The sequence below is a fragment of the Saccopteryx leptura genome, chromosome 8 (genome assembly GCF_036850995.1).
Source record: "Saccopteryx leptura isolate mSacLep1 chromosome 8, mSacLep1_pri_phased_curated, whole genome shotgun sequence".
Taxonomy (NCBI): Eukaryota; Metazoa; Chordata; class Mammalia; order Chiroptera; family Emballonuridae; genus Saccopteryx; species Saccopteryx leptura.
Window position 1 is genome coordinate 49,886,174 of NC_089510.1, and position 259,692 is coordinate 50,145,865.

At 40.7% G+C, this 259,692-nt stretch overlaps 4 protein-coding genes, 1 non-coding gene and 2 pseudogenes across 5 annotated transcripts; 3 read left to right on the plus strand and 4 right to left on the minus strand.

Moving 5' to 3' along the window:
- Positions 1 to 21,628: 21,628 nt before the first annotated feature.
- On the plus strand, positions 21,629 to 29,110 carry NDUFB4 (NADH:ubiquinone oxidoreductase subunit B4). Its single transcript, XM_066347202.1, has 3 exons — positions 21,629 to 21,850; positions 26,820 to 26,966; positions 28,994 to 29,110. Exons 1-3 carry the CDS (start codon positions 21,671 to 21,673, stop codon positions 29,054 to 29,056), a joined length of 390 nt encoding a protein of 129 aa, XP_066203299.1. The 5' UTR covers positions 21,629 to 21,670; the 3' UTR covers positions 29,057 to 29,110.
- A 5,036-nt stretch (positions 29,111 to 34,146) lies between these two features.
- On the plus strand, positions 34,147 to 35,040 carry LOC136379523 (translation machinery-associated protein 7-like; annotated as a pseudogene).
- Positions 35,041 to 53,626: 18,586 nt separating this feature from the next.
- On the minus strand, positions 53,627 to 98,180 carry HGD (homogentisate 1,2-dioxygenase). Its single transcript, XM_066347390.1, has 14 exons — positions 97,992 to 98,180; positions 92,840 to 92,911; positions 91,930 to 92,018; positions 87,475 to 87,580; positions 74,617 to 74,676; positions 73,075 to 73,166; positions 71,892 to 71,926; positions 70,643 to 70,722; positions 69,990 to 70,089; positions 67,658 to 67,782; positions 64,777 to 64,881; positions 62,382 to 62,508; positions 57,767 to 57,948; positions 53,627 to 53,995 (listed from the first exon to the last, which is right to left on the minus strand). The coding sequence occupies exons 1-14, from the start codon at positions 98,004 to 98,006 to the stop codon at positions 53,846 to 53,848; spliced, it is 1,338 nt and encodes a 445-aa protein (XP_066203487.1). The 5' UTR covers positions 98,007 to 98,180; the 3' UTR covers positions 53,627 to 53,845.
- Positions 54,383 to 54,458, minus strand: TRNAT-GGU (transfer RNA threonine (anticodon GGU)). The gene has a single exon. It is a non-coding gene; the product is annotated as a tRNA-Thr (tRNA).
- A 15,215-nt stretch (positions 98,181 to 113,395) lies between the features above and the next one.
- On the minus strand, positions 113,396 to 153,745 carry RABL3 (RAB, member of RAS oncogene family like 3). Its single transcript, XM_066347942.1, has 8 exons — positions 153,669 to 153,745; positions 150,259 to 150,350; positions 131,376 to 131,505; positions 126,061 to 126,175; positions 122,458 to 122,608; positions 118,303 to 118,374; positions 114,038 to 114,076; positions 113,396 to 113,468 (listed from the first exon to the last, which is right to left on the minus strand). The coding sequence occupies exons 1-8, from the start codon at positions 153,712 to 153,714 to the stop codon at positions 113,403 to 113,405; spliced, it is 711 nt and encodes a 236-aa protein (XP_066204039.1). The 5' UTR covers positions 153,715 to 153,745; the 3' UTR covers positions 113,396 to 113,402.
- A 144-nt stretch (positions 153,746 to 153,889) lies between these two features.
- On the plus strand, positions 153,890 to 209,708 carry GTF2E1 (general transcription factor IIE subunit 1). Its single transcript, XM_066347466.1, has 5 exons — positions 153,890 to 153,999; positions 158,529 to 159,006; positions 191,926 to 192,127; positions 196,961 to 197,202; positions 207,940 to 209,708. The coding sequence occupies exons 2-5, from the start codon at positions 158,559 to 158,561 to the stop codon at positions 208,359 to 208,361; spliced, it is 1,314 nt and encodes a 437-aa protein (XP_066203563.1). The 5' UTR covers positions 153,890 to 153,999; positions 158,529 to 158,558; the 3' UTR covers positions 208,362 to 209,708.
- Positions 209,709 to 247,436: 37,728 nt separating this feature from the next.
- LOC136379524 (L-lactate dehydrogenase A chain pseudogene) lies at positions 247,437 to 248,520 on the minus strand (annotated as a pseudogene).
- Positions 248,521 to 259,692: the final 11,172 nt, after the last annotated feature.

Here is a 259,692-nt window from a genome sequence, read left to right on the forward strand (position 1 = left end):
CCTGGTCTTCTCTCTCCTCTCATCTCTCTCTGTCTCAGCTGGAGGTTGATTTTAAAGGGGCAGCGCCTGGTCATAGGAGGACTGTGCCCTGTCTTTCCTAAAGTGCTTGGGCTCTGAGTCACAAAGCCTGGAGAGGGGCAATGTGAGAAGAGAGGACAGAAGTCCAGAGGACCAGGGAAGGAGGTAAGGGAGGAGGCAGGAGGGAAATGGGGGGGGGGGGGAGAGAAAGAGCAGGAATCTGAGGAACCCTGAGCCCTGGCTTCCACAGCCCTAAGCAGACTGATGGCGCCGGTCCTGAGGGCAGCACGGGAGCCAGCTGGGGCTCCATGCAGTGGACCCCGCCTGACTTTGGCTGTACATGGGGATCATCCTGAGGGAAATGGACAGATTTCCAGACCTCTGGCGAGGATTATGCTCACAATAAGGAATCTTAGTACCTCCTCTCAGAAGTTAGAAGCCCCGATCATCTGTCTGAAAGTTGAGTTTACCTTCATAAAAGTGCTGTGTTTCTCTTCGTGCAGAAAGCAGAAATGTTCCTGAAACATTAAGTCAGAGGCAGAGGGCTATTTTCAAGGACTCCGGGTGAAAAGATTCCCTTTCCTTTGTTGGTTACAGTTATTTGCATTGCAGAAAGCAGTCATGGCTCTCTGGCAAGTAGTCCCTTATTCTTCAGTCCCCTGATTGTCCTTGGCCACTGTGTCTGTCTCTTACCCGCCTTCCCTCCCCTGGTTCCTCTCCTCATCTCTCACCACTGCTGTAGGCTCTTACACTGTCTCGGGGTCTCCTCCAGGCTCTGGCTTCCTTCCCCACTCACCCTTCACGTCCCTTCTGAATCAGCTTCCCTGGTCAAAGTGCTGACACGGAAGGAAGGGAAGAAAGGATTGTCATATCTGCTTGGGGGCCCAGGATGTCTCATGCCCTGCAGAGTTCCAACACAGAAAACACATATCAATAGAACTTGAGAAAAATCAGCTCTGGGTCTCCCATTACTCAATACTTAGTCCATAAACCATCTATGGAAAACTACTAGACAGTTAGCCCCAAATAGTATTATCTCCTATCTTGACTAGCCCTTGTCTACTTCTACCATAAGGAAGTATTTCAGTGACTCATGAGCCAACAGGAGCAAAAGGTCTTGGCAGACACTGCCTAAACACAAATAACGGTTATTTATCACAAACGAGAGTGGCTCAGAAATAACTGACACGGGCCCGGCTCTGCTTCTGTTAAGTAAAAGGAGAAAAACCCACAATCATAAAAATGTAAAAAATAAAGAGAATGCCTAGTAGAAGATGCTATTTCTCTGGGTTGCTACAGATGAATAAATTACAGAAATTTCCAAAAAGCTCCTGGAGAAGAGCTGATTTTAGAAGGAACCCGCTCCACTGTTTCATGTTGTGAGTCTGGGCTGCCCACGACCAGCAGAGGGCAGGCTTCAGTCACAGACGGAAGCTGCAGTGGGGATGGTGGGGAAGGGCAGTTTAGGATTTCAAGGTTGTCAACGGTTTAGTCCATGAAGATCATAGTCCAAGATGTCTGACAGGACACAAGAGACAAGATTCCCAAGAATCAGTTCTAAGCAGGGAATGGCATGATTGTAAGTGTGCCTTTTTTTCTAAGATTAAGACCTGGCCACAAGAGGCTGACTCTGCAGATCTTCTCTGGGTGCTGCAAACCACTATTCGCTGTGTCACTGCAGTGACCTGTTCCCATCCCAGGCCAGGCACAGGCACTCAGAGCCACATATTGTTTTGAGTGGAGATGTCTGCGCTTTGTATCTGACTTGGTAAAGCAGGTGCTGAGTCCAGGACGTGGTGAAGAAGTTCTTGCTGTCGGTCAATCCCTTTGGTTTAATGACTATAGAGAAACCTATTCCCTGGGAAAAAGAGACCAGAATGAAGACCGTTACAAATAGTTCCCTAAGCTCTGAGCCAGCCTAGCAATTCCACTTCTAGATATATACCCAAGAGAATGGAAAACATGTGTCTACACAAAACCTGTTCATAGCAACATTATTCATCACAGTCAAAATCTACCAACAAATCAAGTGTTCGCTGATAGATGAAAAATCATAATATGGTATATCCATGCAATTGAATATTATTTATTCAAAAACAGATGAAGTACTGATACATGTTACAATACAATGAACCTTGACAACTTCATGCTAATTAAGAGAACGTGGTCACAGAAGACTATATATTGTATGATTCCATTTATGTAAAATATCGAGAATAGGCAAATCCAATGAAACAGAAAGGAAATTAGTGGTTGCCAGGGACTGGGGGAGAGGAAGAATGGAGAGTTACTGTTAATAAATATGCAATTTCTTCAGGGCTGAAATGTTCTAAAATACATTGCTATACAACTCTGTGAATACACCAAACACCACTGAATTACTAGATTGTACACTCTAAAGGGGTGAATAATCTCAATAAAGTTGTTATGAAAAAAAGAATTTGGCCCTGGCCAGGTAGCTCAGTTGGTTGGAGCAATGCCTTGATATGCCAAAGTTGCAGGTTTGATACCAGTTAAGGCACATACAAGAATCAACCAATGAATTTATAAATAAGTGGAACAACAAATTGATATTTCTCTCTCTCCCTCTTCCTTCCTCTCTCTAAAGTCAATAAATCAATCAATCAATTAATAAAAATAATTTGACCAAGGCAGATGTTGCAGAGGGACACTCAGGGCAGGAAATAAGGAGAATAAAGAGAATATTTGAGCTCTGGGAAAGCCTGTTCTAGTAGCTCCCAGTGGGGAGGCGGGGGGGAAGAATGAAAACATTAGATTTAGTGTAGACTGAAAACAGAGATAACCAAACTTAGGGTAGAAAGCAAGGAAATTATCCACAAAGCTCAAATGACTGCATTTTCTCCAAATAATTGTACGGCCATGGTAACATGGGTGCTATTTCACTCAAGGCAAGAGGGCCATGTTTGTGTTGCTTTCATGCTGACTTTCTATGCCGAGGAAAGTAAGCATGAAACACTTCTCAAGCCACAATAACAAGAAAGACTTACCAAGCTCTGAAGGGCTAGTGAGGAAGGGAAGGGAGTTGACAATAGTTAAGTCAACAGCTCAGCTGCTGGAGGCCCCACGGTCACACCTGAGGTCCAGGTGTGTTATCGATAATGCCCACAGAGTCTAGAGCTGGTACTCTGTACCTCCTGTAGCCCCACAGCACCTTGCAGAGGCTGAGCCCCGGAGAGCCCTTAGTAAGTACTTGGGAAAGTGGAGGAGTGAAGAAATAGACGAGCACACAACTGAAAAGGCCTAATGAAGTACTCTGGCGCGATGGGAGCCGTGTACAGCATTGGTCAACACGCCAGAGGGGAAATATCCCTGAGTGAGAACGACCAGGAGAAATGGCTTTATTTGCCCCCTCTTTATCAGAACGGCCCATTCACAGGCCCTCCTGGTTAAGATCGAAAGCATTACACAGAGCAAGGTCCCAGGCACACGCGACCACACCCTTCCAGTACAGCATGCTGGATGCATCTTTCATGTCTTCATTCGATTCCTGGACCAGAAATTGTAATACATTAATATCATTGTGTGCTGCCCAGTCATAACTGGTTTCACTTCTAAAACGCACTGTGAAGAAACTTTCAAAATTTGTGTTTACTGATCAAAAAGAAAAGAAAAGAAACAGCAAACCACCTTTCTATCCTATAATTGTTTATGGTGACCAGGGAGAACAGTGATACTGGAGTTTGATAAAACAGTTTCCAGTCCTATGTTCTTCTCCAAGGCCGGTCCTCTGGGTGAATGTTATACATTTTAGGTTACCAAGGACTGGGTCTAACTGTGTCTTACAAAACCTGCTTAATTATAGATTCAACCAAGAGATGGAACTCAGTAACTAATTATGTAGCTAGAGCTTCGCATAGGCATTGGAGCCAGAGCTCATAACACATGCTGTTAGAGAGCAAGTAAGGGTTAAGAACAACTGGCCCAATACCAAAGGTGTGTGATAAATTACATGAGTTCAGCAGCAGAAAGAATTGGATTTGGGAGTTGGACAGGTCTGCATGTAGCCCTTGGTCATTTTCTTCAGTTTTTTTCCCTTAATAAATGTATTGATTACCTACTGTGGACTAGGCACTGGGTTAGGCCTTGACAATAGAAGCACCAATGAGAAAGTCGGTCTCTGTCCTTGGGGAGCTCACAGTACCAAGTGTTACAAAACTCTGGTAACTTTAAAAATTTGTTAAACCTCTCTGCATCTAGATCTGTAAAATGGAAAAAAAAAAGATACCTAATTTGAAAGTTGTAGTAAGGATTAAATTGAATAACATAATCAAAATGCTTAGGATAATGCTTTTTCTTTCTTTCTTTCTTTCTTTCTTTCTTTCTTTCTTTCTTTCTTTCTTTTTTTTTTTTTAATGATGCTTCCCTTACCCTTCTATACAACCTCTTGGTATCATTTACCATTTGCTACCATAAGCTACTATGTTTATTTGAACATTTCTAGCTTAAAATGAGACAGAATGGGCCAGGGTTTTGAAAGGGAATGCCAAAACAAATTAAACAGTATGTGTTGTAGCTGGGAACATAAGTTTGGCATCAGAGAGATCAACTCTGCCACTTGTTGACTTGGGGCAAGTTATTTAACCTTTCTAACCTTTCCTTTCTTCCTCTTTAGAGTGGGGCTAATAACTCTTATTCTCTTGCAGTTGTTGGGAAAGTCAATGAGATCCTATATGTAAACACTTAACCCAGTGCCTGGTATGTAATAGATGCTTGGGAAGAGTTATAATTTGTTTGTCTTACTCTTAGAACATCAATTTTTAGGGCTGACACTGGTCTTGAACAGCATCACCCCCAACTCCTCATTTCATATATGAGGAAATCAAAGTTCAATGTGGTTTGGCCCAGTCATACAGTCAGTCAATGGCAGACCTGGAATCTCTGATTCCTGCCCCAGTTTGTTGTGTGTGTGTGTGTGTGTGTGTGTGTGTGTGTGTGTGTGTGTGTTTCCTCTCTATGTTCAGGGGAAGATTTGATTAGAGTATTGGTTTCTGGAAACATTAAGCTCACACATTCAGGATATGGTGGGAAGCCATCCTCCTTCCCTTGGCTTCAGTTTCTTTATGGAATTTTTTATAAATCTTTTTTTTTAAGATTTTATTTATTCATTATAGAGAGGAGAGAGAGAGAGAAGAGGAGAGGAGCAGGAAGCATCAACTCGCATATGTGCCTTGACCGGGAAAGCCCAGGGTTTTGAACCGGCAACCTCAGCGTTTCCAGGTTGATGCTTTATCCACTGCGCCACCACAGGTCAGGCCGAATTTTTTTTATAAAGTTGGCTAAACGATTCTACTCAAGGTTCTAAGGCACACTGTCTTTTTGAAGATAAGCTAAAGAACACGGGTAACTCTAAATGACTTCACCTGGCCTTTGCTTAGGTCAGGCTCTGGCTCTATTTAATTAATTAGACCAACAGATAAAGGATTCCCCTCCCTGCTCTCCCCTACAAGGCAGCTATGCCGAAGGTCCTTAGAGATGCTCCCTCTCAGCAGCACTGGTTTTTTTCAAACTGTAGATCATAATCTATTAGTGAGTCTTGAATTAGATTTAGTGGTTCAGCATTTTAAAAATGAAAGAGAGGAATTAGAAATACCACAGTGCATTACAAGTAGTAATAATAAGCATTATTTTGAAATCTTTGTTACATATGTCATATATGTGTTGATTTATGTACTGTGATATCATAGTTTTAAAATATATTTTTTTACTATGGGCTGTGGTCCAAAATAATTGAAAGTTACTGCTTTAAGATATGATTTAGGTTGCCTGCAATTAGATTTTTTTCCTCAATTTATTATACATTCCTTCATTCAAAAAATATTTATTGAGCACCTATTAGATGCCAGGCACTGTTCTAGGCACTGAGAATGCAACAGTGGGTAAAAGAGACAAAAATTCCTGTACTCATGGGGCTTACCTTCCGGTGGGGGAAACACAGGTAATATATATAGGTAAGGTACAAATCTAGGGAATACACAAAAGGAGAAAGGAAGGAAGGAAAGTAAGAAGGAAGAAAGGGAAGAGAGGGAGGAGGGCAGGGAGGGAGAAAGAAAGAAATGCAGGGCTTTCATAGTCAGACAACCCAGAAAGAGCACGTTAATGTTTTTGTTTATGTTTTCACAAACTTCTCTGCATATGTTTATGCCATCTATCTTGTCATTTAGAGCAGTGGTTCCCCAACCTTTTTTGGGCCATGGACCGGTTTAATGTCAGAAAATATTTTCACGGACTGGCCTTTAGGGTGGGACAGATAAATGTATCACGTGACTGAGACAAGCGTCAAGAGTGAGTCTTAGATGGATGTAACAGAGGGAATCTGGTCATTTTAAAAAATAAAACATTGTTCAGACTTAAATATAAATAAAACGGAAATAATGTAAGCTATTTATTCTTTCTCTGCGTACCAGTACCAAATGGCCCACGGACCGGTACCGGTCCGCGGCCCGGGGTTGGGGACCACTGATTTAGAGGACTTCAGGGTCATAGGTGTGACAGAAATGTACGGGGTGGAGGCTGACCAGCTCCAAGCCTCTGAAGCATGAGAGGAGAGCCTTTGCCTTCCTCCCCGTTGGCTTCCCTTCCCCACAAGCAGTCCCCACGTTGCTGCCTCTCTCTCTTCCTGAGCAATCATGTGCCGGGAGTTCAGTCTTTGTGACAGGGACCGTTGTACATGAAACAGTCACAGTGCTCACTGACTCAGCACACGGAAAGTCCTTGTCAGGGTTCTGTTGAATATTGACTTTTAATGACCTCAATGACTTAATGATTTTAAAGATTTTTTAAAAATTGAAATCTAGAGCCTGACCTGTGGAGGCACAGTGGATAGAGCCTTGACCTGGAATGCTGACGTCTCCGGTTTGAAACCCTGCACTTGCCTGGTCAAGGCACACATGGGAGTTGATGCTTCCTGCTCCTTCCTTGTCTCTCTCTGTCTCTGCTCTCCGAAATGAATAAAAAAAAAGTGCCATTACGTTAAAAAAAAAATTGAAATCTAGAGAAGTTGTGACTTGCCCAAGGTCTCAGGGTGGGACACAATCAGGAGTCTGAAATGCACCGCGCTCCACAGTGTGAGAGCTTTGCTGTGCTATCTCTATCTGCCATGTATTGCAGGTTTCTTTGTTATTATGCTAATATATATATATATATATATATATATATATGTATAATTTTTCAAGATACTGAGTTGTTGTAGTTGTTTTATGTTGTTTTCTAGGAGGCATAGACTGAGTAAACTGAGCTGGCTTATCCTGGCTAAGAGACCATTCATTTAGCAAATCTTCTTGGATTTTGTGATCGCTGTGCTAAAAGTCTTAAAAATAAGTGTAATAAGAGGCTGCCCTTGGGTCCCACAGATAAGAAAGTAGGATTGAATTCTTTCCAAAGCCAGTATATGAACTGAATGTTTCTGGCTTTCTTATTTACTTTAGCAAGCTATTTCATGAAGTGACTTTCTTTTTAAAGATATATATATTTTTAAACTTAAGATGGTTTTTAGGAGAGAGCAAGGACTTAAAGTCAGAAGGTTTGGACTCTAATCATGACTCTGCTGGGTGACCTTAGACTGATCACTTTTCTTCTTCGAGCCCAAGCTCCTCATTTGTATGACGTGTGGGGTGGACTAGACTACAGGCTTCCCCACTGTGGCCAGGGGGCCTCGGCATGGCCAGGGCACGGTTTGGGGCATGCCTGGAGAACTGGTGGATGCCTGGAGAACTGGTGGACGCCAGGAGGCAGACTCCAGAACCACCTTGCCTTCTGGTCTTCCTCTCCTCCCCTATTCAGAGCAGGGGAGAGTCTGCATAAGATTTTATTTGAAAGAAAGGTTCTGCTGTTTGTTTGTTTTTTAGCATTTAAAAATCATGAGAACTTCTTAGATGATCTGAAAAAAACTTTCTTGTTCTAACATTCTATCATTTCTAAGTTCAAAGATTGGCTCTTGATTTTTTCTTTTGGAGATGTCTTTGCTCTTACGAACACGCTCACCAATCGCCCCTTGATTCTAAATACTTTTTCTGCTGACCTTGGCTGACTGCTAACTACGTATTATGTGGCTGTAAAGATCCTGGAAATGAGCTTTGTCTGGTAATCCTGCCCTAATAATGTTGCTGCTAGCAAGGAAGAACACTTGCTGCAGTGCTCATTTGCTGACCAAGGATTTTATTTATTTACCTCTTTTTTTTAACTTGCAGGGGCTTGTTCCAACCACTTTGTAGGAACAGGTCCAGCCCTGTCCCCAGCGCTGGCGGGCCCAGCAGCAGCCTCCTCTGCAAGCTGCCACTTTGTCTAGGGAACGCATTCTGGCCGTTCTCAGCTGCTCCCGCCACGGTCGTCAGCAGCTCTGCAGATTGGATCTCACATCCTCTCCTGCACATCTTGTTTCTCGGCGGTCTGGGCTTGCAGCGTCTCTTCAGAATGCCCATGATCTTTGGCTGCCGCTGCAGTCGGGGCTGAGCCAGACTGTGGCAGCCCAGCCCTTCTCAGAGCACCCAGTCCATTCTGGTACAGATTTAGTTCACACACAATGTGCCTGCTTTGCCCAGAGTGGAGCAAGAGCAATCTTCCCTGACAAAGGACTGATTTGGACTTTCATCTAAAATTCACTAGTGCTAAAAGCAGACAGAGATGAATCAACCTTTTCTGCTCACTGCAGGTCAATAAGGTTCAAGAACTGACTGTTAGATGTGTCAAGTCAGGATATAAGATGTATCACACTGAATGTTCTTTAACTCATTCCATATTTATAATAATTCTCCCAGGTAGTGCTCTGACTCCTGTTTGTTAGAGGATCAGACTGAGGCTCCAAGAAGAAGAGTAACTTGTCTAACAACACAGTTAGAGAGTGGCAGGTGCAGGAATTGAACTCGTTCTGTCTGGCACCAAGTGCTGTGTTCCTTCCGCCTCACCGTGCTGCCTCCCGGATGAACATGCTGACTCATTCGGAAAGTTATGTAAGCTTGGAAATCACAGATTCCCAGATAATGCGTCTGCATAAAGAAGAACAGAGTGTTGCCACAGTAGCTTTGGTGCAGTGGCACCAGCGGAGACAGGCAGTCCACCGCCCGGGAAGGGTTACGCAGAACTCGTTGAGAACTGTGGGCAGTGCCAATAAAATCAATGTGAGACAATCATTTGTCTGTTCCCCTTCCAACTTTTCCGTAAATAAGCACGGTTTTATTTCTAAACAAATGAATAAAGCTATCTATCCATTAAATTCACAAGTAGTTACTCAGAGACCAATCCAAACTTAGGTCCACCTGCACAAGATATACCAAAGGTGCCCAGGATCAGATGATTCGGAAACGCTCAAGACAGTCGTGTCCATCATAAGAAGTAAGCAAGGTTGGTCTTCAGCATCATCCACGTACTTTTTTCATTACATGGAGGAGTGCCAGAATCACAGTTGAACTTGAGAAGTTATCCTGGCTCTGTGTCGGGAGAGAGCAAGAAGGGAGGCAAGGAGTGGGTGCTGTCTGTGCCCTGCCTATGTCGTGTCGATATTCACCACTGCACACTGAAGGCCTGTGCCTTCTGTGTTTTGGCTGGCAGCGTGCTCAGCCCAACACAGCACAGAAGTGCTAGGGAGGTCTTGACCCAAGAGCAGGGACAAGAGTTGAGAGGTGACTTTGAAGTGTGTTCTGAACTGTCTCCCAGAACTTTCCAGTGGATGGACCTCCAGCGTCCTGCAGTGCTTGATAACACACTGTATCAGCTTCTTTCACCTCCCTGCCTTACTCCCTGACACAGCTGCCAGGGGCTCTTGGGATTGCCTCTAAATAAATTATTTCTACCCAGAGCCTTGTCTCAGGCTCTGTGTCTGAGGGTACTCAAATGAAGAGTATTCAATACCTCAGTGTAGAGCGAGATCATGGGGGCCTGGATGAAGAGAGAGGAGGTGGAAATATGGAAAAGGGGTGATATGAGCAATATTTACCTTGAAATTTAGGACATCAAAACTAGTTAAATGGGCCCTGGCCGGTTGGCTCAGTGGTAGAGCGTCGGCCTGGCGTGCGGGAGTCCTGGGTTCGATTCCCGGCCAGGGCACACAGGAGAAGCGCCCATCTGCTTCTCCACCCCTCCCCCTCTCCTTCCTCTCTGTCTCTCTCTTCCCCTCCTGCAGCTGAGGCTCCATTGGAGCAAAGATGGCCCGGGCGCTGGGGATGGCTCCTTGGCCTCTGCCCCAGGTGCTAGAGTGGCTCTGGTCACAACAGAGCGACACCCTGGAGGGGCAGAGCATCGCCCCCTGGTGGGCAGAGCGTCGCCCCCTGGTGGGCGTGCCAGGTGGATCCAGGTCGGGCACATGCGGGAGTCTGTCTGACTGTCTCTCCCCGTTTCCAGCTTTGGAAAAGTATAAAACACACACACACACACACACACACACACATACACACACAAAACTAGTTAAATGGCATGTCAGAGAGAGGTGATGGCGGGAAAAGACTATAAGAACCCTAGGTTTTGAGCTTGAACTCCTGGGAGAGTGCTCATGCCTTTAACTGAACCAGGGAATAGGTTTGGGGGGTAAGGAAAGAAATCCAATTTCAGATAAGTAGGAGAAAGTGGCAGCTGGCTCTGTGACATCATTTGCGAGTGTGAAAGTGCTACCTTTGCCAAAAGCATCTTCCCAAATTGCTTACCCTAGTGCTTGAAATTCTGTATTACTCATTTCTTTGGCTTGCTGTTTCCAGAATCCTATTTTTAAAGTGCTCCTGAGATTACTGATAATTATGTTACGTGTGATAATAGCATTGTGGTGTGTAGGACAAAACTTCCTTAACTGCTATAAATCCATGTTGAAGTAAAATGGAACACTGTCAGGGATTGCTTTAAAATAATCCAGCAAAAAGAAAAGTGAAATGCATATATGGGAGGAATAGATAACATGACACATTGGCAAAATATTTAAAATTGTAAAACCTCATGGATGAGCAGTACATGGGGTTCATTACCATTTTGTCTACTTGGCTTATGTAGTTGAAATTTTCTGTAATAAAAAAAAAGTTACCTTTATATTTTAAAAAGTGCTCTGGAGAGGATGTCATATTCTACTATCTTTAACACTTGTGAAAAACAACCCAAAATGTGTGTTTTAATTTTTTTTTGGTTGGGTTTTATATTTTTAGAATATTTACAAGAAAAGGAAGGCTTGTCCTTTTAAGAATCAGACTTGGTAGAAGCTGGATATTTAAAAAGAAAAGAAACTAGGATTCAGATATAGAATATTATACATTTGCCAACTGTTTCATCCTTACCAGCAGTCTCCAGAGAGGAAGAAGGCGTCTAATCACTTTTGATCATACCTTGCCAGGGTGATCCTACATCAAATCCTTTGTACGCATAATCTCATTGTATCTGGGGGTCCATTTCACAGATGAGGAAATTGAGGCTAGACGTGTCAGGTCTTCTGCCTAAAGACCACAGGTTGATAAACTGGGGTATTGGAGGAAGGACCTGGGTCTGAAGCCCCACGGGGACTGGCTCTAAAGTCTACTATGTTGCACCATCTGCAGACTTGTTCACCTCGGTGGCTGGCCCTACATCAGCCTGCTATTCAGAGAAGAGGTCCTTGAAAAATAAACTCCCACTGAAATGAGTTTTTGGAAGTTGATCTGCTTCTGCTCAGGACAAGCCAGAACCAAGAGAAATTAAGAGTATGCCCCCTTGGGCAGGGGTGATAGGGCAATAACAGTTCATAGAACAAGCGCAGAATGTCAAGGAAGCACGGAGCCTGTTTACCCCAGATCCTCATGGAATCGACAAGGGAAGCCAACAGCTGGCGGTGGGAGCAGCACCTGAAGAGCCAACAGGGGTAAGAAGCAAAGACAAACTGAACTGTAAAAAAGCAAACACCTCCACAAGTGAATGTAAAATGTTTATAAAAATGACATTTATTTAAGTACTTACATATTTTTTTAACTTTTCCCCATTGATTGAGAGGAAGGAAGAGAGAGAGAGAGTAGAAGTATCAAGTCATTGTTCCACTTAGTTGTTGCATTTAGTTGTGTACTCATTGATTACTTCTCATATGTGCCTTGACCAGGGATTGAACCCATGACCTCAGTGCACCAGGATAAAGCTTTATCCACTGAGAAACCCAGCCAAGGCATACTTATATATATATTTTTAAAACCAGCTTTAAGGTGCAGTAAAAAAGATAAGCAAGTAAATTTTAAGTTATAATTATTTCCTCTTATTGAAGTATTATATATCCATAATATTATGTATATTATTTTCTATAATAAAGATTATAGAAAATTATTATTTAAAAAGTATGTGAAAAAAAACAGAATATAGTTAGTATATATACAGCATGATTACAATTTTCCTTTTTTAAAATATTATTTAAGTGAGAGGAGGGGAGATAGAAAGACTCCCACATGCACCCCGACCAGGATCCACCCAGTGAACCCCATCGGAGGCCGATGCTTTTCTCATCTGGGGCCCATACTTTCAATTGAGCTACTTTTAGCACCCGAGGTGGAGGCTCCATGGAGCCGTCCTCAGAGCCCAGGGCCACTTCACTTGGATCAATCAAGCCATGGCTGCAGGAGGGGAAGAGAAAGAAAAAGAGAGAGAGAGAAAAGTGGGTGGGGGCAGGGAGAAGCAGAAGGTCACTTCTCCTGTGTGCCCTGACTGGGAATCAAACCTAGGACTTCCACATGCTGGGTCAGTGCTCTACCACTGAGCCAACTGGCCAGGGCCACAATTTTCTAAAAACACCTTCTACATGGAAAAAATATTGAAAGAAACAAAATGTCAAAAATCTTGGGATTATCCTTAGGAAGTAGAAATATAGATTTTTTTATTACTTAAATTTTTCATTCCATTTAAAAATTTTTCTATAATAAAATATATTATTACTTTTAGAATAAAAAAATGTTAAAAACAAACCAAAGAACATCTTTTTACTGTTTTTCTTTGTTTAATCCAGGGTAATGAAAATACTTACAGGAATGAAAGAAGTTTAAGGTATTTATGGTTTTACATTGAAATTAATATAATTTGGTTGGAAATCTGAGAAAGTAACGGTAAGTTATATCTTAGCTGCCCTCAGTTAACCGTATACACATGAAGCGAACCTCATCACTGGGCCTCTGCTCCCTTTGCTAATTAAGTGACCATGAAAATTGAGAGAGCTGTTCACCTGAAGATCGCACTAATGAGAACAAAACATAGACTACTAGCACTAGGTGTCTCTATGTACCTCAGTAGGTTAAATCCATATGCCAGTATTTTCAGTTAGCCTTCTCCTTGGCATTCTTAACAAGTCACAAGAGTTAGACTGTAACTCTTCGGGGACCCAGATAGTTTTTTAGGGCCCAGACTGGAGCTGCATTTTAGAAAGGCAGAGTCAAACCAGGTAAAAGTGTCAAATATATCTTTTACCTGGACAGAGACCTACTCTCTAATACTGTTAATCCTATTATACTACATTTACCCACAATATCTACAGAGTTCTTTCACAAGGGACAGTGGTTTCTACTGGCTGGCTCTGAAATGGAAATATTAGAAATCTATCATTTAGAAACATGACATTAGGTAGCTTTCTTAAAAAAGCTTTTACCAAAACCTAATAAAAGGAATACAAAAAGTTTCTTTATAGTTCAGCCAGCACTGGAAATTATGATGCACAGGGTCCTGAGCCAGACTTGTCAGGGGATATGTAGAGTAAGAACAGAACTTACACTTAAAAAAGAGAGAGAAAAACAATTATAACATTAGCTGTATTAAGTCGATGAAAAGATGTAGTTGGCATATTTAAGGAAGTGAAAAATCACCTCTCCTTCAGGGCTTACGCTCCCCCAACACATATTAACATAATCATGCCCACCCCAAACAAGAAGGGCAAATAATATTATCACCTGGGTGATGGGCTTCCATGTGGGCAGCGCCATCTTTAACAAAGTGAGCATAATATATTTTATCTGCCCAACAAAGCTCCTAGGGGGATTTGACCTTGTTGGTTAGTGAAGGGACAATAGAACTGAATGAGTTCTGAAGGATGACTAGGCATGTAGTGTGTACTGTTTAAGGCAGAGTGAAGAGTAAATATAAATGCCCTGTGGAAGGAAGGAACAGAAGAGAGGCCAATGTGGCTGGAGCACAGAGAGTGATGGGGAGCATGGAGCTAAGGGGAGCTGAAGAGGCGAAGGGACTAAGGAAAAAAAACCCCAACAACCACATACATATATATATAACTCTAACTCACAGACACAGACAACAATGTGGTGAGAGCCAGAGGGAAATGGGGTGGGTATGTGGAGGTGAACTAAGCGGGGAGGGAAATGGAGATGAGAGACTTTGCCTGGGGCCATGGGCACACCATACAGTGTCTAGATGATGTTTTATCGATGATGTTTTATTGAGTTGTACACCTGAACTTGTACCCAAATAAAATCAATTAATAAAAAATAAAGAAGCAGGAAGCAGACCTCATAGGGTCTTAAAGTTATGTATGGGTTTAATTAGTGGTGCTAGGATAACATATATTTTAAAAGGTTACTCTGACTGACTGCTGTATGGAAAAAAACAGGAATATGCCAAGTGTGAATATATGTAAGAACACCAGCTAGGAGGCTATTGCTCTCCCAAATAAAAGATGATGATAAGGCAATATTTTATCCCTCACAAAAAAAGCATGACATAGCCTCAGCTAAGAGGATTAATTTTATGTTAAATGGACAATTTGCAAGAAAATGTCACTTTACACTTTGTAGGATACTTATTGTTCCTTTCAAGTACAAATATATGCTTATGTAAGTGACTTTAGTTATAAGATCTATGATAAGACTAAGATGGAAAAAACTGTCTTTGAAGAAGAGGAATGCAAAATGTAATATTCATAAGCTTTTGGATACATCTACATGACAGATGTGTTTCCAAGTGTACTGAGTATTTCAAGCAGAAATCTTTTTTGGGTTTTTTTGGCCTGGTTGGTTTGTATACAGCACACTAAATAGATGAAGTGAATCAACCATTATGGGTGAGTTGCTTTGTCTTTACAGTAAAAACAATTCACAGTTAAATGGGCATTAAAGTGTTTCCATATCAACTTCAATTCATCCTGTGTATTCTAATGTTGCTCAAGGAGGAATTAACAATACGCAATGGCATTAGGATATTATATAATACACCTCTATATTGAAAATACAAAGTTCTTTGACAATAATACAATTATAGTAACAGTAAAAAGAGAGACAAAACAAAATCTCTTGGAAAGTGAAAAATTGATTTCTTTGTTATTAATTTTTTTTTTAATTAATTGAGAGGCAGAGAGACAGAGACAGATTCCTGCATGTACCCGGACTGGGATCCACCTGGCAAGCCTCCTCCTATTGGGCCCATCTGGGGCCATGGCTCCATTGCTTAGCAACTGAGCTATTTTAGTGCCCAAGGAGAGGCCATGGAGCCATCCTCAGTGCCTGGGGATAACTTTGCTCGCATCATTCAAGCCATGGCCACAGGAGGGGAAAAGAGAGAGAGAGAGAGAGAGAGAGAGAGAGATGGGGGGGCAGTGGAGAAGCAGATGGTTGCTTCTCCTGTGTGCTCTGATAGGAATTGAACTCCAGACTTCCACTGGGCCAATGCTCTACCACTGAGCTAATTGGCTTGGACCAAAAAATTCATTACTAAACTCATAAGTTAGGAAAAAAAACAAAACAATGAAAATTATGAAATAGTCAGAACTACATGATAATGATACTAATAAAAAGTTGTGGAGATGTAGCTAAAGTGAAATATGCAAAATTATATTCATAAAAAATTATAAAGCAAAAACAAAAATCAATAGAATAAACATTCTGCTTAAGAAGCGAAAGAACCCTGGCCGGTTGGCTCAGTGGTAGAGCGTCGGCCTGGTGTGCAGGAGTCCCGGGTTTGATTCCCAGCCAGGGCACACAGGAGAAGCGCCCAAAGGCTTCTCCACCCCTCCCCCTCTCCTTCCTCTCTGTCTCTCTCTTCCCCTCCCGCAGCGAGGCTCCATTGGAGCAAAGATGGCCCGGGCACTGGGGATGGCTCCTTGGCCTCTGCCCCAGGCGCTGGAGTGGCTCTGGTCTCGGCAGAGCGATGCCCCGGAGGGGCAGAGCATCGTCCCATGGTGGGCAGAGTGTCGCCCCCTGGTGGGCGTGCCAGGTGGATCCCGGTCGGGCGCATGTGGGAGTCTGTCTGTCTCTCCCCGTTTCCAGCTTCAGAAAAATACAAAAAAAAAAAAAAAAAGCGAAAGAAAAGAACATTACAGTAATCTCAAGAAAAATAGAAATAATAAGTATAAGAGGAAAAATTATTGATTAGAGATGACTGACAGAACAAAAATGGGTTCTCTGAAAAAACAAAGTAGACAGAACTCTAGCAGAATGAAGAAAAAGTGAAACAATAAATAAATAGTTTTGGATACAAAAAAAAAAAAGATCATCATTATAAAGATAGTGGCGATAGAGAAAAATCGTAAAATAAGATTAGAAACTCTATGGCAATAAATGAAAACAATGTGTTTTAGAAAATGTAAATTACCAAAATTGATTCCAGAAGAAATAGAAAATCTGAACTGTCACAAAAATTGAATTGATAGCCAAAAATCTCCCCTGACAAATGATGGAAGACCTAGCCTGTTTTATAAGATAATTTACCTAACTTTTAAGGAATATAGTCCCTGTCTTCTACTAACTGTTTTAGAGAGGTTTTTTTTTAAGAAGAAAATCTATTCTACTCATTTCATGTAAAGGTATTACCCAAATACCTTTAAATAAGAAAAAACAAAATAAGAAAAAAATTATAGTCTATCCACTTATAAACATAACATAAAATTTTAAATAAAATGTTAATAAACTTAATTCATCAATACACTGGAAAATACACTGTGACCATGAAGTAGAGTTAATTCTAGAATGCAATACTACTCCACATCAGAACAACTTATCAAAGTTTTCCATCTTTTTTTTTCAACAGATTAGCAAAGAAAAAAACATATGACAGTAGATCAAAAATGTAAAATAGAATTTGATCAATTATCACTCATTCATGATTAAAAAAACCTTTTGGCAAGGAATATAGGGAATTTTCTTAATCTGATAATAGCTGTGTACCCATTTTGGTAATTGACATTTTCTCAATCCAAATTTAGGAGTTTATTCACAAATATACCTATGACCCCTAGCTAAGTAAGAGAAGAAATGTCTTCATATTGTTGCAAACTGGAACTTATCTGCTTCTTAGAGCTTCTTTATTCACTTGTCCATCTTCTGTTCCCTGAAACCCTGCCCTACTCACAAAGCTTGACCAGCCCTACACATCTGCACTTCTCTCCTCCAATATAACCCACCTCTTCCAGCCAAATGCTACTAAATGTATCCGGTGTTTGTAACTCATGTCCCAATAAATTCTGATAAATTCTATTAGGAGATTTCTTATAGAAGAGTCTTCAATACCTGAAATATTCGTTGATGTACTTGTGAAATTGCTACCCACTTAAACTGTTCCATCTACAAACACTAGTGCCTATACCCACTCTTATCCAAGTCCTGGACATCTATTTGGAAATATCCAGCCCTCAAATACAATAGAAATATATTGATATCTTTCACAGGATGTGGAAGTTCATGAAATTGATGAGAGAAATGTTGGTGAACTGCTAGATCCACATGCAAAGTCACTAATAAAGGAGGATCGCACAGAGTCAGACCAGGTAACAAATAAAAAAAAGGAAAGAAAATTAGTAAGAATGATAATTACATCAATGCTTTTAAAGGAAATAATGTAGTTTTAAAGGATTAAGAGAGGGCTTTGGGAAAACTGGATCAAGCCCTTCAAAACCTATGGAAATATGACCTTACTGCAAAAATCAAAAGCAAAGTAGTATAATGAGCTATATATGAATCAAGTCCCCACAAATTAACACTTGACCTCTCAGAATTAGCACACAGTTGTAATTGTAACCTAAAATGTGTTAAATATAAGATAAATTCATTTTCATAATTTTTTGGTTGCCTTATTTCAAGATAAAGTCCCAATCAAGTCTTTTACTTTCATTCTGGAATCCAGGTCTCCATCTTCAATAGATTCACTCTAGAGGGACTTTTCTGGGAAAAGGAAATGGGAAAGAAAACCTCTTGTACTCATCTCTATATTTCCCAAACACGCAATGTTGTGAAAATCCCCTCAGGAAATTGTAAAAAAATTACCAGTTCCTGGGTTCCCCTCACCAGACCAATTCTGAATCTCCAAGAACAAAAAAGAACCTAGGACTCCATATTTGTAACAACTATCCTATGGGATCCATATGATAATTTAGCAAACATGAGAAAAACCACCTTATAGCTTAAAGCAAAATGATGATTTTCTCTGGCTCCCTCTCTCCATCTAAACCTTAAAAGTCCTTTTTAACTTTGTCAGTTGGCTTATCCTTATTGTACTCCTTTCTTTTTTCTTTCATTCTTTTTTACATGCCCTTCATCCTAGATCAGTTTTGAAATTTTATCAAATTTTATCAATGTAGTCCTTTTTTTTTTTTTTTTTTTTTTTTTTTTTTTTTTTTTTAGCAAGAGGGACAGACAGACACACAGGGACAGACAGACAGGAAGGGAGAGAGATGAGAAACATCGGCTTGTAGTAGCAGCACCTTAACTTGTTTGTTGATTGCTTTCTCATATGTGCCTTGACTGGGAGGCTCCAGCTGAGCAGTGACCCTTGCTCAAGCCAGAGACCTTGGGCTCAAGCCAGCCACCATGGGGTCATGTCTATGATCTCATGCACATGCCAAAGACCCCACACTCAAGTTGGTGAGTCCACACTCAAGCTGGCGACCTTGGAGTTTCAAACATTGGTCCTCAGCATCCCAGGCCCATGCTCTATCCATCGCACTACTGCCTGGTCAGGCTTATCAAGGGAGTCCTTAGATTTTTTTTTTATTTTTTTATTTATTTTATTTTATTTTATTTTTATTTTTATTTTTTTCATTTTTCTGAAGCTGGAAACAGGGAGAGACAGTCAGACAGACTCCCGCATGCGCCCGACCGGGATCCACCCGGCACGCCCACCATGGGGCAACGCTCTGCCCACCAGGGGGCGATGCTCTGCCCATCCTGGGCGTGGCCATGTTGCGACCAGAGCCACTCTAGCGCCTGGGGCAGAGGCCACAGAGCCATCCCCAGCGCCCGGGCCATCTTTGCTCCAATGGAGCCTCAGCTGCGGGAGGGGAAGAGAGAGACAGAGAGGAAGGCGCGGCGGAGGGGTGGAGAAGCAAATGGGCGCTTCTCCTATGTGCCCTAACCGGGAATCGAACCCGGGTCCTCCGCACGCTAGGCCGACGCTCTACCGCTGAGCCAACCGGCCAGGGCTATTTTTTATTTTTTTTGTATTTTTCTGAAGCTGGAAACGTGGAGGCAGTCAGATAGACTCCCTCATGCGCCCGACCGGGATCCACCCGGCACGCCCACCAGGGGGCGACGCTCTGCCCACCATGGGACGATGCTCTGCCCCTCCTGGGCGTAGCTCTGTCGCGACCAGAACCACTCTAGCGCCTGGGGCAGAGGCCAAGGAGCCATCCCCAGTGCCCGGGCCATCTTTGCTCCAATGGAGCTTCAGCTGCGGGAGGGGAAGAGAGAGACAGAGAGGAAGGAGAGGGGGAGGGGTGGAGAAGCAGATGGGCGCCTCTCCTGTGTGCCCTGGCCGAGAATTAACCCGGGACTTCCGCACGCCAGGCGGACACTCTACCACTGAGCCATCCGGCCAAGGCCGTCCTTAGAATTTTTATAATTTACAACCTGCCACTGCTTTCCATTTTGTTTTATTTACTTAATTATTTTAAAGCACCTTGAAAATAACAGAAGGACTTTTTTCTCTCCTTTAAAATTGAGTATGATTTGTCTCAAATGTCTTTTTTCTACATTCCCTCAGCCTGCATTCTCTGGAGCCCATTTTGCTCTCTATTCATTTGTTCATTTGGACATTAAACTGCCTTGCAACTATTATTATATTCTGTCTGTTATTTCTGTATTGCCTGTCAGCTCCTCAAAGACAAACATCACATCCCTCATTTCTTCTGTTTCCCCACACTGAGCCTTGAAAATTGACTGACTAGTGTGCAGCATGCTTCAAGTTGTGGGTACTTAATAAATATTTTAAAACAGTATTAAAATGTGGAATAAATTTGACAGCAGTGCTGCTCCTCATCATTTCAAGTGCCAACACTTTCTAAGTCCCTTCTCTACTTAGCAACCATTTCCCCAACATCCTTGCATGTCCCCAGACAATTCATCCAAACTGAAGCTCTCTTTTGATCTACTTTTCCTTGCCTGAGTTATGGAAATAACTGTTTACATGTTTTCCCTTGAGAAGTATCTGACTGGTATGCAAAGACCCTGCCATGCAAATTGAAGTTGTTCTTTTCCTTGAATAGCAGGGGAAGGAGAAAGGCAATAGGGATAGTGAAGGTTTCATTTTCCTTTTCTCCTTAAATCATCTTTCACAGTAAGACACAATGTCCCTATTCATATTTTCATATCTCTAAGGATGTTTTTCATTCTTAGCACCTATAGAGTGCTAAGGATTTTAGGTAAGAGGTTTTAGTATTTTACCCAACCTAGCTTCTTTGCGACCTTTACTCAATTTTTGTTTGACCTACTATGGTCAGGCAAGCAACACTTCTCTTATAACATCATTCTCTTACTAAACATTATTTCGTGCCTATGAAGAATACTCTTCTAGTTAGGTTATATATGGATCTAATGTGGCAATGCACAGAAAAGCTTATTCTCTTTTTCTTGGCTAGGGAATTAAATTTTGCAAAGCACTTTGGCATCTATTCATGATTTCATTTAATCCTCACACAATTTTGCTAGGTGGACAAACTAGAAGTCTTTATCTCCCAGATGTAGACAAGCATATTCAGAACTTTAAGTGACTTGTCCGAGATCACACAGCTTGGTTAGATTCACACGGAAACAGGACTTCACAACCAGTTCCATTTCCTGTTTCTGCCAGTCCCACACAGCTCAACTTCACAAGTAAGGTGACCAATCGTCTCTGTTTAGGGAGGACAGTCCTTCTTTTGTAAGTTCTGTCCTTTCTCGAAAAGTGTCCTCCTACATGTCCTCCTTTTTGATATTGGAAGACTGATCTGTAAATGTCTGTATTTGACCGCTGCAGAGTCGATTGCATGTGATGTGACGTATTTGTATCTAAACGAGTACTTTTTTCTTATAATTATTATTAAAAATTAATAATAATGGCATGTAAGCATAATTACAATATAAAATATTACAAATGTTTTTATTATGTATTTATCATATTATAGTGTATTATTGTTGCAATGAATAAAATGTTTCTTTTATTTACAATATTGCTGTCTTCAATTTATTTTTGTCCTCCTCTTCATTGTAAAAAAGTTGGTCACCTTACAAAACAGGTTGTCAGGCCAGTACAGAAAGAAACAAGAAGCGATAGAGTTAAGGGATACGGTAGGCTTGCGCAGATCGCTATCCGAGGGCCATGAGAGTGAGGGAAGAAGCTGAACGCCTAGCTAAACTCCATTTCCAACCTCTCGCTAATGCGCACGCGCACTTCTTCAGGATTAAAGTCAGCTTGAAGAGGGCGGGGCGTGTGGTATGTGCCGCGCAGGCGCATTTGTGCGCAGGCTGTCAAAATGGCGCCCTCCGAGTACAAGCCTTCTCGGCTGGCCACCTTGCCCTCTACCCTCGACCCAGCTGAATACGACATATCTCCGGAAACCCGTAAGGCGCAAGCCGAGCGGTTGGCCATAAGATCTAGGCTTAAAAGGGAGTACCTGCTTCAGTACAATGACCCCAGCCGCCGAACGCTCATTGTGAGTGGGGGTCGGGTGGGAGGGAGTCAAGGGTCAGAGTTTCCACGGTCTGCTCAGGCTGGGCTGCCCAGACTGGCCACCCGGGACCCCGCAGCGGGCGGCCACCTTCCCGATCAGTGCTTAGGCATTGGCCGTCGTCCAGGCTCAGAGAGCAGGCCAACTCACTAGCCCTTTGACCTTGAGCAGGTAGTTTGGTGGTCAAGAGAACGGGTTTCTGGACTCGCACCTGCTTGGTTTTGAGTCCTGGCTGCATCGCTTCCTGCCTGGGTGAACTTGAGAAAGTTTTTCAACTCTGCTGCTTACCCTCGGTTTTCCTATCTGAAAAATGGGGTTAATACAGCACTTCCTGTCTTGTGAGATTTAAATGAAATAAGACACGTGACCATCCAGTACAGTGCTGGGCTTGTAATGAGTGTTCAAAAATGTGTGTGTGTGTGTTTTTAAAGCTGTTTGCACCTTTCACTTCATAGTTCATAACAATGCTGCTGTCTCCTGATAGGAATATAGTGATTCTTCACTTTATATTTTTAAAGACCCAAAGACCCTGCAGTTTGCTGAAACTTTGGGCTTTGGAGGCAAACTCCAAAGCGCTACATACTAGCAAACTACAGGGTAGGGCAAGAGTAGATTTGCAGTTGAAAGTAGGCGAAACGCAAGAGTTTATTCTTGTATTATTGTTTATTAATATTTTCCATAGGAACAACTGAAACTGACTTTTGCCCCACACTGCATATGACCTTGGGCAATTTGCCTAACCCCTCTGAACCTTTCTTTTCTGATCTTTATATATGAGAATGGTATTATCTTCTTTATAGAATCGATAGGTAAAAATGAGTCTTTGTAAAATTCCTGGTACATGATATATGCCCAGCAAACTGACAGATCGTTACTGTTATGTAACAAGTGTCCTTTTCAATAATTTGCTGTACCAGGCTGCTTAAAATTTCTTTAAAATACTTTTCCTAACAGTTGCATTGATACTCTGTGGGAATTTTTAGAAGTGAGAATTAAAGGAAATTTACAATGCCCCAGGCACTATCTGAATTTTTTTTCCCCCTGAATATTATTCAAATACAACTATTTAGAGAGTTAAGCTCTCTTACTGTCCCATTTTACAGATGAGAAGACAAAATGGGAGGGAAGAGTAGTTCATAGAGTGATACAGCAGAATTTGAGCTTTGGTCTATATAACCCAAAGCATCTGCTTAACTCGTTGGCTGTACCATCTTCTGCCAGGACCTTGTTTATTTGGGAAGGAGGTATATAGGGAGACATTTATTATATATGTACTCACACAATTAGGTTTTCTGTGTCAGATAGTATGATGTAATAAAAAAAAATAAGGCCTTGAGCCAGACAGAATTGAGGTTTAAAACGCCAGAGTTTCCCTTTTCCTCTTCTGTGACCTAGGGCAATTTCAGTTCTGTCATGTAGAACAGAGGTGGTATATATTATAAGACCTGCCTCATTGGTTGTTCTGTTCATTAAATGAGTGTTGCACACTTAATCATATATTGGTCAATACATGGAAATTACTTGCCTGACCTTTAAGGATGATTAATTCAGTGAATAAATAATTGCTCAGGGTCTATTATAGGCCAAGTCCTCTTTTAGATGTTGCAGTCATAGTGAAGGAAAAAAGCAGGCAGAGACCCCTATTCTTAGAGAGCTTTCTTTCTAGTGGGGGAAACAAGTGGTAATTTTAGAAAGTTTTCATTTAGCAAGTTAGATAGTGATACATGGTAAGAAGAGAAATAAAACAAGGAGGGGAATTAGGAGTGTGTGTATATAGTAGGAAGAGAGAGCAGCTGCAATTTTAGAGAGGCCCAGGGAAAGCCTTGATAGAAAAGTTGACATTTGAGTGAAGATCTGAAAGAAGTGAGGTGAGGGAGCTGGGAAAGTAAAAGTAGCATTTCAGGCAGGGGGACATCAAGTGCAAGCGTACTTAGGGCAGTGCCCAGTTAATTGCAAAAATACTGACGAGATCATTGTGGCTAACACGGAGAAAGGTGAGGGCAGAGTAGGAAGATACCTGGGACGAGAGCACAATTTGCCAATCCAGTTGGCAAATCAGAGAAGAAGAGTGGTCAAAGTGACTCAAGGTTTTTGACCTAAGCAATCAGAAGAATGAACTTGCTTTTTTGAAATGATAGAGCGAATGAGAGGAGCAGGGATGGCGGTTGAGTGGAATATTGGGAAATCAGTTTGAGATGCATCACATTTGATATGCCTATTAGACAACATGTCATTGTTGAGCGGAAGGTTGACTTTTTTTTTTTTTTAAGATTTTATTTATTGATTTTTAGAGAGAGGAGAGAGAGAAAGAGAGAAAGAAAGAAAGGCAATGGGGAAGGAGTAGGAAGCATCGACTCATAGTAGTTGCTTTTGATATGTGCCTTGACTGAGCAAGCCTAGGGTTTCAAACCAGTGACGTCAGCGTTCTAGGTTAACATTTTATCCACTGCCCCACCATAGGCTAGGTCGTAGTTGGATATTTTGTCAGGAGTTTAGGGTAGAGGCATAATTTTGGGAGTCTCAGCCTATAGATGGATATTGAAAGCCGTGTGACTGGAGGAGATCTCCAAGGGATGACCAGGGAATGTACATAGATAGGAAAGACCAGCAGAATCCAAGGTTCAATATTAAGAGGTTGATGAGTAAGGAAAAAGAGAGCAAAAGAGACTAAGAGGGAATGGCCAGAGAGGAGGAAAACCAAGCCTGTGTGTGCCCTGGAAGCCATGATTTCAGGAAGAAGTGTTTACCATGGCACCTGCTGCCAGCAGTGCAGAAATGGAGTGGTGTCAGGGAAGAACTGTCCCCATGGCATGTGGTTTGGAACCTCTCTTTACAGCAGTACTGGCCTCACTGGACGGTGGTCATGAGGCTATTGATATTTTTCTGAAATGAAATGTTTCTAGAAGACATATGTCTGATATCAAAGTGTAGAGAGGTGATTGGCAATGTGAGAATTTATGGGAGAGTCATTCAAATACATGAATAACAGAAGAGATAGATAAAAGAATTCGTTCCTTAAATCTATATCTTGTGTCTTCACCTTTGCTTTTTCTGCAAACAGTTTGGTTTAAAATGTTACTGTGAAAGATTCAGTTTAAGTAATTTGGTTCTACCAATCATGACTTCGTTATTGGTTAGACCTTGAATGTTCTCCTGACAGTTTAAAATTTTAATGCTGATTTCATTTGCTTATTTTTACCCATTGGTTAATTGGAGCAAATAATTTTGTAAAATCATTTGGAGATTTAGCTACTTAAATTTAATTATGTATTTGGGGTACATTTGTTAATCTTACATAGTTACTCTAGTATAAATATATGAAATGGACAATTTTTTTCTTAACCAAGATAAATGATGAATTTTCTTTAACAACAGCCTTGTTCTTTCTTTTCTTTTTAATTGAATTTATTGGGTGACACTGGCTAACATAATTACACATATTTCAAGTGCCTAATTCTACATCTCTGTAAACCGTACTGTGTAACCCCTCCAGTCTTCCTCCATCACCAGTTATTGCACTTACACCCTCTATCTCTCCCCTCCCACCCCAGCAATCACTATACTCCATGAATTTTTTCTCCTTTCTTTTTCTCAATCCCTCCACCCCCCTCACCTAGCACCCCTCACCCAACTGAGAGTGGTCAGCCTGATCTCTATATGAGTCTGTCTCTTTTATTTTTTAGCGAGAGAGACAGAGAAAGACAGAGAGAGGGAAAGATAGTGACAGAGAGACAAGGAGAGACATGAGAAGCATCAATTTTTTGCAGCACCTTAGTTGTTCACTGATTGCTTTCTCATATGTGCCTTGACTGGGGGTCTACAGCTGAGCCAGTGACCCCTTGCTCAAGCCAGTGACCTTGGGCTGCAAGCCAGTGACCTTGGTTCAAGCCAGCGACCATGGGGTCATGTCTATGATCCCACACTCAAGCCAGTGACCCCACGCTCAAGCAGGATGAGCCAGGGATCCTGGGTCCTCAGAATCCCAAGTTGATGCTCTATCCACTGTGCCACCACCTGGTCAGGCAAGTCTATCTCTCTTTTTGATTGTTCGTTTGTTTTGTTCATTAGATCCCATATATGAGTGAAATCATATGACACTTGTCTATCTTTGACTGGCTTATTTCACTTAGCATAATGCTCTCTAGGTCCATCCATGAACAGCTTTATCCTTTCCACAAAACTGTCTTAATAGTGTAAAATGTAATATTTTGCTCTTAAAATATCACCCAAATCAGCTTTAAAAACTTCAAGTTCATAGTTAGCTTACCTCAGTCTTCACTTTCCTGCAGCTTATTTGTAGCCTGAAAAGACCTGGCTACAAAGAACATTAGAAAGGGTCTGGAAGCAAAGTACAAAGTACAGAGCATATGAAATCTGTTGGTCTTCATGAGGAATACTGTCTGGTTCTGTTGCTCACACTTCAGGAAAGACAGTAAAGCTAAAACAATTTAGAAAAGAATAGATAAAATGATCAAAGGGAAAAAGTGGTTTATTTAACAGCTTTAAAAAGATTCGGATTCTTAATCTCAATAAGTAGAAAGCTCAGGGATGTTAAAGAGTCTTTTAAATTCTAAAGGACTTGAGAAGGATCATTTGAGAATTATTCAGCAAATACTGGAGATGAAAGATACTCCCTAAAGCTGCTTAGGAATATTCAAAAGGAAGGCATCTCCCGTGCTCCTCCACAAAAGTCCTGATGCGATTGTTCCTGTAACTCTTTGTTTTTATTTTAAAAATTTTTTATTTTTTAATTTAAAAAAAAGATTTTATTTATTGATTTTTAGAGAGGAGAGAGGGAGAAAGGTGGAAGCATCAACTCACAGTAATTGCTTCTTGTATGTGCCTTGACCAGGCAAGCCCAGGGTTTCCAACCGGCAACCTCAGTGTTCTAGGTCAATGCTTTATCCACTGTGCCACCACACGTCAGGCTATAGCTTTTTGTTTTTAATTCTAGGAAGATCCTGCATTGGCTCGTTGGACCTACGCAAGATCAGCAAATGTCTTTCCCAATTTTAGACCCACTCCCAAGACCTCACTCTTAGGAGCTGTGGTTGGAATTGGGCCCCTCTTCTTCTGGTATTATGTTTTTAAAACTGACAGGGTAAGTATCAGGACGCGAGGTTTAGTGTTTGCGCGGTAGATCCGCCCTGTGCCGACGTCGGCTCTTTCTCTGGATGATAGCCGCTGGTGTGCTTCCGTCTAGCCCTCTACTTTTCTTTCACTTTCTCTCTTTTATCATTTCTCCTTTCCAGCAAGAGCTGAAACATAATTGGAGTTATAGATTTGGTTTTTTTGTTTTTGTTTTTTTTTTTGTATTTTTCTGAAGCTGGAAACGGGGAGAGACAGTCAGACAGACTCCCGCATGCGCCCGACCGGGATCCACCCTGCACGCCCACCAGGGGCCACGCTCTGCCCCTCCGGGGCGTCGCTCCGCTGCGACCAGAGCCACGCTAGCGCCTGGGCAGAGGCCAAGGAGCCGTCCCCAGCGCCCGGGCCATCTTTGCTCCAATGGAGCCTTGGCTGCGGGAGGGGAAGAGAGAGACAGAGAGGAAGGAGGGGGGGGTGGAGAAGCAAATGGGCGCTTCTCCTATGTGCCCTGGGCGGGAGTCGAACCCGGGTCCCCCGGATGCCAGGCCGACGCTCTACCGCTGAGCCAACTGGCCAGGGCCTGGTTTTATTTCTTTATAACCTCAACTCATAGAAATACGCTTTTTTAAAAAAAAAAAATCACTATAGTCTATGGGTCTTTCAAGTTTAACAGTTGCTCTAGAATTTAAAGTAATAAATTAGTTTAAATTTCTAAGATTTGAATTTAGCTCATGAAAAAGTTTCCCTGGTGTATTTTAGATAATGTAAGGAAATTATACTGTGACTGCTGAACAAGAAGAGACAAAAATAACTTAAAAAATTAATTTCTTTTTTCTTATTGGCTGTGCAGAAGTCAAACTTTCTTATCCTGATTAACCTTAAGATACTATCTTTGCAAATTTTTGTATTTATTAGTTTTCTTAGTTCCGTTCTCTTAAAAAGAAATGTTTATTGGGTTAAGTATACTGCTCACAAAAATTTAGGGGATAGTGTATAGCTTCATATGAAATACCCTCTAGTTTTTGTGAGCAGCATACTTACAAAATACATCCATCATTTAGTGTGTTTCCTATTTGTACGAATTCTAATTATATTGCTCACATTTAGCAAATTAATGTTACACATATTAATACCCTAACAACAGAAAAGCAGGAGCAGTCAGCTGGGAATCCCAGCTGTCAGAGGCCGGGTGTGTGGCTGCAGAGAAAGCAGGTTTCTCCCTGACAGTAGAGCACTTTGGGACGGGACCCCCAGCCCCAGCATCCAGGCCTCAGATTACCCTCTAGACTGGAGCCCACCTGTCTAGCTCTGCCTTAAACCAGCGAATACGTTTACCCGTTACAGTTGATGTATTTTGATTATCTGATAAATATTGCTTAATGGGAAGGTAGACCACACTTATCCAGAAGGTGTTTGTATTTTGCTTTCAAGTGAGATAATACAGTTTTACTTACGAAAATGTGGGTAAGGTATTTTTCAATAGCAGTAGTTTCTTACTGTTCCTTTATTTTTTCAGACTGCTACTTCCTTACTCATACTCCATAGGTTTAAACCAGGGGTCTCAAACTCAACTCAGCATGTGGGCCGCAGAGCAAGATCACAGCCGTTCGGCGGGCCGCACTAGGTCTACAAAAGGCAACTGTTACGCAACACTTTTCTCACTGCAGTTGAAAACAAAAAAAAATCAGTACAACAAGCACAATTGTACATGCAGTTTACTCAGTGTCACAAAACGACCAGAAACTGTAGTTCGCATCACAACTGCTGTTAACTAAGCTAATATCTAGCTAGGATGCTAGAGAAATGAAAAATACAAGTAGGCCCCTAGGCTTACTTAATTTTATCCAAAATATTTTGAACTTCGTGGATTAGTCTGCGGGCTGCACAAAATTGTTCGGCGGGCCGCGAGTTTGAGACCCCTGGTTTAAACGGTGGGGGGTTAGACTTCGGTTCGGAGTGTTTCATTCCTATTTTTAGAGTTATATCATGGATTGTATCAAAATACATTGTTTTTAATATTTTTTTTCTCTTTTTATTCAGGATAGAAAAGAAAAACTTATCCAGGAAGGAAAAGTGGATCGAACATTTAATATCTCATATTAAGTGTGGCAATGATGACTATATGTATTATTGTTTAAATAAATCTTCTATTACTCATTTAGTAGTTTCTCTTTATTAACTACACCTTGCTTCAACAAATATTTGCCAGACATTGTAGAATCCCTACTTTGTGAGAGGTCACCGTTCAAGGAAGAAACAAGTCCATGTTTATTCATTTCACCATTCAACAAATGCATTCCTGCTATGAGCCAGACATTGTGCTGTGGGCAGGGAATACAACGGTTAGACAGACATAGGCCCTGTGCTTAAGGAGTACGTACTCTGACAACTGCTTATTCAACAATTATCATCTCAGTGCTTATTACATGTCTGGTACTACTTAATACCAAAGCTCTGGTCTGGCTTCAGCCCCAGTGGGAAACGCAGCAGACCAGTCACAACAGTGTGGTGAAAAGGAGATACAGAGTCAGGAGAGTGCTGTTGGCCAGCTGGCGGGGCAGCCGTGCTGGGGAGATGGCATTGGGTAAAGGTGCTGGGGTTGAAGGGGTTGACCGAGCGAAACAGGAGCACGAGAGGGCAAGGTGTGTTGGGTATGGCTGGACTGGGGGCTGCTGTGGGGTGCAGAAATGGAAGGTGGAGATGGTGTTGGGGAACTGAAGTAAAGTGGTTTAGGAAGGGCTTTGAAGGTCGGATCTGGACTATAATCCTAGTTCTAATTTAGTTGGAATACCAGGCTTGCATTCCTCCACTATAGCATGAGGATAGTAATGCCTACCTCATTAGGCCATGAAGATGAAATGATAGTATTGTTCAATAAAATAAAAGTATGCTTTATAGTTCAGTCTTGAAACAGTTTGGTGACAGTTTCATTTACAAAGGCAGAGTAAAATCAAGTGCCATAGGAGGCAAGCATGCTCTGTAGGACTGACTGACATTAATATGTTGGTTTTAACTTTCAAGGCATATTTATAACATTTAGGAATGACACGTCCAATCTAACGCCATTCAGATTGGTGGGTAGGTACAATCTCAGTACAGGATGGTTAGTGGAACAAGTAACAGTCCACACTGTTGCAACTGGTCTGGGCTGTAACTGATACCCCACCAGACTGTCTAGACCAGCGGTTCTCAACCTGTAGGTCGCGACCCCAGTGGGGTCGCCTAAAGCCTTTGGAAAATACATAATGCATATCAGGTATTTACATTCCGAATCATAACTAGCAAAATTACAGTTATGAAGTAGCCACCAAAATTATTTTTTGGTTTGGGGTCACCGCAACATGAGGAACTGTATTGCGGGGTCACGGCATTAGAAAGGTTGAGAACCACTGGTCTAGACTTCCCTTCTCTTGACCCTCACTTTAGCAAGTCTAGATTGCTTGTCTGGTGCCATCACCAGGAACATCATTTCCAAAGGCCAAAACTAGCAGCATCAGGCCTTTGTTGGAACAATTGTCTCTACAGTTATCACGACATGGAAGCACCAAAATGTGCCAGTGGATCCCAAGTTCCAGTCATGTCCCTTGCTTCCCATTGTGTAGCAGTAATCCCAGCTCCGTGTAATAAAGGTCACTTAGTGCTGCCAATATGAAAACCTTTCTTTCCCCTCTTTGTCTCCCAGGTACAAGAAGCTCAAAATAATCAGGAGATAGTTATGACTTCAGATTAAAGTGAAGTCTGATAATGTGATTTATAATAGATATGTATTTATTTTTCTGTCCCTGTTTCTGCAGATTTTCTAAAACCCTTGGGATTTCCTAAATGATGAGATAAAAGTGTCTTTCATTTTGTGATAAGGAGGTGACATTAGGACCCTACCTAAGGATGGGGATGGTTGCCAGGAGAGCCAGCCTTGTGCTCAGAGGGTTGGAACTTTCAGCCCCACCCTCTTCTTGCTTTTGTATCCTTGCTCAGACTCCAGTTAAGTGAGCTGGGAAGTATTTAAATTTTCTGTGTCTCAGTTTCCTTATCTTTAAAATGGATATACTAATTATAATATTAAACTCATTATTTAATGAGTTATTTCTTAAAAAATTTTTAGAACAGAAGCACACATTAAGATCTCAGTGAGAATTTACTATTAATTTTTAACCTGATTGATGAAAACTAATTTGTATTGCATTTATTATTGAGGTCTAACTTTTTTTCATATATTTTGGTTCATTTATATTTATTGGGTTGCTTGCTCAAATCCACTGCCCAACTTTTCCAATGTAATATGTCTTTTTTTTCTTAATGACTCTAAGGCACAAACAAGATAAATTAAAGATACAGTCCTTGATCATACCAATCTTCTTTTATAGGGAGTTATTTTAGCATACCTTAATAATAGTAAAAACATTTACAATACATCTTTGGTGCCTAAGCTTTTTGAAAGAAAGCAGTGCCCAGAGAGGGATAGTCAAAAATTTTAAAACATTTTTTTTAACATCAAGAATTATTGCGCCTGACCTGTGGTGGCGCAGTGGATAAAGTGTCGACCTGGAAATGCTGAGGTTGCCGGTTCGAAACCCTGGGCTTGCCTGGTCAAGGCACATATGGGAGATGATGCTTCCAGCTCCTTCCCCTTTCTCTCCCTCTGTATCTCTCTCCTCTCTGTCTCTCCTCTCTAAAAAATGAATAAATAAAATTTAAAAAAAATGAAAAAAAAGAATTATTGCAATGTGTCTTTAATTGTTGAGTTTTTAAAGATTCTTTTTTTATCATCACAATGCCTCATATCACACTCAGAAGGGATCTAGTGAGAACAGTAGTTGCCACCTCATCTGAGCACTAAATGCTGCCGTGTGTCTGACTGGTGCTGCTAGCTCTGGGCACTGGGCACAGGATCCCACATTGATTATGCTGCCACTGTTAGTCCAAGAACTCATCAAGCTTGTTACAATCACAGCCACTGGGGAAAGTTCCTCAAGGTTTCTGTTACCTACCTGATATTTGCTCCTGAGTGCAGAGATATATGATTGGCCAAACCTAGCTCATATGCCTGAGTTCTAGCTGCAAGGGAAGCTGAAATGGCGAGCACATGGCATATTCAACTCTAGCGTGAGGCAAGTAACGACTTCTTAAACAAGAAGTGGTTCAAATGCTGAGCGTCCAACAAAGGTCTTAATCACAGTTAAGGAGTTTAGAGTATCCAGACAGCAATGGGAGCAATGGAAGATATTAAGCAAGAGTAACCTGATTGGATTTGCATTCCTGGATGTTCATTCTGGATCCTGGAGGATAATCTTGGGGCAAGAAAGGCTGGAGGATGACCAGTAGGCTGTGTAAGACTTGAGGCCAGAAATCATTTTTAGTTTTTGAGATAGTCCTCAATGCAGAACAAAGCCACCCCTGCCAATTTCAGGATGACTCTGGGATGTGAACTTGTTGAAAGCTTCATGAAAGTCTAAATATATTATTTCAAATAGTTCCCTTTATGAACATGCATGAGAAGCCAGTCTTATTAAGTTCTTATCCTTGTATGATATCCCATCTCCTCTCTGAAACAAAATTGCATCTCTAACAGGCTGGTTTGTTTGTGTACTATGGTTTTTACCCTTTATTATGTCTCCATCCTGGAGAAAAAGATTACATTCATGCTCTGATTGAAATTCCATCATGTTCAGTCCTAATTCTTTTCATGTTTTCTCATTCCTGGTGGCACCTTTCACAGTCTTCTAATAACTTTGGGGGAGATACAGACTACTGATTATCTCTACACTCTGCAGGATCATTAAGGGGTATTTAAGGAAATTAGAGTTCTGTACAAAAAACTGCCTTGATTATGTATATATGACTAAAATATGGGTAGCACTTTCAAATTCATAAAACTAGCTTGAGCAGTGCTGGTGCAATAGCTAGAGCACCAACCTGAGATACTGAGGTCCCAGGTTCAAAGCCTTGAGGTTACTGGCCTGAGCTTGGGCTCAGCAGCTTGAGCATGGGGTGACCGGTTTGAGTGTGGGATCATCGATATAATCTCGTCATCACTGGTTTGAGCCCAAAGGTCACTGGCTTGAGCAAGAGGTCACTGGCTCAACTGGAGTCCACTGGTCAATGCACACATGAGAAGCAATCAATGAACAACTAAAGTGCTGCAACTACAAGTTGATGCTTCTCATCTCTCTCATTTCCTGTCTCTTGCTAAAATTAGTTAATTTTAAAGCTTTCACTGCCACTTTCTACTTTTGTGTGAACAAACAGAATGTCATTGTGTTCTATTAGTAGACATATTTGTACCTATAACTATGATTCTGATACTTCCCATAGTTTCCCCTCTGGCTGCTTTGTTAAGTGCCATTTCTCTAGCTGAGATGGAGACTCCTTCTGCTGATGCCCACTATGACCTGAGAGACACTGAGCGGTGTCACCCAACTGGACACCATCATTGCAAGAAAATACAATGTGCATCAGTCTCATTGCCAAGCTTCAGGATTTAAAGGACTAAAGTGAAGCTAAAAGTCTGATATCTGACCTTTGAATGTCCCTGGAGATGGATGGCTGGTGAAACATCTTAAATTTCTAGAGCAAACTTGGCACTAAAGTTCAAGTTAATTGCCCCCCATAATCATAAAAATTATTACCTTATCAGCGTTGAGTCAATTCTTTACTTACATCACCAGTTGCATTTAAATCATTCATCTCTTATTTAATGATTATGCGCTGGAACAATCTTGGGGGTGGAGAAGAAAGCAACTGGCTGAGTCTGCTCAAGAAATCAATAGAGGAGACTTAGGGGCTGCAATATGATACATTGTCATGGGTAGGAGAAGACGGTAGGAGATTTCTTTTGAAACTACATTTGCACAAAATTTATGCATATTTTCTACTTTACAGTATGTTTCATATCAGTGAAAACACAAAGTTTTCTAAAGAGGGTTTTATTCATACTTTATATAAGATGGAGGGAGACAGCATTGAAAAATAGTATTGTTTTACATGGAGTGGCTTGGGTGAAGGTAGATGGAGATAGGGGTGGTCAATTTCCCTGAAGCCATCTACTAGAAGTTGGATAGGTAGCTGCTCTTCCCAAATCATGCTGTGCAGAAGGGGAGGCACGGAAGTGATTTGGTCCCATCAGGGCATTTTAGAGGAGACACCAATGCAGGTAGCAAGTAATATCAGCTGCTGTTGGTCTGCCAGTACCGGAGATGGCTGGTTTCCTGGAGCCCTGGGGCAGAGGTACCTGTGTCCTACAGAATTCTAGTAGAACACTGGCCATTAGGTCTACTCTGCATTGATCACTTAATGAGCCCTGGTCATTTACTAAGCCCCAAGAGTACTAATATGAAGAAGATACAGCTACTTGGAGGAACTCACAATAATGAGAAACAATAATGGCAGTCACCCCTTATTAAGCTTTTACTTGTGTTCCAGACACTAAACTAAAGTAAGAGCTTTACATACCTTCCAACATACCTTAAAAATTACCATTATGCAGATGAGTTTAGAGAGGTTAAATATTTTGCTCAAGTCCTCTAGCTAATAAGGCTGAGATAAAACTTAAATCTGGGCAGTCTGACTCCGAGAGAGGACATGTCTTTAACCATTTTTTGAAAGGGTTAAAGAACAGTGCTATAGAGAGTCCAGTACTAAAAAAGGATATCTAATTCAGCCTGGAGGGTTTAAGTGATAATGCTTTATGAAGTACTAATTGTAAGTTACAAATTAGGCATGCAGTTGTAAAGTACAGCATAGGGAATATAGTCAACAATATTGTAATAACTATGGTGCCAGGTGGGCACTTGAGTTATTGGAGACAACACTTGGTAAAGTATATAAATGTCAATCTGTTATGCTGTACACCTAAAACTAATATAAAATAGTGTTGAATGCAAACTGTAATAAAAATAAAGTAGGCCAAACCACAAAGGTGTCAAGAAAAAGCCCCTGAAGCAGTCCAAAAAATAGGCTAACGAGATGGACAAGATAAGACAGTTAAGCAGGCGCAGAAGAAGAGCAGAAGAAACTCGAGGAGCTAAAGTGAAGGCCAGGGGAAGGGCCCCCTGGCCACAGGTGGAATTAAGAAATCTGGCAAAAAGTGAGCTGTTCCTTGTGCTTGGGACAATGGCGATCCTTAATTGCATTCCTGTTTTTAACATCTCTTGTCACTTATAGCTAGAATGAAGTGTTGTCTTGGAGCCTGTTGTATGTTAAAGAATAAACTTTTGTAATAAATAATAATTATCATGCAGTAGCTCATCTCTTTGGTTCTGCAATTTCAACCTTGGCTGTGCAGTCAGAGTAAACCCAGCCTAGAATCCTGTCAAAGTGTGTTCTTCAGTCTTTGTTCTATCCCAAATTCCATACCACCTAGAATTAAACCAACTCATTTGAAAATAATCTAATCTAATCTAATCTAATCTAATCTAATCTAATCTAATATAAAACACCCTCGAGAGCAGGGACTCTCACTTGCACTTTTAGGTTTTCTAGTACATTCACAGGTATACAGAATATTAGAGCTGGAAGGAACTTTAAAGAATTGCCAGTCCCACAGCCTAATTCTATTGGAAAGGTTTGGACAGGAGAAATGACTTGTGCAATTCATCAAGAAACCCAACCAAGGCCTGACCTGTGGTGGCGCAGTGGATAAAGCATCGACCTGGAAATGCTGAGGTCGCCGGTTCGAAACCCTGGGCTTGCCTGGTCAAGGCACATATGGGAGTTGATGCTTCCAGCTCCTCCCCCCTTCTTTCTCTCTGTCTCTCCTCTCTCTCTCTCTCCCTCTCCTCTCTAAAATGAATAAATAAAAAATTAAAAAAAAAAAAAAAAAGTCTTAAAAACTCACACCTGACCAGGCGGTGGCGCAGTGGATAGAGTGTCGGACTGGGATACGGAGGACCCAGGTTCGAGACCCCGAGGTTACCAGCTTGAGCGCGGGCTCATCTGCATGAGCAAAAAAGCTCACCAGCTTGAATCTAAAGTCGCTGGCTCAAGCAAGGGGTTACTCGGTCTGTTTATGGCCCATGGTCAAGGCACATATGAGAAATCAATCAATGAACAACTAAGGTGTCGCAACAAAAAACTGATGATTGATGCTTCTCATCTCTCTCCGTTCCTGTCTGTCTGTCCCTGTCTATCCCTCTCTGACTCTCTCTCTGTCCCTGTAAAAAAAAAGAAAAAAGAAACCCAGCCAATTTGAGGATTAGGAGTGCAGGATGTGATTAAAAACTACTACTCTGATGGCCCATGTCACCTCTTTGTGATTAGAAATGAGACTGTTGGGACAACTGAGACAATTGCCAGCCAACCTCCTTCCATCACACAAACAGATGACTTGAAAAGTCATTTTAACAGGGGTAAATTTGGAGAGAAATTGGGCAGATATTTGGAGCATTTTCTGTGGAAAGCAAATATTACCAGATTTGTCTCTTGGGAGTTGTGAGAGTGAAGATGTTAGATTCAAACCTAGTATCTCCCTTATTATTCTCACCAAATTCTCACAAGAAGTTATCCAAGGTGGGCACTAGCTGTTGCCCACTGACACCAACTTCCTCTTTCTTTCCTTCTGATAGAACCCCCAATTTTTTAGGGGACTGGTGAAAATCCCTTTATCTGAACCCTGCAATGGAATGTGGGCCTGTTCAAGGCTTGGCCCCACCTTGCACCCTGAGCTGCCTGCATAGGCTCCAGCCACCCCAGACCCTGAACTGAAAAAGAATGATCTTACTTGTTTTATTAATCTTTATTAAATGTATGTATAGCTTACACTTATCTCAATGTTTAATAGTGCAAGTGTTTTGTTGGTCTTTATTCAGAAGTTTGGTGACATTTTTATGACCAGAAATATGCTGTAGGAACTTAACTTTTGTTTATATCAGTTAGCCTATGGAACTGGTTGTTCATATATCATTTCACTTGAAGTCACAGTTTCTGAAAACCTATTGACCAAGTTTAGTGAGGACTTGCTGTACTTATATCAAAGCCACCTTCGATTCTGTGTTAACTTTCATTGTCATTGAGCTATTAACATGCATTGTTGAGATCTTAAATTGAACTTCAATATGGTTTTCTTGTTTTAAGACCTAAAGATGAAAAGGAGATAGCACTTCTAAATGTTCCACACTTTGAACTTCTGTTACTTACTGCGCTAGAAGGTTACATGCCTTAATCTTCAGCTAAATGCTAGTTTATTTGGGGACAAGGACTTTGCTTACTCATTCCAGTGTCTCCTATAGTAGGTGGCACAGTATCTTCCCTGAGGCAGATGCTAATAAATATTCACTGAGTCACAATAGCAACAATAAACAATAGCAATGATAATAGCTAATATTTGCCTATGCTCACTGTGCCAGCAGCAGTGTGGGCGCCTTTACGCCTGTTCCATTAACCCCCCACCACATCCTTGTGAATCATTTCCTTCTTTCAAATGAGGAAAGGGAGGCTTAGAGAGGTTAAGTCATTTGCTCAAACTCATTCAGCTATGAAAGCACAGTCTGGATTCCTTAGTGACTATTCTTCCAAACAAATTAAATTCATGTATAGTGGCTATTATATATTAATAAGTATCTAATAATTATACTTAAAAACAAACACATCAAGATCAAAATACCCACCAAAAAGGAAAAAAGCAAAACAAAATGAAACAAAACCCTGAATGATAGCTGCTTGCTTCTCAGTGCTTATTATGTGACAGGTGTTGCAAATTCTAAGCAACTTATCTTTATTAGCTCATTTTATACTCATGCTAACACTATGAGGTAGATACTATCATTATCCACATTTTACTGAGGAAATAGAGGCTCAGAGAGGTTAAGCAACTTGCCCAGGTTCACACAGCTAGGAAAGGATAGAGCCTGGATTTGAACCCAGGCAATGTGGCTCTAGTACTTATGCTCTTAATGATGCACCACATTACCTTAAATGCACAAAAATAAATTTAGACATACCTCAGTTTAGTGATGCAAGTATATGAATTTGATAATATCAAATTGAAGGCTAGCTGGTCACTAAACAGAAGGCAGTTATTTATTTATTTTTTATTTAGAAAATTAAATTTAACAAGGTGACATTAATCAACAAGAATTCATAGATTTCAGGTAAACATCTCCACATCATTTGAGCAGTCAATTATCATATTTTGTATACCCATCACGCAAAGTCAAATCATTTTCCATCACCTTATATTTGTCCCTCTTTATACCCTACCCCCCTAAGGTAACCAACTTTTTTACAATGAAAAGGAGGACAAAAATAAATTAAAGAAAATAATATTGTAAATAAAAGAAACATTTTATTTATTGTAATAATAATACACTATAATATGATAAATGCATAATAAAAACATTTGTAATATTTTATATTGTAATTATGCTTATATGCTTATTAATTTTTAATAATAATTGTAAGAAAAAAGTACTCATTTAGGAACAAATACGTCACATCACACACAATGGATCAACTCTGCATAGATCGAATATGGACATTTACAGATTAGTCTCCCAATATCAAAAAGGAAGACATGCAGGAGGACACTTTTTGAGGGAGGACGAGCTTATAAAAGAAGGTCTGTCCTCCCTAAAGGAGGATGATTGGTCACCTTATTCCCCCCAACTTCTCCCCCATATTCCCCCCCTGGAACTATTGCATTCTTATCTATGTCCATGAGTCTCAGTTTTATATTCCACCTATGTGTGAAATCATATAAGTCTTAGCTTTTCCTGATTTACTTATTTCATTCAGTATAATGTTCTCAAGGTCCATTCATGTTGTCATAAATATTATGTCATCATTTCTTATGGCTGAGTGATATTCCATTGTATATACATACCACATCTTCTTTATTCAATCCTCTATCAAAGGATACTTTGGTTGTTTCCATGTCTTGGCCACTGTGAACAATGCTGCAATAAAAATGGGGGTGTATGTGTCTTTATATACCAATATTCTCGAGTTTTGGGGGTAGATACCCAGTAGAGGGATTGGTTTGTCATATGGTAGTTCTATTCTTAATATTTTGAGGAACAACCATACTTTCTTCCATAATGGTTGTACTAATTTATATTCCCACCAGCAGTGAGAATCCAACACTTGTTGTTATTATCTGTCTTGTTGATAATAGCCAATCTAACAGGTGTGAGGTGGTATCTCATTGTAGTTTTGATTTGCATTTCTCAAATAGCTAGTGAAGATGAGCATTTTTTCATATATCTCTTGGCCATTTGAATGCCTTCTTGGGAGAAATGTCTGTTCAGATCCTCTCTCTATTTTTTAATTGGATTGCTTGCTTGTTTGTTGCTGAGCTTTGTGTGTTCTTTATATATTTTGGATATTAACCCCTTATCAGAGCTGTTGTTTGCAAATATAATCTCCCATTTAGTTGGTTGCCTGTTTGTTTTTGGTGTCAGTTTCTTTTGCTGTTGCAGAATCTTTTTAGTTTGATATAATGCCATTCATTTATTTTTGCCTTTACTTCTCTTGTCTTTGGTGTCAAATTTATAAATTGGTTTCTATGACAAAGGTCCATGAATTTAATACCTATGTTTTCTTCTATGTAATTTATTGCTTCAGATCTTATATTTAGGTGTTTGATCCATTTTGAATTGATTTTTGTGCAGGGAGACACACTGTTGTCAAGTTTCATTCTTTTGTATGTGGCTTTCCAATTTTTCTAGGACCATGTATTGAAGAGGCTTTCTTTTCTCCATTGTGTGTTTATGGCTCCTTTGGCAAAGACGATTTGTCCATATATATGTAGCTTTATTTCTGGGTTTTCAATTGTGTTCTATTGGTCTGTGTGTCTATTTTTCTACCAATACCATGCTGTTTTGAATACTGTGCCTTTATAGTATAATTTGAAGTCAGGTAGTGTAATACCTCTGACTTCATTCTTTTTTCTCAGGATTGCTTTGGCTATACAGATTTTTTTATGGTTTCATGCAAACCTGGTGATATTTTGTTCCATTTCTTTAAAAAAAATGACATTGGAATTTTGATGGAAATTGTATTAAATTGTATATTGCGTTGAGCAATATGGTCATTTTAACTATGTTGATCCTTTCTATCCATGAACATTATTTCTTTTTTAATTTCTTTTAATAATTGCTTTGTAGTTTTCAGTATATAGATTCTTTACATTTTTTGTTAAGTTTATTCCTAGGTATTTTTGTTGTTGCAACTGTAAAAGGGATTTTTTAAAGTTCATTTTCCAAAGTTTCATTGTTGGCCTATATAAAAGCAATAGACTTCTGTATATTGATTTTGTATCTTGCAACCTTACTGTATTGGTTTATTGTTTTTAATAGTCTTTCTGTGGAGTCTTTGGGGTTTGCTATACACAGGATTATGTCATCTGCAAAAAATGATACCTTTATTTCTTCTTTTCCCATATGGATGCCTTTTATTTATTTCTCTTATCTGATTGCTCAGGCTAAAACTTTCAGCACTATGTTGAATAGGAATGGGGAGAGTGGGCAGCCTTGTCTTGTTCCTGATTTTAAAGAAACAGCTTTCACTTTTTCACCATTTAGTATGATATTAGCTGATGGTTTGTAATATATGGTCTTTATTACATTGAGGTACTTTTCTTCTATACCCATTTTATTGAGTGTTTTAAACAAAGGGATGTTGTATCTTATTGAATGCTTTCTCTGCATCTATTGATAGGATCATATGATTTTTGTTTTTTGTTTTGTTGATATGGTATATTATGTTAATCAATTTTTGTAAGTAGAACTATCCTTGTGCTCCTGGAATGAATCCCACTTGATTGTGATGTATTTTTTTTAAAATAATTTTATTTTTTTAATGGGGTGACATCAATAAATCAGGATACATATATTCAAAGATAACAAGTCCAGGTTATCTTGTCATTCAATTATGTTGCATACCCTCCACCCAAAGTCAGATTGTCCTCTGTCACCTTCTATCTTGTTTTCTTTGTGCCCCTCCCCACCCCCTTTCCCTGTCCCATTCCCCCCTCCCCCCCGTAACCACCACACTCTTATCAATGTCTCTTAGTTTCACTTTTATGTCCCACCTACGTATGGAATAATGCAGTTCCTGGTTTTTTCTGATTTACTTATTTTGCTTCGTATCATGTTATCAAGATCCCACCATTTTGCTGTAAATGTTCCGATGTCATCATTTCTTATGGCTGAGTAGTATTCCATAGTGTATATGTGCCACATCTTCTTTATCCAGTCATCTATTGATGGGATTTTTGGTTGTTTCCATGTCCTGGCCACTGTGAACAATGCTGCAGTAAACATGGGGCTGCATGTGTCTTTACGTATCAATGTTTCTGAGTTTTTGGGATATATACCCAGTAGAGGGATTGCTGGGTCATAAGGTAGTTCTATTTTCAGTTTTTTGAGGAACCACCATACTTTCTTCCATAATGGTTGTACTACTTTACATTCCCACCAACAGTGTATGAGGGTTCCTTTTTCTTCACAGCCTCTCCAACATTTGCTATTACCTGTCTTGCTAATAATAGCTAATCGAACAGGTGTGAGGTGGTATCTCATTGCCGTTTTGATTTGCATTTCTCTAATAGATAAGAAGATGAGCATCTTTTCATATATCTGTTGGCCATTTGTATTTCTTCCTGGGAGAAGTGTCTATTCATATCCTCTTCCCATTTTTGTATTGGATTGTTTGTTTGTTTGTTGTTGAGTTTTATGAGTTCTTTGTATATTTTGGATATTAGGCCCTTATCTGAGCTGTTGTTTGAAAATATCGTTTCCCATTTAGTTGGATTTCTGTTTATTTTGTTATCAGTTTCTCTTGCAGAGCAAAAACTTCTTAGTCTGATGTAGTCCCATTCATTAATTTTTGCCTTCACTTCTCTTGCCTGTGGAGTCAAATTCATAAAATGCTCTTTAAAACCCAGGTCCATGAGTTGAGTACCTATGTCTTCTTCTATGTACTTAATTGTTTCAGGTCTTATGTTTAGATCTTTGATCCATTTTGAGTTAATTTTTGTACAGGGGGAGAGACTGTAGTCCAGTTTCATTCTTTTGCATGTGGCTTTCCAGTTTTCCCAGCACCATTTATTGAAGAGGCTTTCTTTTCTCCATTGTGTGTTCTTGGCCCCTTTATCAAAAATTATTTGACTATATATATGTGATTTTATTTCTGGACTTTCTATTCTGTTCCATTGGTCTGAGTGTCTATTTTTCTGCCAATACCATGCTGTTTTGATTGTCGTGGCCCTATAATATAGTTTGAAGTCAGGTATTGTAATGCCCCCAGCTTCATTCTTTTTCTTTAGGATTGCTTTGGCTATTCGGGGTTTTTTATAGTTCCATATAAATCTGATGATTTTTTGCTCTATTTCTTTAAAAAACATCATTGGAAGTTTGATGGGAATTGCATTAAATTTGTATATTGCTTTGGGTAATATAGCCATCTTGATTATATTTATTCTTCCTAGCCAAGAACAAGGTATATTCTTCCATCTCATTATATCTTTTTCGATTTCCCTTAACAATGGTTTATAGTTTTCATTATATAAGTCCTTTACATTCTTTGTTATGTTTATTCCTAAGTATTTTATTTTTTTTTGTTGCAATCGTGAAGGGGATTATTCTTTTGAGTTCGTTCTCAATTGTTTCATTGTTGGCATATAGAAAGGCTATTGACTTCTGTATGTTAATTTTGTATCCTGCGACCTTACTGTATTGGCTTATTGTTTCTAGTAGTCTTTTTGTGGATTCTTTGGGGTTTTCGATGTATAGGATCATATCATCTGCAAAAAGTGATACCTTTACTTCTTCTTTTCTGATATGGATGCCTTTTATTTCTTTGTCTTGTCTGATTGCTCTGGCTAGAACCTCTAGTACCACATTAAATAAGAGTGGAGAGAGTGGACAACCCTGTCTTGTTCCTGATTTAAGGGGGAAAGCCTTCAGTTTAGTGCCATTTAATATGATGTTAGCTGATGGTTTATCATATATGGCCTTTATCATGTTGAGACATTTTCCTTCCATACCCATTTTATTGAGAGTCTTAAACATAAAATTGTGTTGTATTTTATTGAAAGCCTTTTCTGCGTCTATTGATAAGATCATGTGGTTTTTGTTCTTTGTTTTGTTGATATGGTGTATTACGTTAACCGTTTTACGTATGTTGAACCATCCTTGAGATTCTGGGATGAATCCTACTTGATCATGATGTATTATTTTTTTAATATGTTGTTGTATTCGATTTGCTAGTATTTTGTTTAGTATTTTAGCATCTGTATTCATTAGCGATATTGGTCTGTAGTTTTCTTTTTTTGTGCCATCCTTGCCTGGTTTTGGTATGAGGGTTATGTTGGCCTCATAAAATGTGTTTGGAAGTATTGCTTCTTCTTCAATTTTTTGGAAGACTTTGAGTAGAATAGGAACCAAGTCTTCTTTGAATGTTTGATAAAATTCGCTGGTATAGCCGTCAGGGCCTGTACTTTTATTTTTGGGGAGGTTTTTAATGGTTTTTTCTATTTCTTCTCTACTGATAGGTCTGTTTAAGCTTTCTGCTGCTTCTTGACTCAGTCTAGGAAGGTTGTATTGTTCTAGGAATTTATCCATTTCTTCTAGGTTGTTGAATTTAGTGGCATAAAGTTTTTCATAGTATTCTACAATAATTCTTTGTATATCTACGGTGTCCGTGGTGATTTCTCCTCTTTCATTTTGGATTTTGTTTATATGAGTTCTTTCTCTTTTTTCCTTGGTAAGTCTTGCCAGGGGTTTGTCAATTTTGTTGATCTTTTCAAAGAACCAGCTCCTTGTTCTATTAATTTTTTCTATAGTTTTTCTGTTCTCTAATTTATTTATTTCTGCTCTGATTTTTATTATCTCCTTTCTTTGGCTGGTTTTGGGTTGTCTTTGTTCTTCTTTTTCTAGTTCCTTAAGGTGGGAAGTTAAGTGGTTCACTTGGGCTCTCTCTTGTTTGTTCATATTTGCCTGAAGTGATATGAACTTCCCTCTTATCACTGCTTTTGCTGCATCCCATAGATTCTGATATGTCGTATTGTCATTTTTATTAGTCTGTATATATCTTTTGATCTCTGCACTTATTTCTTCTTTGACCCATTCATTTTTTAAAAGTATGTTGTTTAGTTTCCACATTTTTGTGGGATTTTTTTCCTCTTTTTTGCAGTTGAATTCTAGTTTCAAGGCTTTATGATCAGAAAATATGCTTGGTACAACTTCAATTTTTCTGAATTTGCTGATGTTGTTTTTGTGGCCCAACATATGGTCAATTCTTGAGAATGATCCATGTACACTGGAGAAAAATGTATACTCAGTCACTTTGGGATGAAATGTCTTGTAGATGTCTATCATATCCAGGTGCTCTAGTGTTTTGTTTAAGGCCACTATGTCTTTGTTGATTCTCTGTTTGGATGACCGATCTAGAGCCGTCAGCGGTGTATTGAGGTCTCCAAGTATGATTGTATTTTTGTCAGTTTTTGTTTTAAGATCAATAAGTAGCTGTCTTATATATTTTGGTGTTCCTTGGTTTGGTGCATATATATTAAGGATTGTTATGTCTTCTTGATTCAGTGTCCCCTTAGCCATTATGAAATAGCCATTTTTGTCTCTGAGTACTTTTCCTGTCTTGTAGTCAGCATTATCCGATATGAGTATTGCTACACCTGCTTTTTTTTGGATGTTATTTGCTTGGAGTATTGTTTTCTAGCCTTTCACTTTGAATTTGTTTTTATCCTTGTTACTTAGATGAGTTTCCTGTAGGCAGCATACAGTTGGATTTTCTTTTTTAATCCATTCTGCTACTCTGTGCCTTTTTATTGGTGAGTTTAATCGTTTACATTTATTGTAATTATTGATACTTGTGAGTTCCCTATTGCCATTTTATATCTTGCTTTCTGTTAGTTTTGTGTCTTGTTTGATCATTCTCTTTCGTTTTTCTATCTTTTGTTTTTATTTGGTTGTATTCCATACATCTTTCCTCTGTTGCTATCTTTTTTTATCTCATGTGCTTCTGTGGTGGTTTTTTCAATGGTGGTTACCTTTGAGTAATGAAAAGGGTCCCTACCCTGTTCATTGTAGCGAAGTATTTTGTGAGTACTTTTGCACTCCATCGTCCTTTGCTACTGTTAATCTCCATCTTCTCCCCCTCTTTCTTTTTGTTTTCACAGTTTAAATTTGGTTTTATTGTGTTCTTCTTGGAGCTTTTACTTGTGGCTCTGTTTTTTTTTTTTTCTTTGTATCTGATTGGAGAACCCCCTTTAGTAATTCCTGGAGTGAGGGTTTTCTGATGATAAATTTCCTCATCTTTTCTGTATCTGTGAATGTTTTTATTTCTCCTTCATATTTGAAGGATAGCTTTGATGGGTATAGTATTCGTGGCTGAAAGTTCCTCTCTTTCAGGACTTTAAATATTGGGGTCCACTCTCTTCTAGCTTGTAGAGTTTCTGCTGAGAAATCTGATGATAATCTAATGGGCCTTCCTTTATATGTTGTATTCTTCTTTTCCCTGGCTGCCTTGAGAATTTTTTCTTTGCTGTTGGTTTGTGTCAATTTCATTATGATATGCCTTGGCGTAGGTTTGTTGGGGTTAAGAAAACTCGGAGTTCTGTTTGCTTCTTGAACTTGAGGCTTTAGTTCTTTCCACAGGCTTGGGAAGTTCTCATCTATTATTTGTTTGAGTATGTTCTCCATTCCATTTTCTCTCTCTTCTCCCTCTGATATACCTATTATTCTTATGTTATTCTTTTTGATGGAGTCAGATAATTCTTGTAGGGCTATCTCATTTTTTTAAATTTTTGAGTCTCTTTCTTCTTCTCTCTGTTGTGCCTCAAGTTGCTTGTCTTCTATTTCACTAATCCTCTCTTCTATCTGACCTGTTCTATTAGCTAAGCTTGTTACTTCGTTTTTCAGCTCGTGAATTGAGTTTTTCATCTCTGTTTGATTTGTTTTTATAGTTTCAATTTCCTTGGACATATATTCTTTGTGTTCATTGAGTTGGTTTCTGAGCTCCCTAAATTGCCTTTCTGTGTTTTCTTGTATATCTCGGAGGATTTTTAGGATTTCTATCTTGAATTCTCTGTCATTTAGCTCCAAGGTTTCCAATATATTAAATTTTTTCTCCATAGATTTTTCCTCATCTAGCTATGTTACCTCTCTTTCTTTTGTATCCATGATATTCGATTTTCTCTTCCTTAAAGGCATCTGAGGGTGGTTTTGTTGATAGTATTAATGAGATTTAATAAAGAATAAAAAGTTAAAAAAAATAAAAAAATAATAAAAAAATAAAAAATCGAAAAGAGTTGGTTTTTTTTTAAAAAAATTAATCATAAAATAAAGAAAAATAAAATAAAATAAAAATTTTAAAAAAGGAAATTATTCCCCCCCTCCTTTTTTCCTCTCCTCTCCTCTCCCCTCTTTCTTGAGAAAATCTTGTGGTGAACTGTGAATTATAACAAACAATGCCTGTGATGGAGGGCCTGAATTGGGGAAAAGTAATAAAGGGGCAAAAAAAAAAAAGAAAAAAAAAAGAGGGTATGGACCCACAAAAAGCAAATAAGGAAAAAATTTGGGTCAAGAATTAAATGATTTGCTTTTAGGTGTTGGTTGTCTAAGAGTTATGATGAGAGGAATAAGAGGAAAACAGAAAAATGGGGGGACAAATTAAAAAATTACTATTGTATTTAGTGGAACAAGAACTAGATAAAATGGAGAACCAGGGATGGGAGCACTGCTAGTGAGTTAAAAAGATGAAGTAAAAACCCCCCAAAATGCCACAAACATAAGTTTGAGTCCCAGATAAGATAATTTATTTGTTATTGAGGTTTGAATGAGAGGAGATGTAAAGGAGAAAGGAAGAAACTAATATAGAGGGAGAAAAGAAAGAGAGAGAGAGAAAAAAAGAGGGAACCACTAAAAGAAGAAAAAAGAAAGGAGAGAGAGAGAGAGAGAGAGAGAGAGAGAGAGAGAGTTAAGGGTTTTGGAGTGAAACCCTCATAGAGAGAAAGGAAGAGGAGAGAAAAGTAACACTTATGGGTAGTGTAGTTCAAGGAGAGGAGAGAGTAAGACCGGCAGAGAGTTAATTGGCCAAATTGGAGGAGGAAAAAAAGTATCAAGAATGAAGATAAGAGAAACAAACGAACAAATATAATAAAATGGGATAGGTTATAAAGTCTGCAGATTATTCTTGATTTTGAGAGGTTATCTTCTTGCTTTTTCTTTTCTCTCCCTCTTCCTGGTCGGTGACTCTGTACCCCGGGTTCTGCCCCTTTGGCACGCTCAGGTAGAGGTTTGCAGTTGATAAGTCTCTATGGCAATGTCATGTATTGTGCTTTAGTCTCGTTGGCAGTTGAGGCTCATTAGCATTTATTACTCCGCCAGTGAGAGAGTCCTTGTTCCTGGAGCCTTTCTCCTAGTCTTTTATTCCTCAATTAGTAGCCTGATAATCCAGCTATAGGGTTGTTGCTGCCTCTGCCTGGATAATAAGAGGCTCAAAGAGCTGGCAACTCCCCACTCTATTTCCACTCAGCACAGGGCTCTGGGTAAGGCTCAGTCAGTTAGAGCTGCTAGCATAATCAGGTGGGCTTTCCGCCCACTCAAAGACCTCTGGCTCTGCCACTCTGTCCAGTAACACAGGCGGGTGCCCACTTCCGGGGCGCTTGGAGGAAACTCTCATTCACTATCTGCGTGCGCAGATCAGGATATCCAGCCAGCAGTCTCACGCTCTGAGTGAAACCCCCAACTGCATGGAAAAGTTGCAGCGTTGGAATTGAGTCTCGCTCCGTCCCCGTGCGCGGCTTTTGCAAGGCGCTGGGGCGGCCCAAGATTCTGCTTTGGCCCACACAAAGGCCCCTGACTCTGCCCCTCTGTGCTATAACACGGGCGCACATTGCCGAGGCACTTGGAGGAATCTCTCATTCACTATCTGCGCGCGCAGACCAGGATATGAGGCCAGCCGCATTTCCCTCTGAGTGAAACCCCCACCAGCACGGAAAATTTCCACCGTTGGAATTAGTTCTTGCTCCCTCCCGTGCGCGGCTTTCCCAGGGCGCTGGGGCTGCCCAGAGATTCTGCTTTTGGCCCACAGAAAGGCCTCTGACTCTGCCTCTCTGTGGGGTAACACAGGCACCCACTTCCGGGGCTTAGGAAGAAATCTCTCGCCCACTAACTGCGCACTGACCAGGAGATCGGGTAAAATGGCTGCCCCGCTTGTCTTTCTTTGTTTGGGTTTGGCGCGAGTGTTAGCTTGTATTGCCCAGGTTGCCACAGGATCAGTTTTTCCTCGGCTTGGATCTCCGTGCCACAGCCTGGTTCAGCCGTTTGTGCCGTGGCCTGGATCTATTCACCCCCTTTGCCTGCCTCAGTTTCTATATTCACAGTTACCAGAGAAAGCCGCCCTGTTTAGGTTAGTGAGGAAGGCGGAGCATTTCTTACTCCATATTTCCTTCGGGGTTTGGTTATATATTTAGCCAATTTTTCACTCGACCATACCTTTGAGTGTATTGCGAAGCATCTGGAGGCTCCAAGTATAGGTTTTTCTGTTTCTGGTTGAAGATCTTGTTGAGTTTTGGGGGAGATTTATCGGTATCGCTTCCTACCCCGCCATTACTCTGACGTCATCTCTGATGTATTTTTTTTCAATGTGTTACTGTATTAAATTTGCTAGTATTTTGTTTAGGACTTTTGTATCTGTATTCATTAGAGATATTAGCCATTAGTTTTCTTTTTTTTGTGTTGTCCTTGCCAGGTTTTGGTATGAGGTTATGTTGGCCTTATAAAATGTGTTAGAAAATATTGCTTCTTCTTCTATTTTTTTTGAAGACTTTGAGGAGAATGGAAACCAACTCTTCTATGAATGCTTGGTAGAATCCACTAGTGTAGCTGTCTGGTTCTGGACTTTTATTTTTGGTGAAATTTTTGATAGTTGTTTCTATTTCTTCCTTGCTTATGGGTGTATTTAGGTTTTCCACTTATTCGTGACTCAGTCTAGGAAGAGAGTATAGTTCTAGGAATTTATCCATTTCCTCTCGATTGTTAAATTTGGTGGCACATAATTTTTCATGGTATTCTACTATGATTCTTTGTATATCTGTGATGTCTGTGGTAACTTCTCCTCTCTCATTTTGGATTTTGTTTATGAGTCCTTTCTTTTTTTCTCTTAGTATGCCTAGCCAGAGGTTTGCCAATTATATTGATCTTTTCAAAGAACCAGCTCTTTGTTGCATTAATTTTTTCTGAAGTTTTTCTGTTCTCTATTTTATTTACTTTGGCTCTAATTTTTACTGTTTTCTTTCTTCTGCTGACTTTGGGTTGCCTTTGTTCTTTTTTTCTAGTTCCTTAAGTTGTGATGTTAGTTTGTTTACTTGGGATCTCTCTTAGTTCTTGATATGAGCCTGTTTAAAGATATAAACTTCCCTCTTATTACTGCTTTCATTGCATCCCAGAAATTTTGATATGTTGTGTTGTCATTTTCATTTCTCTGTGTATATCTTTTGATTTCTGCTTTTATTTCTTCTTTGACTCAGTCATTTTTTAAAAGTGTGTTATTTAATTTTCACTTTTTTAATGAGTTTCTTTACTTACCTTTTGCAGTTGAATTCTAATTTCAAAGCCACAGAAAGCTTTTAAATGTCAACTCTCCAGCAGATTTTTTTCCCTCATTTTCATTTCAGTAATAAAATATCTTCCCAGAAGGACAAAAACCCAGAAGTGATAACTCTATCATCACTCTGGAAAATCAAAGAAACTGCACATTAACTTGTAACTTCTAAACAGTTTTCATCTAGGCCTTAGGTTTCTTGACTTCCCTTTTCTCCTCACATTCCCTGTGCCTGACTTGGCCACCTTTGCAGAGCTTTCTGTAGGGAGGCAGTGCCGCTCCCCACTGCCTTGTAGGCTGCTTTTCCTCCTGGGTAATCCCTCACTACACATTCCATGTTTACTGGAATGCTGGGAGCTTTAGGGATTCTTATTCACCTCCTTTCTGTAGATCCTAGGAAACCCTGGTTTGGACCAGGATCTAAGGTTGGAACAGAGGTTGTTTTGGATTCTGATTTTAAAGTACAGTAGTTTCTAAAGCAGTGGCCCTCAGCCTTGCCTATGCAATTGGGATCACCTGGACAGTTTCCAAAAAAATGCTCATTTGGGTTCCATTCCCAGTGTTTCTAATTATTGTATCTAAGCACATCTGAGTACCTGGTGTTTTAGATGCTGCAGGAGATCCAGTGGACAGCTGACACTGACAACCACTGGTCTAGGTCAGCACCTGGTAATTCCTTGTTGTAGATTGAATCATTCTGGATAATTCCACTGTACAATGTTTACCTGAGTCCTTAGCCTTTACTTATTAGATGCCAGTAGTACTCTCCCCAGTTGTGACAACCAAAATGTCTCTAGACTTTGCCAGATGTTGGGGCTGGGGGTTGCAAAATCTTTCCTTTTGAGAAGCCATTACTAGTAGCCTGGCCTGCGAGAGAATTCTCTCAAAAGGAAAAAAGAGAAGGGTGGCTTCCATTGCACCCTCTCTAACAGGAAAATATATAAACATGCCAAGAGCATCTGGCAGAAAACCCTTCTGTCATTGGAGGAAACTTAGAGGGCTTTTTTTTAAATTATTTTAATTTTCTATTTCTGAGCAAAGAGATAATATATTTCTTGGGGAGCCTGGTAGAGAAAGGTACATTCATTCCTCACTTAAAATTGCCAATAGGTTTTATGACTTGAAGTGAAAGGAGAAATAATGAAACCACTTTTACTTAAAGCTAATTGATATAAACAAGAGTTAAGCTTCTGTGGCATTTCATCAACATTATAATGAAACAATATTGAATAAAAGGATAATATTCAAGATTAGAGAATTAAAGAGATGATACAGATCTTTCTAGCTGATCTGAAGCACAACAGAAGGAAACGAAATGTTTTTTTAATTAGCGTGAACAGCCTGGCTTGGGTGAAATCTTGTCTCCAGCTGACGAGTTGCAGCCAGCAGTGGGGAGGAAGTACAAGGTGTGGATGCTAACGGGATGTAAGCCCACAGTGCTGCCGTAGCTGTAGGAAGGCATTGCTGCCAGACTGATGATTAAATGAACCTAATTAGGTGAGAGTCTAGGTATGGATAAAGGTAGGGTTAGGTAGAGCTCACTATAAAAAGGCTGGGTTTGGGAATAAAATATTTCAATGTTGTCTTCGTTTGGGTTATTTGGGAGAGGAGCCCAGGAAGCACCAGAGGAGAGTGGGGAAGTGAGAGGGATGGAAGCCAATAACGAGTTAGCAGAATTGCCAGGTGGGCAGATGTTGCTTAATCTCTCTGTAAGCTACCGGGAGCCAGGGCCAAACACAAGCCTCTGAGACCCAGAGCGGCAGAGCTGGCATTTTTATTCACTAATTCCCACTCGTCCTTGGTCGAGGGTTCTGTCCAGCCTGTTCGATCCTCAGCACTTTTGCCAGGTTCTGGTTTGGGCCTCAGGCAGAGTTGCTATGTGGTATTGGCAATTGGAAGCATTTAGTTGACACTGGGTGGTTGGTGACTGCTGATGGGACAGGGCGGTGAGCCATTCACCATGCCTACTACAGTGATCGATTTTAAAATTGATATAAAAGTATTAACCACTTCACTAGTTAACAATCTTCAATTTTTTTTTTTTTTTTTTTTTTTTTTTTTTTTTGCAGAGACAGAGAGAGGGATAGACAGGGACAGACAGACAGGAATGGAGAGATGAGAAGCATCAATCATTAGTTTTTTTTTGTTGTGCGTTGCAACACTTAGTTGTTCATTGATTGCTTTCTCATATGTGCCTTGACCACGGGCCTTCAGCAGACCGAGTAGCCCCTTGCTCGAGCCAGTGACCTTGGGCTCAAGCTGGTGAGCTTTTTGCTCAAACCAGATGAGCCTGCGCTCAAGCTGGTGACCTCAGGGTCTCGAACCTGGGTCTTCCGCATCCCAGTCCGACGCTCTATCCACTGCGCCACCACCTAGTCAGGCCAATCTTCAATTTTTAATAAAGATTTCTTTATGGTAAGGAACGAGGGGAAGGCACACCAACTCTGTCATCCTCAAAGTTCCCTTCACTTTATTGTTTGAAACCATGAAATCCTGTCAGAAAACCAGCAGTCACCCCAGCCTTGTCCTCAACTCTTCTCTCCCTCACCTCTTACACCCAGTCCACAAAGCTCCTTCAGGTCTACTTCAAAACAATTGGGAATTCATCCATGTTGCTCTGCTGCCCCTCATTAGACCAGGACAAGGTTGTCTTTTTCCTGGACCATTGCAATGGTCTCCTTCTAGGCTCCCCACATCCACTATTCTTTCAGTTTTTTGAACCCATAAGACTTTTTCTTGGAATGTTCCTCCTCCCGACCCCATTTCAGCCCGACCCTAGTCCTCCAGTGACTTGCTCCTTCCTATCCTGTAGGTCAGGCTGAATGTCACTTCTTCATTGAAGACTTTCCTCTCTCCAGAAAGATTTCCCCATCCCACCTGCTATTCCCAACTCAGTTCCTGGTTTTCTTCTTGGCATGTTTCACAATTTGTAATTGTGTTGTTTATTTCACCTTTCTCCCTCTCTGGAATGTAACCTCTGTAAGGGCAAGGAACACATCTGTCTGCTTGACCACCATATGTCTTGTAGGGTTGCCATATTTAGCAAACAACACTATAGTTTTCCCAGTTAAATTTTAGATAAATCCTGAATACTTTTTTAGTACAAGTATGTCCAAAGGTTATATTCAATTATTCAAGGTTTACTTGAAATTAAAATTTAACTAGGTATGTTATATTTTATTTGGCAACCCTAGTTCTCAGGCCCTGACACAATGGCTGACCCTCACTATATATTGTTGAATAAAAATATGGTAGCAGAATATCAAAATTGCTACTATGGCAACAAAGTGGGGAAAGTGCTAAAACGACAGAAATAAATATGACCTCCTATTCCTTTCTGTTCTGATATGCCTGTCTCCTCATTCCAGGAGAACCTAATCAACTCACATAAAGTCCCAGCAGCCCCATATTCTGGAAGGATGCTGGCCCAAGGAAGGGGCCATTAAGAATCTGTCTGGTTGTGGTCCGAGTACAGGAGCTCTTGATCTTTTTTGGCACAAATCTCCCCAGACTGTGAGCTCATTAAGGGAAGAGATGACTTCTTCTTTTTCAATAATTCATCCCCAGCACGTCACTCTGTCGCTGGCACATAGTAAGGACTCAAAGGACAGTTACTGAATGGACTGATAAGTGAGTGAATAGTAGGGTGACCAACTGTCCTGTTTGACGAAGACTGAGGGGTTTTCTGGGATGCAGGGCTTCCAGTGTGAAAATTAGGGCAGTTAGTACCCTCAGTGAATGATGCTTACTCTCAGTGGCTGGCTTTCCAGTCCATTATCACTGTATTGGTTGGTATGTGACTACCAAGATCAGACAGCTGGCTGCCCTGGCTGCCCATCTGTTTAAGGATGACACTAGATGTTTGAAGCTCTGCCAAGCCCTTTTGCTCCCCTATGCTTGGACTAACTCTGGGGCCTTGGCCATAGCTTCAGCCTGAACTCATGGTCCTTATGTTGGCTTGTTCATCCTTGTGACTTGGTCTTGTGGTCTGTGGTAGATACCCTATACTTGTCCTTCTGGGATAAAGGCACTCAGGCCAAGCATATACAAAGGTGTCTCAGTCCAATTGCGTGGACTTAGTCCTGGCTGCTACAGGTCTGTTCTATCAAGTGCTGGTTATGACCAATAGCCACTTCCACACAACATAGCAAGTATTTATTGAGTAATTAAGCCAACAGCCACAGAAATTTCCAAATAAATTTCTACAAATGCCTCAGTCACCTGACTATAAAAAAGTGAGTTCTCATTTTAACCTGCCCCTCCCCTCAATACTGCCAGAACTCACAAGATTCTAAAGGAAACAAACCCATTCTCAACTATGGTAGCAATGCTCCAGTCTCAGTTAGGTCCAGCTGGGTTCCTGGAATTGGGTGTAAAGTGGCTCTTGAGAGGCTCCCAGCACTTGTAGTAGTTCTCATCCAAGCAACTGGAGGTCTTGAGCCCCCACTTGGTGACGGCCATACTTAGAGAAGACTCAAACATAAATGCCTGTAGGAAATGATGAGGAAGAAGAAGTGAGGGGAAAACAAACAAATCAGATTAGATGTCAATAGACAAGGTGGGAGTAGGCAGATTCTTTTTTTTTTTTTTTTTTTTTTGTATTTTTCTGAAGCTGGAAACGGGGAGAGACAGTCAGACTCCCACATGCGCCCGACCGGGATCCACCCGGCACGCCCACCAGGGGCGACGCTCTGCCCCTCCGGGGTGTCGCTCTGCCGCGACCAGAGCCACTCCAGCACCTGGGGCAGAGGCCAAGGAGCCATCCCCAGCGCCCGGGCCATCTTTGCTCCAATGGAGCCTTGGCTGCGGGAGGGAAAGAGAGAGACAGAGAGGAAGGAGGAGGGGGTGGAGAAGCAAATGGGCGCTTCTCCTATGTGCCCTGGCCGGGAATCGAACCCGGGTCTCCCGCACACCAGGCCGACGCTCTACCACTGAGCCAACCGGCCAGGGCCCAGAATCTTTGAATAAGAAATCATGTGTGCTAGCATGGTGAGGAGAGCAGGCCCAGGCCCTGGTTTCTGGCTCTGACCCTGCCACTTATAAGTGAGTGAGACTGTATGCAAGACCCCGAACATCTCAGAGACTCAAGGTTCATTCTATAAAATGAAATGGGGCACAAAAGACTCACATTGTCTTTATAAGATTATAGAGCTAAATGCATTAGATCCAAGGGCAGAGATAGAGCAGTCCTAGAAATATTCATCTTCTTGGGGGTTCTCACTTACTGTGGCTATGTCTTTGTGAGGGATGCCACACTCTCCATTTTGAAGAGGTGGAAACTAAGGCTTACAGCTGGAAATGACTTGTCTAGAGTGATGGTAGCAAGAAGTGGCAGAGCTGGGATTTGAGCCTTTCTTTTCATGACTCTGATCAAGAGATGAGCTGGGAAAAGTGAAAGGAGGAAAAGAAAGGAAGCAGGAGGCAGAAATGGCTGTTGCACATTGAGAAAACCCATCCAGGCCCTGGCTGGTTTGCTCAGTGGTAGAGCATCATCCCAGCATGTGTATGTCCCAGGTTCAATTCCCAGTCAGGGCACATAGGAGAAGTGACCATCTGCTTCTGGCTCACCCTTCCCCCTCTGGCTTCTCTTTCTCTTTCTCTTTCTCTCTCTTCCCCTCCTGCAGCCATGGCTCAATTGGAGCAAGTGGGCCCTGGGCACTGAGAATGGCTCTATGGCCTCACCTCAGGTGCTAAAATAGTTTGGTTGCCAAGCAACGGAGCAACGGCCCCAGATGGACAGAGCATCGCTCCTTAGGGGACTTGCCAGGTGGATCCCAGTCAGGCACATGCAGGAGCCTGACTTTTTGCTTCCTTGCTCCTCAGTTAAGAAAAAAATTTAAAACAAAAGAAAAAAAGAAAAGAGAAGAAATGACATCCCAGAAGGGAGTGAATGGATGTCCTGCTGTGTTCAGGAGGTTTTTGTCTGGAATAGTAAGATTATGTAAGTGCTCTGTGCATTGTAGACATTCCAGCTTCACTGATTGCTAATTTTCCTACTCAATGTGGCTTTTAAAAGCAAAGAACAAAAACAAAAACAAAAACCCAAAATAAAATCCTAGAATTCTTATGTGTTTATATTGTTAGAAAATTTAAAAATACAGATGGGTGAAAGGAAATTAAAATTCTTTGTGCCACAATCCAGAGAACCCACATTAATGCCTGGTATCTAATATACATGAACTTCTTTTTGCCCAAAACGATGGAGACCATTGTCCCTGCCTGACTTGCCATGACAGGCTCGCTGTGTAGACCAGCTGCGATCATGTGGAGGTGCCTTCCATGTTGTGACACACCATTTAGATAGAAGGCTTGTTATCATGGCCATTCTTATTGTTGTCTCTTTGCTGATTGCTTCTTAGGAGCCTTGCTGTCTGGCTGGAGTAACAAAACCCCACCCCAGCTGAGCTATGAAGACAGTTTTGTATGAAGTTAATTTATACCAAACTGGAATAAGAATGAGGCTTATAGACATGCCGGCGTCCAAATTATATAATGGGAAATGGTGAGGAAGCCCAAAGTTAGGACTAGATAAAGTGTTGGGCCCTCTCTCCTGGGTAGTCTGGGATTCCTTGCTACCCAGGGCCTCCCAGCCCTCAAGCTCTTCATATAAGAGAGTTGTTTGTCATTAGGGCTCCAACCCCTAGACCTCACTCACAGTCTTGCTCTCATAAAAACAGCCCTGCCCTGTTCCTCACTGTTGCAGAACACCACTCCGGTAACACGAACTATCCCAAACGTTATTGAGCAGCAACTCTGGAGTAGCCTGTGCCCCTCCAGGAGCCTTCAGAGGCACTAGCTTAACTGAGATTCTCAAACTACGTTTCACAGAGAAGCAGGGGTCTTCAAAGACTCCGCAGAGGCCCTTGAAGGGTCCAAGGAGCTGAAGTCAAGCAGATTGGACTCTTTTCAGCCTCCCCCTGCAGACCAGCTCCGTCAACTCTAGGCCCAGGATTGAGACTGAAAGCAAACTGCACTGGACAGAGGGACAGATAATGCTCCCTGCTTAGGTAGTTTGTAAACTGGGCATGGAGTTATGCGGGCCTGCGCTATTCATTTTAAAGTCAGGTGGCATTGAGGGCATTTGTTTAAAAATGTAACACAAATTTGCATATGATGTAGCATAAAATTACTTCTTGTGGTCCATAAACTCTACCCCCACGAGTGCAAAAATAAAATCAAGTACTGCAGCTGTCTGCAGTTGTGTTCAGCTTCAATGTTTACGGCCTGACACAGGAGGAATACAAAACAGGTTTTAAATCCCATCAGTTTCATCCCATGCCAGAGGAGAGCAAAAGAAAATGAGAGAACAGCAGAGAGTCACAGTCCTGACTACAGCGATGCATTCTTCCTGACCCTCGTTGGCCTGAGAAACCAACTGAAGATGACATCCTGCACCTTCTGCTACTGTGGGCCTAGGGGATGACTTCAAAAAGCAGGAGATGACTCTGAGACAAAGCATATACACACAGGGCTGCGTGCAGGTAAGGGAGGGCCCTTCCCATAGTACTAATAATACTCCCTCACATTTGACCAGTTCTGGACAGTCTGTAAGGTTAAATTGCAGCCACTTGCTGGGTTGGATACCCATTCTACAGATGAGGAAAATGAAGCACAGAAGTTAAGTGACTTATTCAAGGTCACACAGGAACTAAGAGCTAGGATTTGAACCCAGGCTTGATTCCAAGTCCCTTTCTACCCTCACTATAGTAGGAGTTTAGTATCTACAGAGGGGTCTGCCTGCACATGGGAATAGGCACACACCCTCCTCTCTAGACTCCTTCTCTGTGACTTGGTAAAGATAAAAAATAGATACTCCTGGCCCTGACCCATTGGCTCAGTGGTAGAGCATCGGCCTGGTGTGCAGGAGTCCCGGGTTTTATTCCCAGCCAGGGTACACAGGAGAAGCGCCCATCTGGTTCTCCACTCCTCCTCCTCTCCTTCCTTTCTGTCTCTCTCTTCCCCTCCCGCAGCCGAGGCTCCACTGGAGCAAAGTTGGCCCAGGCACTGAGGATGGCTTCGTGGCCTCTGCCTCAGGTGCCAGAATGGCTCTAGTCACAACAGAGCAACGCCCCAGATGGGCAGAGCATTGGCCCCTGGTAGGCATGCCGGGTGGATCCCGGTCGGGGCATGCGGGAGTCTGTCTGACTGCCTCCCTGTTACCAACTTCAGAAAAATACAAAAAGAAAAAAAAATAGATACTTCTCTCAACAAGAGTGGGGAGCCCAGAGGCCACCAGGGCCCGCCACTTAACTCGCTTACCATGGTGCCATCAGCAACCCTCTCAGGTACCAGCTTGGCTTTGCTGGCCTTCTCAAAGCAGTCAGCATCAGGCCCATGGGGCGTCATTGCGCTGTGCAGGCTGCCCCCTCCTGGCAGGAATCCACCTTGCTTTGCCTCATAGTGACCTTTGATGAGTCCCATGAATTCACTCATGCAGTTCCCTGGGAAGGTTGAGGCAGTATTATTTTTATTACCCAAGGCAGACCAGTAAACATCAAGACCCCTCAAACATTATTTCTGCAGAATACCAAGAAGATAGGAGAATCTGATACATTTCATAAGATGAATAAAGAATACAGATTGACAGAACAACCCCAAAACATTCATTAGTGTGAAATTCTCGGTAGGCAAAGCTCTACTTCCTGGTCATGTGGATTAGCAGAGGTCCTGTATTCCACTGCCTGACAAAAATGTGGACAGATCAAAGAAAATCAGGGTCCAGGCAAGAATTTTAATAATAATTGAATGTAAATTATAATAAAGAATGGCTGTACTCCATCATTTATGCTTATAAGCCTCATCAAAATTATCTTCTTTTGTGATCTGAACCCCTTTCCAAACAGCCCCTCGAGTATACATGTATCACCATATTTCTGGTTCCCACGCTAGAAAACTGAAGTGGTGTGTGTGTGTGTGTGTGTGTGTGTGTGTGTGTGTGTGTGTATGAGTGATGTAATGGAAAGACGGTGGACTTAAAGTCCATTATTAAATAGTTATCTGTGTAAAAGGATCTCAGTATCTGCAAAAGCCAGTCCATAGATGCCATATTCTAACAAATCTTATCTTCTGTATCTGAATCTGGTATCATCTTATTCTTCCAATCTTAAAAATGGCTGTTAGATTCATTCTTTTATTTCTATATCCCTTGACGTTAGCTTCATAGAATTCTAAAATTTTAAAATTGGAAGGGATCCTTACTTCAACTCAATACAGAAGAATTTTCTATATCATTCCCGACAAATTATCTTTTGTGCTCTGCCCGTATGCCTCCTTTGAATGGAAGCTCTCTACTCAGAAAAGCTGCCTGAGCTGCAAACTACCTAAGCTCTCTACTAAACAAAGTTCAGAGTGTTAAAAAGTTCTTTCATATGAAATGGAAATTTGCTTTCACATAAAGTACATTGGTCCTAGTTGTGACACAAAATTTGACAGAATTTACCAGGTTCCCGCTCTTAGAAGTATGTTTCTATTGAAATAAAGCTTTTATTAGAACAGCAACAGATTTAGAGCAAGAGTTAAAGAATTATAACATCTGAGTAAATTGAAGTGCCTTTTCATTCATTCACCCACCTACCCATCTATCCATGCATCTGTTCATCCCCCTCCCCTATTCATCAGTATATATAATTGAACACTGTGCTATGTACTGATGGAGATGAGTAAGAAATAGCCTGTCTAAAATCACTCATAGTCTGTTCCAAGAAAGTGCTAAGAGTACAAAACATGAAGAGAGTAGAGTGATATGGCAGTGGCAACCCTTGCAAAGCCAAACATTTGACATTATAAATACCCCACCCTCTTCCTTGCATGTGAATTACATCTAAGTGCCAACATCTTTCTGTAACTGACTAAGCAGCCATACCCACCCTGCTGCAGGCCCCTAAAGAAAAGGTAAGACCCAGGTCATAGCTCCACTTGTTTCTCTATGAAGCAGAAAGAGAGAAAAAGAAGTGACTATAGGCATAAAATGTCTCAATTTTAAAAGCAGTTCTGCTCATGATTTAAAAATGCTGTCACACTCCTCACTCCAGTATGTGTCCTCAGGGTCACCCTCATGGCCTAATTTTAAGAAGAGAGCAAGACAGAATTCAGCTTTGATCTGAATATGAGTTTACGTAGCAATGAGTGTAGTTATGACATTTCTATATGACTTTCTACATTTCAAAGGATAGTAGGAGGTAGACCTTGCCTTTCTGATTAATGTTGAAACCAGTTGACCAAAGTGCATTAAAATGACTGGAGGCAATGTTTCTACACAAATAATTCTCCACTTCCCCTATAAAGTCACATCAAAGTAACAAATATTTTGATTATTGCTCAGATAATATTTTAAATATCTCTAGTAAAAAAATAATTTCTAGCCCTGGCTGATTAGCTTGATTGGTTAGAGCATCGTTCCAAAACATACGGATTGCTGGTTCAATCCCCAGTCAGGGCACATACAGGAACAGCTTGATGTTCCCGTCTCTCCCTCTCTCTCTCTCCCTTCCTCTCTCACTGAAATCAATAAACAAACAAAAATTTTAAAAAGTAATTTCAGATTTAGAGTCTGTTGTTTTTCCAGCCAACTTGAGGCAACTATATCTTTCTTGAAATCTATCTATCCTAGGCCTGATTGACTTGCAAGACTTTTAATAAAATTATGAGAAACATTTCACAAGGCCATTTGTTTCAGGCAGTCTGAACTACAAACCAAAATCAAGGAGTGGGTTGAGAGCTTGGCATAGTAGCAGACATGTCCAACTCAGACAGCTCTGTCCTTCCCTCCCTGGGAAGGAGACAGCCCCAGGCTACCATTTCTCAACACTGGGTCTCTATACCACCTTCATAGGACTCTCTTGACTTGCTTAAGCAAAATACAGATTGAGGTTCCACTCAAAACCAACTAATTAAACTCTCTGAGTGTGGGCCCTGGGAACAAAAATTGAAAAACAAAAAAAGCATTCTAAGTAGTTTTCATGTCCCCCAATGTTCTTAAACATTGGTCCCTGGAATAGTAGCTTTGGCTTCATGTGGGAACTTATTATAAAGGCAAATTGTTGGGCCCTACACTGGACTTACTAAAGCAGAAATCTGAGGGTGGGCCCAGGAATCTGTGCTTTAATAAGCCCTCCAGGTGACTTGGACAATGTGCTAACTTTGAGAGCAATTACCTGAGGCACATACAGCAACCCCAATACAAGAACTATGCAAATTAGAGAATGATCAAGGACTAGATGTGTGGTAAAGGCGCTAAGCCAGAGCAGTTCTCTCTCCTTGACAATAGGTCCTCTAGAGCAGTGGTCCCCAACCCTCAGGCCGCGGACCGGTACTGGTCCGTGGGCCATTTGGTACCAGTCCACAGAGAAAGAATAAATAACTTACATTATTTCCGTTTTATTTATATTTAAGTCTGAACAATGTTTTATTTTTTAAAAATGACCAGATTCCCTCTGTTACATCATCTAAGACTCACTCTTGACCCTTGTCTTGATCATGTGATACATTTATCCGTCCCACCCTAAAGGCCAGTCCGTGGAAATATTTTCTGACATTAAACCGGTCCGTGACCCAAAAGAGGTTGGGGAGCACTGCTCTAGAGAACTAATTTTCAGGAGAACAGTTAAGACCTGTGGTGTGCTTAACATTCTTCAAAAAGGACAGTTTGTTACAATGTTATTCACAAAGCATCTTGTGTCTTTGTAGTAGTAATTAATTGTATCCTCTTCCCAATCGTAATGATGTCACCTGGAAAGGTGCTGGAATGTGACCATGAAGTGGCCTTCTTCCATCCTAAAGACCTCTGCAAATGCCTCAGTTGCTCATTCAGAGCACCTTTCTATCGTGTGGCGCCCTGGCATCTTGGAAGCTGGTACTGCGGTTAACTAAGGTAAGGGGTTTGTTTTTTAGAATGTTGCTGCTCAGAGATTTTCCAGAACTCTATGAACAAAAATACACTCTCCAGGAAGTGAAATTATACATCAACCTTTGGGTTGGGTTTACAGCTAAGCTACGTCACAATTAAAAATGCCAACCTTGTTAAGTACAACCTCATTCTTGGTGATGCATTCACTATTAGGTAACTAATTAAATATTTATTAGATGCTTATCATGCACGAGCACTGTGCTAGGCACATCAGTTAGTGGTCATGAGTGTCTGCTCTGGTATTAGACAGCCTGACTCTACCACTTAACTAGATGTGAGGCCTCGAGCAAGTACCTAATTCTTCTTGTCTCAGTCCCATCCTCTGAAAAAATAAAGGGGATAATGATACTACCCATCTCTGACAACTGTTATGAGGACTGAAAGAGTTAATACTTTTAAAAAACTTATAACAGAGCCATAGAAATCAGGCAATAATTGTTAGCTGTTAGTAATAAAATAATATTAGTAAAACAAAAATGATAAATTCATAAGTTCTGTTTTAGGCAATGAATGCTTTGCAGAACCTGCTTCCAGAATACGGTCCACCCCCTACTGCGAGCTGCAGTCTGCTCTACCCTGCCGGGATAACTGGAGAAGTCACATTTGACTGGTTCTTAACCAGACCTAGGTAGTTTGGTTTTCCCAAACAACAAATGAAACAAAAGGAGCACCTGAAACAGAAAGCAATGTCTTGCTTCACACTTTATCAGCCCGTTTCCCTCTCTTCAGAGCCAGAGGAACTGGGCCTAGGCATTACTAATGTTTCCCTCTCAGAGTCGACACACCACTGCCATCCCATGGGGAAGTTGTGCTATTTAAGCAGCTAACAGTCAGTCTGGGGAGCAGCACCTGGGCCTCGGGGGGGGCAGGGCGTCCAGAAACGCCTCCGGCAGTATTCCCAATGGGCACCGCTCACTGCTTTGCTGTCTCTTTGGTTCTCAAATGTGGCCTGGCAAAGGGGAGACTTACTGTGGTAATAGGGAGGTCTGAAGGTCTTATCAGCAACCCCCCATCGAGGTGGGAAGATGACAAAGTCAGCGATGGCCACTCCAGGGCGGAGAGACTTGGCAGTCAATACTGTGAAAATGGACGGGTCCTGTGAAAGCACAGGGAGAGGCTGACACACGAGGGAAGGGAGGTGACCGGACAGTGACCCACATGTTCCCCACACAGGAAGGGGTTGTTGAGTGACACTCTAATACTGATCAAACCACATGGGTCAGGTTCAGAAGTCTGGGCCTGTCACTGAGGCTCAGTAATCACTCATCTCACTTCCCCCCTTGCTGTGCTTGACCCAAAATGAGTTCACACCAGTTAAGAGGATTCCGAGAGGCTTTTCCACCCTGCTGAGTCTATTTCATGTAAGTACTACCCTGTGGGCCTGAGAACCAGCTGAGCCTGCCTGCCTCCCACCTCCCTCAGGTGACCAGAGCCGAGCTGTGCTGCGGGGAGCTCTTGGCAGAGAGGACGCTCAGAGTAAGGTGGCGATAGAAATACAATATCCAAGCTTTGGCACAAATGTAGGATCTGCTTCTCTTTGGGGGGACCACAGATCCCATATGGTATTCTTCTTGCTTTCTGACCCTTGTTTGATTCTGAAATTTAAAACACACCACATACATCACTAGTTGGGTGGTGGTAGTTTAGAGGGGAGCAGGTAGGGGAACTGTTATGATTTTAAATGAACTTTACAGTCCATTAGTGGAAAGACTGAGGTTGAATTTATTTGGAATCAATTATCAGTTTGCTTTTAAATGCCATGCTGTGGTCTGAATTCAAAGATGATTGAGAACTATTCCCTACCCCTTTAGCATTTCTGGTGGAGGGGTGTGGTAGGTGGACTACAGGAGTAATAAAATAGGTGCATGAACAACTACTCACAGCAAGGTGCCAAGGGCAATCTAGCTTTATCAATAGAAATTCAAGAGAGTACAAAGAAAGGAGTGCCTGTCTTTACCGGAGAGGATCAGGGAAGGCTTCATAGAGGAGGTGACATTTGAGATAGGTACTGAAGACTAAAAGGAGAAAGAGAAAGAGAGAGAAGGAGGAGGGAAGGAATGAAGGAAGGAAGGAAGGAAGGAAGGAAGGAAGGAAGGAAGGAAGGAAGGAAGGAAAGAAGGAAGGAAGGAAAGAAAGAAGGAAGGAGGGGAAGAAAGGAAAAGGTACTTTAAGCACAGAAAACAGGAAAGACATCAAAATGCACACAGGTTTTATTAAGAGGCAAGAAAGCTAACGCGGAGGGTGCACTAGCAGAAGGGAAAGGAGTAAGAGGTGGTACTGGAGAACAAGTCCATGACTAGAAGGTGAAGAGCATCCAATACCACACTTCAGAGCTCAGAGTTAATTAACCCTGAGCCAGTTAATAAACCACAGGGAGCCAGCCAGCAAAGGTTTGCTAACGCTGTGGTAGAATGATCAGATCTGAATTTTGGAAGAGTAACTGCAGCAGCAGCAGCTGCAGAACTACAGAGGAGATGGAACCCAGGTAAATTCAAGTATAAAAACCAACCCTATTGCTGTGCGAGTTAACACTCATCTATCATGGAAAATGATCTGAAACTGCTAAAGAAAATGTAGTGAGGCCAAAGAAAGCTCTGTCAGTGTCTCAGGATCCTTTTTCATGCTGTTCTGGGCATGATGTTTCATTTTCTTTTCTTTGGTATTTTTCGGAGTTGCTGCTCTTCAGAAAGGTGGTTTTGTCCCCAAGGGATAGGCTGAACTGGCTAAGAATAATCTTTCTGTCCTTGGTTCTCTGCTTTCTGCTCTAATTATCCCTCTAGCTTGTGGGTTAAGTTAATCTATTATGAACTTGGCTACAAAATGAACTGTCCCCCAGGACCCCAGAGCTAGCACTTTATCAAGAATGTGGGGCCTCTGGGGCCTGCACTGTAGACCAGGGACCTATTTGTGGATCCTTAATTGAGTGAAAAATATGACCAAGTTCATACTCTAGAATTTCTTTGGTTTAAACTCAAGCACTGAGCACTGTGAGTAACTTTATAAGAGAGCTGTCTGCTCCATTACTGCTAGAAACAGCCAGAAGTAGAGGCACTGAAGTATGTGGCAAGAGCCCTTTTCACGAGGTAAATAAGTTTTTAGCCATCTGCTGTGACTACTTTTACGTAGAGAATGGAGCTGTGTTCATGGGTGAATGTGTCTGGCCTGGCTTCCTCACTAGCTATGTTATTTACTCTTCTACCAAAGCCTTGCTGCAGATCATTCAAATTCTTGTCAGCACAATGACAGATGACTATATTTATGGCTTCCAAGGGTGACACTGAAAATGTTAAACCTGCGAATCTTAGGGGTCTATTGTAAACCAAAAAGCCCCCCTCTCCAGAGGCCCTCCGGGGCCCAGACTTACTGCATGGTCAAAAGCCACTGCATTGATGACCATGAAGTTCTCCAAGTTGTACTTGTAGGGAGTGTAGTTCCCATGCCAGGCCACGACATTGAATGGGGAGACATTCTGGTTGCAAAAAAGAAAAAGCAGAAAAGGGTGATCTAAGCACCTAGTGCTTTTGTAGCTGTGATCCCAGGCTGTACTTCGCATCACGCTCTTTTTGGATTGTTTTTGTTCTCCTAATTTAATCATAGCATTCTTTGGGAGAAGTATAACCCTGAATCATTCTGTGGGTGCTTCCTACATCCTCGAACTATCCCTTGTTCAGCCACGAACCCTATTTTTTTGGTTCATGAGCTGCAGCTGCCCCTGATCACATGTGCGGCAGCAGAAGCACAGCACATTCTCCAAGCAGTGCTTTTCAACGATTTTTTTTTTCAACGATTTTTAGCACAACTGTGAGCATCTGTGGATGCCGGCAATTCTCAGACCATCTGGGCCGCCCGCTGCGTTTCCTTGTGCGAAGGGCAGGTGTTGGCTGTGACTGTTCTCCAGGTGATTGCTGCCTAGAGGAGCTTCCAGCAGACACAGTGCCCGGTGGAGAGCGCAGGAGGGCCAGAAGGTCTCTAAGAATTCCAGCCCCAAGGACTCGGGATTTCAGAGCAATCCTAAGGTGATGCTTCTTGAGTGGCCCTGGGTGGGAGATAAGTGTTCTGTTGTAGATCAGTGTTCTATTGTAGGAAGGTTGCCCCACAGCAGATATGGGTCTATGCTGGAAACAGTATCCAACTCAGAAGGTTCTAGACTTTCCTGGAGGGACTACTGACAGGTGTGACTGGTGTTAAGTGTACTGACTAGAGGTGGGTGGTGTGGTATCTGAGCCTAGGAATAGTGAGAGGACATTGCCATTCCTAGGCCTGTGGGATATGGGAAGAAAACATTACAGAAATCCAGCAAGAGCTGAAAACACGAAGAAGGGGCTGCCGGTAAGGTGCTGGTTAATATTTTACAACCAGCAATCTGGAAACAAAGCAACAACAACAACAACAACTCTGATTAATAGCATTTCTGATTTCTGGGGCATAAATACTCTCACCATGATGATTTTTGAGCTACCGATGTGCTGGCACTAAGCCCAAAGCTGGGAAAGAAGCCAAGCCAGTATGAACTGGCTCCTGCATGCACTGGGCTGCCCAACACAAGCTGAGATTGTGGAGGGATACAGACCCAGGAATGGAGGAAACAGGAGAAGAAAAGCTCCAACTTGTCTTTTCTCCTGCCCTTCAGTTTCCTGTGAGGACCTCCCTTCCACTAGTTGAACCCAACCAAAAGTCATCTGGCTGGGAAGCTGGGTGATACAGTCCATGTGAGTCAAGCTCCAATGACATAGATCATGACAGAGAAGGGAGAAAGGGTCAGTACGAGCTCACACAGAGGATAACCAGCACAGGGTCCACTCAGAAAGTGGAATTACTGGGGCTGCTGGCTGCCTCTAGAATAATGGTTTTCTATCAACTGTATGTCAACAATAATATGGAGAACATGCTTAAATTGAGTACAGATTCCCATTCCCCGCCCCTAGAAGATGTTGTTCTTGCCAGGCCAGAGTTGTATCTAAGAGTCTGTATTTTAAAGAAGTCTCTCTAATAAGTTCTGATGCAAATAGTCTCTGAACCACATTTTGTGAAATCCTGACCCAAAGACTATGAGGGTGACAATATATCAAGGAGGGTAACCGTTAGCCCTCAAAGGTTAGTTTTAAGTGCCAAACTAGTTGGCCTCTGTTGGTTAGCATACCTTCTAGATGCTGTCCAATAACATGCCTTGGCAAAATACAGGCAATAAGTCAAATGGGCAAAAGTGAAGCAATGAATAATAGTAAACAAAAGAGATGTTTGGAATTATGTTTGTTATATGATTACTTTATGCTAAAATATTATATATTCAGTTTATTAAGGAATAATAGAATATATACTAATGTTATACTATAGATCAGGGGTAGTCAACCTTTTTATACCTAATGCTCACTTTTGTATCTCTGTTAGTAGTAAAATTTTCTAACCGCCCACTGGTTCCACAGTAATGGTGATTTATATAAAGTAGGGAAGTAACTTTATAAAATTTATAAAGCAGAGTTACAGCAAGTTAAAGCATATAATAATAATTACTTACCAAGTACTTTATGTCAGATTTTCGCTAAGTTTGGCAGAATAAATCTTTATAAAACAACTTACTATAGTTAAATCTATCTTTTTATTTGTACTTTGGTTGCTCCACTACCTCCCACCATGAAAGCTGGAACACCCACTAGTGGGCAGTAAGGACCAGGTTGACTACCACTGCTATAGATGATATAAAATATATACTAACATTAGTATAGATATATTACAGATTATGTTACAATTATTGTTTTTATTATTATCTATGCCTTTCCTTATCTCCTGAATTTACTAGGCTGGTGGAATAAACCAAATCAAACTAATTATTTGAGTTCTACTTGTTCTGTATCAGGCATTGCTACTATCTGAAATATGGTGACCATTGATGAATATATATCTTGGATGGTCTGCCTGTTAACTCATCCCCCTTTTCAGAACATATTATGCTGTCTGTATATTATGTTTTGCCCACTGTTTATATCCCTGGGGTTTTCGTTACTTGGTGAATAGAAAGAGCATGACCAACATATATGGTTCTACCACTTACTGTGACATTGGACAAGTTATTTGTCACTACCTGGCTCGTTTTCACACCTACAAATAAGGCAAATAGTATTTTATTTGTGGTGTCTTAGTGGTGTAGTAAAGATGAAAGGGTATGTGTAAGAATTTTAACACTGGCCTTGGCAATTGGTAGGTGCTCAATAACTTCAGTCCCTCCCCTGCCTACCGACCCTCTTTACCTGTTTGGCAGCAAACAGCTTTCCCTGGTATTTATTAATCACAGTGTAACCACCTGGCACTTGGCGATCTTCATACCAGGCAACGGGTATCAAGAAATCACGAGGATTGGCCAAACCATTGGCTCCTAGAATGAAATAGTCTCTTAGACACTTTTGAAGTCACATTGGAAAGATGCTCATGGTGGCACAAAGAAAAAAGGCCTTGTTCTATGTCAAGAGCCACCCTACAATTTGCTTTCACTGTCATCATCATCATCATTGCCAACATCATTTCCCAAAGTTATAGAGTGAACAGGGTTTATAAAACCACTTTACATATATTATTATCTCATCACTATAGGTGAGGGAAGGAGAGAGGAGGAAGAGACTAGAAAATAGGAAAAGGGAAGATCTGATGGAAATATTAGACTTTTTTCTTTCCAAGAAAACCCTGTTGACTCTAGAATGCATCTACAGTCCTTGACCTATAGTCCTTGAGAAAGGTCACATACTGTTGCCCCAGGTGTGCCTCTGCTCCTCAGACAGAACTCAGAATCAATCCAAGTCTGTCAAACTGCTCTCCAGCCTGACGAATCTGTCAAGGAGAAAGCATACAGGACTCGCCTACTTACTTTTGCTTTGCAAGTGTTTCCTCCAGAGAAAGAAAATAAATCAAAAGGCCAAAAATGAAAAGTGTAAGTGCAAAAATATAATTTAACTCTGAGAGGAGAGACCTGGGGAGTGTTTTATCATTTTTGGCTCCTGGGGTTAAAAAAAAAAAAAAAAGCCCCCAGCTGGTTAGAAAATTACACGCATTTTCCAGAGGGTCCGTGCTCCATGGCCCCTGGGAGCTATGCTGACTGCAGAGCAGCAGGAAGCCAGAGCAAAGTGGGAAGAGCAGGTGGTGAGCAGGATGACAGAGGGCCCTCCATGGCTCAGCTGCCTTTCTGCCACCTCCCACCTTCCTCTGACTATTTAGATCCTCCCCAGGGAGTGACCAGAGGCACATGCTGGCCTGTCCCTGTTTTGCTTTAAAAAAGCTGTTGACAAGGAAGGGAAGAATTGGGAGATAAGACCACCACCTTCCGCAAACATGCCAGAGATGAAATGAGGGCCAGTTCTCCCGACCACTCTTTTCACTCCAAGAGATGTTTGGACAACAACGCCTCCTATCACCTTCAGTCCCCCCCTGCGCCTCCTGCCTCCAGCTTGCCAGAAGAATCAGGTGCGGGGGCATGTTAGTTCACTTTTGAAAGTTGTAATCTGCCATGTGGAGGCTGTGGCTTCTAGCTTCTTCAAGGCACTGAGCGATGTACCCTTTTTTGCTGTTAAGTGTTGAGATTTTGTGGAGGGTGTTCAGTAGGTTTGTGAAGCTCATAGATTATGTGTCTCTCAGTCTGTTTCCCTTTTCCACTGGAATATATAGCACCTGCCATTTTTATGGCTTCTCACTATATTGTCTTCATATAACAAAATAACTTAAGAAAATGATATCCCTTCTGTTCACAAAGCTCATCCCTACTTGTATGCTTTTGCTTAAGCTGTTCCCTGTCTTCTTTAGTTTTCCTCAACTTTTCATCAAGAATTAGCTAAAGCTCTTCTCTTCTGTGAAGCTGTTTCTGGTGATCTGGCCCATGGTATCCCAAACTTCTATACACTATTGGGGGGTACTCTGCTCTCCAATAGTCTATATACTATTCTAGAGAAATTTATAATGGCTTATATTGGGTCATTTTCTATTGTGCATGTTACGCATGTGTGGGAAGAGCCTTATGTTACCCTTGAAGTTTCTTTTTCCTTTTTTAAAAGATTATAATTATTTATTTTAGGAGGGTTGAGAGAGAGAGAGAGTTAGAGAGAGAGAGAGAGAGAGAGAGAGAGAGAGAAGGTGGGAGGAACAGAAAGCATCAACTCCCAAAGGTGCCTTGACCAGGCAAGCCCAGGGTTTCAAACCGGCGACCTCAGCATTCTAGGTTGATGCTTTATCCACTGCGCCACCACAGGTCAGGATTGATGATGTTTCTGTCACTATCCTCAGCTCAACATTGGAGCTGAGACAAGGTGATGGGTTAATAGATGACTAAGCTAATAAACAAAGATTTCATTTCATCAGTTGGGTCAGCCATACTACATGGAGCCCCTAAACTAGGAGGTCTGACAGGAAAGTCTGGCATTGCTCAGGGGGTTCTAATGTTTCTAAAATTTCCATTTACACTTGGTCCTAGAGAAGAAGTTGTTCAAAGGAAAGTTAAAGTTTGAGTAAGATAATGAGGGGAGATGGATATTTAACTCTCACGCAATTATCTGTGATCTATATCTCAAGCCAGCTTAGAGGCTTATAGTGAAAACTTACCAATTGGTCCCAGGTCAGGCAACTCGAAGTGGACACCGTAGACCTCCAGGATGTAGCCCCTGGTCTCCTCAAAGACATCGACACTGAACCGCATTCCTCTCTGTAACAGAGAGCAGACACTGGTGTGCCCTCCCACGTTGTACCTGTGGTTATAAGGAAGCCCCGGAGCTACTGCCAGCCCCACATGCACAAGTAAAGCTGTCGTCTGTTGAGATAGGTTTGAGAGATAACCCGTTCAAAGACAAGTCAGAAATAAAAATTTAAATCCGAATTGCATCTGTGATTCAAACCAACTCTAGTCTATTCTTTCATTTGGTTCAGAGATAACAGTACCCTAATGTAGCCAAGTTTTTAAGAAATCCATCTTTACTGCCCTCTACCCTCATCCTGAGCTGTGTCCAGAGTGTGTATAGGTACTTAGGAAAGTGAACTGATAATGTTTTTGCTTTATGATTGTGTGCTCTTTTAAAACAAAGAAGGCACACAAGCCTGTTTACCCTTCTGCACAGGGAGCTTTCTCTGTAACTCAAGCTCCTTCTCCATTGCCCAGACATAACAAAGAAATTTTAGAGTTGGAAATAGCAGCAGCTGCAACATCTGATTGCTCCCAAATTAGAGAGAGTCAGGGAGAAGGGGACAGACACATCACTCACCTGAATTACACAGATCTCATTGGGCTGCACAAGCATCTTGCCAAACTCAGTGTAAATGAGAAGTTTTCCTTTCTGGGGAACTAACAAAAACAAAACAAAACAGTGCAACAGTGAGCATTTCTTTTACTGCAGGAACCGCTTCTTGAAGAGGAGAAGGCTTAAGGATGGCATTTTCTTTTTCATTCCCAATGAATAGAGCTTTACTGAATCTCATAGGGAAAAATATATGACAACTTAGGTTACCTATTTTATTATCTAAAGAATGTGAGTGAAAAAATTGACTGTTTTTTCTTTTATTTTCCTTTTTTTTTGTTGTTGTCAGGAAAAGAGCTTGTATATGCACAATTCTGTGGAATGACCAGAAGGGGAAAAAAATCACTTATTTCTGATACTTTCAGCAGAAGACTGTCATCTGCATGTCTAATATCTACACCAGGGATAGTCAACCTTTTTATACCTACTGCCCACTTTTGTATCTCTGTTAGTAGTAAAATTTTCTAACCACCCACCAGTTCCACAGTGATTTATGAAGTAGGGAAGTAACTTTACTTTATAAAATTTATAAAGCAGAGTAACAGCAAGGTAAAGCATATAATAATAATTACTTACCAAGTACTTTATGTCGGGTTTTCGCTAAATTTGGCAGAATAAATCTTTTTAAAACAACTTACTATAGTTAAATCTATCTTTTTATTTATACTTTGGTTGCTCCACTATCACCCACCATGAAAACTGGAACACCCACTAGTGGGCGGTAGGGACCAGGTTGACTACCACTGATCTACACCAAAGTGTTCAAAATATTGGTACTAAAACCATCAAAAAAGAAAGGGCAGAGCAGAGAATCTCTAATAGACATTCCATTTTAGGTGCTATCATGAAAATCTGTATTTAAATTTTAGATAGCAATGACAGTCTTTTCTTGGGCAAGTATGAAGGCAAATAGAGTTATCTTAATAAGTTAATCACATCGTGGTGTTACTCTTCATTTATTTCCAGCTGCCCAGATCTCCCATATTAGAAGGACTCAGCAGAAATGGGCAAAATCAGAAAGACCAGGACTTAGAGTGGGGGCTTTGAGATACACTAGGAATCCTCTCCAGACCACCAATTGTCTTTAGACTTTAGTTGTAGATTTCACTTTGAATAAGATTGAAGAATGAAGAAAAGGAATATGTATAAAATTAAAAAGCAGCTTGTGACTAATGCTAAATTCACAGTGAAGAGGTCCAAAATCTTTAAAACTTACCAATCAAGAAGTCTCCATCTGAATTGTAAAAGCATCTGAAACATATAGAATCATTCCTGTGATTTTTCAATTTTAATACCATTTAGACAAATTAATTTACTGTGCAAATTATTGTTCAATATCCACTCTGTGCCAAGCTTAGGGCTTGGTATAAAATGGTGTACAAAATGACCCAAGCTCTGCCCTCATGAAGCTTAGAGTCTAGTAGGAGGTTGGATACAATCAAACAATTACAGAACTATGGATATATCATTATAAACTGTAGTGGCACTATAAAAGTCAAGTCTAGAGGAATGAAAGAATAATGGACATGATCTAGCTTGAGGAGTCAGCAAAAGCTTCCCTGAAAAAGGGACATTTACATACAATCTGAAGGAATCATCTAGGCAAGGCTTTAAGGAGGGAGAACATTCCAGGCAGAAGGAACAGTATGTGCAAAGCTTGAGGCAAGAGGACACATAGCAGGTTGTAAGAACTGAATGAAGGCTAGTGTGGCTCAAGTGGAGAGAGAGGAGGTGCTTGATATGAGGTTGGGCCCCAAGGGACATCTCTTGTGCCTTGCCATAGGGCTATGATCTTGGACCTGATTCATGGCTCAGATAAGTTTAATGACTTGCCCAAGGTCACTCAGTCAGGAATGGTAAAATTACCTTTGGACACAACAGTCTGGTTCAAAAATCGATATGATATTCTGTTTCCCAAAGAAAAGGCAGGAATGCCATTCACATATGTTTTTCTAATTTAAAAAAAATAATATCTGAGCTCCTCTATTTAGGAATTTTAAGCTTACACAAAGTTATTAGCTGAAGTCAATGTCTGTCAGCTTGACCTGTCACTGACAGGTGGTCCTAATGGCTGCTCTTGAACTCAAGAAGAGTCTTGGGAATCTTGGAAATTAAGACTATTCTAACCCAAATCTGGTTAAAGTCGAAATGACTCTTGGACTGCTCCTGCTTTCCAGTGCCCCATCATCCCTTTTCTATTTCCATCCTTATGTGACATTTAGCTTATGTCACAGGAGTCAATCAAGATGGAAACACTCATTTATTATTATTAATAAGTGCACATCAACATTGCTCTGGGGGAAAAAACCACAGTAACAAAAATAACCACCTGGATTTGACCCTCTGGTGTGCAGCTTTGGGGGAATGGGGATGTCTTGCCTCAGCACTGAGCCACGTACCTGTCCCCCATGGAGGTGTTGCAGAGGAAAATGTGGACAGCAAGCCCATTATTAGATCTGATGTCTCCAGCTCCACACAAGGTATGCAGGCCCTGGGAGAGAACCCCAGGAGAGAGAAGGGTGAACATGAACAGTGCGTAAGAGGCCATCCCTCCTCCTGGCCCCTGAGGGCCTGGGGATGGGGTTGGGGGGTTAGGGGAGGAAGGTTGCAGCATTAGGAACCAGTTAATGCCCCTCATATACACCAGACCATGTGGGCAGCCCTCTGTTTATGAATAAGGTCAGCCCCAATCTCTCCAGAGCAAGGCAAAGGGAAGCACTGACCAACTGTAATCCTCTGTTGATCATGCACAGTCCAAGAAACTGCACACACAGGCTTTCTAAAACAGCCCCCAGCCCCAACACACAGATTACAAAAGAGCTAGCCCCAAAGAGGGTGCTCTGCTCCTCCAAGGTCCATAATTCACATGGGGGGGCTGCTTGTATTTTAACTCAATTTTCATTTTTGGGGTCTATGTAGATGAGTCTACACAGGGTTTGGAGCACTTAGTATGGGTTCAACATCATCCAAACAAATTGGCCTATGGCTGGACACCTGTACTCTCCCTAAGTTAACCATGAACTGAGGTTGGTCTGCAGAATCTTCCACTATCTTCTTTGAGCCCCACTTTCTTCAAGCTCCTCTTCTCCTTCCCCACACACCCCTTGCTCTGAGCACAGGTGTTCCTATACTCTTAGCACCTATAACTGCCAAGTAGAACTTCTAATCAGCATTGTACTAACTAGGGTTGCTAGCCTGAGTTGATCCTATTCTAGTCCAGGGCTCTATTTCAGGGAGTTCCTAAATTTGGATGGGAAGAAATTATATATTTATTTTTACTAATTTCTGACTGAAATTTATCATTTCCTTTAATTAATAAACATAAGCAACAAACTACAGCAGTATTAGAAGTGCCTGTAACCTTGACACTGACAAAAATCATGGATATATTTAGATCACACTATAGTTGTTATAGATCTCCCAAAACATCATTTATGCTTATCTTTCTAATAACCAGAGTTATTAGACCTTCTCATAGATTTTGTGATTTACTGCATTAATAAGGAAACATACATATTACTATAAGCCAAACCAAATTCATTTTAATATTTTTATCACTGTATTTCAATATAATGGGCTTCTTTGTAATTTTATATAATTTATTTTATGCATTTAAAAACAGAGGCTTCACCCGATTATCAAAGGAGTCTTTGTTCCAAAAACAAAGGAACCTGAAAAGGTAAAAGCTCAATTTCCATTGGCTGTTAGGACATGTAAATAGCCCACAAGTGCCCTTTGTTTTCAGAGGGGAGATGGTGCCGGGTAAGTAAGATCTGCCTCGGCAGGGCCTAAAGCAGGGGCAGGGGATGCTGCCTTGGCCGTCTGCCTCCACCCTGCTCTGCTTGGCGATCAGCCGCAGATGGCTGGGTCGCTCACCGAGGAGAGGAAGAGAATGGGAGGAGAGAAAGAGCGGTGGGAGGGCGTGAGTAGCGCTGACTTACGCTCACGAAGTCCACCTTCTTTTGAGATGCTTTTGGAATCTCAAATGGTCTCCATCTAAGCTGAAAAAAACAACAACCACATACAGGAACATGATTTCACAAGGGGAAACCGTAGACTTTCCAAATAAAAAGAATCGATTACAGAGAAAGGATTGCTGCTCTCTGCGAGCCTCTGACCATTTGTGATTTTGTTATTTTAAATGTAATAACTATCCATCATTTCCTTAAGGGGGCTCAGCTGGGTTTGTGTGTGTGTGTGCATGTGTTTTTAACCCATATGCATATATATTATTATCTTTATTAGTACTTTAAATTATAAAAATTTTAAAAAAGATATCATTGCTTCTTATTTCAGAAACTATTTGTTTCTTTGAACATTTTGCTCAGGCACATCAGTGAGTTTTGACTGATGCTGCCTGTAATGCTATTTATATCAGCTCCTCTTGCTGGCTGTGCTAGTCTCTCTGTGTGGGCCCCAGCACCGCAGGGGAAGCTTCTACTTCTACTTCTAGCCCTTGGAGTTTTGAATTATTTCTTGAAGAGAAAAAAAAAAGGCACCAGCTGAGATTGAATTTGGTAAATGCAGTTAGAGGTTCAAACCAAACCCTATGTTTGTCCCCAGGTTGCCAGACAATTCAGTTTAAATCACAACAATCTTTAATTTAATAAATGAAATGATCTAAGGAAGTGGGAAGAAAAATCAGCAGGTCCAGGCTCTATATAAAGAGTCACACCCATACTTAGTAATCAACTTGGCAGGTGGCCTGACCCAGCTGATAAACCTAGTGGCCTCAGGACATCTCCTGGAGTGACCTGCACCCCAGGGAATGGCTCCGCTGACTGCCTGGTCAAGGCAGGCTAGGTAGGGACTCCATGGAGTCATTGAGATTAGCTCATTCTGTATTTCAGAGAGGCAGCCAGGGTGGGTGGTGGGGGTGGAGAGCAAGCAGCAAATGGAAAAGGCAGCACTGGGATTATTCTGCTTCTCTGATATACACAGTCAGACAGCAGCCTTTATTTCTTAAAAGCAATATAAATTATCACATTCTGGGACTACTTAAAACAGATGTAAAATGTTGATTTGAAAAAATGTTGGATATGTAAAAAGATGCTCATCTTCACTAGCTATTAGAGAAATGCAAATCAAAACTACAATGAGATACCATTTCACACTTGTTAGATTAGCTATTATCAACAAGACAGATAATAACAAGTATTGAAGAGGCTGTGGAGAAAAAGGAACCCTCATTCACTGCTGGTGGGGATGCATACTAGTACAATTATTATAGAAGAAAGTATGGTGGTTCCTCAAAAAATTAAGAATAGAACTACCATATGACCCAGCAATCCCTCTACTGGGTATCTACCCCCAAAACTCGAAAACACTGTATGTAAAGACACATGCACCCCCATGTTTATTGCAGCACTGTTCACAGTGGCCAAGACATGGAAACAACCAAAGTGCCCTTCAATAAAGGAATGGATAAAGAAGATGTGGTATATGTATATACAATGCAATACTATTCAGCCATAAGAAATGATGACATAGTATCTTTTAAAACAACATGGTTGGACCTTGAAAACATTATACTGAGTGAAATAAGTAAATCAGGAAAAGCTAAAAACAGTATGATTTCATACATAGGTGGGACACACAATTGAGACTCATGGACATAGATAAGAGTGCAGTGGTACAGGGGAAGAAGGAGTGAGGTGGGGGAGGGGGATGGGTATAAAGAGGGACAAATATAAGGTGACAGAGGATGATTTGACTTTGGGTGATGGGTATATAACATAATCAACTGTCCAAATTATGTGGAGATGTTTGCCCAGAATCTATGTACTCTTGTTGACCAACGTCACCCTGTTAAATTTAATTTTCTAAAAAAAAAAAAAAAAAATGTTGGAGTTACGTTTCAGAAAAAAGAAAGAGGTTTAGGACTAATTCATTAAGAATGATATTACCTGGTGGAGGATGGAGAACCTGAGAGCAGAGATCTAGGAAAGGTTTTCTCAGCCTTGGCACTGTTGACATTTTGGATCAAATAATCATGGGGGGGGGGCTGTCCTGTGTATGGTCGGATACTTGGCAGCATCCCTGATCTCTATTCATTGAGTGCCAGTAGCACGCTCTCAAGTTGTAACAACCAATAATGTCTTCATTGTCAAATGTCACCTCGGGGACAAATTTCCCCTGGTTGAGAACCACTGCCCTAGGAGGATATTCCCCTGACAACAGGAAGGGCCACAACTAGGCACTGCTCGCTTTTTGAGGGGACGCTCTGGTCTATTACTGAACATTAGTTGCTACTTCCCTCTATAGCTGCAGCACAGACTTTATGTATTCAGGAAGAGTGTCTGGAAATAATATTACTTATAATCTTGGTTCCAAAAAGAGGTCATCATTCTAGTTTTTCCAATAGAAGGGATTTAAGTATCAGATCAGTGGTTGCCTGGAATGTTATAGATATATCCAGAGATTCTGAACCCGGTTTACCCCTGAGAATCACCTGGGCGGTCTTTGAGACTCAAGACCCCCTGTGGAGGGGGCCCATGCATCAGTATTTTGTGTAAGCTATTCTAATGTGCAGCTACAGTTTAAGAATCAGCACACCCAACCCAGAGATTCTTTGATTCTTATGTTGCTGAACCATGTTCAGAAAAGTCCACTCAATCAACCAACCAATTAATCAATCAACTAAATTGTGATATCTTGGGCAAGTATGGCAGAGACATGCTAATTACCACATAGCAAGAATGTTTAAATAATGCATGAATTTACAAACCTAAAATAAAAGAGCAAGAAAAAAAGAGAGAAAGGAGATAGAAGAAAAGAAGGAGGAAGAGGAACAGGGGGAAGAGGAAGAGAAGGAGGAGGAGGACAGGAAGAGAAGGATGGGGAGAGGGAGGAGGCAGAGGGGGAGGAGAAGGAGGAGGAATCCCAGCAATAGAGGCAACACTGCCTGCTTTGTTGCATGACACACCCTTTTGTAGAACTTTCTAAAATTTAAATATGGTACCTGTTGTGGGTGTAATTAAGTCCTAGCCTCTAGAGAATAAGTTCATCCTCTGTGAGTGGGAAAGACTGAACCAGAGCGGCTGATGAGTTGGTTTGGTTACATTTTTGCCGGTCAGTTTTTCAAAGTCTTCAGGAACACATCAGCCCTTAAGCCAGGAGGAGAGTGAACCTAGGGAGGCAGGAGGAAAGGCACCTACATGGCGATGCAGGGAGCGTGCCTTCAACAGGGCTCACATCTGGATAAAGCAGTGGCCTTGAAGAACCTTTTCTAATGCGAAAAGTGATGCCCTTCAAATGATAGAGGCGGTATAGGGAAAGGAGTAGTTTATCTGCTGACTATGAGGGCAGCAGATTGTACAGGGCCTATGCTCAGCTTATCATGAAGGAAGGTAACACTTGAAGGTGGTTCTGACAAACTTGGTACCCAAAGTAAGCAAGTTTTGAATCTTTTAAAAAATTTTTTTTAAAAAGATTTTTATTTATTCACTTTAGAGAGAGGAGAGAGAGAGAGAGAGAGAGAGAGAGAAGGGGAGAGGAGCAGGAAGCATCAACTCCCATATGTGCCTTGACTGGCAAGCCCATGGTTTTGAACCAGCAACCTCAGGGTTCCAGATCAATGCTTTATCCACTGTGCCACCACGGGTCAAGCCAAGCTTTGCATCTTTAGGCAAGAGATTCTGGTTAGGAGCTTTGGTGTGATAGCTTGCTGAATATAAGGAGAGAGATCTGGGGAAAGAATAAACAGGAAGAGTCTGTGGAGTAAAGGGCCGATTCATCTGACAAATCCAGATGTTCAACTTGATTGCATGCTGTGGAACAGTTACCCTCAGATCCCAGCCCAGCACAAGGGGGCTTGCATTGGGCTGAACCTGGAGACTTGGGTTCTGCTATTGCCTCTGTTCCTATTGACTTTCTGAACTCAGGCAAGTAATTTTCTCTGTCTGGATTGTGTTTTTTCTTACATGTAACAAGGGGGTGCTAGAGAAAACTATAATTCCCTTCAGGGAAGAGCTGCTGAAAATAATAAAGTGGACTTATTAAATGATTTAGTTCTATAACGTTTTAACAGTTTGTTTTATTTATACCATATATTATTGCTAAATAGCCTCCTACAGAATTTAATTATTAAACAGTTCAAAAAAAGAAAAAGAAATTCATTGTAGTATCCAATGCAATGTCTGCCTCTAATAGATTTTACTAAATTTGTGTTGAACAATTGAATGAATAAATATAAAGTACTGAGAACATTGCTAATCTCAAAGAACAAGACTAAAGTAAATTTGTGAGATATTTGTAAGTGAAAATTACATTCAGGCAATAGTTAGTAAAATTGGCAAATGTTTCTATAAGTCCAAAGATTATTTCTAAAATGTAAGTCAGTTTTTTATGTGTGAAAAACCTCTCCATTCTTTCATATTCTTTCTGATTTTTTGTCCAGTTGTTCTATCAACTATTGGGATAGAGGTGTTGACATCTTCATCTATAATTGGGGATTCATCTAATTCTCTTTCTTTCTTTCTTTTCTCTTCTTTTTTCTTTATTTTCTTTTTCTCTCTATTTCTTTTTCTTTCTTTTTTAAGTGAGAGGAGGGGAGATAGTGAGATAGACTCCTGTATGCACCCCAACCAGTATCTACCCAGTAACTCCTGCCTGAAGCTGATGCTTGAATCAACTGAGCATTTTTTAGCACTTGAGGCTCAAACCAGCCGAGCTGTCCTCAGTTCCCAGGGCTGACACTCAAACTAATTGAACCACTGGCTGCAAGAAGGGAAGAGGGAGAGAAGGGGGAGAGGAAGGGGAAGAGAAGAAGATGGTCATTTCTCTTGTATGCCCTGACTGGGAATCGAACCTGGGACATCCATACACTAGGCTGACACTTTATCCACTGAGCCAACCGGCCAGGGTTTAATTCTTCTTTCAATTCTATCATTGCTTCACATATTCTACAGCTATATTCTATAAATTCTATTGGAAAATAAACTTTTACTTACTAGAAATGAGGTGGTCAAAAATAATTTGAAAAGTAGCTTCAAGTGAGCCCAAAGTTAAAATTAAAAACTCCTTATGGTTACCAAAGGAGAAAAACAGAGAATCAGCGGAAATGTTTAATGACCAAGATTTGAAAACCACGCCCAGAGACAAAAAGAAACAAGTGAATTGACCTGTGTTAATTTCAGAGTTGGAAGGTCAGGGGTTGGACTGGTTGGTTCAAGTATACTTTTCTTATTTATTTATTTATTTATTTATTTATTTATATTTATTTTTAGAGAGGAGAGATAGTGAGAGAGAGAGAGAGAAAGAGAGAGAGAGAGAGAGAGAGAAGGGGGAGGGAGGAGCAGGAAGCATCAACTCCCATATGTGCCTTGACCAGGCAAGCCCAGGGTTTTGAACCGGCGACCTCAGCGTTTCCAGGTCAACGCTTTATCCACTGCGCCACCACAGGTCAAGCTCAAGTATACTTTTCAATACTGAGATTCTTTGATTTACTGAGCTTCCCTACAAAACTGCACTGGACTCAACTAGATTAGATGAATTAGATACTCTTAATATCATTGGCCGGTTAGAGGTAGACATACTGTTAGAAGTCAGTACCATCTACCCCCCAAATTGGAAGTAACTTGTAGATAATGGTACAATAGTAATTACACTGTCAGCATTTATGAGCCCAGCGATGGCTAGAAGAGGCCCAGGGTAATCCATTACAGTGAACTTCAGTCCAGATAGGTGGGGGTGGGGGGTTGGGAGGGTAGCAAATAAAATAAAAGAGTAACTCACTGAATGTCCCAGCAAATCTAGCAATTTGAGCAAAAAGGTAACATGATTGGTGTGGGGAAAAATTAAGCATTGAATTCTTTGGGGTTCTTTTTTTTTTCTTTGAAGTTCTTTGAGATAATAGATAAGAGCACAGGAGGTAGGTAGGATTCAAGTCACTATACTTTACTTACACTTTCAAAAGTCTTCCATGAGGCTACAAAAGAGGTGAGCCTTCATGGGATTTGGATAACATTTTTTTACAAAAACAAAAATCCTGGATTCCCCATTTCGCCTTGCCTTCGAGTATAAAGCCAAGGGTATTAAATCAATTTCTCAGCACCTAGCATAGATCATGAAACATAGTGTTCACTCAATAAATATTTGTTGGGTGGCATTTAATTATCACAACTATCTGAGACTCCAAGGATTATTATCATCTCTATTTTTCAAGTGAAAACACAGATGGTTTAGAACAGGTAATTTTTTTTCTACTGAGAACTGATGCCAATACTCTCTCAGAGTATCTTAGTAACCTAAACCCTAAGCCCTTTACTGTCAGATTGTCTTGATAGTCTTCCCAAACTATTCATGATCTCCTTGGCTTCAGAACCCAGGCTTTGTCTCTTTCTAATGGTCTTGTGCTTGGTCTTCAGATCTGACTTTATATACTTCTCTTCCAGTACTGAGTTTCCCTGGCTGAGTCTGACTCCTGAGACCTGAATCCTGCTAAGGTCCTTTAGTGTCAGCATTCTTGTCCAATCTTTTAATATTAATTCTTTCAAATGATTTATTGAACCTCTCTGTGTGCCAAGTTTTATGCTATGTGCTGGAGATGAACAAGACAGTCTGTGCCCTCAGGGAACCTATTACACAAGGCCCTGGAAGTGTGGACACTTTCTGATGGGAGAACAAGAAAATGGATAAGTAGAAATGACTTTGGAAGAAAAAATATAAACAGGAACATTCCCTCAGGAATAAGTCCTGGCATAGGGCCTATTTAATGTTTTTACACATGGAAAATAAGAGACAGACACAGTGAAATAATCTGGTTTGCAGACAGCTCCAACATCTTTCTAAGGAGTAAAGTACAATTCGATGGAGATGTACTGTATAGAGAGCCAGCAAGCTGTCAAAAAGGGCTGAACAGGGTAACGTGCACTGCAATGTTGGCAAACACCAGGGAATGCATTTAGGAAAATGCAATCTAGTCTATTTACAAGCTGATGGGCTCCAAGCTATCAGGGAGTATAGTCAACAAATACTTGTGATTCTACTATTTGAAAGGAGGCATGTGTTAGATATCCCAGGTCATATGAAGACTGTGGAGACACAGATCTGGTGTGAGAGGGTTGGAATCTGGAAAAAGTCGGGAAAAGGAAATTTTAAAAATTAACATTGTGGGCATGATATTAGATCTCGTTGAATATTTTTAGAAGAAACAAAGGAAATTATTTTCAATTATTTTTTGTTCTCTGGTTGCATGGGACACCGGACATATATATATAAATAATAAGACTGTAAAGCCTGACCAGGCAGTGGCACAGTGGATAGAGTGTCAGCATGGGATGCTGAGGACCCAGGTTCGAAACCCCGAGGTTGCCGGCTTGAGTGCGAGGTTGCAGGCTTAAGCGTGGAATCATAGACATAACTACGTGGTCACTGGCTTGAAGCCCAAGGTCACTGGGCAAGGGGTCACTGCCTCGGTTGGAGCCCCCCAGTCAAGGCACATATGAGAAAACAATCAATGAATAACTAAGGTGCTGCAACTACAAGTTAATGCTTCTCATATCTCTCTCTCTCTCTCTCTCTCTCTCTCTCTCTCTCTCTCTCAAATAAATAAATAAATAAAATCTTGAAAGAAAAACCAAACTATTAGTTATTAACTCTGCCTTGGTGGGATTATTGGGCATTGATACTTTTATGTAAGTTTTAAATAAAAATATGTAATAATGGTGGGGTGGGGGTGCATTATTGTTGTTTAAAGAAGGTATCAATAGAGTAGCCAGGGCAGGCTGAATCAAAAAGAGTTAAAAGCTTAAAGAGGTGGAAACCCAAGATATTTTTGGAGGGAAGGGGCTTTTAGGATTGTGAGACTTGAGCATTTTGACAAATTAGACAACCAACATCCTATAAAGTTGTACTGTTTGAAACATTTTTGACAATTTGCATGTCCTAGAGGCAGAGCTAACTTTATGATGTAGTTTTTAATTAGCTTTGAGGTGTTTATCACTTGGTCCAAATTGTACTGAGAACTAAAAGGTAATTTCCACAGCTGAGGTTTAACTGGGTCAAGAATATGACTTCCCAGCAATCAAGACGTTGGGGATATAGTAATAAAAAATAAATTTTAATGAACTATGATCTTTAAAAGGAATACTGATTCAGTAATGCTAATTAAAATATGTAAAATTAGTTAAATTGGACACAGATTTGTTAAACTCTGAGATTCCAGAAGTTAGAATAAGGTGAATGATGAATAGAATTAGATACATTTCTTATGTAAGATATAAATGGATTGAACTCATGTCCACAGGCTAAATCTAAATACACTCAAAAAGAGTTTGCATTAACTCTTAGACAATTCATTAAATATACACTAAAAGAAAATGAACGTTTTGAGGTTATAGTCCCCAATTTTCCTGGGAGGGTGTCAGAGATGACAGTGATGACAGTATATCCCATGATGTTCTTGTGGAGGAAACATTAGGTAATTCTCAGATCTTCAAAATCCCAGAAATGACTAATGTGGGGAGTTGATGAGCTGATGAATTATTTGACTTGATCTGTGACAGGTGAAGACATACCTACCATACAGGCTTTAGCTGGGAAGGATTGTCAGATAGGTACCTAAATATAATTTTCTCAGACTTTCTTGGTGAGAATCTGGAATACATTTTTTGGAGGAGGCTATGGGGTGGAGAAGTGATGAGTGCAGATTTTTGTGGTTAATAATGGAGCATCGAATTGGAAAGAGATAGTAACTTGCCAAGAAGATGTAAATGAAAAGACAAGAGAATGGATGTAGCAAGAACAGCCAGGGTGTGTGTATCAGGGTGAGGGAAATAGATGGCAGGTGATGGAGATGACAGAGGAGGAAGATGATAATCTACTACCTTGATGGGGCTGGAGTTCAGAGAGGCACTATTGAGTTCTGGAGAATATCTATCCGAAATTATGTGAGCACAAGTTCAAAAATGAGCAGCGGAAATATTGGAGGAAAAATTCATTTGGTGACCACCACATAAAAAGTGTTTCAAGGAATTCAATATGGGGAAGGGTAACAAGTTCAAGGAGAAATGCAAAGAAAGGTTAAAATGGAACACATGGGGTTGGGGAGGGGGGAGAAAATAAATATGTATTGATGATCTACTGGAAAGTAAGCAGAAACTTTGATACAGCTATTTTGATGCCTTTATATGATGCAGTTGCCTCAAACTCCCCTCTCAAAATTTATATTAACTATTTTATGAAATAATTAAACATGCCCAAATGGCATACTTGACTTTCACCTATGGTGAGAGAGTTCCATTTCCTCTTTTGTTAATTTTACATCATTTGAGTTTTTATAAGTGTATATGACCTTTATAATAATACAAAACCAGAAAAATTCTATCAGGACAAGGTTAGCATCCATTGATAAGCCACTTGTACTCCAAAATAATCATTATAAAAGGATATATTTATGTTAAATGAAATATAACAATAGTAGTTATAGAAATAATAATATATAATAAAAGGATAATACTATACATATTACATATCACACTCCCAGTAGAGTCACATTTTCCTTAAAGGCTGGATTTAAAATGTAACTCCCCTACCCTAAATAAAATATAAAAGAAGTGGGTTTCCACTGTTGTCCACAGAACCACAATCAAATCTAAGAAGATGAATTAAGGTTATAGAGGCTTAGATAACTGGTGTGGATGATATGAGAAGGCAGGGGCACTGAAACTTCCCACTTCACCCCTAGTTATTAAATAACCACTGGTATTTTTTGTGTGTATGACAGAGAGAGAGAGAGAGAGACAGGAAAGGAGAGAGATGAGAAGCATCAATTCTTTGTTGTGGCTCCTTAGTTGTTCATTGATTGCTTTCTCATATGTGCCTTGACCAGGGGGCTACAGCAGAGTGAGTGACTCCTTGCTGAAGCCAGTAACCTTGGGCTCAAGCCAGCAACCTTTAGTCTCAAGCCAGTGACTATGTCTATGATCCCATGCTCAAGCCAGCGACCCCGCGCTCAACCTGGTGAGCTTGTGCTCAAGCCAGATGAGCCCGCGCTCAAGCCAGTGACCCCACACTCAAGCTGGCGACCTTGGGGTTTTGAACCTGGGTCCTCTGTGTCCCAGTCTGATGCTCTATCCACTACACCACTGCTTGATCAGGCTAACCCACTAGTTTTTTAATAGTTATCTTAAAGGACCCATGATTTGAATTCCCAAATGTCTGCCCTCTGGACTTTTCTGTAATCCTTACTTTTAGTCTAGCTCAATGATTATCAAATTTAGTGCACATGAGAATTACCATACAGGGTAGCACACACAAAACCAGGTATTCTATACTTTATGGGTGATTTAAAAAATTTTTTTCAGTGATGATTTTGTTTACACTTAATTTTTGTCTTATTTGCCGATGTTTCAACCACTCTGCTCTTTTGCATAACATGTAATTTGGCTCTACTCGAGAAAACTATTAATAACTTAATTGAAGATTCTCTATCCTGCCTGAAGAAAAAAACACAGAAAACTTATTGTGGTCCAAATACCCTCTCAAAGCTAGTATATAATAAATGCTTAATTTATTTTACCCAACCAGAAACCCTACCAAAGTACGGTTTTCCATCCTTTATGGTTTCTAATGGAAGATGGAGCCACATTATTAAGCAGTCAGGTCTATTTATTATTAAAAAGCAAATATTGTGGCCATTGTATCTCTAAGAGGAAAATTAGAGAATTTGAGAATCAAGCAAATTCTCAGAGAATGCGTAGTGGCTTTGGCTAACATGGTTTATGATGTGAGCGGGGAAGTAAATGGCTTAGTGAATAAGGGAAATGGTTAAATGAATAAGGGGCATGATTACATGAGGACGGTCTGCCAGATGCCGTCCTAACCCCAGAGTGTGAGGGAGAAGGTGGTAGGATAGAATTGGGTTAGGAACCCAGGTGAGACTCAAGGATGAGGTGAAGCTAGGGTCCCCAGGTTGATTGTACAGATTGTGTCCCACCAGGGCCCTGAGCAGCAGAAGGGGGGAGGGGCAGGAGCTGAAAGCCCAACCTTGTGCCTTGGCAGGGGACCGTATCTGCGGGGTTGGGGGTTGGAGCAGGAGCTGACTTTCTCCAATATACTCAAAGGCCATCTACAGGCCAGTGGCAAACTGAGAAGGATGTCTTCTTCGTGCATTAAAGTTCATACCACTGTAAGTTTAGCCATAACATCCTGGTTTTAAAATGGCTGTGAGGTGGATAGTATTTGAAGCTGCTAACTCACAATTCCCCACACTCTGAATGCCTCCTTTTCTGTCCTTGTTGGAGGGGAGTGAGTAGCATTCAAGCAGTACTTGATTCTCTGCAATTTCCATAATTAGAGAAAAGATGGAGCAGGGCAGGAAACCCAAAGGAACTAAGAATTACTCTTGTTCTACAAAAAAAATCTAAGCATTTAGGGAAAGGGGGGTTGTAGGTATAGACAAAATGTCTTGGTAAACCGAGAGGAGGCAGATCTTCTTGGACTTTAGAAAGGGGATGGGGGAGTGGGGAAGGAGATAGAGAGAGAGACTGTTGTTTTGTATGGACTTTGGATACAGAGGAGGAATCTTGGATCTGTGACCTGGCAACGCCCAGAAGAAGGGAATGGCTGTGTGGCATATTTAGTACAACAGGAGCAGAAGTGAGTGACCTTGCAGGTGATTCCATGCCCAAACCTGGCATGACATCAGCCGAACAATGGGCGTCTTAACACTACCCAGTGAGAGGGACCAGCCAGCGAGGCCCAACCCTACTCCTGCTTCGGCATCCTTTAAGACCAGTGATTCCCAGCCAAGACAGAGACGAAACTGTGTTCTGTCAGTTTGGCAGACAGGACCTCAGAACAAAAAATAATAGAAAATGAAAAAACAAGTATCTGAATAGAAACTCTGCAATTTGTATGTACAACCACTGCCTTTCAGTGAATATATTTGATGGCTATATCAGAATCATGGTTCTCGCTTCCTTCTGTGCGCCAGGCACTGTTGGAAGCATGTTCACACCTGTTCTGTTATATAATCTTTGCAACAGCATTATTGCACAGCAGATTATCATACCAATTTACAGGTCAAGTACCATGGCGCAAAGACACAGCAGGTAATAGAGGGACGCAGATGCAAACCTAGGTCTGTTCTTCTTCCTGCACTATATACCTGTGATCAGTGACATGTACCTAAGTTCAAGGACAAAGGGAATACACTGGGGTTCTCAGAAGGTAAAAAAAAAAATGGAGCTCAATCTATTGTAGCATTAGGTCTGTCTTATTACTGAAAGCAGAGTGTATAAATACTGATGCCCAGAGGAAAGCTCTGGTCACTCAAACAAAAGAAGGAAACTTAGGCAAGAAATGGCAGTTCCTAGGTCTGCAGAGAATGTGCAGCAATCTGTCACCACAATAAACTTACAGAATCCAGCTCAGTCAAGTCTCCATTTCTGTATCAGAGGTTCTTTTTCAGATATGTGAGTGTTGAATGTGTTTTCTATATTCTGTGGTAAGTTTAGATTAAAACCAGCCAATCACCCAACCTGTGGGCATGTAGGTATTTTTACTAGCCTATATAATTTCCAAATATCTAACTTACCTTGGCATTCCTACTGAGACTGAGCCACTTCTGTGTCTACCTAGACCCCATTAGGCTAGAAAAGCACAAGCTTTTATACACACACACACACACACACTCAATCAAATCCAAAATTCCTACCTAAGTTTGAGCAAAACAACAGATACAGTTTAATAGATTAAAAAAAACTGTCTAATTTCTCAAAGACCCAACCTTGACTTAAATATTTACATTCAAGGCTTTGGATACATGGTATATTCTAATTTGTAGATCTGGTTACCTGGTTAGGATCAGGATCAACTTCATCCCAGTTGTGTGTGACATGGCCTTGGTCAGCGGATTCAAAGGGCTTGTGAGAAACGGAAGGTAGAATCCTATACAGCCAACTGGGAGGAAACAAGGACACGTGACTTACAGAAATGTTATGAGTAATATACACACTGGCTCAAGAAGTACCATCAGGAAGACACTCAAGTCAACAACAATCTGTGGGCTTTAATTTGAAAAGCAATGACACAGCATCACATCTTAATAGCCAGTGCTGCCCGCAACTCTGGCCTTTTCTTCTCTTTCCACTCTACTCATCATCCTCCATATTCAGGCTCTAGCTCTTGGTTATTCCCATACTACCAAAAAATGAAGAAGTGCCCTTCCCAATGACAACTGGAAAGGAAAAGGAAGCACCTTAAAGGACTATCTGTGTAGGGAAATCCATAGGAAAACATTAGTGTACATATGTCATTGGATACCAATCCTTGCTCTGGAAGGTGAGGACAACGAATCCTATGTAGATTAAGAAGATATGGGTGGTTTCTTTGTTATGGTTGAAATGTAAATCAATTTTCTTCTTTAAAATTAAAAAAATAATACATGCCAGTGGTAAAAATAATTCAAGTAATTCAAAAACTCCTGAAAGGTAAATGACGTTCTCCTCCTGTTTCTTCAGGGCCAATCCTCAGCGTCATCAGAGCTTAACAATTTTCTTGCATATTCTTTCAGATATGTGCAATGCATATATGAGGACATCTGTTAAATCGTTGTACCACTTTATTTTCACAACTAAAAATATGTGGAAATGCCTAATCACCCACATCTTCACAAATATAATGTATTATTAGTGATTTTACCCTCATAGGTAAAAAAAAATATTTCATCTTAATTATGTATTTTATTTATTATGAATAAGATTGAGAATCTACATGTTTACTAGACCTTTGTAATTTTTTTATGAATTACTTGTATAAGTCCTTTATAATTTTTATATTTGTCTTTATAAGACTATCTGTCCTTATTTTTTTATAATATATTTATGGCTTCCTTACTCCTTCCCTTCCTTCTTCCTTCCTTCCTTCCTTCCTTCCTTCCTTCCTTCCTTCCTTCCTTCCTTCCTTCCTTCTTCCTTCCTTCCTTCCTCCCTCCCTCCTTCTCTCCTTCCTTCCTTCCTTCCTTCCTTCCTTCCTTCCTTCCTTCCTTCCTTCCTTCCTTTCTTCCTTCCTTCTCTCCTTCCTTCCTTCCTTCCTTCCTTCCTTCCTTCCTTCCTTCCTTCCTTCCTTCCTTCCTTCCTTCCTTCCTTCCTTCTTTCCTTCCTTCCTTCCTTCCTTCCTTCCTCCCTCCCTCCCTCCCTCCCTCCCTCCCTCCCTCCCTCCCTCCCTTCCCTCCCCTCCTTCCTTCCTTCCTTCCTCCCTCCCTCCCTCCCTCCCTCCCTCCCTCCCTCCCTTCCTTCCTTCCTTCCTTCCTTCCTTCCTTCCTTCCTTCCTTCCTTCCTTCCTTCCTTCCTTCCTTCCTTCTTCCAGTTTTACTATCTGTATAAGTCAAGGCCTGAGCCAAAGATCTTTCGGCCAGGACCCCATTCTCAGGTTTCAGGAGGAAAAGAAGACTCTGATGAAAAAACTTTGAAAGACACCAAGACGACAACCCTCTAGAAGTTGAGAGGGACACTGAAACTCACTAAAAGGAACCCAAGTCCTTTCAGAGGCTGTTGCCCTCACAGAGTACAGAATGGAGAGGAAACACTACTTCTGACAATGGGAGACCAGAGAAACTTGAACAGGATCTGGCCCTTTAAGCTTTGAAACAGTCTACTTCAGGGGGTGGAGTTGGCCTGACCACACATTGAACCATTTGTTCAGTTTCCATTTGATTTCTCCATCTCTAGATGATGTGACCTCAGACCTTGGACTCTAGGCCTCTAAAAACTAGACCTCCCCAGCTTCCAGGAGCTTGTAGAGTTCAAAGTGTGAGTGTATCTTGGAACCAATGATGTGATCATGGGCAAGTTAAAACACTTTTTGACCTATGTTTCTCATCCTATCACTTAGGATTGTTGTGAAGATTCAGAGTTTATGTACCTAGATTGCCTGGTACACAGTAGGTGCTCAATTATTAGATTTGTGTTGAATTGTCTGTCAACCCCAAATCATCTGGGTTTTTATGGTGTTCCAGATTTTCCACATTCCCTGTCCTGACTCTTACTTTCTCCGGACCTAAGGGATCAGTTAACTAATACCATAAAAATTAACCCTTGATCGATATGATCTCAGACAGTTTTGTGGGAGCTCTGCATGCTGTGGTTAATATGAGTAGTGACTAATCATAAGAATTCCAGGCTTGCTCATCTATGAGAGGCACTGGTTCCTTCTTCACACTGGGGATTTTGATCATTTAAAAAAAATTATTGTGAATACATTTGAAGAGCTCTAAACAGATGGGTAAGCCATACCTAGTGTCCCTTGTTTTTTAGCCAAGTTTATAAAAATCCTCAGGCAGCATGACATTGCCCTAGACAGAGATTTAATTCTGATTCAGGAAATGGTACCAGCTTCTTAATGAAATGCCAACAGCTCCTTGTCAGCCTCCTGGATCAGAGCGTAGCTCCTGCTGGCTGAAGATATTGCTGAATAATGGGGGGTAGGCAGCAGAATCCAGAGTCCAGGTGTCCCATTAGTGAGTGAGATATAAAGTCGAGAACATAGTCAGTCCCAGAGGCCAAGTTGTTATAAATTAGATTGGGCAGGAATTGTCTATGTTTACCTTACCTTGACTATTTGGACTTGCACAGAGGGAGATGATTAAATAGCAATAGAACTAATGCCAGATTTTAACAAGTATGGGAAACTGTCTCTTCCTCCCTCCATGCATGAATCTATTGAGAGAAGATATTGACATGGTAGCAAAGCACTGGCCATATCTCACACTTACTTAGTTCTCTGACAGTCTCTTAGGGATACCTTGTATTGAAGGACGAAACTTTGTTATGGTGGCAATAATGATGATTATTATAATTAATGTTAACTAAGCACTCATCACGAGCCAGGCAATGTACAGAGCACTTTACATATATTCTTTTCTTTAAAAAAAAAATTTTTTTTTTAAGTGAGAAGAAGGGAAGCAGAGACAGACTCCCACTAGCGCCCCTACCGGGATCCACCCAGCAAGCCCACTATAGGGTGATACTCTGCCCATCTGGGGCTTTGCTCCATTGCTCAGCAACCAAGCTTTTCTTAGCATCTGAGGTGGGGGCCATGGAGCCATCCTCAGTGCCCAGGGCCAGCTCGATTGAGCTATGGCTGCAGAAGGGGGAGGGGGAGAGAGAGAGAGAAATGAGGGGGGGGGTGTAAAAGCAGATGGACCCTTTTCCTGTGTGCCCTGGCCAGGAATCAAACCTGGACATCTGCACACTGGGCCAATGCTCTACCACTGAGCCAACTGGCCAGTGCCCAGACATTATTTTTTTTAATCCTCATGATAACTATGAAATAGGTACTATTATTATATATTTTTTTACAAATGAGGAACCTGAGGCTCTGAGAGGGTAGATGACTTGCCCAAGTTCACATAGCTGGAAAGAGAAGAGACAGTATTGAAACTCAGGGGGCCTGACTCCAAAGTGGGCATGATTAACTACTAGGGAACAAACCATCATCTGTGTTGTTCATTGTGTTTCTGTCTTGACTATCTTAATTGTTTTTCAGAAGAACTTTGTGGAGATAAACCCAATCCCTTCCACTAAGCGGTTCAAGACCACCTGCCCACCTCCCCAAATCTTCAGTATCAGTAGCAGACATCTTCACAGGTGCCCTGGCCTGAGATTCTTCCAATTAAACACTACATATTTGAACCAAAACACTTACTGCTTCCTCACACCACAACAACTGCATCCAACATGCCGCTTAGGAGTTAATCAAGGTAGTGAATTTATTGACTAGAGTTGTAGGATTAGAGCAAACATGGAATACGACACATTGTGCTAATGAATGTGCTGGTTTCCAGCAAAGGCAAGTTCCAAGGAGTAAAAGCCTTATTAATTCAAACCACAAGGGGCTGTAATACACGACTTTTCAACTACCCATGCTTGAATTATCCAACCTTCTCATGCAAAGAACAGTCATCTGAGGAAGAAGTTTTGCTAAATCTTCTATAATTTTGAGTTAATTATTCATAAACAAACAAACAAGTAAACCAAAATCCAAAACTCAATTGGACATTCCTTAGGAGAAAACCAGACTTTTGGGAACATTTTCCTCTGAGTACAACTGACAATTTGGAAATGGAACTGGACACGAGCATTTCCAGGCTCTGTGCAGCTGCTCCCTCAGCTTCATCCACCGGTCACGAGCCTCTGAGAAGTAGGATCCTGGGCAGCCGTGGGAGGCTGTGGCCCAGCTGTGGGAGGCAGCACTAAGGAGCAGTCATAGCTCCCACAGTCTGCGGGCCAGAATGAATCTAATTCCCGTACCTTCTCTTATTGGTGCTCCGTGGACAAGTAAATGCTGATCCTGAGAGCTGCTCAGCATACAGATTGTAGGGACAAACTTGAGGATTGTTCTAAAACAAAAAGGCAACAAATAACAGCACTCCAATCTGAAATTCACTCCCACATTCACACCAAGAAACTCACAGGAGGATTCTGTCCTGAATGGGGAAACTCTGGGCCACTGCATAGGACCATCCCCAACCCACATATTCTTCTTGTAATAACTTTTTAGATGACTTGGTCCTGATTAGAAAAGTAATACATGCTTATTATAGAAAATTTATAAAATATAACCCATTATTTCACCATCCAGAAATAACCCAGTGCTGACACATTGGCATATTTACTTCCATTCTTATCCTCTAAAGTGGGGCTCTTATGATATGTATAGATCTGTAGGAATCAGGACTATTTTTCAAAAGAGGAAACACTATATTATGAGCATTTTCTTATACCATAAAAAAATTCTTCAAATTTTTTGGAAAAAGTATTTGCCATATTTTTTACTATTGTAACCAACACTAATGTGAACATATCTGTGCATACATTTTTCTTTTAGAACTCATTATTTTGTCGTCATTGTCATATCCTATGCTGTTCAAGGAAACTAAAAAAAGTTCTCTTAGCCTTGGAATTAGGGGGTCCTCTTGAAAGTCCTACAATCAGTCTTACTATTTTGGGTTGGGTGCATGGCCATAAAATAACCACCATCCAACTTTAATCTTTGTATTGTCATTGTTCTGTATGCCAATCGTCTTCATGATTTGTGAAACTCTAGACACTCCACAGGCTAAATTATAAGAATTGTGGTAGGTAGAGGTACTTGCCTAAGGACCAGTCATTCATTCCCATAATTCAGAGCTCTCTAAGCTAAAATTCTGTTTACTCATACCTGTCCTTCTGGCAGGGCACCCGGGCAGCGAGGGTCCTCTGAGGTACATTCGTTCCCAAATCCAGAAATGTACTGCATGTGACAAAGACACAAAGGCCACAGTTAATGGGATTTAAAGAGCATTTTACAACAGTGACAGTCTACATAATGTCTTTGCTATGTGTTGGCATATGAACCATTTAGGAAGGATAATATGTCCTGTGTGAATTTTAAAGACTGACAATTAATTGGGAGAAGAATGCTGGATATTACATAGACTCTTGACCCTTTGCTATACTTAGTCAATTTATGGGCTTGTTTTTAATTATCCTACTCCAAGAACAAGTTCTTTAATTCTGGTTTCATGAGGATTTCTTGATAGGGGAGATAGCTAGCTCGTGCATCACCTCATCTAGATTAATAAGATCTTGCTGGGCCTAGATTGCAACCTCCTTGGGTTTGGGGAGCTCCACTCCTTATCCATCCTCTGAAACAAGCAACTGTACAGAGCTGTGTGGATCCATTCTGACAGCAAACCCTTGAGAGAGAGCTCTCCAAATTAGCCTCACTCCACTTAGAAGGCTACATGATCTGGCTCATCTATGGAGTATATATGTAAATAAAATGAAGTTTGAAGATAATGGATGGCCTTCAGGAGAAGAGCAGAATCTGTCCACCATGGCAAAATGGAGTCCATTCTGTTTGCCATTTGCTCACGTTACACCCAGAGAAAATGAAGTTTGAGGGTTTCTCAACAAAGTAAAGTGTGTGGAGCCCATGAAACTCATTGTTACAACACTTACACCCGGGGGCTCCTGATCACTGACTCCTCTGCTAGTTTATAAGCTCCGTGAAGTCTGAGACTGTGGCAGTCTGATGTACCTCTATATCCCTATGCCTGGTTTATAGAAGGTACTTGTGGGGCAGCCATGTTAGGCTTGCTCATGGGTTTACCAGCTGCAAGCACTTTGCTTGATTAGTGCGTGAGCATGTGGCAAAGACACGGGTGCATAGCCTACATAAGGCTATGGTGCTTCCCCTGGGCGGCGACTCTCCCAGATTGCTCTCTTGCCACCGTGAGGTGCGGTTTTTCTTGCTCCCTTGCCCTTACTGCGAATAGCAGGTTTTCCTTTGTTTACTTAGCTCTTTCTCTTTTGTTGTTTATTTGCTCCCCTGTCTTTGCAAGCCTCCAATAAATGGGTATGGCCCAAAGCTTTCCAGCCCTGCAGTTTCTCTACCGTCTGCCCAGAATCCAATGTGAACCTGCCTGGCCTCGGCCACCAGCATTAGAGATGTAGTGTTTGATTTAGGTGCCACTTAGATCCTATCCTCATAGGAGTATATGTATACTGTTGTAAGTGCGGTTAGAACCCCCTTTTTTTCTAACTTAAACATCAAAACAAATGGTCATTTCCTCCCACAGCTGTTTCTAATAAATGCGCTTAATTTTAGCCTAGAATGAAAGTACAGCCCTGCTTAGGGAGTGAAATGCCACCGTCTGAGCACGTCTTTTAAGAGATATAAGAAGGATGTAAGTGGGTGGAAGGTAAGCCCTCCAGAGTTGGCAGCATGGAGACAGATGAGCTTGATGCCACGTGCCTGTGTGAGTGAGCAATGATCAGGCCAACAGCGGTCTATGTTTGGAAGGAATATCAAGTGTGAAATGTCATGACCTAGAAAGCAATGGAAGTGAAATTCTTCTTTTTGCCTCCAGACACATTTTTTTTTTTTTGTATATTGGAACACCTAAAAACATCGCGTTCTCTTACATACAGATTGGTTAACAGCAGTAGCACGCAGTTTGGAATGATTTCTTTGGGGAAATGGCAGAGACCACCCAGCATTCTGACTCCACTGAGCGCAATTTTCTTTTTTTGTAACTGAACCTCGTGCTCACTATCGACCGGATTAAAGATGAGCTGCTGAGAAATCATAATGACCACTAATTCCGTGAAATGGAATTTTAGACCAATCTGTGACTGAAGCCACCGAAGGTTATTACAGTGCCTTTACTCTGTTCAACCGGCTCATTGTTGCTCTCTGTTAGAGGCGGGAAGGTGTGAGTGCTGAGGAAGGCAGCTGATATCTCTGGCGGGTGTGGGCTGGTTACTCATCAGTCTTCCCATTTCTTTGCAACTGCCGGCCTCAGAGCAGACTGCCGGCCTTGGTTCCATATGTTCAGAACAATGGAAAAGACAGTATATGGAGTTCTGAGGCATTTGCTTCAGATTGCTTTAAAAAAAAAATGGAAAAGAAAGTAGAAAGAACAGTTTGTGGTCTGGAAGGAAGCCACCCAGCTCCCAGAGAGGCCTGAGTTCTGAATCCGCTGTGGTGCCCTGGCTGAAGAGGCGGGCGGAAACTGCTGAGTCGCTATCAAATCAGTTGGTTTTCCTAATCCTCTGATGGAAACATTGCAGATGATTGTTTCAGTGCTTTAAAATTCCACGTCCCTCACTGCTGAAGGTACTGAATTAAGGAAGCAGTTGTCTGCAGCTGCTTTCCCAAGGTTTTGGGATCAAGGATGAAATCCGAACTCTTATCTGCTGTGAAAATCCAAGCCTTCAATTCCAGCTGATTCCAGTGACTATGTACAAATATTCCTTACACAGAAAAAGTCTAAAATTTAGCAAGTGTGTTTGTATGTTTTCTTCAGTCCAGATGTCTGAATAATTTTATCCAACATAAAAATATGATTTCATTTCTTTCCAAGAGAATTATGTGCATCTTTTTAAAATAAAAGAGTCAATGGCTGAGCTCCCCGTAACTTCAGTACCATCAGTTCTTTGGGAGCTCCCTAGCATACAGCTTTTTAATTCAGGCCTGGTCCCCAGGATATGATTTATTTGTCAAGAGTAGTTTTATGAGGTGCTTTCTACCGGCCCTGATCCTGGGTAAACACCCTGACGGGATGAGCAGATGGTGCCCCTCACTTCCTTTTACTGGGCATGAAGCAGAGAGAGAGAAGTCAGGGTGGAGATGGAGCTACATGTTCAGTATTTCTAACTCACCTTGTTGGGAACACAGACTATAGATGGTGAGAGGAACCGACAGGTTATTTTGTGCGGCAGGCTGCAAACAACCCTCGAAAGATATTTATACCTTAATCCCTGCCCTAGAACTCGTGTTACCTTATATACAAAAGAGATATGATCTTTGCAGATCTTATATTGCAGATGTGATTAAGTTAAGGATCTTAGGATGGGGAAAAAGCCAAGATTTTTTTGGGTGTGCCCTAAATGTGATCGCAAGTGTCTTTCCTAGAGGGAGGTGGAGGGAGACCTGATTACAGAAAAGAGGCGATGTGATGGAGGCACATGTTGGAGTGTTGGTGGTCAGGGGCTGCATTTAACAAACTTCGGGGCTGATTCTAATGATTAGCTGAAGACAGGTCCCACTGGTCTACATGGTTATTATATTCATTCTTGTTTCTGCTATAAAAAATGACCACAAATTTATTGGCTTAAAACTACACATTTATTCTCTTACAGTTCTCCAGGTCAGAACTCTGAAATCAGTCTCAATGGGCTACGTCAAGGTGTTGGCAAGGCTGCCTCTTTTTGGGGACTCAAGGTAAAAATCCCTTTGTCTGACTTTTCCAGCTTCCAGACACTTCCCACATTCCTTGAGCTGTGGCCCCTCTCTCTATCTTCAGTGTGCATCAAACTACTTGGTGGTGCCCTGGCCAGGTAGCTCCGTTGGAGCCTCGTGCTCATATACAAAGGCTCCAGGTTGGATTCTGGTCAGGGAACATACATCCAATGAATGAATAAATAAGTGGAAAAACTAGTGAATGGATGTTTCTCTTTCTCTCTGTCTCTCTCTCTTGCACTCTTCCCTCTTCTCTCTCTCTCTCAAATCACTAAATAAAAAAATTAAAAAAATAAAACAAAACTTGCTGGTGGGGCCCAAAGTCTTCATGTTAAAGAGCTCTTTATTTTAGAAATGTGGAAGTCAAGACTTGTAGAAGCAATTTAAGAACACAGGGTGGTCTATTTAAATTTAATTTTATTGTTTTATTTTTGAATTTTTTCCCTCAGTTGTGCTTATATGTAAATGTGATTTCATCTGAGGCTTTGTGTTGGCATATCTATTAAAATGGAGAAATAAAAGCTGAGAAAAAAAAATCTTTTTAACATATGATGCTTATTGATTAGGATGATGCAATCTGGCTTTCTGTGTTTAGATTGCTGATCTCTAGAGTTGACCTTTTCTCGTGGAGATGAGACAGCAGGCTGGGAAGAGTGCCTTTGAAGCTGAGAACAAAGACCAGCATGCAATTTACATTGGTGTGCTGGCTCTGTGCATAATAAGTTGCTTAAAAATTTCAGCAGTATAGGATTTTAAATATAATTTATTTATAAATGGTAAAGTTGTTTCCAACCCCTGCTGAACTGCCTCATAGGATTTTCATCAGGAAACACAATTTTTTTTTGTACCCTCCCTCTTCCAAGTCTTCAGTTACACCTTTGATATGATGACTTCCCAACTCTATTCTCCTAGCCTTACCCACTCCCCTGAGATCCAGACCCAGACATCCAACCTCCTCCTGGGGACCTCAACTCGACTGTCCCTGTGGCAATTCAAAGTTAGCTGAAACACTCTTAGACCCAGAACATGCAGGGCTCTGTGCATTTGCAATGCCTTTGTACATAACTCATACATATTTTTAAATTGCACATTAAATAATGTAAAGGAATTATTTCCTAGAGGAAGTGGTAAGAATTCTACTGGTCAAGGGCTGCTCGTGGGCCTCAGAATAACTGAGTTGATTAAACATATCTAATGGGTCAGCTAGAGGCAGTCCAAGAAGGTACAGCAACAGGAAGGCATTGGAGAGTGGGGGACTGGGGAAAATACACAGTGGGAAATGTGTCTGCCCATGGTAGGAGGGAGCCCTTTTGATATCTACAGCTTCCCAAGATAATATTTGAAATGAGCAAAAGCAAGAGATGGACAATAAGAGCTTCATGTCTCTCTTTTTAAATCACCTCTCCCACACAGCCCCCCTCCCACCTCCCAGCTCCAGCTGTGCCTATGGACACCTTAGTGAAGCCTCTGAAGACGGGCTTGGACCAGGGCCTCAGTCCTTTCTAACTGATGCTGTGGAATTCTCAGAAGCTTCTGTAAGTTCTGGCTGAAGAAGCCACAGCAAACTTGCCAGATGGCTTCTTACCTTCAATGAGGCCATTTCCTTCCACTGCAGGCGCGGTGACTTCAGGAAACCCAAGCCCAGACACAGTGTGAAGCCAGAATGCTTCTGTTTCTTCTTCAAACCACTCTCTGAATGTTCTTATTACTTCGCTGAAGTCACTGGTCAGCACGTCCCTCAAAGTAGCCTCAGGAGTTGCCTAACTGAAAAAGTGGGGATAAAGTCCAGCCTGCATATTTTAACTAATTGCTTACACAATTGCCTCTGTTTACTGACCCGGCTGTTTCTGGAAGAGTTTTCAGAGGCCTGTCTCCTCTTCACCTGAGGATTGGTTAATTACTTGTTCCAGTTAAAAGAAGGCTTATTACTAAAGGCAGAGAATTTAAACCTCTCTAGGAAAGGAACTGTACAGTTGGTGTCTGTGGGTACGGCAGAGACTTCTCTAGTCGGCCCTGACTCGGGCCAGGAGGGATAGGGCAGAGTGTTCGCGTGTTATGGCAGAATGGAACGCAGAAAGCCAAACGACGCTGGGAGCGTTGGAGAACCAGTTTATTATGCCAGCGGTCTCAGAGGTGGTTAATACTCCAAAGCCTGAGCCCCGCCTGGTGGGGTCTTTGGGGTTTTAAGGTCACACGGTGGGAGGGGGTTATAGGGTTTGAGGAGTGCGGAAGCGGGTTTACAGAAGCTAAAATGGTGGAATTAGTAAAAGCAGAACAAAGAAGCAGTAGCAGCCATATTAAGGTGAGGTGTTTTGCTTTGTCATTATGGAGTCATAGCCATGTCATTCCCCCCTTTGATGTTCTATTATTCCATGGGGCATCATTATACATGTCTGAAAAAACACTCATTAGGACATGAAGGCGTGGGGGCACTTAGGGGCAGGGTAAGGCTTACTAGCATGAGTTTGATTAGGATTTTGTAAGGAGTTGTTTTAACAGAAAATTTCCAAAAGAGTTTATAGTAACAACACATCCTACCATTAGTATGTAAGTGACTATTAATAACAGTCTCTCTAATCGACACCAATCCGCTAGAGCACTTGTAGCTAGCCCTATGCCCAGAAGTAGAGTCAGGATCCCAACGATGATCAGGAACGGCAGCTGGCAGCTCATTACAGTCCTGGTTGCTCCTTGGCCTCCGTGGTCCTTCGCAGTGTCACCTGTAACAACTTTGTGGGGTCACTGTGTGCAGCCTAGGTCTCTGGTGGGTCCTCATTGTTGGTGTTTTTGACTTGGGTATGGTGAATCCAGGGTGCCGTAACTGCAATTTTAATGGCAATCTGAGTAGCGAAGACAGCTATATGTGGGCCAGTCCAAACAGGTGGGAGTGGTTTCTTTTTCTAATCCTTTACCCATACTAAGTCCCCGGGTCAAGAGGGGTGGGTCCAGTTTCCCAGGGGAATGGGGCCCTCTCTAGAACATCCCGGGCTATCTTATGGAACATTTTGCCTAGCATCTGGAGTTGGGTCGAGAGGCTTAATTCTCCTACCTGGCAGGGGTCTCCTTTTAGCTTATTAATGATGAGTGGGGGCCTCCCATATAAAATCTCAAATGGGGAGGGTCCTGTGGGTCCAGGAGTGCGTCACAGCCGCAGGAAGGAGAGGGGTAGCATGTCTACCCATGGGAGGCCTGTCTCCTGGCAGAACTTAGCTAGGGTGGTTTTTAGGGTTTGATTCATGTGTTCAACTTCCCTGAGCTCTAAGGCTGGTATGCAGCATGTAGCTTCCAGTTGACTTTTAATACTTTTGCTTTTGCCTGAACAATGGCTGACACAAGGGGAAGCCCTCTTTTCCGCTTGGTCAGTGAAACGGTTTCCCAAAGCTTATTGAGTCGGTTCCTGTTTTTGTTTGTTTGTTATTTTTGTTTTGTTTTGGTTCCTTTTTGATGTCCTTTGCAGTGTCTGACTGCTACTCTTTTGGGTTTCCACACTGCTTCCAGTAGTTGAAGAATTTCTTCTTTGTGTTTGATTTCTTTACCCCTGGCCATAAGTAGTCCTCTTCCCTTATAAATCGCCCATGCACACGTAGAATTGCGAAGGCATATTTAGAGTCAGTGAAGATGTTGACCTTCTTCCCCTCTGAATATCATAGTGCTTGGATTAGCACTCATAGTTCTGCTCTTTGAGCGGACCATCCCTGTGGTAATACTTCTGCCTCGATGACCCAGTCCCAGGTGGTCACTGCATATCCAGCTTTCCATTCCCCATTTGGATGAAGCTACTCCCATATGTGAACAGTTCTGGTTCAGGTTCAATAAGGAGAGGGTGTCTGTCAAGTCAGGTCAGTTTGAGTAGCCCTCATCTGTGGTTTCTTCACAGTCATGATCTGGCAGTCCGGCCTCCGTGGGGAAGAATGTGGCTGGGGTCAGTGCGCATACTGTTTCTAGTGTCACCCACGGGTTTTCACACAATCGTCTCTGGTAGTGGGCCATCCTGGCATTGATGAGCCACTGGGACTCCCAGCTATTCATCAGGGTTGTCACCCGCATGAGGGACTTCTACATGGATGTTCTGGCCTAAGGTAAGCTTGTCAGCATCTCTGACAAGTGTCACCATGGCGGCTTATGCCTGGAGGTAAGGGAGCCACCTGGCGGCCACTGGGTCAAGCTGTTTAGACAGATCGGCAGTGGTCTCAGCCATGGCCCGACAGTCTGAGTGAGGACCCCGAGTACTACATGGTCTTTCTCGCAGACGAAGAGATTGAATTCACGACTTACATCCGGCAGTCCCTAGCGCCAGGGCACTAGTGAGCAGTCTCTTTAGTTCCTGGTATGCCATCTCCTTTCTTTTGCACTAGTCTATGGGTTTCTCTTCTAGCCTGTTGAGAGCTTCATATAGGGGCTTCGCCTTTCCTGACAACCCAGGGATCCAGATACAACAGAATCCCGCTGCTCCGAGGAACTCTCAGACCTTCCTTTTGTTGTCCGGTCTAGGGGTTGAGTACATGGTTTGCTTCCTCTCGGGTCCTAAGGACCTTCAGTGATGATGAACCTGAGATATCGGATCCAGAGCTGGCATATTTGGGGCTTTTCCCATGATATAATACTTTATGCTCTGCATTGGTCAGTAACTGTAGCAGAATTCTTGTGCCTCTCCAGCAGTCTTCTAGGGAGTCCCCGGACAGGAGGAGATCATCTACCTATTGTAAGTAGGGCACAATTTAGTTCTTCCCCTGGAAAGGTCACGAGGTCAGCAGCCAAAGCTTCACCAAGCAGATGGGTGAGTTCTTGAATCCCTGGGGCAGGCATGTCCAGGTTAGCTGAACTTTCCTGCCCATGTGAGGTTCTTTCCATTTGAATGCTAATAGAGGCTGGCTCTTTGGGGCCAATTGTAGGCAGAAGAAGGTGTCCTTAAAGTCCAGACAGATGAACCAGCTCGCTCCCGGGGGAAGAAGACTTGTGAGGGTATAGGGGTTTGGAACTGCTGGGTGCAGAGGAATAGCTGCTCTATTGACCACTCGCAGGTCCTGGACTGGCCAGTACCCCCCTCCATTTGGCTCTTTCACTGATAGTAGAGGAGTGTTCCAGGGGGACTGACACTCTGCTAGAATCCCAGCTTCTTTGAGTCTCTTAATGTGTGCCTATATCCCGACCCAAGCTTCCCTGGGCACTGGGTATTACCTTTGCCTTGTTGGGATGACTCTAGGCTTTAGATCTACCACCACAGGGTGTGTGGTCCTTAGCTAGTCCAGGGGTGGGGGGTGTTTTCTTGGCCCAGAGCAATGGAAATTCTCCCAGCAGTTTGAGAGGGTTTTCTTCATTTATCTCTTGAGTATGGAGTTTCCACTCAGTCTCCCTGGGAACTGTCACAGACATTATCAGGGTTTCCTTTGCTCCCAGAGTCAGGTTGGCAGACTTCTCAGGAGTAAAAGCTATTTGGGGTCCGGCTTGGTCAACAGGTCCCTCCCCAGAAGAAGGATCGGGCATTCAGGCAGATACAGGAACTCATGAACAACCTGGTGTCCTCTGAGTTGGCACACCCGAGACCCACAGAAGGGGCAAGCGGTTTGAGTGCCATGGCTCCAACTATGGTAGCCTCCCATTCAGTAAAAGGTGCAACCAGCATGGTAACTATGAGTGTTCTGTTCCTGTGTCCACCATAAAGTCATTGGCTGGCCCCCTACTTTTGGGCTCTGGGGGCCTAATTTCATGGAGCCCTGTCTTACCTAGTTGGAACCAACCCTGGCTAGCCTGATCAAGTCACAGACTGCTGGTTCTGGTTGACATTTTCCTTTTCTTGATTGAGCAGCTTTGGCAGCAGGGCCGGCTTTCCGGTTGGGGCATTCATTTTTCTAATGTCTGGTCTCTTTGCAGTATGCATGCTGATCAGGTCTCAGGGGCTGGCCTCTCCTGGTTCCACCCTTCCGGGGAGGTCCAGGCTTCTTAAATCAGGTCAGGGTTCCCCAGAGCTGTAGCCAAGAGGGAGAGCCTTTGTTTCATTCTTTTATCTGCTTCTTCCCGAGCTTCCCGGTCCTGGTTGACGTAAAACTTGTTGTCAACCTCTAACAACAGGGTGCCATTCATTCCAGCAAAGCCTTCTTATTTCTGGAGCTTGTGGCAGATGTCGGGATAGGATTGAGCTACAAAGGCAGTGTTGATCATTTGTTGATTTTCAGCTGTCTCAGGGTCGAATGAGGTGTAAACTCGGAGTGCTTCACAGAGCCATTGGTAATAGTCAGTGAGAGGCTCAGCAGGGTTTTGAGTCACGGAGGTGGTTTTGGACATATTGGTGGGCTTCTTAAGCCCTGCCTGGACTCCGCAGAGAAGTGCCTTGTGGTACTTCCTTCCTCTGTCAGTGTTAAAGTCCCAGTGTGGTTTGGTGTCCGGGGCCGCAGGCTTCGTCCATGCCTCCACATCAAGGGTTCCTGCAGGAGCTCGATCTTGTAGCCAATTCTGCGTTTTGGTCAGGATTCGCCTTCACTTTTCAGTGTTGGACAGGGTGAGAAGCAGCTGGCAGCAGTCGTCCCAAGATGGCTGATGAGTTTGGAAGATGGACTCTAGGAGGTCTACGAGAGCCCGAGGCTTCTTAGAATAGGAGAGCGTGTGGTGCTCCCAGTTCAAAAGTTCCATGGAGGTGAAGAGTTGATAATATAAGACGGGCTCTCCCGGCAGGACGCTGACATCTGTATTTAGTTGCTGGGATCTTCGGGTCTCCCAGAGAGGTATCTGGTAGGCAGATGTTCGTTGGGTCAATCGCAGGCATCTCCTGATGGTTCTGGGTCTGGCTGGTCAGGCTTGGGCTCGGGTGGTGGGGAGACCCATGGTGGTGGACTTTCAGGCAAGGTAGCTGGTGCTGGTGGGGCGGCTGGGACATAAGGTGGAGATGTGGGGTCCTCTTCGGGGTCTCCTTGATACATGGGTTTCTTTTGCCTGGGTTCCCCTGGGGACTGAGTTTGGGCTACAAAGATTCTACTCTGTCCCTTTTTATTAATGCAGAATCGAATCCACGGGGCCAGAGTCTGTGCTATTTATAACCAAAAATACATATAAGGAAACTGACCTGGGTGACCAGGGTTGCCTGTCATGACCCGGAACATTGCCTGAACCATTGGCAAATCTAGGGTGCCTTCCAGGGGCCACCCAACCGGAAATGTGGGCCACTCTGCAAAGGGTACAGAGCTTTCCAGGGTTAATTTTGTACCATAGTTGCCAGAGAAGCCCCTTTTAAAATTCCTGTGCATGCAGTCCAAGACGGTGGGTTTGGCCTGACCAGACCCCGTTTCCACCTCAGTCCTCCCCTTGTCCGGTGCCACAAGATGGACAGAGATTGGATGCCCCTTCTTCAGGGACCGCTCAGATGCCTGCTTGGCTGCGTCTCTTGTGAGAACGTAGGCGCGTCTTGGCTAAGGTGCACTCCTATAAGCCCAGAGCCTGGTCGCCTCTATGAAAAGCAAGTCACCGCTATGTCATACAATGCCGCCATGGAACCGCAGGCTAGGGCCCATTCTGACTCTGTAGCTTGTGCCTTGGAGCCACAAATAGGTTCTCACTCACTCACACATGCACTCGGAAGTTATAACATTTTCACTCCTTTCCAGGAGCACTCCTATCTGGTGTCTCAATCCTGAGACTGTGGGAGGTGGTCAAGCTCCCCTTCCGTCCGGACACAGGCCTGACTGTGGGACTGGTCCTGGGACCTTACTTTGTAAGGTCCAAAAAGGTTTGTCTGTCTCTCTGTTGAGTCTGGTTGGGTTCAGGTACTGTCCGGGCGTGGGGGGTGGTGGGGGGAGGAGGTCTCGTGCAAGATGTTGGGTAGCGCAGCCTCGTTCACATGGAACGTCCCGCAGCCTGGTGGCTCCTGTTGCCGGGCCCGTAGCACAGGGGCCAATGTGGTTGGCTTCCCTGTCAGGTAACCAAATGTTAGGGCAGAATGGAACGCAGAAAGGCAAAAGACACTGGGAGAGTTGGAGACCCAGTTAACTACGCCAGCGGTCTCAGAGGAGATTAACACTCCAAAGTCTGAGCCCCACCTGGCAGGGTCTTTGGGGTTTTAAGGTCACACTGTGGGCTGGGGTTACAGGGCATGTGCAACGCAGAAGCAGGTTTGCAGAAGTGGATTATAGAAGCTAAAATGGCAGAATTAGTAAAAGCAGAACAAAGAAGCAGTAGCAGCCATTTTGCTTTGTCATCATGAGTCATAGCCATGTCACACTCTCTGGAGATCAGTGAGAAAATGAACTGTGCTCTCACACAGGTGTTTACACACAGCTGCTTCAAACAGGGGCTGGGTCTAGACATCTCTCCACAGGTCCCTCCCAAGGATGAGCTGGGTGAAACGTTCAGAGTTTAAAGCACTTGTTTAAAGAAAACTGACATGTTTACTATTATTGCTCCTCTTCTTAAATTTTTATAAATTAAGAATCTTTAAAAAAAAATAATGCCTTTATTTCTCTGAAAACAGACCAAGAGAATAGTTTCTAGCCACTTTTTCCATGACTCCCTTGTCCTTCGTCCTGGCTATCCTCCTTGGCCATGGTCAGGTATCAACTTTGTGGTTAATTGTATTCAGGAAGGAAGAAACCATATATCGAATGCGTGTTCTTGCCAGATTTTTCCACAGACATTACTTCATTTAATTTCACAAAGGCAATCTTGTAAACCAGGCTTTATTATTATTACAAAGCAAGTGCAACAGGCCAAGCAGAAAACGTAAATGGATTGAGTAGGCCAGGTGATTTTTCCAGATAAGACTTTTATATGAAGCTCCAATTTTTAAATATTGGTAACTGAATGAATGAATGAATGAATGAATGAATAAAACCACTGTGGAAGATTGCAAAAATGCCTCTAATTCCCTTTCATCCTTGATGCGTGCCACTTTGCAATGCGACTTTGCTGTTCCACCAGGAGATAGTCTTTCTTTTTAACCTCCTTGAATCTTACTTTGGTTAATAGCAAACATGACATAAGCAGAGCTTTGTAAAGTGCTTGTGCCTTAAGATTTGTCTGTTTCTGCCTGACCTGTGGTGGTGCAGTGGATAAAGCGCTGACCTAGAACACTGAGGTCTCCAGTTTAAAACCCTAGGCTTGCCCGGTCAAGGCACATGTGAGAGTTGATGCTTCCTGCTCCTTCTCCCTTCTCTCTCTCTCTCCTCTCTAAAATAAATAAATAAAATATTTAAAAAAAAAAAAAAGATTTGTCTGTTTCTTGCTATGTGAGACCACCACACAAAGCTGGGCTAGCCTCCTTGAGACTGAGAGGCCATGTGGAAAGGGAAGTTCAGCCAATAGCCCAGCATTAATGGCCAGGCCTGTGAATGAGGCAGTCTGGCTCCAAATGACTGCAGACACATGTGATCCTAGGTGAGACCAGCAGGTGAAACACCAGCCTAGTCCAAATTGCTGACCCAAAGAATTGTGAGCAACAGAATGGTGTCTTTTGGACTACTAAGTTTCAGGGTGGTTTGGTTAAGTAGTGATAGATAACTGCTACAATTATGTCAAAGAACACGCATGCAGGTTTGAAATGGCTATGGGCTGCCAGTTTAGACTCTCTGCTTTAGATGACTGGATCCAAGCAACCTCCAGAGGAGGTCCCCAGGCTCCAGCATATCGTAGCAGTAGGAGAATGATGTGCCTGTGTATAAGGTGTCAATACAGAGAAAGCCAGACCAAAGGGGCCATGTTGATAGAAACAAGTCACAGGTTGATAGTACACTATGGGGATTGATACCTGTGGACCAGGCACATCTCAGAATGTATCAGCACAGACAGATGACATTGTCGTATTATATGAGCTTTCCTGGAATTTGTATGCAAACCTGGGAGGAAGGGGCATGTGGACCCTACCTTTACTATGGCTGAGTTTTTATGTTTCCTGTAGTGTACAGACTAAAATGTAAGTTCAAAAGTGAAAAATGAATTAAAGAAAAGTATTTTTTGCAACTGAGTCTATGAATACATTGGATCTTGAATCTCTGTTTATCCTAAAAGTTAGTCTGTGGTGGTTGGAAAAATAAAATAAATGGGAGCCAGTACCAGACAAATGAAAAGCTGTACTGCTTTTCCATATGGAAAAAAGCTTTACTTTTCCATTAACTTCCTTTGCTCTTTCCATTGAATCGGTGTGGAAGGCAGATGGAAGAGGTGTTTTGGTTCTTCCCAAGGTGTGAGAGATTTCCTGAAGAGAGTGGTAACAGACCCTTGACTGGGCGAAAATTACTTTGAGGGGCCTGAAAACACAATTAAATAAACTTATCACCAAACTTGGAGAGATTTCTCCAAAGTGGGTTAACTATTTTTTGTCCCTTTCTGATTTTGTAGCAATGATTTAATAAAACAAGTAATTGCTTTGTAACTACTGGTGCCAGGTACTAAGCTATATACAACCAGGGGAATATGAGAATAAAAAAAACACAGGGACAGAGAGTTCTGACTGGCTTTCCGTCTTAATGTAATTACACACTCATTCATTTCGCAACCATTGAGGGCCTGCTGTGTGCCAGATCCTGTGAGATGTGGGGAATACAAAGAGGACTAGACTCAGTCCTGTCCTCTAGCAAGGCGGCACACTGGTGACAAGTGATCAATAAATGGGCCATTACATCAGATTGCCACATGTGCTGAGACAGCACAAGCCCAGGGTGTTATGTGAGGGATCAAGGGGCCATCTACTCTTGACAAGCAGGGCAGGGAAAGCTTCCCAAAATGATGGTGCCTGAGCCAAGTCACGTAGAGTAAGAGTTGGATAGGGCACTGAGCAGCGGGAAGAGTATGTGCGAAGACAGAGAGGGGGGAGTGCACTGCATTCAAAGAACTATGTTTAGGGCAGTGTGACTGGAGTGGAGAGTGGAGAGGGTCCAGTGGGGGAAGGCTTCCAGGAAGAGGAAATTATGGCCGACATTTGAAGTGGAGGAATAAGGGGACCTTGGCTGGATATGTCTTTCAGCATTCAAAGACACTCAGTAGATGGAGCAGGTTATATGTAGGGGCAAAGTGGACAGAACAGACACAATATCAAAGTGGTGGGCAAAAAGAACAAGGATGCTAAAAACCAGGCAAAGGAAGATGGATTCAGTGAACGGCCATGGGAACATGTGAGGTGAAGAATTTGAAAAGGACCAGGAATTAGAGATACCAGCTATGTACTTCTCCTAGATTCTAGTACAAGATAGGTTTACTCTCCACAGAAACTCTGGAAGAAAGGTCAGAAAAGCTTCAGACTTACAAACCCCAGGGACTAGGCACTAGGACCAACACCAAGTATAACAAGTAGTGATGAAATCCCCAGCCTCCTTTTCCCAGTGAACTTCCAGAATGCTACCAGCAAGTGTTTTACCCCCCAGACCAGAGACTGGAGGACTCTTCTCTAGGACAGTGGCTCATAAATACTATGCATTTTCATAAATAATTATTAAATATAAAAGGTAAAGTCTTTCTGGAAACCCTTCTTTTAATGAGGTGGATTGCTCCCTTCCCCCATGAATTCATATATCCATAAATTAATAATTGCTTATTTTTAGAATGAGACAGGATTCAGCATTATTTAATCTTATTTTTTGGTTTCACAGACACAAGCACTGAGCAAATTTGTTCACAAAAATAGTAGCTATGTCTGGAAGGAATTTTGCTATGGTATCACTCATTTCTCCTCCTGAATTAAATACTAATAAATACACAATGTTCTCATTAAACATTACTTTTTTTATTTTTATTTTTTTCATTTTTCCAAAGCTGGAAACGGGGAGGCAGTCAGACAGACTCCCGCATGCACCCGACCAGGATCCACCCGGCACGCCCACCAGGGGGCGATGCTTTGCCCCTCTGGGGCACCGCTCTGTTGCGACCAGAGCCATTCTAGCTCCTGAGGCAGAGGCCACAGAGCCATCCCCACCGCCCGGGCCATCTTTGCTCCAACTGAGCCTCGCTGGGGAGGGGAAGAGAGAGACAGAGAGGAAGGAGAGGGGGAGGGGTGGAGAAGCAGATGGGTGCTTCTCCTGTGTGCCCTGGCAGGGAATCGAACCCGGGACTCCTGCACGCCAGGCCAACGCTCTACCACTGAGCCAACCGGCCAGGGCCTAAACATTATTTTTAATGACCTATCAACAACTCAGTAAGGTTCTTCTTTAATTTTGTTGCAAAGAAATAATTGGAAACCTGATTGGAAAAGGCTTGGTTACCTACCTATTGGAATCACTGACTTTAAATGTTACCTTTTTCATTTAAGATGTTTTGTCTCTAATTCATTTACTCAGAAAGGGTTGGGAAAATAAGAATTTTAATATTATACACCTTTGTCTGTATAAGTATATTTGATAAAAATGTTATTTTTATATTTTGATAGACCAAGCAAAAAGCCATGCCATGAAAGAATGTGTCACAGCCTTGTATATTTCTTATAAAGCTCTTTGCTTTGTTCTCAGAAATTTTTCCTTAAGAACTCTGCATTTTCAAAAATAACTGTAAGAAGTAGCACAGTTGCTTAGTGTCGTCTCCACACACCAAGGCTGCGGGTTGATCTCCGGTCAGGGCACATACAGGAATCAAGCAATGAATGTATGGTAGGTGGAACAACAAATTGATCTCTCTCTCTCCTTCCCTTCCTTTCTCTCTCTAAAATCAATGAATAAACTTAAAAAAAAAATAATAACTGTAAGAAGTGGAAAAAAGTCCTTAAGTGAAACCAATATTCAGTATTGTCCTTTTGTTGGCATCCTGAAGATAATTACAACTTGGGGCATTACACCAGGTTCCTATTGTACTAATAGTAAGATGTTCCTTTTCTCTGGTGGGAAAAGAATGATTGTGAAAGTAGAGGTAGAAAATAAGAACTAGCGCCCTGGCCGGTTGGCTCAGCGGTAGAGCGTCGGCCTGGCGTGCGGGGGACCCGGGTTCAATTCCCGGCCAGGGCACATAGGAGAAGCGCTCATTTGCTTCTCCACCGCCCCCCTCCTTCCTCTCTGTCTCTCTCTTCCTCTCCCGCAGCCAAGGCTCCATTGGAGCAAAGATGGCCCGGGCGCTGGGGATGGCTCCTTGGCCTCTGCCTCAGGCGCTAGAGTGGCTCTGGTCACGGCAGAGCGACGCCCTGGAGGGGCAGAGCATCGCCCCTGGTGGGCAGAGCATCGCCCCTGGTGGGTGTGCCGGGTGGATCCCGGTTGGGCGCATGCGGGAGTCTGTCTGACTGTCTCTCCCCATTTCCAGCTTCAGAAAAATACAAAAAAAAAAAAAAAAAAATAAATAAGAACTAGCATTGAGCTGCAATCATAAGCATTTCGATTTTAAAATACAGAGGGGAATTAATGACCTGGCAAATGGTTCCTGTAAATCTGTCTGCACCCATGTTGCTCCTGGAGAGGGTATGTGAACTCACCCAGTTGGAAGACCACTGATCCACACCAAGACAGGGGAAAGCCTGACATCCACAAAGCTGGGGATTGTTACAGGGTCAAGTAAAGGAGGGTGTGACAGGCTTACAGAGCCGTCACTCCAGAGGATGGAGGACTCCAGGACGGATGTCTCCAAGACAGAGATGGAACCGATAGATTACCTGATGATGTACTTGATGACACTGTGCAAGATTTTACACCTTTGTTGGACTTTGGGGGTTTCATTCTTCACTATTACTTATTGATGACCTTGGTAAAGCTTAGCGTTGGACTGCTGAGACAATAATGTGGTACTGTTGGTTGAAAACAAAATCCATGTGTAAGTGGACCCATACAGTTCATATCTGTGTTAAGGGTCAACTATACAAAATCCTGGTCCTACTCCATGTGCACAGAATTGGGAGAGGGGGTCAGATAAGTACTGGAATATGCATTTTAAAGAGGATTCTTATGCACTTTTGAACTTGGAAGCCATTGCTTTGAGTCCTTCAAGGGAGGTGCTGATTAATTGTAACTGGAAGTCAGAGCCCTGTCCCGCTCTCCGGAGCAGCCCTGGCAGGCTGCAGCTCCACCCGTGCATCAGGCCTGCTGTGGAACACTGGAGGCTCAGGGCTCTCCCAGCGCTGGGTTTCCTGAGACCCTTCCTCTCCTACCAGGGATTTCACTCAGGCCTGGGATTACGGAGAGATACATTTTTTACTTCCTTCTCTTTCTTCAAAAACAATGTCCTCCTTTGAATTTAAACAGATATTAAATCAATGCAGACATCCTGCTAGACCTTTCTTCTTCTTCAAATAGATGCTATCTGTGCTTTAAAATTTTCAATTAAACGAACGTTTACTAAACACCCATACAAGGCCCTCTCTAGGTTGGGAGCTATAGCCCACACTATTGAAATGAAGACTCAGATGCTCTGATTTCAGCAGCAGTTAGAAGCTCTTCGTTTCAGTCCAGTGGGTCGGCGCACATACTCCACTTTCAGAACGGACAGAAAAGCAGCAATGTCAGTCAGGCCCTTGGATTATATCATGGAGGTTTCAATTTCAGGGACTTCTGAGAACCGAAGATAAAGCTGATATGGACCAAACCTTTTAGGCATTCTTAGATCAACCCAAATCCTTCCCAACTATGGGTCCTGCCACCCGAGGGACAGATGACGAGGCCACATGCCTGCACATCTGGTTGCCTCCACAATGAGTAAGGACGTTGGCTTGGCCGCTAAATCACAACCAAAAAAAACCAATGTTCTCCATTGCTAGCAACATGTTCCATCAGAAAGCATGAAAATTAAAGATTGAATTAACACTTTTTAGGAAGTATTTTGGTCTTTACACTTTTTTAATATTTAAAAGTAATTTTTATGAGCAGGTCTAAGGAAGTCTCAACAAAAATTATACTTCAAAACATTCTTTTTGGCCTGACCAGGCGGTGGCGCAGTGGATGGAGTGTCGGACTGGGATGCGAAAGGACCCAGGTTCGAGACCCCGAGGTTGAGTGTGGGCTCATCTGGTTTGAGCAAAAAGCTCACCAGCTTGGACCCAAGGTCGCTGGCTCGAGCGGGGGGTTACTCAGTCTGCTGAAGGCCCGCGGTCATGGCACATATGAGAAAGCAATCAATGAACAACTATGGTGTCGCAACGTAAAACTGATGATTGATGCTTCTCATCTCTCTCCATTCCTGTCTGTCCCTGTCTATCCCTCTATCTGACTCTCTCTCTGTCCCTATAAAAAAATTAAAACAAAACAAAACAAAACATTCTTTTTGAAGAACTCTGGCTAATAACACTCATTTTGGCAAACAATCTTATTTTGTTGCTACTAATACTTGCAACAAACTTAGATTATTAAAAGTTATATTTTTATTAGAAAGCTATAATTCACAGTGTCAAGCCTGACAGCAAAAAGAAATGGAGTTGAGGAATAATGACAGTTTTTCAAGGTCGACCCTAAAGAGAATATAAAACAACCGGGATAGATTTTTTTTTTAATTGAAGAAGAAAGAGGGGTAAGGAAAGAGGTACTGAGTTATTTGTTAAAGGAGGAATACAAAGAGCTTTAGCTGGTTTAGGACTTTATGTATTCATTTGGTTTCTTCCTAACTGCACGGCCTGTCACAACACACACTTGTGACAAATTTCACATACAGATCCTGATTTGCATAGCTCTCCTTTCTGTCAGAAGAGAAACCAGGACTAAGTCTTGTGGGGGAGGATGCGAAGAAAGAGTGGAGAACATTCTAGCTGATGAAAAGTGCTTTAACCACCCCTTTCCAAGTTCTGAAGACTGCTTTACTAGAAGCTCCCTACCATTCTTATTCTGTCCTCCTCTTCCGGCATACCTTGATTTCCAAAGTACTTCTGAAATTTAATTAAAACGGAGTGAATTTATTGTTTTTCCCCTAGTTTTAAAGTGAGAAGCTGAAACTATGTATTTAATATTACATTTTAATATGGAGCAAAATCAGGAGTGCTGAGACCCACAGGTGAGCCAGATAGAGAATATGGGTGAAAAGGTATTGTTGAATAAGGCAGCAAATTACAGTTTTTGGAAACAGGTTTATATATTTAAGAATATATAAAGAGAGAATTAAACAAGCAAAAAAGATGGGTAAAAAAGTAATGAACAATTATGCATATACAACCCCCCCCAAATCTGGCTTATGAAATATAAGAACTCATATTCATGTAAATATGTATGTTGCTGTGGAACTTCTTTTTACTTCTTTCCATAAATATATTGTTGACACAAAGAATAATATTCTGTTTACAGACTACAGTTAAGAGACATTTCAGAAGTTAATTTTCTTTCAAAAAAATAAAATCTGAAGAGGCTGTAAATCTTTCTTTCTGCCTTTGTGCGGGTCTTAGATTTCACCCTGTCCATTTCCAAAGAAAACAGTCAGAGGGCAGACAGCTGTAACCCAAAGAGTGAAGGATTTAGTGAGCTGTCAATTTCTTGCAGAGTTCTTCTTTTCTGGTACTGCTGTTCTCCATGTATTATTAATCTATTTATATTTAACTCCAGCCATCAGTCCTCCTCTTCCAGCCACCGAACCATTTGCAAAGGAGAGGAGAGGGAACAAGGGTTGCTATTATTAGGCATCTTTGTGTGTGATGAGGGTGGAGACAATTAAATAACACCATTCTGCTCCTTTAAAAATGACAGAGATGGTTTGGGGTGGACAGCTCAGGGCTGGTTAACATAACCTTTCCCCTCAAGAAGGTGAAACAATAGAGACACATTTCTGAAGTACTTAATTAAGCCTTCAGCAAGGAGTGTGGGAAAATTACCCTCCAGTTCTAGGCAAGAGTAAATTTTCTCTGCAGCACCCTGTCACTGCTCATTTACTGCATCATTCTGACAACAGCTCATACTTCCACAAGGCTTTTACATAACCTATAAACAGGGACAGAGGTGAGGAACAGGGAGGATGGGGACAAAGTTTGGGCCTCCCCCACTGTTGCTTCCTTTCAGTTTCCCATTAAAGGGTGAGGGTGAAGGGTGGCATTTTAAGATGATTTCATTAAAAGGCTGAGACATCAATAATTGACACAGCAAGAAGAATGCTGAGAAACTGCCACTGCTTGCTCACTCTTCCAAAGGGTGCGTGTGATTCAGTCATAATGAAAGCTCTTTAATGTTCCTCCTCCAAACCTCTTTCGATCAGGAAAGCCTGGAATCTGTAGGCAAGAAAGATCATCACGTTAAATCTTTAGTAGGCAGAGTTCAAATGCTAACAGCCTTTAAATTTTTTTTTTCTTTAAAACGTCAGACTGTTGTTTCTGAAAGAACCACCGTTCTGTGGTATTATTCAGAAACCCACAGCAGATTAAATAATAAAAATAAATTCTACCAAAATGGAAAACATTTGCTAACAAATTGGTGACAGTGTCATCTAAATCAGAGAAGATGAAGGTGACTCTCATAATATCTACCCACTGGACTTTATGTGAATTATTTGCATTGTGACAGACTTTGGATACATACTTTGGAGTCTCAAGCAACTGATTTTCTTCTATTATTTTATAATGTAACCTTATCCCTGGAGAATTATTATTTTATTTTATTTTTGTTTCTTGGCCCTTACTTTCCCTGGATCTGATGTTCTTTTGGATTAAACAGAAGAAAATCAGTTGCTGTGCCTACAAAGGGACTTCCCCACTTTTTTTTAACCATGCTCAAAATAAATGTGGAAATCACCTCTCTACAAATTTAAGAACTATTTTATAAAGAAAAGATAGTTACCGACCTGATTGTTGTCTCTTGAAAAGTATCTCTTCTCGATGACCTGTGAAAAACAAAGATTTGAAGGGTTTAGCACACATACTTCAAAGAAGTGGCTACCTGTCACGGCCACACAGGACTACAAGTCATATATCCAAATCACGAGTCTTCTCAATAGCTATAGATATCTGGTACAATGAGTTGCATCTGGTCCTAATGAGATCAGGATTGTGGGAGTATTTCTATAAGAGCCTGCCTCTTTTCAGAAAGTATAAATAGATTTTTAATAAATGAACAAACAAAAACGACTAAGAAATCAGAGAATGACATATGATCCCATGCAATTCTTAGTATATAGCAGGAAATTTGGCTCTAAATTTCCTAACAGTCAGACCCAAAAGGTACCAAACAGAACCCATAAAATAAAAGCAAAGCACCTGCCTACTAGTAGTATTCCTTAAAGATGAGTCCGTAATGTAGTGAACCACCACATCCCTCTAGTAAACAGTGATGAATTCTGTAGGGCCTCAGTGGAGACAGGTGACACAACATCCAAAGTAGTCCAGTAGCTTCTCTTTATGGACTTAATCTGCAACCTTAATTCAGAGTATCAGAACTGTCTGTACTTGGTCAGTAGGGGGAACGCAGTGAAGCAGTGGCTGTATCTGCCCAAATCCATCACTTACTGTCAAGGAAGCTCTCAAATGACACGCCCTGACGCAGTGAGTTTAAGGAGCATCATGTTTTCAGATGATGAAAGACATTTTAAAAAAAACAATGAATTCTGTGCCAACACTTGAGAAACAGCAATGATTGTAAAGGCAGTATTGTTTTCTTTACACCGAGCTGTTGTGATTAAAAAAAGTTAATCAGATCAGAATACATACAGATTAGCTGGAGATTTACTCTAAGACACTGGAATCTAGAATTATGAAAATAAAAATTCCTCTCAATAAGCTCTGAGCATTTTCTTCCAGGCCTGTGCCAGCTTACTCTCACTGGCCTGAGAGCCAAAATATCTGGAATTTTCTATCTTTGAAAGCTATGGCTGGGTCACTGTTAGCCACAAGAGAGCTGGGGTAAGGTTGCATTCACTGGTCCCACAGGAAGAAAAGCTCGTTCATGATCAATACACATCTCAAAATACTTGGTCTTAGCAAGAGGGGCTGATTCTCTTTCCTTTCTCCAAGGCAGGACAGGAAAATCCTATCCATCTAGAGTGGGGAAGAATTACGAAGAATTACTACTAGCCAAGGGAGTCTGAAGGAGGAGTCATATTCTCTCTTGGAAAAGAAATCTTTACATTAAATTCTCGCAGATGTGATGTATAGAAACCTGGGTGAAATCTAGCTGTCTCTTGGTTTCAGGCAACCACCTCAGTCTGGAGGTCAGGCAACCTCCTAATCCACATGCCTTTTGTTGTGATTTAGGCGAGTAGTTTTCAACCGTTTTACACTTGGGAACAAGTGAAAATGGAATTATTTTAGGGCCTGCTAAGGCAGAAATCACCCTGACCATCAATGAACTTGACGAAGATCCTTGGGTCTATAATCTTCATACATCAGGGTGGTTAACTCTTCCATGAACTGGCATGAAATTTCTTTTTTTTTTCATTTTTCTGAAGCTGGAAACAGAGAGACAGTCAGACAGACTCCCGCATGCGCCCGACCAGGATCCACCCAGCACGCCCACCATGGGGCGATGCTCTGCCCACCAGGGGGCGATGCTCTGCCCATCCTGGGCGTCGCCATGTTGCGACCAGAGCCACTCTAGCGCCTGAGGCAGAGGCCACAGAGCCATCCCCAGCGCCCGGGCCATCTTTGCTCCAATGGAGCCTTGGCTGCGGGAGGGGAAGAGAGAGATAGAGAGGAAAGCGCGGCAGAGGGGTGGAGAAGCAAATGGGCGCTTCTCCTGTGTGCCCTGGCCGGGAATCGAACCCGGGTCCTCCGCACGCTAGGCCGACGCTCTACCGCTGAGCCAACCGGCCAAACTGGCATGAAATTTCTGGTGAACCAGTTTGCGAACTGGCAGTTGAAAGACACTGATTTAGATGATGAAGAGAGAAGTTACCTTTTTGCTTTGGCTCATAATTACCTAGCCTCAATTTGCAATGTCCTCTTACTAAATCTTGCTCTCTTTTTAAAACCGATTAAATCCCCTCTGATTGTTTTTTTAGAGTAAGCTTTGACTGACAACTTGGGTGACACCAGTCTATAACCCATTGCTTCTCTAGGATATAACTTATTACATTTAACATTTTGATTTCAAAATTACTAAATTATTTAAAAATTTAAACAGTATAAGGCCCTGGCCGGTTGGCTCAGCGGTAGAGCGTCGGCCTGGCGTGCGGGGGACCCGGGTTCGATTCCCGGCCAGGGCACATAGGAGAAGCGCCCATTTGCTTCTCCACCCCCCCTCCTTCTTCTCTGTCTCTCTCTTCCCCTCCTGCAGCCGAGGCTCCATTGGAGCAAAGATGGCCCAGGCGCTGGGATGGCTCCTTGGCCTCTGCCCCAGGCGCTAGAGTGGCTCTGGTCGCGGCAGAGCGACCCCCGGAGGGGCAGAGCATCGCCCCCTGGTGGGCAGAGCGTTGCCCCTGGTGGGCGTGCCGGGTGGATCCCGGTCGGGCGCATGCGGGAGTCTGTCTGACTGTCTCTCCCCGTTTCCAGCTTCAGGAAAAAAAAAAAATTTAAACAGTATATTGTGGGATCTTCCCATGTCAGACACAGATCTATAAGCCGTTGCTCTTAGGGGACGGCAGTTTGTATCACTTAGGATCAGGGATCTAAACCAAGGAAAAGTTCTTACATTTTAAGTTTGAAAACAATGGAGACAGAAAATGTGGTTCCATGCACTGCACCCCATTTAGAAAATGCTAATATTTGTACAGCACACTGGAATAAATGGAAGAGGCTGCCAATCACCCAGCCCCAGGGGCTCTGGCTGCTTTGAGAACTGAGGGGAAATCAATATCTCAGCACACCTGCACCCTATTTGCAACACACCAGTTAGGCAGTTCTGCAAGAAAGCAAAATTTCCCAGTGATTTCATATTAAGTAAGAAAGGGTGTGGGGCTTATCTTCTGCTGACATATTGGATAAAGGGCCAGATATTAGGTCTCTAACTGCTGAAAGAAAAATGATTCATAAAGAAGACCTATGAAGCCCTCACCGGTTGGCTCAGTGGTAGAGCATTGGCCCAGCGTGTGGAAGTCCCAGGTTCGATTCCCAGTCAGGGCACACAGGAGAAGCGCCCATCTGCTTCTCTACCCTTCCCCGTCTCCTTTCCTCTCTGTCTCTCTCTTCCCCTCCCACAGCCAAGGTTCCATTGGAGCAAAGTTGGCCCGAGTGCTAAGGTTGGCTCCATGGCCTCTGCCTCAGGCGCTAGAATGGCTCTGGCCACAACAGAGCAACGGCTCAGATGGGCAGAGCATCGCCCCCTGGTGAATCCCTGTCGGGCACATGCAGGGGTCTGTCTGACTGCCTCCCTGCTTCTAACTTCGGAAAAAAAAAATAATAAAAATAAAAAAAGACCTATGAGGAGAGAAATGTTTCTTGGGAGAGTAGACTTAAAAGAAAATATAATGTAGGAATTAACCTTTTTCAGTTACACATACAGAAATACACTACATCCCATTTAACTTTACTACACAATTTCAGCATTGGGCAAGCAACTTAAACTTGGTCAATACTTTGTGCAATGCAGCTCTATCGCCTTGTGAAGGAAAGACAAACAGTGCTCTAATTGACTAGTATGCTGAGTCATTCTACATTTTCATTCTACAATAAGATGATGTTAGCAAGAGTCAATAATTGGAATACAAAGGTTTCTGATAGGTAAACAACAGAGAATCAAGAGGATGACATGACCTTAAAAGTAATAGTAAAAACTATTTATATTAATAGCTGGGAGAGCAAAAACAGCTCAGGGCTAACTAACTCAGCAGGATCCCCTCAGTTCAGTGTCTTTTGTAGGGGTTTGGGGTGAATAAGAACAAAAGAGCTAGAAAACAGAAAAACATAAATTGTTTTAAGGCGGGGAATTCGGTGTCTTTTAAAACACCCTATTTAAATACGGCACCTTTCATCCTTTGATTAGAGAACACTGGTGATAGAATAAAGACGTCAGCAGGCCTTGAGCAATTATACCAACAGGAAAGAGAGATCAAAACAAATATTATTCAATCTGTGACGTTCAGATCGAAGGCATCAAAGAACAAAGCATGCTACAGAAAAACTTAAACTCTCATAATATGTAAATAAAGTTTAAAAATAACTTAATTGAGCCCATTACCTTATCAAAAAACCTACTGAGCTTGACAGCATTGGAGGAACCAGCAGCTAAGTACCGTGGATTTGTGCAATCCTAGAGATAAAACCATAAGACCTACAGTTAAAAGTTAGAAAACATAAGCTTGTTGTCAGTTATCACTGTTCCTACATTTCTACAGTAAATACACTCTCACAAAATATTCATATAATTTTCAAATTACAATGCATAAAGCAAAGAAGAAAGGAAGATAAGGCCACTTTTTGTCACTTAAACAATTTTAGAAGACACTGAACCAATGTATTCATCATCAAATAACATATAAAGAAAAACAGGGTTGCTAATATCTTACTAATAAAACCATGATAATGACAAAGTGATCTACCTACATTTATTCTGAAATGCAGAAATAGAGCCATTAAAATCTCAACAATTCACTTTTCAACACTAGTTACTCACCAGTGCTCAACCAATGCAGATCATACAAATAGTAGGAAATATGAAAATAAGGGTTAAGAGAAGCAAAGAACAAACAAAACAGTTGCCAGGGATTTCTCACTTGCTGAATACAAGCAATACATCTCTTGGTAGGCCATAAAAATAATAACAGACAATAGGCATACTTTTGATAAATAATGAATTAATTATTAAATATCATCATTATTAATGGTAAATAAACAATAATGAATAATAGATATATTTTTATTAAATAGGACTTATAAAAAAAATGGGGCCCAGAAGAGACAAAACAATCTGGAACATTAAGTCCTTGTAATGACTGGTAAAGCCCTTACAAGGCTTACTGCCCTTTTCCTGAAATTCCGGTGGTGTGTGGCCTTTGCTTGTGATTACTGACTTGCTGTTTCAAAAGAAGGAGTATTTTGATTTTTACTTCAAATGGCACATAAGACCAAACTATGAGGATATTATGTCCCTTGCAAGAATGATATTTGTCTTTCCGGCTGTATCCCTTGGTAAATTACTGAAATTATCTGTTGCATTTATTGTTTTGTAATAGCTAAACTTACATGATTCCTTTCCAATGAATTTTTAAACAGTCCCTTATTTTATCCATACACAATATTTCAAGGCTCACATTTTAAATTTTGGCCAAAATCTTATAATACATTTTCAAACCACAAAAAAAATATATGACAAAACTTTTCAAAGATCACAGAATACTAGAAGCCAGCAAGCTCTGAATCCTAATATTTGTCATACCATTTCTAGACCGTGTGACAGTGATTAGGTTACTAAATCTTTAAAGTGGGGCTCACCTATGAAATGAGTAAACAAGACTTAACTCTAGGATTTTTGTGAAAATTAACTAAGATAATATATGTCTGACACATAGCAGTTACTGAGATATTAGTTCCCTTCTCTCTTCTTTCCAAGAAAATACTATCAGACTGAATTTTCAGACACAAAGCACCTAACACAAAAGATAATTCCAGATATGGATTAAATAGACTGAAATATAATTGTGGAAACTACTGTATTTGAAATAATGTTCGAACACATTTATACAGCAGTTGGGCATAGAGCAAACCTTAGATGGACCGGTGTTAGATATGTTTTACAAAATGGATACTGATTACAGAATTGTCAGAATGTCAAAAGACTTCAGAGATGATTCCAAATAGAGCTATAAAACTAAATACAAAAACTAAACCAAGCAGAAAACAAACACAATCTCCCAAAACCTTCCTTCTAAGGCTGCACAATTTCAACTTGACCAGGCTAGAGAAATTCTATGATTTTAGGATAAGAATTTTAAAGCTGAAAGAGCCATCAGTTATTGATCATGGCTGAGGGCAAAACCTGAAAATTAATAGCTCTAAATAGCTTGTCTGAGCTTGAGAAAGGAACTAGGGAAGATGTTTCAATATGATCACTTTGAAGTAAACATATAACAGAAAAATTTATACTAGACACAATAAGTCTAACAGGATTTAAAAAATAAGTAAGCTTCTCCCTATTAATAATTTAACAACTACTTTTCTTCAGGCACAAGATAACTGATTCCTTCTTTGATGTACACATACAGTAACCAAAGATGCTAGCACAAATATTGTTACACTAGTTTTTTATTTGAAGCTTTCTTTATATTTACTCGTTGACTCCTTTTGAAAGTCTTATCATCCAATTTTCCTCCTTTTTAATTCCCTGCACACTCAAGAGCCCTTTGTTATTTCTGCTGTGTTCCTGAAGCCATACATGGATAAAAGGCTGACAGTATGTTGTATGTGCACTCGGTGGATACTAAGTGTTCCACAGCATCACCACCTGAATACCTTTTCCTGACTTCGCGAATAAAGTAGGAAAATCATGTATCTAGCCACTAAAAAAGACACATCCCAAAACACATTAAAAATAATTAATGGAACAGATTAAGTATATTTAATGGTAAATTTCACTTGGGAAATAATGTTCAAATAAAGTAACCTCAGTATTTCTTCAACAAGGATATTATATATTCTAAGTAGCAGGAATCCTTTAGAAAACCAGTCCAGTGCAGACAACCTGGGGCATTTACACTGAATATTTCATGGTAGCAGCCGAGAAATATTAGGCACCTCCACTGCAAGTAGAAAGTCAAAAACACTGGAATGGCAGAGAGAAGGTGACTCTATGGGGGTTGAGGTGGGGTTCAATCAAGCAGTGTTCACAAATGTTGATCCACAGAATGAGGGCATCAGAATCTCTTGAATCTTTTTTTAAAATTAAGAGTCCTGGTTCTCCTGCCAGACCCTATGAATTAAAAGCTCCTGCTATGGGGAAGCTATTAAAATTTTTTCACAGGTACTATTTCTTTGTAATATGAATATGCAGTCAGTTTTGGGTAACTGTTAATCTAAATGATTTCCTTTTTTTTTTTTCCTCTTCTTTTTCCAAGTGAGAGGATAGAGGAGGGGAGATAGAGAAACGGACTTCAGCATGTGCTCTGACCAGGATCCACCTGGCAACCCTGTCTGAGGCCGATGCTCTGCCCACCTGGGGTCATGTTCACAACTGAGCTAGTTTTAGCACCTGAGGTGGAGGCTCCATGAAGCCATCCTCAGTGCCCAGGGCCAACATGCTTGAATCAACCAAGCCATGGCTGCAGGAGAGGAAGAGAGAGAGAGAGAGAGAGAAAGAGAGAGAGGTAAGCTCTGCAATTTAAGAAGCTAAGAGGCTTCCCTAAAGCAAGAATAATAAGGTACAGTATTAGTAACCTTTCTTTGTCACCTAAGTTTACTTATTTTGATTTTGGTGTGATTTAAAAAAATCTTTTCAAGCCTGACTGGTAGTGGTGCAGTGGATAGAGCTTCAACTTGGGATGCTGAAGTCCCAGGTTCAAAACCACAAGGTTGCTGGCATAGGTGCGGGCTCATCTAGCTTGAGTGCAGGCTTACCAGCTTGTGTGCAGGGTCACCATCTAGAGCATGGGATCATTGGTATGGTCACTGGCTTGGCTGAAGCCCTACTGCCCCATCAAGGCACATATGAGAAAGCAATCAATGAACAACTAAAGTGCCACAACTACGAGTGATGCTTCTCATTTCTCTCCCTTCCTGTCTGTCTGTTCCTCCGTCTCTCTCTCTCTCTCTTTCTCTCACTCAAAAAATAAAAAATAGGCCATGGCTGGTTGGCTCAGTGATAAGAGTATCAGCCTAGTGTATGGATGCCCTGATTTCCGGTCAGGGCACATAGGAGAAGCAACCATCCGCTTCTCTCCCCCTCCTTCTCCCCCTTCTCTCCCATCCCGCAGTCAGTGGCTTGATTGGTTCTAGCCATCGGCCCTGGGCACTGAGGGTAGCTCGGTTGGTCTGAACACTTCAGCCTCAGGTGCTGAGCAGATTCTGGTTGGGGTGCATGTGGGAGTCTGTTTCACCATCTCTTCTCCTCTCAAATAAATAAATAAATATATAAATAAATATTTTCAAGAAAAGGCCCATGATTTTTACATTATTCATAGAACAAAGTTGAAACATTTCAACAGATCAACATACAAGGAAGCTAAAGAGACTGTGCCTATCTGATAGTTTATGTTGATTCCAATTTTCACAATATTTTAGAAAACCAAAACAGCCTGGTTTCAAGTATGAAGTTTCTTTTGTGAGAATATATGACTTGTAAAGGCTTTGGTTTTGCTTTTAACTGACAGTAATACAAACATGCATTAGTGAAAATACACACCAAATTAATCTCTTCTGCATTAAAATCCTCAGCCAGGAAAGCAGTCCTAGTTAAAACTTCATGGCGCTTGGTTTCATGAATCTGGTCCAGCTTAGTCCCTATTACCAACAGCGGGATTTGGTTATCAGCAAACTGTTCCCGGTCATAATCCCTGTGATAAATAATAAGAGGTGAATAGAATTTACTTTTCTTTGCTGTAGATGTGTAATACTTAAATGCAAGTAGCTTATACTATTTTACTGATAATTCACTGACTCTTACTCACTCATCACCTATAAACCTACTTTAATTTCTTCCATCTATATATTTTATCAACCCATTCTCACCATCTATAGAGTGCCAACTATTCATCTATCTACTCAAAATTTATCTGCATGAGTCTTTATAGACTACTTAAATAATTGAGTGCCCTCCAGGTATAACAAGGTAGGCTGAGTTGACTTCTCCCAAAACTGTCTTCTAAGGCTCAAGGACTTTTCTGTATAGATACAGAGTGGATTCAGACCTCAGTGGGGTGAAAACTTTAGAACCCATCATGGCACTCAAGCCTCATGTCAGAGGGGAAAATGACAAGCTTCTGGGTACCTACACTACAGGAATATCCATAAGCTCTATACTACCACACACATTTTTGTCTATGAATAATAAGAAAAACATTGTTTAAGGAAAATAGGAAATAGGGATGCAGAAGGCCAGAATAAATCAACCATAGGTGATGCTATAGCCTAGGGAAAGACGGCTTCAACACGTGGAAAGGAACAAAAATAGCTGAGTCACAAATTGAATAGTAAAGACTAAAGTACCAAATAGTTGTTTGTCCTGATAAGAGAGCGATGGGAGACAGAGGACAGGCAATATGGATCCCTTGGGGTCACTGGCCATTACAATTCTCTTTTTATTTAGTTTCTGACACACACACAGAAGAAGAGACAGGAAAGAAATGAGAAGCACCAACTCATAGTTGCTTTCACTTCAGTTGTGCGTAGGTTGCTTCTCATACATGCCTTAACCAGGGATCGAACCTTGAGCTCAAGCCGAGCCAGCATCGTCTTGCTCACGCAAGTGACCTTCGGGCTCAAGTCAATGACCTTGGTCTTTTCATGCCAGTGGCCTTTGGGCTCACGCTGGCGACCTGGGGGACCATGTCGATGATCCCTCATTCAAGCCAGTGAACCCGTGCTCAAAGCAATGAGCCTGCGCTCTTGCCAGTGACCTTAAGGTTTCAAACCAGTGATCTCAGTGTTTCGGTTGACACCACCATCTGTCAGGCAACAATTCTTTTCTTCTATTTCTACCCGAAGGATAGAGTGGTATTCCTTCTATTACCAAAAGGAACATAGAGCCCAATACTGTTGAATTAATTTAAATTCTATTCACATAAGAGAAATAAAAAGTTTGGACTTTTGACATGTTCATAAGTTCAATTTACTAGTCAGCAAAATCTGGTTTCAAACACCTTAAGACAGTAAATCAATACTGCATAATCCAATCAATACAACCCAGTTGAGACTAGCTTTTTTTCTTGCTTTGACATTCCTTTTTCTTTGAATAACCTAAACTGGGGTTGTACAAAATTAACACATCTTTTTTCCTTTCACAATAATCTTGCAGACCCTCAGTTACTGTTCAGCCTTAGAACACAATTGTTTTGAACTATGTAACCTCCCATTTTATAAAAATATTATCATGCCGGTTATTGCATCAAAGCCAGTAACAGTTTGAGTTCAAGGCCTTTGATGCTTTTTTAACCAACATCAACCCTGATTTAGGAGAAATTGTGCAAAACTGAAAATTGCTTTCTTAGAGATAAAGGGTTAAGAGTGTCCTCCTTTAGGACTATTTCTTCTTCCTAACTCTAGTTCACATATAAATTTTTGTATGTAATTTATCAAACATCATCTTTGATACACATATATCACTGTCACTTGCAGTCTTGCATAATCTCTTGCACATCAACAGACATGTAATATACATGTAATTTATAACATGTCACACATATATGGTACATTAACATACATTATATATGTATCATAACATATATATATATTATAATTTTAGAGAAGATTTAGAATTCAGAGAAACAAATATAACAGATACTATAAGCATACAATCAGCAAAATCCCGAATACAGAAAATTCTACAGGACAAAGAAGTCATCTTTTTTTTTTCCCAGAAATAAACTGCTGAGGGTAAAAAAATAAAAATAAAAATAAAAAAAGGAAGGGGACGTTAACATGAAAAGAAACCAAATACAATGAGTAGACCTTATTTAGATAAAAGTTTTGAATAAGCCAACATTTATTAGATATTTGGGGAAATTAAAGTAATATTCAATATTAAAAAATTTTTGTTCATTTTAAGTATGGCAATTATATTTTGGTTATGTTAAAAAAGTTTTTAACTTTTAAAGTTATACACTAAAGTTCTTTATATATAGATGAAATGATATAATGTCTACAATTTGCTTCAAAACATAAAGAGACACACTGTGTTCATAAATTGGAAGATGTAACAAAAATTCTCCCCAATTTGACCTATAGATTTATTGCAATTCCAATCAAAATCCAAGCGTAATTTCTGTCCATATAGACAGTTGATTTCAATTTTATATGGAAAAGCAAATTAGACTAGCTAAACAATTTTGAAAAGGAATAAACTGAAAGGAATCACACTGCCTAATTTTAAGACTTACTCTGATGCTACAATAATCAATAATGACAATAATGAATTGGTGAAGGGACAGATACGCAAGTCAATAGAACAGAATTAGGGAGTCTAGAAACAGACCCATATAAATATGGTCAACTGATTTTCTCGGCAAAAGAGTAAAAGCAATTCGATAGCAAGAGGACCTTGTCAACAAATGGTATTGGAACAATCGGATACTCATATACAAAAGTAATCCTCAATTAAAACCTCCCATATTACAAGTAACTCAAAAAGCAGCACAAATCTAAAAGTAAACCTAAAACTATGAAATTTCTAAAAGAAACATAGGAGAAAGCCTGCATTTTCTGGGATTAGGCAAAGAGTTCTTAGACACGATACCAAAAGCTACAATACATAATAGAAAAAACTCAGAAATTAGACTTTATTAGCATGCAAAACTTTGTGAAAGACATTGTTGAGAATGAAAAGGTTATCTACAGAATGGGAGAAAATATTTGCAAATCAAACATCTTACAAAGTGTTATTGTAGAGCAGGGGTAGTCAACCTTTTTATACCTACTGCCCACTTTTGTATCTCTGTTAGTAGTAAAATTTTCTAGCTGCCCACCAGCTCCACAGTAATGATTTATAAAGTAGGGAAGTAATTTTACTTTATAAAATTTATAAAGCAGAGTTATAGCAAGCTAAAGCATATAATAATAATTACTTACCAAGTACTTTATGTTGGATATTTGCAGAATAAATCTTTATAAAACAACTTACTATAGTTAAATCTTTTTATTTATACTTTGGTTGCTCTGCTACCACCCACCATGAAAGCTGGAACGCCCACTAGTGGGCGGTAGGGACCAGGTTGACTACCACTGTTGTAGAGGCTGTAAACCTGTGATTGCTATAACATTTCAAACCAATTATGAAATAATCTGGGCTTACCCGTTTGTTACCAAGACTCCAGTTGGCACCGAATCTCTGTTGAGAGCTTCCAATGACCAACGGTATAAGTTTTGGGATGACTTCTTATTTGTTAAGTCATGTACTAAAATAATACCTGAAACAATCAGAGAAAATAATGTCAATATGGTAACAATTTTCATTTCAAAACTAGCAAAGTGAGCTAGTAAATAACAAGCATAAAGTTGCTTAGTGAGCCTGACTAGGTGGTGGTGGCTCAGTGGATAGAGCTTTGGACTGAGATGCAGAGGACCCAGGTTTAAAACCACAAGGTCACTAGCTTGAGCGTGGACTCATCCGGCTTGAGAGCGGGCTCACCAGCTTGAGCAAGGGGTCGCTGGCTTGAGCATGGGATCATAGACATGACCCCATGGTTGCTGGCTTGAGCCCAAAGGTTGCTGGCTTGAAGACCAAGGTTGCTGGCTTGAAGACCAACATTGTTGGTTTGAGTCCAAGGTTGCTAGCTTGAACAAGGGGTCACAATTGTTATTCTTCACTTGAAAAAATGTTTTCCGGTAGATTACCAGGGCCTGCCTAATCAACTCAAAAGTCTTAATTTTTTAGTTCTTTTTTGTGTGTGACAGAAACAGAGAGAGAGAGACAGAGAGAGGGACAGACAGGGACAGACAAGCAGGAAGGGAGAAAGATGAGAAGCAGCTCCTCAGTTATTCATTGATTGCTTTCTCATATGTGCCTTGACCTGGGGGCTAAGCACAGCAAGTACCCCTTGCTCAAGCCAGAGACCTTGGGCTTCAAGCCAGCGACCTTTGGGCTCAAGCCAGCCACCACGGTGTCATGTCTATGATCCTACACTCAAGCCAGCTACCCTGCGCTGAAGCTAGTGAGCCCGTGCTCAAGCTGGATGACCCCGCGCTCAAGCCAGCAACCTCAGGGTTTTGAACCTGGGTCCTCTGTGTCCCAGTTTGATGCTCTATCAACTGTGCTATCAGCTGGTCAGGCAATTTTTTAGTTCTTTGAGAGATTTAGTTAAAAGAACAAAATAAATATGCCACAAGAAGGGGATCATAAGAGATAGTTAAGGATATGAATAGTAGAAAATAGACTGCTCACAGAAATTAGGGGATATTTTCAAAATGGATATGAAGCAATAAAATATCCCCTAATTTTTGTGAGTGGTATAGATAAACTTTTGGGAGGTTGAGAAAAATAATAAAATGTGATAAGGCTCAGAAATACAATTAAACAAAATAAGATCCTAGACAGAAAGGCAAAGGAGGTAATTATGATAAGATATAGACAAAATAGAAGCAGCTTGCCTAGTGGAATTTAGGATATCTTGTGGTGAAAACCTATAGTTTTTCAGACCCCCAATCCTTTTGTATCATCTAGGTTTTACTGTGAAGAGAGGACATAAAACTGATGATTCCTCCATAGTCAAGGTGTAAGCTATGCCAATTTGAAAAAGAAGAGTTAGAATTATTTGGCTCCTCTAGTTTTTACAGATGTTTGTGCAATGAAGGCTTTTGTGCATGTTATACCTAACTTGTTCAAGCTGGCTCAGGTAAATGTGTTATCTCTCCTGGCATCTTGAATAATCAGAGCTCTGACGATTGTCCCCATATCCAACTGCACTCACTCTACCTTCCTCAGTGAGGTCTTCTATTAGACATCAAGGACACATCATAGAGGATAGATTTTAAAAAAGGAATAGGCCCTGGCCGGTTGGCTCACTGGTAGAGTGTCGGCCTGGCGTGCAGGAGTCCCGGGTTCGATTCCCGGCCAGGGCACACAGGAGAAGCGCCCATCTGCTTCTCCACCCCTCCCCCTCTCCTTCCTCTCTGTCTCTCTCTTCCCCTCCCGCAGCGAGGCTCCATTGGAGCAAAGATGGCCCGGGAGCTGGGGATGGCTCTGTGGCCTCTGCCTCAGGCACTAGAATGGCTCTGGATGCAACAGAACGACGCCCCAGAGGGGCAGAACATCACCCCCTGGTGGGCGTGCCGGGTGGATCCCGGTCGGGCGCATGCGGGAGTCTGTCTGACTGCCTCCTCGTTTCCAGCTTCAGAAAAATGAAAAAAAAAAAAAAAAAAAAAAGGAATAAAGAGCTACCATTAAAGAATGTAGCTAACATGTTTTCATCACTTACTATGTCTTATGCTTTACATGTGTTATCTAATTCGATGTTCAGACAGTCCTATGAGGTAAGAACTGCCTTTATTTTACACATGTGGAAACTGAAGCTCAGAGAGATTGAGTAACTTGCCCTAGGTCACATGGTAAGTGGGGTAGCCTGAATTTGAACTCAGCTAATATGACAGTAAGAGATTGAGGCAAAGCAGAATGAAGTTTCACTTTAGGGCCTAGGAGTAGCAGATATTACTGCTCTCCCTATTTCCCAGGTATAGATATCACAAAAGAATGGTGCGACTTTTGTTTTATTGGGAAAGGTCTAGATGAGCTATTAGATGGACTGGGAGAAGTTTATTTTTTGAGGCTCTCTGTTTAAGACTGGAACTTTTAAAGGCATTTGAGCACCTTTTTCTTTATTTTTCCTCTTTCATTTGGCCTGAGAGTTATTGTTTTGTAGACTATGAGTTAGGAGGGCCACACTGGGGCCCAGAAGAAAGAAATTGGGTGACAGTTGATCAGAATATGCTCTAATTTTAAGAGAGATAAAGACATACTTTAGAAGTTTCTTTTGGGGACTGATTACCAGTCCAGTTGATCACAATGGGAAGAAGGCAGGGTACTAAGGGCAGAATGTTATTGCTATGAATAAAGACTATGCATTTGAATGGAAGGATATGCTCTGTTTCTTAGGGTATCTTAGGATATAAGGATGGTATACAGAGTACAGAACCTTGAGTGATTCTACCAAGAGAAATAAATGTTCCAGAGCTAAGGCAAACAAACAAACAGAAACCCAGAAAAATGTCTATGTAACGGATTTCTTTAAACTTCAAGAAACAAATATATCTGAGTCTTATCTGTAAAAATAATCAACTATAGGCAATTATTTCAGTACCATTCAAGGAAGAGAGAAATCACTAATGAATAGTAGGCATAGAAAAGATAGTCAAATAAGTGGATTTAAATGGTTTTCTTCTTTAGTTATTTAAGTTTATGACTCAATCCCATAAAGTTTCTAGGATTTAAATGGTTTTCAACTTTATTATTTATAATTTATCTTTACATTTATTTTACTCTTAATTTTTCTCAAAAAGATCTAAATAAAAGTTCAAAGGTGTTATATACTCTAATTTCTCTTTACTAGATCAGATTGATGTCTACTTTGAGAAGTCATTTGGCTGATTTAAACTAAGTTTTATTATTTGATTCTAGGTCTAAACCGGGCCTGCCTGCCTGCCTTCCTTCCTTCCTTCCTTCCTTCCTTCCTTCCTCCCTCCCTCCCTCCCTCCCTCCCTCCCTCCCTCCCTTCCTCCCTCCCTTCCTTTCCTTCCTTCCTCCCTTCCTTTCCTTCCTTCCTCCCTCCCTTTCCTTCCTTCCTCCCTTCCTCCCTTTCCTTCCTTTCCTCCCTTCCTCCCTTCCTCCCTTCCTCCCTCCCTTCCTCCCTCCCTCCCTTCCTCCCTTCCTCCCTTCCTTCCTTTCTTTCTTTTTCTTTCTTTCTTTCTTTCAGAGAGAGAGAGAGAGAGAGAGAGAGAGAGAGAGAGGACAGACAGGGACAGACAGGAAGGGAGAGAGATGAGAAGCATCAACTCATAGTTGCAGCACCTTAGTTGTTTCATGGATTGTTTTCTCATATGTGCCTTGACTGGGGTCTCCAGCCGATCCAGTGACCCCTTACTTAAGCCAGCAACCTCAGGCTCAAGCCAGCGACCTTTGGGCTCAAGCCAGTGACCATGGGGTCATGTCTATAATTCCACGCTCAAGCCAGTGACCCTGTGCTCAAACTGGTGAGCCTGAGCTCAAGCTGAATGAGCCCATGCTCAAGCTGGCAATCTTGAGGTTTCAAACCTGGTTCCTCAGCATCCTAGGCTGACATTCTACCCACTGTGCTACCAGCTGGCCAGGCCAGGATTCTTCTCTTTCTGTACTTTTTTTGTTTGTTTGTTTTTAAGAGAGGCAGGGAGAGAAACAGGAACATTGAGCTACTCCTATATTTACCCCGACTAAAGAATCCAACCAGGAACCTCCATGCTCTGGGAAGATGCTCCAACCAACTGAGCCATCCAGCCAGGGTGTCTTTCTCTCCTTTTTTTCTGAGAAGTCACCTAACACTATCTTACTACTTTTCTCAGTTACATACACTCTTTTAATATATGCCATTCTCATGTTCTTTCTTGCATGACAATATCATACATTAATGTCACTATCTTATAATTGTGTTTTGTTTAATTCTGAGTGTTTTGTTTCTCAATTAGATTGGGATATTTTCAGACAAAATTATGAGCTAAATGGGACATAGGCCTGATGTAACATAACTCATCCTGTATTCTATGGTATGTATCCAATGACAAGAACCTTCTTTACTTCCTTTTATAGTATACACAATAGCTTATGATATGGGAAGATAAGACAGTGAAAGAGGAATATAAGGAAGGAAGAAGGTACTTAGCAACTGCCGTGCTTACCTAATAGTGACTGAGAATAAATGAGTATTAGCTAATAAGCACACACAGGAGGGGAAGGGTGAGATGCCATATCTTTCGGTACGTCAATCAAAGACAAGTTGATATTACATTTCAGAGTTAAAAAAAAGAAAGGTTTAAATTTAAAAAAGAGAAGAGAAACTCTATAGGTAAGTCATAGGTGTCAGTGGCTTAGTCTCTTGGCACGGAGTAGACCCTCTGTTACCTGCCTCCACTTGGAAATCTGCTCCAGGAATTTGCATCTGTGTAACTGGAGGAAATTTTTGCATCCCTAAAAACACTCTTAGGTATCTCTTTATAGTTAAGTATATAGAACTGTCTCCAAGAGGCAGATGAAAAAAATCTTTGTAACTATGATACCTGGCTTAAGACTATGGGATTCTGGTAAGTACCATTGTACTCACCCAGCTGACTAGATAAATAGCACTCCCAGGGGACAGTGTTTTGAAAGTTCCATGTTTCATGTCAAGTACCCAAAATACAATTTTATTTCTCAATATTTAGTTTATGACAATAATAGAAATAAAAACCCTTAGACAAAGCAAATGTTTAAGGTTCTAAATTACATGGTTAGAATCTAGAAGCACAAACTGAAATGTGATATGCAGATTTAAATTAAGAGTTGTAATTAAATCTTTCTTAAATTGAATCTAGCATCCCAAGCATTCCATATCAGATGATCTGTACTCTTAGACCATTAGTAAATGGTAGAAATAAAAAACGCTTTACCATTCACAGAATTGTAGAATACTGCTCTTGTGCTTTTTACACTGCTAGCACTGCCCACAGAGCCTCCAACATCCCATAATTCTATATAGTAGGTCTTCTCTTCTGGGGTTCCTTCTTTGTAGTCATGAACCTAAAAAATCAATGCATCAAAAAAATTATTATAGCCACTTAGGAAACTGGTAAGCACCCTCATTCCAGTTTAAAACACTGGACTTTACATATCAGCATCTCACCCTGTCTCTGGTCACCACCTCCTATCTTACAAGCTTCCTCCCTCTGATACTCCAACTCCAATAATAATCTTTGACCTCACAGGACTCTGTATGTTAAGGCGACCAACTGTCCTTTTGTAAGTTCTGTCTTCCCCTCAAAGTGTCCTCCTACATGTCCTCCTTTTGATACTGGAAGCATCTGTACATGTCCATATTTGATCAATGCAGAGTCGATACACTGTGTGTGATATGACATATTTGTATCTAAATGAGTACTTTTTCCCTACAGTTATTATTAAAAAGTAATAGGCAGGTAAGCATAATTACAATATAAAATATTACAAATGTTTTTATTATACATTTATCATATTATAGTGTATTATTGTTGCAATGAATAAAATGTTTCTTTTATTTCTTTTTTTTTATTTTTATTTTTTTTCTGAAGCTGGAAACGGGGAGGCAGTCAGACAGACTCCCACATGCGCCCGACCAGGATCCACCCGGCACGCCCACCAGGGGGTGATGCTCTGCCCATCCGGGGCGTCGCTCTGTCGTGACCAGAGCCACTCTAGCACCTGGGGCAGAGGCCAAGGAGCCATCCCCAGTGCCCGGGCCATCTTTTGCTCCAATGGAGCCTCAGCTGCGGGAGGGGAAGAGAGAGACAGAGAGGAAGGAGAGGGGGAGGGGCGGAGAAGCAGATGGGTGCCTCTCCTGTGTGCCCTGGCCGGGAATCGAACCCGGGACTTCCGCACGCCAGGCCGACGCTCTACCACCAAGCCAACCGGCCAGGGCCTCTTTTATTTATGATATCGTTTTCTTCAATTTATTTTTGTCCTTTTCATTGTAAAAAAGTTGGTCACCTTACTATATGTAGTTAATTGCTACTAACACCTTTCACAAATCCCCTTCCACATCCTAATCTGCTCTTCCTAACTAAGCATAAATTCCCTGATTTGTCATTTTATTCACTCCTTTGCCCCCTCTCACATAGTATTTACCTGACAAATAACTCCAGTTATATTCACCTTCTCCCTGATTTCCATGTCTACAACCCAGCTAGCTGAATGTGAAGCTCGGAAAAATACATATTCAAGCTGACTGGATTCATTTTAAATTAAAGTATATCTTTGGAGCTGTCCTTCAGTCAGCTGCATAGTTCATTTCCTCTTTTGCTATCCTAGATAAGGTAACTATTATTTCACACTTTCTCCTCTTTTTCAAATTTCCAATATCTCTTCCTTATCCTCAAACACAGCTAATAACCTTGCTTCCTGTGACAGAAACAATCAGAAGAGAACTTCTACGACCCGTTCTCCCATATCTCTCCACCTCCCTGCATGTGCCTGTAAATCTACTTTCCCTCCAGCTATTAGAGATAGGCTGTCTGTGTCCCTAAGGACCAATACTGGCCTCTCATACGCGAGATCCCATCTTCTCTTTCTTATCAAAGATGTAGCTTCTCTAGCTCCTCTCATCATCAAAATTTCCCTCTCAGTTGGGTAAGTCCCACCAGCATACAAACATGCCATAATTGTTCCCATCTGAGAAAACAATAACCGTTTTTTGATTTCATATATTCCTCCAGCTACCATGCGGCTTCTCTGTTCCTTTTATTTTACTTATTTACGATATTTATTTTTATTGAAATGTGTGTTCACCCTTTCGCACCATTTATTCCCTCTATCCTCTCCTACCTCCCCACTGCCTTTCCCTCTTCTAATCACCACACTGTTGTCTGTGTCTATGAGGAGTTTTTCTGTTTTGCTTAATCCCTTCCTCTTTTTCACCCAGCCCACTAACTCCTCTCCCTTCTGACAGCTGTTAGCCTGCTCTCTGTATCTCTGAGTCTGTTTCTATTTTGTCTGTTTTGTTCATTTCATTCCACATGTGAGATCATACAGTATTTGTCTTTCTCTGACTGGCTTATTTTACTGAGCATAATACTCTCCAGGTTCATCCATGCTGTGGCAAAAGGTAAGATTTCCTTTTTTAATGGACCAAGTAGTATTACATTGTGTAAATGTACCCACGTGTAGCACAGCATTTCTATCCACTTATATACTGATGGGCACTTGTGCTGCTTCCACATCTTGGCTATTGTAAAAACTGCTGTAGTAAAACATAGGGGTGCATATATTCCTTCAAATTAGTGCTTTGAGTTTTTCTGTTCCTTTTCATAGGGAAGGCCCTCGAAAGGACTTTTGAGTCTATTCTCAACTGTCTTACATTCTGTTTTGAACTCATTCCAGTCACACTTTTGCCCCAATCACAACCTGAATTATTGCTTATCAGGGCCACCAATGGCTTCTTCCACATTGCTAAATCCAGTGATCAATGAGCAGTTTTTATCTTATCCTAACATTTGACACAACTAATCACTCCTCAAATTGCAATACTTTCTTCACTTAGCCTCCAGGCTACCACAGTCTCATGGTTTTCTTCCGCCTTCACTGGCTAATCCTTTTCAGTCTCCACTGGGGTTGTCCTTATCTCTCTAATCTCTCTATCCTCTAATTGTTGGAGCATTCTCAGATTTAGTTTTCGGATCTCTTTACTTCTTCTGTCAACACTTGCAATTGTTTTAGCAATTTTAGCTAGTCTTATGATTTTAAATGCTATCATTATGTTGATCAATTCCAAATTTTTATCCATCCTGGACCACTTCCTTGAACTTCAGACTATCATAGCCACCAGACTATAATTTGGATGTCTAATAGATACCTCAAATTTAACATATGAAAATATTTTCCTAGATCCTCGCTAGTTGGCTCAGTGGTAGAACATCAGACCGTTGTGTGTAAGTCCCAAGTTTGATTCCTGGTCAGGGCACATATCACTCCACTCCTTTCTCTCTCTATTCTCCTCCCACATCCACGGCTTCATTTTGCAAGCATGTTGGCCCCAGGTGTTCAGGATAGCTCCATCAAGCCTCCACCTTAGGTACTAAAAAAAATAGCTCATTTGCAAGTGGCACCAGATGGGCAGAGCATCAGCCCCAGACAGGAGATGCTGGGTGGATCCTGGCTGGGGTGCATGCGGAGTCTGTCCCTGTATCTCCCCACTCGCACTTAAAAAAAATAAAAAAATAAAAATAAATAAAAACAATTTTCTGATTATCCTCCTAGTCTTCTCCCAGTTTTGTCTCAGTAAAAGCCAATTCCATCTTTTCAGTTACTTGAAGGGCAAAACACTTAACAGTGATCCTTAACTCCTTTCATACAGCAAATTGGAATTGTCAGCAAATCCTTTTGCCTTTGCCTTAAAAATATATATGAAATCTGTTCCTTTCTCACCATTTCCACTGTTACCACTCAGCTCAAAGCCTCTATCAATCTCCTTGCATGAATTAAAGTAATCATCTCCTAACTGACCTTCCTACCAGAATCTTGATGGGCTTACAGGTTCCCTGCCATCCTCCTCCCAACATTCGTTTTCCATACAGTAGTTAGACTGATCCTTTTAAAATGCAAGTTAGGCCCTGGCTGGTTCGCTCAGTTGGTTAGAGTATTGTCCTGAAACGCCAAAGTTATGGGTTTGACCCCCAGTCAGGGCACATTCTGGAAGCAACAAATGAATGCATAAATAAGTGGAACAACAACTGAGTGCTTCTCTCTCTCTTCCTTCCTCTCGCTGTCTCTCTAAAATCAAGCAATAAAAATAAATAAATAAATAAGTACATAAAATGTAAGTTAGGTCATATCACTCTTCCACTCTTACTTAAGAGTAAAATCCCTTTTGTATGGTCCAGACTCTATAAGCTTGTATTATATAATTGTTTAGAAACAAATTTTGATATATGGCAACCTTATCTATTAGAATAAAATCAAGAGCCAGATTTTGGTATGGTGGTTCAGGGGTGTATATCAGAATCTTCCAAGATTTCTGTAAAAAGTAATATACATACTACCCTGATGGGTAGAGCATCAGCCCCAGACAGGAGATGCCGGGTGGATCCCAGTTGGGGTGCATGCGGAGTCTGTCCCTGTATCTCCCCTACTCTCACTTAAAAAAAATTAAAGTTAGCTCAGTTTGTTAGGGTGTCATCCTGATACACCAAGGTTGTGGATTCAATCCTTGGTCAGGGCACACACAAAAATCAACCAATGAAGGCATAAATAAACAATAAAATCAATGTTTCTCTCTCTACCTTCCTCTCCCTATAAAATCAATAAAATATTTAGAAAAGAAATATACATGGCTACAAAAGCAAAAATAAACATATGGGACCACAGCAAATGAAAGAGCTTCTACAAAGTAAAGGATACCATCAACAAAAAAAGTGCAACCTATTGAATGGGAGAAAGTATTTGCAAATGTATCTGATTAGGGTTTAATATCCAAATATAGAAACAACTCACACAGCTCAATAGCAAAACAAAACAAAAACCCTACAAAACAGTCCAATTAAAAAATAAGCAGAGGAACTAAATAGATATTTTTTCGCCAAAAAAGACATACAGATGCCAACAGACCACAAACGGGTGCTCAATATCACTAATCATCAGGGAAGTGAAAATCAAAACCACATTGATATGTCACCTCATTCCTGTTAGAATGGCTGTATAATAAAAAAAAAAGAAGAGAAAACTCATTGGCAAGGATGTGAAGAAAAGGGAACCACTGTGCAATGTTGGTAAGAATGTAAATTAGTGCAGGCATTGTTGAAAACAGTATGGATCAGGGGTCCCCAAACTTTTTACACAGGGGGCCAGTTCTCTGTCCCTCAGACCGTTGGAGGGCCGGAGTAAAAAAAAAACTATGAACAAATTCCTATGCACACTGCACATATCTTATTTTAAAGTAAAAAAACAAAATGGGAACAAATACAATATTTAAAATAAAGAACAAGTAAATTTAAATCAACAAACTGACCAGTATTTCAATGGGAACTATGCTCCTCTCACTGACCACCAATGAAAGAGGTGCCCCTTCCAGAAGTGCAGTGGGGGCCGGATAAATGGCCTCAGGGGCCGCATGTGGCCCGTGGGCCATAGTTTGGGGACCCCTGGTATGGATGGTCCTCAAAAAAATTAAAAACATTAATACCTTATAATTTAGCAATCCCAGGAAATGAAAACTGGATCTCAAAGAAATATCTGCATTCCGATGTTCACTGCAGCATTATGCACAATAGCCAAGATTTGGAAACAACCTAACTGTCAATGGATGAATGGATAAAGATGTGTATATACAATAGAACATTATATACAATGGAATATTATTCAGCCACACGAAAGAAAGAAATCCTGCTTTTCTATGACAACATGGATAGATCTTGGGGGAATTATGCTAAGTGAAACTAGCAAGACAGAGAAGGACATATCTTGCATGATATTACTGATAAGTGAAATATAAACAAAAGGTCAAAGTCATTGAAACAGAGTAGAATAATGGTTCCAGGAGTTGGAAAATAGGGGAAATAGAGAGAAGTTGGCAAAAGGAGAGAAGTCAGCTGTAAGATGAATAAGGTTTGAGGGTCTGAGGTATAACATGGTGACTATAGTTAGTAATACTATATTAGAAATATGCTAAAAATAAGATGAATGTTTTCTCTCACACACAAAAAGATGAGTATGTGAGGTGATGGATGTGTTAAATAACTGGATGGGAGAAATCCTTTCACAATGTATATGTGTATCAAATCATCACAAATATATTTTTAAAAAGAAGAAAAAAGTCCTTAAAAAGAAAAGAAATACACGTGGCAGATTTAGTGAATAAAAACATTTGGGGGGTATTAGGTATGTATACTTTGAACAATTTTCTAAATAATTTTGTCATAACTCCTAGTTAAGAACTTCTGATTTTATAGAATGGAACTATTTTGTTATCAGGAGGCCTAGATTATATTCCTTGATTACCACTGATTATCCTGGATATCTTTTTTTTTTTTTAAAGATTTTATATATTGATTTCAGAAAGAGGTGAGGGGGGCCCTGGCCAGTTGGCTCAGCGGTAGAGCGTCGGCCTGGCGTGCGGGGGACCCGGGTTCGATTCCCGGCCAGGGCACATAGGAGAAGCGCCCATTTGCTTCTCCATCCCCCCCCTCCTTCCTCTCTGTCTCTCTCTTCCCCTCCCGCAGCCAAGGCTCCATTGGAGCAAAGATGGCCCAGGCGCTGGGGATGGCTCCTTGGCCTCTGCCCCAGGCGCTAGAGTGGCTCTGGTCGCGGCAGAGTGACCCCCGGAGGAGCAGAGCATTGCCCCCTGGTGGGCAGAGCGTCGCCCCTGGTGGGCGTGCCGGGTGGATCCCGGTCGGGCACTTGCGGGAGTCTGTCTGACTGTCTCTCCCCATTTCCAGCTTCAGAAAAATACAAAAAAAAAAAAGAAAGAGGTGAGGGGGGAAAGAGAGAGAGAGAAGCATCAACGCATAGTTGCTTCACTTTAGTTGTTCCTTGATTGTTTGTTGTATATGCCTTGACCAGGCAAGCCTAGGGTTTTGAACCGGTGACTTCAGAGTGCCAGGTCGACACTCTACCCATTGTGCCACCACAGGTCAGGCTATTGTTGAGATCTTTGGGTCTAGTTTCTATAGAATAAAGGTGCTGTATTATGTATATTATGTGGGTTTGAAATAATAAAAAACAATACAGGTCAGTAGTTAAAACAGATGTCATAAAATGTACTAAAAACTCACATTCTATATTTAATTCTAGAACGTTTTACACTTTTTATTCATTCGCAATTTTTTTCCTCAAATCCTTTTGTCTAAGAAAAGTTTAAGTAAATAAGATACAATATAGACAGCCAAATTGTCATTAAGAGAAGACAATTATCAGACTGACAACAAAGAGGACAGGAAAGTCATAGCAACTGGGACCATTTTGTATAATGGGAATTAATTCTATATACTGTGATAAAAGGTATTACTACTTGTTATATGACATAAATAACTGATAATATGTAATCATGCTAAGGCATCAGTAAAAAGGGTAAATGATATGAGTTGTGTTTAAGAAAGAAAGGAAACATATTTTAGCAATATTTCTAAGCAAAACCACTAAAACAAGCAATACAAAGTGTTATAAGGAATCAGTTATCTGCTAACAAAAAGCTCAGCGTCGGACTGGGATACGGAGGACCCAGGTTCGAGACCCTGAGGTCACCAGCTTGAGTCCCCGGGCTCATCTGGTTTGAGCAAAAGCTCACCAGCTTGGACCCAAGGCTTGAGCAAGGGGTTACTCGGTTTGCTGAAGGCCCATGGTCAAGGCACATATGAGAGAGCAATCAATGAACAACTAAGGTGTCGCAACGAAAAACTGATGATTGATGCTTCTCATCTCTCTCCGTTCCTGTCTGTCCCTATCTATCCCTCTCTCTGACTCTCTGTCTCTGTAAAATAAAAAAATAAAAAAAAATTAAAAAGCTCAGCCACATTAGTGAAGCGTCTTTGATCCTGTCTCCCTTCCCTTCAAGACCCAAAACCAAACAGGGTGGTTTAGGTACTCCTGTTTGCTCCCATAACACCCTGTTTACAACAGTAATTTCTAACCACGTTGTCTTATTTATCTGCCAATATTTCTTCTATGACTTTGAGCGTTAAGGACAGGGATCATGTATTATTCATCTTTGTAGGCCCAGAAAATAGCATAGGACATAGTACATATTAGATGCTTGGCTATATTTGTTTAAATCAATCAATCAATCAATCAATTTAGGGTATCTCATTCTCCAATGTTTTATGATATTCAGCTTATTATTTTACTGAATACCAAGTGCTTCTCAAGTATAGTTCTGAGAATGAACTAAATCAGAACTAAGAGGAAGCTTGTTAAAAATACAGATTCTTGGACCACCCCTAAAGCTTCTAGGGTGGGGCTCAAAACCTCTATTTTTAAAGAAAGCTCCCTAGGTGATTCTGTTACACAGCCTAGCAACCATTGCAGCACACCACTTTTATCTCTAAAATTATTTCAAATGTTACCTCCCCTAAAAGACTATAGTTCTTTTTTTAAAATTTTTTTTACTTTATTTATTCATTTTAGAGAAGAGAACGAGAGACAGAGAGAGAGAGAGAGAGAGAGAGAGAAGGGGAGGAGCAAGAAGCATCAACTCCCGTATGTGCCTTGACCAGGTAAGCCCAGGGCTTCGAACCAGTGACCTCAGTGTTCCAGGTCAATGCTTTATCCACTGCACCACCACAAGTCAGGCTACTGTAGTTCTTCTAAGAATAGTCATCATGTAATACAGTTCCCAGGTAGCAAGCCCTCTTCACTTTGCAATATACCAAGTCTGCTACCCAAAACTTCTGACTACACATAGTCCCAAACCAGACTGACAAAATACCTTCCCCAGTCAAATCTTTCATTGTTTCCCTCTAGCATTAGAAAAAAAAAATGTCCTTCCTTTCCAACTTATTCCATTAATACTGTTTAGCTTACTTCAAATAAAATGAGCCCTAAGAACTTTAAACCAGTGGCCTGTAACTTGTAGTTATAACACCCTATCTTTTACATGGGTGAGTGATCTCCAAGGGAAAGCCTGACACTGTAACAGGTATTGCTAGTGACACAATAAATGATTCCTTAGTGCGATACTCAGAACCCAACTTGATGGCAGGGGGGGGGGGGGATATGAAACTATAAGCAATGTGTTTTATACTTAAATGGGTCATCAAGGATTTAATAAAGTTGTTACAGACTTTACAATTATACAAGGAAAAATTTCTCAACAGGCAGCAATTGTATGTGCTGATGATCAAATAGGAAAACGAGTCATACTCTTCTTTTTTTTTTTTTAAATTTTTATTCATTTTAGAGAGGAGAGAGAGAGAGACAGAGAGAGACAGGGGGAAGGAGCTGGAAGCATCAACTCCCATATGTGTCCTGACCAGGCAAGGCCAGTGTTTCGAACAGGCGACCTCAGCATTTCCAGGTCGATGCTTTATCCACTGAGCCACCACAGGTCAGGCAAGAGCCATACTCTTCAATGCTACTGCTGCGTGGGTACTTCTCATTTACTTAACTCGACTTTTTATTGGAAACCAAACCAACACTAAATATAAAAGGTTTTTGTCTCATTTGAAGAGTTAATTCATTGCTTGTAACTTTTAAAAAGCAAAAACAAATTTAGTGAAGCAACTCATACACATCAAGAAAGAATGCTGAACATTATAGATGCTAGTAAGTTTGGTTTAGTAAATATGCCTGCAGAATTATTGCTAAAGAGAAGCAGCAAGGGTCTTAGGAGAGAGTGGGGAGAAAAGAGAGAAGGATAGAAAAGAGCAACTCAGAAAGCGCATCAGGGAGCAAGAACTGGATTTGTTTCAGTCACGGCCATACAGGCATACCACGAGGATGCGGCAGGTTTGTTCCCAGCCACCGCAATGAAGCGGTCATAATAAAGTGAATCGTAATGTTTGTGCTGGTGGAGGATCTTGCCTTCAATTTGTAAAAATCACAACATCTGTGAAGCACAATAAAGCAAAGCACAATAAAATGAGGTATGTGTGCACTTCCTATTCCCTACAGTGTCTGATACCCAGTAGGTATTCAATATACGTACTGAATGAATGAATGATGAATGACTAATATAGAGGTTGCCGCTAATTACCTCTCCTTTCAAGTAATCATGTTAAACTCATTTCAATTAAAAACAAAAACAAAACCAAAAACACCCCATTTACTTTTCCCTTCTGTTCCGTAGTCATCTACTCCTCTATTTAACCTGTAAACTTTGTGAAAGATTGACTTAAATCTTTGTCTCTATTTCCTCTCTGCCTATTCACATAATTTGGGTTCTGCCACTAAGATTCTTGCACTTTTAAAGGTCAGCACTGACTTCATCATCACAAATTCAATTTTTCTCCTTCTCAGTACTTACACCTCTATAGTATTTCACACTAAAAATCGTGAAATTCTCATCTCTTTGCTGTGGTATTTCATCAACTTGGCTATCCTCCTACCTTTTGATCAATCTTTTTCTGACCCGTCTTTCACCTTCAACTCTCTAAATATACCCCAAAGTTCACAGCTCCTCTCTTTCTAAATGTTCTTTTTTTGAAAACTTCATCATCTCCCATGATTTAGGATTATCTTTATATAGATGATTCCAACTCAGAATTTTCTCTTGAGCTTCAGCACCTCGTTTTCAAAAGCTTTCTGGACAACTCAGGTGGATAACTCAGATACTGCCCTTCATCATGTCAAGAACTGAATGTATTACTATTTCTTTCTCTTTCACCTATAAATATATATTCCCCTTCTTGGGAAATAGTCCATTCATCCATTGCCAGGCCACTCACTGCAATCATTAATACTCAGTATAACTTTCCATTCTTCACAAGCATCTCACTTTCTCACTTGAATTGCTAGAACACTAATTTCTATGTAAGTGCTGTTTATATAAGAACTTTCTGTGATAATGAAGATGTCTAATACAGTAACCACTAGCAACATACGACCACTGAGCTGTTGAAATGTGGCTAGTTCAACCGGAGAACTAAATTTTAAATTTTATTTAATTTAAATTTAAAGTGCCACATGAGTCTGGTAGTTACTGCAACTTAACAGCATTAGTTCTTACTGCTCTTCTGGAACACAAAGCAATAGAGAAGAGTGATCAAGAGCACAGGCTCTGCACTAGACCACCTGGGTTTCAGTTCCCAACTCCATCATTTACTAGCAATGTGGCCTTGGACAAGTCCTTTAACATCTCTGTGCCTCAACTGCTTCACTGGCAAATAGGGACACGGATAGTAACTTCCTTGAAGGGTTGCCGTGAGAATAAAATGAACTGGTATGTAAAATAGGTGCCTAGTCTAACCAAAGTGTTTGCCATCTTTTATTATCAGTAGTAGTGCTATTATTTTAAAGATCATTTCTCCACAGTGCTTGCACATTGTTATGCTGTCCAAAGAGGAATTCAATAAATATTGATTGTATCAATGTGTAAATTATACTTAAAATCCCATTAAAATGAATTAGAAATGACAAATCAATTTCCTTATTTATAATCTGTGAAAAGATCAAGTTTTGTAAGTTGTTTGCATAAATAAGAGTAGTTATGCATTTATATTAGTCCCATTAGACTTGGGGCAACAAAATCAGAAGACAGGAATAAATAAAGATACCACAAAATAAAAACTTTCTGCCTTCAGTTCAGTTATTAACACCTCTGCAATGCATCTTAAATCCAAAATGTTAGTAATTACTGAGTACATTCATTAAGTTCATTAGCTTCATCTAGTACTTGAAATTAAACAATTACATTATCACCTTTATTGTTGCTATTTTTAGTTGGCTCTTAAACACGTAAAACGAGCTCTGTGTGACAGCTGTTTGTGTATCCGTGTCTACACTGATTCTGGAGGTCCCCTTTCACAGGTGTCAATAACAACGGAGCTATGAAGCTGTAATTGTAATATGAAAGCTGCTAGGAAGAAAGTGTCCTTCCAAGCTACTTAGGTAAAGGCTTTAGCAGACATACTCATTCTTGCTAGAGGAAAGAAATGTTCATTTTATTATAACAATAGTCAAAAAGATTTATATACCTATGACAACTTTACTTGAGATTATCACTTAAAAATGCCTTTCATTTATGTTGTCACTCAAGAAATGCATTCTTCTCAAAGATGGAAGACAGATCAGCTGCAGATACGATGAAGAGGAATAAGAGCATGGTTGCTTTCAACCCCACAGGATCCATTCTTCCACAATATGCAATGCAGGACAGGCTGGCTTTAAAGGAGTCTAGCAGTACCACACTCATTCCAGTGAAATCAGCCACATTACATAATACTTGTTTTGGACTCCTGTAGCCTTTATTCAGTTGGAACTACAGAGAGAGTTCAAAAAATATGCAGTCTAGTGTAAGCTACTAAAGGAAACTCCAACTTCACTTTTTCCAAACGTATGGTTTCCACAGGAAATTACTACTGTTACTTCTAAACCTTGGTCCGACTCGAGAACTAACCAATCTCTCGTTGGTCTGGTCTCTGGGACTTGCACAGACATCCCTTACAGACACAACCAAACCTCCACCTTCATATACGGTGGACTTTTGGGGCAAAGTTTCTCTGGAAATTTTGCTACCAGCTACTCTCAAGGCATTTTACATCCCTGTCATCCCAGTCACCATATAAAGTGGGTCTTACCTGGCTTTTCACATTCTCGTCCCCGACTGCTTTTTGCTTCCACTACCCATCATTCAACCCCCAATTATTTTCTCCCTTTAAAGCTTTCCACTTTTCTCCTGGAGCCTCACTCCCTGGTGACAAAATTCCAAATTATTCTTATCCTCAAGGTCACTGTATCAGCCGCTGCCAGCCTCTATTCCTGCCGCCCTCTTGGATGATGCAGTTCTCTTCCTCATTCTAATCACCGTGTTGCGGTGTCAATGACTACTCGGAGCAGCAAACCTGTCGTTTGGCTCCTGTTCCTCACACGGGGCACCACTTGTCCCCGTGACAATGAACTACTCGGAAACCAGATGAAATGCACAGAGGAGCCGAGGGGAGGCAACAGTCCTGGACCGCAGATCCAAGGATTAAAGCCCCGTCCCCAGCCTTACACAGATTATTAATTAGACAGTACAAATCACTGAAGGAAGCAGATAGCAGAACTTTTAAGGAGGTGAAGTAAAGGACAAGGAACATGATGACTTCTAATCTCTGTTCTGAGAGCCTAAACGTTTTCTTGTTGCTAAATCTTATCCTGCTGTTTGGCTGTTTCTAGCATGCTCTGTTTCCAGTATGGGTCAGAGAGGCCCCTGGACTCTCGTCTGCTCCATGCTTTCGCCCTAGGGTGCCTCTCTGTCTCTATTTGTAATCCTAACTCTGTGTATTTTCACAGCATATTCCTACACCCTTGTAACTGAAAAATAAAAAAATTGCCTGGCTTACTCTTTAAAACTACTTCCAGTACATTATTCCTCTGTCCTTATGTTTAAAAAATTTGCATTATTTAAAGGCTTTGTACCATCCACTTATACTATTTTCTCTCTCTCCTTGCCTTATTATACCTACTAGCTTCCTATCAGTAGCAGATTCACACTATTACCTGTGTGCTGCAAGTCTTGTCATTACCCAATTCTATATCCACCTGGAAGACTGATTCCATATCCTAACCCAGTGGTTCTCAAAGTGTGTGCCAGGGCACACTGGTGCACTCTAGAAGATTTCCAGGTGTGCCCTATGGTATTCCAGAGAAATATGTGCCTGTTGGGGGCCAAAAAAACCCCAGGGTTTTTGGAGTTTAGATTGTTGGGGGACAGAGGTGTGGGGAATTGGCTATAAACTGACAGTCTGCCCAACCCCCCACCTCACTTGCCTGATTAGGTTGCAAAAGGCTGTTAAGCTGTGGTGCTGGATTGGTTTACACTACCCCCCATGTTCCCCGGAAAGACAAGTTTCTTCTATCCTTTGTTTGGTGTAAAGTTAAGATGATATGTATGATGGGGGTTTTCTGCACTCAACACAATTGATCATAAAAAGAGAGGAATTCTTCAATTTGTTGACAAGGAAATGAGAGTTTGCCTTTCAAATATATGCCCAAACATTGAAGAAATTGCTAGGACATATCAGGCTCATGTTTCTCATAAACACAAGAATGAAAAAACTTAATACATTTGTGCCGGGACCTGCCGAATTTACTAAATCTTACTAAGAATGTATCTATAACTTTTTTGTTGTTTTTAAAATTTTTTAATCCCTCTTTTTTTTTATGAATTCTAAAAAGCATAACTCAAAAAATGTAACATAAAAATGTTTTTTAATGTCAGAATAAATTTAATTTTGTTATATTTATTTTGTTTAATTACCATAAAAGCACTCTTGGACTTTATATTTTTTTCTTTCATATTTGACTTAATTATTATAATGTAGTTCTCAGAAATTTGTATATAGTGCATCTACAATTATTTATAGGATTTTAAGTGTGCCCTGACTTCAAAAAGTTTGAGAACCACTGTCCAAACCAGTGCTCCTCAAATACTATTCACCTAACAGAACAAACTTTAACTATATCCTACTTACAAGAGATACACGTACTTATATGTATTTGTCATTGCAAATGGCAGGATTTCTTTCTTTTTATGGCTGAATAATATTCCATTGTGTGTGTGCACACTTGTATATAATTTTCTCTATTTATCTGTTGATGGACACTTAGATCTGAAAAGTTCTCATCACAGAAAAATAATTTGTAACTATGTGAGGTGATACATGTTAATTAAACTTATTGTAAAAAACATTTTGTAATATGTATACACATTGAATCATTATGTTGCATTCCTTAAACTAATACAAAGTTATAAGCCAGTATATCTCAGTAAAAATGGGAAGAATAAATAAGTTGGTTACTTACTTTATTATTAGGCAAAATAGATTTCAAGGCACAATGTATTACCAGATTTGGAAAGAAACATATAACAATGGTAAAGTGTTAAATCCTTCAAGAAGTTTAAACAATCTTAAATTAGTACACATCTAGTAATATAACCTCAAGATACATAAATGAAAATTTAACAGTTAAAATAAGAAAGGACAAATTGACACTAATAGTTGGAGATTATAACACTCATTCCTTAGCAACTGATGAAACAAGCAGACAAAAAATAAATAAAATTTGAACAAAATAATTAACTAACTTGACCTAACTCATACTTGAACATTGCATTCAGTAACTACAGAATATGTATACTTTTCAAGTACACATGAAACATTTACTAAAATTAACCATACAATGGGACATCAAGCAAATCTCACCAAATTTCAAAGGATGAAATCATACAGTGTGTGTTCTGAAGACAATGAAAGTAAGCTAGAGAGCAATAATTAAAAGATAATAAATATTCTCAAATGTTTGGAAATTAAGTGTCATATTTCTAAACAACCCTGAGTCACAGAATAAATTATAATGGAAGTCAGACAACATTTTGAACTGAATGATAATGAACAAAATCTCAGAGGTGCAGCTGAAACTGTCTAGTTAAAAATTTAGAGCCTCGGAGTTCTGAAAGGAAGCCTGAAAAAAAAATCAATGAAGCAACTACCCATTTCAAGAAGTTAGAAAAAGGACAGCAAATTAAACTGCCAAAAGGTATGGACATCTTAAAGAAAAGAGATGAAATTAATGAAATAGAAAACAAATATATATAAAATAGAGAAAATCAACAAAGCCAAAAACTGTCCTGATAGACCTCTGACAAGACAGAAAGAGAAAAGCCACAAGATACCCATACCAGATACAAAAGAAGCAATACTACCCAAGATCCTATAGATATTGAAAGACAACAGAGGATATAAAAACAACTTTTTGAAATGGATACATTCTTTCAAAAGCATGTTGCCAAAACTGACACAAGGAGAACAGTCATTTTCATATATATATTTTTTTATTTATTCATTTTAGAGAGGAGAGGGAGAGAGAGAGAGAGAGAGAGAGAGAGAGAGAGAGAGAAGAGAGAGAGAGAGAGAAGGGGGGAGGAGCTGGAAGCATCAACTCCCATCTGTGCCTTGACCAGGCAAGCCCAGGGTTTCAAACCGGCGACCTCAGCATTTCTAGGTTGACGCTTTATCCACTGCGCCACCACAGACCAGGCTCATTTTCATATTTTAATGTTATTTAAAAACTTCCCACAAAGAAAATTTTAGGCCCAGATGGTTTCACCTGTGAATTCTTTCAAATATGTAAGAAATAAATAACATAAATCCTACATAAATTCTTCCAGAGAAACAGATACATAAATAACACTCCCCCCCAAAAAAAATAACACTTCCCAACTCATTTTATGAAGTTAGCATAACCCTGACACCAAAATTCCACAAGATGATAAGAAAGAGAAATGACAGATTAATATTTCTGATAAGTTTAGGTGCAAATATTTGAAAAAATATTAGCAGACTGAATCTAGTGATATATAAAAAGACTAACACATCAGGATCAAGTTTATTTATCCCAAGAATGCAAAGTTGGTTTGACATTTAAAAAAATCAATCAACACAATTTATCACAGTGACAAAATAAAACTAAAGTATTATGATTATCATGAAAAAGACACTGATAAAATGCAACACTAGTTCACGATGCAAATTTTCATCAAAATAGGAACAGAAGGGAACTTCTGTAATCTGATAAAGTGTATCTACAAAAAATTCTACAGCAAACACCAGACTTAAGGATACACAGAAAATGTCCTGAGACTAGGAATGAGACAGAGGTGCATCCTGTCACCATTTCTATTCAACATTGTACTGGAGATTGAGACAGTTCAATAAGATGTGGAAAAAACCCCCAAAAGGTAAATGACATGAGCAGACTGAGTTCTAGGTGGAGTTAAGAGGGGGCAGGACAGCCCTGGCCGGTTGGCTCAGCGGTAGAGCGTCGGCCTGGCGTGCGGGGGACCCGGGTTCAATTCCCGGCCAGGGCACATAGGAGAAGCGCCCATTTGCTTCTCCATCCCCCCCCTCCTTCCTCTCTGTCTCTCTCTTCCCCTCCCGTAGCCAAGGCTCCATTGGAGCAAGGATGGCCCAGGCGCTGGGGATGGCTCCTTGGCCTCTGCCCCAGGCGCTAGAGTGGCTCTGGTCGTGGCAGAGCGACGCCCCGGAGGGGCAGAGCATCGCCCCCTGGTGGGCGTGCCGGGTGGGTCCTGGTCGGGCGCATGCGGGAGTCTGTCTCTCCCGTTTCCAGCTTCAGAAAAATACAAAAAAAAAAAAAAAAGAGGGGCAGGACAGGGGCAAAGGGGTAGGGGGCAGAAAACTAAACTTTGATTTTAAATTGTAAAGCACTAATCCTTAACTTTATTAAGCTTTTCTGATCCTTCCTACAAATCTGAAGGCTACATAAAGCAAGTATTATTTACTTCTACTTTGCAAATAATATACTAGGGCTCAGAGAAGTAAACTGATTAGTCTTAAGGTCACTCTTTAAGAAGCAAAAGGCAATGAGGACTGACCCAGGCAGTGGGAGTTTAAAACTAATTATTTTTTCAATGTGTCATCTCACAGGAAGGGAGCTAGAAAAGTGTAAAGGGAAATTTTATCTGGAACATAATATTGGGTCTCCCAAACTTAAATAAAGCTGTCACTGAACCCATTATCTAGAATCTGTTCTTCTTCCAAATCTAAAATTTGGGAACATGGTACGCTGAAATGGCAGACAGGTCCCCTCTGACTTTTCATCCACAGAAATGCCATAAAACATTAAGAAATAAATAAAGAGGACAAGGCCAAACGAAAGGAAAATCCCCAGATGCTAGAACTGAAGAAAGAACTTAAAATCTGAGAAGTGGGAACTGACCTAGATTCCGATATAGCTTCAGGGTCTGGTCCCTGGAGTTTTAGTGTCCATCCAGGAATAGAGGTTTGTTTTCCAGCTCTTAAGGCGAGAGTATATGTGGGTGAGTGACAAGGACCAGACTGTGGTTCTCGACATGAAATCTGGACCCTTGATGAGCTGCCCAGTCTGTAGGAAAAACTGTACCCACTAACTCAGGAAAACATAAAAAACTTTCTGTCAGGGACCTCAAGCAGCAGTGGTCGAGAATAGATAAAAAGGCCCCAAGAAATGGAAACCACAGGCCCACGCTACAATCGAACACTAGGAGAACTGACATGTACTAGATGGCATGGAAACTCCTAGCTGAGAAATGACAAGGACCACTGAAATCCCCAGGGCTCTGCCGCAACAGAAATGAAAAGGCACTGACAACACTTTCACAGCACAGTACACAGGACTTCCACAAGGAAAAGGAAAAAGAAAAACACCGCGAAAGATACGATCATCTTCAAAAAACTACAAACCAGATACACTTTCATGAAGTAGAGTCAACATATACAGCAAGCAGGATATCTATCAATTACCCAGTAAAAACAGATCATTCCAAAAGAAACCATAAAATAGTATGCTTAAAATGATTTTAAAAAAGAAAAAGGTAAAACCATAATGAAAGATTAGGATATTTTGAAAAAATTCTGACATTTGCAAAAAAAAAAAATCCAAAAAAAACAGCTAAAGCAGGGGTCATCAAACATTTTTTTAAAAACCGCCCACTTTTGCAGTGCTGGTCAACCTGGTCCCTACTGCCCACTAGTGGGCGGTCCAGCTCTCATGGTGGGCCAATCATGGCACCGTTTGGTTGGTCTGCTACCCTCACCATGAAGCACTGTGTGAGTTTGGCCAAGTTAGTTTAATTCTCTCTGCCTTAGTTTCTGCAGCTATATCTCATAATTTAAAAAAGATTAGATAAGCAAAGGCATGTAAAGCATTTGGCATAGGATCTAGCACAAAGCAGGTGTTTAATAAAGCCCAGTTATTATCGTTATTTAGTTTTGATCACAGTGCTGTAATTTTATTACATAGTTTAACCAAGTTTTTTTTTTTTTTAAATGTGAGAGGAGGGGAGATAGACAGATTCTGGCATGCACCTGGACGGGGATCCACCCAGCAACCCCTCTCTGAGGCTGATACTTGGACCAACCGAGCTATCCTCAGCGCCCAGGGTCGATGCGTGAACCAATCAAGACACTGGCTGCAGGAGGGGAAGGGAGAGAGAGAAAGGGGAGAGGAAGGGGAAGAGAAGCAGATGGTGGCTTCTCATGTGTGCCCTGACTGGCGATTGAACCTGGGACGTCCACATGCTGGGCTGACACTCTATTCACTGAGTGAACCATCCAGGGCCATTGAACAAGTTACTTTTCATATGATTACTAAAAAAGTAAAATATAGGCAACATACTCTGACATCGACTGAGCAGCCCACCGTCCATGATGGATTTCCCAGCACTTGATTTTGGCACAGAAGATGAACTAGTGAAGACTTCCCAACACCTGTAAAAGATATAAGAATGGTAGTCGTATTAAGAGACATGCTGAAATCTGTTATGGCATAAGTATAACTGAGAATGTGTAGTAGTAATGGTATGTGAAGTATGCTCGTTTAAAGGGTTTTCACACCATACCAACCATTTAATAAGCTTTATTAATAGACAGAAAGTCAAGGAAAGTGTTCTCTAAAATTTCACATAAAGAGGGCTTGTAAAACACAGAATGCTGGGTCCTGCCCCCCGTGTCCTATTCAGCAGGTCTGTCGTGGAGGTCAGATTTTTGTACTTCTAACAAACTCCCTGCTGATGCTGATGCTACTGGTCCCAGGGCTTCACTTTTAGAACTACTGTTCTAGAGCAAGTTCATATGAACTAATCCTTTCCTTTTGAATGATTTAATCTATTCAGCCTATAATAGAATTGTAGAATTTTAACAGGTCTTGGAGGTAACCCTCTATCCTGATCACTGATAGAGAGGTTCCTTCCACTGCACCGTTAGATGGTCTTCCAGATTATGCTTGAACACTGTCAATGACAGGGACTCACCATTTCACAATTCCTTTATTTAGACACTCCAGTTAATTCATACAGTGATTTTTTTAAAAAAAATTTTATTTATTCATTTTAGAGAGGAGAGGGAGAGAGAGAGAGAGAGAGAGGAGAGACAGAGAGAGAGAGAAGGGGGGAGGAGCTGGAAGCATCAACTCCCGTATGTGCCTTGACCAGGCAAGCCCAGGGTTTCGAACCGGTGACCTCAGCATTTCCAGGTCGATGCTTTATCCACTGTGTCACCACAGGTCAGGCCTCATACAGTGATTTTTAAAAGACATCCAACCACTTAGCCCAGCTTCACCCTTTGGAGAAAAGAACAACTCTACTCCCTCTTTTCCATTTAACTGAAGGCAGAATTTTATTTTCCTTTAACTTTCCTGGGTTCAGCGCACTCTGTATGAGGAGGAAAGAAAATGAGTTCTCCCCGTACATTGATGGAGTAGCTCATTCAATTAATAGTGTTTTGATGCCATTATGACAAGCATGGTTGGCGAATGCATCATTAGTTGTTTCAAAAACATCTCTTTGTGTGCACTTACATTTATGAACCTATCATTTATTTTTCATTATTTAAAGGTATATTTACAGACAATCAGAAAGTATTTTAAGAAAAGAAAAAAAATTTCACCCAAAGAGCTGTATTGACAACATGTGGGTTTAATTCCGTAAGCAAGGTTTTTCTATAATCAGATATATACGATATGTAGTAACATATCGTATATATGTTACATACTATATCTCCTATACATATTCATAGTATAGTTATTTGTGATTAACTTTGGGTCACAAAAGTTGGCCAACACTGGATGAACTCTAAATAGTAAAAAAAAAAAAATTGAAGTACCACAAATAATGGCCAACTATTCATTTCTTTAAGAATTTTGGGAAGTTTTGATTTTATATTTTCATTATTAGAACTAAATTAGATTTAAAAATGCATTGATTTGCTGAGGGTAAAAGGCCCAATATAATAAGTAAATACCAGCTCCAAATATAGTTGTTGGTAAAGTATTAAGCTCATTCCTTATCTCTAAAAGAAAAAAGAGAAGTCTGTATGTGCATGCTAGTAAGACTTTCAGGATTCCTTACTAAATTATCAAATATCTCTATAGGTTACAAACCAAATATCTAAATCCCAAGTCATTTCTTTATGTGTTTGTGAAATCCTCAAAATTTCACAAGGGAAATAAGCCTTTATTCAAAAGTAAACTTTGAAGTTTGACTACAAAGGCAGATGAAGTGTAAGAAGTATATACATTCTAACCTGTTTAATAGCAAATTACTATTAAAAGGGTACTAATAAAAAGGCAAAATTAACTTTGCACATATAGCCTAATATCAGTGAACGTGTAACAAGATCAGTCACTTTTCTGGTAGGCATGTCTTCTGTTTTACAACTAAACTATAATAAATAAACAACAACAAAAGCTTACTAATTGCCTGATTTCTTTTCCACATTTAATGCAGCAGTCAAGTCAATCCTGTTACATATAATGCATTGATTCCACAGTTATAATCCCAGCACCGAATACAGTGCCTTCTCTCTAGTACATAAGTATTTCTGGGGAGAGGGGTAATCTATTAGTTTCAACAGCATCTAACATGAAGGGATTGTTAGATGCACTAGGAAAGGGAATTATAAGAGGAGAGCACCTATTTCAAATATCATGAAACTGTGTTAGCTCTATACTGTACTGTATTCCAGTTTTGAATCCTACTTGGTGATACTCTTGCCAAATCCCTTTAGACCGTCATTACTTTATCTGTAAAATTAAGTTTTGTAACATTAGTTTTCTAGCTCTTTGGGGTATGTTCTCTCCACCTCCAAGCATCTGGCACAATGTTATTGCTCACAACACACATTCAAAAGCCAACTCCAAAAAAGCACATCTATAAAATGCAAGATTAGCATTTATTCCAAGTTCATAAGGAGCACAGAAGCAGAGGTTATGGGGAGAGGAAGGATAGTGAAGTGGGACGGGGAAACGCAGACTTACAATTCTAGTTCTCAAATGTTCCAAAGTGACAAAAGAAAAATTTTACCACTAGGATTAAAATAGGCTCAGCATTAAGTCCTAGTTACTTTGTAATATGGCCCTTATCTTAATTTCTCTATTTCTTACAATCTAGCACGTAATAGGTGTTCAGTTAAGATCAGAGAGAACAAAGAATCCAAGCCAGTTATTAGTAAAACTGGACTGTCATCCAATATTTCATTTCATAATATAGCTTTAGTGTTTAATTAAGTATGTGGCCTCTGGGTTCAAACCGGTTCTGTCGATTATACCGCTCTGCCAAACTTTTTCTCCTGGTAATAGGGCTGATCTCCAGATTAAATGAGTGACTATATGCAAAGCAGTTAGAACAGTGATTTTTTTTTTTAATGCATATTTGACTTCCTTAACAACAACAAAAAAATGTCTTGAAGGCACGGCTCCAACTTGTTTCCTTAGCACCGTGCCCCATTGAACACTCAACGTCTGCATATCGTATGAAACAAAGGAATTGACGCTACGCGCTAGGTTACGATCGTCCAGGAGACCGACGTAGAAAGCCGCGGAGACCGAATAGGGCCGGGATTCTGCGCCCCCCATCCGCTCGAGGCCGCGGCTTCGTCAAACAGAGCAAAGTCCTCTGGGAAGTGTAGTCTTTAGGCCTTGAGAGGTGTTTCAGCCACCGGCTGAAGCCAGTTAGTTGGCGGGGGAAGGGAGTAAGAGTTATCGGATAATTAAAAGTGTCGGGAGCCCAAGAAGTGGGTTAAGCTGCTCACCTGAGTCTCCCAACACCAGTACCTTCACTCGATCCAGGGACGCCATCTTCCTACTGCCTTCCTGGAGTTAACACCTGTTCCGGATTGTAGGCCAATCAGAGCTGGGCATGAAGGGCAGAGCCCTCAATTTCATTGGCCAATCCCAGCGTGACTGTCTCATTGACGTCTGCACTGTGCTGATTGGCCGGCCTGGTTAAAAGTAGCTGGTAGTTTTCAAAGCTGGTCGCAGAAGTAAGGCGTGTTCTTTGTCGCACGAGTGTCGAGGCTGGTTTAAGCCGGTAGTTGAGGCGCTGGGGGCAGCTGTAGTGCGAGTGTTCGAGGATTCGCTTTGGTAAACCTTGTTCCCTCTTCCTTGTTCTGCGATCCCTCACCCGGAGCCGCATTTCAGGGTTTCTCCTTTTCGTTCTCTTCTTCTTAGCGACCCTCCTCCCCTTAGCTACTTTCTTGACTTGGTTCTCCAGGGAACCACTGACCCCGGAGCGGCCCGTGTGCGACCCCGGGTAGGACGGGCTTGGCTCCTCCGCGTGTGGCCCCTGGACTCAGCTGGCAGAATCCGCGGGACTTGGGGGTCTCGCAGTGTGGGGAGGAGTGAACTTGACTGAACCAGGCTCGTGGAGGGCAGCTGGGGCCAGAGGTTTCGCGGTGCTATGCAGCTTTCTTAATGTATGAAGGCGTGGAGAGTACCATGAAATATAACTGAGAAAACTACATTTAAATGTGTAAGATCTGAATCCTTATAGGACTGGAATACTGAACTAATATGCTGGATTAATAAACTGGATCATCGCACCCTCTCCTTCTTTTATGTTATACCCTGCAGTCTGCATAATCTTTCAAAATAGCGAATTTGACCCTATTGCTTCCTGCTTAAAATCATTGACGTTGAAGAAGAGGGTTTCCAATAGCATGCCTTTTTCTACCTAGGAAGCAACAGTTGGAGGAAGTAAATTGAGGGGAGAGGACTAGCAGAGAGGGCATATTGCAAGAACACGTGCATGGGAGATCTACTGAAAGTTTTATGCAAGCACTTGACTAGCTGTGCTGGATTCGAGAGAGTTAATGGAGAACACAATATCCCTGTTCTCAAGTGACATAAAGTACAAGTCAATTCATTGCAACAAAGAAGTTTGGGAAAGAGGGATGGGGATTTGAAAAGGGATCATACTAAGCTATTAAGGGGAATTTGGGATGGTCTCTCTGAGGAAATTCATTTGGATGTGCCAGATGATTAGGAGAAGAGGGCGGACAGAGAGAACAGCATATAAAGGCCTGGAAGTGGGGAAGGCATGTGTGGCGGATGGAATTGAGTGTACCAGTGTGGAGATAAGACAGAGAGAGTGCAGAGAATTCATTCATTTCAACTTTGTTTCTCCAATTCTGAGCCCAGTACACAGTAGTTTTTCAGTGTTTGTGTGATGAGTACATAAGAATCAAAAACAAGATCTTTGGGGATCTGTGCCAAGGAGGGAGGTAGGTGAGACTGGGAGGTGACTGAGAATCTGAGGCAAAAATGAAGAAGAAAGGGCTTGCCTTGAGAGGTCACACACTTAAAAATTTCCAGAGGCCAGCCAAGCTCTTTCCCTGTTTAAAAGTGGCAACTGCTTTTCAGCTTACTTTTTCCATGTGGGAACCTGGTCTCACTTTGCCTCAGAAATTTCCGATTTTCAAGAGGAGCCGAAAGTTGAGGTTTATGTGAAATCTCACAGTTTTAAAATGTTGACAACTAAGAAAATTTTCAAGCCATTTTTTTTTTTGAGTCATTGTGGCAGAAGTTCCAGTTTGGGACCTCTGACCTAAATAATTTAAGAAATCCAGAGGGTGAGTGAGAGGTTCAGTGTATGTGGAGAAGAAGTGGTAGAGGAGAGAAGGCAGGAAGGACGATTTTAGAATATAGAAATTTCAAACAAGGGCATGGCTTCTTTCCTGAGTTCTAGTTTAATTTGTTCAGCTACCTGCTGGACATCTTCACAGGAATATTCTGCGGTATTTCCTCAAAGACAAACAACTAAAAGTGAATGCTTCATTCATTCCAAACCTAAATCCTCTTCAGGTGTTGAAATATTTTTCATAGTATCTAGTTGCACTGGCTTAAAACAGATAGTTACATCTTATTGTAAACAGATAGTTACATCTTATTGTATTAGTAACATTATTATTTAATAGGTATAGGGTTTCAGTTTTACAAGATGAAATGTGTTACTGAGATGAATGGTAGTGAATGTATTTAATACCACTGAATTGTATACTTAAAAATGGTTAATTGGTAAATTTTGTTATATGTAATTTACCACAATAAAACATTATTTACAAAAACCAAATAGCTATTTAAAATTTTTCTACTTTTTTATTCAATTTCCAGTATATTATTGGGTACTTTTGATTTTGTTTCTGTAATAAGTTTCATTTATGCTGTTCTCTTGCAATTTTTTTTTTGTTCTCCTTAGTTCAGGTGTGATTACTGTAGCTCCGAATACTTCCACAGGGCATGCATTCCTTGTATTGTTGTAAGAGTCACTTTTCTAAACAGGGAGTCTTATTATGAATGCCAGTACTTAATGGAGCTCTTATAATGCCAGAAATGTAAGATGCCAGTTCTGTAAGCAGCATACTTTACATGAATTATTTCATTTAATTCGTACATAGCTCTATGAGGAAGGCACTGTTAATTACTTTTTATGTGTGAGAAAACAGACTGAGAATTTTTAGGACCACAGGCTAAGAAATGGTGGAACTGGGATTCAAAATAAGAAACTGTTTGCCCACAGAGTCCTCATTTCACTCCCTTGCTCCAATCTTTAGGACCCCCTAACTTGTTTAGGCAATGGAAACAGGCCAAGTAAGTGGCACAGGGTTCTCCAAATGCAGGGTATGCATTGGCAGGATATGTAATAGCCAGTCACCAGACTTGTCTGGAGCAGTGGTCAGGGACTTTTACTGTTTACTGGCATCACCTAAAGAGCTTTTAAAATATGCTGATGCCTAATCTGACCCCCTCACCCTGCAACCAGCCAAAACAAGCCCTGGGAATGGGGCCCAAGTGACTACTTTTAAATGTTCCCTAGATGATTCTACTTTACAGCCAGGGTTGAGAACCATTGGTTCCAGAATATGGAGTATGTACGGTGGGAGGTCAGGGAGGGGAATGCAATAGTAGGAAATAATATTGGAAAAGTAGGTTATTTTGACATTTGCCTGCCATTCTTTGGTCTGTTGGATGTTTCTGAAGCCATATTGTGTCTATGGTTGAGCATGTAAAAAACAAAAACAACAAAAAATTGGGTTCAGGTACAATGTGTCAATCAAATTGGAAAGAAGAACAAAATGCATCTGGTGGTATACTATGATACTACTTTGATGTTGAACTCAGGCACGTGCTTGGCTCTCTTGAGCCTTGGGAGAACAGGAAGGCTGTAGAACCACAGGTTTGGATCCAGGTGCTACTTTGTCTCTTGTGTAGTCATGCCTGAATAGTTACAATATGAAAGATATATTTTATTGTAACTAACTTCCCTTTTATTCTGTGTTACATGTAGAGCATTATATTTGCCCCACACTCATATATGTATCCATTGGTTATTTAGTAATATCTTCTAGTGTAGTTCTGTAGATATTAAAAATGTTTCTTTATAAAATGATACTAAATCTGATAGGGTTGATAACCACTGATTTTAAATAAAAGGTTCAGTAGAAACTAGTGTTAATAACAATATGATTCCCTATTGAAATATTTCAACAGTTATGTCTGTTAAAAATTTCTTTATGGTATAGGGAATTTCATTTGATACAATAATTTATGTGGATAGTTTGACCATTTTTATTTTGGGACATTAAATCATATGGAAGCTATTCTTATTAACAAGTACAGTGCTTCCTAAGCACATTATTTACATTTGCATTTATTTATTACAACAACCACATTGAGATAGTTGATATTATTATTTCTCAGAGAGGAAAGTATGTCTTGTGGTTTAAGGAATTTACTCAGGATCACACAGCTACTAAAACACAGAATGTCTAACTCTGAATTCCAAAGCCCATGCTCTTTAATAATCATGACAGTCTAGCCTGGGCCATTTTGGACTTCTAAAAGATAGCCTCTGGGTCATGACATAAGAATTGGATACAGTTAATTTGTTGTGGTAGGGGTGCAGTATTTAAGGATATCTTGGGCCTCTTTTTTTTTTTTTTTTTTAAAGGACTGTATAGTATTTACTTAATTGGTCATCAGATTTAATTTTTCAAGCTTGGTAAAGCCAACTGGATCTAAGTGTTAACCTCTTATATTTTTAACAGTAATTTTGCTAAAGACTCTACTTGGAGATGATTACTTACGTGTTTATTGACTTGCTGTGATTTTATTGTGAAAGCTTGACAGTGTAAAACATTTGAGAATCTCTTTTGGTAGAAAAATTTTACTCAAGAAATAAAGACACTAAGGATATGCTAACTACTAGTTGGAAGGTCTCCAGTATTCTCAAAGATCTATACCATTAAGAATAAATAGTGAGACTTCATTTAGTTCTTTGTGTTTTTCTTTCTGAAATAAAGTGGGCTTGATATGTATCATTCGCGTAAGTAATAAGTTAATTTTTTGAATCAAGCATACTGTAGATCATGAAAATAGCCATTTAAGAAATATGTCAAGCATTTTAGGTGTAATCTTTTATGTATTCTAGAGGAAAATCTTGTTCTCCGTTCAATGCTTAAGCATTTATAAGTTTCATAAAACAATGTTTTGAGTACCTTTATGACACTCCCAAGATTAGTGGTAGCTACCTAATGGGTTGATTATTCTAGATTTAAAATGATTACTACATCCTTATTATGCCTAGGTAATCTTCTCTTTTTTTCTGAATTCAGTACATTTAAAGTTGAAGTTTGCTGCTAAGGATGGCAGACCCAGATGTCCTCACCGAGGTTCCTGCAGCATTGAAGAGGTTAGCCAAGTATGTGATCCGGGGGTTTTATGGCATTGAGCATGCTTTGGCCTTGGACATCTTGATCCGGAACCCCTGTGTGAAAGAGGAGGATATGCTGGAGCTGCTCAAGTTTGATCGGAAGCAACTTCGATCAGTTTTGAATAATTTAAAGGGAGACAAATTCATCAAATGCAGAATGAGAGTAGAGACTGCTGCAGATGGGAAAACCACTCGCCATAACTACTACTTTATCAATTATCGTACTCTTGTTAATGTCGTAAAATATAAATTGGACCACATGAGAAGGAGAATTGAAACTGATGAGAGAGATTCCACCAACCGGGCTTCCTTCAAATGTCCTGTCTGTTTTAATACTTTTACGGATTTAGAAGCTAATCAGCTCTTTGATCCCATGACAGGTGAGACTTTTCCAGTTTATGAATCTTTTAGATAACTTTTAAAAGTAAAACATATATCCTTTTCCTTGAATTGATTCATCTAATTTTTATTTTTTATTATTTGCTTACTGATTGATTTTTTTGTTTTTAGAGAGAAACCTTGATTTGTTCCACTTCGTTGTGCATTCACTGATTGCTTGCTTCTTGTATGTGCCCTGACTGGGGGTCAAATGCGCAACCTTGGTGGATCTGGACCACGCTCTAACCTGGACAGGGCCCCCTAGTGTTTAACCCTTTGAGTAGTGAGCTTTTTTCATGGTCGCTGACCCCCAGGAGTGAGTTTTTTTTTTTCTTCAAAATATGAAATTAGTTCCAGTTACAGTTTTATTAACTTAAAATCATGTTTGTTTTGATAAGCAATTTATGGAAACAAGAATATACATTTGTCTTTTATTAATGTTGCCTTACACATTTTTAAAACAAAAATGTACAATCGTACTCTGGATGATCAGAAGGCACGAGGATGTACATGAATGTTTGTAATACTCAAAGGGGTTAAACTAATCATGCATATCATTATAAAAGTGAATGGATTGGCATGAATCATCACAGGTCTTTCTTATTCTTACTGTTCTGTTTTACTGTCATTCTACTTTTTTTTTCTTTTCTTTATTTTGTTTTAAGCTAGAAACGGGGAGAGACAGACAGACTCCCGCATGCGCCCGACCGGGATCCACCCAGCACGCCCACCAGGGGGCGACGCTCTGCCCACCAGGGGGCGATGCTCTACCCCCTCGGGGCGTCGCTCTGCCGACACCAGAGCCACTCTAGCGTCTGGGGCAGAGGCCAAGGAGCCATCCCCAGCGCCCGGGCCATCTTTGCTCCAATGGAGCCTCGGCCGCCGGAGGGGAAGAGAGAGACAGAGAGGAAGGAGAGGGGGAGGGGTGGAGAAGCAGATGGGCGCTTCTCCTGTGTGCCCTGGCCGGGAATCGAACCCGGGACTTGAACCCGGGACTTCTGCACGCCAGGCCGATGCTCTACCACTGAGCCAATCAGCCAGGGCCCTGTCATTCTACTTTTAGAAGCTCTTACAAAGCCTTTCTCCTTCACAAGGGAGTGTACTCTTCCACCCATGGCCTTCCTACCTGTGGCCTTCCCACCTTTCTCCACCCCTTATTTATAGCTACATCCTAATCTGAAGGGTTGATTTCTCTACCACTTTGAGGCTATTCTGCGCTTCCGGATGATGCTCTAACCAACCAAGCTATCAGGCCAGGACAAGGCTATTCTGGAAACTTTACTTTTGACCTCTTCATTCCGCAAATATTTGAGCACCTACTTGTGCCAGTTACTGGCAGACAGTTACAATACAGTGTATATAGATGTTTTGTCACTGGAAGATACTGTCAGGAGTACATAGCTAGGGCATCTCATCTGGAAAAGCTTCTGAAAAGCTTAAGTAACAGTTGAGACCTAAAAGATGAGAGTAAGCCAGATGAAATGAGAGGGGCACCTTTTCCAGGTTAACAAGTAGATAGATATTTAATCTCTTAGTCATTCATTAGTGGAAGAAAATTGTCAATAAGATATGTAATTTGCTTCATTTAATAATGCTAGTTTTAAGGATTTTATCAACCAGAATTTACAAAACACATTTTCTAAAAGTATATACCTAGCATTAACATGAAAAACTTTAAAATGCTGGGTTGTATGGTTATTTTATCATTTGTGAACTGGTAAATAGACTGTAGCAGTGGATCAATTTGATATTTTCGAGAGGTAAAAATCTATAGAGGCCCTGGCCGGTTGGCTCAGCGGTAGAGCGTCCGCCTGGCGTGCGGGGGACCCGGGTTCAATTCCCGGCCGGGGCACATAGGAGAAGCGCCCATTTGCTTCTCCACCCCCACCCCCTCCTTCCTCTCTGTCTCTCTCTTCCCCTCCCGCAGCCAAGGCTCCATTGGAGCAAAGATGGCCCGGGCGCTGGGGATGGCTCCTTGGCCTCTGCCCCAGGCGCTAGAGTGGCTCTGGTGTTGGCAGAGCGACGCCCCGGAGGGGGTAGAGCATCGCCCCCTGGTGGGCGTGCCGGGTGGATCCCGGTTGGGCGCATGCGGGAGTCTGTCTGACTGTCTCTCCCCGTTTCCAGCTTCGGAAAAAAAATACAAAAAAAAAGAAAAATCTATAGAAAGAGCCATTGCTATTAAGTTAGATTGTCCCTTTGTTATGGTGAATTCAGGAGTATATAGGTTACTTTTTAAATCGTAGATCTGCCTTTTAAACTATGAAAAATGTAACTGAAACTTTTACACGAAATTTTTTTTTCATAAAAAGTTACAGATTTATGTGCATGGTTAATTTTCTAACTTTTGTATGTTATGTATTGTACATTAAAATTTTTCAAAATTATTTTTAAATGGGAAATGATCTCAGTGTTAAATAAGATTATTACCCCAAAGAGCTAGTAGCCTATGACCTTTTCTTTCTTTATTTACCGTGAAGCTATCATTTTGGATGAAAAGTCATTTAAAGAATTTCCATTTGTGCTAAGTGCTTATTTTGTCTGAACCTGTTTACCTTGAACAGGCTTAACTAGGAAAGATCTTGGTTATAAGAAAATCTTAACCATCTTGAGAATAAGAATTGCTTGGGGAAATTGTAGAATATGTCTGAAGCTCTTTCAAAATAGATTGGGAAAACCTCATGATTTTTGCTGTTCACTCTAACAGTTTTCTTAAAGGAGCTCTGGGTTTTGGTTTTGTGATTCTCTGCAGATGTTGGTATTTACATGGTCCTCTTCATCACTCTTGACTGCAGTGGAAGCTGTAATCCAGTCCCTCAGAGAGGGTAACTAAAGTAATGTGCTTCTACTACATTTATGCATCATTTGATTTTTATTTAATTTCATGAAGCTTCTAAAAGGAAATTACTATTTATATATCCATATTTAGGAGTTTGATCCATGATGCTCTTTGAATTTCACCTAAGCTTAATGTCTGAATGAAGCTAGTTGTAATCAATAGGTGGGTGGCCTGTGGAAGAGATGGCCTAATATCCAAATATAGTCAGGGCTACTTGAATCAGGGAGTTGCAACAGGGTAGGTAGGACGTACCAGAACATTTTATGAAAGAGAGCTGAAATTGGAATAGTTGTTCTGTGACCAGTCTGAAGTAAGACTTTTTTTTTTTTTTTACAGAGACAGAGAGAGTCAGAGAGAGAGATAGACAGGGACAGACAGACAGGAACGGAGAGATGAGAAGCATCAATCATTAATTTTTCGTTGCGCATTGCAACACCTTAGTTGTTCACTGATTGCTTTCTCATATGTGCCTTGATCGCAGGCCTTCAGCAGACCGAGTAACCCCTTGCTCGAGCCAGTGACCCTGGGCCCAAGCTGGTGAGTTTTTGCTCAAACCAGATGAGCCCGCGCTCAAGCTGGCGACCTCGGGGTCTCGAACCTGGGTCCTCGGCATCCCAGTCCGACACTCTATCCACTGTGCCACTGCCTGGGCAGGCTGAAATAAGACTTTTTAATGTGAAGATTATGATTAGCATGAAAGTGGAAAGAAGGGGTTTGACGACAACTAAAATAAGTCATATTAACCTTGGTATTACTTGGGGGGGCGGGGGGGAGTGCCCTGGAGAATGTTCTTGCCTTTTGATTATAATTTGGCTTTTCCTTTGAACTTCCCTTTAAGAAGAGAATGTATTGATTGGGTGATATGAGACCCAGTCTTGTCAGTTTTGTTTTGTTTCTCACTATTCATACTTGATAACCTCCTGTGGTTTATACAGGAGTTTCCCTTTTGAAACTTTTTCTCTCTGCTCCCTGTTTTGCTCAGTATTCATTCTCTTTCCTCTCATTTTCCAGAAGATGGGAAATAAATATTTGGTATGTTTATCAGAGGAGGAGGAGGGGACTTCTTCTGCTGTAATATAAGGCTTTCTTTGAATTAATAGATTACAGTTTTCATTCTGTGTCCAGTATGTGCAGTCTTGTACAAAGCTATTCTGTTTCCTGTTTGCTGTTGAAGATTAACAATATTTCTGACCAGATGATGAGGGGGTATCTGATGGGCCATCTCCATTCCCATCTTACAGTTACTAGGCAGAACGGTTACATTAGCGAATAGGAGGTATTCAGGAGTTAGAGCTGAAGCCTTCTATTACTGATCCCCTGATAAAAGTTCTTAAGTCAAAGGTACGGGCTGCTCTCTGACACTGGATGGTAGTAGTGACTCCTAGATGAGTGTCTGGAAATGCTGGGCTCAGGAAACTCTGAGTCAAGCAAGAATAACATTTTATCAAGGTTAATTCATACATTAGCCAGAGATCTTCCTACTTCAGTTTATAGCTTTCCCCTCTCTTTTCTCTTAAAAAAAAAATTATAGGTTTTCTCCATACTTTCCATTTTGGTTTTGCCTTAGGTGTTCGAGTTCAATTCTTTCCTGATGCTTAATGGTTTTATGTGTGAAGTAATAGAAAAATATATATTGGTCTCTGCCCAGTTCCTTGGACAGATCTCCTAAAACCCTTGTAATTTCTTAAGTGATAATAGCACTGGAGCATCTCTTGTGCTGTTTGGTCTCTGACCCGTTTCTGACATAGGGCTCATGAAAAGAGGCCTGGGTGATAGAACTGTCTTTTGTTCTAGTGAGGCAACTCTAGTGGGTTTCTGGATGAGGGCTGGTCACCGAAAGACCAAGTCATGATTAGAAGCTTGGAACTTTTATCCCTGTCCCCTCTTCTCTTGAGACAATAATCCATTACGCCTATGTGAGGAAGACGCCATGAACTCCCCGAAGTATGAGATCTGAAGAGCGTCCAAGTTGGTGAACACATGGAGGAGCTAGGAATGTGGCATGCCTGGACGGGGCATGGGAGATCTGAGCGCCTCCCACATGCTTGCCCTGCACAGCTCTTTGATCTAGTTATTCATCTGTATCCGTTATCACATCCTTTAATAAACTGGTAGACATAAGTGTTTCCTTGAATTCTGGAGCTGTTTTAGCATATTAACCGAACTCAAAGAGTGAGGATCATGGGGACCTCTGCTCTATATCCAGTTGGTCAGAAGTACAGGTGATAACCTGGGCTTGCAACTGGTTTCTGAAGTGGGGGCAGGTGAGCAGCCTTGTGGGACTGAGCCCTTAGCCTGTAGAATCTGATGCTATCTCTAGGTCAACAGTGTCAGAACTGAGCTGAATGGTAAGACACACAGCTGGTATTACAGAGAATTTCTTGGAGGGGGGTAAGACCTGCACACATTCGGTGACCAAAAGTGTCAGAAGTGAAGTATTATGTGTGACTAGTAAAGGAGACGTGGGGAAGAGACACAAATAGAGAAGAATGGGGTTTTCCCTACATAGAAAGGGGGAAAGACCACTTTTTCCGTTACAGTATATATAAATACTTATTTCATTAAAATGGAATTGCCTAGCCTTAGCCCACTGGCCCCTGGTTTCAGAAACTTGATAAGGCAAAACTAGCTCTTTTACCTCCTGAAATATCGGGGTTTTCTGTTATCAAAACAAAGGCAGTATGACATGAAATTCCTCAGATCAGCAAAGTAGCATCTTGTGGTTCATAAATGAATGGTTTTAGATTTAGTAAGCTTTCTGACCAGGTAAATAGACTTAGTAATTCTACTTCAGCAATCTCAGCCATGGTGATTTAGTTAGTGGCACTATTAAATTCAGCAACATACTTCCCCAAAAGGGCGGGGAGATTGTATTTGCTTTTTAGATGTTAAAGCTGGATAATCTGGAAATGACTATATTTTCCAATTTTTTTTTTTTTTTTTGTATTTTTCTGGAGTTGGAAACGGGGAGGCAGACAGACTCCCACATGCGCCCGACCGGGATCCACCCGGCATGCCCACCAGGGGGCGATGCTCTGCCCATCTGGGGCGTTGCTCTGCTACAACCAGAGCCATTCTAGCGCCTGAGGCAGAGGCCACAGAGCCATCCTCAGCATCCGGGCCAACTTTGCTCTAGTGGAACCTTGGCTGCGGAAGGGGAAGAGAGAGACAGAGAGGAAGGAGAAAGGGAGGGGTGGAGAAGCAGATGGGTGTTTCTCCTGTGTGCCCTGGCCGGGAATCGAACCTGGGACTCCTGCACGCCAGGCCGATGCTCTACCACTGAGCAAACCGGCCAGGGCCATATTTTACATTTTTAATTAAAAAATTATGCAGCCATAAAGCCAGAAAAAATTTGAAGAGAAAATATTGCCTACAAAACCACTAGCTTTTGCATATTACCTATAATTACCTATAAAAACTACTGGCTTTTATATATTACTGGTAGCCAAAAATAGTTTGTGATCTCTTGGTTCTTAATGTACCAAACTCTTATTTCTATCTAGTGTTCAAAAAATGTTTTAATAGGTGTGATTCCACCCCCACCCATTTTTTTTCCTATACGTTTTCAGCATTTTGATTTTATCTATTTTTCCAAGTGTAGATACAATGCTTGGAATCCTTGGAATTCCTGCTCCAGTTTTTTCTTAAGAATTCTCAATGGTGGGAATATTGGGTGGAAGACTATACAGTAGTTTTACGGCTTCTATAAAGGCATACATGGTGCTGTTGTTAATTGTGGATAGAATAAAACTTGTTAGGTGGTTGAATTAGAAACAGTTTGGGTGCACCTGTTACTGAAATCATCTAGCGATCTGGGGATCCTATTTTAAATAAATATCGAAATAAATTTATAAAAAGGGAATCTTGTAAGTGTGTAAAATTTTAGGACTAAGAAGTTAGAGATTATTTTGTCCATTTTGCCTCATCTGATTATGTGGGGGTGCATGTATACACGCCTGTGCTGTGCTGTGCTGTAGGGTTTGGAGTGTTCTTACAAAGTATAAATAAGCCTAGGGCTGTGTAAATTCTAGGACACTTTAGGTTGAATATTAGGGGGAAATCTGATAGCTTTCATGGAGATTCAGCTTGTTTTGTGTAGCTCCATAAAAATGATGTAGAGACAAATTTTAGAATTAGTGTAAAAGAAGTCTTTAATAAGTAACTTTTTTAAAAAATTAATTTTACTAGGGTGACGTCAATAAATCAGGGTACAAATGTTCAAAGAAAACATGTCCAGGTTATCTTGTCAAACAGTTATGTTGCTTACCCATCACCCAAAGTCAGATTGTCCTCTGTCACCTTCTATCTAGTTTTCTTTGTGCCCCTCCCCCTCTCCCTTTCCCTCTCCCTATCTCCTCCCCCCCCCCCCGTAACCACCACACTCTTATCAATGTCTCTTAGTCTCGATTTTATATCCCACCTACGTATGGAATAATGCAGTTCCTGTTTTTTTCTGATTTACTTATTTCACTTAGTATAATGTTATCAAGATCCCACCATTTTGCTGTAAATGATCCGATGTCATTTCTGATGGCTGAGTAGTATTCCATAGAGTATATGTGCCACATTTTTTTCATCCAGTCATCTATTGAAGGGCTTTTTGGTTGTTTCCATGTCCTGGCCACTGTGAACAATGCTTCAATGAACATGGGGCTGCATGTGTCTTTACGTATCAATGTTTCTGAGTTTTTGGGGTATATACCCAGTAGAGGGATTGCTGGGTCATAAGGTAGTTCTATTTTCAGTTTTTTGAGAAACCACCATACTTTCTTCCATAATGATTGTACTACTTTATGTTCCCACCAACAGTGAATGAGGGTTCCTTTTTCTCCACAGCCTCTCCAACATTTGCTATTACCTGTCTTGTTAATCATAGCTAATCTAACAGGTGTGAGGTGGTATCTCATTGCAGTTTTGATTTGCATTTCTCTAATAACTAAAGAAGATGAGCATCTTTTCATATATCTGTTGGCCATTTGCATTTCTTCCTGGGAGAAGTGTCTGTTCATGTCCTCTTCCCATTTTTTTATTGGATTGTTTGTTTGTTTGTTGTTGAGTTTTAGGAGTTCTTTGTGTATTTTGGATATTAGGCCCTTATTTGAGCAGTTGTTTGAAAATATCATTTCCCATTTAGTTGGCTGTCTGTTTATTTTGTTGTCAGTTTCTCTTGCTGAGCAAAAACTTCTTAGTCTGATGTAGTGCCATTCATTAATTTTTGCCTTCACTTCTCTTGCCTTTGGAGTCAAATTCATAAAATGCTCTTTAAAACCAAGGTCCATGAGTTTAGAACCTATGTCTTCTATGTACTTAATTGTTTCAGGTCTTATATTTAGATCTTTGATCCATTTTGAATTAATATTAGTACAAGGGGACAAACTGGAGTCGAGTTTCATTCTTTTGCATGTGGCTTTCCAGTTTTCCCAGCACCATTTGTTGAAGAGGCTTTCTTTTCTCCACTGTGTGTTGCTGGCCCCTTTATCAAAAATTATTTGACCATATATATGTGGTTTTATTTCTGGACTTTCAATTCTGTTCCATTGGTCTGAGTGTCTAGTTTTCTGCCAATACCATGCTCTTTTGATTGTCATGCCTCTATAATATAGTTTGAAGTCAGGTATTGTAATGCCTCCAGCTTCATTGTTTTTCTTTAGGATTGCTATGGCTATTCAGGCTTTTTTATAGTTCTATATAAATCTGATGATTTTTTGTTCCATTTCTTTAAAAACTGTCACTGGAATTTTGATGGGAATTGCATTAAATTTGTATATTGCTTTGGGTAATATGGCCATCTCGATTATATTTATTCTTCCTAACCAAGAACAAGGAATATTCTTCCATCTCATTGTACCTTTTTCAATTTCCCTTAACAATGGTTTATAGTTTTCATTATATAAGTCCTTTACATTCTTTGTTATGTTTATTTCTGGGTATTTTATTTTTTTTGTTGCAATTGTGAAGGGGATTATTTTTTTGAGTTCATTCTCAAATGTTTCATTGTTGGCATATAGAAAGGCTAAAGACTTTTGTATGTTAATTTTGTATCCTGCGACCTTACTGTATTGGATTATTGTTTCTAGTAGTCTTTTTGTGGATTCTTTGGGGTTTTCGATGTATAGGATCATATCATCTGCAAAAAGTGATACCTTTACTTCTTCTTTTCTGATATGGATGCCTTTTATTTCTTTGTCTTGTCTGATTGCTCTGGCTAGAACCTCTAGTACCACATTAAATAAGAGTGGAGAGAGTGGACAACCCTGTCTTGTTCCTGATTTAAGGGGGAAAGCCTTCAGTTTTGTGCCATTTAATATGATGATAGCTGATGGTTTATCATATATGGCCTTTATCATGTTGAGATATTTTCCTTCTATACCCATTTTGTTGAGAGTCTTAAACATAAAATTGTGTTGTATTTTATCGAATGCCTTTTCTGCATCTATTGATAAGATCATGTGGTTTTTGTTCTTTGTTTTGTTGATATGGTGTATTACGTTAACCGTTTTATGTTCTTCAATTTTTTGGAAGACTTTGAGTAGAATAGGAACCAAGTCTTCTTTGAATGTTTGATAAAATTCGCTGGTATAGCCGTCAGGGCCTGGACTTTTATTTTGGGGGAGGTTTTTAATGTATTTTTCTATTTCTTCTCTACTAATAGGTCTGTTTAGGCTTTCTGCTTCTTCTTGACTCAGTCTAGGAAGGTTGTATTGTTCTAGGAATTTATCCATTTCTTCTAGGTTGTTGAATTTAGTGGCATAAAGTTTTTCATAGTATTCTACAATTATTTTTTGTGTATCTACGATGTCTGTGGTGATTTCTCCTCTTTCATTTTGGATTTTGTTTATATGAGTTCTTTCTCTTTTTTCCTTGGTAAGTCTTGCCAGGGGTTTGTCAATTTTGTTGATCTTTTCAAAGAACCAGCTCCTTGTTCTATTAATTTTTTCTATAGTTTTTCTGTTCTTTATTTCATTTATTTCTGCTTTGATTTTTATTATCTCCTTTCTTCGGCTGGTTTTGGGTTGTCTTTGTTCTTCTTTTTCTAGTTCCTTAAGGTGTGAAGTTAAGTCGTTCACTTGGGCTCTCTCTTGTTTGTTCATATAGGCCTGAAGTGATATGAACTTCCCTCTTATCACTGCTTTTGCTGCATCCCATAGATTCTGATATGTCGTATTGTCATTTTCATTTGTCTGTATATATCTTTTGATCTCTGCGCTTATTTCTTCTTTGACCCATTCATTTTTTAAAAGTATGTTGTTTAGTTTCCACATTTTTGTGGGGTTTTTTTCCTCCTTTTTGCAGTTGAATTCTAGTTTCAAGGCTTTATGATCAGAAAATATGCTTGGTACAACTTTGATTTTTCTGAATTTGCTGATGTTGTTTTTGTGGCCCAACATATGGTCAATTCTTGAGAATGTTCCATGTACACTGGAGAAAAATGTATACTCTGTCACTTTGGGATGGAATGTCCTGTAGATGTCTATCATATCCAGGTGCTCGAGTGTTTTGTTTAAGGCCAATATATCTTTATTGATTCTCTGTTTGGATGACCGATCTAGAGCCGTCAGCGGTGTATTGACGTCTCCAAGTATGATTGTATTTTTGTCAGTTTTTGTTTTTAGGTCAATAAGTAGCTGTCTTATATATTTTGGTGCTGCTTGGTTTGGTGGATATATATTAAGAATTGTTATGTCTTCTTGATTCAGTGTCCCCTTAATCATTACGAAATGACCATTTTTGTCTCTGAGTACTTTTGCTGTCTTGTAGTCAGCCTTATCAGATATGAGTATTGCTATGCCTGCTTTTTTTGGATGTTATTTGCTTGGAGTATTGTTTTCCAGCCTTTCACTTTGAATTTCTTTTTATCCTTGTTGCTTAGATGAGTTTCTTGTAGGCAGCATACCATTGGATTTTCTTTTTAATCTATTCTGCTACTCTGTGCCTTTTTATTGGTGAGTTCAATCTGTTTACATTTAGTGTAATTATTGACACTTGTGAGTTCCCTATTGCCATTTTATATATTGCTTTCTGTTAGTTTTGTGTCTTGTTTGATCCTTCTCTTTCATTTTTCTATCTTTTGTTTTTATTTGGTTGTATTTTATACATCTTTCCTTTGTTGCTATCTTTTTTAAATCATGTGCTTCTGTGGTGGTTTTTTCAATGGTGGTTACCATTAAGTAATGAAAAGGGTTCCCACCCTGTTCATTGTAGTGCACTATCTTGTGAGTACTTTTGCACGCTATCATCCTTTGCTACTGTTAATCTCCATCCTCTCCCCCCCCCCCTTTTTTGTTATTGTCACAGTTTAACTTTAGTTTTATTCTGTTCTTGGTGGAGCTTTTACTTGTGATTTTGTTTTGTTTTTTTTTTGTTCTTTGTATCTAGTTGTAGAACCCCCTTTAGTAATTCCTGGAGTGGGGGTTTTCTGATGATAAATTCCCTCATCTTTTCTGTATCTGTGAATGATTTTATTACTCCTTCGTATTTGAAGGATAGCTTTGATGGGTATAGTATTTGTGGCTGAAAATTCCTCTCTTTCAGGACTTTAAATATTAGGGTCCATTCTCTTCTAGGTTGTAGAGTTTCTGTTGAGAAATCTGGTGATAATCTAATGGGCCTTCCTTTATATGTTGTATTCTTCTTTTGTCTGGCTGCCTTGAAATTTTTTCTTTGTCATTGGTTTGTGCCAATTTCATTATGATGTGCCTTGGAGTAGGTTTGTTAGGGTTAAGAAAACTCGGAGTTCTGTTTGCTTCTTGAATTTGAGGCTTTAATTCTTTCCACAGGCTTGGGAAGTTCTCATTTATTATTTGTTTGAATATGTTCTCCATTCCATTTTCTCTCTCTTCTCCCTCTGATATACCTATTATTCTTATGTTATTCTTTTTGATGGAGTCAGACAATTCCTCCAGGGCTATCTCATTTTTTTTTTAATTTTTGAGTCTCTTTCTTCTTCCCTCTGTTGTGCATCAAGTTGCTTGTCTTCTATTTCACTAATCCTACCTTCTATCTGGTCTGTTCTATTAGCTAAGCTTGTTACCTCGTTTTTCAGCTCGTGAATTGAGGTTTTCATGTCTGTTTGATTTGTTTTTATAGTTTCATTTTCCTTGGAAATATATTCTTTGTGTTCATTGAGTTGTTTTCTGAGCTCCCTAAATTGCCTTTCTGTGTTTTCTTGTATATCTCTGAGTATTTTTAGGATTTCTGTTTTAAATTCTCTGTCATTTAGCTCCAAGGTTTCTAATGTATTAAGTTTTTTCTCCATAGATTTTCCTCATCTATCTGTGTTACCTCTCTTTCTTTTGTATCCATGATGTTTGATTTCCTCTTCCTTAATGGCATCTGAGGTTGGTTTTGTTGATAGTATTAATGAGAATTAATAAAGAATAAAAAGTTACAGAAATAAAAATAAAAAATAAAAAAGAATTTAAAAAAAATTAAAAATTAAAAAAAATTATTCCCCACCCGCTTTTTTTCCTCTCCTCTCCTCTCCCCTCCTTCTTGAGAAAATCTTGTGGTGAACTGTGAATTATATTGTGCTAAATAGAACAAACAATACCTATAATGGAGGGCCTGAGTTGGGGAGAAGTAATAAAGGGGTAAAAAAAGGGAGTATGGACCCACAAAATGCAGAAAAGGAAAAAATTTGGGTCAAGAATAAAATGATTTGCTTTTAGGTGTTGGTTGACTGAGAGATATAATAAGAGGGATAAGAGGGAAACAGGAAAAAGGGGGGAAAATTAAAAAATTACTATTGTATTTAGTAGAACAAGAACTAGATAAAATGGAGAGCCAGGGTTGGGAGCACTGTTAGTGAGTTAAAAAAGCGAAGTAAAAAAACCCCAAAATGCCACACACATAAGTTTGAGTCCCAGATAAGATATTGTTCGTTATTGAGGTTTGAATGAGAGGAGACATAAAGCATAAAGGAAGAAACTAATATAGAGGGAGAAAAGAAAGAGAAGAGAGAAAAAAAAGAGGGAACCACTAAAAGAAAAAAAAAGAAAAAAACAGAGAGAGAGAGAGAGAGTTAAGGGTTTTGGAGTGGAACCCTCATAGAGAGAAAGGAAGAAGAAAGAAAAGATAATGGAAGATGTAACACTTATGGGTAGTGTAGTTCAAGGAGAGGAGAGAGTAAGACCGGCAGAGAATTAAACAACCAAATTGGAAGAGGAAAAAAATAATCAAGACATGAAGATAAGAGAAACAAACGAACAAATATAATAAAATGGGATAGGTTATAAAGTCTGTGGATTATTCTTGATTTTGAGAGGTTATCTTCTTGCTTTTTCTTTTCTCTCCCTCTTCCTGGTCGGTGACTCTGTACCCCGGGTTCTGCCCCTGTGGCACGCTTAGGTAGAGATTTGCAGTTGATAAGTCTCTATGGCTGGGGTCCCCAAACTTTTTACACAGGGGGCCAGTTCATTGTCCCTCAGACCGTTGGAGGGCTGGACTATAAAAAAAAATTATGAACAAATCCCTATGCACACTGCACATATCTTATTTTAAAGTAAAAAAACAAATGGGAACAAATACAATATTTAAAATAAAGAACAAGTAAATTTAAATCAACAAACTGACCAGTATTTCAATGGGAACTATGCTCCTCTCACTGACCACCAATGAACGAGGTGCCTCTTCCGGAAGTGGGGCGGGGGCTGGATAAATGGCCTCAGGGGGCCGCATGCGGCCCACGGGTCATAGTTTGGGGACCCCTGCTCTATGGCGATGTCATATATTGGGCTTCAGTCTCGTTGGCAGTCGAGGCTCATTAGCAATTGTAGGCTCCGACAGTGAGAGAGTTCATGTTCCTGGAGCCTCTCTCCTAGTCTTTCCTTCCTGAATTAGTAGCCTGATAATCTAGCTTTGGGGTTGCTGCTTCCTCTGCCTGGAGAGCAAGAGGCTCCAAGAGCTGGCAAATCCCCACTCTGTTCCCACTCCGCGCAGGGCTCTGGGTAGGGCTCTATCAGTCAGAGCTGCTAGCATAATCAGGCGGGGCTTCCACCCACACAAAGACCTCTGACTCTGCCCCTCTGTTCGGTAACACAGGCAGGCGCCAACTCCCGGGGCACTTGGAGGAATCTCTCGCTCACTATCTGCGCGTGCAGACCGGGATATGGAACAGGCCGCCTCTCACTCCGAATGAGACCCCCGCCCGCACGGAGAAGTTCCAGCATTGGAATTAGCTCTCGCTCCCTCCCTGTGTGTGGCTTTTTCAGGGTGCTGGGGTGGCCCCGAGATTCTGCTTTCGGCCCACACAAAGGCCCCGACTCTGCCCCTCTGTGGGGTAACACGGGCGCCCACTCCCGGGGCTCTAGGAGGAATCTCTCGCCCACTATCTGCACACGCTGACCAGGACATCAGGACAAATGGCTGTCCCAAGCCCCTTTCTTTGTCTGGATTTGGCGCAAGCGTTAGCTTGTATTGACTGGGTTGCCACAGGCACAGTTTTTCCTCGGCTTGGATCTCTGTGCCACAGCCTGGTTTGGCTGTTTGTGCTGCGGCCTGGATCTATTCACCCCCTTTGCCTGCCTTAGTTCCTATACTCTCAGTCCCCAGTGAAAGAAGCCCTTATTTAGGTTAGTGAGGAAGGTGGAGTGTTCCTTACTCCTTATTTCCTTCAGGATTTGATGATATATTTAGCCAATTTTTTGCTTGACCATACCTTCGTGTGTATTGCAGAACATCTGGAGGCTCCAAGGATAGATTTTTCTGTTTCTGGTTGTAGATCTTGTTGAGTTTTGGGGGAGATTTATCAGTATCGCTCCTTACAGCACCATTACTGTGACGTAATAATAAGTAACTCTTAAAATAAGTATCTAATAACTAAGTTTTAAAGATAGACAATACAAATATTCATCAATCTACGACCTATGCAACTTACGACCATTCGACTTGACAACCACAATCGCTAGCCACGACTGCTCCACGTCTGGCAGCGCAAGCATTGCCCAGCTGGGCGTACGACAGTGCGGACCAGCTTCTGGCAGCACTACCATCTCCACGTGCCACCATTTCAACTGTTATCCCGGACTCGGTACAGCAATTTGTGTTTTGTGTCTTGGATATTTTTCATCAAACCCCTCCCAAGATGTCTACCAAGAGGAAATTGTCTTTGCAAATATTAAACCAGTTGTACTGGTAATGCAGTGTTTTACTTATACCTGACGAATGTAAAAATAAGAAACAAAATGGTGTAGAGATGATACAAATGGCATAAAATGAACAAAGAAAATTATGATATATAACAATAATGAAAGAAAATTATGATACAATATGACTTAAAGATTTTTTTTATTAAAGATATAACTTATTTATTTATTTATTCATTCATTTTAGAGAGGAGAGGGAGAGACAGAGAGACAGAGAGAAGAGAGACAGAGAGAGAGAAGGGGGGGAGGAGCTGGAAGCATCAACTCCCATATGTGCCTTGACCAGGCAAGCCCAGGGTTTCAAACCGGCAACCTCAGCATTTCCAGGTCGACGCTTTATCCACTGCGCCACCACAGGTCAGGCCGACTTAAAGATTTTTATAACATCATTTCACAGTACTGTACATATAGCCTACTCAACTTACGACCAAATCATGTTACGACCAGTCTGTCGGATCCAATCATGGTCCTAAGTTGAGCACTAGCTGTAATGGGAATTGTTGGAGTCCTAGTGGTTAGTTCTGAGTCACTCAGAATGTTCAAGCAAACTTCATATCTACTTGAGATATTCATGTATAAATTTCGGATTAAATCAGGACTCCCTTCCTGCCTTGTACTACATGCAAAGCTTTTTGTTTATAGACAGATCAGTTTTCTTATTAAAATTCCTCTTCAATTCCCTTAATCTAACATTTTTAGACTTAACAGTCCTATATTTATGAGACTTTTAAAGATTTATTAGTGTTTATCTTTACAGAGCAGGCTACGTTTTCTTGTCTTCATCTCTTTCTACTTAAGACAGGAGATGTCCTATAAAAGCAATGTTTTTAATTCCTGAACTGCTAAAAACACAAGCAAATAGAAAAAATTTTTTCTAGGATTATTTTGCTTAATTGCTGAGTTGTAATCTTGCCCAGGATGGGTTCATTAAACCATGATTCTAGAAAGCTTAAAGGTATGGATTTTGGGGGAAGGGGGGTGATTATTAGAACAAGTTAAAAAATAAAAGCAAGTATGGAAAGAAGAAACAAATGTCTTACCTCTTTTATTCCCCACCACCCAAAAAATACCCTTTAGGTCGGATTCTTAAAAAGTTTTTGTTGTGTTTGGGCTTGCAGATTTAAGAGCTTTTTTTAAAAAAGTCATTTACGTTTTCTTTTTTGTGTTTTGATCCTGATTATATAGGAACTAATTTACTTGTGAGTTCATTTTAGTTTTGATGCTGGCATACAGTATTCTATTGATTGCCATTTTTCAAGTATTCGTATCAAAACCACAGACTTTTTGCCTGCTCACTGCATGTTGAGATGAATTTGATTTAGGTCTAATTTATAGAATTTATTGTTAGCCTTAGTATTCACCCAAGTACCATACTTAAAAATGTTGTTTTCCCTCCCAGGCATAGTATATTTTCCTTTTATAAGAAGAGTTACAGAATTAGAAATGATGCATGATTAGACCAAATCCAGATGTGTCCATTTAAGGGAGGACAGAGGCCAATTTCATTGTTAAATTGAGTTTGGAGTGTGTGATGTGTTATTGTGTATGTCATTAATATATTTGAGATCTTCTGAATTTGAAAATATATTAAACCTGCTTATTTTTTTTCCTTTTGCAGGCAAATGAATGATTATTTTACAGAGATAGGTGTTCTGTAGTGACTTGTTAAAGGATGATTTTTTTTCAGTCCTTTTTATTATAGGTAAAATAGTATAAATACATAACTATGTACCTGTCCTATCTGTTAGCATTTTATAATAGTAATTCCTTATTTTTCCCCCTTTTATTGAATTTATTGGGGTGACACTGGTTAACAAAATTATACAGGTTCCAGGTGCACAATTCTACAACACATCAGTACACTGAATTGTGTTCAGTGCACCAAGTCAAGTCTCCGTTCATTACTATTATCCCCCCAAACCCTTCTTTACCTCCGCCCAGTTCCCTCCCAATAGCAATTCCTTTTTCCATACATTTCCCTGTGCCCAATTTTTATTTATTTGTTTATTTATTTTGGAGGGACAGACAGGGAGGAAGGGAGAGAAATGAGAAGCATTAAGTCATACAACTAGTGCTCGACTTACGACCACCATTGGTTCCGACAGACTGTTCATAACACGATTTGGTCGTAAGTTGAGTAGGCTATATGTACAGTACTATGAAATGATGTTATAAAAATCTTTGTCATATTTTATCATAATTTTCTTTCATTATTGTTATATATCATAATTTTCTTTGTTCATTTTATGCCATTTGTATCATCTCTGCACCATTTTGTTTCTTATTTTTACATTCGTCAGGTTTAAGTAAAACACTGCTTACCAGTACAACTGGTTTAATATTTACAAAGACAATTTCCTCTTGGTAGACATCTTGGGAGGGATTTGATGAAAAATATCCAAGACACAAAACACAAATTGCTGTACCGAGTCCGGGATAACAGTTGAAATGGTGCACAAGGAGATGGTAGTGCTGCTGGAAGCTGGTCCGCACTGTCGTACGCCCAGCTGGGCAATGCTTGCGCTGCCAGACGTGGAGCAGTCGTGGCTAGCGATTGTGGTCGTCAAGTCGAATGGTCGTAAGTTGCATACGTTGTAAGTCGATCAATATTTGTAGTTGTGGCACTTTTGTTGTTTGTTGTTTATTGATTGCTTCTTACACGTGCCTTCACCAGGGGGCTCCCGTCAAGCCAGTGACCTTGGGCTTTAAGCCAGCGACCATTGGGCTCAAGCCGTTGACCATAGGATTGTGTCTTGATCCCGTGCTCAAGCCAGCAGCCCTGTGCTCAAACCAGATAAGCGCACACTCAAGCCAGCAACGTTTGGGTTTCGAACATGGGACCTCAGCGTCCCAGGTTAACGCTATTCACACCGTGCCACCATTGGTCAGGATCCCCTTGCCCAATAAGACTGAAGAAATATGTTTTATCAAATGAAGTTTGTGAATTAGAATAAAAAGTGACTTTTTGAGACTAGCATTTTATTATATATGTGTCTGAACATTTTGAGTTATGAAAGTTATAACAAAGGACTTGATAATGCTTTTTAAAAATTTTAAAAAGACTTTATTGATTGATTTTAGAGAGAGAAAAGAGAGAGAGAGAGAGAAAAGGGGGGATGGGATGGAGCAGGAAGCAACAACTTGTAATAGTTGCTTCTTGTATGTGCCTTGATCCGACAAGCCCCAGGTTTTGAACTTGTGACCTCAGCATTCCAGATCGATGCTCTATCCACTGCACCACCACAGGTCAGGCAACTTGATAGCACTTTCAAAGAATAGCCCAAGAATGACTGTATAACTTATTTGTATTAGTTAAGAGGGAGTTGGGTAGTTTTAGTCAAAATAACATTTGTTTTCTTCTAAAAAGACGTAACTAATATGTGAGTGTAAATTTAGAAAAATCTGTAAAATCAAATGGCAAACCTAATTTTTCCTCTCTATACTCTGCCATTCAACCCAATTCCCACTCTCACCATCTTCCAAAGTATTAACAGCTATTATGTTTTAGTTATCCTTCCAGTTCCTTCACTTATATCCTCAACCCTCTCAACACCAGCTGCCGCCCCCAAGCCCTTTTGAAATCTAAGAAAGCAAAGTGATCCTTATTGAGTATTTTGTTGTTTTAACAGCTTATGGTTATTAGTGCTTGGCCAACTTCTGAGAGTATTGTCAGGGTTTTTTTAGAGCACTTATATTGGGTCCTTTTGCATAGTCAGTATATTCAGTTAACCTGTTATTTCCAGAAGGTGTTTTTTTTTTTCCTTTTTTCTCACTTAAAGCAATGGTTATAAGAGAGTTAAGTGACAGTGTATTAGGATTTCAGAGCCCTGACTTCTAATCTTGGGCTATATTAGTAACTATTAGCTTGGGCAAACCCATTAATCATTCTAGGCCTTTTTTTAGCATGTATAAAATGTTCAGTCTATTCTTTACCATATACAGTTTTTTCAACTCTAATTTCATAACACCCTTTGATTCAAAAATAGTTGACATTTTAAAAGTATAAAGGGGCTTGGGCTTGTTTTATCACTGCTCTTAGAAGATGATGTTAGTGAATTTTGGTTAATCTGAAAGTCTTGGTTAAGAATTGAAACTTGTGATAGTAGTGTTGATCCAAAAAAAAAAATGCTGTTTAATTATCCCATCTTCAGAAACACATTATGACATAGTGGAACATCATACTTACAATTTTTTGGCTGTCGTGTTTTTCTAAGCTCCCCAGTTCACTCCCTTTCCCCATATATGCACAGTGTATAAAATATTCAGTGGGAGGGGAAACAGTGTCCACCTATGCTGCCTGAGGTATATGTGGTGGTTGGATTTTTACAGTGTTGTAAAATTAATCCCATGTGTTAGTGATATGTCTTGAAATTTTAATTTCTTCGTTATCTTACTAAAATCCCAGGAGATTTAATTCTTCATTTTAACATGGAACTGTTAATCTTTTGTTTTATTACTTTTTCTTGGAAGCTTTTCAAATGAGGGTGAGTTTATTCAAAGTTTTTTTCATAGGCTTGTCCAGAGAATTATCTAAGCCATTATCGCTAGATTAGACTTTGCATTACTCTCAGCTTTCTGTCTTGCACAGCAGCCACTGACCCTTCTAAAAAGCACGTCGGGTTATGTCACTCTTTTTTTCAAAATCCTCCAAAGGCTTTTCCCCTCACTCAGGAAAGTCAGAGTACTTAACAGAACTTGTACGGTCTTTGGTCTACCTTTACTTCTCATTTTAGAGGCTTTATTTCTACCACACTTCCATCTTCACTCCACAACAGCCTCATTGACCATCTTATTTCTGTCTTGCATGCAGCAGACATGCCTTCACTTTCCTTGCCTTTTTACATGCTGTTTCCTCTTCCCCAAATGTCCCCATGACTGGTCTTTACTCACTCATTGCTGTATCAGAGAGGCTATCCCTGAGTTTCCTAGAGTAATATCCCTTTATTTTTCTTTTTTTTTTTAATTCAGTGAGAGGAGGGGAGGCAGAGACAGACTTCTGCATGTGCCCTGACAAGGATCCATCTGGCACGCCCCCTAGGGGGGTGATCGATCCTCTCCTGCTTGAGTAGATGCTCTACCCATCTGGGGCATTGCTCTGTTGCTCAGCAACCAAGCTCTACTTAGCACCAGAGACAGAAGCCCTGGACCCATATTCAGCACCGGGGTACCCATCTTCACCCACTTGCTCCAACTGAGCCACGGCTGTAGGAGTGGGAGAGAAAGAGAGGGAGAGAGAGAGAGAGAGAGAGAGAGAGAGAGAGAGAGAGAGAGAGACAAGATGGGGAGAGGTAGAGAAGCAGATGGGCGCTTCTTCGCTGTGCCCAGACCAGGAATTGAACCTGGGACATGCACATGCTGGGCTAATGCTCTACCGCTGAACCAACTGGCCAGGGTCAGAGCAATGTCCCCTTCTATCATCCTCCTTTTTCTTTCTCCTCTTTCCCTGCTTTGTTTTTCTTTTTATACTTATCAACACCTGATGTTATTTTGTGACTTAACTACTCCCCACTGTCATGTGTGTTCCACAAAAGTGGCTCAGGAGATGATTGGCTGGACTTAGTGAGGCAGAAATCCTTAGTGGTGGGAAATCCTTGGGACATCAGTCTCACTGTGCCCGGGGGAGGGTCTGCAGCAGCAGACATTTAATCCTCCGTGTTCCTTAGCCAGCTTGAGGACTTGACTGCACCGTGACTGCCACTGCAGCACCTGTCCGTGTCAAAGGCTTATTTTGATTTGTTTTTTTGTAGGAAAATGGCTGAATAATATTCCATTTGCAACTAATACCTTTGACAAATTTTTGATAGTGAATTCTGGACATTAGCTGATAACACACTGCTCACAAAAATTAGGGGATATTTTATCGCTTCATATTTATTTTTGAAATATCCTCTAATTTTTGTGAGCAGTATATATACCTGAGGGAAGAGGGAGAAATACAGCCCTAAATTGGGGAATTGACTCATACTGTGCTTTTTGCCCAATTATAAAGTTCCAAAGCATTTTCCTCTTTTTAAACTAAGGAGCATTTCATTTCTTACCTCATTGTGGAGGGGCATGGACTTTCATTAGAAGCAGCCTGAGTCATGTAATTGAGACATCCATACACTACAGACTAGACAGCCTGCAAACATAGTTTGGAAATATCTATTTGTAGATCTTTTTTCTTCCTGTTTTTAATGCCTGTTAGTTACAACTAGATAAATTTTATTCTCCTGGCAAACTTGCTACATTAAGACTCAGCTGAGTAAATGCTGCCTGTGTGGTAGGCCCTTAATGTTTATTAAATAAACTTTTTGTTACAAGTCCTCTCTCTCTTCCATATTTTAAGAAATTAGAGCCTATGTGCTATATATACATAGAGAAGGTTTCCTAAATTGTATCTGGCAGGGATGACAGATGTTGGGAAAGTTATCTGTAATTTAGGATGGTACTGTGAATTTAGTCTTTTGAGTCAGAAAGATTTGTGTTTGAATCCAGACTTTGTGATCTTTTTTTTCTCTTCAGTTATGACCTAGTAAATTTAACCTTTGAGTCTTTATTCCCTCATATGTTAGATTTGGATAATACTGTTGACACAGACTTGGCTATGATGAATATATGAGAATGTTTATGAAGTAACTTTCTTAGTTCTTTTGTGGTTTGTGAATGTAGATGATCAAACATATGTGCTATTACTGAACTTTTTTTTTTCTTTTAATCTCATCATTTGTCAAACTTTGCCTGAAGAATCTTTATAGCCTTCATTTTCTCCCTGCTGCCACATTTTTGGATCTAGCATGTACGTTCTCCTTGGTTTGAATCTGCTGTTTCCAGTTTCTGCCTACTTGGTTTTATGAGTGGGAAGGGGAAGATGGCGAAGAGCTATGAGCTTTAAGTACAGGTTTTCCTTTCCTGCTTGAGTAGTATCTTCTGTGCACGGTACTTAGTGCGGAGTGATCCAGTTACAAGAACTGGGGTATTTATCATATTGATTGCTTAACAGTAGCACTCCACTAAGAGAATGCATTAGAATTCCATGTGGAACTTTTAAAATTTACATTTTTGGGCCTCATTCCAGAGCTGTTGAATCAGCATCTCTGGGGTGGACCTGGGTGTTAATTAAAAATTTCACTAGTGAATTTTATGAAAACACTTAGTTAAGAACTGGCTTAACTAAGTATTCGAAGACCATCTCAAGCCAATAAGGCAGATCACTTTTTATAAATATTAGTTTTGATGACCTCATGTTCTTCTCCAAAATCTTTCAATCACTTTTCTGTTACTAAAGAAGAAAGTCAGAAGAAGCTTGGCATTCACGACTGCTTGTGGTGACTGTAGTTTATCCTGTTCTTTTTTTACCATTCTTTTTGATAACTATATTTCCTTTTTTTTTTAATTCAGTGAGAGGAAGGGAGGTAGAGAGACAGACTCCCGCATGAGCGCCTGCTGGGATCCACCTGGCAAACCCACTAGGGGTCAACGCTCTGCCCATCTGGGGTGTGTTGCTCTGTTGATCAGCAGCTGAGATCTTTTAGCTCCTGAGGCAGGCCATGGAGCCATCCTCAGTGCCTGGAGCCAGCTCACTCCAATTGAGCCATGGCTGCAGGAGGGGGAGAGAGAGAAAGAGAGAGAGAGAGAGAGAGAGAGAGAGAGAAAGAGGAAGAGAAGCGAGAGGGGGTGGGGTGGAGAAGCAGATGGGCGCTTCTCCCGTGTGCCCTGACCTGGAATCAAACCTGGGACATCCACATGCCAGGCTGATACTCTACCGCTGAGCCAACCAGCCAGGGCTTTGATAACTATTTCTAATAGACTGCAATTGTAATTCAGCATTATTTTCAACTATCTACTTCTCTTATGATGATCTAGAATGTCTTGTTCTCTTCCCCCTTCCCTTGATCTCTAATAACTACTTTTCTTCTAAAGTCTACTTCAAAGGCACACTTTCTCCATAAACCTTTCCTGGTGCCCTCAGCTAGAAGTCACGTTCCCTCTTTTAACTCCAAAATATTTATATACTTTATTTTTGCACTGATCCCAGATTATGTTTATCTCTAGATGCCTTTGATCTCTGCTAAACTAAGTTCGTTGATGACAGATTCTGTGTTCCACCTCTACTGACTCAGTAAAATGGTACTTTGTACATAGTATGTGCTAAGTTTCCCACTCCCATCTCTGATTTGGGGAAAGCTTATTTGTTGTTTTTTAATGTTTAGTGAAATTTATCAAAATGTTGCTGGTACGTTAAACTAGCCTTAAATCACTTTCCATAAAAATGTAGAATTTCTTATTTTTCTTCTTATACTTCAGATCTGGCTTTTGACAAGTTTATTCTTGTTTATAACTTGTGTTTTGTGATGAACAAAGGACTCACAGATGTCAGGCCAGCTTTTCCTCTTCTATTGTTTGCCAGATATGGTGATTGTTGGGAGACTATAGTTCTCCATGGTTCTCTCACATATTATACATGTCTTGCAAGTAGAGGTACTGTCTGACTGCCTGTTTTGTAGACTACCTTTTTCAGGGATGTTTATATAGTGATAGAAGATAGAGATATTGTTTGGAAGATAGACATATTGTTTCCAGAGCAAAGGGCAAGTTTACTTACAGTTCAGAATGATAAAAATAGACTCCCAGTATGAAAAGATGATCAATGTCACTAATCATCAGAGAGATGCAAATTAAAACTACAATGAGATAGTTTTAATTTAATCTCATACCTGTCAGAATGACTATCATCGATAAATCACCACACAGCAAGTGCTGGTGAGGATGTAGAGAAAAGGAAACCCTTGTACACTGTTGCTGGGAATGCAAATTGGTGCAGCCACAATGGAAAACAATATGGAGGTTCCTCAAAAAATTAAAAATGGAACTGCCTTATCACCCAGCAATTTCACTTTCTGGATATATTGCCAAAGAAATCCAAAACACTAATTTTAAAAGAGATATGCACCTCTATGCTCATTGCAGCATTATTTACAATAGCCAAGATATAGAAGCAACCCAAGTGCCCATCAATAAACAAGTGGGTAAAAAAAAAGTAATGAGATTTTTATATGTATATATGTTGTACAATGGGATATTACTCAGCCATAAAAAAGAATATGAAATCTTAGCACTTGCAACAGCATGGACCTAGAGAGGGTATTATGCAAAGTGAAGTAAGTCAGACAGAGAAAGACAAATACCATATGATTTCACTTATATTCAGAATCTAAAGAACAAAATAAACAAAACAAATACTCGTAGATACAGAGAACAAACTGAGGGTTGCCAAATGGGAGGAGAATTAGGAGGCTGGGTGAAAAGGTAAAGGGATTAAGAAGTATAGATTGATAGTTGTAAAATAGTCATGGGGATGTAAACTACTACAGAATAGGGAATATAGTCAGTAATATTGTAATAACTGTATGGTGCCAGCAAGTACTTGTAAATTATATGATTGTCTAACCACTGTGCTGTATTGTGTAGTGAATGTCAACTGCAGTTGAAAAAAAAAGTCTCCCTCCAGAGCATTTGTTCAGTTCAGTATAGTAAAGATAACAGCTCCAGAGTAAAGGACTGGCAGAGTTATGCCGATTTAAAATAGCTGGGTTCCTTAACTTTAAGGTTTCTCTCCTATAACATAACCCCCTACATGTTCAGTTGTTATTTTGCCCTCTTTGTCTCACCCTATAAGAATTAGGGGTTTACAGAACTGTCACACAGGCCGACACTGGCTACTGCTATTGCCATAATAAAGTTGTCTTAGACCTAGGAGTCTTGTCTCTTTCTCCAACATCTGTGAAACTGGCAGGATAATTTATTAACTTATAAGTAGGATAAATTGTCAGCTTTTTCATAGTTCTTGACTGTAATATTTAAGCTACTATTTTTAGAACTGGAAAATTGGCCCTTCTACAAATAACTCTTGGTAAATCTTAATCTCAGTTAAACCTGGGTCTTTGGGAAGTTACCTGGATGAGGCTAGAGTTCAGGTCCCTTATGTTCCCCCCACAAACCAAATTTATTCAAGTTAAAGCACTGTTATTGTGAGATTGCCCTTCTATCAAATGATGAAGTTAACAGTGATCTCTAAGCATTGCTATTTTATGTGGATGAGCAACATTGACAAGGGCATTTGTTTATTTAAAGCTGAAGTTTGGAATGTATCTTGTCTTCAAAAGAGAAATGGGGCATTTGGGAGGACACTTTTTAATAAATTGGTATAACAATTTTAATGATTTGTTATCTAATAAACTAGATAAATATTAATATATAATATGTTTGATAATGCAAATTTTAAGGAAAAAGGGAGGACAGGACAATATTGAAACTTTAGGTAATGTTGATTTGGGAAGCCTTACTGAGGTGACTTTTGAGTGAAGGATTGAACTAAGTAAGGAGACTAGCTACTCACCTATCTGCAGGAAAAGGATTCTGGGCAGAGGGAACAGCAAGTACAAAGGCTCTGCAGCAAAGTGTGCACGGTGCAAGACTTTAAGGAGCGGGTTTGTCATGGTTTGAAGACATGTCCAGAGGATTATAATGTTGCCTTTTGTCTTACCTGTTTTTCTGCACTTTAGTCATAACACTTGCTTTTATGTTTATTTTTTTTATTTATTTTATTTTATTTTATTTATTTATTTTAATTTATTCATTTTTAGAGAGGAGAGAGACAGAGAGAAAGAGAGAGAGAGAGAGAGAGAAGGGGGGAGGAGCTGGAAGCATCAACTCCCATATGTGCCTTGACCAGGCAAGCCCAGGGTTTTGAACCAGCGACCTCAGCATTTCCAGGTCGACGCTTTATCCACTGCGCCACCACAGGTCAGGCGCTTTTATGTTTATATGTTAGTTACTTCTTCACTTGTAACATGGAGTTTCTTTAAATATAACTTTGAAAACTACTGAATTAGATAACTTTTTTGCAGTATTCTCTAGGTTTTATTGATAGTCTTTGTAAGTACCCATCTTTTTTTCTTTTTAAATTGCTTTTAGAGTGAGAGAGGAAGAGGAAGGAGGAGAGATAGAGAGAGAAACATTGATTTGTTGTTCTCCTTATTTATGCATTCATTGGTTGATTCTTGTGTGTGCACTGACCGGGATCGAACCTACAACCTTGGTGTATTGGGGTGATGCTCTAACCAAGTGAGCTACCTGGCCAGGGCATAAGTGCCCATCATTCACATTTAATGTAAGTCCTATATCAGCATTTTTTTTTTAAGTTCAGCATGTATTTGAAAGCTGGTTTAGACCTTATTTTATATGGCTTCTTTTTTAACTCTTGCATAGATTATATTCTTTCTATTTCTGTTGGAGAGAAAAGGCTGCAGCAGCCTGAAATAGTAAGAAAATAATCTGAAGTAGCATACCAACTAAAACCTCTCTACTGAAGGTCATGAATTACCCTTTAAATATAAAAGCTAGTTTTCAATGATTTTTGACCTAGAAAAATTAACACCAAACCGCTTCTTCCTTGAAATACCATCCTATCCTTGTACTATTTCTGTCTTAAGGATTTCTCTTTCCTTGGACTTATACTTCTCACTTTCCTTAATCTCTTTGGATACTCTGTTCTACTCTGTGGCTTCAGTGAGCATCTATATGTTGTTGATTCTAATATAATTTCTAGTCTTCATGTCACTTTTGAGCTTTAAGCAGCTGTAATATGTTGGCTTCTAAGTCATCCATTTGGATGACTGTTGGACAACATGACTGAAATACTTAAAGCAAGTTTCTATCTTTTCCCCTCAAAGAAAAAAGAACTTACATTTTTTGTCTTTATTTTGGTAAATAGTATATTTGTCCAGATGGTTAAGCTAGAATCTTTATGTTGATGCCCACTAGCCAGTGACCATCAGTAACACACCCATAGGTAAACAAAGTTGGGTTTATTGATGCTTTCTGCAACAAGAGAAGCCACATGCTATGGGGAATCATCTAGTGTCCAAGTTAAGACTGTGTAGGACAGGGAATCTAGGCTTTTTGTTAGGTAATTTTGGGGAGGATTCAGGGAAGTGAGATGGGTTTGCTTTGAATAGGGTGCTCTAAAGAAGTGAGGATAATTCTTTGATTTTCTTAATTAACTTTTATCTAGGAGGAAAGAAGAACAAGGTCAGTTTAAAACCGTACTTGGAGTTAGAGGACATGATAAATAAAGGCACGGAAGCAGAGCAGAAAAAAGAGACTCAAAAAGTCTGAGGAAACTCTAAGAGAGTTCTGTGACAACATGAAGAGAAATAACATCCACATCATAGGGGTTCCTGAAGAAGAAGAGAAAGAACAAGGGGTAGAGATTTTGTTCAAGCATATCATAGCTGAAAACTTCCCTCAACTAAGGCAGGAAAACATGTCACATGTTCAGGAAGCACAGAGAACTCCATTAAAGAGAAACCCAAAGAAATCAACACCAAGACACATCATAATTAAAATACCAAAGCTAAGTGATAAAGAGAAAATATTAAAAGCTGCTAGAGATAAAAAGACTATCACCTACAAAGGAGCCCCCATAAGGATGACTTCCAACTTCTCAACAGAAACACTTGAGGCCAGAAGGGAATGGCAAGAAATAGTCAAAATAATGCAGAACAAGAGCCTACCACCAAGACTACTTTATCCAGCAAGGCTATCATTTAAAATTGAAGGAGAAATATAAAGCTTTCCAGACAAAAAAATACTCAAGAAATTCACTACAACCAAACCAAGGCTGCAAGAAATGCTAAGGGGCCTGTTGTAAACAGATCAAAGGAGAAAAAGAATATAGCAAAAGAGGAATACAATTTTAAAGAATAAAATAGCAATAAACAATTACATATCGATAATAACCTTAAATGTAAATGAATTAAATGATCCGATCAAAAGACATAGGGTGGCTGCGTGGATAAGAAAACAGGACCCATACATATACTGTCTACAACAGACACACCTTAAAAAAAAATATGCACATAGACTGAAGATAAATGGATGGAAAAAATATGTCACGCAAATGGAAATGAAAAAAAAGCTGGGGTAGCAATATTTATCTCAGACAAAATGGATTTTAAAACAAAGACTATAGTAAGAGATAAAGAAGGTCACTACATAAGGATAAAGGGAGCAATCCAACAGGAAGATATAACCATTATAAATATCTACGCACCTAATATAGGAGCACCTAAATATATAAAACAGACTTTGATGGATTTAAAGGGTGAGATCAACAGCAATACTATAATAGTAGGGGATTTCAATACCCCACTAACATCACTAGATAGATCCTCAAAAAAGAAAATTAACAAAGAAACAGCAAACTTAAAGGACATACTAGATCAACTTGATTTAATAGATATCTTCAGAACCTTTCACCCTAAAACAGCAGAATATACATTCTTTGCAAGTGCTCATGGTACATTCTCTAGAATAGACTACATATTAGGGCACAAAAGCGGTCTCAACAAATTTAAGAAGATTGAAATCATATCGAGCACTTTCTCTGATCACAATGGCAGCATTAAACTAGAAATCAACCATAACAGAAAAACTGAAAAATACTCAAACACTTGGAAACTAAAGAGCACGTTATTAAATAATGAATGGGTAAACAATGAGATCAAAGAAGACATTAAAAAATTCCTAAAAACGAATGATAATGAGCATACATCAACTCAAAATTTATGAGACACAGCAAAAGCAGTCTTGAGAGGGAAGTTCATAGCATTACAGGCATACCTCAAGAAGCTAGAAAGAGCTCAAATAAACAACTTGACCCTACATCTAAAAGAACTAGAAAAAGAACAGCAAGTAATGCCCAGAGCTAGTAGAAGGAAGGAAATAATAAAGATCAGAGCAGAAATAAATGACATAGAGGCTAAAGAAACAATACAGAGGATCATTGAAACCAGGAGCTGGTTCTTTGAAAAGGTAAATAAGATCGATGAACCTTTAACCAGACTCACCAAGAAAAAGAGAGAGAGGACTCAAATAAATAAAATTAGAAATGAGAGAGGAGAAATAACAACTGACACAACAGAAATACAAAATATTGTAAGAAAATACTATGAAGAATTGTATGCCAAAAAACTAGACAACTTAGATGAAATGGACAAGTTCCTTGAAACATATACTCTTCCAAAAATTAATCTGGAAGAATCAGAAAACCCAAACAGACCAATAACAACAAATGAGATTTAAACAGTTATCAAAAAGCTCCCAAAAAAGAAAAGTCCTGGGCCTGATGGCTTCACAAGTGAATTCTACCTAATATTCAAAGAAGAACTAACTCCTATCCTTCTCAAGCTATTTCAAAAAATTCAAGAGGAAGGAAGACTTCCAAGCTCCTTTTATGAGGTGAGCGTAATTCTGATTCCAAAACCAGGCAAAGACAACACAAAGAAAAAATATTATAGGCCAATATCCCTGATGAATTTAGATGCTAAAATCCTCAACAAAATATTAGCAAACTGGATCCAGCAATATATGAAAAAAATCATACACCAGGATGAAGTGGGATTTATTCTTGGGAGGCAAGGCTGGTACAATATTTGCAAATCAATCAATGTGATTCATCACATAAACAAAAGGAAGGAAAAAAACCACATGATAATTTCAATAGATGCAGAAAAAGCATTTGATAAAATCCAGCACCCATTCATGATCAAAACTCTCAGCAAAGTGGGAATACAGGAAACATACCTCAACATGATAAAGACCATCTATGACAAACCCACAGCCAATATCATACTCAATGGGCAAAAATTAAAAGCAATCCCCTTAAGATCAGGAGCAAGGCAGGGGTGCCCCCTTTCACCACTCTTATTCAACATAGTTCTGGAAGTCCTAGCCACAGCAATCAGACAAGAAAAAGAAGAAGTAAAGCTATCATTATTTGCAGATGATATGATACTGTATATAGAAAACCCTAAAGTCGCAGTCAAAAAACTACTAGACCTGATAAATGAATTCAGCAAGGTGGCAGGATATAAAATCAATACTCAGAAATCAGAAGCATTTTTATACACTAACAATGAACTGTCAGAAAGAGAAATTAAGGAATCAATCCCCTTTACCACTGCAACCAAAAAAATAAAGTACCTAGGAATAAATTTAACCAGGGAGATTAAAGATTTGTACTCAGAAAATTATAAAACAATAAAAGAAATCAGGGAAGATACAAACAAGTGGAAGCATATACCGTGCTCATGGTTAGGAAAAATAAACATCATTAAAATGTCTATATTACCCAAAGCAATTTATAAATTCAATGCAATAACGATTAAAATACCAATGACTTACTTCAAAGATATAGAACACATATTCCAAAAATTTATATGGAGCCAAAAGAGAACACGAATAGCCTCAGCAATCCTGAAAAGCAATAATATAGTGGGAGGTATCACACTTCCGGATATCAAGTTATATTATAAGGCCATTGTACTCAAAACACCTGATACTGGCATAAGAACAGGCATATAGATCAATGAAACAGAACTGAGAACCCAGAAATAAACCTACACCTTTATGGACAACTGATATTTGACAAAGGAGGTAAGAGCATACATTGGAGTAGAGACAGCCTCTTCAACAAATGGTGTTGGGAAAATTGGAAAGCTACCTGCAAAAAAATGAAACTAGACCACCAACTTACACCATTCACAAAATAACTCAAAATGGATAAAAGACTTAAATGTAAGGCGTGAAACCATAAGCATCTTAGAAGAAAACATAGGCAGTAAGCTCTCTAACATTTCTCGCAGCAATATATTTGCCGATTTGTCTCCACAAGCAAGTGAAATAAAAGACAGGATAAACAAATGGGACTATATCAAACTAAAAGGCTTCTGCACAGCTAAAGACAATAAAAACAGAATAAAAAGACAAACTATACAATGGGAGAACATATTTTACAATGCGTCTGATAAGGGGTTAATAACCAAAATTTATAAAGAACTTGTAAAACTTAATACCAGGAAGACAAACAATCCAATCCAAAAATGGGCAAAAGAAATGAATAGACACTTCTCCAAAGAGGACACACAGATGGCCAATAGGCATATAAAAAAATGCTCAACATCACTAATGATTAGAGAAATGCAAATTAAAACTACAATGAGATATCACCTCGCACTAGTCAGAATGGCACTCATCAACAAAACAACACAGAATAAGTGCTGGCGAGGATGTGGAGAAAAGGGAACCCTCCTGCACTGCTGGTAGGAATGCAGACTGGTGCAGCCACTGTGGAAAACAGTATGGAGATTCCTCAAGAAATTAAAAATCGAACTGCCTTTTGACCCAGCTATCCCACTGTTAGGAATATACCCCAAGAACACCATAGCACTGTATGAAAAGAAGAAATGCACCCCCATGTTTATGGCAGCATTATTCACAATAGTGAAGATCTGGAAACAGCCCAAGTGTCCGTCAGAGGACGAGTGGATTAAAAAGCTTTGGTACATATACACTATGGAATACTACTCAGCCATAAGAAATGATGACATCGGATCATTTACAACAACATGGATGAACCTTGATAACATTATACTGAGCAAAATAAGTAAATCAGAAAAAACTAAGAACTATATGATTCCATACATAGGTGGGACATAAAAATGAGATTCAGAGACATGGACAAGAGTGTGGGAGTTACGGGGTGGTGGGGGGGGAGGAAAGGGAGGGGATGGGGAAGGGGAGGGGCACAAAGAAAACCAGTTAGAAGGTGACGAAAGACAATTGGACTTTGGGTGAAGGGAATGCAGCATAAGCAAATGGCAAAATAACCTAGAGCTGTTTTCTCTGAACATATGTACCCTGATTTATCAATGTCACCCCATTAAAATTAACAACAACAAAAAATAAATAAATAAAAATTAAAAACAAAAAATACCTGTACTTGGTTAAAAAGCAGTAGTCCCAGTTAGCTGAGATTCATTTAATTTTTTTGTGGTTAGAGACCTTTTTTAGTCTGTACTTAGACTCAGACTTGCCTTTGCATCATTTCCATCATGGTCACAGAAGACCTTCCTTACTGATATTGGTAATCTGTGAGATCGCCTCACAGCCTAATTATGAGTGCTGGGCTATCTCCTAGTTGGGAGGGATTTTCTCTCACACTTAGTCGGAATAGGTGTAAAAGATTAGGTACCATTTGGACAGCAGGCAGATGGCTGAAGAGTGTTTTAGACAGGATATGTGAACATAGAATTTACATTGTATTGGTTATTTCCGTGTGAGAAGCAGTAAAAAGCTTATTCTACTTGAAATATATCAGCAAGTTCTAGTGCTGTATTGAGACAGAGATGCTTAGTTTATTCCTTACCATGGAAGAGGGTTAGGGGATGGGGTTGTCTATCAATCACATATGGAGCTTTTTAAAGCTAAATGTTTGCATGTTTACACTGTGCCAGGCAGTAAGTACTTCTGTGGTCTATTTTAAGCCATTACTCGGGTAAATTGGGATAGACATGAAGGATGCATATATCCCTGGCATTGGTAATAAGAGCCAAACTGGAGATCCAGGTGGGGCTAGTGGTATAGACTATAATGTTTAAGAGTGTGAATTTCAGCACAACTAGTAGTTGTATGCCTTTGGGCAAGTTACTTAACCCCTTAGAACCTCAGTATTTTACAGATTTAAATAAGCAGTAATTATACCAGCTTTTGGGAAAAGGTACAGGTTTCACTGGTAAATGGTGAAAAATTTGGTGTTAAGTTAAAATAAGTATAAGTTTGTTAGAAATATGATTAAAAACTGTGTGCTACGCTGCAGTCATGGGGTAGAAAGTACTTTGAAATGCATCAAAAATGAGAGATGGGTAGAAGTGTGATAAATCAAATATGGCAAGATACTGGTGGGCATGTGGATGCTCACTGAAAAGCTCAACTTTTCAGTATTTTTGTAAGTTTTAATAGTAACATGTTAGAGGAGTGGAGATATAAACTGTTTTCTAAAGGCTAATCTTGAAGACTTTCTCTTCCTTGACCTGAGACTTTTTTTGTTTCCTCTGTAGGAACTTTCCGCTGCACTTTCTGCCATACAGAGGTAGAAGAAGATGAATCAGCAATGCCCAAAAAAGATGCACGCACACTTTTGGCAAGGTTTAATGAACAGATTGAGCCCATTTATGCTTTGCTTCGGGAGACAGAGGATGTGAACTTGGCCTATGAAATACTTGAGCCAGAACCCACAGAAATACCAGCCCTGAAACAGAGGTGAGTGCAATCCCTGTGCTCTTCTTACCAAGAACACTTTAAGCTTGCCCTTGTTTTAACTGCCTGTACTTTGAAGAGGAGACTGAAGACTAATATTTCATAGATTCTAAGCCACGCTTGCCTTATTAACTTCTGCCTGTGATGAAGTTTGTTTGTGCTGAATGCAGAACAGTGTGGGCCTTAGGCAAAAATCTTTAAATAGTCAGATTTGACTTCAAGTACTCACTCTGCATAGGCCTGCTCAGCTCAGCCAATTGTTAGCTAAACCTAAATTGGTAGCGCCTCTTGGGGATATTTGACTTTTTCTAGCCAACTTCTGAAGGCTGAAGTTCTTTAAGGCTGTGGTTTTCAAATTTCTGGTGCTGCCAGAAAGTTCATGCTGGTCTGCAAACGTATTAACCACCCTGATATCCTATGAGAGTTATAACCCAGTGATTATAGGCTACAGTCTGGCAGACCAGCCCCAGCCTACTGAATGGAAACCACTGCTTTTAGGAATACAGCATTTGCTTTTTTGTTTTTGAAGCATGTTAATCACACCTTTCTTGCCTGCTTTGTTTTCAGTGCACCTTCCTTGAAAGTGAAGTAAAGTAGGTGTTACTTATAGGTTAGTACTTCTTACTATGGCCTCCTATTTTTTTGAAAGTATCCTAATTGACTTGCAGAGGAAGCCTTAGTTTGCCATGCCGTAACGTGTGGTTTCTAGTCTTTGAAAAGCATAAATGAGAATTGAAGTCAGTGAGTGTTTTCCTACTCTACCCGTTTCCTTTTTCCTTCTAGTGTTAAATTAAGAAGAAAAAGCTGAGAGCTTAGAGTTTATACCCTTTCATAGAACTCAGTAGTCAAGTTGTAAATGTACCGTTTTTGAGCACTTTTAGTATTTTATACCCTCTGGTTTCAGCATTATAGAGAAACCTGTCCTGGCAGTCCTGAGCAAATTGAGTTTCTTTTGGGTGGTTAAAAACAATCTAGTTGTACAGAAAGCTTTGTATTTGTACAAGTTACGAACTTACTAGTCTAGCACTGTGGATCAGTTAGTCTGCCTTTACCTGTGATAACTGAAAATTAAACTAGAAGTAACTTTAACAATAAGGAAACCTCTCTAGCATGACCAGAATTCCTGAGGAGTACAGGTCAGAATTTATTTCACAACTCAGTTATATCCTCAAGAATTGAGATTTGTTCCATGTTTATAATCTGCTGAAATCAGCCTATTGGTTGTCTTCTTAGGACCAGGAGGGGAGCTAGCCTAAGGTAGTCAGTCATGCCTTTCTAGGTGTCACATGTAGGTGAAAACGTCCAAATGCAGAAAAATGGACTGTCTCTTTCTGTGTTCTATTCTAAGATTGAAGAAGGCTTTCCCGGAGCGCAGTCTTCATCCTACTGTATTTCCCAGTATCTCACTGGCCAAGATTACTTTATGTGCTTATTTCTAAATCAGCATTGGCAGAGGTCATGAGATCACATGATTGGTGCTTAGATAGTTAAGGTTACTTACCTCCGAGGGCTGGGGAAGGTCCCAAAGTCCTTTGAAGCAAATAACTGTCAGTATTTGAATAAAATCAATAAGCAAAGAAGGAGGAGCCACAACTGGTAGGCAACCATTATCAGCCACATCACAGATAGCTTTAAATTTCTGCTATTGGTCATTTTTTCTCTTAGCAAGAATTTGTTTTTTATATCTTTTTCTGTTTTCTTAAGTAATACTATAACCCTAACATAGAAACCTATGAGGGAAATTGACTTGATGAAAATATATAGTTTTCTAAGCCTTTGGTTTATTTCATGTTGTTATATGCTTCAACATTCTCTTTTTGCAGTATAATACTATCTATTCTTGTGTTTCTTCTTTTAACTGTAGTTCTTTTTCTACTTATTAAGATGTTTTCCCACTATGGTAGTATTTATGCACTACCACCACTGGTATCCTTCTCTAATGTTCCCCACCTACCGCTGTCCACCTCCCATTCTAGATCTTTATTTAGATATCCCTTGCTCCATCCCAGAGACAAGTCTGCATGGTGAAGTGACTCCAGAGGCCCTAGCAACTCGCTGTATCAATTAACCTGGCTTCTTGTTAGGAATAATAATCATTCCAGGGATGAAGAATCAGGAAAGAGAGGAGATAAACGGATCAGGAAAGAAGCTATCCAACAGCTTGGTCAAAGGGAAGAAAGGGTGAAATGGAGGCAGGCAGAAGAGATAGAGTGAGGTACCTGGAGGGTCCTGCCAGAACAGCGTGCAGTTGCTTTCATGTGGGCAGGAGAAAGACTACTGGAGCTTTGTTAGAAGGTGTTAACCTGGCTAAGATGGCCTCACCAAGCACTTCACGGGCTCCACTGCCTGGATGTAACATCCTGGAAGTGGCGTTGATATAACCTTTCTGTACTATAGGATCTGTTTCACAACATAACAGAGCTGTAATAGCCATCCTGCCCCAGATACAAGAAAATGCAATAGAGCGGAATGGGAGCTCAGAGGCTATAGTGATTCATTGATGATTTTTTTTTTAAATAAATGACATCATTGTTAGTTTGGTTACTGATCTGTAACCAATTAAATTCCAGCTTATCCCTAGATCAGGAACCAGAAACTGCCTCTGCAGAATCAGCAGACTGAAGCCGAGAGCTGATGGACAGCTCCAGCCTTTTCAGCAAGTCTTTCTTAAATGGAATTCCTTTGCTGTAGCATCTCCTTTTTCATCATCTCTTATTTAATACAGATCCTTAAATTTCTAGTTTGAAATAATATTCCTCCTCCATTCCTGAGCAAGAGTTAGATCTTTTAGAAGCTCTAAATTTTCCTTAAAAATATAAAAGATTCAAAACTGAACTGTCACTTTCGTCAATGTTAAGTAAAAGGTGTGCTTTCTCTCCATAGAAGAACTTTAAATATATGCAGAAGGAGTGAACCTGTGTGTCTCTCATCTTGATTTTTAGTGTCACATTTGCTGATAATTTAGATTTGTCTGTATCTGTGGTGAAGGTAGAAATAAAATCTGTGTAGTCAGCTCTTTGGGGTTAAAAATATATTTAAAAAAATTTTTTTCCCCAAATTTAAAAATGTCTTTGACTTGTGGTCAAATCTCTTCTGCTTCAAACAATAATTAAACCAATCTTGAGTTTCTGTCCTAACATTTATTTTAATGGCCCTGTTCTTTTTCCCGACTTTTCTTGTTCTTCTAAACTCAGTACTGAATACTTACTGACTTTCCAAGTTAACACTAAAGATGGCATGGATGAAAGCCGTGTACTCAAGATCATATAGAGAGAAACAGTAGCTTCAGACAGAGTCAGTGAATCATTTAAGAGTCTGGAAGGAGACACAGGAAAGGACAGGGGTGTAGTTGGCCAGGTCAGAGCCAGAGAAACTTGAATGTATAGAGACAGAAAGGGCATATGGTTAGCTCAGGGAGACACATTTGGAGGCAGACAGGCATATAGAGCAGGTTCAACGCAACAAGATAAGGATGTTGGTTGAGGGTAGAAGAGGCTGTCAAAGGAGTCATGGAGGCAGCTGGGTGAGAGGCTCAGGATGCAGAGTGAACACATAAACATATAGACACAAATCAGGCCAACAGAGATGAGAAAGGAAAGTGAATGCCCGAGGGAGATTAAAATTAAAAAAGCCAGTTACTCTCCCCGTTTCCAGCTTCAGAAAAGTACAAAAAAAAAAATAAAAAATAAAAAATAAAAAAATAGGTAAAAAAGCCAGTTACAGTTAGCAGAGTCAGATTAGCAGAAGGCAGTGACCCATCATTTTAGAAGACTTCGGAACAGGAGAAAATGGGAAGAGAATGACTAGGGACAGATGAGGATTAAATCGAGACAAACAGTTAATAGTGCTAATAAAGTTACATCAGATGAATGCAGGAAAAAAAAAAAAGAGAGAAACCAGTTATTTGCCATTGTAGCATAAGATTGTAAAATACAGCAAGACAAATAGGTGGACTGGGTACAGAGAGACACCCCGTAAACCTAGACTAAGAGTGGGGTACAAAGGCAGGGGGAAAGGATGGTTTATAAGCAGCCCTAGGAAAAGCTAGAGGCAGTAGCTGGCACACCTGGATTAAATGACTGCGTCAGCTTGGATTTGACAACTGGAAAGAGTGCATTTCTGTATAACAAAAGTGGCAGCGGGCCTATAGATGTCCTGAGGCAGAGCAGGAGGGATGGGATAAGCCCAAGATTACCTCCAGAATATGGGCAGGAACAGTGTTCTGAAAAAGAGATATAATGAACCAATCAGATACATGGACAGAGGTGTCCATCAGAGAAACTTGAAATGAAGCACGAGGTAGAATCAAGTAGATAAAAATGGACCTGGGAAGAAGTGAAGAGCAATGGAGCAAGCACAAATGAAGCAGTATCAAAGAGGAGAAACAGCGAATGGCTTGTGTGAGAGAGAAATGGTACAGGACATAAAAACTGGTGAAGAAGTAGTTGGTTAATCTCAAAATGAGTCAAGATTCCACACAAGATAGCAGGGCCAGGTTCCTTGGAAAACATTTAGAGAAAAATGGGAGGGAAGTAAAGGAGAAACATGGGGCCAAATGAGTAAGTAGTGTTATTAAAGCATCTTAAACTTTTATAAAACTTCAGTCATTTATATACACCAGACAACCAGTGTTTGAAGAACTGAAATGCAAATATGATGTATTGTATAACCCACGTAGCTTTCATCCTGAGGTATGAGAGTTTTCTCAGAATTATTAAAGTTTTTGTGCACGACTGCTAGATAATATTTATTCAGTAACCACCTATGTTGTTACCCTCATTTTGCAATACTGAGACTTGAATATTTTTCTTCCTGTCCTCTAATCTTTTTATATAGCAAGGACCGTGCAGCAGCTGCTGCTGGAGCTGCTGGCCTGGCAGGTGGGCACCACCGGGAAGCATGGGCTACCAAAGGTCCCTCCTATGAGGACTTGTATACTCAAAATGTTGTCATTAACATGGATGATCAAGAAGATCTTCATCGAGCTTCACTGGAAGGGAAATCTGCCAGAGAGAGACCCATTTGGTTAAGAGAGAGCACCGTCCAAGGAGCATATAGTTCTGAAGAGATGAAAGAAGGTAAGAGAAGTCATTAAAATGAGTATGTCCTGAGTTTAGTAAAAAATGAGTTTAATTTAGCAATGAATGCCTGGGCAATTTTTGGTTTTTATTGGTAATCCATTGTATCGGTTTTCCAAAAACAACTGCATTATAACAGGCGGTAGGAGATTGAGCAATAAGCCTCGAAACCAAACACTATACTTACATTATCCTTTGACTTAGTTGAAGAAACAAATACAGCTTTTGAATCAATCAGTCAATCAATGTTTATTTTTAATTGCGGTAAAATTGGATTATAACATTATATTATTCATGTGTACAACTATAATTCTCCATCCATATATACATCTGTAATTCTACATCTGTATATACTACAAAGTGATCACCACCAAAGTCTAGTTACCATCCTTCATCATATAGTTGGCCTCCTTTACCCAGTTTGCTCACGCCCTAACCTCCTTCTCCTCTGGTAACCACCAATTCTCTGTGTCTCTGAGTTTTTTGCTGTTGTTTTGTTTTGTGTTTTTTAAAAAAATGTCTCATATGAATGAAATATACAGTATTCGTCTTTCTCCATCTGATTTTTATTTAGTGTCATATCTTCATGGAGCGTCCACGTTGTTGCAAATGGCAAGATTTCATTCTGTTTTAGGGTTGGGTAGTATTTCATTCTGTATCTATACCACATCTCTATCCACTCATCCATCGATGAATGCTTTAGTTGTCTCCATTTCATGACTACTGTAAATAATGCTTCAATGAACATAGAAGTGCATATGTATTTTTGAATTAATATTTTTGTGTTCTTTGGATAAATGCCCAGAGTGGAATAACTGCATCATATGGTAGTTCTATTCTTTATTTTTTGAGAATTCTCCATACTATTTTCTGTAGTGGCTTCACCAGTTTACACTTCCACCTACAGTCCCTTTTCTCGTATTCTCTCCAACACCGATTGTCTCTTGTCTTTTTGATAATAGCCATCCTAATAGGTGCAAGGTGATGTCTCATTGTGGTTTGATTTGCATTTCCCTAATTATTAGTGAAATTGAACATATTTTTATTTGCCTGTTGGCCATCTGTCTTTGGAAGATGTCTGCTCAGTTCCTCTGCCCATTTTTTAATTAGGTTGTTTGTTCTTTTGTTGTTGAGTTGTATGAATTATTTGTATATTTTGCATGTTAACCCTTTGTTGGACATACGATTTTGAAATACCTAATTCCATTTATTAGGAAACCATTTTGAAATGCTTTCCTCTGCTGTGCAAAAGCTTTTTATTTATATGTAGTCCCATTTGTTTTTGCTTTTGTTTCTGTTGTATTTGGAGTCAGATCCATGACTCCAAATACAAATATTTATGCAATGTTAAGACTGAGGTCATGGAGCTTACCATCTATGTTTCTTCTAGGAAGTTTCTGGTTTTAGGTCTATGTTCAAGTCTAACTCCTTTTGAGTTAATTTTTGTGTATGGTGTAAGATAGAGGTCTAGCCTTATCCTTTCGCATGTAGATGTCCAGTTCTCCCAACACCAAACTATTCTTTCTTCATTGTATGTTCTTGGCCCCTTTGTCATAAATTAATTGTCCATTTGTGTGTGGGTTTATTTCTGGGTTCTAGATTCTGTTTAATTGATCTGTGTGTCTGTTTTTATGCCATTATTATATTGTTTTGATTACTGTAGCTTTATACTGTAGTTCGAAATCAGTAAGAAGCCTGATAACTCTAGCTTTGTTCTATTTTCTCAAGATTGTTTTGATTATTTGGCACATTTTATGGTTCCATACAAATTTTAGAATTATTTGTCCTAGTTTTATGAAAAATGCCATTGGATTTTGATAGGGCTTGCATTGAATAGGTAGATTACTTTGGATAGTATAGACATTTTAACTATCAATTCTTCTAATCCATGAGTACGAATGTCTTACCATTCACTTGGATCTTCAGTTTATTTTATCAATATATTACAGTTTTCAGTGTAGGTCTTTCACCTCCTTGGCTAAATTAATTCCTAATTATCTTATTCTTTTTGAGACAGTTATAAATGGGATTATTTTAAAATTTTCTCTTTCTGAGTATATTATTAGTGTATAGAAATGCCACAGATTTCTCTACATTGATTTTGTATACTGCAACTTGACTGAATTTATTGTAATTTTTTTTTTCTGGAGTCTGTAGGGTTTTATATATACAGATTGGGGCAAGAGTGGGTTTACAGTTGTGAGTGTGTGAAATAGTTTATTCTTTTTGGGGGGAGAGGGAGAAAGAGCCAGGAGAGGAGAAGAGAAGTGAGAAGCATCAACTTGTAATTACTTCACTTAAGTTGTTCATTGATTGCTTTCATATGTGCTTTGATGTGGCTGGGGGCACTCAAGCCTAGCCAGTGATCCTTGCTCAGGCCGGCAACCTTGGGCTTCTAGCCAGCGACTTTTGGGCTCTATCTAGCCAGAGACCTTGGAATCATGTCAATGATCTTGTGTTCAAACTGGTGACCCCTCACTCAAGCTGGCAAGCCTGTGCTCAAGCTGGGATCTTGGGGTGTCCAACCGGGACCCTCAGCCCCCCAGGCTGACGCTCAAACCACTGTGCCACCACCCATCAGGCAACCAAGAGTTTATTCTCGTATTATTATTTACTAATTATTGTGTTAATTTTCATATGAACAACTGTAAACCTACTTTCACCCAAACTTCTATTAGCGTGTTATCTGTAAACAGTCAGAGTTTTACTTCTTCCTTTCTGACCTGGATGCCTTTTATTTCTCTTGCCCAGTTGCTGCATCTAGGACTTCCAAAACTATGCTGAATAAAAGTGCTGAGTGGGCATCATTGTTTTGGATCTTAGATAAAAAGCTTTTAGCTTTTCACTGTTAAGTATGATGTTATTTGTAAGCAGAGACAGAAAGGAAGGTAAAGAGATGAGAAGCATTAACCCGTAGCTGTGCCACTTTTAGTTGTTCTTTGATTGCTTCTCATATGTGCCTTGATTGGCTGGGGGGTGGGCTTCAGCTGAGTCAGTGACCCCATGCTTGAGCCAGTGACCTCAGGGTTTCAAACCTGGGTCCTCAGCAGCCCAGGTCGATTCTCTGTCTACTGCACAGGGTCAGGCCCTTACCTGGTTTTATATCAGGATAATGCTCGCCTCATTAAATGAGTTGGGAAGCATTCTCTCCTCTTCAGTTTTTCTGGAAAAGTTTGAAAAGGATATGTATTAAATCTGAATTTTTTATATAGAATTCATCAGTGAAGCCACTTTGGTCCTGGACTTTTGTTATGTTATTGGGAGTTTTTTGAGTACTGATTTGATCTCCTTACTAGTTATCAGGCTATTCAGATTTTCTGTTTCTTCATGAATCATTCTTGGTAGAATGTTTGTTTGTAGACATTTCTTCTGGATTGTTCAATTTCTTGGTATGTAATTGTTCATGCTGATATTTCTGTAATATTAGTCTTGACTTCTCTTTCATTTCTGATTTTGTTTATCTGAGCTGACTCTATTTTTTTTTATTTTTTATTATTAAGTGGGAGAGGTGGGGAGGCAGACAGACTCCTGCTAGCACCCAGGCAAGGATGCATTCAGCAAGCCCGCTATGGGGCATGCTCTGCCCATAGGGGGCTTGTTCTTTTGCTTGGCAACCAAGCTATTTTAGCTCCTGAGGCAAGGCGAGGGAGCCATCCTCAGTGTGGAGGCCAACTTGCTCGAACCACTTGAGCCATGGCTGTGGGAGGAGGGAGGGGGAGGGATGGAGAAGAAGATAGTGGCTTTTCCTATGTGCTCTGACTGAGAATCGAACCCAGACTTCCACACGCCAGGCCCACACTCTACAGCTGAGCCAACTGGCCAGGGCTGAGCCTTTCTATTTTTTTTAGTTAATATAGCTAAAGGTTTGTCAATTTTTTATTTTTTTTATCTTTTCAAAGAACTAGCTCTTAGTTTCCCTGATCTTTTCTAATTTCCTTTTGGTCTCTATTTTATTTATTTCCACTCTTGTCTTTATTATTTCATTATTTCTGCTAACTTTGGGCTTTGTGTTTATTTTTCTAATTCCTTTAGGTGTAAAGGAGATTGTTTGAGATCTTATTTCTTGAGGTAGACCTTCTTGCTATGAAATTCCTCTTAGAACTGCTTTTGCTATAGATTTTGCTGTGTTGTATTTTTATTTCTGTCTAGGTATTTTTTAAATTTTTTCTTTGATATTTTTGTGATAACTTATTGATTGTTTAGTAGCATGTTTTTTAATCTCCACAGTTTTTTGAGGTTTTTTTCTTTGTTGTTGTTTTATTTTTGTAATTGATTTTTAATTGTATGCCATTATGGTTGGTTGGAAAAAATGTTTGATATGACTTCAGTCTTGAATTTATTGAGACTTGTTTTGTGGCCTAACATGATGTTCTGGAAAATGTTCTAAAGTGCACTTGAGAAGGATGTGTATTCTGTTGCTTTTGGATAGAGTGTTCTATGTATATCTATTAAGTCCATTTTATCTAATGTGTTGTTAAGGTGGATGTTTCCTTATTGATTTCCTGTTTGGACATTCTATCCATTGATGTAAGTAGAGTGTTAAATCCCCTATTACTACTATATTGCTGTTAATTTCTTCCTTTGCTCTGTTAATACTTGTTTCATATATTTTGTTGCTTTTGTGCTGGCTGCATACAAATTTATAAATGTTATATCTTTTTGCTGGATTGATCCCTTTATCATTATATAGTACCCATTTTTGTCTTTTATTACAGTCCTTGTTTTAAAGCCTATTTTTCTGAAATGAATATAGCTACTCAGCTTTCTTTTCCTTCCTATTTCCATGGAATATCATTAAATTTTTTTTTTAATTTATTGACTGATTTTTAGAGAGACAGAGAGGGGAGAGTGAAGGAAAGCATTCATTTGTTGTTCCACTCAGTCGTGCATTCATTGGTTACTTCCCATGTGTGCCCTGACCAGGGATTGAACCTGTAACCTTATTGTTTTGGGACGACACTCTTAACCAACTGAGCTAACCGTCCAGGGCTTAAAATTTTTTTTATGAGTTTATTTGAGTCAAACAGAAGGTATGCCTGGAAGCCAGATCTCAACAGATAGCAGTATGCTTCCTGCATGGAATATCTTTCACCCCCCCCCCCTTTACTTTCAGTCTCTGTGTATTCTTCGGAAGTACCATGGTGGAGGGCAGGGCAATCACCTGGCCAGGCTGAAACAGGCATCAGCTGTGGCCATCTGTGCTAAGACACCTGCCAGTGCCAACATTTGCAAGGTAGTATGAGATTACAGAAATGGTGCCCAGTTGTGTCTCCATTCTCAGGGAGAGTCCCAACAGTTTTTTATCTTTCTGGCAGATGCTTTCAGATTAGTAAGTAGATTTTCTTCCTATGTGGTATAGTAGGTGCTTTCCAAAGTGGCGGTTTTGCACTGTTCCCAGGGTGAGTGAGTTTATGCACAAATCCTTGAAGTGCAGGTGCTCTGTTCCGTGCAGTTCTGTGGATTTTCTGGACAGACTCCCCAGTACTCCAAGCCAGGTGTTTTGAGGGTTCATCTCTTCTGTGCAGGATCGGGATCCCTCTCAAGTGGGGATATTTGTTCCTGGGTTGTGTGTGTGGGTTTTTTTGTTTGATGTTTTGTTTTGTGAGACATTGTCTCTGCCTCTTATCCATCTTGATGCTGCCCATTTATCCTTCATTGTAGAGGCTATGCTCATTCATTGTTCAGGTTTTTTTCCAGAGGAAATTATTCCATATGTAGTTGTAGATTTTTTGTGTCCATGGGAGGAGGTGTGGTCAGGATCATAGGAACATGCTGTCATTTTGAACTGCTCCTGAATCTCCACTTGTAGATTTAAGAAATAACCATCTCTTAATTTTTTAAAAAAGTGCTATTGTGTTCAAAGTGGCCAAATTCATCTCTTCTTTTTTCTTTTGTTGCCCTAATTTATATACACTTCTATTTCTCTGAATTGGGAGTGATAGCTATATACTAGTCCAAGCTTTTTTATGTTGTCTTATAAATACCCAGAGTTTGTGCTATACAAAATATATAGAAAGATACCACCTGAGTGAAAGATCAAGAATACTAACCATCTGTGAAGATTGATGCAACTTTATACTAGAAGATTTGGGAGATCTTTGAGCATGAGAGTAACTGTTGGGGCATCTGTTCAGAGTATCTGGTCTGCCATACTGCCAGAGTGCCTCCGATTCTACTGTCTCAAGTACTCATTTCACTCTTCTTCCTTCTAGGATCTTCGTGGGTAATCTCCTGTGGTAGCCTATCCTCTCCTTAAACTCTTAGCGTTTACACATACATAATTTATTGCCCTTTAGGCTACCTCAGAATTAGTATTTCCTTGAAAACAGAGGCCAAATCTTATACCTTTTTCTCTCACAGCTCAGAAGGCAATCCTTAATACAGCAGGCATGGATTTCATGTCTATGAAGTGAGTGAATATAAAAGAAAAACAGCCCTGGCCAGGTAGCTCCGTTGGTTAGAATGTCCTGGTGCGCACATAGAAGAGTCAACCAATGATTTTGGCCTTTCTTGTAACTTCTTTTTCCCTCCACAAATAGCATTTCTTTACTGTGTGTGCTAAGAATTGTAAAAGTAGTGTGGAATTGAGTAGTGATGATAAAAGCCGGTGATATCTCTAGTGTGATTCTCTTTGGTGTTTTCATTACAATAAAAAAAAAAGTTTTTGGCAACCATACTTCACTGTCCCTCCTTCCCACTGATTATGTGGCTATGATGTTTAGTTATTTTGATTCAGGTTGTTCTAGATTATATAGTAATTAGGCTATCGGCTATATAATAGGCTTGTTTTCCCCAACTTGGCTTCTTGCCTGTTCTTGAAGCAACCAAACCTTCTTTTCTTTGAATTTAGAAACAAAATCAAACACAACTATTGTTAGCCAATATTATATACACTTAGGCTCAAAAGCTTAGCATATGTTTACAATTCCTAGAATTTGAATGATAAGGACCTTAAAAAAGTCACTTAATCTACCCAATGAAGTTCTGTAAAGATTTCTTTCTTTCCGTATAAAATAGGATAGTGTTCTGTCATATCTAAATGTCTTTGTTAAGTTTTATGATAGTCAAATAAGCTTTGTCCAGTGAATGTGTGGGTTGAGTCTTACTTATCCTACCCTTAATTTTCCTCAGACTTCAAGTCATTTTAGTATCTTTCTGAATTTCATAGACTTCAATTATGTCCTCTTTACTATATTGAAAGTTCTAATTTCTTTTGATTCTACTTTTCTTACAAATAGTTCTTTTTGCCTAATCCCTCTCCCTACAGTTTTTGTTTTATTTTAATTGTCTTCTTCTGGTTCATCTCCATTCATAATGTACTCTACTTGAGACCTACTGACTAGCAGAATACATGTTGTTCATGCATGGATTCATCCTTAATGATTTGAGTTGTATTTTCAATTACCTTCTGGTTTTTACTTGACACTTGGTTGCTTTGGTTCTGGAAGCATATTAAGAATAACAACTTTAGAAACATGTACAGGGTTTTTGAAAACCTCTCCTGCTGGTATCTGATAGCTTGGGCCACATCTTTCAGTATACCTTAGGTCAGGGGTTGGGAACCTTTTTGGTTGAAAGAGCCATGAACGCCACACATTTTAAAATGTAATTCCGTGAGAGCCATCCAATGACCTGTGTATATTACACATTATCCAATGAAAATTTGGTGTTGTCCCAGAGGACAGCTGTGATTGGCTCCAGCCACCTGCAACCATGAACATGAGCGGTAGGAAATGAAAAATGAATGGATTGTAATACATGAGAATGTTTTATATTTTTAACGTTATTATTTTTTTTTATTAAAGATTTGTCTGTGAGCCAGATGCAGCCATCAAAAGATCCACATCTGGCTCGTGAGCCATAAGTTCTCAACCCCTGCCTTTGGTTATTTTTCTAGAGACAGATTTCCTTATACTTGCCCACATAGAAATAGATCTGCTATTTTTCTGCCCACTTATACAAACTTCAGCTTTTCCTGTATTTTTTTGCATCAGCTCAGCCCTTAAATACCCAGAATTGCTTGAGAAATTTAGGAGTATTGCTAAATATTGCTAAAATATTAGCATCATTAGTGAACTTGACAATTTCCCAGTATATATCTTCTGCTTAATTTTTTACTTTATTAAATAAGACTGTTTCTAGAACTAGTGTTTCAACTTTACCATCCAGAGATTTGCTTGCTTATCCTCATATTCTGTTTTTTTGTCTTCATCTATAACAGAACAATTCTGTTTCTCCCCATCCCTTTTAAGGCCCTTGTCAGAAATCTTTCAGATAAAATTTCATTTAGTTTACAAAACTAACTTGCTTTTTCCCTCATTTTATATTTATGTTAAACATTAATCAAAATACTATTTGTTAATAATACTGTATTAAACTTTTGGGGAAATTTTTAAAGAAGCAATGATTGCCTTAGAAATGTGTGCATTTCTTGTCTTTTTTTTCCCTGTCGAATTACTGCCTTGGCAATGAGGGCTCTAAGGGGAGGTTAAGCCTTTGGCAATGTGTTAAAGTACTTAAGTTAGATTTCAATTCTCATTTTTACATCCATGTTGTCAAAAGCCTATTATGTCTGACTTAAATTTTTAACTTCTCAATTCCTGTTTTTCATCCTCTTATCTGCCCAATATCTTATCTCAGGAGTTCTATACTTTTAAAATTATCTAAGGTTGCAGCTAATCCATTCTAATATGTTAATCAAAAGGTGCTTTTATCTGTAGTCAGAACTGACCTTCTCAGTGATGATGGTGATGATAGATAACATTATTCTAAGGGCCAGGCCTGTTCTAAGCACTTCAAAAATATTCACTTAACTAACTCCCACAGTAACCCAGTGAGGTAGATACTATTATTCCTTTTCCATTTTGTAATTGAGAAAATTAAAACAGAGAAATGAAGTAACTAGGCCAAAATCACACAGCTAAAAAATGGCAGAGTAAGGATTTGAATCAAGGAGTTAGTTTTAAATCACACTTTTAATTCTTATATATTTTAAAACTTAAAAAAAAAATTTAATTGATTTTTAAAGAGAGAGGAATGGGGGGGCAGAATAGAGAGAGAAACATTGATTTGTTGTTCCACCTATTTATGTACTCATTGGATGATTTGTTTTTAAATTTATATTTACTTATTGATTTTTTTTTAAGTGAGAAGAGGGGAGATAGTGTGACAGATGCTCTCATGTGCCCCGACTGGGATCCACCAGCACCCCCAGTCTGGGGCCAGTGTCAAATCAACTGATCTATCCTCAGCACCCAGGGTCGATGCTCAAAACAGTCGAGCCACTGGTTGTGAGAGGGGAAAAGTAAAGAAGGGGGAGAAGGAAGAGAAGAGAAGTAGATGGTTGCTTCTTATGTGTGCCTTGACTGGGGATCGAACCCGGGATGTCCATATGCCAGGCCAACGCTCTATCCACTGAGCAAACTGGCCATGGCCCTAGATTTCTTTTCATAAAGAGTTCAAAGTGTGCTTAGTTTGTTTCAGGAAGCTAAAATTGCCATATATTCACTCACCCATCAAATACTTATTCAGTGACTAACAAGTGATAGGCACTCTTCTAGGCGTGAGGGACATATCACTGAATAAAAAAGATAAATAGCTGTTGTGGAGAACCTCCATGCTGAGAAAGGGGGTGCCAAAGACAGTAGACAAGTTATTTATTATGTTAGACAGTCTTCTAGGGGAGAGATAGAACGTTAGGAATATAGAAGTGAATTAAAAGGTGACATTTGAGTAAAGACTTGAAAGACGTAAGGGTGTTAGATGTATGGTAAGTCTCCTAGGTAGAATGAACAGGTGGTACAAAGGCCCTGAGGTAGAACTGTATGTGGTGTGTACAGGAATAACACGGAAGCCACTGTGGCTGGAGCAGAATGAGCAAGGGGAAGGAAAAGAAGCAGGTAGGCAAGTGGGGCTCCAAATAATGGAGGGCCTTATACACCTGGCTTTCACTCTGAGCAAAATGAGGAGCCATATTTTGATTTCCGATTATGCCAGCTACTATACTTGGTCTTTCATAGACATTATTTCACATGCTCTTATCTAGAGCCCAGGAAGGTAGATGCTTTTATCATCCCATTTTATAGAAACAGATACTGAAGTTTAGAGACTAAATATATCGATTAGGGTGGTATAGCTTTACATGTGAAAGAATCAGGATTCAATTCCAGGCTGTATTTTTTTTTTAAGAGAGACAGACAGACAGGAAGGGAGAGAGATGAGAAGCATCAGCTTGTATTTGCAGCACTCTTAGTTCATTGATTGCCTCTCCTATGTGCCTTGACCAGAGGGCCCCAGCTGAGCCAGTGACCCCTTGCTCACGCCAGCAACCTTGGGCTCAAGCCAGCGATCATAGGGTCATGTCTATGGTCCCACACTTAAGCCAGTGACCCCGCGCTTAAGCTGGTGAGCTTATACTCAAGCTGGTGACCTCTGGAGGTTTCGAACCTGGGTCCTCAGCATCCCAGGTCAACGCTTTATCCACTGCATCACCACCTGGTCAGAATAGGCTGTATTATTTTTAAAACCCATGTACTTAACCATTACGCTACTTAAAGTTCCATTTTGTGAGAAACATTTTGAATATATTATGGACAGCAGCTCAAAAAATTGAATCAGTGAAGTCTTTTCAGTGTTACTTTATAATATTACTGTATTTGAATATATTAAATATATATTTTATTAAAAAGGAATGCCTTTTATATTCAAAGATACTAACTTTCTGGGTTTTCCTTCAAGGTGGCATAAATATAGATGCATTTCAAGATCGTGAGGAAGGCCGTGCAGGGCTGGATGATAATGAGGAGGTTATGCGAGCACTGCTCATTCATGAGAAGAAGACCCCCTCGGCCACTGCAGGCTCGGTGGGGGCGGCTGCTCCTGTGACCACTGCCAATGGCAGTGACTCGGAGAGCGAGACCAGTGAGTCAGATGACGACTCCCCACCTCGTCCAGCAGCTGTGTCCACACATCATCGAGAAGATGAGGAAGATGATGAGTTTGAAGAAGTAGCAGATGACCCCGTTGTCATGGTGGCAGGTCGTCCATTCTCCTACAGCGAAGTGAGCCAGCGGCCGGAGTTGGTGGCACAGATGACACCAGAGGAAAAGGAAGCTTACATAGCAATGGGGCAACGCATGTTTGAGGACCTCTTTGAATAAACTCTCCTTACCTTTTCCTCTTTTCTCTAATGCTCATTTCAAAAAGGAATTCCTTACCTTGAAGGTAACTATTTAAGTGGCTTCCTGCCCTTCTTGATATAAAGTGACTGTTGATCATGTGCAAAAAACAATAGGAGAGAAAAGTTGATTTTTATGACATAAACTTTCCCAAAAGGTAGGTTGGCTACAAGTATTCCTTTCCCTGCTGTTACTACAGTATTTACTGTATTTTCTTATCTAACCCTTTTCCTGTTTAAGACACTGTCTTCTCACTTGTGAAGTAAGTGTGGGACATCTGCGAGGGAAATTCTTGTCTGCCCGCAGAAGCCCGGTGATAGGTTCACTTTCTTTTTTTCAATCTAAACTGAGTAAGCATTGCAAACAATCCTGATATTGTTGCCAACCACAGCAGTTTGCCAACAGCAAATCATCTGATGAGGGAAGAAAACAATCTTAGAACTTCTTTCCACTCACAGTTGAGCTGAGAATGGTGTCAAGTGAGGGGAAGTGCGAGCCTGCAGAGGAGGGGTGGAGATGCCCGATTCTCATGATTAGTATCGAAACCAAATTTGTGTATTTAGAACTGACCTGACTTGTAGATTCTGTTGTTTTGCTTATTGCTTTTTGGTTTGTAGGTTGGATGATAGAAAACAGAAAGTGTGCTAGGTAAATCTTTATGAAGAATTAGAAAAAAACATGGACATAGGGCAAGGAATTCATATAAAGGGTTGAAAAGTGAAGAGTACTGGCAATAGGTACCTTTTAGATTTGCCTGAGTTTGTGCTGATTTGGAAATCCTTTATCGAAAGGTGAGACTGGTCTCTCCTTTTTCTACAAGGATATACATTGTTTAATGAGGGCATGCCAGTGGAAATCAGCGTGTAACGGTTGCTCCCCTCTTTTTCTCTCTCAGTACCATTGAGTACCATCTTTGTCTCTCTCTTGATTGTGGTCAGTCATGGTATTTTAGAATACATCCAATGAATTGAACATTGTAACCTCAAAGAACGTAGGTTTTTTTTCAGTTCTGATACGTAGCATGGTATTATTTCGTAAGGCAGGGCTATAAAGTTAAGGAAGTACATACAAGGATCTATAACAATTGTATATTTTGTAATATTTCCTCTTGCATTGTAATTTCTAAGTATTTATCATTTTATAGTACATGCATGAAGATGATAGATTTTAGAGTTATCTGAGCCTTGTATGAAGTGATGTTTCATTTACCTGGGTTGTATTAATGACTGAATATTGACAAACTATTTTATATTGACTGAAATTTGTTAATTTCCAGCTCTGTAACATCTTGGAGCATAATTAAAATGTATACTCTTCTCATTAAAAAAATTTCAGACTTTTTCTCTTATTAGTCATATTTTAAATAATAGATGTAGTTGTACGTGGTCCAAACTTTTTTTGGCAGTAGTTGACTTAAGAACGACTTTTATGTATGTACCTTGAACACATGGGCTAGCCAACTTTTAAATACTGTTTTTTTTAAACATTTTATAGTTCTAGCATTAAATTTGTTTAAATAGCAATCAGATGTTAAGTTTTAAAATAGTTGTACATTAACTGTCAGCTTTTTATTTAAATGAATAAATGTTTCTCATTAATTTTTCCTGAATCTGATTTGCATGTTCTGCTTCCTAAAGCTACTGTTCTATTTTTCTTTCCCATTATCTGCTAACTTCTTAAAGAATCATACATACTTCTTTCAACTCCATTTTGCAGTCTGGGCTTTTGCCCAATTTCCACACTGGAACAGCTTTCTTTAGTCCTAATTGTCCGACCTAACAGCACTTTCTTCCTTTCCATTGGCTCCTCTTCATTATTTGATGCTATCAATTCATTTTTTCTCCTGGAAATATTTTCATTGGGTACCCTAGCCATTGCACTGACCTGGTTTTCCTTACGTAATTGGCTATTCCTTCTCAGTCTTTAGACTTTACTTTTTCCTCTATGTGTATCAGCATATCTCAAGGCCTAGTTCTTTTTTCTTTTCTCTCTGTATGTGTATTTGTGTGTATGGGTATGGGATTTATGTAATGGGAAAATGTCAAAAGTATGAATAAGTATTTTATTCATAGCAGCAGTGTTTGAAATAAAATGGATTCATAGGTATACTAAATAGGCATTCATCAGGAATTAAATTATTTTCCGACGAAGCCATTTAGCCATTAAAAAGAGTGTCTAGATAGGAAAAGATATCTAGTATGTTAAGTATAGAATTATGCTGTTTTATGCCTGTGTGGTTATTTGTGTGTGTGCATGTATGTGTAAAGAAAAAAGTAGTTAATATATGTGTTTAAAGACCAAGTTCTTTACATATATTGACTCATTTAATCTGTATAAACTGTGAAGTAGAGATATGTATACAAAGATGTATATAATTAGAGTTAAGAATTATAGTTGTCTTGATGTGTTACAGAAAAGATATTTATTTTATTTCCATTTTGAAAAAAGAATCAAATAGATGTTTAAAGAAATGCATGTAGCCTGACCAGGTGGTGGCACAGTGGATAGAGCGTCGGACTGGGATGCGGAAGGACCCAGGTTCGAGACCCCGAGGTCGCCAGCTTGAGGGCGGGCTCGTCTGGCATGAGCAAAGAGCTCACCAGCTTGGACCCAAGGTCGCTGGCTCCAGCAGGGGGTTACTTGATCTGCTGAAGGCCCACGGTCAAGGCACATAAGAGAAAGCAATCAATGAACAACTAAGAAGTCGCAACACGCAAAGAGAAACTGATGATTGATGCTTCTCATCTCTCTCCGTTCCTGTCTGTCTGTCCCTGTCTATCTCTGTAAAAAAAAAAAAAAAAAAGAAATGCATGTAGATGATACCTGATAGAATTAAAGGAATAGAGTGACCAAAGTAAGCTTTTTATATTAATACTAGGATTTTTGGATGTGCCGTTTTTTAATCTGTGCTTTATCATTTCCTTAAACATCTCTGAATTTATACTCAATATTAATAGAAATATATAACTTAATATATAAAATTTTGTACACTACCCCACATTTTAATAACATTTCTAGAGACTCAATAGATTTTGATATTACTTTATCTGACAGGTTTATGTCTGTTGAGTGGCCCAGTAGTCTGGTCAGAAAAGCCAGTCAGTGACAATGACCAAAAATGAGCGTCCTGCCAATTAGCAGCCTCTGAAGCTCTCAGAAGGACAGACTAACCCCCAAGGTTGGTCTGTGACACGTGTAGTCACAGGTCTGTGGACCTCAGAATATGTGGAGTTGTACCATCCACAGCCTGTAAGGATGGCCTGAGTGAGACTGGCTAGATTAGTATCCTGCCAGTGTCAGCTGTCCAGGTGTCCCACTGTCCTTTAAGATTTAAGTAGCACAGTTTTATCCTCACATCATGGGATACTCCTTCAGTATCATTTTCTCTTTGGAGGGTGGGTGCAGAAGGGCTTAGTGGTTTATTCCCTCCTGCTCTGCCTCCCTGTCTCCCTGGCCCCACTTCTCAGCACCACCGTGCCGACTCCCGGTGTCACCAGCGCGAGGCTGTGTGACAGATCTTCACTGCAGTTTTTATAGTGATGGGCAGGGCACAGGCAGTGAGAGGGGTTTTTGTCTCAGCGCTGTATCAACAAGGAATAGAAACGTGGATCATATACATTCTTGTTCTTAGCGTCTCTTACCATTCTCACAGGTTTCATGTCAAGTAAAATCCTGGCTTTAAATCTTGCTAAAATTCCAGTTCATTTTTGCTTCTCTTCAATTACCCCTCTCTTTTTAAAGGCCTTGGAAAGTTATAGAGTATTAGAGGAAATAGTTTGGTTCTTTGTTTTAGTCCTGTTTCAAGCAGTGCCTTTAAAGCTCTTCTCCCAGACGAAGTGGCCTATCAAGATGTTTCCCTCACCATCTCCCCGCTCTGGGAGTCAGCCTGGGAAGTTCACTGTGGTTTTAAAAGGAACTTTTTTCTCTTCCCACTGCACTAAAAAATATTACTCATCATACTTTGTTATAAGTAAGGTGATATATAAATAGCCCTGGCCCCAGGTGATCCATAACCTTGTATCTTGTTGAAAACTGCTTTCATTCAATCTGCCCTTGAAGTTGAAGCCCTTTTCTTAATAAGATGCTCCTTTTTTTAAAAACACCTTAAGGACCATTACATTTAAATTGTTAAAAGAAAATACCCAATTTGGCATAGGCTGGAAGGCAGGAGGCAAGTTTGAGTGCCAGCTCCAGTGAACTAAGTACTTGCACTGGGATCTGTTCCCCGATGGAACCTTCCTGGCTGGTTTCTCAGCTGGTAATAATGAGAGGATTATGCTAGGATCACTGATGATTTCCTCTGCTCTGATATTTTAGGAAGGTGAAACAGTTTTATTTATTAATTAATTTGTTTTAAATTCTTTTTTTATTGAATTTATTGGAGTGACAATTGGTTGGCAAAACCATACAGGTTTCAAGAACACAGTACAACTCAACAAAGCATCATCTGCACACTGCGTTGTGTGCCCATCGCCCCAAGCAAGGTCTGTCTGTGTCTCGCCTTTCCCCACTTTTGCCCACCTCCACCTTCCCCCACCCCATTGAAGGAAGGAAGGAAGAAGAGAGAGAAGCCTCAACTCATTGTTCCATTTAGTTGTGCACTCACTGGTTGTTTTTCATAGGTGCCTTGACCGGGGATCAAACCCGTGACCTTGGCAGGCCAGGACAACGCTTGATCCACTGAGCCAACTGGCCAGGGTTAAAGTCATTTTCAAAGTGGTTAAGTAGCAAGTGAGTGGTGAGGAAAGAGAATTAAGTTACAATCATCATCAGAGATTTTTATTCTGAGATTTTTAAACAGCTTTAAGAAAAATCTTTTTTCATGGTAGGGAAAATAGAATAAACTCTTAACTAAAAGCCAGAAGAAGCATCTTCTTAAAGAAACCTTTGGTTTGTCAGTTACACAGAATACAGAAAAGGCAATACTCCAAATATTTTCCCCACATTGACTATTGCTCCAAGACAGCATTTTTTAAAGTTTTGATAAATTTCTGTGTCTGTGTTACATATAATATTTTTTTTATTTTTGCTTAATTCCTTCACCTTCTTTTACCAGCTCCCTAACCTGCCTCCCCTGACAGCTGTCATTCTGTTCCATGTATCCATGTGGAGGTAATACATTTTAAAATGAGGGCAAATAATGGTAACAAAAAAAAAAAATAATACGTCCTCTGATAATGCTACAGCAATTCAAACCAAGTGAAGGACATTTCAGCCGAGGGAATAGTTTAGATGGCAGGTTTAGGGTTTAGAATGCACAAGCCACAGAATAAACAATTGCTAATTAGATTTCTCTTTTCCTGCCTTGCCGAGATATTTAGATAATTGATTCCTAATCATCTGAATGACCTAGGAAGACATAATTGAATATTTTGTAACTCTTTTTGGTACCCTTTTAACAGAATTGGACACTGAGTGGGAGTAAGGTTGGAAAGAGCAGTTAATTTTCTTTGCTACCAGTTGGCTTTATGGCTACATTCCCAGCCAGACCACAAAAGAAAGACTTTGTATATGTACTTCCTTTTTTTTTTCTTTATTCCTAAGTTTTAAAAAGTAAGAAATGACAATGAAACAAATAATGAAAATCTTTAGAATTTAGATATTGGTATAGTTCCAATCTGTTTGTTTAGCATTTTGTTTCCACCAAAGCTATTTCACATGTATTATCTATCTTAGCTGAGCTGGGCTACTGTTACTTTTTTAATATATATATATATCTAAAGATATCTAGGAAAACGAAAAAGATTTTCAGAAAGAAACCAGCACTGTGGTAAATTTACTATCCTGCTGGCTTTTTATATTATAAAAGAAGCAAAATAAACTGAACAAAATATAAGTACAAGTACGCTCAAAACATGGAAAGCCAAATGGCTCGAGAAGGGGAAAGAGTCATGAAATTTTGCTCCTTTGAAGAGCGAGAGGGTGAGCTGATTCTGCTGTGCCCCCAGAGGAATGAGTAAGTACTTGTAGCTTCCCTGGAGGAAGAGCTTCCTGTCCTGAGCACCAGAGGCTGCCTTCCTTTTTCCAGTTGCAAAGCTCATAGGCCTAGTACATGACCCAGTTTTAGCAGTCAACCCTACGTTTCCTGTCCACAGTATTTCCTACCTCATGTGAGTAAGTCTGAGCCTGGAATCCTGTTAAGGCATGTAAGATGGGCATACAGTTTATTTGGTGGTGGTTATATGAATATTGTTTTAAAAATTCATCCAATAAGATTATAAAAAATGAAAACTCCCTACAAAGTCAATCCCCATCTCACTACCCCAGGTAACTATTAGATACTAATAATTTAATGTGTGTCATCCCCCACCTTTCCTAGGCCTTTAAGAAACAACATGCCCACAGATATTCTGCAATGATCTTTAAATACATACAATCACATACACATTGCCATTAGCTTTTAAAGTATCTTTAAAAAGATGGATATCTTTTTGTATCAGTATATTTAGATCTGCTTCAATTTTTAAAATAAGGACTAGATAGAATTTTACAGTATGGTTGTATAATGGTTTGTGTAACAGTTTCCTTATTGAGTGGCATTTAGATAAAGGTCCAGTTTTTCAACTATTAAAATGCTATAATGAATTATCCTCATATTTTCACACTCTTGAGTATTTCTATAGGATAAAATCATAAAAGAGCCAGAGGGCACTTTGATATTGTCAAATTGACTTTTGAAAATATTGGAGAATTTTAAGCAGGGCTATAATTTGTAGCATTGATGTTGCGTTGGAGTTTAAACCTGGAAATTGTTAAGTCCATTTCAATAGTCTTTTTTTTTTTGTATTTTTCCGAATCTGGAAACCGGGAGAGACAGTCAGACAGACTCCCGCATGCGCCCGACCGGGATCCACCCGGCGCGCCCACCAGGGGGCGATGCTCTGCCCCTCCAGGGCGTCGCTCTGTTGCGACCAGAGCCACTCTAGCACCTGGGGCAGAGGCCAAGGAGCCATCCCCAACGCCCCGGCCAACTTTGCTCCAATGGAGCCTTGGCTGCAGGAGGGGAAGAGAGAGACAGAGAGGAAGGAGAGGGGGAGGGGTGGAGAAGCAGATGGGCGCTTCTCCTGTGTGCCCTGGCCGGGAATCGAACCCGGGACCCCTTGCACGCCAGGCCGATGCTCTACCACTGAGCCAACCGGCCAGGGCCATTTCAATAGTCTTGGTGAGTAATTCGGTCTAAAAAATTGTCCAGGTCAGTGGGGATGGAGAGAGCAGACAGATATGAGAAATTTTGGGAAGGTAGAATTAATGGATTTGTTTACTGGGTAGGCTAGTGCCTTGGATAAAGTTTTATTTATCAAGATGGAGATACAGGAGGAGGGGCGGGTTTTGTTCTGTTTCAGTTTCTGGTCACAGTCACAGTAAATGAAACTACCATTTCTCTAGCTCAAGCCAAAAGCCTAATATGTAGTAGGTCAGCTTTTCTTTTCCATCCCACATCCAATTCATTACCAAGTCCTGTCAGACTCAAAATCTAATCTAATTTATATAAATCTGATTTTGAAGGTAAAGCCAATAGGACTTGCTGATAAATTTAAAGTATATTCTAAACTTGAGATCTTACTACTTTCACCACTGCCAGCCTACTGCAAGCCACTCGCTTTCACCTCGGTGACGGCAGCCTTTCAACTGGTCGCCCCACCTCCACTCTTACAGCCCCTGCCCCAGGGATGTTGACCACTCCCCACACAGAAGATTTTTTTTCTTCTTTTTAAATTTATTTATTGCTTTTAGAGAGAGTGGAAAGGAGAGGGACAGAAACATCCATTTGTTTCTGTATGTGCCCTGACTGAGGATCAAACCCACAACCTTTGCACAGCAGGATGAAGTTCAAAACAACTGAGCTATTTATTCAGCCAGGGCAAAATATTTTAAAAATGTAAATTAGATGAACATCTCCCAAACTCCCTACCTTCTTAAATCCTTCATTGATTTTTCTTTCTCCTTAGAATAATATCTAAATTCCTTACCCTTTCCTATGGGCCCTTAGTGGTCTGGCCCCTGGCCACCTTTAGACCAGATCTCCTACTATTTATTCTTTTTCTTGTTAACTATTCTCTAACCACTTTGACATTTTCTGTTTTGCAAATATGCCAAGCTTTTACCTGTATTAGGTCTGATATAGGACCCTATACTGTCTTCTCTGCATAAAACGTTCTTCACTCCTGTGCCTGTTTCCCTGTTGTTTCATTCTCAGCTTAAATGCCACCGTCTCCGTCTGCCCTAGCGAAAGGAAGTCTCTCCCATTCATGCTCATGTTTTTCTTGTAGCAAAATTTCTATTTGAAATGAATTTATTTCTTATTTAATTATGTCTATCAACCTCTCCTCAAAGACTAATAGGATATTAGCATATAGAATTAATTCTGGTTCGTAGTAGGCTCTCAGTGTTGAATGAATGGGTGGACTGATGAATTAATACTAGAGTAACATAGCCGTTACTCCATTGAAGGCTGATCATTTTGCTCCTGCTTGAATTTCAAATATAGGTATATTCTCTTTTTTTTTTTTTTTTTTTAAGTGAGAGAGAGAGAGAGAGAGAGAGAGGGTCAGACAGGAAGGGAGAGAGATGAGAAGCAACAACTCATAGTTGTGGCACTTTAGTTGTTTGTTGATTGCTTTCTCATATGTGTCTTGACCAGGGGGCTCCAGCTGAGCCACTGATCCTTTGCTCAAGCCAGTGACCTTGGGCTCAAGCCAGGGACCTTGGGCTTCAAGGCAACCTTTGGGCTCAAGCCAGCAACCATGAGGTCATGCCTATGATCCCACACTCAAGCCGATGACCTCGTGCTTAAGCTGGTGAGCCTGCTCTCAAGCCAGCAATCTTGGGGTTTTAAACCTGGTTCCTCAGCCTCCCAGGCTGATGCTCTATCCACTATGCCACTGCCTGGTCAGGCTATTCTCTATTTCAAAACAAAACAAAAACCTTTTATTTATTGATTGATTTTAGAGAGAAAGGAAGGGAGGGGAGAGAGAGAGAGAAACATTGATTTTTTTATTCTACTTATTCATGCATTCATTGGTTGATTTTTGTATGTGCCCTGACCAGAGATTGAACCCACAACTTTGGCATATTGGGCTGATGCTCTAACCAACTGAGCTACCCAGCCAGGACCTATATGTATATTCTCTCTATCAGTTAATTAGGTTCACTTGTCATTCATGATACCTAGCTTTGTCTCCAGGACTGAAAATAGAGGAGGCAGTATTTAGCTTCCTGGGCACAGCCAATGAGATGGCTAGGAGCCTCAATTCTGGGGAGCCATTAGCTTTAATGTTCATGCAAAAGGGAGTTTAGTAAGTACTTTGTGTATACTGCACTATCCAGTAAGGTAGCCACTAGCCACAGATGACTATTTGAGTACTTGAAATGTATCTAGTGCAAACGGAAATGGGCTATAAATATATATAGTATACACACCAAATTTTGAAGACTCATCATGGGAAAAAAGAATGTAAAATATCTTACTAAAATTTTTGTTTTTGTTTTTGTTTTTATTTTGTTTTGTTTTTGTATTTTTCCGAAGCTGGAAACGGGGATAGACAGTCAGACAGACTCCCACATGCGCCCGACCTGGATCCACCTGGCACGCCCACCAGGGGACGATGCTCTACCCCTCCTGGGCGACGCTCTGTCTTGACCAGAGCCACTCTAGTGCCTGGGGCAGAGGCCAAGGAGCCATCCCCAGAGCCTAGGCCATCCTTGCTCCAATGGAGCCTCGCTGCGGGAGGGGAAGAGAGAGACAGAGAGGAAGGAGAGGGGGAGGGGTGGAGAAGCAGATGGGCGCTTCTCCTGTGTGCCCTGGCCGGGAATCGAACCCGGGACTTCTGCACGCCAGGCCGACGCTCTACCACTGAGCCAACTGGCCAGGGCCTTACTAAAATTTTTAATTTTGATTATATGTTGCAATGATAATTCTGTAGATATGTTGGGTTAGGGGAAATATACTATTAAAAATAATTTCACCTGTTTATTTTTATTTTATGTGGCTGTCAGAACATTTAAAATTGCATATATGACTCACATTTGTAGCTTGCGTTATATTTCTATGGTGCAGTGCTGGTCTAGGGCATTTTCTTCAGGTGCTAGAATTACATGTATTGTACTTAGCGATTATGCGCATTTTCCTCTCATACGCGTTTTAAGCTGAATTCTGTGCCCACTTTCCTCTCCTCTCCAACCCTCTACCAGAAAGTTAGGCTTTGTTTTGTTTGCTAGCTTTTTGTTCATGGGACAAGAATGGGTTTTGCCAATTTAAAATTTCCCTTTTAGGGGTGGGAGTGTGCCGCGGACCAGCGCAGCTAGTAATTCTGGGTCCTGAGGGATAATGGTGCGGAATTAAGAAAATAGACTCACCCAGAAAAGAGGATGGGATTGGGAGGCCTCTTTGATGCTGATGGCAATATCAGAGAGAGCGAGCCCCTGTCTTTGCTTTATTATATAGCATAGACAATTTTTTTTTTTTTTTAGTTTTTTTACAGGGACAGAGAGGGATAGATAGGGACAGACAGACAGGAACGGAGAGAGACGAGAAGCACCAATCATCAGTTTCTCATTGCGACACCGTAGTTGTTCATTGATTGCTTTCTCATATGTGTCATGACCGTGGGCCTTCAGCAGACCGAGCAACCCCCTGCTCGAGCCAGTGACCTTGTGTCCATGCTAGTGAGCTTTTTGCTCAAGCCAGATGATCCCACGCTCAAGCTGTCAACCCCCGGGTCTCAAACCTGGGTCCTTTTGCATCCCAGTCTGACGCTCCATCCACTGCACCACTGCCTGGTCAGGCTAGCATAGACAATTAAAGCCTTTAATCCAATAGACAAATAGGGAAGTCTCTGATACAGAGCCACTCATCTGAGGCATAAATTGGATTCCTCATAGGAGTATACCACCCTACATCATGCAACAGTCAAGGGTGTGGAGCAAAGCTTAGTGTTGAAAAGATCTTAGTATTAAAAGACCTTAGTATTAGAAGAGTGGGAAAGGCTCAGTCCTAAACCAAGCCTTAGGCTACAACGACCCTGCCAGCCTATAGCCCGTCTCCCACAGAAGTGGCTGGGGTGAGGTGCTTTTTGTTTGTTTGTTTTTCCTGAAGTAAGGTGAAATGTAGGGATGTCAGCAATGGTGACAAGGCACCGAGAGGTTTTTCAACCCATGTTGTGATGTTGAGAGTGCTGCTGACTTCTGGGTAACCGAGGCACCTGAGTGCCCTGCGACATCCTGCTGGAGATGGAGGAACGAAGAGCCAGTCCCAAATCACAGGAGAGTTGGAAGCTCAATTTGTTGCTTTATGTGTGTTATATTAATATATAATACATATGAAATTGCTTATGTGTTTATTGTCTGTGTCTCCCCTTTGCTAGAATGTAAGCTCCATGAGGGCAGAGACTATCTTTCCTGCTCACTGTGGTATTCTAGCTCGGATCCCTGGCTCAGTGCCTGGCACATAGTAAGAAGTCCTCAGTGCATATTGAATGAGTAAGTAATTATGTTTATTGAGTCCAGGCCCTTGAATAAAAGACTGTCATCTTCAGTTTATGTCATTACTTATACCTAATGTTTGTGATGCTAATTTGTATTATTATTCTCCTGTTTGAAGTGCTTACAGATGGTGAGTGCTGAGCTATGTAGCAGAGGGCATTTTCTCAGCAACTGGTGAACCCAACTAACCAAAAGTACTCTAACAAATACATCTAACCCAAGGCTTTTGTGTGAATTTGTTCACTTTGTCAGTGTTAAGGTCATCCTTTAAAGAGGAAGTTTATAAAGAACAAAGATCTAGGAGTTTTGTCTCATAGAAAATTGATGATACCATGGTTTCCTTCATGACACCAAAGACCCAGATTCCTTTTGTCTTTATGCTCAGCCATTCTTGGCAAATGTTTGTTGCTTCAAGGTCACATAATGGCTGATCCACCTGCCACTTCAGGTAGAAGGATGGGAGAGTATAAGGGATAAAGGTATATGGCAGCTGAGTCAGTAGCCCCTCCCCCCTTTATTTTAAAATATTATGGTGAAATTCACGTGACATAAGAGGAAACATTTTAAAATTAACAGTTCTTTGGCATTGAGTGCATTTATTTGTTCATTCCACTTTCAGTAGACATTTAGATTGTCTCCACATTTTGGCTATCATGAATAATGCTACTATGAACATTCGTATAGAAGTACTTAAGTACTTGTTCTCAATTTTAGGGGTGGGGGGTGTTTACCTAGGAATGAAATTGCTGGGTCATATGACAAGTCTATGTTTATGTCCTTTTTTAAAGCAATACCTCTCCCAGCACTGTGTGCAATAATTACTGTAATTCACTGGGAAGTAGACAGGGCCTTGTAACCAAGATGTGTGTTTTGGATGTGAGTCAACAGAGAATACCAGGATTCTAGGATGTGTGATCAGAGAGCCTTTCCTGGCAACAACTACAGAGGACAGAGGAATAGGAGGCATGCCTGTGAGGTAAGAATTCAAGAGTCCTGGATTTTCTTTCCTGAATTAGTTTTGCTGACTTGCCCTTGACGTCCATTCCTGGGATTCAGACACGTAGGAGTCCTGGCTTTCCAGAGTCCTAACCTGGAACTGTGATCTCTGGGCTCTGCTTCTCTGTCCACAGCCAGGCCTTGAAGTCCAGGGTCAGAGTGGGCCAATGTCTTCATTTGTTTAACCGTGAGGTGAGGCCCTTCTGTTTGAACCGGCTTAGAAATGTATCAGTAGCCGGCTGGTGGTGATGGCAGTGGTTAAGATCCCAGGGATGGATCCAGAACTGAGTTGCCTCTCACAAGTATTTGCTCAGTATGAAGTCGGTTTAATGAGCCCTATTCCACTAGCCTCAAAACCGGGAGGCTGGCAGCTTTTCATTTCAGGGCAGTGGGTCTAAAGAATAATTCTGACAAGAGAACCTTTTCCTGCTGTTATGTACCTGTGTGTAGGCATAATGTATATGTAGGAGGGTGGAAAAAGGCAAGACAGGGTGGGCCTTTATGTTTAGTGGGTGGGTGGAGAGGACCCACTGTGCTGTGTATGTCAGTCACATTTCATAGCTCTTTGACTGTAACTCCCAGTAAATTTAGTGATAATTTCTTTGCTGCTTTTTCCACAGAGACTCATGAAGCTATAAAAATACGGCAGTGTTGTAAGCATCTATGTCCATGTCTCCTGCATCAGTTTAACTCCTTTGAAACGGACACAGTCTTTTTCCTTCCTCCCTCACCCTTCCCATCCTTTCTACAAGCAAAGAACTAACTGAAATCCTGTGACAGTGACTCTTTTGCCGCCTAAACTACTATTTCTCATGGAGTTCATTGGGCCACGTTGGGAATTCTTCAACACGTCTTCACTGTATTTTGGTTGACAGGTCTCCATGTTTCAGCCCCTGTGTCATTTATCACCTCCCTACCCCCAAGGTGTCCGTGGTAATCCCTCTCCAGACTTGCCTTTCTCCAGGGCTACTTTCCCTCTGCCTTTAGTTCTCCCTTAACTTTCTTTCCTCCTCTGTCCCGTGTCCTCTTTCCTCCAGCCGTCACTTCGGGAACAAGCCTGCTTCCTGTGGTAGAGGATGTGGGCGGTTTTTATCGGCTCCCCAACAGTTTGTGTTTCTTCCTACTCTCCACCCATGTGATTCAGCTGCGGTGGATGCCAGTCATATTGATTGATTCAGATAATCCAGTCCAGACAATAAGTTTCTGCAGGATTTTCATTGAAAAGATACTCTCTCTTTATACTAGAGCTATTCAACTAACCCTAACTACCAGGTAACTCACCAGCATAAGTGGTAGCTGCTGGGGATTGTCTTTGCAATAGTTGGAGGACAAGCTGCCTGAAAATGAAACCCATATGGAAAGGAGAGAGACAGGTTTCCAACCACAACACCTGAGCACCTAAATCCTGCTGCATTTGAAGCCATTCGTACCGTTGCAATTACTTCTGTAATGTGAGTCTACATTTTATTTCATTCTTAGACCAATTTGAGTTGAATTTCCCATCCTTTGCAGTTAAAAGTCTTGACATTTAACATTAGACAATGCCTGTCAGCCCACTGACACCTCCACTTTACTCGGTCTTTCCCTCTGCGCTTTATTTAGAGACATGTCTCACCTATAACCTTCTCAACTCTTCCCACTGACCCTCGTCGTATCTAGGGCTTTGTATTGTAGTTTAAGGTGTTCCTATTTCACTTGGTCTTCACCTAAGTCTGAGAAAGGTAGGGGAATCATTATTCTCTTTCTTCAGCTGAGAGAACAAGTTGAAAGAATTTTTTTAAATTTTTTATTTAGACAATTAAATTTAACAGGGTGACATTGGTCAACCAGAGTACACAGATTAAGAAAAGACATCTCCACATCATTTGGACAGTCGATTATGCTGTATACCCATCACCCAAAGTCAAATCATCCTCCTTCGCCCTATATTTGTCTCTCTTTATACCCCTCCCCTCCCCCCACCTCTCCCTCTTTTCCCTTCCTCTCCCCCTGGTAACCACTGCACTCTTATCTGTGTCCATGAGTCTCAGTTTTCTGTCCCACCTATGTATGGAATCATACAGTTTAAGAGGGTTTTCCCATATCATTTATAGTAACTGCTAGGACTCAAACCCAAGTTTCCGACTGCTCATCTAGAAGAGTTCTTTCATACTGTGTTGCCTCCCTTGGGTAGAAACCTGGTTCTAATGTAAACTCAGCCTGTCCTCTCCCGTGGAAACCTTCCTCTAACACCTGTTGGCCCAGTGGGACAGAAGGCCTCATATTTGTTTCTGTAACTCTTTCACATTGGTTGTCCTCCATTTTCCATCATTTGGATTCAATTTCCTCTGTCTGTACCATCTGCCACAGGTCTTTGTTACTGTAATAGGTTATTTTTCAATTTTTTAACCTTATTTAAAAATATAACTGGTTCTGGCTTATATTATGACTTGGCTTCTCCTTGACTCTTTTAACTCCCCAACTTCTTTAATATCCCAAGGCCTCCCGCAAGGCCTGTCGATTCATCTCTCATCCCTACACATCCTCCTGACCTACCTCTGTGCTCCCACATCTAGGCTGGGTGTGTAGCAGCAAAGATACTAAATCATGTACTACCAGCCTGGGAACTGATTTGCATCCGGGCCATTCCTCCAGAGGGCTGCAGTGATTGCTTCTCTCCTGGATCTTCAACAATCTGTTCATGATCTTTTATGTCTGAGATTAGTTTGTCTTCATACAGCTTCTATAGTAAACAGTGGTTGCCTAATCAGAATTCATTGCTGCCTTCCTAATACCACCTGATTATTGCTAATGGGTCTTCTTCCCAAGGAAGTACATATGCTTCAGAGAAGCTAACTCTATATTGTCATCTATGCAGTTGGTCCTGATTGAGCCCAGAATAATTGTCGTAATTGGGGCTATTCATAAATATTCTAGTTCTCCTAAATACACGGTAGGATTGCATTTACTAGCTTGTATGAAGTTAGATGTGGTCATGTGACTTGCTTTGGCCAATAGAATGAGTAGAAGTGACATGTGACATTTCTAAGGAGAAGCCTTTAAGAGCCAGTGTGTGATTCACCAGGTCTTGCCCCTAAGGCAGTGATTGCTAAAACATATGTCAAGTTGACACCTCCATCAGCCTTGATCTTAGAATGACTATAATGGTAGGGCTCACCCTGCCAATCTTCACTGGCATGTAGTGAGCAAGAAATACATTTTTGTGGTATTAAGCCACTGAGATATGGGAGTTGGCTGTTATTGCAGTATAAGCAGGCCATCCTAACTGATATAGTAATCCCATCCTTTTACCAGTGCCTGGGTCAGGAACCTAGCTTAAGCAAAACAACCCATGACATTCTTTGGTCAAGGAAATGGTTGAGAAAAAGGCTTGTAACTGTTGGTACACTGAGATGAGAAGGGAGGTTTGCTGGGGCTTTTATTATTATTATTATTATAAATAAATTTTAATTTTAATGGGGTGACATCAATAAATCAGGGTACAAATGTTCAAAGAAAACATGTCCAGGTTATCTTGTCATTCAATTCTGTTGCATACCCATCACCCAAAGTCAGATTGTCCTCCGTCACCTTCTATCTAGTTTTCTTTGTGCCCCTCCCCCACCCTGCCCCTCTCCCTCCTTCCCTCTCCCCGCCTTCCGTAACTACCACACTCTTGTCCATGTCTCTTAATCTTGTTTTTATGTCCCACCAATGTATGGAATCCTGCAGTTCTTGTTTTTTTCTGATTTACTTATTTCACTCCGTATAATGTTATCAAGATCCCACCATTTTGTTGTAAGTCAGGGGTCCCCAAACTATGGCCCGCGGGCCGCATGCGGCCCCCTGAGGCCATTTATCCGGCCCCCGCCGCACTTCCAGAAGGGGCACCTCTTTCATTGGTGGTCAGTGAGAGGAGCCTAGTTCCCATTGAAATACTGGTCAGTTTGTTGATTTAAATTTACTTGTTCTTTATTTTAAATATTGTATTTGTTCCCTTTTTGTTTTTTTACTTTAAAATAAGATATGTGCAGTGTGCATAGGAATTTGTTCATAGATTTTTTTATAGTCCAGCCCTCCAATGGTCTGAGGGACAGTGAACTGGCCCCCTGTGTAAAAAGTTTGGGGACCCCTGTTGTAAGTGATCCGATGTTATCATTTCTTATGGCTGAATAGTATACCATGGTGTATATGTGCCACATCTTCTTTATCCAGTCTTCTATTTTTTTTTTACAGTGATTCAAGCCTTTAAGCAAACTCTTGGCCAATACAGCAAGAATCCATAAAAGAGTAGTGTCCTTATCATGTTCACCAAGTCCAAGTTGGCCCCAACACTATGCCAAATCCCTGAAAAATGCAATCCAACCCCAGTTCAGTCTGTTAGGAGCTGTCACAAGGAGCAGGAGTCCAGGAAAAGTCCACATCCAGGAAAAGTTCGCATGGCACTGGAATTGTTGTCACAATTCTATACTTTACAGCTCATGTCCAAGTCCCAATGACCGCTACTTCTAGCTGGTAATGATTCAGGTAGACTGGAAAAGCCATCTGCAGCATGTGTGGAGATGGAGCTTCTGTTCTCCTCTGCCTGGAGAGATGAGACCAGGTTGCTTTTCCCTGGAGCTCTGTGACTGTGGCTTGGTAAAGAGAACCTTAGGATACACTAATCTGGGTGGCAAAGGTAGATTCATAATAGAAATTGGCAAAAGGGGGAAAGAGAGCTCTAAATTAGGAGTAGGTCTCAGCCTGAAATATGAGTGGGGCATTGAGGTAGGAGGAATAAAGGTGCTGGGGCTTTAAGGAAAGAAGTTTCCCACATTGAAGTAAAGCCACCAGGATAGATGGATTCTTTCTTCCTCTGGACATTACATGTAATTCTGAAGCCTGGAATTACTGAGTCATCTTGCTACCAGCCTGAGGATAAAGTCAGCACACAGAGAGAGTAATATCAAAAGAACAACAAAGAAATGATGCCAAAGCTCTGATTAATTATAACCAATTATTATCCAACCTTTGGACTTTTTCAGTTGGAAAAGCCAATAAATCTCTTTACTGTTTAAGCCATTTGAGTTGGGTTTTCTGTTACATACCTCCAAAAACTGTAACTTCCTTTTTCGGTTCTTATCTTTACTTCTGACTCTTTAATCCAGTCTAAGAGAAATAATAACTAATAATAATGTCCATCTATAGAAGACTTATTATGTGTCTGGTACTATGCTAAGTGCTTTCCAGAAAGAGATTTTTATTCCATTTCAGAGTAACACATATATGTGTGAGCTCCTTCAGAGCAGGAATCTTTTAAAATTTATATTTGTTTCCCCCACAATGGTGATCTGGTGCAAAGTAGGTGCTCAACAAATATTGATTAATGGATAAATACAAATCGGCCTTTACCCTTAAAGCGCTTACAGTAGTATTGACTCCAAGTCTTACAAACCTGAAAGATTAGAGATATATACAAGAGTATAAGCTATTAGGCACTAAATTGAAGTTCCAAAAGGCATGTTATTAACAAACAGTAGAGGCTATGAAGGAAGGATGTTATTACCTGGAGGTTGGGAGCAAAGGTTTCGGAGATCAGATTTGATCTCAAAAAAAAAGAAAGAAAGAAAGAAAAGATTATATTTGGATAAGCATTTCAGAGTGGGAAAGTGGCTATTACTTAGAGGAACATGAGGCATGAAAGATCATTCAATATAGGTGCCCAATAAATGTTAGATCTTTTATTTTTGTCTCATTGTGAGACAATAGAGAGCCACTTCCTATCGAATTGTTTGATGTGGGCTTGATATAAAAGAGGTATGGCCACTACCCTGACTATTTAGCTGCTTACTTGCTCAAACCCCTTGCACACAGCAGACAAAGATGTTATAAAATAACCAAGATATCCATCCATGCACATTTTCTCCCTGGAGAAAGACTCTTCTAAGGGCTTGTCTGCCAAGTATTCTACTTCTTTTTCGTGCTCTTAACTCAGTTCTTGGTGCATAGTAGGCCCTTAGTCCATACTGGCTTGAGTTGATGCAAGTTGTTTGGTTTGGAGAGAAGTTATTTGCCTAGTGAGCCTGGTTTCTCAGCACATCAACACTTCATCATACCCCTGTCAGTTCAGATTCTCAATAGGGTATCTCAACTACATGCTATTAAAATACCTAAATAGAAGCCCCATCTGTTTGAATAGACTGAGCCTGATGAATCAGCGAGAGAGGTGGGAGGCTGATCCAGCCAGACATGAACCGATCCGGTGGGGAACAGGCAGCTCTCTCTCCCTCCGCCACCCCAGAGTGCTCACAACAGAACGTGCAGATTTATAAAGGAAAGCTGGATCAAGCAGTTAGGACAACATGAATGCTGAAGCAAGCCACGGGCTTGCTTGGCAGAGGTGTGGCGGGAGCCCCCGTCCCGGCTGTCAATCACACTGGAGCATTTTAAAGCAGGTGAAAGAGGAGCCCAGGCATTTGCCTCTTTCATAATCCCTGCACCTCTGGAATCTACATTTTGATTTTCATGCAATTGTAAAAAGCATAAAAAAACCCCACCAGGATTTATTTTGGGAACTGTCACTGGTGAAGTCACCAAGGACTTAAAGACCTAAGATAAAATACAATGATGGAAAAGTGTTGAGGAAGCTGCATCCTTTTCTGATTTCCCCAAGGATTTTCCACAAACATCCATTCCTGATGAGATGTCATCGAGCCCTCATTGCCAAACTGTCTCAGCTGCCAGAGTCCTAATCACAGTCCGTTTTTCAACTACCACAATCTCCTTTTCTCCACCTCTCATTAAATACCCTGGGTGTGGGCTGCATTTTTTGCTGCTGCCATTAAGGAAGGAAAAAAGATTCAGCGAGGAGGGTCACTCTCCACTGCATCAACACACATGTTGAAAAATGTTCTTTCTTATGATCTGCTTCTCTTGCTAGCAGTTAGCATACAAGGCCATGCACACAATAGGTACTCAATAAATCATCGGCTAAATCCAATCATGTCTCAGTTCCTTTGGTTAAGAAAAGGTTTGATGTGTTTCTTACTATCACCACTGGTATGATTTATCTTCTACTCCTCTGTCAACTTGCTCCTCCACACGTGTCCTTAACCCTGCTCACCGTACTCGCATGTAGACACAGCCCCACTCTGTCCTATTCAGGTGTTTCTATTGCTCCTTATATAAATGAGAGGGGACCAGAGAAGAGTATAGGAGTCAGAAGATGTGGATTCTGGTTCTAGCTGTGCCATTTACTTTGAATATGAGATAAACTCAGATTCCTCATCTTTGAAATAAGTATAATAGTAATATATGTCTGACTTACCTCCCAGGTTGGTGCAAATATCAGACAGGCAATATATAATATGTCTGTAAAGTCATGGTGCACTTTGACTGGTCACAGGAAAGCAACCAAAGGTGACAGAAAAGTGAAATCTGCACCAAATAAAAGGAAAACCCTCCCAGTTTCTGTAGGATGATGTGGCAGCATGTGCGCATGCGCAGATGATGACGTAAGACCGTGTATACAGCGGAGCAGCCCACAGCCATGCCAGTCGAGATGTGGATGGTACAGAGGAAAGTTCAGTGTGTTCTGTGGCTCGCTAAATTCGAATCCGTGACCAAAGTGCAATGTGAATATCAGCGCGTTTATAACGAAGCACCACCACATAGGAATAACATTACTCGGTGGGATAAGCAATTGAAGGAAACTGGCAGTTTGGTGGAGAAACCCCGTTCTGGTAGGCCATCAGTCAGTGACAAGTCTGTAGAGGCTATATGGGATAGCTACCTAAGGAGCCCTAAAAAATCTGTGCATGAGCCCACATCGAACTGCACTGAATAGGTATGAAACTGGGAGAGTTTTCCTTTTATTTGGTGCAGATTTCACATTTCTTTCGTCTTTTGTTGTTTTCCTGTGACCAGTCAAAAGTGCACCATGACTATATGGACCCACTGTATATGAAAGCCCTATGAGAACAGAAAAAGTGTTTTAAATGACGGTTCTTATAAATTCCTAATCCCTTCTTCCAAATTCATGAACCCGGTAAAGCACATGTGGTATTATCAAGGAATTCTTCCACAGTGTGTTTCACTGGAAAATGGGCTCCTTCTCACCTCTCTTCCTCAGAAGAGGCTAACTGGCTGGCTTCCTGGGCCTGAATGGGACACTTACTCTGATGAATTCACTGGGGTCCAAGGTCATGCCCTCAGCTCTGCAGCCTCAGAAAGTCACCTTGGCAGAGCCTCTGAGCTGATCAGACTCAGGGATGCTGACTCATACTAACTCACAAGAGACTGATATATAACCAGAATGCCAGTTGATTAATTTATAGTGGGAAACATTTGACCTGATCCGTCCCTTTTCTCCATAGAGGCTAGTTGTGAGGGAAGAGAGATTATCAGAAGGTTCTCAGTGAGCAAGGGACTTTGACAAGGGAAGTCAGACAATTCGAATGTTTAATAACATCAGGCTCTGCTCCTCGGCTCTGCTATCTTCTCCACAGGAATCCACTCTCTAGATGGTCTAGATGTTTCTGGCACACTGGCAGGGAACGCAATTCCAGAATCCTGTTTGAATCCTCCAGACTGTGCTAAATGTGCCCCTTTGTCCACTTTTCCTTGGCTGACCAACCCTCTTCTGACCTACACATTGCTCTTCATATTTGCTAATCCTTCTCAGAGCTCTTGCTCTATAATCGTGGTTCTCAAAGCCAGTCTGCTGGCCAGGGTTGTGCTTATTGACACAAAAGCACCTGGTGGGGGAGGGGTTACAAAAAAATACAGACTTTTTGCCTTTACTAGAAATTCTAATTTATTGGTTTTATGGAAGGGTTTAAGAATCTAGATGTTTACAGGGAGCACAAGTGACTCTGGTCATTAGACAGGTAGCGAACCACAGATATAAAAGTTTTATCTGGCTAAGAATTATACTGTTGCTTTAAGATGACTTTGCATATTCCAGTTTAATCCATTATGGATTGACTGTATAGATTAACTCTCAGAACAAAATGTTATTTCTCAGTTCTTAAGGGCCAGTCACTGTTGCATCATTGAAACAACTTTCCTCCCTCCCTCCTTTCCTTCCTGCTTTCCTTTCTTCCTTCCTTCCATCTTTCCATAAATATTTATAAATACTGCATAAGGAAGCTTCACTAGAGAAGGCTGTGGCAATCAACTCTCCCAGTGCCAAAAACAAAAGCTGCTTTTAGGTGATAATAGACTTGGAGGATTAGGACGTATAATCCTGGTGCTTTAAGACCAGCCAATAAAACCAAGGCCTCACATTGAACAATCTAAAGACAATTTCCCTGTGGTAAGTAACCCTGGGTCTTGGCATACTTCCTAAGCTGATGTCCTCTGGAAACAATCTAGAGGCTCACCAGTGGCCTTGAGGGAAACTACATGTTCCCATTTTACTCATGGCAAAGAAAACAGCTGTTTTCACCCTGGCTGGTTGGCTCAGCAGTAGAGCGTCAGCCAGTGTGTGGAAGTCCTGAGTTCAATTCCCTATCAGGGTACACAGGATAAATGACCATCTGCTTCTCCACCCCTACCGCCTCCCCTTTCTCTCTCTCTCTCTCTCTCTCTCTCTCTCTTCACCTCCCACAGCCATGGCTCTAATACAGTGGTTCTCAAAGTGTGCGCCAGGGTGCACTGGTGCACCCTAGAAGATTTCCAGGTGCGCCCTATGGTATTCCAGAGAAATATGTGCCTGTTGGGGACCAAAAAACTAACAGGGTTTTTGGAGTTTAGATTTTTGGGGGACAGAGGTGTGGGGAATTGGCTGTAAGCTGACAGTCTGCCAAACCTCCCACCTCACTTGCCTGATTAGGTTGCAAAAGGCTGTTAAGCTGTGTTGCTGGATTGTTTACACTACCGTCCATGTTCCCAGGAAAGACTGGAGGCAAGTTTCTTCTATCCTTTGTTTGGTGTAAAGTTAAGATCAGGGGTCCCCAAACTTTTTACACAGGGGGCCAGTTCACTGTCCCTCAGACTGTTGGAGGGCCGGACTATAAAAAAAACTATAAAAAAATCCCTATGCACACTGCATATATCTTATTTTAAAGTAAAAAAACAAAACGGTAATAAATACAATATTTAAAATAAAGAACAAGTAAATTTAAATCAACAAACTGACCAGTATTTCAATGGGAACTATGGGCCTGCTTTTGGCTAATGAGATGGTCAATATGCTCCTCTCACTGACCACCAATGAAAGAGGTGCCCCTTCCGGAAGTGCAGCAGGGGCCGGATGAATGGCCTCAGGGGGCCGCATGCGGCCTGCGGGCCGTAGTTTGGGGACCCCTGGTTAAGATGGTATGTATGGGGGGGGGTTTCTGCACTCAACAAAATTAAGAGTAAAAAGAGAGGAATTCTTCAATGTATTGATAAAGAAATGAGAGTTTGCCTTTCAAATATATGCCCAAACATTGAAGAAATCACTAGGACACATCACTCTACTGTTTCTCATAAATATAAGAATGAAAAAACTTAACACATTCATGCTGGGACCAGCCGAATTTACTAAATCTTGCTAAGAATGTATCTATATATATAAAAAGATAACTTTTTTGTCTTTTAAAAAAAATTTTTTTTTTTTTTTGTACTTTTCTGAAGCTGGAAACAGGGAGAGACAGTCAGACAGACTCCCGCATGCGCCCGACTGGGATCCACCCGGGACGCCCACCAGGGGGCGATGCTCTGCCCCTCCGGGGCCTCGCTCTTTTGTGACCAGAGCCACTCCAGCGCCTGGGGCAGAGGCCAAGGAGCCATCCCCAGCGCCCGGGCCATCCTTGCTCCAATGGAGCCTCGCTGCGGGAGGGGAAGAGAGAGACAGAGAGGAAGGAGAGGGGGAGGGGTGGAGAAGCAGATGGGCGCTTCTCCTGTGTGCCCTGGCCGGGAATCGAACCCGGGACCTCTGCATGCCAGGCTGACACTCTACCACTGAGCCAACCGGCCAGGGCCTTTTTAAAAATTTTTTAACCCCTCTTTTTTTATAAATTCTAAAATTCATAACTCAAAATATGTAACATAAAAATGTTTTTTAATTTCAGAATAAATTTAATTTTGTTGTATTTATTTTGTTTAATTACCATAAAAGCACACTTGTACTTTATAGTTTTTTTCTTTAATATTTGACTTAATTATTATAACATATTTCTCAGAAATTTGTATATAGTGCGCCTACAATTATTTGTAGGATTTTAAATGCGCCTCGACTTCAAAAAATTTGAGAACCACTGCTCTAATGGTTCAAGCAAGTTGGCCCCAGGCACTGAGGATAGCTCCATGGCCTTGCCTCAGGCACCAAAAATCGCTCAGTTTCTAAGCAACAGAGCGGTGGCCCAGATGGCCAAAGCATCAGCTCCAGACAGGGGTTGCCAAGTGGATCCCGGTCGGGGGCGCATGTGGGAGTCCGTCTCTTGGCCTCCTTGCCTGTCATTTAATAAAGATTAAAAGAAAGCAGCCATTTTCCTCTCAAACATGGTTCCCATCTTACTAGCAACGAGCAGTGGCTTGCTTCCAGTGGAGCACTAAAATCAGGGGAATCAGGGAGAATCCTCTAGGGAGGGGGCCAATATGCAGTGGACATCTCAGTATACTGGGTATTGCGCTTTCATAGTTCATATGCCGAATGCATCACAAAAACTACTGATAGGGGTTAATAGCCTCCACTTTCCAGATAAAGAAATTGAGACTCGAAGAGATTGATTTTCTAAAGTTACTTGCAAGCGATAGTTAGTAGAATTGGGATTTGAACCCAAGCCTACTCTGTTCCAAGTTCTATGTTGTTTCCATGATCCCTTGCTGCTTAGTAAACAAGGGCTTTGGAAGTGAGAGTTTTGCGCATAAGATTAATTGTGATATACATATATATTTACAGGTAATAAAGTTTCTCTATACAGAATTATACATAGTATATATATCCTGTTCATATATTTATTTCACAATGACAACTATCACATTTCTATATATAAAATATACTAGCATCTCAACATGCATTTGGTTAAATAGCTAATTCTGATTCCTTTCTGGGGAAAAAAAAGAAAAGATTAGAGTTGTGGATAGAACTGGGAGTCAGAATACCTGGTTTATAGTCCTGGCTCTGCCATTTACTCGCTGTGTGTCTTAAAAAAATTCCCTGTTTCTCTCTGGGTCTCAATTTTTTCATCTGCAAAAAGAATCTAATCTAGATTTATAGATCAGACTAGATCTCTAACATGCTAAGATTCTGAAAACCTTGTGAGAACCATTACCATGTTTCTTAATTGTTTTAGATGAAAGCATAGCAAATGAATACTAAAAAAAGAAAAAAGCTGACTACATATATGGTAGAAGACTATTTAAAAATAACTAATATTTACCGAGCACTTTACAGATGCCAGAAATTACATATACTAATTAGTTTACAAAATTTTATTCATTCTTTTCACATCAACTCAATTGGTATTTATCCATCTCTGAGGAACAAAGAAATAAGTAATCTGCCCAGGATCACATGGCATTAGGTAGAGAATCCACTACTGAAATTTAGGCCCGAGTCTAGGGCCAGCAGCTAGATATGGTGCTAGCCTCTACTCTCTGGATATAAGCCTCCCACTCTGACGACTGTGGAGGACATTTCTTTCTTTCTTTTTTTTTTTTTTTCTGAAGCTGGAAACGGGGAGAGACAGTCAGACAGACTCCCGCATGCGCCCGACCGAGATCCACCCGGCACGCCCACCAGGGGGCGACGCTCTGCCCACCAGGGGGCGATGCTCTGCCCCTCTGGGGCGTCGCTCTGCCCTGACCAGAGCCACTCTAGCGCCTGGGGCAGAGGCCAAGGAGCCATCCTCAGCGCCCGGGCCATCTTTGCTCCAATGGAGCCTTGGCTGCGGGAGGGGAAGAGAGAGACAGAGAGGAAGGGGGGGGGGTGGGTGGAGAAGCAAATGGGCGCTTCTCCTGTGTGCCCTGGCCGGGAATCGAACCCGGGTCCCCCGCACGCCAGGCCGATGCTCTACCGCTGAGCCAACCGGCCAGGGCCTGTGGAGGACATTTCTTAAAGTTCCATCTGAGATTACCTGACCTTGGAATATGAGGAAAGAGAAGCCTACATGAGCCCATGTAAGATAATTTTCTAGAGACTATGATTATCATTACCTTCCTTTGGGAGGGCAGCTGTAAAAGCCAAACCATACATGTTCAGGTTCAGAAATATTTTTCATTTCAACTGTTTCAGAGAAATCATTATGTTGTTCAATAGGCCTTGGCCATGAAATTGTTTCTTTTCCTTAGTTTTATTAGTATGCTTTGTTTTCCCAATATTGAGCTCATAAAAGTTGGACCCTGATTTTTATGACTAGGTCTAAATAGGAGGAAATAAATCAAGGAGGGAAGAACTCCTTTTCTGTCTCGTACTGATCCCATGAATGTGAAAGGAAGAGGGAGGAAGAGGAAGACAGAGAACTGTCACAGGACTGAGTCTTATATGGACTGGAGAGGTTTCATGTAACATCCATCCAGTTCAAATGATGCTTCGATGTCATCTATTGCCTGGAACCTTCCTGGACAGGGAAGTTGGGTAGCTAGGCTGAGCCATAGTCTAGGAGGAGTTATAAGCATATCATTAACCTCGTCCATCCCAAGGATGATACCTGAGTCAAACCACAAGAGTGTCAAATCCTGGGACCAAGGATAGAAGAACAGGGAGAGAGGTGCAGGGAGGGTCACCACTTTTCCCCGTTTTTTTTCCTTGCTCACTACCCACATTAAAGCGGCCTCTTTTTCTTCTTTGTGTGCCTGATATTATGTGTTGTTCAGGTGGGTTAGATAAAATTGGGAAAAAAAATCTATTAATTGCTCAAACTAATTTAGAAGTCACTCTGCAGTGTGTACCCCAGCCTACACTCTCAATAATGTCAGCCAAGTTGGCTTCACTTCTGCAATGCGTCAACAGGTTAAATGGCACTTATACTAAACCTACAGGTGACACAAAGCTGGAAAATATAGCCACAGAACTAAACCAAAATTCAAAACTGTCTAGACAGTCTGAAGTGTCTAATGCAATAAGATGAAATGTATCAGAAAATTGCAGAATTCTATATTTTAGGGTAAAAAAGAAAACCAGCTATTCAGAATGGAGGATTTACCTGGACAGTGTTTGTTTATGTGAAAGAACTGGGGACTTTAACTACAAATTGAGTACTTGCCAACACTATGATGTGTCTGCTGAAAAAATACAAACACCTGCCCAACCTTTGACTGCAGGAAGGGAAGTGAGGTAGAGATCACAGGCAGCCCTGGTCTTCAGTGGGCTGTGGTCAGACCACACTGAAGTACTGGGTTCCGTATTAGGTACCACAACTCTTGGGGGATATTGAACAACTAGGGCAAGGCAAATAGGATGGTGAGAGGAAATCGAGATAATTGATACAAATAATCACACTTGGCCTGGAAGAGAAAAATAGTCAACCAAAGGAACACCCTATCATTTGTCTGTAAATATTTCAAAGGCACTCATGTGACAGGCAGAATAAATTCGTCCTTCCCTGTCAAGATGTAGAGCTAGAGCAAGGAGTACAAGAAGGCAGATTTCAGTTCCACATAAGAGCTGTTTAACAGCTGAGCCGTTTGTCCTAGAGAGAGGGAGCTCCAAGATTCTAGAAAGTACTGTGACTAAGTCTGCCTTGGAGAACTTCACAGCAACAGAGGTAAAGTGAGAAATGGGGAAGCATTGCTTATCTTATTGATACTCCCTGGGCCAAAGCAGCCACAATTGTCCCTGTTTTTCCTAATTGGATTCATTTCTCTGACTTCACCTGATACTTCATTTTTTCCTTGGGCATCGACTTGGGAGCCACTGACATCAGCTGGAGGACCAGGCCTCAAAATTCAGGGCCTATGACTTTCTGAGCAGGAACCACCACTTTAAGAAACCTGAACCCCTTAGGAATTCTTCCCACTGTGAGACTCAAGCTCTTGTACTCATCCATTTACTTATTAACAGAAAGACTCACTTTGCTTTTTGAGCATATATTTAGCAATTATTGTGTCTGCTGCAGAAATACTTTTATTATTCCACATATTGTATTTTTATTTCTTTGAGTTTCATTTGGTAATTCCTAGACACTTTTTTCCTGCTCTTAAAAATGGTGAACAGAATTTTGATAACATAATAATTTAAATAATACATTAAACAAAGGAAAAAAGGATGAGCAGGATGTTTTTGCTCTAAGGCTTGCCTGTGCAGTTAAAATGACAACAGAAAACTTCTCCCTGAAAGGTGCAGCCCTGCAGCCCTGAGACTGATCGCTGTGCCCGTCACCCCTCACCTTATATAGCTGTTCCATTACGAAAGGCAGGCAGTCTCAGTCTTAAAATTCTTGATCCAAGAGCTTAAGAGAATTATCTCCCAAACTGTTTTTTTTTCCCCAGAAGAATACAAGACAGGCTTCAAAATCTATTGGACTAAAATATCAATTACAACAACAACAAAACAACAAATACTTTCATAGCACTTACTATAGCTGGCACTATTTAAGAAATTTCATAAAATAATTTATTTAATTCTTCACAATAATCCTGTGGCAGGTGCTATTATTATCATCTCCGTTTTGTAAATGGAGAAAATAATGGCATAGAAAAGTTTTGTAAATTGCCCTGGGTCACAAAACTAAGTAGAATGGAAGGCTGGGGAATTGAGCTCCTGAGTTCTGGCTCCAGAATCCAGGCTCTTAACCACCATGTTATATATATACCACCATACCATGTAGCCTCTCATTTTTAGAACAGTACAATTCCTTAAAATAACCCCAGGATTAAAGTTTTTAGTTTCAGCATCTTATAATCTGTTTTAAACATGTGTACTTATTCCATTATAAAAATAATAGTGTAGTAGCTCAGAGTCCTTCCTGACGGTAATGTCAGATAAACCTGGATTCAAATGCAGGCTATGCACTGATCAATTACTTAATTTCTTTAGTTTTCTTATATGTAAATCCATAGATTTGTACAGAGGATTGTTGGGAAAACAGCCGCGTTAGGCTTGCTCGCTTGCACTTTGCATGGTTTGTGTGTGGTGAGCACATGGCAGAACCACCTGTGTATGGACGACATAAGGCTATGGGTGCTTTCCCTCAGCGCAGATCACTGACCTGCCACTGTGAAGGGTGGATCACTTGCCCACTGCTGTGAGGAAACTCTTTGCGGTTCTAGTTTTACTGTCTGTTTGCCTGCAGCCATGAGAAGCAGTTTTCCCTGCCAGTTTGCTCGCCCGCCCACCGTTGCAAGACTCTAATAATCAGAAATAGCCCAACAGTTTCCAGCCCCGCAGTTCCTCTACTCTCTGCTGGAATTCAGTGTGATCCTGTCTTGGCCACCAGCATTCATTACAAGGATGAAGTGAGATAAAATATGAAATGTGCTTAAGCAGGGTGCCTGGCCCAGAGTCAGTGCTCAGGAATTGTTAGTTAGCATTCATTACTACAGAAATATGGGAAGACTGAAAGTTGAAATAAGAACACACCAATAGTTCCATCACCTGAACGAATTTGAACTATTTTCATTTTGTCTTTTATCTGTGTGTAATGTTTTCCGTTCTTTATAATTCTAAGTGCGAGTCGTGGTAGCCAGGATGTCCTATTCACTGAGTCATGGTGGGTAGCGGGGACAAAATATGGAGGTAAAATTGGGGTTTATGTGTGTGCAGAAATACTCTGCATGATACAGAAGGGTAAATGAGAATGCCAAGGGGAGAAGGATTTCATCTTCGGATTAGACTTTCTCAGCAGTCCCTGTTAAAGACAGACAAGGAAGTCATTAAGGGCCCCAAATTTTAGAATTAAAACTGTCCCAATCAAAATAAACCTTTGTGATGTTGTTTATACCGGCTCCCAATTTGTTAACAGTAATGACAAATCTCTGAGAGTTGAGCCTGAGGCACTTGTGCAGAGAGCCCTCCAATTCTTCTCTGATCTATTCTTTTCAGGGGCAATCCAGGTGGTCTCTTCCATATTTTCCTATCTTGAGTTGGGCTCCTATGAAAGTGAGAACATACACGAGCCCACTTAACTGATAGTCCATTGTCCTGCGAATGCTTTAGTAGTAGGGAGTGTGGACCAGGAAGATTAGTTTCCCTGAGGGTTGGGTTAAGGATAGTGCCAGGGTCCAAGGAGAAAATACTTGACCACACTAATTTATATTCACAAGCTAATGTTGCTCAGTGATAGCCTAGGGAAGAATGTTACTTAGCACAAAAATCCAGGCACCAACGTTGCTATTTAATAATTTACTTTTCTTTGCTTATTTATATCCACTAGTTGGGTATTTTATTTTATTTTATTTTATTTTATTTATTTATTTTTTGTATTTTTCTGAAGCTGGAAACGGGGAGAGACAGTCAGACAGACTTCCGCATGCGCCTGACCAGGATCCACCCGGCACGCCCACCAGGGGCGACGCTCTGCCCACCAGGGGGCGATGCTCTGCCCCTCCAGGGCGTCGCTCTGCCGCGACCAGAGCCACTCTAGCGCCTGGGGCAGAGGCCAAGGAGCCATCCCCAGCGCCCGGGCCATCTTTGCTCCAATGGAGCCTTGGCTGTGGGAGGGGAATAGAGAGACAGAGAGGAAGGAGGGGTGGGGGGTGGAGAAGCAAATGGGCACTTCTCCTATGTGCCCTGGCCGGGAATCGAACCCAGGTTCCCCGTACACCAGGCCGACGCTCTACCGCTGAGCCAACCGGCCAGGGCCAAGTTGGGTATTTTAGATTGGTTTTAAAGTTACCACTTATCTATTAAGTAAATCTGGACTCTTGAGATTGCAGGTCCTGTGTGTTGCCAGAATCAGAACTCAATAAGAAAGATTAATGGGTAAAAATAGTAGAATAAGGGTCTCTCTATTTCTATGGCTAACGTTTGGGAGAAAAATTCATACAACCAAAATCTTCTTCATTAGCCACCTATGGATAGATTTTTCACCTGGATCTTATCAGCCATGATTACACCTTGCTGGTTCCATGGGGAACTAGTTACTCAGTTTCATAAAATCTGTTAGGAAGGGTGAAAAAATAACCCTTGAAATTTAAGATAGAACTTGAGCACACCTTGCAGGGGTCCCCAAACTTTTTACACAGAGGGCCAGTTCACTGTCCCTCAGACCGTTGGAGGGCCGCCACATACAGTGCTCCTCTCACTGACCACCAATGAAAGAAGTGGCCCTTCCGGAAGTGCGGTGGGGGGCCGAATAAATGGCTTCAGGAGGCTGCATGCGGCCCGCGGGCCGTAGTTTGGGGACGCCTGACAGTGTGCTCAAAGAAATATTACATGTAAATATTCTGTAAGCTGTTATTAGAAAGTTGGCCAGGATGACCCCTAGCAGGTGCAGAAACTAAATTGAGGAGGAGTTGGGGGTGAAGGGTGTGGGTTAGGAGCAGCAGGTTTCCAGGCAGAGCCAGGCCCTTTCAGGGAACACGACTGGAAAAAAAGCACAGGTAAGAAGAAAGAGGCCCAGCCCTTGGAGTCCAGAAAGTAAAATCCGAGGAGCCCAAGTGTGATGTTCTGGCCTTGCCAAGGCACCGATGAAGGAGGTAGGGTGCATGGAGAGGCCTGGAAAATCCCAAGGAACTAGAAGGTTCAGACTTAGAAGAATCTAAAGAGGGCATTCGCTGAAAGCATTTCAGGTTATTTGGATCCTGTATCAGTAATTTTTAACTTTAATTAAAAATAAATCTAATAAAAGTGTGGCTTAAACAAGATGGACACATAGTTTTCTCTCAAACAACATCAAGTTGGGAAGTCAGTAGTCCAGAGCTGCTATAGCAGCATCCCGACGTCATTGATGTCCTCGCCTTGTTCTTTCAGGTGCCCACATCCTTCCCCTGTAGTTTCCATATTCACGACGACCTCCTGGTCAGGGCTGACGTGTGCAGCTCCAGCCATCGCATCTACCACACAGGAGGGAGGAAGGAGGGAGCGCACACATGCCGAGTGAGCCAGTCCCCTTTAAAGAGCATTCCCTGCCATATGCCACCCTGTGATTTCTGCTTATATCTTTTCACCACATCTGTTTCACACGACCAATCCTAACAGAGAAGCTGCAGAAATACAGTTTTTAAGCTTCACACTGAGTTGCTGTAAGTAAAATTGGAGTTCTCTTGGTAAAGTAAAAGGGAATTACGGATATTAAATAGGCAAGTAGCAGTCTCTGCCACAGCCCCCCAACCACAGAATGACAAAAAATAATTTTCAACTCCCAACTGTGTGCTGGGTGAGGCTCTAGATGCATTGGTGTTCTCTAGATGTGCTTTCACTGATTCTGAGGGAGACTGTGGGGCAGCCGTGTTAGGCTTGCTTGTGGGTTTACCAGCTGCAAGCACTTTGCTCGATTAGTGCGTGAGCACGTGGCAGAGACACATGTGCCTAGCCTATATAAGGCTATGGTGCTTCCCCTGGGTGGCGACTCTCCCAGATTGCTCTCCTGCTACCGTGAGTTTTCCTTGCTCCCTTGCCCTTACTGCAAATAGCAGATTTTCCTTTGTTTACTAGCTCTTTCCCTTTTGTTGTGTATTTGCTCCCCTGTCCTTGAGAGCCTCCAATAAGCGAGTATGGCCCAAAGCTTTCCGGCTCCGCAGTTTTTCTATCGCTTGCTCAGAATCCAATGTGAACCTGCCTGGCCTCCACCGGCATTACAGAGAGCAAGACAGTTTCATTGCCAATTTATTCCAGCACTTGGTTTGCACTAAGTCAGGCTAAGGACAGATAACAATGCTATTAAGAAGGGATGCCTCAGAGAATAGCCTGGAGGAAGTAGATCATATGATTACAGTGGGTGGGTAAAGTGATGGGTCATGGCTTTTCTCGAATTCTGTTTTACATTTGTTTTATTTTAAATTTTCTCTTAAAAAAAATAGATGATTTTCTATTTTCCTATATTAAGACTCCTCGTAGAAGGAAGGCATTTGGGTCAGCCTACTTAAAATAAGACATATGCCCAATGTGCAAAGTAGGCCAAAAGGCCACAAAATGTGTTTAGGAAACAAACCAGGATGTTTGAGGTTGGCCTTGTATGAACATATTGTGTGTGTATTATTAAGATCCATGTAATAGGATGACCCAGAATGAGCTGGCAAATGCCCCAGCAGGATAAAGAGAGCTTGTTGGGAAAAGAGCTGTGCTAGGCTGGCTCGCCTGCCCTTTGCATGACTAGTGTGTGAGCACATGTCAGAGCTAAGTGTGTGTAGCCTATGTAAGGCTATGGGTACTTTCGCTTGGTGGTTTTTGCTGATTGCTAGCCTGCCACTGTTAGGGGCTGTTTTGCTTTTTGTTTGCCTGCTGCTGTGAGAAGAGGTTTCCTCTTGCCTGTTTGCTCCCCCGTTGTTGCGAGAATCAATGTGAATGGCCCAATGCTTTCCAGTTCCTCAGTTCCTCTACTGTCTGCCTGAATCCAATGTGAACCTGGCTGGCTTTGGCCACCGGCATAACAGAGCTACCCCGGGGATGGTTATGGAAAAGCGGGTAGCAAAGTGGGAGGCCAGTGGGTAAGGGTCCTGGGTTTGAGGCCTTTCACCACTATGGCCTTTCTACGGTGACCAATTGTCCTCCTTTAGGGAGGACAGTCCTTCTTTTGTAAGTTCCATCCTTCCTCGAAAAGTGTCCTCCTACACATCCTCCTTTTTGATATTGGAAGACTAATCTGTAAATGTCCGTATTCGATCAATGCAGAGTCGATCCATTGCATGTGATGTGACATATTTGTATTTGATGTGACGATTCGTCAAGGATCAGTACAGTGCGGCGAGACGCGATTATGAGACACATGCGCTCCACATGGGAGACATTGAGAGAGCTCGTGATATACCGAGTGCACAAATGGCTTTGTGTATTTCTTACTGAAACACGACATGGCACAGACGACATTGTGGACTCACTATTATTTCTTTCTAAGTGAATATTCAATCATAGATAAGCACAATTCATGTTTTATTAATTCACTATTTAATAATTTCCAAATACATATAATATTATTTATAAGTATTTTCCTGAAATTTGAGTTTTAAAGTGGAAATCTAACCGCAAACCATAGCTATTAATAACGCATTTTGATTAAATAGTTGCATAAAACAGACATTTTTAAATTAGAAAATGATAAAAACACCTGAATATCACTCCAAATTAGTGGTTTTGCTTGATATTTAGTTTGACTAAAAGAGTACTTTTTCTTACAATTATTATTAAAATTAATAGGCATGTAGCATAATTACAATATAAAATATTACAAATGTTTTTATTATGCAGTTATCATATTATATGAATGTTTCTTTTATTTACGATATTGTTTTCTTCAATTTATTTTTGTCCTCCTTTTCATTGTAAAATGTTGGTCACCTTACCTTTACCCAGCTGCACAATCCTGGGAAAATTAACCTACTTTGTCCAGGTTTTCTTACCTATAAGATGAGAGAACAGGACAAGACCATCATTACAATTCTTTGCAATCCTGAACAGTTTCATTTTCTGTGATTGCTGAACCCAGAGAGAAAACTATAAAGTACGCATGAAGGAGGGAAGCGTGAGGTGGGATGAGAGTAAATAAGTAGCCTAACAAGTGAAAAAGTTTAGCCAAGAGCAGAAGTACTTGGAAGAGGAACATGAAAAAGAGGAAGCCACCTGGGGTGATTTTAGGTGCACAGTAGCTTTATGGACCCCTGTGGGTTGGGGGAGTCTTACATAGCCCATTGATGAATTAAACATGCCGCTGCGATTCCGGCATCGGGAAGAGAGCCCCATGTGCACCTGGTTGCCGCCACCCAATTAAAATTCCTGAGAAAAGGAGTTGCTTTTATAACTACTTAAGTCAATGAAATGGACTAATTCCCTTAGAAAAACTTTAACTCAATTATTTTTAAATAGCATTAATTCCACAATTCTCTTAGCCTTGCTTATAGCTTTCCTTAATGTCTTTTCCTCCAAACTCCCAGTACTTTCCCCTTTAAACCTCCACAAGTCTTTTCCTCTTTAAACTTTCCTCTTTAAACTTAGTGGTCAGTGTATTTTACTTTGTGAATGCTTTTTAATTGGAAAAGTATGTATGTACTTTTTTTTTTTATTATTATTATTATTTTTTTCATTTTTCTGAAGCTGGAAACAGGGAGAGACAGTCAGACAGACTCCCGCATGCGCCCTACCGGGATCCACCCGGCAGGCCCACCAGGGGCGGTGCTCTGGCCCCCAGGGGGCGATGCTCTGCCCATCCTGGGCGTCGCCATATTGCGACCAGAGCCACTCTAGCGCCTGAGGCAGAGGCCACAGAGCCATGCCCAGCGCCTGGGGCATCTTTGCTCCAATGGAGCCTTGGCTGCGGGAGGGGAAGAGAGAGACAGAGAGGAAAGCGCGGCGGAGGGGTGGAGAAGCAAATGGGCGCTTCTCCTATGTGCCCTGGCCGGGAATCGAACCCGGGTCCTCCGCACGCTAGGCCGACGCTCTACCGCTGAGCCAACCGGCCAGGGCCTGTACTTTTAATTGAAAACTAAGACTGTGTGTCTGTGTGCGCACATGTGAGAGACTGCTATGGTTCTTTTGAAATATTTTCCTGGAAAGTACCTTATAATCTAATATACTGCTCTAATGAGATTGTTTTTCAAATGCAAATAAAGCCCTGAATTCCGCAGAAGAAATGGAGTTTCTCTCCCTGCACTATCACACTAATTACAATTATTTCATTATAATAGCTCTTCCTTAAGCAAAGGTTTCCTATTCTTCCTGCCACCAGCAAGCAAGTTAATCAGGAGGGAGTCTGTTTCCTGATGGTGGTGGTGGGGGGGCAGGGGTTGGAGAGTCAATGAGCAGAATGGTAAAGAGGAAACAGAACAGTAAGTACATTTAGCCCCCAATTCAGTGGAAATTCAGGCTCTTCACCTTGGCCGTGCCTCAGCACAGCCTCCACTCTGGCCTCCCTCAGCCAGGGATTTCAGAATGGCTTTAATAAACTTGGGGATTCCAAGGCTCCTGCTCCCAGCTTCTGCCTTTCATTGTCAGCACACGGCACAGAGATCATTCCATGAAACTGCTCGATTAGAATCTCCCTTCTCTGCGACACGGAGAAAACCCTTCCCACCCTTGTTCCTCCATCGTACCCTTCAGACCCAGAGAAAGGGGTGCCTCTCTGTGTAAAGTCAATGTCTGTAATTCACACCCTGCAAAGTTTGTGGAGATTGTTCCTCTGTAGCTCTCACCACAGCCAGACTCAGCTCAACGTTGCAGACTCAAGAAAATCCGGGGCAGAGAATTCTAGAGGGCATTGAAGATCCTCATGAAAGTTTCTTAAGTAGATGGAAAAGGGATACCCAAAACTTTTAAAAAATATTTTGTAAACTTCTTTCCAAATTCCACTTCCTTCTTTCATCCATCCCCTTCTACTTCCCACCACCTGATCTTCACCTCCAGGAATCAACTTATCCTCCTAAAGCTATTTGTTTCCCATCACCTTTTCCAGAGACCCTCTCCTCTCCTCACTACATGCTCAACAAGGACTGATACTTGGATGCCAAAGAAAAGTTTCTTTTTCTTTATGAGATAAATGAAATAAAATGAAATAATATATATGAAGTTCTTAGAATAGTGACTGATGCAAGGTACATACTATATACATTTTATTTTTACTTTTAGAGGGAAACATTCATTTGTTGTTCAGCTTAGTTTTACAGTCACTGGTGGCTCCCCATATGTGCCCTGACCAGTTATCAAACCTGTAACCTTGGTTTTTCGGATAAGGCTCTAACCTGACTGAGCTACTCAGCCATGGCTACATTTTAGTTCCCATTATTGTTAGCTATCTTTCCCCCTGGCACATATTATTTATTTTTTATTTCTAACAGTTCTATTTCCCATTTTCTCCTATTCTCCATTCTAAGCAATCTATATGGACTGTTTCCAACCATTTTTTTTTTCTTTGTTTTAATCATAAGCTTCTTAGAAAGAGAGGCTACTCCTCTAAATTTTTATTTTCTGAGTGCCTAGTACCTCCTCAAGGCCTTGATTTCTTTAGGGCTCAAAAGCACACACTGCAAGGCCCTGGCCGGTTGGCTCAGTGGTAGAGTGTCGGCCTGGTGTGCAAGGGGTCCTGGGTTCGATTCCCGGCCAGGGCACACAGGAGAAGCGCCCATCTGCTTCTCCACCCCTGCCCCTCTCCTTCCTCTCTTTCTCTTCCCCTCCCGCATCGCAACAGAGCGACCTCCCAGAGGGGCAGAGCATCGCCCCCTGGTGAGCAGAGCATCACCCCTGGTGGGCGTGCGGGGTGGATCCCAGTCGGGCGCATGCGGGAGTCTGTCTGAGTGTCTCTCCCCGTTTCCAGCTTCAAAAAAAAAAAAAAAAAAAAAAAAAAGCACACACTGCAATATGTACCAGAGCCTTACAGAGCTGCTCGTGCCAGGAGGATGATGGGATAGAGGGAATATCAGGCTAGGAGGGGCTGGGGAGAGAGGAAAGTAATTTTTGGCAGAAAGTGGGGAAGGGCATTCAGATGGAGTAAATTGTGAGTTGGAGGACAGACCATGTCAGTTGTGTTTCGGGAATAGTAAGGTTGTTATAATGAAACAGACTTCCTGAAACACAACAGTAAAATGTGAGGCTCAACAGTATAAACTGTGATGAAGACTAGGCTGCAAGTAATTTGAGAATCTGAAACAAATGCAAAACTGTCTAGATTTAATGTAGGGAGCAAGAGTAAGATTAGGTAATTTGGGTTTATAATTACTTAAAATAATGATAATTGATTTAATTATCATTGGAGGGCTATGTATGAAGTATTGTTTCAGAACGTCCTAAAATGGTCTTCCTGTATTTTCTCTTCTGCTAATTTTATCTTCGACATAGCAGCCACAGTAATTTAAATTTTTTTCAAATTTATTTTATTACTATTCTTCTTCTTATTATTATTTTGAGAGAGAGGCAGGGAGAGAGAGAGAGAGACTGGAACATCAAGTTGCTTCTGTATGTGCCCTGACCCGGGAATCTAACGGCAACCTCTGTGCTCTGGGAAAATGCTCCAACCAACTGAGCAATCCAGCCAGGGCCATGGTAATTATTTTTTTTAAAAAAAATGCAAATCTGGTTATGTTCTTGACTCTTCCATGACTCTTCAAATCCTTCACCAGCTTCTCTTTGCTCTTACAGAAAAGACCCAAATGTTTTATGTGACTTACTAGGTCCTGCCAGATCTGGCTCCAGCCTCTTCTTCTATCCGAGTACTAACCAGGCCCGACCCTGCTTAGCTTCCAAGAGCAGATGAGATCGGGTGCATTTAGGGTGGGATGGCCATAGACTCCAGCTTCCTCAGCTTCAGTTCTTGTTCTCCTTTTGGTCCCTTAATACAAGTCCTGCCCTCTCCTGCTTTGGTGCTTTACAGATGCTCTTTTTAATTTTTAATTTTTTTTTTTCAATTTTCTGAAGCTGGAAATGGGGAGGCAGTCAGACAGACTCCCGCATGCGCCCGACCGGGATCCACCCGGCATGCCCACCAAGGGGCAATGCTTTGCCCCTCTGGGGCGTCGCTCTGTTGCATCCAGAGCCACTCTAGCGCCTGAGGCAGAGGCCACAGAGCCATCCCCAGTGCCCGGGCCATCTTTGCTCCAATGGAGCCTCGCTGCGGGAGGGGAAGAGAGAGACAGAGAGGAAGGAGAGGGGGAGGGGTGGAGAAGCAAATGGGCGCCTTTCCTGTGTGTCCTGGCCGGGAATCGAACCCAGGACTCCTGCACGCCAGGCCGACGCTCTACCGCTGAGCCAACTGGCCAGGGCCTTTATTTTTTATTATTTTCACTGTTCAAGGTTTATTTGGTATTTTAGTTGATACAACACTCGGATTGTTGGCTGCATTATTTATATGTAGACTTTTTGCTTTATGGCAATGTATACTAATCTGTTACAGAGTTCACAAAATAAGATCCTTTAGAACAGTTATGCACAAGACATGCAGTATATTGGCTTTATACATTGGATCCAGGATGTGATTGATTAGAGGAATAAAAGGTTGGACCAGGTATGTTGGGTAAAGGAACCACAATTATATAACACTCAGTGAACACATGTCTAGTATGAAGGGCAATTGTAGTGCGTGCAATGTTGGCAGTGGTGCCTTTGAGGAGGTGGAACTATTATTTCACACTAACTAGTTTAAGACTACACAAGGTAAGTACCATCCTGCATCAGAATACAGACACAGGGTTTCTGTAACTGTAGGAATCTGATGTTTTTAGTCGCAGATCAGATAAAAAGGACAATATGCACAATCTCCAACTAAAATCCTATTGTTGCCTAGACCAGGGGTCCCCAAACTACGGCCCGCGGGCCGCATACGGTCTCCTGAGGCCATTTATCCGGCCCCCGCTGCACTTTTGGAAGGGGCACCTCTTTCATTGGTGGTCAGTGAGAGGAGCATAGTTCCCATTGAAATACTGGTCAGTTTGTTGATTTAAATTTACTTGCTCTTTATTTTAAATATTGTATTTGTTCCTATTTTGTTTTTTTACTTTAAAATAAGATATGTGCAGTGTGCATAAGGATTTGTTCATAGTATTTTTATAGTTGGGTCCTCCAACGGTCTGAGGGACAGTGAACTGGCCCCCTGTGTAAAAAGTTTGGGGACCCCTGGCCTAGACAGTGAAGTGGTACATTAGAGGACTTGAAAACTGCAGTTCCTTCTGGATCCCCCAAAGGGTATCTGCACTCCTCTTCAAACGGGCCTCTTCCTCAGGTGTCAGAGTCACCTTCACAACATCAGAGATGCCATTCTGTCCCAGGGTGTAAGGAACACTAAGGAAGACATCTTTTATTCCATAGAGACCCTGAATCATGGTGGAAATTGGATGCACCCGCCTAAGATTCTTCATCATACTTTCTGCTAAATCTGCTACAGGCAGTCCAATGGCCCAGGATGTGGAGCCTTTCAGTTTCATTCCTTCATAAGCTTTTTCAACCACCTGTTCGTGAACCTCTTTCCACTGTTCCTTATCTGCATCAGTGCCTAACTCAGGGTGCAGATTCTTTAGGGAGACACCAGCCACATTCACTCCACTCCATACAGGCACACTAGAGTCTCCGTGCTCCCCAAGGACCCATCCATGACAGCTTAATGGGTGGACTCCCAGCCTTTCCCGCATTAGGTAATGGAACCAGGCTGAATCCAGATTGCAACCACTCCCAATAACACGGTTTGGGGGAAAGCCACTTATCTTCCAAGCCACATAGGTCAAGACATCCACTGGATTGGAAACAATAAGCAGTTTACAGTTGGGACTGTATTTTACAACATTAGGAATGATGAATTTAAAGATGTTCACGTTACGCTGGACCAAATTAAGATGGCTTTCTCCCTCTTGTTGATGTGCCCCAGCTATAACAATAACCAGCTTGGAGTTTGCAGTCACATTATAATCTTTTCCAGAGACAATTTTTGTCCTGCCCTCTAAGGAAAAGGCTGCCATGTTGGAGATCCATCATCTCTCCCTTTAATTTATCTTCCATGACATCAACAAGAGCAAGTTCATCTGCCAAGTCCTTCATTAAGATACTGATGGCACAGGCCATGCCCACAGCACCAACCCCAACAACTGTAATCTTATTCTGGGGGGCTTGTTCTTCCTTAAGAAGATTCACAATCAGCTGATCCTTGAGAGTTGCCATATTGGACTTAGAACCAAAAGGAATCGGGAGGGCGGGTGTCGGTGGCGCGCGCGGCACTGGATCCAGACTTGGCAGCAGCGGCTCCAGTACTGCTCTTTCTTATTCTTGACAGCTCCTGCTTGCCCCTCTTGGCCTGTGACAATGCCTTGTCCTTCACATCTCCATTTAAATGACACTTGGTCAGGGAAGCCTAGGTTAGGTTCTACATTTACCTCTCTTATATTATGAAGAACCATGAAGGTACATAAAGTGAATCTCTTTTTAAGAACTGACTAGTCATCTGCAGAGAGTGAAGTTGACTGAATGCCTTCTCGTGGTGCCTTCAGGACCTGCCTTAGCTTTCTAGCCAAGGCCACATCCGAACACCCCTAATCTAATGACTAGACATAGCAGGTGGTCCTAGGGCCTGGTTATTTCTGTTCAATGTGGGATTCCTGTCACGGGGAGTCTTTATTCCTAAGTCCCTCTTGAACTGGCTGAGCCTTTAACGGATCTGCTTTACAAACTGAGGCTCTTCCTGCTCAAGTCTGCTTCCTCTGTCCTTAATGTTTCCCAGACATTAACCCCAATAAATTTCTTATATGTCTAATTCTGTTTTTGCATCTGCTCCCTGAAGGACCCAAGTGACATATAACACTTATCAATATTTAAACTTATATTTTTATTTGTGTACCATCTAAGGTCTACAGCACACTGAAAAATTCATGAGGAAAGGGGTCACTTCTATACTTGAAATTATATTCTTAGTTGTCCAAAATACATAAAGCCCTCAAAAACTACTGATGTCTAGAAAGTAAACTTTTACATGCATTATCTCACTTAATTCTTTGAAAGACCATCTATTATTATGCCATTTTGGAGATGAGAAAACTGAGTGACATAGATTAACTTGCCCAAATTTGATTTCAGGTGTATCTGATGTCAAAGATCTGAACATCTGCTTAATTTCCTTCCTGAGCAGGTGAAAAAGAGGATCAAATGATTTTTTCTTTTTTTTTTTAATTTTTTATTTATTTATTCATTTTTAGAGAGGAGAGAGAGAGAGAGAAAGAGAGCGAGGAGAGAGATACAGGGGGGAGGAGCTGAAAGCATCAACTCCCATATGTGCCTTGACCAGGCAAGCACAGGGTTTCGAACCGGCAACCTCAGCATTTCCAGGTCGACGCTTTATCCACTGCGCCACCACAGGTCAGGCTCAAATGATTTTTTCAACTAGGACTTTTGGGTTTTTATCTTCCTATTTCTTGTACCTACCAAATATTGTAGGCTTGATTTGAAAAGAGATCTTACCTAATTAATTTTTATATTTCTAATAGTGCCTGACACATAAAAGTGCTCACTTTATGTGGAGTAAACTGGACGGGCAGTGGAGGTCAGGGATAATGCTTAAAGAAGATGATTCTTACTGCCTCCATGGATGCCAATAGAGGATTATGACTCAACTCTATGGATTCTCAAGAGGAATTGATGCCCAGGACTCTGGAGCACAGCTTTCTTTGATCATAATTCTCCTACCCCATGTCTGAATGTATAGGGCAGTGTTCTCTGTAAAGTTTCCATTTGAGCTGCAAAGAGAAATCAGTGCATCCGAAAGCCAATCATTTTTCCTCTTGACTTCAGAGTTGTGATGCATTTGGTACAGCTAAGAATGAATTATTGCAGCAGAGCCTTGAAAGGACTTTAGAAAAAGATTTAGCCTGTTTATTTTGTAGGGGGAGAAATTGAAGCTGAGGAAGATAAAGCAACTTCTTAAGTGGCTGAGGTAGAACTGGAACGAGATCACACGTTTCTGCATTTCTGATTTCCAGCCTGTGGAAAAAACTGAAGCCCTTTATTTCGCTTCCTAGCAGTAAGGCTGAATGTTACTTCAGAGAGAGTCATGCAACCACATTTTGCTGGGATGTGGACCAGGGGGAGAGGATTGGGCCATGAGGGTGAAATGAGGTTCTAGAATAGCAAGCAGTACTGTGGAAAAATTCATGTTTCCTAGGCAATTCTGGTTTCTGAAAATAAGATATACTCACTGTAAAGAAAAGTCTAAGTGCTTGGCTACCGAGTTACCTAATCTAGTTTGATCTTATTGTTGGAAAGTCTGACCAAATTAGAGTTTTCCTGCACAACTTTCTCAAGCCTTTAGTAGTTTTGGTCTAAACCAATCAATGCTTTCTTCCAAAGCACTCTTGCCACTGTGCTGACATTGTCTCTGTGTGAATATTTGTACCCTGGTGTTATTTTTATTTTATAAATAAAAAAAAAGAGAGAGAGGAGTCATAAATAGGTCTTGCCATAGGTCAAACCATCTCAATATTAGGAGCAATCTCTGTTTATAAGGGTCAAAAGGATTCTCAGATAGGCTAGCTGGGTCAGGTATCCCTAGTTCTCTGCCAGCCACTGGTCCTCCCTGGTGCCTGTCAGCCTGCCAATAGCCAGTGCCGCAACTCTCTCAGTGCCCGTCATTATCCTGGTTGGCGAGGAGGCCCTGCTGGGTTTGGAGAGAGTCAGGGCACAGGGCCAGTCAAGATGAGAGGTCACAGAGAAGTAAAGAAAAAAAAATCCTGGGTAAATGCATCAAAACAGTGCTGAGAGCAAAACTCTGGCTATGGACTGAGGATTGGCAAGAAATCAAAATAGTCCTGTTCAAGGTCAGAGCAGTGAGAACATTCTCAAGTTGGAAACTGAAATCAATTCTTCTTTCCTTTCAGCCTGGCAGCTGCATCTGATGGGTACCTAGGAAACTGGAGCACTAGGAAAAAGCAAAAGGGCCCCAGACACAGGCTGGAACCAGAAAGGAGCCCATTCTTTGACCCTTGTCATGGGCCCCTGTTAATAAAGGCACAGCCATTCCATGGCCCTGTGAAGGGCATCATAGGAGTATCTACTTTTGTGGGTTCCCATTTTCATCATGGTTAGTTTTTCATATGTTTGTTTTTTAAATCTAGGAATCATATGTCCTTGTAGCTATAGGGATGTTTTGGTGAGAGTGAGGATAGGAAGAGACACTTCGTCTATACAAAGATGAAAATGCAGGATAGAGAAACTGCTGCATTTCCTACCAGAGTCTGTTCTTTCCAAGACAAGCCCAAGTGTTTTGGATTGATGAGCAAGAGGAAGGGACGTGGGAGCTATAGGAAAATAAAAGCCCTTTTCTCTCTCTTCTGCTGCACCACTTGGTGGAGGGCACAAGGTGAATGTAATTTATGGCTAAGAAGGGGGTGAGGGAAAATAATGTTCAAAGAAAAGTATCACAGAATGACCATTTCTAGAGGCAGAATAAAATATATTAAAATTTTAGTGTGAAAGACATTTTCACACACATATAATTTAGGTAGATCGTAAATGAGCAAATAAACTGAAAAGGGAAAGGGAGAGAGAGAGAGAATACAGTGGTCAGAGCAAGGAGGATGGAGGAAGACCTGACGGCCTCTATAATGGAAAAGAAAGAAGATGTGGTGAAGGCTGGGAATCCACCCTTCCACATTTTAGCTCAATGAACACTTACTGAACACCAATCGGGCGCCATGCATTATGCAGGGCACTGGGCATTCACAAGCTGACAAGATAAAAGTGATACCACTAATGAGTTCACATTTTAGAAGAGGGGATGGATATGTTCACAAACAACCTCAAAACAAGGCATAACATAAAAGATTCAGCAGAGGTACAAGCTGCATGCTAGAGAAGACGGCAAGCTGAGAATAATTCCATCTAGCAGATCATGGAAACCCTCTTGGAGAAGGTGACATTTGATATGGAATTCAAAAGATGACTTTCTTTTCTTTTGTTCTGTGCATCGAGTTGAATAAATTTATTTAAGAAAATTAAATTTATCTATTTTGCCTTATAACAACAGCCTCAGCAATATGTGTGATGGATGACATTGGGGAATATTATCATCTGTCAGAGCTAAGGTCTGCATTCAGTTGTCAATAGCCATGCAATGGGTTTTATGGAAAGGAGAATGCAGAATCTGAGAAGACCCAACAAACTACAATAAGAACCAGGAACTTCTCCAGGGCAACTGAATAACACATTATTGAAGAAGGGCAATATTGTCCCTTACCCCATAATATGCAGCTATTGTATCCTGTGATCACAGCTTAGATCATATTTATAATTCACTGTTATTTTTAATGTGAGGTGGCTTTAAGAACATAGCAAGTATTAAAGTCAGAGGTTAGAGGTTAAACATCCCAGGTAAGCAAACTTTTCCTGTAAAGCCTAGATAGAAAACGTGGTCGCCCTGGCCGGTTGGCTCAGTGGTAGAGCGTCGGCCTAGCGTGCGGAGGACCCAGGTTCAATTCCCGGCCAGGACACACTGGAGAAGCGCCCATTTGCTTCTCCACCCCTCCGCTGCGCTTTCCTCTCTGTCTCTCTCTTCCCCTCCCGCAGCCAAGGCTCCATTGGAGCAAAAGATGGCCTGGGCACTGGGGATGGCTCCTTGGCCTCTGCCTCAGGCACTAGAGTGGCTCTGGTCGCAATATGGCGACGCCCAGGATGGGCAGAGCATCGCCCCCTGGTGGGCAGAGCATTGCCCCTGGTGGGCGTGCCGGGTGGATCCCGGTCGGGCGCATGCGGGAGTCTGTCTGACTGTCTCTCCCCGTTTCCAGCTTCAGAAAAATTAAAAAAAAAAAAATTAAAAAAGAAAAAAAAAAAAAAGAAAACGTGGTCTTTGCAGGTCACGTGGTCTCTGTTGCAGCTACCCAACTCTGCCATGACAATGTGGAAAGCCGCCATAGGCAACATGTAAATGATGAATGTGGTCATGTTCTAACAAAACTTGATTTACAAGGCAGTGACCTGGATTTGGTTCTAGGACCATCATCTCTTGATCCTTGCTTCCCAACCATCAGTTTAACATGACTCTTCTCAACCTTCCGCCCTCCCACTTCCACAACACGCAGGGAAGGGGAGGTGACCATTAAATCCTAGCCCTTCTTTCAACACCCCTCCTCCTCATTCACATTTTCTAACCCATCATTTCCTTTTTATATTTTAAAATAAGAACATTCTATCCCTACTTTATAACCTAAATTTCCTTCTCCATTTTTTTTCCCTACCTCTAGCCAGGTGTATCTTAATAGTTACACCGATTAATCTTCTCATTCTTAGCAACAACTGTGGCTAAGCTACTCTGGAAACAGAATTTCTAGTGCTCTATCCTGAAATGTGGCATAGGTTGCTAGTTGTTAACCTCAATATCAATTCTTCTTATTCCTTAGTAATGTAACTCCCAATATTTACCTAGGGCTTACAGCCACCTGGAATATAGACATTTCCCAGTCTCCGCGTAGCTGAGTATGACCAGGTGATCAAGTTGTAACTAATGTGACATAAACAGAAATATTGTGCAGCAAGCACCCTTCCAGGAAACTGTTTTAAAAGACAGTTCAAGCATGTCTTCTCCCATTCTTCATCTTTTTCTCCATGATGCTACATGAAAAAATGATGCGATGACAACTTCAGCTGTCCTCCTGGACCTTGAGGACAGGGAGTTTGTCATTAGGATGTCAAAACAGTGTGCTGGAAGGAGCAATGATACTTGAGGATTATGGATTTCCATACTAGTCTTGGATCAATTTACTTTTACTTGATGGAGAAATAAACTCCTACCTTGTTTGAGTCACTGTTACTTGAAGCTATACCTAATCCTAATGAATTTATTCATTCAGATGCTTTCAAATTTTAAATACGGATTTTGATTTTTTTTTTAAACATAGACTGAGATTGCACTTCATTGCAGTTCTTAAAATGGCTATTTTTAAAGACAATAGTCATTTTTAAGATTTAAATCATTGAATATTTATGATCGCTAAATGTGACAGAAAAGGGTACAGCACAGGTGTCTATTTGAATTTGTTGGAAGTTTGTACTGTAGCTTGTAAATTTTCATTGCTTCTTATGAATTCAAGTAACGAATAGAGACAACTGAGATACATCTACTAAGTGGTCCTGGGATCTGGAGCCTGCCTGGTTCTCTTATCAACAATTGTTAAAGCAACAGGGCAAAGGTCACACTCTCTGAGCAGGATAAACTGACTCCATCAGGGTGTTTGAACAGAGCAGTCCCTCACTGAGAGCAGTTCACTCATTGCCTATTTGCACTCCAGGCTTTTGCAGCAATGTTCCCTACCCACTCTCGCACCCTAAGCTTGCACTTTAAGGCCAGCTTCTTATGCATGGTAGGCTATATGTTGTATAATAGAACAAGGGAATCCCATAGGTATTGATTCTTTTTTTTTTTTTTTTTTTAGGTGAGAGGAGGGAAGATAGTGAGGTGGACTCCCACATGCACCTTGACTGGGATCTACCCGACAACCCCATCTGGGGCTAATACTCGGATACTGAGTTATTTTTAGTACCTGAGATTGTCACGTTCCTATGAAGCTATCTTCAGCACTCAGGGCCACACTTGAACCAATCAAGCCACTGACTGCAGGAGAGGAAGAGGGAGAGAAGGGTGAGTAAAGGAGGGGAGAAGCAGTTGCTCACTTCTCCTATGTGCTCTGACTGGGAATCAAATCTGGGACAGCCATACAAGTGGCCGACAATCTATCCACTGAGCCAGCTCTTTGGAGAGGAGCATGTTCTTTGGTCACCAATCACACTGCCTGAGTTCTCACACTGCTGTTGGAGTTCCCTACCAGGGGAGGCTCCGCAGAGCAGTTCTCTTCTGTCTAATACTCCAATACTGAGCAGCAGCATTTATCTTTTCCTTCTTTGCCCTTGGTATGGTGTTCCATGCCATGGTGATTTGTAAGACACAGGACAGACGCAAAAAAGGTTAGATGCTGGCCTTGTTTTTCTCTCTCTGCTGTTAGCTGGACAAGCTGGGAACAAAGATTGCCCCCTTGCTGCTGTGCTTTACTTAAGAAAATAAAAAGTAATAAACCACTATTCTTTACTTTCATTCCTCAGAAATCCCCTAAGGTAGTGGCCACAAAGTTCCTGAAATACCTGTTTTTCAGGGGCCCAATGTATCCCAGCCCATGGCCTATCTTCCTAGGTTTTCTTCCTCAGCCCCATACTTCCTCCTTGTACTAAGATGGTGAGGGGCTACTTACTGCTCCTCACTTTGATAACAGATCAGAGACAGTGAGTGCCATACCTTCTTTGGGTTTATTCCTTGACACTCCATTCCTGGTACCAATTTCAGGTTAAGTTCTTTTCTTGCAAGGAACAGAGACAAATAAGAAAGAAGAGTGGCTATTCTAAGGATATATTTGGACTATAACCGAGCCTGGGAAACTATTGGGAGTCCCAACAGTCCCAGAGATGTATGGCTTCTCTAAATAACGTCGTCTCTGCTACTTTCTTTTTGGTCTCCTGATTACCTTTCTCTTCATTCATTCACTAAATATTTATGGATCACTCACCATGTAGCAGGTACTGCTCTAGGCACCAAGAATGCAGCAGTGAACAAAACAGACAAAATCATGGAGTTCAACAAATGATAAAAATGTAATGTCAAATGCTACGAAAACAAGCAAATCAGGGTAAGAAGACGGAGAGTAGCATGGTGCTATTTTAGACAGAATGGCCAGAGGTAGCTCTGAGGAGGTAAAATTTGAGCACAGACCCGAATGAACTGAGAGAGGGAGCCATGAGGGAAGGATGCTCCTGAAGCAGAAAGAGCAGGTGCTAGGATCCTAAAGCAAGTAGGCACTTGTCTAGTTAGAGGATCAACACAGAAATCAGCTGTGGCTAGAGTGCTGAGAGCAGGGAGGAAATTGATAGAGAATAGCTACCCATGAGCCAGATTATGTAGGGCCCTGTGGGGCATGATAACAACAGTCATGATTAGATTTACAGTTTAAAGGTCGTTCTGGCTCTTGTGTGCAGACTAAGATGTATGGGAGCAGAGAAAACAGTAAAAGCAGAGAAGCCAGTCAAGAGGCTAATAAAGCAATCCAGAAGAGAGATGATAACACAAGCATGCTACTGCTGAGGACGTAGGAGCTGGATGAACTGGGATAAATTTTGAAGAATTTGCTTGTGTATTGAATATTAAATATGAAGGGAAAGAAAAGAGATCAAAGATTTTTTTTTTTTTTTGCCTGAGAAGGAAAACATTGGAGGAAGAATAAAACAGGGATATTAAGATTTTGGTTATGATAGATTTTATTCTCATATTGATGAGTTCATTTTAATCTCTGAAAGCATCTGTTACTTCTCAGTAACATTTCTGTAGCATTTAAAGATAGTAAATTGAGAATGTCAGTTGAGATACTTGTGGCGTAGCAACAAATACAATTTGGAGTTAGATAAGTCATAATTTTCATGATCCTTAGCAAGTTTCATAAATAAAAATATTAAAATAACAACAGCAAATATTTGACTAGCACTTACTATGTGTCAAACACTATTACAAATCCTATACATTCTGGTCCTCAAAACAACCTTGGGGGAAACAGGTACAGAAAGGCTTTTGACTTGCTGTCGATCACATGGCTAGTGGTGAAGCTAATACACTGTAGAAACCTATGTGGTGCTCTGAGCCATTACGCTCTGCTACCTCATGTGGTTTTGTCCTTTAATCTATTAATATAGTTTAGTACATTGATCAGTTTACATATAAAGCTACCCATGCATTCCTGGGGTGAATCCTACTTGATTGTGATGTACAATATGATTCTGTTTTCTGTTATTGTAAGTTGAATCTGCATTCATAAGGCATCTTTGTCTGTGGTTTTCTTTTGGGGGATTTTCTTTGCTGTTAGGATACTACTGGCCTCAGAATCAATTAGAACAAATTTACTCCTATTTTGAGGGGAAGAATTTGTGAAGAATTGATGAAGGACTTTGCGGGGAATTTGTCAATTACTAATTATATCTCTTGTTATATATAAATCTCTTCAGATTTTCTATTTCTCAAGTCAGTTTTGATAGTCTGTGTCTTACTAGGAACTTGTCCATTTTAATCTTCATTATGCATTTTACTAGTATAAAATTGTTTATAGTCTTCGTTTATAATACCCTTATTTCTATAAGGTCAAGAGTAATGGCCCCTCTTTTATTTCTGATTTCAGTAATTTGGATATTCTTTCTCACTTTTTTCTTGGTCAGTTACAAAAGATTTATCAGTTTGTTGAATTTTTCAAAGAATCAACTTTTGATTATGTTTATATTCTGTATTGTTTTTCTATTCTCTACTTAACCCCTTTTTTTAACTATTCAAATCCTATGCCAATTTTTAAATCAAATTGTTTGTGTTTTGTTTTGTTCTTGTTTTCTGTTACTGAGTTGTATACTTTGGATATTAGATCCATATCAGTTACATGATTTGCAAATATTTAACTCTCAGAAAGGTTGCCTTTTCTTTTTGTTGATGGCTTCTTTTGCTGTGTGAAGCTTTTAGTTTGATGTGGTCCTATTGTTTGTTTTTACTTTTGTTTCCTTTGCTTTCAGTGTCAAATCCAAAAAATCATCAATCACCAAGACCAATGTCAAGAAGCTCATTGCCTATGTTTTCTTCTACTAGTATTTTAGTTTCAGGCCTTACATTCCAGTCTTAAATTTACTTTAAGTTAGTTTTTGCTTTGTTTTGATTTATTTTAACTGAGGCATATTGACATTTAAAAGTATATTTGTCTTAAGTGCACAGCATAGTGATTTGATATTTGTATATATTGTGAAATGACCACCACAATAAGTCTAGTTAACATCCATCACTATTTCTTCTCTAATATTTATTATTTTCTTCCTTCTAATTGAGCTTTTTCTAGTTTCTTTAGGTGGAAGTTTAGATTACTGAACTGCATGCAATCTTTTATCCTTTTTTTCCAGCTTTTTTTTTTTTTTTTTTTTCTAAGCTGGAAATGGGGAGAGACAGTCAGACAGACTCCAGCATGCGCCCGACCGGGATCCACCCGGCACGCCCACCAGGGGCGACGCTCTGCCCCTCCGGGGCATCGCTCTGCCGCAACCAGAGCCACTCTAGCGCCTGGGGCAGAGGCCAAGGAGCCATCCCCAGCGCCCGGGCCATCTTTGCTCCAGTGGAGCCTTGGCTGCAGGAGGGGAAGAGAGAGACAGAGAGGAAGGACCCGGGGGGAGGGTGGAGAAGCAAATGGGCGCTTCTCCTATGTGCCCTGGCCGGGAATCGAACCCGGGTCCCCTGCATGCCAGGCCGACGCTCTACCGCTGAGCCAACTGGCCAGGGCCCCTTTTTTCCAGCTTTATTGAGAAATAATTGACAAATAGAATCGTATTATATTTAAAGCATAGAATGTGATGATTTGATATATGTAAACATTGTGAAGGATTCTCACAATCCAGTTAATTAACACATCCACCTCACATATTTAATTTTTGTGTGTGAAAACACTTAAGTTTTACTCTCTGGGAAAATTTCAATAATACAGCACAGTAGTATCAACTACAGTCACGTCATACATTAGATCATCTGACCTTATTCATCTTATAACTGGAAGTTCAAATCTTTTACCAACCTCTCCCCATTTCTCTACCCCTCAGCCCTTGGCAACCTCCACTCTACTGTCTGTTTCTATAAGTTTGACTATTTCTGTTAGATTCCACATATTATGGTACTATGCAGTATTTATCTCTCTCTGACTTATTTCACTTAGCATAATGCCCTCCAGGTTCATCTATGTTGTTGAAAATAGCAAGATGTCCTTTTTTTAAGTTGAAATAATATTCAACTTAATTGTGTGTGTGTGTATTTTTTTTCCTTATTCTTTCATCCTTTGAGAACAATGCTCCATGAACATAGGACAGATATTGTTTTTTGATATCATGTTTTAATTTCCTTTGGACTTGTACCCAAAAATGAGATTGCTGGATCATATAGTAGTTCTCTTTAATTTTGTGAGAAACCATTATACTGTTTTCCATAGTGGCTGTGCCATATTACATTTCCACCAACAATGTACAAGGATTGCCTTTTCTTTATATCCTCACCAGCATTTGTCATCTCTTGTCCCTTTGGTAACAACATCCTAACAGGTATGAGATGATAGCTCGTTGTGGTTTTAATTTTCATTTTCCTGATGATTTATGATACTGAGCACCTTTTTTATGTACCTTTTCTCCATCTGTGTATTTTCCTTTAAAAAATGTCTATTTAGGTACTTTGCCCATTTTTAAATTGGTTTATTTATTTTATTTATTTATGCTATTTAGTTGTATGAGTTCCTTGTATACTTTGGAAATTAAACTCTCCATTGGTTATATTTTGACTTTGTTGATAGTTTCCTGTGCTTTGCATGA

Bases quoted from the DNA above. Each gene is read 5' to 3' on its own strand.
- NDUFB4 (XM_066347202.1), top strand. From the start codon at position 21,671: ATGGCGCCCTCCGAGTACAAGCCTTCTCGGCTGGCCACCTTGCCCTCT. The intron at 21,851-26,819 runs GTGAGTGGGGGT...TTTTAATTCTAG, and splicing joins CCAGCCGCCGAACGCTCATT to GAAGATCCTGCATTGGCTCG. The intron at 26,967-28,993 runs GTAAGTATCAGG...CTTTTTATTCAG, and splicing joins ATGTTTTTAAAACTGACAGG to GATAGAAAAGAAAAACTTAT.
- HGD (XM_066347390.1), bottom strand. The intron at 71,927-73,074 runs GTACGTGGCTCA...TATATGTTTCAG, and splicing joins AACACCTCCATGGGGGACAG to ATGCTTTTACAATTCAGATG. The intron at 62,509-64,776 runs GTAAGTCTGGGC...GTGCTTTCACAG, and splicing joins CAGTGGCTTTTGACCATGCA to GACCCGTCCATTTTCACAGT.
- RABL3 (XM_066347942.1), bottom strand. From the start codon at position 153,714: ATGGCGTCCCTGGATCGAGTGAAGGTACTGGTGTTGGGAGACTCAG. The intron at 126,176-131,375 runs GTAAAGCGTTTT...TGATTGTTTCAG, and splicing joins ATTCTACAATTCTGTGAATG to GTATTATTTTAGTACATGAC. The intron at 114,077-118,302 runs GTAATGGGCTCA...TGTTTTTCACAG, and splicing joins TCAGTAGGTTTTTTGATAAG to GTCATCGAGAAGAGATACTT.
- GTF2E1 (XM_066347466.1), top strand. From the start codon at position 158,559: ATGGCAGACCCAGATGTCCTCACCGAGGTTCCTGCAGCATTGAAGAGG. The intron at 159,007-191,925 runs GTGAGACTTTTC...TTTCCTCTGTAG, and splicing joins GCTCTTTGATCCCATGACAG to GAACTTTCCGCTGCACTTTC. The intron at 192,128-196,960 runs GTGAGTGCAATC...CTTTTTATATAG, and splicing joins ATACCAGCCCTGAAACAGAG to CAAGGACCGTGCAGCAGCTG.